We start from the raw sequence: 287,150 nt of genomic DNA, 5'->3' as shown, positions 1-287,150 counted from the left end.
AATTGATGCTTTTGAACTGTGGTGTTGGAGAAGACTCTTGAGAGTCCCTTGGACTGCAAGGAGATCCAAGCAGTCCATTCTGAAGGAGATCAGCCCTGGGATTTCTTTGGAAGGAATGATGCTAAAGCTGAAACTCCAGTCCTTTGGCCACCTCATGTGAAGAGTTGACTCATTGGAAAAGACTCTGATGCTGGGAGGGATTGGAGGCAGAAGGAAAAGGAGACGACAGAGGATGAGATGGCTGGATGGCATCACTGACTCGATGGACATGAGTCTGAGTGATCTCTGGGAGTTGGTGATGGACAGGGCGGCCTGGTGTGCTGTGCTTCATGGGGTTGCAAAGGGTCAGACACGACTGAGCGACTGATCTGATCTGATCTTGGGGAGGGGTCCACATAGATTACTTAGAATTCTTGCCACATGCTTCCATTTTTATCTCTTCTCCCCTGTTTATTTATCCAATCTGTTTATATTATCATAGACTCAGGCGTGTTCATTTCATTCTTTGGATTTTGATCCAATACAACTGCATGCAATTCCTCCTTTCTTCCCAGGCCTGGCTGCTGGGGCTCTTTCGGTTGTCTGGTGCGTTCCCTTGACTAAACCTCTTCAGTGTGAGTGTCCGTGTGTGCGTAAGTGCATATGTGTGTGCGTGTGTGCATGTGTGTATGCCTGTGTGTGCGTGTGTGTGTATGTGTGTGTGTGCGTGCATGTGTGTATGCCTGTGTGTGCTTGCATGTGTGTGTGCGTGCAATGGAGGCAGTCACCATATCCTTACTTTCTGGCCCTGCAGGCACCCCAGGACATCTTGTATGCTTCCCTCAGTGCTAGGAGCAGCGGCTTCTCTGAAGAGTCTGGTCTTTTATTAGAGAATTGTGTTAGAAACCAAGATCTGAGAGCTGCGTGATCCTGCCGAAGGCACGGAGCATCTTTCCAGTAGGTTAGAGTAAGGGAAGTCCCATCACCAAAAGTGTGTTTTAAATTAAAATACCCCTTAACTGTTTTCAGAGCCTGAAGTAATACAGGTTACAGCGGACGGTTTCAAGGTCCCAAAGGTGCCTTTAGCTGCAGGGTCATCGTTCCAGACACTGAGTTCTGGATCGCCTCTGGGGGTGTGAGGAGAGCACATTGCTGCCTGGGGCGCATGGTGTCCATCTGAGGGCAGCCTCTCCTGCCTCCGGCCCAAGATCCTCAACCCCCAAACCCCGGCCATTTACCCGGGAGCACATCCACCACCGGCTCTGGGCCCTGCGGGCACAGCGTGGGTTCAGTCTGGTGAAGGGACACAGCCCTGGCCTCTGGAGGTACAGCCCAGTGGGCAGACACACACAGCTGCCATCCCCACGCGCGCTGAGGCTTCCGTGTGTAAGCGTTCACAGCGGAGGAGTCTGTGGGGCAGGCCAGGGGCTGGGGCTCTGCTGGCCGCAGAGGGCTGGGCTCGGGAGGTCCTCTCTGCTGGAGGAGGGCTCCATGGTGAGAGAGGACCGTAGCAAGGAGGGTTTCCCAGAGCAGAAATGCAGACAGAGCAGCTCCTGCAAAGAGTTGACAGGGAGGCTGGTGGGTTGGAGCCCAGGAGCCAGCCGGAGCTGGTGTGAGAGGACACTGGGGTTGGGTGAGGGCTGCCCGTGTACGCTTAGCTGAGTCGTTCAGTCGTGTCTGACTCTGTGCGACCCCATGGACTGTAGCCTGCAGGGCTCCTCTGTCCATGGGATTCTCTAGACAAGACTGCAGTGGGTTGCCATGCCCTCCTCCAGGGGATCTTCCCAAACCAGGGATCGAACCCACATCTCTTATGTCTCCTGCATTGTCAGGCGGGTTCTTTACCACTAAGCCACCAGGAAGTATAAAACCACGGCTACATCTCCCCATCTAGATTTTTAAATAAATAAATTGCGCTTAAAGTCACGACATCAACAGAAATTTTGAAGTCAACCATAGTTTTAAAAGGACTTTTGTTTTGCCTTCATACGCAGTGATCTTGGTTAAGAATTTAATCAAAATGTAGAGGAATTCAATTATTTAAAAACCTCTGCATTTTGGGCTGCTCAGGGGATAGAAAATCTCATTTAAAATATCTAGCCTTAATAATATAAAATAAGACCATGCCAGTAATTACAAAAATCATATTTAGCAACTGGTTTAGTATATTTAAATTTTTTGTGATGAAACATTTTCTCCACTTATTGTACTTTGGGGAAATGTTTGTCAGAGGCTAACAAAAAGACATTTCACTTCAAGACTGTAGCTGCCCTGATTCTGAAGGTTGTGTGTCACTCAAAGAAAACAGCCTATGAATCAGAGGGTCCCCTTTTTTGAATCTGGGGACTGCTTGCTACCTGAGTGTTGAGAGACAGTTTTCAAGACAAGGCAATGAGGAAAGCCTGCTGAGTACAGCATCACACACACACACACACACACACACACGGCAGGTACACACACTTACACAGATACATATATAGCAGGCACATACACATACATAAACACACACATATACATACATGGCAGGCACACACACATAAACACACACATACACACATGCACAAGCACACACACACATACACACATATACAAACATACACACATAAACACACAGATGATCTCTAACTCTTCAGCAATATGCAAGTAATACTTAAAATGGTAAAGAAAAAATAAATTTATACACTCATTTCTTCCAAACTTAAAAGCTTTAAGAGATCTGGATTCTGAACTGCGTATAGTGGAGACAACCCCAGCCCCAGCCCCAGAAAACCAACCGGAGCGCCTGCTGTTCCTCCAGCCCGCGTGTGCGTGTCCCCGCCCCAGCCCCACGTCGACTGCAGCCTTCGTGCACATCCTGGGCTGGGCGGGGAGCGGCTGACCGGTGAGAGTCCTTCTTTAAGGCTGATTGATCAAGGCCATCCCAGAGGCGCACCCAGGATGGCAGGGCCCCAGCCCTTCACTGAGGACAGAGGGGGCAGCGAGGGAGATTTCCTGGGGGAGAGTGGTTCTCGGCCTTGAAAGCCCAACAGCACCGCCTGGGAAGACGGGAGAACCTGGCGCCCGGTCACATCTGGGCCCATCGGCTCAGAATCTCTGGGAAGGTCCTCGGGCAGCAGCGTTTTAGGGCTCCCGCCTGCCTCCAAGTGCAGCCGACACGACCCTGCTAATGGAGCCGAGGCTGGAGCTAACCTGATGGAGGAGGGGGTGGGTGGAAAGCGCTGGGTGGGGGGCACGCTGGAGAGGGGGAGGGGGGCGCAGGGAGCATCTGAGGTGGGCGGGGCGGGCGCGGCCGCGGGGCCCCTCCCAGGAGGGCGGGGTCAGGAGCCCCGCAGCCTCCCTGTGGGAGGGGCTGCAGGAGTTCCGGGGGGCAGAGGGCCTTCCCGAGCCCGGGGCCCCACGTCCACTGCTCCTGGGCTCAGGCAGAGACCTGCCCGCAGGAGAACCCCTCTCCCTGGAGCCCTTGCACGTGGTAGCATCAGTCGCGGCCACTGTCCTGAGTCCCGCGTCCGGACTTCGGGGCCCCTCACTGGCCCACACAGCTCAGCCCCCTGGCGTGCCCCTCGGGCCGGACAAGCTCAGCTCCCAGACGGCCGTGGCAGGCTCTGCTGCACACGAACGCTTGCAACTCTGAGGTTTCTTGGCAACCTTACTGTGCTGAGGAGGAAAATACGAGCCTGAGATGAGGGTTCCGCGGCGCTTGGTGAAAACTCGGGTGGGTCAGCCACCTGGGTCAGGTGACGTGAAGCCGGAGGATGAAAGTCCTGGAGCAGAGAGAGAGCGTGATGAAAACAGTGGGAACCCAGTGCCTGCTCCCTGGGGGCAAGGCCCTTGCAGAGGAAGCGGGAGAGGCGGGGGACATTGGTGCTGCCGCAACCATAGATGCTGCGTGCTGCTGAAGTTTCGGAAACACTGTGAAAAAATAAATCTGTAGTTTACTTTGTGGCAAAACTTTCTACAGCTAACAGGCATTTTAGATTCCTAAGAGAGAAATCCTATAAAGAACCTCCTATATTTAGCTGTCCACCATCCACAAACCTTTTTTTATTTTTTTCCTTCAAGTCGTGTCTTGCGGCCAGTTTGTAGAAAACAACACATTTTGGAAAATACAATTGCATACCAATTTTAGCTCCAATGCAAAAAAAAAAGAAAAAATAGTAGGCAATATTACTTCCAAAGAATGGGAATTTATAAAGATGAATTAAATAGAGATTTTAGGACTGAAAAAATATTAACTGAAATGAAGATATTTGTTGAGTGGGCGTAACTGCAGATTTCAAAGTGCAGAAGTCAACAGGACATACTTAGACTCAAGCACAGTGACAAAGATTCAGAGAAAATATAGCAAAATCCAACACGCTGTAAAGCTCTCAGATATCTACAATCGGAGCCCCAGGATGAGAAGATAGCAGACAAGGGAAGAGACAAAATTCAGTGAGTGATGGATAGGAATTTTCCAAAACAGGAAAAAGGATCCTGGAGACTGAGGTGGCTGGGATTCACAGGGCAAAGCCCTCTGGGGAGGGCATTTCTTTCTGGATAAAGAGCTCCGGAATGTGCTCTGGGGTCCTCCTGAGGACCTGACCATTAAACTCGGGGTGGACAATGTCCAGTCTCTGAGGGTCCACGTGGAACAGATCCTAAGCTCATAAGGCATCTCACCTCCAACTACAGGACCCAAAAGCCTACACCGAACACTCACTGGCCTCATTAGAGACTGAGAAGAGCCATCCGTTAGAAGTAGCTGCAGCAGATCTGCTCGGAAATAGCATAAAGTCAACAAATTACAGAAGAACTGATGCATCGCTCACTCTTTCCTCATTGCCTACACAAACCGTAGCTTAAAACAGAATATACCAAAGGGTAAAAGGTAAAAGTATAAAATTCCTAGAAGAAAATAGAGGACAAAGCCTTGGATTAGGCAAAGATTTCTTATTCATACTTAATCATAAGTGAAAGGAATTGATCTGTTGGTCTTGAAAATAAAAAAGCTTCTACCCTTTGTCAATACAATGGAAACAAGAAAAAGGAAGCCACAGGTTGGGAGAGAACACTTACAACACACGTACTTGGGGGAAGCCTCGCTTTCAGCACATAGCAAGGCGCATCAGAAGATGAGGGCGTGACCGACGTCCCAGCAGGCTCAGGCTTATGTGACGATGGCACAGATGGGGCGGCTTAGACAGCACGCATCCACTCCCCACGGGCCTGGAGTCTGGAAGACAGAGGTCAGGTGCCAGCAGGTCTGGTTCTGGGAGAAGGACGTCTTCCTGGCTTACAGGTGACATGGCCTCTTCCACCCTCACCTCGCAGGTGCAGCGAGAGCTCTCGTCTTTCCCCCCTTATAAAGTCACCAACCCTGCATGAAGCCCCCACTCAAGACCCCATCCTGTCCCTGAAGCTCCCCTCCAAACACTGTCACACTGGGATTTAGGCTTCAGCTTGTGGATTTGGGGATGGGGGACAGATACTCAGTCCATAGCAACCTAATTAAAAACAGGCAGATGCAGGTATTCCTCAGCAGAAGGTGTTTGGATGAACAATCAACACAGAGCAGACACATAATGTCAGAAATGAGATTCATCAGAAATGAGAATTTAAAGCACAACAAGCACGTTCCATTCAATTTTGCTGTGAATCTAAAACTGCAATTTATAAGTTCACCCAAAACAAAACCCACAATGAACTACCATTATCCACTACTGAAAAAGCTGATACATGTTATTAATGATGACACCCAGTAAAGTAAAAACTTGGAAGAACAAGAAATCCATCTTTGGGAGGTTGGGAGTGTAAGACCCAACAGCCTGCTTGGAAAACACTTTAGCAATTTCTGATGAAGTCAAACACACGTTCACCATATTACCCAGCAATCCCACTCCTGTGTGTTTACTTAAGAGAAAAGAAAATCTGAGCTCAGGTAAGGTGTGTTCACTAATGTCCACATCAGCTTCACTCAAAATAGTGTAAAACCAGAAATGGTCTCAAGGTTTCCCAACAGAACAAAACAGTTAAACATTTTTTTGTAATATTCATAATACAATGGAGTGATACTCAGCAACAGAAGTGAATAAAGTATCAATTCTCAGGACAGCATGAATGAATAGCAAAAAACATGCTTCTCAACAAAAAGAAGCCAGAACAAAACAGCACATACTGCATAATTGCTTTTATTTGAATATGAAATTCTAGAACAGTAAAACCAAGCTATAGAGAGAGATGAATCAGTCAGCCGTTGCCTTAACTTGACCAGAGGGAGCATCAGGGTCTTTTAAAGGTGATGAAAATGTGTATTTGTCAAAACTCATCCAACTATTCACTTAGATAAAGTATATTTTATAACATGTACATTATACTTCAATAAACTTAAGATATGGTATTGTACCACTACACATGTAATAAAATTGTTAAAATTGAAACAGTAGATAATACTCAGTGAGGAAACCTGTAGCTGCTTTAGCAACTGGAACCCTTGTGTGCTGCTGGGAGGAAGGGAACCGTAACCACTCTTAGAAATGTGTGTGGTAGTTGCACGACACTGGAAACCCCATAGAACCGAGCGATTCCCTCCCCAGAAAAGGATCCGACAGAAATTCGTACACGGGTTCAACAAAGGGCATGGGTTGTCATATTCATGACGGGATTACTGGTTTCAGCACCAAACGGGAAGCAGTCTAGACGCCCATCCATGGTGACGGGTGTCACAACAGGGCGAGTTGGGCTGCCTGGGTGGCATGAACGAGAGTCAGGTAGACACGGGCGCACTGTGACCCAGTCGCACGGAGCCTCCCGGAAGCAGGTGGGCTCTGCTGTCGCAGGCCAGTTTTAGGTTCTCCTGCGGGAGGCGGATGTGGGGACAGGAATGGACTCTGGGATTCGGGGCAGCGGGGGCTTCCGTAAAGGTGGTGACGACTGTTCCTTGATCTGGCTGAGGTTAAACAAACCGTCCGTTTTGTGAAAGTTCCTCACTCCATACTTTTATGATGTGTGAATTATTCTCAATGCTTAATATATCCAATAAGATTTATGTAGAATGTCACCAAAAACCCCACAAAAATATATAAATGTACCAATAGAATAATGGTCAAGCTATTTTAATGGAATTCAAGAAATACAAATGGGACTGAAGAGGGATCAGCTCAGGTAGATGGGGAGAGGGCGCTGTGGGTCACAGGATCCTGGGGCTGTGACTGGAACTGCAGAAATGCCCGTGATCCTGATGGACCCTTGACGGATCTAATCATTGGTGCATTTTTTTTTTTTTTTTGGTAGAACATTCTGGCATTCTTGTTTACATGTGTGCGCTTGTATATGAAAAAGAAAAGTCATGACTGATACTGAAAGCTTTGTAAGTATTCCCAAGACCCTGTGTGGGGAGAGACACCTTTTATTGTTTTTTTCCAGTGCCCATTAGGTATTAGCAGCAGTTTTATCTATTCATTTATAATAAGCTAAATAAGTTTAGCAAAGGGAATGGACAAGTCACCCCCCAAAATCAGCAGCTGTCCATTCTGTCACTTAGAGAAGGCGGTAGAAACTCAGGGCTTGAACATACTAAAGATGAGTCTCTGCAGACTTGAGCTGGGAGGGCAGCAGGCAGGTGAGAGGGGGGCCGGGGAGGGGCTGCCTCACCTGTTCGCTCGCCCGTGGCTCGATGTTGCAACCTGCTACATTATTTGATAGAATGTGCTCTGAAAGCTTATTCTATGCCTCACAAAGTGATGGGCTTTTAAATTTTTTTTCAGAAAGTTTATTTGAAAATAGCCCATGAAGAAAATGGGTGATCTGGCATGTCACTTGTCACTTTTTACTACAGAATACCATTTATTCCAAATTAGTGATGTTGAATACTGTTAAAGAGAAAGAAGCACAGCCCTGTCAACAGCGAGATAGAAGTAGGCTTGGAAGCCCAAATGCCTGATAAGATTGTGCTGCGAAGGGGGGGACCAGGGCGGGGGGCGGGGGGGAGGGTGAGTGGCACGCTCACACCCCAGCAGGCTGCACAGTGGAGAAGGGCGCAGCCGGCCAGCACCCTGGACAGAGCTCTCCTCCTCGGCCTCAGACTTCCCTTCGCCAATTAAACACCTGAGAGAGGAGACAGGTCTGTCTTTAATCCTGTGACAACTCTTTTTATGGACGTATAGTTGATTTACAATGTTGTTTTAACTTCTGCTGTACAACGAAGTGATTTAATTATATATATATATATATGTTTGTATATATGCATATATACACGCATTCATAGTCTTTTAAAATATTCCTTTTCATTACAGTTTATCCCAGGACATCACATACAATTCCCTGTGCTATAAAGCAGGACCTTGTTCTTTGTCTGTCTGTGCAGAGGGGTTTGTATCTGCTAATCCCAAACTCCCAACCCTCCCCTCTGCCAACCCCGCCCTGTTGGAGAACTTGAGGTTGGTCTCTGTCCGTGAGTCTGTTTTGCAGGAAGGCGCGTCTGTGTCAGGCTTCAGACTCCATGTATAAGCAATGTCACTCGGTATTTGTCCTTTTCTTACTTATTTCACTTAGTGAGACAATGTCCAGGTCCGTCCACGTGGGTGCAAATGGCATTGGTCTATTCATTTTTATGGTGAGGACTATTCCATTGTATATATGTACCCCGTCTTTTTTTATCCATTCATCTGTCCATGGACATAGTGGTTGCTTCCATTGCTTAGCTATTGTGAGCAGAGTTGCTGTGAATATAGGGGTACTTGTATCTTTTTGAATTATAGTTTTTCCTATGGCAATTTTTTAAATGAAGAGATTGGAGCTCACTCAATTAAGTCACTCAGTTAAGTGAAGCAGCTTAGTTCAGACATCACTAACTCTAATTTCAAATGCTCAAGCTCCGTGTTTGTGCCTCTGCTAAATTGCTAAGTTGCTTCAGTCGTGTCCGACTCTCTGTGACCCCTTAGAGAGCAGCCTGCCAAGTTCCTCTGTCCATGGGGTTTTCCAGGCAAAAATACTTGAATGGGTTGCCATTTTCTTCTCCAGGTGAAAGGTTGTTGTTGAATCACATGAATACACCGGGATTCTTGGCCCCCGGAGGAGAAGAATTCAATCCGGGGCCAGAGACGAGGCTTGATCGCTCAGAGCTTTTGTGTAATAAAGTTTTTTTAAAGTATAAAGGAGATAGAGAAAGCTTCTGACATAGGCATCAGAAGGGGGCAGAAGGAGTACCCCCCTGCTAGTCTTCAGCTGGATGTTATATAGTCACTAGCAGTCTGTTAATGAAAGAAAGGAATGTCTTAAAATTCAGAATGGCACCAGGCCCCTCGCCCATAAGATGCATTTGGGGATAATCTTGGCACCAAATGGTTTATCCTGGGCCATAAAATGATTAACTTGAATCTTAAAGAAGGGCAGACCACCATACAAATAGTTTCATTTACATAGATTAGGGGAACAATATCTGAGTATAACATACTGGTTTGTCAAGTAGGTTCTGGGCCAAGAGGCGGAACTGACTTGGAGACAGAGTTTGGGGTAAAGGCATAGTACATTAGCATAGCTTAAGACAAACATTTCCATAAGAAAAAGGCATTGGTTATCTCTAGGCTCAAGAATAGCTAACTTCAGGCGAAACCAGGTGTCATTATGGCAACACAGTATTTTAAGAGAAACCTCCCTTTAAATTTGTATAGAGAAGGAAAAAATATTGCTAGTTTGTTTCCTCCTGCTGCTTAAGAGAGATAAAAATGTCTGACACTTGCAGGCTATTTCCTCCATTTGGAGACCCCTCTCTCCTTGGGGACCCCTAGATTTCCTATCAACCTGCCTAGGAAATGACTCTCTCACGGAGTCTTCCCAATCCAGGGACTGAACCCACGTCTCTTGCGTCTCCTGCACTGGCAGGCGGGCTCCTTACCACTAGTGCCACCTGGGGAGCTCCTGGGAAGTCTCTGACTGTGATTCGTGCTGGTTTTTGTTTTTTAAAAGACTTTTCATTTCTATTTTTCAAAAGTTACGATTACCTGGCAAAGCAAAAGACCCGATTTGCCTACTTACTTAAATGTTTTGCTTTTGTTAAAGTTGTTAAGTGTTTGATGGTGGCCTAATTACACTGCAACTTCCCTATTTCACACTAAAGAGAAGGCTCTAGAACCCTCTCATCACAGATGTCAGGAGGGGTGCTCTTCACTCAGCCTCCCCCAAACACACACACGCAGACACACACACGGCCATCCCAGCCAAGTGACAGAAGCCCTGGATGTCCAGCTCTAAGTTATCAACACAGCACAACGCACAGCCGATTGCCCAGGACGGGGAGAAATCCCACAGTAAACGAGGCAGCTTACTTTGGAAAAATGATCATTCCAATCATGAAGGAGTAAAACGTGAAAGACGTTTAAAATTCTTGTGTAGAACTAACTTTCACACAGCACTCGCTTTGCGAACCACACACAGAAAATTATCCAGAGCAGAAGCGATAATGTAATTTACATGTCAGAAACCCAGCCAAGAAAACATAGAACAGCTTGAGAATGCAGTGCTGCCAAGTAGCACGACTCAAAGATTCATTTCAACTCTGTAAAGAAAATATTTCCCCTCCCAATCCTGCAGAGCCCAGAAGGAAAAGCCTCGGGATGCCCGTGGGCTGGGGGGAAGGTGACAGTCAACACGAGGTCCCTGACTTGCCCTCGGAAGGCGCAGGGGGTGGCGGTTCTGGGCTGTGAGCCGCCCTGGCGGCTGTGGTCCAGAGAGGGAGGGACACCAGGAGGGACCACAAGCTGTGTCCAGGGGGTAAGTGTCACCTGCCGCCTGAGCTCTGAAGCTGCAGGAACACTCTGCTTTCTCCATCAACAGACCAAGTGAGGCAGCTCTGCTACTCAGAAAGCAGAGTCTGGCTCACAGACTCCACACCTAGAAAAGCCAGTCTGCAGTCAGTTCTCAGGAGCGGGGTCACGTCTGGCTCACCTTCAGGTCCCTGGCACCTGATAGGTGCTGCCTTATGTCTCTCAGCTAAATACAGCTAATGATGCTGCCCACAGCAACAGGACAAGGGCGTCCACCATGCATGCCCGTTAGAGGGATGCTTGGTTATTCTGAGAAGCATCAGGGATGTTGTCTGCCCCTGTCTTGAATGTTCAGACAGACACCACTAGAAAGGTGCATCTGACTTGGATCTTGAAGGAGTAGTCAGACTGCAGATGACAGAGAAAGGGTGCAGGCTGGCCGCAGAGAGGAGCTCCCAGCGGGGACTCAGTACAGAGCAGGTGGCGGGGGAGCCAGGAAGGACCCCAGAGGGGCATCGGGATAGGGAGTGGGCACACAGGCAGCATCGAAGGTGCTGGGAAGGCGTCAGACCCTGCTGAGCTGTGACGTGGCCTCACACGTGAGGTGCTGTTTGGATCGAAATGACTCTAGAGGTCATGCAGAAGGTGATGTGCAGACAGAGGTCCACAGCGGGGACCTGGGAGAATTTGCATGTTGCCTCTAGCTTGGACTTACAGGCAGCCAGATGGAGGCGGTGGGTGAGACACTGATGGATGGTTCAGGATCCAGGGGTGAATTAGATGGGCAAGAGATGGGTGACTTGGGCCATGTGTGTAGACGTGATGGTGTTGAAATGTCTGGAGGAGGCATTTGGAAGGTTGTGGGGTCTTGATCAAAGTAGGAATTTAGAAGGAAACATGTTTAGGGGTCTGGGAAGAAGACAATGGCTCTGGGCATAGTCTGGAGGTGTCGGCTATGCAGCTGGGGCCCAGCAGAGCCTGGGGGTCTGAGGGGGTCAGGAGGTTAGGACCAGAGCTGTTTGGGGGATAATGTGGGCGAGGTGACTAGGGAGAAAATACATCATGGAGAAAGCGGTGCCAAAAGGTTCCTTGATTTGAGCACCATCCACTGGGAAAGGTCGGGCTGGGAGAGACCATGGAGACTGTCCTGAGGTGTGGTTTGAGACGAGTCTGGAAACCGGGGACCCCAGGAGAGGAGAGGATCCAGGGAGAGGGAACTCAGTGAGGCAGATGGAGAGGCAAAGTGAACAGGCAGAGAAAAGCCATCAGCTGTCCTCACGCCGGGGACACAGTTTGCTAGGACCCCACCAGACAAGGCAGATGCGGAGATGCAAAATGTGGATGTTCCTCCATGTCTTCCTGTCTGGAATCAGAGCCTAGGGCCTCAAAATATTTTGAAAGAGTGAGTATAGGAATGAACCTCATGTCCCTGTAAGACTGAGAAGCCGCAGAATCTGTCAAAGGGCTTAAAATGATGCCCAGTGCAAGTCTGCACCAATTTGAATGATATTCTGTTGTTTCATTTGTCAGAAAAGTAATCTAGAACAAATATAACCATTAAAACTCTCAAGACCACTACTCCAGAGCTTTAACCATTTGGGAATCAGTAAAGACAGGGACTCCCTACACAATGGCACCCCAGCCAGTGAGCATCACGGGTCCAGTTGATCCTGAGTCTAGGGCCCTGGAACCCCATCATTCCTTGGGTCCTGAATGCAGTGATTATGTTTCTGATGGATGGCACCCCCTCTTCACCTACAACTGTTTAGGGCTCCACAGACAGGATAGCCGCCCTCCCCTGGAAAGTAGGAACTCAACAGTAACCATGGCTTTGAGTCCAAAGCTGATTTACCTGATGGACTGCTTGGCTGCGAAGTGTCTCTGTTCAGAGCAGAGGCAGCTCAGGAGTGGAGCTCGCCCTCCTTCACGTGTTGGGGCTTGGAGGGGGGACTGTGAGGAGCGGTGATCCCAAAGTCTCTCTCTTCACAGGTAATTGTCTTTTGGCAACAGAGCCCCCTCCAAGCACCCCCTTCCTCACCCACAGGATTGTCTTTGAATCTGAACCAGATTTCCATAAACCACTTCTTGTCTGACTATTACTGAACAGATAAAAATTGAGGTGGAAGGAGCCAGAATACTTCCTACATAAAATTGGCGTGTTTTTTCCTATCAAATGTTGATGAGCCTCAATTTCAGCAAAAGATACCTCCCATCGGCCTCCAGAGCTGAGCACTGGTCAAGTCTCCCTGGGCGCAGTGGGACTGTTCAGGCTGGTCCTGTTCCAATCATAGACTAGGGGTCCTTGACGTGGTGAGCCAGAGCCCCTAGGAAGTGCTGAGTCCTCAGCCTCACAAACAGCCGTGTTTCCCCAGCACAGCCCATCGCCACTAGTAGGTCCTGGGCTCTGCCTGGCAGTTTCGTGCCTCTGTGTTTCCTGCTGCGATAGACATTTCTGTTCTTCACCATTGCCCAGTCCTTTTCTCCTCCATAACAAGTGCTGAGTATCCTTCCAGTTCAGTTCAGTCAGTCAGTTGTGTCCAACTCTTTGTGACTCCATGGACTGTAACATTCCAGGCTTCCCTGTCCATCACCATCTCCTGGAGTTTGCTCAAACTTGTGTCCATCGAGTCGGTGATGCCATCCAACCATCTCATCCTCTGTCATCCCCTTCTCCTCCTGCCTTCAACCTTTCCCAGCATCAGGGCCTTTTCCAGTGAGTCAGTTCTTCGAATCAGGTGGCCAAAGCATTGAAGTTTCAGCCTTAGCATCAGTCCTTCCAATGAATATTCAGGACCGATCTCCTTCCAGAAGAACTCAAATTAGGTGGGGGCAGAATTGTTACATGTCACCACCAGCCCAAGCTGTTCACCTTCACCATGAGACATGCTAACAGAGCATTCAAGTGGTGCAGCTTCTAGGTCTGGCTTTTGCTGAGTCTCCAGCTTGAAGGAAAGTTGCCCTGGACAGTTCCGAGAACTACATCAGACTTTGCATGGGCAAGAAATCCAACTTTGCTTGCAAATGCCTGAGATGTGGGAGACGTTTGTTGCTGCAGCATAACCTCACCTATGCTGACAAATACACCTGCCTTGAACACTTAGAGCTTCCTCTTCTGAGTACCACCCAGCATCTGTGCCTCTGTGAAGTGCTCTTTTCCTCCACACCCACCTTGCTGGTCTCCCCCGCGCCTCCTGCCTCCTGTGTTACTGTGGGTCCAAAGCCACAGTCACCGCTGAGCTCTCACGGGGCACTTTCTCACACTCTATTCCAACCGCCTGTTTGCACGTCTGTCTCTCCCTCTCTGGCACAGGCTCCTTGAGGACAGGCCTTGTGTCTGTCTTATTTATTGTTATAGCCCCAGTGTGTGTTTAGGGATATTTGCCAAGCAGATGAATGAATGAAGGCTTCGCGAAGACAAGAAAAACTGTGACGCAGACGCCTGCTCTCTAATTTGCTGTTTATGTGAATCAGGAGTATTTTTACGTTGGGTTTGTTTTAAATGGGACACACATGTTCTACTGGTGCTGGAGCTTAGTTTTAATTAAGCAGACACTTCTGCCAGAGTTGCTTTTGGTTTAATCCTTTAGTGTCTCACGTTGTTCACACACGATTCTGCCTATTACTTTCTTCCCAGCAGTGTGGGAGACTGGAAGGTGGCTTGACCTTCATGAACAGATCTCGGATTTTGATTCAAAATGTAGTTAGCTCAGATGTGAGCAGGCACCTTCCTAGGTGGGGCTCCTAAGGGTGCTGGTGGTGGTTCTCTTTCCAGGGTGTCGGATGGGCTGGGGGCTGGAGCTGCAGTGGAGAGGGGTGTCTCTCTCCAGATGAAAGGATGAGAGACTGTGGTGCGGGGTCTTGTCTGGTTCTAGTAACTGCTCTCTCGTCCACACATTCACCTATTTACTCATTTTTCACCTCGCTGGGGGCAGCGCTCGTGGTCCACAGTGAGCAAGGCCCAGCTCTTGTCGTCAAGGTGCCTAGGAGACCTCTCTCTGCTCCTCCGTATGCTCAGATCATCGACACGCAGCCCTTCCCCCTGAAACACGTGCTCTCTCTGCTCCTCCATATGCTCAGATCATCGACACACAGCCCTTTCCCATGGAACACGTACACACTCATGCATGCACATGCACACACATACACACGTGTGCACAGAGACACAATGTGCAGGCACACATGTATACACAGGCACACATGTGGCATACATATAAGGGCACAGTTGCACACACCTACCCACAGGCATGAACACACATGCACAGAGATGCACACACAAGCACACACACACGTGCACACACTCATGCACACACACATACACATACACACACGTGTGCACAGAGACACAGTATGCAGGCACACATCTATACACAGGCACAAATGCACACACATGCACACACACACATACATACCTATAAGGGCACACTTGCACACATCTACCCGCAGGCATAAACGCACATGTACAGAGATGCACACACAAGCACATACACACACACACACGTGCACACCCCCTGTAGACTCAGCTGGGTGGGAGCGTGGGGGTCCCCGTGGCTGCCCTGCTCGGGGCCGCTCACCCTGCGAGCTGCGCACCACGGCCTCCCGAGCAGCCTCGCGCGCGCGGAGGGGTCTTGATCCAGGCAGCAGGCCTGCTGTCACTGTGTTGTTGCCACTCCCCCTGAGCACCGATTCTGCAATCAGGACTTAGCGGAGGGGACACTAACTGCTTGTGGAAATTTCGCAGAGTGCTTTTTCTTCTCAACCTCGAAAGAAAACCCAGTCGGGCTGCAGACCATGTGAGGCGATAATCAACTGCCTTCAAGAGGGAAAGCCGCTGAGACGTGGCGACTTGTGCGGAGAGCAGACGGGGACAGGCTGCCCTGGCCAGCCTCCTCGGCGGGCCGCCCTCTGCTCCCAGGAGTCTCTGTGGTTCAGAGAGGGTTGAAAACTGAGGGGCTGCCTGGTCATATGACCCAAACAGTCACACTTCTGCAGTTAAGGAGGGTGCCTCTCATCTCATTTGCTTGAAATTTTCCAGTGGGAACTGACTCAAACGACTCTATTAGGAGACTTCAAATCACAGTTTTTGGAAAGGAAAACACAAAAGGATGGAGAGAACCCTCAAATGTGGAGCCCCCTTGTGGTGCCTATGAAGGTTTGCCGCCGGTTTTGCTCTCTTCCCACAGGGGACCACGTCTTCACTGTCAAATCCTCACTTTGGGCAGGAAGGCAGGACCCTGGTGCCGGGTGGGGCGGGGGGTGCCGGGCTGGGTGGCAGTGAGGCCCGAGTCACTCCTGCAGCCACAAGCAAGTGATGACCAGGCGAGGGACCCACACCAACTGGGGCGTGGACAGGGCCACCTCCATCTCCTCTGGGCCTTCCTTGTTCTGACCCTTCGCTGACATCCACAGCGTTTGAATGTTTATGCTGTTGAAACAAAGTGATTGCCTGGGAGACAAAGCCCGTGATCCAGAGAACAGAATCTGAGCTCCAAGTGCAAGGGGAGAAACAGCCTACCAACCTTTCCCTCTGGGGGCAAACAAGACATTTCTGAGACCCGAGCATGCTTGACGGTGATCTGCAGAGCCAGAAATCAGCAGGATATTCCTTGTTAGTGTGGAGGACGAACATGATTATGCTGAGTAGACACATTTCCCCCTGAAAATGTGCAGTAATTGATTTATAAAGCTTCTGTAGAGAAGGCAGTTTTCCCATTCTTTTCTCTGTTGTTAAACCGTGGTTTCCTGTGAGCACATTTCTGATCCTATCCCCTTGTCTCTCTCTGCAATAACTAATAATTTTGTCTGATTCTTTAGAATATACCTTCACATTTCTTCACCTAACTTTCATTTGTAACTACAGGGCCTGCCTGAGAAGATCTGGAAATTAAAGATCAGAGACTATCTTTGCAAAATGACGGAGCTATGATGTGAATGCTTGACCAATTCTCAAGTGCCTGACAAACAATTAGTAAAGAGGAGAGGTTCTGCTTACTCAAAATTTCTTGGCAAAGTAAAATAAGTTCCATCTCCTGAACCTGTGACAGTCATTTGGAAACCCAAGTGTGGAACGGCCCGACTGGCCCCAAGAGGTGTCAGGATGCCACGTTAAACCATGATTATAATGAGCCACACGCACAATTCAGGGTAACTCGGGGCTTTCCCTGATCAAGTTGTGAGCATCACGGTTTGTCTAAAATCGTGCGTGTGACAGCATCTTGAGAGTTCTGTCATCCGTGCTAATGACCATTTGCTCTGGGTCTGCCACCAAGCCGACGGTGAGGGCAGGGCCAGGATAACCGAGGTCCACGTGGGGCTTAGTGAGGGCTTGGACCCCTCACTCAGAGCTTCAAGCTGGAAGAGAATTGATAACAAGCAGAGTCTATGAACACAGAAATGCAAGCACAGGAGAGCAGCGTTTCTGCCAGTGGGAAACGTGCCAGACGCCAGCTGTGCATTTGGTTGAACTTTTATGTTTTTAGGAAGTATCCTCACTGAAGGAACAAAAAACCTATGTCGTGTTAATCCACTCTTAGCTTAAATTTTTTAATGGTGCCCAGAACATTCAGCCCTGCAGGGTTTACAAGGTTAGTTTCCAGCCTTTAAGATCTGGTTGACCAATGTCCCTGGAACCTGTGTGCCCTGAGATTGCTCTTCTGGACTGACCTTTGTCAAATGCCCACTTGTCAAAATCTCGGTGTTAGGGAAACAGGTCAACAACAGTTCAGAGAGGGACTGTCCAATGCTGCAGCTCAATGACATGGCACATTTTCCATTTTTTAAAGTATAAACCCACTTTTATTACATTTTTGCTTTTCTTATTGAAGTAGAGTTGATTTACTATGTGGTGTTAATTTCTGCTCTACAGAAAAGTGGTTCAGTTTTATATATGTGTGTGTGTATATAAATATATATATATATACATTCTTTTAAATATTCTTTTTCATTATGGTTTATCATGGGATATTAATCATAGCTCCTTATGCTTCACAGTAGGACCTTGTTATTTATCCATTCCATATATAGCACTTTGCATCTGCTAAACCCAAGCTCCCAGTTTTGAGCTAGTAATTTTGAGATTGGGAATACTGAACACTAGAATGAAGAAATGGCTGGTCCATGGTCCCAGAGCATGAATAGCCTGAATGGGAATGGAGAAGGGACTTCTGGTGATGTGCCTTGTGTGGGAGCTTGAGTTCACGGTGGAAGCTCATCTACGAATCCAAGTGTCTCTTTCTGGCCTGTGGCCCCACATTTTACTACTACAGAGAGGTCGGGGCAGGGTGGGGAGAGGTGTGTTTAGGGCATTTTCTGGCTGTCATCCTCAATTCTATGCTGAAACACTTCCAAGGGAAGAGTTCTCACCCTGACACTGAGCTATAAGGTGCCACAGACTGAGATAAGCCCATTTGGAAGGAGGACAGTTATCCCCCTACATGGCAAAGGGGAGAAGAGAAACTGTTGGCTCAGGCTGGAAAAAAAAATCCTCAATAAATGGGAGACTTGCCGTGTTTGGCATTGCTTCAAAGCACTTTCAGATTCTATTTTAATAAGGTGACTTTGAAAATAACCACAAATTTCTTTTTAAGCTCAGAAAGTGAAAAATCTCTTCAGATATTCTCTACCATAAAAATGTGTCCAAATGTTAGGTGAGGAGGTTCTAAATGATAATCTAGATGGATCTTGAGTTGCCCTATGACTCTCGGCCTTTAATCGGTGCAGTGACCATGCTTATTATCTTCGGCTAAGCACAGAGGAGCAGACGAGTGAGGCTCTAGAGCCGCAGATCCCTTTGACTTCTGTGTCGGTGAGTGACAAGATGGCAGAGGAAGCTGCTGCCCAAAGTTTTAGAGAGGATGCAAAAGTGGGCTGCAGCAAAAAGAAAACCCACGCGGCAGGTGGATCTGAGCCAGGCTTCCTTCATTAACAAGTGCTCTCGTCAAGCAGCTGCTGGTGCCCGGTGCTGTCCAAGGTGCTGGCAGTACAACCTGGAAGGAAAGACAATATAAACCCTAGAGGGTCCTGAATGAATGCAGCCAGAAGACTGGCCCAGGTCACAGGACCACTCGCCAACCTATGCAACTCTTGCAAAATAATAAATACATAACTTGTTAAGATAAGAGTAATCCAACAACAATAATGTCTGTTTCCTCCTAGAATGTACAGCTGACATCTCCATGCATAGAAACTGACAAGAAACAGAAAATATACAAAGGCCATGATACAGTCAATGGTAAGTGCTATGGGGAAAACCAAGCAGATGTGGAGGAGGAGAGAGACAAGGGCAAGGGTGTGGCTCCAGGTGAGTGGGCGCCTGGCAACACAGAGGACCAGCGAGAGGCCATGCGGAAGGGGGCGTGGAGGAGGCGGGGAGGAGGGACGGAGGAAGCATGAGAGGACTCTGACCAAGTAGTGCTGCGACCTGGCTGTGACCAATGGGATGACCCTCTAGTGTGAGCACAGACGGGCGAGTGGAGGAAGGAGGCGAAGGAAGCTGGGCTGGTGCAGGATGAGGTGAGAGCTGCAGGGGGCGCCAATGAGCTGGAGCCGGACGTCCCCGCAGGGAATACAGAGCGCGCGCTGAGGAAGCGGACAGGGCTGGAGAGCAGCCCAGTGTCCCTGCGGCTGCAGCCCGAGTTTTGAAGGACGGGGAGAACGAGCGGCTGTAGGGTGGCTCCTGGTCAGTGGTCAGGCCACATGACGGCTGGGTCCTGGATCCGAAGCGAGAGCATTCCGCCTGGTGTGGCGTCCCCTCAGCCACACTCAGGAAGAGGGGCAGCAAGCAGAGGACCTGGGTTGGGGTGAATCCAGTGGGCAGTTTGGCCCAAAAGAGGGCAAATGCAGGAGGGCATGTGCAGAGGAGTGACTAGTGGTGATGCGGGAGAAGGCAGCTTGGCAGGGCTGCGGTGAGGACGTGATGGAGTGGGGAGACTCTGCAGCACTCTGTGGGCCGGGGGCAGGGGTGTCAGAAGCATGGGCTCAAAGGAGCCAATGGTGGCTCTCCGCGATGACGAGGCCAAATGTGTGAGTGTGGGAGGGGCGGCCACAGAGGGGCAGGAGAGGAGGCTCTGGGGGCGGGAAGCCCAGGAAACCCACGTGCTGGGTGGCTCACTTAGGTGGAAGCTGAAGTGACCACAGCCTCAGGCGGGGTCATGGGAGAGAGCAGCAGTGAGCTTTGTCAAGTGTTGAGGTGGGTGTGGGGCTACCGGACTAGACCTTGGCAGCGGCTGCTCTGGAGGGGGGCACATTGACTGCTGATCCTCGGAGGCCAGGCTCCTTTGGGCTCCCGTGGGTAAGGGAAGGGCTGGTGCTCCCCAGCCAGGGGTGAACCCGGAGGCCTTGGCTGCTGGGCCATGGACGCTGCATGGACCAACTCCAGGGGCTGCATCAGAAGCAGTCGCTGTGCAGAGACCACCTTCCACACGTCCACCACCTGCAGCCTCGCTGACCCCCAGCAGAGGTGGGAGCATGGCAGGCGGGAGCCCCAGCTGTGGGGTGCTGTGGCAGGGGGCAGGAGAGCGTCCCACCATCAGATACCATTACACTGCTGGGGGCAGAACCCACAGTGGGTCAATGCACCTGTGTGTTCTCAGCTGCCAGGCAGGTCGGCTGGCACTACTGATTATGTTTAAGTAGAGAAAGTGATGCTAAGAGAATTTACACCACACCCAGGGCGCCAGTTCAGCGGGGCTGGGACACAGACCTGAGTCTTCTCTGCTGCTTCTCGGGTTCTTTCCATGACTAGTGGGAGAACATCCTGAAAAGTGGCTGTGAGTCCAGGACGGGGCCTGGCCGACCTGGGTGAAGGCAGATGGGTCGGGAAGAGACAGCGCCTCCACCCCGGTCCCGGGACCGGCTCTGGCTGTGCTCTGGGGGGTAAGCCCTCTGTGGTCAGTCGCACCTGCCGCCTGGCTCCGCCCTCCTCCTAGCGTGAGGACTGCGCTCTGTGGGTCCCAGGGTCCCTCTCTTCAGCTCGTGCCCTTCCTCCACCAGCGTCTCCTCTGTGGCTGCAGGGCCGCTTTCTGCCATCTGCTTAACGGGGGTCTGGTGGACACCCCTTGTCTGGCTCTGAGAACAGCTGGTGGTCTCTGGGCTGAGCCTGGGGCTCCAGATGCACAGCCCTGGGCATCCCCTCCTGCTCCACGTGCCTCTGGATGGGTCCAGTCATGCAGGGAGACCTTTAGCCTGTTTCTAACTCTGGAAAGAACAGAAGAGGCATGCCTGTGTCCTCACACTGGACCCTGAACATTCGAGGAGGGTGAGTGGCAGTCGGTGCGCCCTTGGCCAGGTATTCCGTGGACCCTGGTTAACAGCTTCTCTTGTTGACTCTTCCTGGTGTTGAGGCTTCCCTGGTGGCTCAGATGGTAAAGAATCTGCCTGCAGTGCAGGAGACCAAGGTTTGATCCCTGGCTCGGAAAGATCCCCTGGAGAAGGAAATGGCAACCCACTCCAGTATTCTTGCCTGGAGAATCCCATGGACAGAGGAGTCTGGAGGGCTACAGTCCATGGAGTTGCAAAGAGTCGGACACGACTGAGCACCTTCCCTTGTTAACTCTAAGCAAGCAGATCATCTTCCAGAGTGTGTGGGCCTCGTCCAGTCAGGTGCAGGCTTTAGAGCAAAGGCGAGGTTTTGCTGAGAAGGAATTCTGCATCAAGCCTGCAGCACCAGCTCCTGCCTGAGTCTCCCGTGCGTAAGAGATTGAGGACTCGCTGGCCCCACGACACCTTAACTCCCTAACAATCCATCTCTAGCATGTCTTTCTATAATATATCATCCTTAACTACATCACCTATATCTATATTTCTCTCTGCGTCTACACACACACACACACACACAAACACACTCAGTTCTGGTGGTTTCTCAGAACCCCTGACAGATACAATTAGTCATAACAAGACATATAAATGCACATGGACTTTCTATTACTTTCTCCTGGCAAATATCAGAAGAACCTTAACCTTTCCCCTCAGACATCTGCCCAGATATCAAACAAAATGGATCTAATTGGGGCCGTGGGCAAAGGGAGCTTGAGACATCTGTCACCTGCTTCAGAAAGGACCACGCCACCCTCAGTTGCTTCCCCATGTGGGAGAATCTTATGTGAAAATAACAACTCTGAAAGTGAAATTATAAATAGATTTTTTGAATGTTCTTGAGTCCAAGTCACTCACCACTTAATTTATTCCCCAGAAGCTGGCATGTCATGTCAGAAATTGAAGACTTGGTATCTGATGCGCTGATACACCCCACATCTGACAAATGAGCCAAGAAAGAAAGAAAAGGTGAAACAACAACAGCAATCATGTAATTCTTAAGTTGCTTGTCACAGGAGCTTATTTGGCTTGCTTTCTCATATTCAGGATAGATCAACACCAAGGACAGTGATGCAGTTTAAAACTGAGGCGATGGTCAGAAGTGAAGATGAGCCAGGGACGGCCATCTTGAGTCCCAGATCATCCAAGGTGCTTATTTCATGGCCCGTGGGTGAGGTCAGGGATGGAGCCTTAGGACAGGCAGGACTGAGCGTCTTCAGGGTCAGGCTGGTGCCGGGGACAAGGCGGCCATGACTGAGCGGGCCCTGTCTGTGCCCCTGGGCTGGAGGAAGCAGCCCTGGGGATGCCGGCTCCTGACAGTCATCTGCCTGTGAAGTCTGCCCTCTCCTCTTTGGGGCCCTGCTGACTCTCCCCCAAGGGGGCTCCTCTGACCCACCCTGCTCCGAAGCACCCTCTAACCTCCCCTTCATGGCATCCTCCTGAGCCTTTCGCTGCACTCCCCGTGGACTCCAGCTCCTCACGGCCAGCAGCCTACAGGGTCCAACGCCAGCCAGACTGCAAGGCCCAAGGAGCAGCCTTGCCCCCAGGGAGGTCTGCTCTGATGGGATAGGAAATTGGCCTCGAACTAGACCATCCCCATCTGATGCCGAGCTTCCTGTCTGTTCAGCAAGGTTCTTACTTCTTCAGAAAGCTGGTTTCCATGAAGCTGGATTAACCCTGCTGCTGTGCATACAGCGTGACATTTAGGAACGGGTTTTGAGGTCCTTGGCGAACTAAACTCACAGGGCACCAAGGTGAGCCACATACAAGCCCAGAACTGCCATCCTGACTTCATGCAGTTTCCATGGCATGTTTGGAGACTGTAGGGGCTAAAATCACAGACTCTGAGCCTGGTTTTCAACCCCATTTCTGTTCCATCCTCGCTGTGTGACCTTATACAGCTTACCTGACCTCTCTGGGCCTCAGGCTCTTGGCAGATCTGCTGTGAGGATAGAAGGAGTTATGCCTGCAAAGAAGTCAGAACACTGTCTGGCACCTTGAGTGTCGTGTGTGTTTGCTGCTATTGCTTGAGATCCAACGGCCCCACTTCCAATCAGCCTTGTTCTTCAGGGGACTCTCCGAAGTATCTGGAAACTGTGGTGAAGATGGGCCTGTGGCTCAGGTCTCGGGGGAGCGCAGAGTCACATCTCAGGTTGCTGATGGAGGTGCCAGACGTCCTGAAAAGGCCACAGGGCTCCACGTGGTCCATTTTCAATCACATGCCTCCGTCACAGAAAAGGACCCACGTTGATTAAAACAATAGAAAGAAATTCTGGTATTACAGGGGCTTTCCCCCTTAGATGATGACAGGATGGTGTGGGAGAGGAGAGGAGGGTGTGGAGGTGATACACACACCCTGAGCTCTCAGCCGCAGCATCTGTCTCTGGTACACATGGTATCCACCGCCGATAACTCAGTGCTGAGCTGTAATGAGCCCTTGGAGGTTCTCATCGGGTCCAGAGAGAAAGAAAGGAGGATTTGGATGAGGAAGGGCCTCAAAAGGCAGGGCTGAGGCAGGCTGGGACAGAGACAGGGCTGGTGGCAAGTCAGCAACTTCGGGCTCCTCCCAGGACCATCGGCCACGCCAGAACCGACATTGGTCCTGGCAGGGCTGCTACTCACTAGGGGCGTGGAGGCTTTGCCCTGCCCCCTGCCCTGTGGAGGCACGGGAGACAGAGGGGCAGCCCTGCCCTCCCCATGACTCCCAGGGTTTCCCTGCCCCCACCTGCTCCTGGGCAACATGGGGGACCCTAGGACGGCCCCCTGCCATGAGAGAGGCAGCCCTCCCAGACTCCCGGTCCTGCCCCCGGTGGCTCCTTCACTCCTGGGAGTAGCAGTCTCTTCCGAGATTACGGGATTTCACCAGGAGATTATTTCCTCCCAACAAGGACAACCGCAGTTTGGCTCTTCAGGATTTATGGACAATAAAAAAGCCTGCCCCCATAAAGAACGCTCCTGGCAGCCACATGACGTGTCCAGCAGCGGAATGCAGAGCAGAAGGAATGTCTCCAGGAGGGCGTTCTGTTATCCCTCTACCTTTTAACCTCTGGGTGTATTGTTTGTGTTGATGGTGAGGAATGTAAATGCACCATGATGCAGCAGGTCGCAGGAGCCGGAGGACAGAAGGCTCCGTAGAGAAATGGGCTTGACTAAACAATAGCCCAGAGTCCACGGATAAATATCACAGCAAACAGCTAACCTCTGGAGCGCAATTGATCCCTGGGTAATAAAGACTGAGCACAAAGGTTTCCCTCAAAGGTGACCTGCATAACTCACCCTTAAAGTTTGACTGAATTCGCGTCTGCAAACCACCACCAGATGAGGGGCCCGGCCCGATGCCCCTGTATTTGCATGGGTCTGACCCAAAGTGATAGGATGCAGAGAGTTAAAGCAAGTCAAACCTCTCCTGGCCCTACAGGCTGAGTTCCCACGCCTCTGTTGTCCTAAGAGCGGTCCTTCCCCTCCAGTTTGGTGGGAGGGGAGTGGGATGTTCTGAAAAGGAAATAGGAACCCCGAGCACTTCTGCTTAGGAGGTAACATACATGGCAGCTACCCAGGGAGTTCGGGTAGCCTGGGGCAGGAACCCGGAACCCGCACTCTAATGAGTGACCAGGTAGGTGAATCAGATGCAGCAGGCCACAGACCCTCCGTGAAAACGCTGCCGTGGAGGAGGCGGGGGGCGGGGGAGCCTCCTTTGTCTGCTCTTCCAGGAGCCTAAGCTCTGCCTCCTAGAGAGGACCGAGGCCAAGGGGCCCGGTGTTCAAGCGCTGGAAGGACCAGAGGGGCTGCTGCAAGCTGAGGATGACCTGATGAGGGCAGCTCCTCAGGGTTGACCAGAAACTCGTGTCCGTCGAGTCGGCGCTGCCATCCAGCCATCTCATCCTCTGCCGTCCCCTTCTCCTCCTGCCCTCAATCTTCCCCAGAATCAGGGTCTTTTCTAATGAGTCAGCCCTTCACATCAGGTGGCCAAAGTATTAGAGCCTCAGCTTCAGCATCAGTCCTTCCAATGGATATTCAGGACTGATCTCCTTTAGGATGGACTGGTTGGATCTCCTTGCAGTCCAAAGGACTCTCAAGAAGCTTCTCCAACACCACAGTTCAAAAGCATCAATTCTTCAGCACTCAGCTTTCTTTATAGTCCAACTCTCACATCCATACATGACTATTGGAAAAACGGGATCACTGGTAATAATTTTCTTAGAGTGAGTGCAGTTCTGGCCAGTGGATGGGGAGTTTGGTGTTTTGCCATCTGCAGAGCCCATGTAGGGAAGAACCCCAGGGTGACAGGAGGGCATGACTCCGAGCAGGGTCTGTTAGGGCTGGCCTAGTGCGTGAGGTCCAGCTGAAGCTGGATGGGGCAGCGTGGACCCTACCCTAGGTCCCTCCAGAGGCCTCGCTTGCTCTTGGAGAAGGAGCTGCAGCCAGGGCGGGTGGCAGTCGGGTGATGCGGTCTGGGCAGGTCAGAGGCCCAGGCCCCGTGTCCAGCTGCTGCTTGCTTTTCTTGGAATCACCTGGCAACTTGGCAAGAGGAGCCTGATGATGCACGAGAGCTCTGCCTGGGAAGTTTACGCTGCCTTCTCATCACTGGGACAAAGCTGGACCTAGAGGACATCTGAACATCATTTTCCTGAGACCTGGAGGGTCTCTGCCGGGGTCTCTGGTGGAAAGGCTCCACCCAGGGTAGTCAGAGCAGCCAGCCAGGGCCCACCTGCCTCCTCCTGACTGTCCCATCACCCCAGGGTGCTGCTGAGGGTATCTCAGTTGATGACCATGCCCTGACCAGAGGCACTCAGTCCCAAGTCTGTGTTGGAGGGCTGCATGGGTGGGGAGTTGCAGGTGAGCCTCTATGGAGGTGCACAAAGTGGAGGCTTCCTAAGCCATCCATCACCTGCTCCTCTTTGCCTGGGCAGCTTGGGGTCATGAGCATCGTGGGGCTCCAAGTCTGCAAGGGGCTGGTCTTTTGAAGACCGCTGGGCTTGCTTTCCTGCTGGGAAATCCTGGAGGCTTGTGGACAAGAGCCACAGGAAGACAGGGTTTGCCACGAACTTCGTCTACCTTGATGCAAAGCACGTGATCACGTTAGGAAGCCAGCCAGCCCATCAGGCTAATGCCTGTACTAGCGATTCCTCTGCGTTATTACTGCACCTGTGCTTTTCAGGTTTTTCAATGAAAGCGCTTTCGTTTTTAGACCCTTGTGCATTCTGACCTGCTACAGTGATCAGAAATTTTTCTATCATGTGATATCTGCTTTATATGCAGTAACTGATTTTAAGTAAAAGAAAAGAAAGCTTTTTTTTTTTTTTTCCAGTTGCATCATGAACAGCTGCCTGCCTGGTTGTCTTTACTGTCTCTGTGACTCCTGACTGGAGAACGAGTCCACTGGAATCTGGGCTGCAGGCCTTGGAAAGGGAAGAAGGAAGAGGGGAAAAAAGGAATAAAGGGAAGGAAGAGGAAGGAATGGGTGGGGGAGTGGGGGAAGGAGGTAAGTGGGGGGAAGGGAGGGGAAAACAGAGGAAGGCGGAAGAGGAAGGAGGAGGGAGGGGAAGGAAGAGGCAGAGAGAGGGTGCAGAGGTTGCAATTTGCTGTCATGTCCAACATCGGTGAGTTCTTCAAAGCTGCCTGGTAGATCTCCACACTCTAAGACTCCAACCTCTGTGACACTGGCCCAGTGGTGTTTAATGAAGGTCTGTCATTGAACAAACAAATTGGATTGTTCAGCAAATACTTAACAGGTTTTTCTCCACTTAGCTCTGTGCCAGTGCGAGCTGTGATGTGAACAAAACTGCCTTGTCTGATTGACCTGGTACCCGAGTTGTCCACCGCAGGATCCCTTCAATACAAGAAGACCCCAGCTTTGCAGGCAGAGCCTCTATCATCCCAGACCAACGCCGGGTGGGGCCCCAGTGATGTTCTGATGTTCCTTCAGAAGTGCCTGAGTTGAGTAGAATGACTGTTCATGGTGAGGCTGATGCTCAGATACATGTGTCTTCCCTCTGAGCAGGTGGGTTTCCTTGGAACCTTTCTGGTCCCCATACTATTGAGCAACAGTAACACAGAGGAAACACAAAGACAGTCCCAAATCCAGGAAACATGTTAATTCCCTGTGACTTGAAGATACTGTGATTTTGAAAGTTAACTAACATATGATTGATATTCTATTTGCTCTTTGCCAGATATATCTGTGTATGTGTGTGTCTCTACACACACACACACACACACACAAAATCTCTGTCACTAACAATGATCCTGAAAAGAAGGACTTATCTGTCAGCTTGGACATGGAGTGAAAGAGCCACAGGCCTTCCTACAGAACTTAAGACCACAAAGCCAGTATTCCAGGAGCCAGCGTGCAAGGTGAGCAGCTGTTGGATCCAGAAGGAACTTTTCTTCACCACAACTGAAGCTGTGTCCCTGGGGACACTGGGGTTTTCCAAGGAGGGAGCCCTGGGCCCTTATCCCCAGAGCCCTGCTGGGGGAGAGGGGCCTTCATCAGGCAAGTGAGGGTCCATCTTTGCCATCCCACTGGTGATGCTACTTTTCAGGATCATTGTGAGAAAGAGAGATTATATGTGTGTGTGTGTGTGTGTGTGTGTGTGTGCATGCGTGTATATACACACACATACAGATATATTTGGCAGAGAGAAATAGAATAGCAATCACATGTCAGGTGCCTTTCAAAATCGCAGTGTCCTCAAGTGAAGCCGAGGGAAGGGTCCTTCCTCCGATTCCTGTCCAGCGGCAGAGGGTCAGTCTCAGGCCCAGCACTGGGCACCCCAGGCCTGACTTCGCTGTTTGAGAGGCCCCGACCTGTTCCACAGTGCCATCTCCTGACCCCCAGCCCCACTCTCCCCGGCGCCTCCTGCTCTCCCGACCACTCAGGGCTGACGACTGAAGCACTGTGACACTGAGCGGGGGCTGGCCTTTGGGCCCACCGCACAGGCTGTGGACGGAAAGGACAGTTACTCTGGTCCACAGAAGCCATCAGAGTCCCAGGACCCTGTGTGAGCTGGGCCCAACCCTGAGGTCATGAGACCAAGCCTGCCCCGTGATGGGGAGGCTGGGGTCAGGATGCAGCCTGCCATCTGTTGGCCAGAAGCGGGTCCTGCCATGATGGATCTCTGTCGTCCGCCCCTGGTGGCGCCTCCCCGGCTGACCCCGGGCCCCAGACCCAGAGCGGAGGTGTGCGGTAACAGACTGTCGGCCAGCATGCTGCGGCAGAGCCTGGACGCTGCGCTTCCCAGCCTTCCTTCCCCCCTGCTTTTCCCACACTCCTGCTGCCGCTGGAGGCGCTGGAGGGTGAAACGTGGATGGAAGCAGGTCCCTCGGGGGTCTTTGACACCATCATAGACCCACTGTGCCACCCAAATTCCAGACACGGTGTCCGATCAGTCGGCCAACCCATGCGTTCAGGGGTTAAAGAAGCATTTGTTGTTTTACACCACTGCGTATGGGGGATCTTTGCTACGCAGCAGGCCTGTGGCAGGAGATGACTGACGCTCCTGCACGTCTGCACTAACACTGAAAACCATGCCCAGGGCGCCTCTGCCAAGGGCGCCGGTGCTGACCTAGGCCGGGGAGCTGGGCTGGGAGAGGCCTGCCTATGGGGCACCTGAGGCGCCTCCCTGCCGAGGACAGAGCTCAGAGAGCACTGCTTACTACAAAAGGAGACAGGGGCTGCCTGCCATAGCTGTCTGCTCCAGGTTTCCTGGTGGTGACTAGAGAACTGCTCTTTCCCTTTTTGTGGTTTGAATGATCACACCAAGTACTTTATGGGGAAAGAACAGCCAAAGGGTGGACGTGCCTCCTCTCATGAAACGAGAGTGGGAGCAAACTGTACTGGCAGGGAAAGAATGAATCACAGTCATGAACACAGCGAAGGCAGAGCCTGGCTTTTCTTCTGAAGCGGAGTGTCTAATCTCACCATAAATGCAGCTGCATGATTTGACAAGCTTTTCTAGCATGGTGATATAATAATCAATACTAAAAAGATAAAATGATGCATTTGGACAGTGATGAACCAAAGCAGGACAGGATTGGTGGAATTAAATTAAACAAAAATCTGAAGCAGAAGCAGACACTAACTTCCCATTATTTGAGCTATAGAAAAATTCATTTCTGAAACATTTTTTAAAAAGATTTCATCCTGTTTTTTTCAGGATCTCAATTACTCTTGAAAATGAAACAAGTCAGCAATTTAAAACGGCTTTCTTCTAACTATTCGGTGCCAAAGGAAAACATAAAGCTGACTCTATCTTAATGAGGAAAATTCACACATACGACTGACCTTGTGTGAAATCTCGCGTTACCTGGAACATGTGCACCCAACCAGTGCTCCCCTTCCTTTCATTCAGTTGACCTGCAAGAGGACTTCTCAGAGTTAAGAAAAATATCACAGTAATCTTGCTTTTTCATAATCAAAATAGAGGGGTGGAAAGAAAGTGCAAATGAACACGTCTCATGGACAGGGGGGCACAAACTGGAGCCCCATACAGACAGCACCCCAGAGCACTCAGCTCCTTCAGGAGATTCATCAGGGGAAGAGAGGGGGGCCCCCTGAACTTGAGATGAAGCTTTGGGGTGTCTGAATTCTCAGGGAGAACCCGGGCCCTGCTTCCTTGCAAACTTGCTCTCAGGCAGGCCTGGAATGGGGCTCTGTGGGCCCCGGGCTGCAGTGCCTGCCCCAGACATGGCATCTGCAGGGCCAGGACGGTGGACGGCGGGCGAGAGCCTCACTGTGGTTGCGCCTCTGCCCCCAAGCCCACCAACCTGCTTGGCTGGGGCTGCTGAAGGAGCCCTGGGGTCTTCTGGCTGAACCTGACGGCAGCCACGGTCAGCTTCCCAGTGCCCCTTGGATCTGAGATTCTTTGGGTCCCGATCTTTGCCTCCATCCTTGCCTAAGGCCAGTCTGCCCGTTTTGTCTCAAATCTGCTGCAGGAGAACAATGGCCGGTGTCCTCAGCATCTCTCTAGATGAAGAGCCAGGTATCCCTGCCCCTGCGCCGGACCTGTGAGCACTGTCGGGAGCCGCGGTCCCACCAGGCAGGAGGCTCAGACTCACCCATTCATTTCTTCATTCCTTAATCCAGGCGGCATCTGCTGAGGACCTGCTGTGTGCAGGCAGATGAGATAGGGCTTCTGTCCTCAAGCACAAGAGCGAGTATGCAGCTGTGTCATCAAGACACGCGATGAGCTATGGGAGGAGTGAGCGTGGGGTCAGAATGCTTCACAGGTGAGGATGTCTGACTTAGGCCTTGAAGCAGGATGAGGAGGAAAAAACGGTGGGGCAGCTTTCTCAGGCAGAGTTCACACGAGGAAAGACATTTGTTCTGTGGGAAAGTGAGCAAGGGTCATGATTCACGGCAGGAGACTTACATACGGACACCAGCGAATAAACATCTTTTAAAAAATGATTCAGCTTCAGCAGGAATCCAATATATGTAAATTAAAACCACAAAAAGAGGTGTCGTGCTGCCAGCCAGAGTCTAAGGATTTCGAAATGATAGCATTCCACGAGAGAATGAACTGAGATGAACTGACCACACTCCAACACCACGACTTCGCAACACGTGTCATGAATTTTAACAAAGCGTGTACCCTTGGCATCTATAATCTAAAGACAATGACTTATTCACAAGAGCAGTCATGCGGTATTGTACACGTTGGAAAAATCGGGAAGCCCTAAAAATTTAACCACAGGAATATGGAACACTCATAACGTGGGTTATTGGGAAGCTGTTTAAAATCATGTTTGTAAGAAATGTTTAGTGACATGGAAAAATATTGATGGTATAAATAAAACTCGTTACAAAATTGCATAATGAATGTTATCATAGCCTCATAAAGGATGTATATCAAGGTGTATGCTTTCAGATGCAAGTATGTGACTTAGAGTGTCTTACACTGTAAGTTTATTATCATCCATAGCAAGACATGTGGACGTAGATGGCCCCAGGATTAGTGAGCTGCACTTTTAAGCCCTTGACACTCCCATCTTTCCAACCTGCCACACTTACTGTCTTGGTCCCATCCTCAGGTTGGTCCCTCCTGCCGCCCACAAGATGAATGCAAGTACCACAAACTCACAGACTCACACAGCCGTGTCAAGAGAGGCGGGAGCAGCAGTCATCTCTCTCTCCCTTCCTCTTTCTCTCTCTCAAATATTTTACATATCTGTGAAATATAAAATGCATATTTTCTTTTTTTTAACTCTCCTCTTTTGACCAAGTCCCCACTAGATCAGCCCTTACAACCTTACATTTTATTGACTATGGTTCAAAGTGTCCATGCTGAAACTTACTCCTGCTGATGGGAATGGACAAAACAAATCTAACATTCCCTTTCTGATGTGGAGAGGAGTCATGGTTCCTGAGCACACTGCCACCCAATATCTGAACAGGGTCGAGACTTTTGCCAGTTAAGGAGTAATGGTGGCTGGGGAGACAGCCAGCAACTTCCCACAATGCACTTGGAGTAAATTAGTGATAATAACCCTAATTTAACAGCAGTTATCTCTAGGTTATTGTGGACTTAGAGTTGAATTTCATTTTCTTCTTTATGTGTCTGAATGCTTACAAATACTTTCCATCAGCATGTATTTACTTTTAAGACAGAGAACAAGTAAAAGATAATTTTAAAAGAAGTATTTATTTGAAGAAGTTTGAATGCAATGTCAGATTTGGGTTGATTGTAATGAGTAATAGTTAGAACACATATACTCGCTGAAAATGGGTATTTCCGCAGCTGTGAGTAGATAAGGTGTATATCTGTTACATATCTTAAATACTTAAGACAAAACTTACCTTGTCTTACTCCTTAAGGATTTCCATAGGATGGCAGAATGATAAGAGATGGCGAGGGCCATGGATGTCAAGACTAGTTGCTTAAAAACATGAGCACATAAAACCAGGATATAGACAAATTTTTCTGAAAAAAAGGCAAGATTGTGTAAGTAAAACTTTGTGAAAGTCAATGTGCAAAAAAAGTGGAGGTCTAAGATTTTGACAAATGAATATATATAATGATTAGAAATATTATTAGATAATTGTAAATATAAATGCATTTAAATAAAACTAGAATGTGGAGAAGGAAATGGCAACCCACTCCAGTACTCTTCTTGCCTGGAAAATCCCTGGTAGGCTACAGTTCATGGGGTCACAAAGAGTCAGACACGACTGAGTGACTTTGCTTCATTTCAAAATGTGGTGAAGAAAAGCATAAATTAATATGATTCCTATTCTACTTCCATCTATGACAGATTAGCTTATATGGCCTCACCTTTACTCCATTAACTAGAAAACTTAACAAGATATATAAAATAAGATTTTGGAGTCTGTCATTAAGTGCAGTCCCTGAGAGACAGTGAACAGATTAGGGAGCCCTGTGTTCCCCTGCCCTTCTCCCTGGAGTCATTTCCAGACTATGACACAGAGAGTGGAAACCCACGTGGTGCATGAAGACCTCACTCAGCTGAGGAACAGATCAGAGTTTAGCAAGGCTGTCGTGGCTGGAATTCAAGGAGCAGTTCACCAGACAGGAAGGAGCTGTATGGAGGAGCTCCAGAAATTTCCATGGCATCCCCACTGTATATTTGACTGAATATCAACCTGTACAGACACAATGCAGAGCTCCGCAAAATTAGAGAAAGGATAACTGGTGCATGGCTGTAAAATGAACAGTTCCCACAACTTACACACGGTGGGATGATATTTGACTGGCCAATCAAAGGAGGGTGGCCTTATTTAGCACCAGATCATTTATCAGAGACACAGGCGAAACAAGAGTATGTGGTGGAGTCATTACATGTAATGGAGTAAAATGAATGAAGACCACAGAAAGGGTAAAAGTGAAGATTGAAATACACCAATCTAGGTTTCTTACTTAAAACGTGACATTGTGGATTAGTGAAGACTGGTGTCATATTTAATTATGCATATTTGCTACAGCTCCTACTGAAAAACAAACAAGAAAGTTTTGCTAATAAGGCAGTGGGAGAGAAAAAATACCAACATTTCTCAATCAATCCAAAAGAATGGTGGGAAAAAAAAGCAAAATGGAAAAACATTAAAGAGGAACAGATAAAACAATAGAAAAAAAATAGCAAAATGGTGGCCTTAAACCTAACTATATAAATAAGGACATTAAATGTAAATGGTCTAAATTAAATTGAGAAGGCAGGGATCATTAGACCAGAAACAGATGCAACACAATTATATGATGTCTTCATGTAATGTACTTTAAATGTAAGAAGGAAGAAACATTAAAAAATAGAAAGATGATAAATTCTGCTATATTTATATTATAGATACTGAGTCATTAAGTAATTTTATAAGTCACCAAATGGCAATGTAGTTACTAGACAAAATTTTCAGAAAGAGGGTATATTGTAGGAGAAAAATAACACATTTTACAATGTTAAATGGGTTAATTCATCAAGAAGACTTACTAGTTCTAAATGTGCATGCACCCAATAATACCTAAAGAATAAACACTAAGAATTTAGTGGAGAAATAGAGTAATCAATAGTTATTTTTAGATACCTCTTAGCTCCTCTCTGTTGTTTGAAAACAAGTAGGCATAAAATCAGTAAGGACATAGAAGTCTTGAACAATTCTTCCAGCCAAATAAATCTTGTATTCATTGAACACTTGACCCAAAATTTCTTTTCAAGTATACATGAAATATTGAGATTAAATATGGGCCCAAAGCAAACCAAAATGCATTTAAAAGGATTGAAATCACACAAGGTATCTTCTCTGAGTAAACTAGAATTAAATTAGAAATAAATAATCTAGAAAATATCTATGTATTTGAAAAGTTGAAAATACTTAAAGTTCAATGTAAAAAACATGACTCAAAATTTGTGGGTTATAGGTAGAGCTGACACAGATATTTAAATGCTTATATCAGAGAAGAAAATTTTTTTAATTAATAAAAAACTACATTAAGAAGCTGAGAAAAATAAGGATATTAATAACTCAAAGTATGTAGAAGAAAGGATATAATAAAGATAAGAGAAAAATCAATGAAATTTTTAAAATGGACAGAAAAGACAAAAATAAGTAGAAAGTGATAAAGTATCAATAAAATTGATGACTCTACTTAGACTTATTTTTTAAAAGCAGAAGCTTTTGATATCAGGAGTAAAAGCAGTGATTTAACCTTAGATCCTATAGCTACTAATAGGATAATAAGGGGTTAGTAGGAAGAGCTGTATTTCAATAAACATGAAAATATAAATGAAATGGCAAATTCCTTTAAAAGCAATATTGTACCAAGAATGATACAAAATAAATATCTCTTACCTAGTAATATAATTGAATTTATGTTTGAAATCTACTCACAGAGGGAACTGCAAACCAGATGGCATTAATGGTGAATTTTCTCATGTTTAGGAAAGAGGTAATGCCAATATTACATCAGTTTCCTCAGAAAATAAAGCAGGGGGACACTTCCCAAGTCATTTATGAAAAAAATTACAAGAAAAGGAAGCTACAAACCAATATTCCTCATGAATATAGATGTAAAAATCCTTAGCTAAATATTAGCAATTCAAATCAAGCAATATATAAAAGAATAATACATTATTATCAAGTGGCGATTATTCTCAGAATGCAAGAGAGATTTTACATTAAAAATCAATCAATTTAATTCACCATATTATACGAATAATAAAAGCGACCTCAATATATGTGAAAAATGCGTTTGACAGAACTCAGCATTCATCCCAGAGGAACAAGAAATAAATTCACAACAAACTGTGAACAGAAGGGAATTTCCTCACCCTGCTCGAGGGCATTTTCAATAAACTGCTGACCTTGTGTACTCTGGCCTTGCTAAATTCATTTATAAGTTCTCTGATTTGGTTTCTTTTTGAAATTATTTTGGCTCTTCTATTTATTTTTAATTGTCATGTGGTCATACCATCTAATTTCAAGATTATGTGTGTGTGTGTGTGTGTGTGTTCAGTTGCTCAGTCATGTCTGACTTTTTGTGACCCCATGGGCTGTAGCCCACCAGGCTCCTCTGTCCATGGGGTTTCCCAGGCAAGAATACTGGAGTGGGTTGCCATTTCCTTCTCCAGGGGATCCTCCTGATCCAGGGATTGAACTGGTATCTTCAGTGGCTCCTGGTTTGTAGGTGGATTCTTTGCTGTTGAGCCACCATGCGCTAAGTCTTAATAAAAAAAAATGGTGCGGTTTGCATGAGGCTAGATCAACAGGGCCACTGAACAGAGTATAAGGTCAAGGTGACTCAGTGGAGAAGAGTCCTTTCAGAAGCTGCTTCCAGCATAGGCAGGACCTCTGGGAATCCACTACTCCAGGCAGGCAGGAAGAACACTGAAGAACCATGGACACCGATTCTTTTCAGGGCTTTGTAAATGAACCAGAGGCTTGCAACAGTCTAAGGAGCATGTATTCAAGAAAAGTGGCTGAATCTTAGACCCATATCCTGAACATAAATAACTCATTCAACTCAATAAGAAGAAGATAAACACTCCAATAAAAAAATGGGACGAAGATTTGGACACTTCAACAAGAAAGTATTGTTATACATATTGAACTATACACTTTAAATGACTGCATTTTATTCTATGTAAGTTAAATCTCAGTGGAATTGATTTCAAATTTTATATTAAAAGCTCAGCAAAGCCAGTGCCCTAGGACAACCCAGAAGGATACGGTGGGGGATTCAGAATGTGGGGGACACATGTCCTGTGGCCTGCATACCTGTGGTCGATTCATGTTGATGTATGGCAAAAACCATCACAATATTGTAAAGTAATTATCCACCAATTGAAATAGATAAATTAATTTTAAAAAGCTTAGCAAAATATTTCAGGGAATGTTTGACGAAACAATATATGTAAATGACCAATAAGCACCTGAAAAGATGCTCAACATCATTAGTAAGGACCAAAGGCAAAATGAAGCTCCAGTGGGAAAGGACTGCAGACACAGCTGGCGTGGATAAAACTTAAACATAAGAATTTTAGGAGAAAACAAGTGAGAGAAAAGTGAAATTCGCTCAGTCGTGTCTGACTCTTTGCGACCTCATGGACTATACCGTCCATGGAATTTTCCAGGCCAGAATACGGAGTGGGTAGCCTTTCCCTTCTCCAGGGGATCTTCCTAACTCAGGGATCAAACCCAGGTCTCCCTCATTGCAGGTGGATTCTTTACTCACTGAGCCACAAGGGAGGCCCAAGAATACTGGAGTGGGGAGCCTATCCCTTCTCCAGCAGATCTTCCTGACCCAGGAATCGAACCCGGGTCTCCTGCACTGCAGGAGGATTCTTCACCAGCTCAGCTATGAGGGAAGCCCCCAAGACAAAACAAGAAGCAACTAAAACTTCCTAAATTTCTCGGGAGATTGAATAAGGTACAACCATTTTGGAAAAGTTTGGCAGTTCATTAAAAAATTAAACATACACTTTCACATAACCCAGGAATTCTGCTCAACATTACTGAAGAGGAATGAAGACACGCATCAGACAATGAGTGCACTTGAGGGTTTAGAGCGATTTTACTCATTAAACTCCAAGCCAGAAGCAGCCAAAACCCATCTGCAGGTGAATTGATAATGGAGTCTGGTATGTTAAAAAAAATACCAATGTTAAAAAACACCGTACGTTAAAAAAAATACCAATCTTCACCACCCGCCCCCCCAAAAAACTGCATGAATCCTAAGACATTGTGCTAAGCAAAGAAATTGAAGTGTGGTTAATTGCCATGTTGTGACACTTTCAGGTGTACAGCAAGATGGTTCTGTTGAATATATATACATTTCATATTATTTTCCATATCCCTGTGCTATACAGAAAATCCTTCTCATTTATCTGTTTTATATATAGTAGTGTGCATCAACTCAGGAGACATGAATTTAAGCAAACTCTGGGAGGTAGTAGAGGACAGAGGAGCCTGGCATGCTGCAGTCCGTGGGGTCGCAGAGTCAAACGAGACTTAGCAATGACCAGCAACAACAATTAATCCCAAACTCCTAATTTATCTGTCTTCCACCCTCTGTCCCCCTTTGTCACCATAAGTTTGTTTTCTGTATCTGTGCCTGCTTCTGTCTCACAGATACGTTCATTTGTGTCATATTTCAGATTCCACATATAAGTGATATCACACGGTATTTGTCTTCATCCGACTTTCTTCACTTACTTACTGTGATTGTCTGTGGGTGCATCCATGTGGTTGCAGATGGCATTAATTCGTTCTTACTGATCTTGAGATAGCCAAGCAACCAAAGCCCTGGGTGTTGCAGCTTCTGTCCCCTGCCCCTGGCACAAAGCGAGGTGTTCCGCCTCTCAGCCCGTGGGCAATGACAGCAAGGCGGTCCTCTCTGTGCCAGTTTCATCTGGTGTCACGAGACAAAGCCATGGCCCCTGTGGCGGCGTGTTTCTCACGCTGAATGTGACTGCCTGCTACGCACCAGGCCCAGGGAGCCCAGGGACACTGCTCACGCTCACAGAGAAGACGCCTCAGGATGCAGACCTTGGCAGCTGACCGCGAAGCACAGAGTGTGACGTCTCCCAGAGGGACTTTCTCGTGTCTCCTGTCTCAGTCCTGTGTGTGTGATTGTCCACGTGAGTCTGCTCTGCAGCCGTGAACACAGCTGACTGTAGACTTGTGTTTTTGCAAAGTGTAAATCCCCATACAATGTTCCCCAAGGCTAAGATTATCAGTTGTTATCTAAAACCTCCCTTCATTCCTGCAGAGTAACAGGTTTTTAGCTGAGATGCCCTCCCCTCAGGTATAAACATTGATTTTCCCAGAATCCCTTGCAGACAGCTATGGCAAAGTAACTAAATACTAAGCCATCGACCCTCAGTGGGTCCCAGTGTGCACTTGTCAACTGGTCTCCTGTCCTTGCTCATTCTCTTATCCTCTAGCTGGAGCTCTCTCCAGAATCATCTGGGACAAAGCAGGAGGACTCGTTCCCAACCTGGCCCTGGACAGCTGCACGCAGCACTTGTACGTGTACGAAAGCCAGCCCCCAACCCCAGTGCTTAAACAAAACAGATGGGCAATCAGACAGATGCTTGTTTTTCTGCTAGTTTGCTGAACCGTTGGTAGGAAAGTACTTGCAATTTTGTTTCTTAGGACCATCTTAACCTTGAAATAGTTCCATCAGGTGCACTTAGAGAGACAATCACCTATTTCTTTACTTCTGTGGCCCCAGCTGTGCATAAATGGAGTGGGGCCAGAGAGGAAAAGAAAGGAGACCCCACGGCCTCAGCAGAGACTGTCACACAGGGCAGGGCAAGGATTCCCTGTTTACCCAGTGTTCACTGAACACCGCACGTCCGTGGGGCCCCAGTGACTATAAACACCCAGCCTGTGCACCCCTGGAAGCGGGATTCAAAGGCCTCTGCCCAGAGGGAAAATTTACCCTGGCTTTGCGTCGTCCTTACAATGCTCTAAGGTAAATGTTAGGGTGTCTGTTCTGCTTCCCAGAGAAGATGGGGTTGCAGATGTTTCCTGCCTTGCTTGGTGTCACTCAGAAAGCATTTGAACTAGGATTTTAACCACAAGAGTCAGGCTATAAAGCACAGGCTGTCCGGAGAGCCCGAGGCCTCCAGGAGCTCACTGAGGGTGAAGGAGAGGGCGGCAGAGCAGAGAGAGCCATGGGGTTGCAAATGGAAGGGAGGCTGACACAGCAGAAAAACAGATAAACTGACGACATTGAAAACAAAATCGTTTATGCATCAAAGGACAGACTCAATGGGGCGAAAGGGCAGCCAGAGAATGGGAGAAAAGACTTGCAAATCATGTGCTGATAAAGGGGTTAACATCCAGAATACATAAGGAGCTCCTACAATTCAACAACAGAAGACGAGATACCTAGTAAAAAATGGACAGAGGACTTGAATGAACATTTCTCCAAAGAGGATAACACAAACGGCCAGGACGCACATGAACAGATGGGAAACATCAGTAATCGTTAGGGAAACACAAACCACAGCGAGATACCATTTCACACCCTCCCTGCTAGCTACCGGGAAAAAATGAGACAAAATAGAAGACGGGAAATGTCGGCGAAGATGTGAAGAAACGAGTCCTGTGCACTGTTGGGAATGGGAAACTGGGCAGCCACAGCAGAAGACAAGATGATGATTCCTCAAAAAAAGTAAATTAAATTAAAATTCTTAATTTAATTAAAAATTAAGGGTAATTCCCCTTCTGGGTATATCATCCAAAGAATTGAAAAGGGGGGTCTCATATATTTATGTTCATAGCAACATTATTCACAATTAGCCCAAAGTGGAAGCAATTCAAGTTCAACCATGGATGATGGATAAACAAAGTGTAGTCTTTACATACATAGAACATCATTTAGTGTTAAAAACTTGAGAGATTCTGACACAATACTGCAGTATGGACTGAGCTTGAAGGCGTTACAGCAAGAGGAGCAAGCTGGTCACAAAAGGACACACGCTTTAAGATTCCACTTCTATGAGGGTCCCAGAGTATTCCGATTCATAGAGAAGGAAGTAGATGGTGGTTTCCAGGGGCTGGGGGATGGGAAATGGGATTCGTCCTTTAAGAAGCAGAGTTTCGGTTTTGCAGACTGAGAAGAGTTCTAGATGGAACGTTGGTGATGATTGCATACCAATGCGAGTGCACTAAATGCCACCAAAATTTACACTTAAAATATTTGAGATCCTAAGGGGCTATGTTTTGTGTATTTTGCCATAGTTTTTAAAAATTAAAATGAAAGATCAAAAGAACGTAAGTGGAAGTAAATGGACGGGTTGGACTGGGCGTCTTCCCCTATGGAAAGTTGAGGGAAGGAAAGAGAAAAAGCTGGTTCAGACACAGAAGCATGAATGAGGGGTGCAGGGAGTTGCTTTGGAAGCACTGAAGCTGGTGTGCATTTTGCCAGAGCGGAGATGGTCACTGGGTGGACAGAAGTAACTGTAAAACGATATGGAAAGTAAGTACATGTAACGTGTTTCAGCGTCTGCCTCCCACCATCCGCCCCTGAGAATATTCCAAATAACTTCCAACGATTCGCTTACCAAATGTCCTCTGAGCCTGAGGTTTCGCATGGCAACCCCTTCTTGGCAATTTGAGAGAAATGATGAAATAGTGTGTGGGCTGATGGTAATTAATGCCTCAGAAAAAGTCTGTCCTTGGCATGAAATACGATTCCCTCCCCACAAGCGGAGGGAGTGTGGGCTTGGCTGGGTGCTGGCGGTGCGACTGGGTGGTGGGTTTCCGATCCTTCGAGCCCTCCCGCCTGACAGCCAGAGCAACCCAGAGGATCTCTTTTGGTTTTCAAATTGCCTGTCTGGATCCTTGATATTATTGCTGCAACAAAGTCAACTTATGTATGCTAGGAAGGGTTTTGTGCATAGACTGACAGATTAGTAGAGGAACAGTGCTGTTTTATTTGCTCGTTGAAGGTATTTATTTGTTTTTTTTTTAGAGATTTTGCATTTTCTTCTTTGTTTATATGTAGCAATGTTTGGAGGTGGCAAGGATGTGCACTTAAGAATTTGATTGCGTCCCTACCTATGTATTTCATAGACTGTATTGACAGCGTAAAGCCATTTAGTTCATTCATTCTCGTGTCTACTCATTAATCCACAAGGTGTTGGTAAAACTGCTTGCTGCACATCGAGCTCTGCGCTGGTCTGGGGGCTCGAAGTTCTTCCCATTTGGGAAGGGATAATCAACATTACAATGTTCCATGACCACTTGTGCTAACGCTACATGAGCATGGAAAAGACAGGGACTGGTCCTGACTCGATGTGCTAGGCCCACACAGAAGCGATTTTGAGGTGGACTTGCAGAGAGGGCAGTGTCCGCACAGAGGGGATAGCATGTCCCAGGAGCAGAGAGCCTGGCCAGGTGGACTGGGTGGGACTCGCTCTTTGGGATTCTTCGGGTCTGCCCAGGCTCCGCCCCATTTCTCCTCCCCCCTCTTCTGAGTTCTCGGCCTGATCATTGTCCTCTGCTTGCCTGTCATGTAGGTTCCTGGCTTCACTCACACAGCAGTGCATGCTTCTAGGGAGAAAGTCATGTCCTGGGGAAGAAGTCTTTGGAAGAGGAGCAGAAGAAGAAACTCCAGCCCTGGAAATCTCAGTGGAGCCCATCGGTTAGTCTGTCAGTTCAGTCGCTCAGTCGTGTCCGACTCTTTGCGACCCCACGGACTGCAGGCCTCCCTGTCCATCACCAACTTCTGCAGCTTACTCAAACTCATGTCCATTGAGTCGGTGATGCCATCCAACCATCTCTGTCAACTGCTTCTCCTCCTGCCTTCAATCTTTCCCAGCATCAGGGGCTTTTCCAGTGAGTCAGTTCTTCGTATCAGGTGGCCAAAGCATTGGAGCTTCAGCTTCAGCATCAGCCCTTCCAATGAACACCCAGGACTGATCTCCTTTAGGATGGACTGGTTGGATCTCCTTGCTGTTCAAGGGACTCTCAAGAGTCTTCTCCAACACCACAGTTCAAAAGCATCAATTCTTTGGCGCTCAGCTTTCTTCATGGTCCAACTCTCACATCATACATGACCACTGGAAAAACCGGAGCCTTGACTGTGCTGGCTTCAAACCCATTCTTCCTCTCTGCGACTTCCGGGGCAGGTTTGTCCCCTTGTGAACACAGCACATGCTCTGTGCTGAGACCTCCGGAGAAAGGTGCCATCCTACTTACGATGCTCTGTCCTGCTGCCCCCAGCTCCTCCCTGGGCTGAGTCCTCCAGGAAGAATCTGCGGGACACCCCATGCCCATCAGGAGGACTTGGCTGTGAAGCAAGCATTCTTTCACAGCAAGAGGCTGCTCTGGCCATCTTCAGGGCAGTGCACACCCCTCTGGGGTGGAACAGGTGGACGGCTGCACGCGGGCTCCCTGTGTGAGGCCCCAGCTCCTCCCCCACGCCCCCCGCTTCTGCCAAGCACAAGGAGGAGGGCCTGCTTTTGCATCTTTTATAGGCCCTTCATGAAGCAGGCTCCCAGGGGACGTCCACAACAGCATGAGTGATGTTATTTAAAACCATCTTGCCACTTGATAGTAAAAGTGGAATTATTCTTATAGTGCAACTCATCAATCTCTAAGCATGACTTTACAATACTTGTTCCTAAGGAAGGTCAAGTTCGAATGAAATAACAGGAGTGGCATCCTCAGTGGACAGTTGCAGCCTCACGCTCTTCCTCAAGGTATCTGAACGAGGAAGGCTCCTTTCTGGATGTCGCTCAAGGCAGGGCCTTTCCTCTGCAGCAGGAAGGCCGCCGGGTGGTCCCTGAGAGTTAAGATGTTCTGTGAATGAACAGGATGGACGAGGAAGAGGACGAGGCTGGACCCTCCTTCAGGGCAGGATGCTGAGTCAGTCGGGGGAGGGCCTCACCGTGGCAAACGGGGCACCACAGCCCGGGCCATCCTGGTTAAAACGAGCTGGGAAGGGTAGACTGACAGCCACTGGGATGGTGCCGACTTAGGGCAGAGTGCCAGGCCATGCCCGCCTTGTCATCAGAGTCAGCAGCAGTCAGCAGCAGGAAGGCTGAGAGTCCTCCACTTGCTGGACACAAGAGACGGGGCTTCGGTCAGGGAGGGAAGAAGCCAGATTTTAGGGGACGTCACCAAGTGGCCCATGTTGCTCCAGATTACACATGTGTTGATGCATTGGAGTCTGTGATAACTCCCGGACCCGTTCCAGACTCCCCAGGATGGCGCTGTGGTTGTCTTGATAGTGAGTCTATGGACGTGGCTTCAAGGCTCTACTATTTTTTTTTTTTTTGCTATTTTCTTATTCTGTGACTTTGGATCTTGGTGTTGGGTGGAGGGATGTTTCCTCTTAAGGGAGATTTGTCAATGTCTGGGGGCATTTTTTGATGAATATGAATTGGAGGGTTGCTACTGATACCCTCTGGGGAGAAGCTATATTCTACAATGGCCAGGACAGCAACTCAGGAGAGAACGGTCTATTTCAGGATTTTTTTTAATGCAGTTAACAGCTTCATTGAGATGCAGAATACATCACCCGTTCAGAGTGTGCATCTCAGTGTTTTTTAGTGTATTCACAGATATGTGCAATGATCACCAATTTTAGAACATTTTCATCACCTTAGAGAAGACCCCCAACTACTTAGCTATCCCTCCCGATCCTTACATCTCCTCATCCAACTGCCAGTCTACTTTCTGTCCCTATAGACTTGACTGTTTTGGACGTTTCACGAAACTGAATGGTGCTGTGTGTGACCCCTCGTGACGGGCTCCCTTCACTTAGCCGTCTGTTTCCACAGTCCACCCGTGTGGTCGCAGGAGTCACTACTCCCTTCCCCTTTATGGCTGAGGTCCTGTTGTGTGGACTCCCTTCCCCTTTATGGCTGAGGTCCATTGTACGGAGAGGCCACACTTTGTTTATTCATTCTTCAACTGACGGACATTCAACTTGCTTCTGCTCGCCTAGCTAATTTTTGACAAAGGTACAAAAGCGACTTGAGGTAGGCAAGACATCCTTTTCCATAAATGGTGCAGGAGGAGTTGAAATAATACAAGCAAAACAAACAAGTAAACATAAGCCTTTATCAAAATCTCAAAGCTTATTCAAGCATTAATTCAAAGTGCATCGTGGACTTAACATAAAATAATAACTACGAAACTTTAAGAAAGAAAAAAAAGCACACTAGAACCAGGCACAGAATGCCTAGACTTGACACAAAAAATATGACACAGAAGAGGGAAAAAATAATAAAAATGAACTTAACAAAATTGAAATATTTTGCTCTATGAAAGATCGTGTTTAGAGGATGAAAAGACAAGGCAAACGCTAAAAGAAAATGCTTCCAAATTTCAACTGTATAACAAAGGATTGTTATGTAAACCATATAGAGAATACTCATAACACAATCTTTAAAAATCCCATTAGAAAATGAGCAAAGATATGAGACATTTGATGAAAGAGGATATATGACGGCAAAGCAGCATGTGAAAGAAATTCAACAATAATATCAGTTCAGAACATGAAAATTAAAGCCACCAATTACACATCAATCAGGATGGGCAATTCTAGTTTTTAAGTACCAGCACCAAATGCTGGTGGGGATGAAATGAAATCCTATTTCTCCCACAGGAATATATAAAACTGTATATAGGCATGATGGAAAACAACTTGATGGATTCTTAAAAAGTTAAACTATTATATCACCCAGAAATTGAATTTCTGGGTATTTATCTCAGGGAAATGCAAACATGTTTACACAAAAACATGTGCATGGATGTTTACAGATGCTTTATGCATCACAGGCAAGCATGTGATGAAATCCAGATGGCCTTCCAAGGATAGATGGTTAAAGAAATTGTGATGCACCCATTCTGTGAGATACTTAGGGTTCAGCTGCTAAATCATGTCCAACTCTTTGCAACCCCATGGACTGCAGCACACCAGGCTTCCCTGTCCTTCACTATCTCCCAGAGTTTGCTCAAATGTCCATTGAGTCAGTGATGCCATCCAACCATCTCTTCCTCTGTCATTCCCTTTCCCTGCTGCCCTCAATCTTTCCCAGCATCAGAATATTTTCTGATGAGTCAACTTTTGCATCAGGTGGCCAAATTATTAGAGCTTCAGCTGCAACATCAGTCCTTCCAATGACTATGCAGGGTTGATGTCCTTTAGGATGGACTGGTTTGATCTCCTTGCTGTCCAAGGGACTCTCAACGTCTTCTTCAGCACCACAGTTTGGAAGCATCGATCCTTTAGCGCTCAGCTTTCTTTATGGTGCAACTCTCACATCTGTACATGACTACCGGGAAAACCATAGCTTTGACTAGATGGACCTTTGTCAGCAAAATGATGTCTCAGCTTTTTAATAAGCTATCTGGGTTTGTCATAGCTTTTTTCCCAAGGGGCAAGTGTCTTTTAATTTCATGGCTGCAGTCACTGTCCTCAGTGATTTTGGAGCCCAAGAAAATGGAATCTGCTATTGTTTCCACTTTTTCCCCATCTATTTGCCATGATGGGACCAGAGGCCATGATCTTAGTTTTTTGAATGTTGAGTTTTAAGTTAGCTTTTCACTCTCCTCTTTTGCCTTCATCAAGAGGCTCTTTAGCTCCTCTTAGCTTTCTGCCATTAACGTGGTATCATCTACATATCTGAGGATGTTGATATTTCTCCCAGCAATCTTGATTCCAGCTGTGCTTCATCCAGCCCTGTGTTTGGCATGATGTACTCTGCTTAGAAGTTAAATAAGCAGGGTGACAATACACAGCTCTGACGTACTCCTTTCCCACTTTTGAAGCAGTCCCTTGTTCCATGTTTAGTTTAAACTGTTGCTTCTTGACCTGAACACAGGTTTCTTAGGCGGCAGGTGAGGTGGTCTGGTATTTCTACCTCTCTAAGAATTTTCCACTGTCTGTTGTGATCCACACAGTCAAAGGCTTTAGTGTAGTCAATGAAGCAGAAGTAGATGTTTTTCTGCAATTACCTTGCTTTTTCTATGATCCAATGGACGTTGGCAATTTGATTTCTCGTTCCTCTGCCTTTTCTAAACCCATCAAACACTACTTAACTGTAAATAAGGATGAACTCCCGACACACACATCAACCTGGGCAAACCTCAAGAGAATCACACGGACAAAGAGCAGCCACCAAGGCCACAGGCCACATGATTCCCCTAACATAACATTCCTAAAGTTATAGAAATGGAAAGTAGATTAGTGTTTGCCAGGAGTTAAGGAAGAGTGGAGTAGCTCTGAAGTGGATGTGGCTGTAACCAGGTGACATTAGGGGTCCTTGGGATGGCAGACACGCCTCTTGTCTTGACTGTCTCTCTATCAATATCCTGGTTGTGATGAGGTTCTATAGTTTTGCAAACTGTTACCTTTGGAGGGAACTGGATAAAAGAACACAGAATCTCTCTGGATTATTTCTTACAATTATGTGTAAATGGACAATTATCTCAAATTAAAAGCTTAATCTTTAAAATCATGAAACAAGTGGTTCTACCAAATAGAGCTTATCCTTCATAAGAGTCATTTGCTTGCATTTTTAGAAGACAAATTTATATGGAAACACAGAGATCCTAAGTGTAAATTCTGGTGAGTTTTGATGTATGTTCACATCCAGGTAACCCCACCCACTTGAGATACAGACACCTCCATCATCCCAGCAGACTCCTCTGGGCCTGCCCAAGTCAATCTCTGTCTCCATAGCAACCTGCATCTTAATTTCTGTCACTCTACATAATTTTCCCTGTTCTTGGAATTTGTAAAAAATGGACTTAAAAGTGTGTATTCTCTTATGTCTGATTTCTTTTACTACACGTAACTTTTTTTTTTGGTATTAATCTTAGAGGTATCAAAAACACACTATCTTATTGCTGAGTGGTAACCATCATCTGAAAATGCTGCCATTGTTTTCCCATTTTTCCCGTTAATGGACATTTGGGGTGTTTCCAATTTGGGACCTCGTTATGACAAAATCTGCTAAGACAGTTTGGGAAGCCTATTACAGATGAACGTTTCCACATGGTTCAGGTACAGAGTTCAAAGTAAGATTGTGGGTCACATGGTAGATAAACTCCCAAAGTGGGGATGACCGGTAGAATTCTCCTCCATAAAGCATGGATTCTGGTTACTCCACATCTTCATGGTACTTGGTGTGGTCAGCTGGTCAGTTTTGTTTGTTTCTTTCTTTCTTTAATTTTAGCCATCCTGGAGAGGTGTGATACGGTATCTCCCTTGGGTGTTAATCCACACCATCTCTGATAATTAATGATATTCAGCAAATTTTCATGACCTTAACATTTAACTTGCATCAGTCGCTTGAATACCTGACTCTGTGAAATGACTAGTCCGGTTTCTCATTAGACTTACTCTTTTGCTGTTGACGTGTGTGTATAATGGATATCCTCTCTCTGTTCTGGATCCTTTATAAAATATATGTAATTTTTTTTTCTACTTGTTTGTGGATTGTGCTTTCATTTTCCTGATGGTGTCTTTTAAAGAGCAAAAGTTCTAAAATTTGATGGAAACTAACCCACCCGTTGTTTCTGTTCTATTTCACGCTTCCTGTATCCTCTTACATCAACTATGAGGTTGGAGGTAATGTGTTTCTTTCTAAAAAGCCTAATATTTTTGGATTTTATTTTTAGTTCTATGATACATCTTGCATCAAGTTTTATGTAAGATAAGGTAGGGTTCTAATACTAGTTTTGTGGTATTGTGTTTTATACTTTTATCCAGTCATTTCAATACCATTTGTTGAAAATATTGTTGAAAAGTTCTCCCTATTCAAGAGTGTGTCATGCTTCAACTATTCCGGCCTTTTACACTTATATATGTATCTTAGAATTAGCATATCAAGTATATATAAAGTGTATATTTTATATATATATCATATATCCTCACTTTTGATTATTTTGTTTGCATTAAAATTGTACATCATTTTGGGAAGAATTGAATCTTCCTATCCATATATATGGTCTATCCAACTTTAAAGTTTTTTTTAAGATAAATATCTCAAGAAAGTTATACAATTTTAGCCATAAAGAAACTATACATTTTTTGCTGGATTACTCTTGGGAACCTCATCATTTTTGTTTCTATTTTAAATATTACATATTTCTAAATTATATGTTCCACTTGCATGTATTATGAAAATGCAAATAACTTTTATATATTGATTTTTCAAAACTTGCCAAACTCTATTTTTATTCTTTTAGTATTTGCTCTAGAAAGTCTAACATGCATATTTAACTTAACAAAGTTAAAATTTAATAAGTATCTCTACTTCATCCCAGATTTACATGCTATTCTTGTGCAGCGCGTTGTTCCTAATTTAATTTTCGCTCCACCAAGTACCATCCGGGGATGCAGGTCTGCATCCTGCCCGCACCTGCCCAGCCTCTCTGCTCACGCTTTCTGTGGTCGTCCTGGACCTTCCTCCCGGAATCACGCATCTTCTTTCTCCAGAACTTCATCTTGACTCCCTGCAGTGAGTCTGGAGTAAGCTCTCTCGGTTTGTACCCGTTTTCACAAGTCTTGGTTTTCAACGTGTTTTTGTATTCCCTAGATGCTGGGTACTGTGTTCCAAATTTATCCAAAAAGGTGAATTTTGTTATCACCTTTTAAATTTTTTCCATACACTTGCTGATTTCTATATTTGTCAAGCTGTTCTATTGGTTAGTAAAAGAGGTGTGTTAAATTTTCTCAGTGAGTTTACTAATTTTGTCTACTTAAAAATTCTCCCGTTAAATATTTTTTATATTTTGAGGTTATCTTGTTAGGTACATATACATTCCCAGATGGCTTCAGTGGTAAAGAAACTGCCTGCAAAGCAGGAAACTTGGATTTTATTCCTGGGTTGGGAAGATCCCCTGGAGAACGAATGGCTAACCCCCATCCCCCATTATTCTTGCCTGGAGAATTCTGTGGACAGAGGAGCCTGGCGTGCTACAGTCCATGGGGTCCCAAAGAGTCAGACATAACTGAGGGACTAACACTTTATCTTCTTATATCATTACATGCCACTTCTCTTTAATCTCTGATAATGTTTCTTGTCTTAAAGTATATCTTGATATCAGCGTACCAAAACCAGCTTTCTTTTGGCTACTGTTTATACACAGGGCTGTCCCTATTGTTGGTGAGACCCTGGGCAAATATTTTATGTGGGGTAGTGCCTATAAAAATAATTTAAATTAAAAATATATTAGGGAAACATGGTCATCTTGCGGTATCTTGATTTATCCATCAAGATTCAGAATGGACAGAGAGGTAGGTTTATTCTCCAATCAGCATGCATGAAGATGCTTGGTCCTTGGGACACACCATCTCTTTCTGCTCAGGTCCAGGAGTCTTATCTCTGTTACTTATTGCCAAGTGCACCATCCCTGGCCAATTCCTCATCTCTCAAAAGGAGGGAAAGGTGGCAATGCTGCTGTGCCTTGCAGTACGTGGCCCTCGGGACCTGTGTGTCTGGACCAGCCCGGGCCTCTGGATTCTGCCCTCTGCACCATCACTCCAGAAACTGCTCCATCCGTCCTGGTGCCGTGAACACTGGCTTCCATGAGCCGCTCAGAGCTTGTCCCTGGGCTTCCGCGATGGTGACCGCACACACCGGTCTCCTCCCGAGCACACAGGGGACCTGCTGGGGCCTGCCACAAGTCCAGAAACTGGGGACTTGTCACTTCCGTACATTCTGGAAAATGTTTGGCAATCATCTCTGAGTATCGTCTCTCCTCTTTTCTTTTTTCCTTTCTTCACCTCCTGGAACTCTTCCTGGACGCACATTAGCTATTTTGTTTCGCTCTCCCTGGTTCTTCCCAGTTTTACCTCCGCCGGTGACTCCCCCTGTGGTGTTTCTGGGTGATGCTTCCTCTCTCTCATTCATTTATCTCTTCAGCTCTGTCTAATCTGCTTTTCAATCCACAAATTGTGTTTTAAACCTCAAACACTATGTTTTTCCTTCTCTAAAAGGTTTATTAAATCAACTTACAAATTCATCTACTTGCCTTTTATAATCTCTTACTTTTTAGAGGAATTTTAGTACACTGCTTTAAAATATTTTTTAAAACGTACACTGAAATATTTAAATGTCAACCACACCTATTTCATATTCCATGTCCTGTAATTCTAACACTCTCCTTCTTTTGGGGTGGGATGCTTCTATTTTAATCTTTTTTCTGCAGACCTCCGTCCCTCTTTCCTCCTGTATGTCTTGCTTGGCAATGGCCCTTTTAATCTTCTTCTATGTCATGTCTCTGGGCCTTTACTATGTCTTCTTCAAGGGGGTTTGTGTTCCTTACTGCCTGGGGCCACCTCCCATCAGGGACCGCTTTGACTATGTTTTTCCCATGTAGGACAGTTGGTGGTTATAAATTACCCAAAGATGCATTCCCCACCAGTCAGCTGGAGTCCGTTGCTCGGCCAGCAGGTTTCTGACCACCTCCTTTGCAGGAGAGTCCTCCTGGTTCCCAGCCCCGCCCGGCGTCTCGGGCTGTCTGCTCCCCCCGGCGGCAGCACAAGAAGGCAGAAGCGCTTAGCTCCGTGGACTCAAGTGTGCGGCTCAGGTGGTGCCCTCAGTTTCATCGTGTTTCCATTTAGGGTTCCCGTGTTATTTCCAGCTTCTAGCAATCCCTCTACCTTTAATTCATTCCCGAATCAGCCCTGTTGTTTCTTCGTTTTTTGTTTTAAGCTATGATCACGTGCTCGTGCTAGTGCTCAGTCGCTCAGTCGTGCCCGACTCTTTGCGACCCCGTGGACTGTAGCCCGCCAGGCTCCTCTGTCCATGGGCTTCTCCAGGTGAGAGTCCTGGAGTGGACTGCATGCCCTCCCCCAGGGGATCTTCCGCACCAGGGACTGAACCTGCGCCTCTTACGTCTCCTCTTTGGCAGGTGGGTTCTTTACCACTGGAGCCACCTGGGAAGGCCCGTACTTTTGTCTAAATGTTTCGTCCTAGAAACCATGTTGAAAACACAAGTCATTTGACCAGTGTGTGGAAGAGTGCCCATCTGTTATGTTCCTGCTTCCATGAACACCATGCATGCTGTCTAGAGCCAGAGACTCTTTGGGCAGAGGGCAGGGGGTGTCCTCATGGCTGTGGACCCCCCGGAGTGCTCTGGGTCCTCCCCTCCCCCAGGGGGTCTCCGGCACACCCCGGGGCACCTGAAGCTGCTCCACCTGAAGCAGGAGGACAAGGAGGGCCCAGGGGTGGCCTTGGACAGGCCCCGAGGGCCAGGGACCCAGGGGTGCCTTCCAGCGCCAGGTGGAGAAGTGGGACCAGAGCCAGGGCTGCGAGGAAGACTGTGTGGGAGGAGAAACAGGGAAAGGGCGGGGAGGGGCTTTGACAGGCAGAGAGGCAGCTGGCGTCCTGGGGAGCAGGCCACCCGGGCTTAGATCTGCTCCTAGTCTCAGACCCTGGCGCTGGGCTGGCCTGTACCCCCAGTCAGGCTAGTACCCTCGATAGTCAGAGGAGCCCCACACCGAGGCACCACACGACTGCACTGTTACAACCAGAGAAGGCGATGAGACCCCGTGGGGCCCCACACCCCGGCGGCACACGACTGCACTCTCAGAACCAGTGAAGGAGATGTTGCTGCAGGGCTGAGGGTACTTCTGCCTGAAGGCTGGTGGACCCGACTTGCTCCGGAAGCTGGGTCTGAGTCGCGCCGCTGGCGCTCGGCAGGGTCACAGTGCTGGCCCAGGGAGATGCCTGCTCAGCTCTTCCCAGCCCCATCCATGCAGCCAGGCTCCACTTCAGGAGGAATACTGACTTTCACAGATTCAGATGGAGAAAGAGAGAGCGGGAGCGGGGAGGGAGCATGGGAGAAGGGGCGCCGCACTCAGAACCACACAACGGGCTGGACCTGCGGGGCGGGGCACAGCATGCTCAGGGTGGATCTGGGTCCTGCAGGGCAGGACTTTTCGGGGTGGCAGCCCTGTGGGCACCCTCTCTCCTCCCCAAACCAGTCTGTCCCTCTGTAATTCATCTGGGTCTTGCTGATAGGACAAAGAGCCTGGGGTGTCCAGGGACCAGGAAGCCAGGCCCGCTGGAGGGCCCTCGGGTGCCCGGGGCAGCAGGGGGCGGTGTCCCCAGTGGAAACACGGTTCCTGGGCTCCTGCAGCCCTGCTGCTGCCCATGTGAGGTAGGGTCTCCTCTCTGGGCTCCCCAGCCTGGGCTTGCTTCTGGAGCAGATGAGCCTGCACCTGGTGTGGCGGACGGTACTCTCTCCGGAAACAGAGCTTCGGGGCGGGGGTGTTTGCTCCGGCCCTCCCTCAGGGTTGTTTTGTCTTAGCTCATGACCTTTGCCTTTTTCTCTGTGCCAAGTGAGGTGCTGCTTCTGAGGCATCTGAGGCTGCAGAGGGATGGCCACAGCTGGCCGGCCTGGCACCTGGTCCAAGGGCCCCAGGCAGTGGGTGGGCCTTCCAGAGTTCAGGGGCGCAGAGCAGGGTGAGGTCTTGACCCAGTTTTGCTGGCTGGGAGTGCAGGGAGGCTGCTGTCCAATCAGCAAGTCACAGCAGGAAGGCCCCTCGACAGTGCAAACTCCTTGGGCTCTGGCACATTTTGATTTTGGAATGGAATTCAGAAACTTTTGCACACAAATGCAGAAAACATATGTGCCTCCCTAAGTCACAGGTTGAGAGCCAACCCCCAGTGTACTGGTGCCTGGAGGCGGGGCCTCTGGGAGATGAGCGGATGATATGCTTGTGGAAATGGAGCCCTAGGAGTGATCAGTGTCCTTTGCAGAGCCCCAGGGACCTTGCTCTCCTTCTGCCCTTGGCTGAGAGCGCACAGCGAGAAGACGGCCGTCTGCCGGCCGGGAAGCCCTTCCCCACCAGGTGCGGGATCTACCCATGTCTCCATCTTGGCTTCACCAGCCTCCTGAACTTTGGCAAGTAAAGGCTTGTTGTGCAAGCCGCGAACCTCTGACAGTCTGTCGCCCAGCTGACGGACTGTGACGTCTTTTCTCTCCTTGAGCTGCTGTGTTCCAGACAGTGGGGACACAGGCCTGACCAGGGGCTGAGGTCAGGGACATGCTGTGGGACAAACGATGAACTTGGGACATGTGTGCCTTATCCGCCTCCGTCAGCCTCGGTGACATCCTACTCAGTGGGTTCTGCTGGCAAACGTCCCCAGAGGGTCTCCCCCACTTTGCCTCCATCAGATACATCCTAAAGTGATGTGACCTACCTCTGGTTGCCACCGGGGGATACTGAGCCTAGGAAGGTGGGTGGACTTGTCTAGAATCACGTGGCCACTCAGGATACATGGGCTCAGACTGAGCTCAGAGACCTCACACTGTGTGAAATGCTGACTTGATTCAAGCCCCTCTCACCTGTGGACAGGTGATGTCAGGGAGTTGGCCTGAAGTGCCAGGTGGTGGAGGCGAGAGGATCCTTATGAGCTGGGCGTGGGGCCCCTGCCCCCAACACTTACGGACATCCCATGGAGTGGCTGAGGGCAGGGTACCGGCTGCCACTTTGCCGAGCCAGCCCGCCCGCCCTGTCTGGTCTCCTGCTCACTCCAGGAAGCTCGCGGAGCAGGTTGCTGAGCAGCACAATGGCCAGCTGTTCTTCCACCGGTGTCCCCGCAGAAGCTTCACTCCTGGGACACCCGGGTTTCATGGAGGCACCTCTATCTCACTACTTAGCTCCTTAAATAATCAAAACTCCTGCCCTGTCTGATTCTGAACAGAGAAAAAGGTCAAAAGTTGGACACCCCAGAGACTGGTCCCAGAGCAAGTCTATTTCACTCTATTTATTAATAAGTTGGAAGAGTCAGAGAAAAGGTTAAGTGGCAGAATTTGCTGAATTCACATAATTATTTAAGTTAACAGTTCAGGGAAGAAAAAACACAGACCATCTTCTGTGAACTTTTTCTTTTCCTTACCCTAAGAATATTTTATCAAGGTGAGAATTACAGAGAGCATTTAAACGTCTCCTCCTTTTTTCCTGTTGGGGTACAACTCACTGTTGAGGTCAGAGAATTGGGGTTTGAAGGATGATGACCACTGTGTTCAGACTGTCACCTCTCTGGAAGACCAGCTGCTTGGTGAAATCAAAGACTTTGGAGAGCAGCTGTTTCACACCCTGCCAATGGGAAGGGAAGTGGGGTCAAGGCATGTATGAGGTCAAGGCCAGACACGTCATCCTGGCCTGAGCCCTGGTCTGTGAAGGACCCCATGTCCACCCCTCTCAGCGCTCTGAGCCCCGGCACCCGGCTCCCACCACAGCCTGCGTCAGGAGGTGCTTCGCCCACTGGCGGCTGGCCTGGTGAGCCTGTGTGGGGGGCTTGGCACCCGGGCACCAGGGTCGCTGCTCACAGATGGGGAAGGGCATCGTGATGCTCAGCATTCTGGCCAGCTCTGCTGCTGGGAACACCGTGGAGGGTCCTCCGCCCAGGAATCTTGCTCTTTTGGAGCCTCTAGGGAAATAGGCCTGGCTGTGTGCTGGACGCAGGCCCATGCTGTGGACTCAGTGCTCGTTTGACCCTGGCTGGAACTGCCAAACAAAGCCTTGAACCGAAGAGGCCGATTAGCCTGTGGAGGGAAGTGAATGCTTTCCAGACGCTAACTGCTGGGGCCTCTCACCTGCCCTGGCCCGGCCAGTCCAGTGCGGCTTCCCCGACCTACCATCACCTGGTGCTCTGGACAACGCCCCCAAACAGTTAGACTGCGTTAGGAATGCTCTTGATAATCTATATTCTTCCCCAGTTCCCACCAAGCTGCTTCTCCTCCTGAACTACTCTCAATTAGCTGGGCTGCTGTAACACGTCTCCCACTCCCGGTCCCTCTTAGGAGCCTGCGTGAGGCCCGGCCACTGTGTCATTAAGCTGAAGGACGGCCAGGGCGCTCCCCATGGGGACACAGGTGATGGGACTTCCCTCCTTAAGAAAGCTGGGGAGGAGCGCTCAGTGTCGGACAGGTTGGAGCGGGGTTAACACGCTGGCTTCGTCTGAGGTGGGGTCGGCAAGCTTTGACAGAACAAAATGCAATTATACCCAAGCACAAACGTGTGTGTCCAAAGAGGAAGTCTTGGAGTTTTCTGACTGGCGAAAGGCCCACTTAGCACGTGTTACGATGGCTTCCTAGTCGTCCGGCCTGTAGAGAAAACGTGAACGATTTCGAGTCCCCAGACCTTGCAAATCACACCAGGCGATGTGAGTGCCAAGAAGCTGATGCAACGTGTGGCCTGTGAGACGGCACCTCGCCAACTGCCATCGGTCCCTCCTTTCTAAGTGTCCATAAGACATATTCTGATAGGATGAAAGCCCCCGCCCCCAGCGGAGGTTAGCAGACTGCCGCGGACAGGAAAGGGCACAGGAAGGGGCCAAAGGGCGGGGGCAGCAGACCCCCACTGCCCCTGGGAGCCTGTGAGCACCGAACTGGTCCCTCGGTCTCTGGCTGCCATCCCTTCTCGGGTACACCCGGGGCTAAGGAGAAGCAAGGCAGGGCTGGGGTGGGGGCTAGGGCGGGGCCTCGGGGAGGATGCTGGGCCTGAGGGGTCGGGCCCTTGGGGAGGATGCTGGGCGGGGTGGGGGCGGGGTGCGGGCCCTCGGGGAGGATTCTGGGCCCGGCTGGGGCGGGGCCTTGGGCAGGATGCTGGGCCTGAGGGGGGTGGGCCCTCGGGAGGGATGCTGGGTCCGGCTGGGGCGGGGCCTCGGGGAGGATGCTGGGCCCGCCCCCTTGCCCCCGTTGGCTCTCCGGCCGGGCACCTAGGATGAGCAGGGCTCACGTGTTGTTGTGGCTGCCTGTTTGGTGCTGTCATGTTGGCACCACCCCTTGGACTCTAAGCTTTGCAGGGGCCATCTCTCTCCCTCACGGTCATTCTCTAGAGCCCAGGGCCCAGGCTGCCGTGGCCTGGGTCCCAGGAAGTCGCCTCTCTGGCTGGACACCTCCCGGGGCCTGGCTGGCCCCTCGCCTCTCCACTCCCCCTGGCTGAGTGCCCTCAGGCAGGACCCGGCTGCGTGATTGTCGGTTGGACGGAGCAGGGTCACATCTCTGACCTGTCTTTGCACCCGCTGGGGGCTCAGCAGTGACCTGGGCTGGACTTCACTCCAGCATGAGGAATCCTCTGGTCTAGTCCCTGGACGCTGGGAGCTTCTTACTAGGTATGGTGGAGGGAGGGGAGGATAGTGCTTAGCTCCTGCTGTCCAGGCCCCACTGAGCTGACTGGGGATCAGTGTGGACTTCAGAATGGCTGCGGAGGGTAGCAGCTGAGGGTACGGGGGAGTGGCGGGGGGCGGGGTCTGCCTTGTCCTGGGCATCCTGGGAGGAAAACCTCAAATATCCACTGGGGAGGTGACTGATTTCAAGGGCTCCACGTGCCCCACACAGCATCTATGCACCCCAGTCTTTGGGTAGGAAGTTAGGTGGGTAGCTGGGCAGTTCTTTATAACTACAAAATGGACAGGCCGCTGAGTGGGGTGCATTGCTGACCCACCCCTGTTGGGCAGACTCCCCTCCCCTCCTGCTTGTCCTCCACCAGCTGTCTGCTCTGCTGTGGATAACGGGGTTCCTCTAGGGATTTCCAACAATGTGGGGAACCCTTCATGCTGCAATGCTGAGTGAAAAATAAGGTTTGAACTATTTGTTATAAAATGCAATTTGACATAAAGTGTAATAAGATGCACTGTGTATAATAGACATAATTACGATAGAGATGAGTAGAAAAAAATACACTGCGGAGGGAGGTCAACAAAAGGTTCATTTTCCTTTTTCCCCATGTGGGTTTGATTCATGATGCTTTTCCGTATTTTCCAGATAGTCTGCAGTACCACATTTATAATAAAAAGCAGTGATAAAACCCTTTAACAAGCAAGCAGACTCATGCCCGTCCAGGTGGCTCTGTGCCCCTGCCTGCCTTTGGTCTTCTTCTGTGTTTCCCAGAGAGCACCATCTCCATCTTTGGCCCCTGGCAGCCTCCTCTCCTGCTCTGTGCTCGCCTGGGGTGACCCCATCCACACATCCTGTCTCAGAGGCCGAAGACAGCCGCCCCTCTCCACTCTTCTGCTAACTCAAGTTCTGTGTCTCCAGCCAAGGCTTTGTTCCTGACCCCAGACTGGAGCTTACAATCACAACAGATCCCAGGTGGATCTTTCCAGGTAGAATGATTTATCTTCAAGTTTTAAAAAATCTTTCTCTAGGTAAAATATAATAGACCTCCCCCCACTCCTCGCAAAAGAGAGAGAGACAGAAATATGAAGGTGCGTTCTCCAGGCCTGCAGAGTTACAAATAATCCCCAGGGGGACGGGGTGGAGGGGAGGGTGGAGAACTGAGCTGTAACCTTGGCAGCACCCTGCCCCACCCACCTGCAGGTGTAAGCCTCCCAAGCCGTCCTGCCTAGAGCAACCTTTCCTCTTGGATGCTCGTCCCTGGGAAAGGATGCTCAATTCAGACTCCTGAGTTGAGCAGAAGGTAGGAAAAGTACTCTTCCACCAGCCCCTTCTCACCCGCACTGAGCCAGGTATCAAACCACCAATGGTCCTGAAGATGCCAGCCCTGAGATGGTGGCTCACGTTCGTGGCTTCCATCCGGGCCTCGTCACATCACAGCTGACGAGCCTTCAGCAGGGAAGGACCTGGCAGGATTAGCATTTGTTTTGGAAAGATGTTCTGGCAGTGTGAGCAGGTGGGTGGGGCAGGGCGCTGCCAAGGTTACAGCTCAGTTCTCCACCCTCCCCTCCACCCCTTCCCCCTGGGGATTATTTGTAACTCTGCAGGCCTGGAGAACGCACCTTCATATTTCTGTCTCTCTCTCTTTTGCGAGGAGTCGGGGGAGGTCTATTATATTTTACTTAGAAAAAGATTTTTTAATAACTTGAAAATAAATCATTCTACAAGCTGCAAAATCTTACTCCACTGATTTCTCCCTAACACTCAACTGTTTTTTTCCCCTGCAAGGTAATAAGCAATTCAGAACTTATTAGCATATGAAGCTAATTCACACGTTTCTCATGGCATGGATCTCCTTTCTTCAGTCTGTCACAGATTAGCTGGAAATTTCTGCTGCTTCTGCCTGAATAATACAGACAGACTGAAGCTTGCTTTTATTGGTTAGGAGAACTTGAGACTAGACTGTGTGTAAAACCCTTTACGAGGAGAATTTCTCAATGATTTTTACAGGGAGAAATAGGGCCTGAGTTCATGGGGTGCTAGCCCAGGGCTGGCCCCCTGGGTCACTGACAGGGGTGCACAGGTCTACCTGGCCTCCACCTGAGCACCAGGACTTCACTGGCCGCTCAGATGGTAAAGAATCCACCTGCAATGCAGGACACCCAGGTTTGATCCCTGGATTGGGATGATCCCCTTGAGAAGGAAAAGGCTACCCACTACAGTATTCTTGCCTGGAGAATTCCATGGACAGAGGAGGCTGGTGGGCTACAGTCCTTGGGGTCGCAAAGAATCAGACACGATGGGACAACTAACACTTTTGCTTTTTCACTTTTACTTGGCACGGAGCCTTCGCTCACAGATGGGTGGTGATTTCCAGTCCTGAAGGAGAACAGGGTTCCCTGCTTTACAAGAGTCCTCTTAAATACCCCTTGGAATGAGAGCGTCAGGGGGTGGCGGGGGGGCTTCTCCTGTCCATGAGGGTGTCTGGTTGTTCCTGGGTTGGGTTGGGGGGTGGTGTGGGGAAAATGTTGAGATGAATGTGATTGAAACAGGAGACGGAAGTAGGGGATAAGCCCATCTCCTGGCCCCTTGTCATATCAATTAATTAACGAATTTGTGGAAATCGCTCTGCACCCGTGTTGTCCTCTGCTGTGTCCCCAGAACCCAGCACACAGCATGGAGGGAAAGGGGCTCGAGCGCTGTGATAAACGAATACAGTCAAGCCCATGGCAGGAAGCAGCAGAGGAGTTTGGGCTACTTTGAGGTCCTTTGAGTGAACTTACTTGTGATTTCCCAGCTCTTGTTCAGAGCCGAGCAGCTGCCCAAGGCATCCTGTGCTCAAGGCACCAAAAAGCCAGGGAGGGAATAAATATCACCAGTTGACAAAAGCTAACTTTAGCAGAACCACTCCAAGGACAGCTGCATGGGAAGGGGTGGCACTCCCCCCAGAGTACCTGCTGAAGCACCCCCAGATCATGGCTAAGGCCTGCTTCCCAGAAGCGTGGGGTCTGTGCATGTGCTTTTTTCTTTTGCTGAGAGCAGCACGCAATCTGGGCACTGCCAGCCTCCAAACAGTGGAGAAAAGGTGGATAACTCCTATTCAAACAGGACCCTTCAAGGGGTCCACATTGGCCTGCCCCAAGTCGCCGGGCCCAATTCCTTAGCCTGGCTGTGGCCACCAAGATCAAGACACCTACCAGGGGTGCGCATGAATTAAAGGCTTACACTGAATAGTAACAGGCTCCTAATCTGCAGAGCTTTCTGATGGTAGGTGAGAAAAAACAAAATCTTGCCAGGCCTTTTGCATCAAAGAAAGAAATCAACTTGCTAATTGAAAAATGGTTCGCATGGAGTAAAACATGGAGATGCCAGCTATGTAAATTAGCATATGCCCTGATGGAAAAGAAACCAGGCCAGGCCAGGAGGAAATTAAGCAAATTAGGAGAATGAGGAAACCACCCTGAAAGCAAATGGAAAGCACTCTGCGCGGTCAGCTTATCTCAGGAGGGGGGTCTGGGACCCGCCTGGAGGTGAGGACTGCTGGTGTTTGGAAAGTCTCAGGTGTGCCCGCGGGTGTACCTGGGTGGGTGCATGCGCTCCTGCTCAGGTCAGGGTGGACTCTTCATGCCAGCTCTGAAAAGCACACTTCATAATACCTCCCTCTGCTTCAGGCGGCAGGAAGGCCCTTCACCAAATGCTCCTGAGAAGCACTGGGCTTGCGCTGTGGCTGCGCTGAGGTTTCTCCGGCGCCCTAAGGAGTTCATTAGCACATGGAAGTCTCCATCCAGCTATCTGTGAGAGCTGCCCAGAGCCGGGCTGGGTCTCAGGGCCGGCATCACAGGGAGAGACCGCGCGGGACTCGGGTCTGCAGCAGGACGCAGGTCAGCAGGGGCGCGCGCCGCCTGGCGGCGACTGCGTGTGACCAGCGCTAAGCCAGGCTCCGCGGTGCAGGCCGAGCGAGGGTCCCCGCAGGAAGGGTGGTGGTCCTTGGCCCCAAGCAGCGCAGGGCTGCCTTGCGGAGGCCGCGTGCGGTGGGGAAAGGAGCCGCACAATTCTGGACCCAGTACAGTCCAGGGCCCGCTCACAACGGGCAATCCCAGCGACCACCGGACGTCCTGTGCAAAGGCCCGGAGGCGACCTGCCCGGAGAGAGGCACCTGGGTGCTGAGGCGCGGGGTAGGGGCCATTGGGCGGAGGGCGCGCTGAGGGCCTAGGAAAGTGTTTGGCAGATTCTCCAAAGAGGGAGTGTCATCTACCCGCCCCGGGTGGAAATTGGTGCCCGCTCGGCTTCGGAGGCTGCAGCCAGCGTCCCCTCGAGGCCCTCCGCGGTTGACCCCGATAAAACCAGGCAGAGAGCGGTCCGCGCCAGCGCCCCCAGCCCCGCCCGGCGGCGGGACGTGCCAGGCTCTAGCGCCGCCACCTTGGCCTCCGCTCGCTGCTGCTGGTGGACCCCGGCTCCGGGCCGGGCCGTGCGTGCCTTCCCCGCGTGCGCTCCGTCCGCGAGAGCCGGAGGCCTCCGGCGACCACATCTGAGCCCTGGGCGCGATCCGCGGGATCCCGGCCAGGCGCGCCCTCAGCGCCCCGCGCCCCCGCCCTCTCCCCGCCCCCTCTCCCCCTCCCCCGCCGCCGGCCTCGGGGGTTCAGGGGCGCGCGCCGGCCGGAGCCCGGGATCCGGAGACGCTGCGAGCCCGGCCCGGGGCCTGGGGGCGGCGGCGGCGCGGGGCGAAAGCGCTCGGAGAGGAGGGCGGCGGGCGGGAGGAGGGGCTCCCCGCGCGGGGCAGGGGCGGAGCGAGCGGCCGCGCCGCGGAACCAAGTGAGTTGGCTCCGGAGCCCGCGCCGCCGCCGGCCAGCACCTCGGGCGCCCGCCGCCCCCGCCGCCGCCGCCCGCGCCGGGATGTAGGATGCTGGTGGGCGCCGGGCTCCAGCGGCGGCGGCGGCGGCTGCAGCACCAGCCCCGCCGGCGGCAGCCTCTCCTCTGGCCGATGAATGCAGACCCGCCGCCGCCGCCGCCGCCCTGGGTTTGGATGGTGCCCGGCTCGGCCGGGCTGCTCCGGCTGGGCGCGGGGGTCGCGCCCCCGCCCGTGCTGCTCGCCTCGGCGCAGCCCCCCGCCGGTCCGCTGCTCCCAGGGCTGCCCGCCTGGCAAGCCCCTGGCGAGCCCCTGTTGCCGCTGCTGCCGCTGCCCTCTGCGCCAGACCACGCCGCCGCCGCCGCGCACCGCTACCCCGTGCTCAACGGGCAGGTAACGCGTCCCCCGCTCCGACCCGGGCTCGGGGTGGCCGGCGTCCCCCTGCCCCTGGGCGCCGCCCTTGCCCCCACTCCGGCGGCCCCGGCCCCTTGGCGCGCACTCCCTCCTCCCGCAGTGGTCCTCGGGCCGCCAGCCCATCAGGGCGCAGCCTGGCAGCCATGCATGGACAACAAAGTTCACGCTCCGACGTCCCGTTCCGCCTCTGGTAGCTTTTGCAAGTCTTTCTCCCCGGTCTCTCGCTGGGCAGTTTGGAGACCCGCGCCTCAAAACCAGAGTCGGGACTGCCCGCCCCAACTTTGGCCCCTGCCGGGGTCGCTGTCCAGAGCGCGGTGCTGAAGTCGGCGCCTCGAAAGCCCAGCGCTGCCTCTGCGGACTGTGGCCGACTTAGCGGATAGAAGTTAATACTTTTACAGCCTCTGCCAGGCTTGAAAACCGAGCTGGGAATCAATAGCTATTTCTGATTCTGATCTAGTGTTTTTTTTTTTTTTTTCATTTGAAAATAGACTCAGGACAATGCTTAAGAAAATTCAAACCAGTGGAAGCCTGCAGGAAAACCCTGGCTTTAAAACTGAGAAATGCAACTGGGTGATTTCCACTCCCACCCTAGCCTGCCCGAGTCCATTAGATTAGCTATTGTCATATTGCACTTTAGAGGAGTTTGGCGTTGCAAACCTGGAATTAAAAAGAGAAAGTGACTGTACCTTTGATTAATGGTGCAACGGAGTAGGACAAGCTGGTTTTGGCAAGATCCATTGTGTGCTATCTAACTATGCAGATGGATTTAAATCAGGGAATAATGTGTATTTTATTCCATTGATTATCATCCATAGCATATTCAAATGAGTGGATGACAGAATACACAACATCATTAATTTAATTCCAACATTATATTGTAAGCTTTTCTAAAAGATGTGGTTAACTCTTCCTAAATTGGTCTTTGGATATAATGATACATCACATATGTGGTAATGGATATGGTGTTTTGATGTGTGATGCAGTCATGTTCATGTTGTATATATATTTTTAATAAGCATTGGTAGTTTTTCCTTTTCTTTCTTTCTTTTTTTTTTCTTTTTTTGCTATTTTCAAGGGGTTGTCATATCCCAGTACTACCACTAGAGGTATATAATGTCAAGGAACTACAATTTTTTTTTTTCCTGTATAGAAAACTGCATTTTTTTTCTTGTGTAAATTTAAAACACAAAACCTCTCCCAAATGATATTAATCTTTAAAATATTGTGTGCTGCATATTTTCTGTTAAAAACAGTATTTATCTTAGAAGAACATTTTCACATAACAGGAAATTCAAAAATGCTTTTATGATTTTAAAACAAATGCATATTGAAGCATTCCATATCATTGAACAATGAACCTATTCACTGATAACGATTCAGTTAATTTAATTAGAGAGACTTTCTCCTAAACTGTCTGTCCCCTTTCAACATTTGCTGTCTTATTCTGTGCATTGGGACTTTTAGTTATGTGATAATCTCACTTATATTTTCTTTGCCTTGGAATCTATTTGCATTTGTGGACCTTGGAAAACTTTGAATCTTAACCTCTTATTTTGAAAATATTGCCAGTCCCTGTTTTTAAGGTGATGGGTATAACTAATATGAGATGTCGTATGGAAAAGAATATAATAAAATATAGCTCTCTGCTTGCTTATGAAAAAATTCAAGAATTATAAAAGGAATACCCAGCATGTCGCCTTTCCGCTGTGGCTGGTCTTGTTCTTGGGGCAGAACTCCATTTCTTACCGTGCTCTTGTGGATTTGTGCTTTAGAAGCTCTCCCCTAATGTTGAAGACTGCCGTGTTGTCAATGCATTGTGATGAGTCAGATACAGAAACTTTTATAAATTTTTAGAATTTTTGAATATTTGTGGGGTTTGGGGACTGGAAAGAGGAAATTTTTCTCATAACCAAATACATGCATTTTAAAATTCCCTTTTAAAGCAGCTACCCCAGCATCTTTTGGTACGAAGTAGAGTCGATTGATACAGGCTAATGAGCATGCCCTTCTCTTTCCTTGGGTTCCAGTGGCTGTTTGGTGGTCATTCCCCATCGATTGGACTTTCCCCCTCTTCCTCTGTGGAACTGGTGCCCATTTTTCCACATGTCTGCACTTCTGCTCTTCCACTTCCTGTTGGGAAAAGCTGGATAGACAAAAGGATCCCTAACTGTAAGGTAAAAATTCAGTTGGTTTGATTGGACAGATGGGCTACTTGTTACTAAGTTGTTGGGTATTCCCATGACAAAAACCATGGTATATTTCTAATTTCTTATTTCAGTAGATCCACCATTAGGTCTAGAGAGAAACCTTTTCAGAATAAGACTGGCCTGTTCAAAAGCACCAGTAGATGGTGATGGTGGAGGATTTTGTTTTAGCTTAAAGTATTTGGATTCCACAGAAAAACAGAAAAGTTCTACTTCTGAATCAGAATCTACCTTTTGAATTTTTCAGTTTTTAAATTTGTACCCATTGATCAGAATCTAGCCTTAAACATATAACTCAAAAATACATTTGAAAAGCATTTTCCTTGCCACTATCACTTTGAGTGCTCATCTTTCTCATGGTTTATCCTGACTTTTGAATTCAAATATACTGGCCACACTTGGTTTACTTGAAAACCAAGGGAAAGTAGTGTGTGGCTTGTTCCCCCACATGCTGCTTGCGTCCATGAGGCGACTCGCTCTTCTGTTAACTGGCTGCTGGAATGAACTGACCAAGTGAATAGCTGAAGACCAGGCCCAGAGAGTGACTGATAACAAAACCCCAAGCATCAAGAGTACTTCTGAAGAGTCCCACCCATAGAATCTTCAGGATTCAGTGTTAGACAGGATAAGTATTTTACAGCCTTCATGGTCTTACATGTTATGCTTGCTTTCTCTTTGGACAGATCTTTTTAAATAATTCCTTTGCTCTGGACTCAACGTGGATATATCCTGAGGAATCAAGATTGTTTCACGGGCCCCAAAAGCCTCAGCTATTGACAAACCAAGTAGCCGTGTCTCTGTCCAGACCAGCTCCTGCCTCCAGGCCTCTGCCCACAGTGCTGATAGCTCCTCAGCCCCTGCCAGGTTGGTGCCCAAATGGCAGTGACAATGTGCGGTTGGTTTTGTGTTTGTTTGCTAGGTTTAGCTACAGACTAGTTCTAGGTATGAAAAACTATCTTTGTCATTTTAATGACATAATTCTTCCAGTAAAATATAATCCCTTTTCTGTGGTCAGGATTCCTTTTCATAAAGAAATTGAGTTTGGGTTTGATTATTCACTGTATTTTTGGAGAATGGAATCTGTTTTAAGGTGAAGAGATGCCTGAAACAATTTGCACAGAATCACATTTTTGGTGCTCTGTTTTTAGAATGGGACCAAATCCTCTGTGGATAGCTCTTAAGAGGGGCCCTAATTGATCAGGCAACTCTTTTTAAAAGTGTTTCTTATGTAGGAAAAGGTTCACGGCTCTGTGGTCCACAGGACACAGACACACGTAAGATTTGGGGGTGGGTGGGTGATACTGGCCATGGTTTATAAAAGTGTGCGGCTTGGGAGATGGATTCGGTTCTATCTTTGGAGTCTAGTGACCTGAGAGAACATTTGTCCTGGAACAGACTCCCATGAAATAATCTCCGGTTGAAAGATGATATAATAAACCTATATAGTAACAAGAGAATAAAATCATCTTATGAATTTTTAAGTTGATTTTAAAAATCACCTTAACATATGATCATATTACAAAAGCAAATGTTACCCATGCCACAATTATCTTGCAACACCTTCCATTACAGGATACTTTATGACTTCAGAATTTCATTATCTTCCTTGTAATTTCCTACCTACCAAGATTGTCTCAGTGTGTGGCTCTAAAATTTAGCAATAAGGACATGTACCTGTGGGTAGTTCATTGCTGGTTTGGGAGATGTATTTGTTTTCCTCCCTCTTCTTCTGCCTCATGAGTCTAATTTGCTCTGGGCACTATTTATCAATAAGTCAGAAAGAACACTCAACGCCAGCAAGTCCCCTACAGGTGAGCAAGTTCAGTTCTAAGAGTGCATTCATAAGGCTGATTTATTCGTAAATCCAACAAATTTAGCCTAGGTACCCAGCTAACACCATGGGCTATATAGTACTGTGCTGTAATAGGTTTGTAATATTTTCACACAAATCATACATTAAAAAAAACAAACAGAAAAAGTAAAGAAAACATCTTTAATCTTGCAGTACAGTACCGTGAAAAGCACGGTCGTTCCGGTTGCCTCACCACTGCTTTTATTGTTGCTTCTGGACATCCTGGGCTTGAAAGAAAGACACTGTGCTCCTGTCGGCTACCCAGCACAGTGCCGCAAAGTCCACAAAAGCGCGGCCACTCGCAGAGGACGCGTGCGTGTGGCAGCACCCGCCAGACACACGAGCTGACTTATCTGACTGGACATGCGAGTGCCCACGTCCACGTCTTTGGAAGTTCACAGCTGAAGGGGCCTGTGGAGGGGCCTTACTGCATTTGTGTGTTCTCATGGGCTGAAGCTGTGATTCTTGACTGCAACGTGCCTCTGTCCCCGTCGTCATCTGTCACTGAGTTACTAGGGTCTGAGCAAGCATTGTATGAACATACATTTAGTTTACACTAAGGTGGTCACATTTCCTTTCTAATTGGATGGTGACAAGAGAGGATCTGAGAGTATGTAATATACAGGTATCCAGGGCTTCAGACGTCTCTTTGGGACTTGAAAGTAGGATCTTTTACTTTCCTAGTGCATTATCAGAGAAGGCAATGGCAACCCACTCCCGTGTTCTTGCCTGGAGAATCCCGGGGACGGGGGATCCTGTTGGGCTGCCGTCTGTGGGGTCGCACAGAGTCAGACACGATCGATGTGACTTAGCAGCAGCAGCAGTACATTATCAATGCTGTCACCAAAGTGATCAGCACATATAGTTTAAAAAATAGTGAAATCAGTTCATTGTTTGAACAAAACCTTTGAGTGACCTTTCCTCCTGTCGGCTCACTCTTGAATATCATACTGACATTTGCATTATACCTGAATTTTCTTAGAAAACCCATACTGTGGGAACGCTAAATATCTACTTAGTTGAAGAAGCTTCTGGCAAATTATCATAGCTTTTCTATCACAGGGTGTTTTTACTTGCCATTTTGTGGCACATATTTCATACTTGAAGCATATCCGTGTAAATTTTACCTCCTGACGTTTTGTAATGTGTGCTCAGTCATACAGTCATGTCCGATTCTTTGTCACCCCATGGACTTATGGTGACATGGACTCCAGTCACCCCATGTAGCCCAGCAGGCTCCTCTGTCCATGGAGTTTCCCAGGCAATAATACCGGAGTGAGTTGCCATTTCCTCCTCCAGGGGCTCTTCCTGACACAGGGATCACACCTGCGTCTCCTGCATGGGCAGGCAGATTCTTTACCACTGGCGCTACCTGGAAGCCCCTGACTTTTTTGGCTAAGCTATATTAAACGATGAAATAAAATAATCACTTCTTACTAACATGGTCGATTGTAGAGTAACTCCACCTCATCTTCCATTTCTCAGGTCTCTTCCTTTGATTCTTGGGCTGTTTTTTGGAATTATGAACCATAAGAATGTAATATGTCTTACATATCTTTTGGGGAATAATATATCTGTCATCAGAGCTATTTTACTAAGTCAAACGCTTTTGTTTTGAGATGGAAGTTTCTGAACTGATATATGGAAGTTTTGATTTTTTGATACATTTCAGAATTCTTAGAAATTAGTAATCTGGAAAACATGTGTTAAATGACCCTTAGTCCAAATAATGCATTTCTGTCCATGGGATTCTCCAGGCAAGAATACTAGAGTGGGTTGCCATGCCCTTCTCCAGGAGGTCTTCCTGACCCAGGGATCAAACTTAGGTCCCCTGTACTGCGGGCAGATTCTTTACCATTTGAGCCACCCAGGAAGCCCCAAAGAATACATTTAGGGGATTGTTTATATGTTACCTACTGCTTGACTGAGAACTTAGAAAGGGGAACAAGTAAAGTGGGAAGGTAGTTAAAAGATATATTGTTTCAATGTTATTATAATTTGTGAGAAAATATCAGATAGCCTCATTAAAACATTTTACATGTAAATTTTCAGGTATGTTATGGAAAGTTACTGTTTTAAATTTTATACTTGATATAAATTGATAAATTTATTATTTTGTTTTATATTAGATAAATTTATACATTTATAAATATCAGTTCAGTTCAGTCAGTCAGTCGTGTCCAACTCTTTATGACCCCAAGGACTGCAGCATGCCAGGCTTCCCTGTCTATTACCAACTCCCAGAGTTTGCTCAAACCCATGTCCATCGAGTAGGTGATGACATCCAACCATCTCATCTTCTGTCATCCCCTTCTCCTCCCGCTTTCAATCTTTCCCAGCATCAGGGTCTTTTCCAGTGAGTTAGTTCTTCACATCAGTTGACCAAAGTATTGGAGTTTCAGCTTCAGCATCAGTCCTTCCAGTGAATATTCAGGACTGATGATTGGTCGGATCTCCTTGCAGGCCAAGGGACTCTCAAGAGTCTTCTCAAACACCACAGTTCAAAAGCTTCAATTCTTCAGTGCTCAGCTTTCTTTATGGTCCAATTCACATCATACATGACTACTGGAAAAACCATAGCCTTGACTAGATGGACCTTTGTTGGCAAAGTAATGTCTCTGCTTTTTAATACGCTGTGTAGGTTGGTCATAACCTTTCTTCTAAAGAGCAAGTGTCTTTTAATTTCATAGCTGCAGTCACCATCTGCAGTGATTTTGGAGCCCAAAAAAAGTCTCTCACTATTTACACTGTTTACCATCTATTTGCCATGAAGTGATGGGACAGGATGCCATGATCTTAGTTTTCTGAATGTTGGGTTTTAACCCAACTTTTTCACTCTCCTCTTTCACTTTCATCAAGAGGCTCTTTAGTTCTTCTTCACTTTCTGCCATAAGGGTGGTGTTATCTGCATATCTGAGGTTATTGATATTTCTCCAGGCAATCTTGATTCCAGCTTGTGCTTCATCCATCACAGTATTTCGCATAATGTGCTCTGCAGATAAGCAGGGGGACAATATACAGCCTTGACATGCTCCTTTCCCAATTTGGAACCAGTCTGTTGTTCCATGTCTGGTTCTAACTGTTGCTTCTTGACCTGCATACAGATTTCTCAGGAGGCAGGTATATCATATTACATATAGTATATTCATATGTAATTAACATATGAATATATTATATAAGTGATATCTTAAGTTGATCTGCTTATAAATTATGTTCAGAGTAAATGGCCTTAGGATCATAGATATATTTTATTAATGCACTTTAAATTCATCAAAGAAGTGCTATTAGAACTCCAGGAGAACCAGGAGAGAGTCAGACCTGCCTTGTTTGAAACGGGGCTAGCAGGCCCAGTGCATTTTCCTTTCTTGGGTAGATAGTGCCTTTGTGTAATGATCAGTCTTGACAATGGCAGGATGTGCCATGAGCTCAAACGCTGTGACCCTCAGAAGCGGCTTTTTCTGAATGAGCATGTGGTTTGTTGAAGTGAGTTAGAGGTTGGGGTGGGTAGGGATGTCGTGACCTCTGAGAATCCCATTGATATCACGTTCTGCTGGTCTGTGCTTGGTTAAGCAGTAACTGTACCACAAGAGGGTCTTACATAATATCGGCACAACTTGATTGAATTGGGGTAAATCCTCTAAAATTGAATGCGTAATTTGAAGGAGTTCATTTTTATGTATATACTAAACTGACGTATTGAGAATAAAGATGGTGATTTGTTGTTAGACGCAGACCTGAAGAGAGCCTGTTGGCCCCTGAGAAGCGTAGAGTGGAGGTCAGTCGTGTTCCTGTCTGCTCATCAGAGGCGCCTCCTTTCCTGCCGGTGATGTAGGCATGGATGCTGCAAGATGCCCTCACGGCTCACGCTCTCCCAGGGCACGTGTAGTCGGTAGATGACCGCCCGGTGCTTCGGTCCTGGGGCTCTCTGCAGACATGCGCAGAGAGTCTCAGGAGGTGATCAGGGAAGGTCTCTGCGGGAGGGGCAGGGGTGACGATGTGCCGAAACACACGGAGATCAGAGAACTTGATGGAGGTGGGAGAGCCAGCACACGAGTGGAGCAGGCAGCGTCATGCAACCCCAGGAAACGTTTCATCGGGTGAGAAGCCTCAGGAGGGGAGCGGTGGCATGGGGGCAGCGGTGGCCCAGCTCAGGGTCTCTCCTTGTAAGAGGAATCCTCGTATCGGGCAGGACTTGCTGAGTCCTGGGCCCTCTCCAGGGTGTTGGGGTTTTCCACCCTTCCTTGGCTCTGGAGCCGTGGTTTCTCCAGGCAAGTGTGAATCCATCCTCAGGAAGCAGAGCAGACAAAGAGAAAGCAGCACGTCCCTACTGAAAAATAAATGCCAGTGTGCTAGCGTGCCAGTGTACCAACGTATGCAATGCTCCAACTGTATTAGAAACCAAAGTCTCCAGTGAATGGGTTAGTGGCTTTTTAAGGGATAATCCCTCATCATGGTGTGAATGGACTGCACTGAGAAGCACTCTAGGCCTCAGAGGTCGATGCAGGAGGGTGAGGTTGCCTGGGGCCGGCACAGGCAAGCCCTTCTTTGTGAAGGTCTCTGCGCTTTGGGGGCAGCCTCATCCTGTGTCTCTTCTGCCAGCATCTCCCTTCTCCCATGCAGCACCGGGGCCCTCTTCATCCCAGGGAGGAATGGACTTGCATCGCTTCTGAGGATGTGAGGTTTATCACAGCTGGAGATGGGAGCAGGACCAGCATGGAAATGGTCCTTTCCGAAGAGTTTCTGCTCTTCATGTCTAAAAATAGGACTTCAGAGTCTTTCGAGCTATTCAGAAATACACCAACTCAGACTCAGCATATCAAGCTGGAGAATGATAAACTCAGCTTCTATGCAGTAAAGACACAAGACATGATACTTTGCTGGAAACTGGAGATTTGTCTAAAAGTTGTCTATATCACATTGCCCTTCGGCTTGAGATCAAAGAGCCTGATTCTACCAATATCTTCCCGGGGAAAAAAATACTGACTGTGACTTTCAAAGAAGACTAGAGAGAGGGAGAGAAAATGGGAGATGTGGTAGAGCCCCGGGAACTACTCTGCTTCATGAAAGATGCATTTACTCAAAACATACAGAAGGAAGACAGATCTGGGAAAAGGCTGCTGCACAGGAACTTGTAAACATTTTGTATAAATCAGTGCTTGGTTTAGCTTAATAAGAAGAAAAGAATGGTTTAACAAAGCAATAAAAGAAAAATCAACAGGGAGCTGGCGGAGGCATGAAGTCGCATGGAAAGGTGGTTTGGATCAGGTGGCAGAAGATGGCATGAAAGGCTTCTTCAGCACGCTTAGCTACAACAGTAAACAGAGGTGGGGTCATGACAAGGTGATGTGTGAGACAGAAAGCAAACAGCACATCAATATTGATTTGAACTCCTTTAAACACGAATCTAACACGGCAGATGTGTTAGTGTGGCCAAACCGGGGACCTGGCTCACTGTGTCTCGCTGAAGCTTATGAGTGGAGAGCCGTTGCCTGCAGGATACAGCTTCAGGTCAGGGTGCAGCGAGAGATGTGATCATATCAGGGTGCAGCGAGAGATGTGATCAGATCAGGGTGTAGCGAGAGATGTGATCATATCAGGGTGCAGCGTGAGATGTGACCCCCTGGTGGGGAAAGCCTTAGGGAGTTAGGAGGGGGAAAAGTTTGTGATCAAAGAAACAAATGCCCAACAAGAAGTCATCCATACATGTCAGCAAGGAAGAGACATCCTCAAGCCACTGATGGGTTGCCTTCTTCTCTTCTAAATTCTTGCCTCAAGCTCTACTTCGTCTCACATTAATGATGCTGCCATTCCACGTTTCTAGGTTATCTTGCTCATCAGTGTTTTCCTTACTTTTCTAATTTATTTTTTAGTTGGAGGAAAGTTGCTTTAAACTATCATGCTGTTTTCTGCCATTACAGCAATTCGAATCGGTTGCAGTCGTTTTAAGTTTAGGTCTGTTGTTTAAAGGTACAGTTCCTGCTTTTGCTTTTTAAAGGTGGATACTTATATTATACTTCTGCTGCTGCTAAGTCGCTTTGGTCGTGTCCGACTCTGTGCGACCCCATGGACTGCAGCTCACCAGGCTCCTCTGTCCATGGGATTTTCCAGGCAAGAGTACTGGAGTGGGGTGCCATTGCCTTCTCCGATATTATATGTCAGCATACTTATATTTGACTTCCTGTTTTTGTATTTTTTCTGTCATGTTATTATTCCTGTTTCTCATAGTCTTTTGTTATTCCTTTATTTTAGTCTGTTTTTATTCTTTTGCTGTGCCTTGTATGTTTTGTTTGGTTTTGTTTATTTGTGTTTTACATGGTGATTTGGAATCTGTTTCTACTGATTCTATTTTGTTAAGCAATTAACAGTAAGATTTAGGGAAAAAAACAGGTTAACTCTCTGTTTCCTCTAATTTTCAAATCATGACAATGCTATCCCTTTAGAATATTTTATAGAGTATGAAAATTTGGGAAAACTTTATATCATAAAAATTTATTTTTTTCTCTTAAGTTTCCTCTAACTGACAAATTAACCTAAAGCAACAGCTAAAAATGGGGTGGTGACAGGTTCCAAAATATCTGTAATTGTCAACAATTTTTTTCAATCATTTAGAATATATGTAAATATTTGTTAATTTGGTTAAGAAGTGAGTGAAAAATTCTGAGAAGTTTTTTCTCCCCAAACTAAAGCTGAGAAAAATAACTATAATCTCAATACATAACCTCAAATTATGTTGGTAAAATTGGGAAGAGGAGAAGTGAGAAATGTGACGATACAAAGTATTTAAAAATCCCTCAAATAGAATAAAAGAAGCTGAAACACTAGGAAACTCTCTGCATTGGAAGCCAGATAACAAGGTTATCCAAGACTGACCCAGGCCAAGGACTCCTGCCCTTTAGCCGACCTCACACATATAAGTGAAAGCGGCAGCCATCTGCCCCTGGAGCAGGGCGGGCGTGGAGAGTGACTTTTTGTGTCGTGCAGGAATATGGGGATCCCTGAAAGTTGAGGAGGCACAAATATTAAGACGTAGACACCCCAGAACTCACTCTAAGAAAAAGACGTTGTTAAGGGGCCTGTGGGGCATGGCAGGTGATTGTGGCAAAAACACTCAAGCAGGTCAACTCCCAGTGGCACCGACACACTTGTTCACTAACGCCCTGGCAGAGGACAGGTGTGCCTGTTTCCAGGGGGAAATCCTATTTACTTCATTCTCTGCTGTTCTGCTCATGACATCTGCGTGCTGATTCACTCAGTCGTGTCCAGTTCTTCATGACCCCATGGACCATGGCCCGCCAGGCTCCTCTGTCCATGGGATTCTCCAGGCAAGAATACTGGAGTGGGTCCCCACGCCCTCCTCCGGGGACCTTTCCAATCCAGGGATCAAACCTGCGTCTCTGCTGCATTGCTGGCAGGCTCTTTACCACTAGCGCCACCTGTGAAAATACGTGACGTCTGGCTTTGAACAAAAAGCCTACAAGACACACAAAGCAGGAATGAAAGCAACGGTCAACAGACAAGATAAACAGTAGAACCAGATCCTAAGATGACATATTTTGAAACTGTCAGTCAGGGACTTTGAAATAACTATGATTCACATATTTATGAGTCTAATGGAAAAGGATGGCAACATGGATGAAAAATAGAGAATTTCATCACAGAAATGGAAAATATGAAAAAGCAAAAGGAAAATACTTGACAAAAATAAAACATGGTATCATAAATGCAGAATTATTGTGGTGACTCATGAGCGGAGAATAGCAAGGAAAGATGAGGAGGCTTCTTAAGTAGACAATGCAAGGAAATAGAAAAAAGAACAATAGAATGGGAAACACTAGAGATCTCTTCAAGAAAATTGGAGGTACTAAGGGAACATTTCTGGAGAAGGCAATGGCACCGCACTCCAGTACTCTTGCCTGGAAAATCCCATGGATGGAGGAGCCTGGTGGGCTGCAGTCCATGGGGTCACTAAGAGTCAAACACGACTGAACGACTTCACTTTCACTTTTCACTTTCATGCATTGGAGAAGGAAATGGCAACCCACTCCAGTGTTCTTGCCTGGAGAATCCCAGGGACGGGGGAGCCTGGTGGGCTGCCATCTATGGAGTCGCACAGAGTCAGACACAACTGAAGCGACTTAGCAGCAGCAGCAGCAGCAAGGGAACATTTCATGCAAAGATGGGCACAATAAAGGACAGAAATGGTATGGACCTAACAGAAGCTGAAGAGATTAAGAAGAGCAGGCAAAAATACACAGAAGAACTGTACAGAAAGTCCTAATGACCTGGGTAAACTTCGTGCCCACTTTGTGTCTTAATATTTGTGCCCCCTCAACTTTCAGTGATGGTCACTCACCTAGAGACAGACATCCTGAAGTGTGAAGTCAAGTGGGCCTTAGGAAGGATTGCTACAATTCTAGCTCAGCTATTTCAAATCCTAAAAGCTGATGCTGTCAAAGTGCTGCACTCAATATGCCAACAAACTTGGAAAACTCATCAGTGGCCACAGGCCTGGAAAAGGTCAGTTTTCATTCCAATCCCAAAGAAAGGCAATGCCAAAGAATGTTCAAATTACCATACAATTGCACTCATTTCACATGCTAGCAAAATTATGCTCACAATCCTGCAAGCTAGGCATTAACAGTATGTGAATCAAGAACTTCCAGATGTTCAAGCTGGATTTAGAAGAGGCAGAGAAACCAGAGATCAAATTGCCAACATCCATTGGATCATAGAAAAAGCAAAGGAATTTCAGAAAAAAAAAATCTACTTCTGCTTCATTGACTATGCTATAGCCTTTGACTGTATGGATCACAGCAAACAATGGAAAATTCTTAAAGAGATGGGAATACCAGACTACATTATCTGCCTCCTGAGAAACCTGTATGCAGGTCAAGAAGCAACAGTCAGAACTGGACATGGAACAATGGACTGGTTCAAAATTGGGAAAGGAGTACGTCAAGGTTGCATATTGTCACCGTGCTTATTTAACTTAAATGCAGAGTACATCATGAGAAACGCTGGGCTGGATAACTCACAAGCTGGAATCAAAATTATTGGGAGAAATATCAACACCCTCAGATATGCAGATGACACCACCCTTATGGCAGAAAGTGAAGAGGAACTAAAGAGCCTCTTGATGAAGGTGAAAGAAGAGAGTCAAACATTGGCTTAAAACTCAACATCCAAAAAACTAAAGTCATGGCGTCTGGTCCCACCACTTCATGGCAAATACATGAGGAAAACGTGGAAACAGTGACAGATCATTTTCTTGGGCTGCAAAATCACTGAGGGTGGTGACTGCAGCCATGATATTAAAGGCACTTGCTCCTTGGAGGAAAAGCTAAGACAAACCCAGACAGCATATTAAAAAGCAGAGGCATTACTTTGCCAACAGAGGTCCATCTAGTCAAAGCTATGGTTTTCCCAGTAGTCATGTATGGATGTGAAAGTTGGACCATAAAAAAGTTTGAGGGCCAAGAAATTGATATTTTTGAAGTGTGGTGCTGGAGAAGACTCTCGAGAGTCTCTTTGACAAGAACGAGATCAAACCAGTCATTCCTAAAAGAAATCAGTCCTGAATGTTCATTGGAAGGACAGATGCTGAAATTGAAACTCCAATACTTTGGCCACCTGATGTGAAGAATTGACTCATCAGAAAGACCCTGATGCTGGGAAAGATCGAAGGCAAGAGAAGAGGATGACAGAGGAAGAGATGGTTGGATGGCATCACCGACTCAATGGACATGAATGTGAGGAACCTGCAGGAAACAGTGAAGGACAGGGAAGCCCGGCGTGATGCTGGTCATGGGTTTGCAGATATTCGGACATGACTTAGGACTGAACAACAACAACATAATTCCAGGACTTGGTTTCACAAGTGAATTCTACCAAACACTTAGAGAAGAGCTAACACCTGTCTTTCTGAAACTATCCCAAAAAATTTGCACAGGAAGGAGCATTTCCAAACTCATTCTGTGGGGCCATTATTACCCTGACACTGAAAGCAAACAAAGATATCACACACAAACAAATTACAGGCCAGCATCACTGATGAACATAGAGTAAAAATCCTCAACAAAATACTAGCAAACCAGCTCCAGCAATACATTAGAAGGATCATACACCACGATCTATTCACTGAAGGACTGATGCTGGAGGCTCCGGTCCTTTGGCCACCTGATGTGAAGAGCTGACTCATTGGAAACGACCCTGATGCCAGGAAAGATTGAAGACAGAAGGAGAAGGGAATGACAGAGGATGAGATGGTTGGATGGCATCACCGGCTCGATGGACATGAGTTTGAGCAAGCTCCGGGAGTTGGTGATACGGGGGGGCCTGGCGTGCTGCAGTCCATGGGGTCACAGAGAGTTGGACGCGACTGAGCGACTGAATTAAGAAGAGGAAAAGACCATACTCCAAAAGCTGTAAGATGCTGATGAAAGAAACTGAAGACGACACAAGCAGGTGGAAAGGTCTGCCATGCTCTCGGCTGGAAGAGTCAGTGTTGTTCAGAGGGCCATCCTACCCATGGAAATCTACAGGTTCAGCGCAGTCTCTGTCAAATCACCAGTGGCGTTTTCCACAGAACTGAAAGAAGAAATTTAAAAATTTGTACAGAAATGCAAAAGACTGCACATACCCAAAACAATCTTGAGAAAGAAGAACAGAGCCTCCTCAGGCAGGTTTATTCTGAGGCATTTTATTCTTTTTGTTGTGATGGTAAGTGAGATTGTTCTCTTGATTTCTCTTTATGATTAAATATTTAAATGTAAGGTTGGACACCCTAAAAGCCTTAGTTTAAAACATAGGCAGAACACTCTTGGACACAAATCACAGCACCATCTTTTCTGATGTACTTCCTAGAGTAATGAAAATAAAAACAAATCTAAATAAATGGAATCTAATTAAACTTAAGAACTTTTGCACAGCAAAGGAAACCATAAATCAAGCAAAAAGACAGCTCTCAGAATGGGAGCAAATATTCGCAAACAAAACAACTGACATGGGATTAGTCTCTAAAATATACAAATAGGTCATGCACTTCAGTATAAAAAATTACCCAATCAAAACTCGGCAGATCTAAATAAACATTTTTCTAAAGAAGGCCTACAGATTGCCAAAAAGCACATGAAAAGATGCTCAACATCACTAATTATTAGAGAAATGCAAATCAAAACTTCAATGAGGTAGCACCTCACACTGGTCAAAATCTATAAACAATGAATATGGAGAAGAGGGAACCTTCCTACACTGTTGGTGGGAATGTAAATTTGTCCAGCCACTATGGAGAACAGAATGGAGGGTCCTTTAAAAACTAAAAATAGAACTACCTATGACCCAACAGCCCCACTCCTGGGCGTAAATCCAGAGAAAACCATAATTCAAAAAGAACCATGCACCCCAATGTTCATTGCAGTGTTATTTACAATAGCCAGGACATGGAAGAAACCTAGATGTCCATCAACAGAGGAATGCAAAGAAAAGATACGGTGCATAAGTACAGTGGGCTATTACTTAGCCATAAAAAGGAACAGAATAATACCATTTGCAGCAACATGGGTAGACCCAGAGACTTACAGTGAGAGAAGTAAGCCAGACACAGAAAGACAGATATCACATGACATCACTTACATGTGGACTCTAAGGAAAGGGTACAAATGAACTTCTTTACAAAACAGAAGTGGAGTCAGAGGTATAGAATGCAAAATTATGGTTACCAGGGGATAAAGGAGGGAGAGACAAATTGGGAGATTGGGATTGACATACACACACTGCTGCTGCTGCTGCTGCTAAGTCTCTTCAGTCGTGTCCGACACTGTGCGACCCCATAGACGGCAGCCCACTAGGCTCCGCCGTCCCTGGGATTCTCCAGGCAAGAACACTGGAGTGGGTTGCCATTTCCTTCTCCAACGCATGAAAGTGAAAAGTGAAAGTGAAGTCGCTCAGTTGTGTCTGACTCCTAGTGACCCCATGGACTGCAGCCCACCAGGCTCCTCCATCCATGGGATTTTCCAGGCAAGAGTATTGGAGTGGGTTGCCATTACTATCTGTAAAATAAATAATTCAGTTCAATTCAGTTCAGTCGCTTAGTCATGTCTGACTCTTTGCGACCCCATGAATCGCAGCACGCCAGGCCTCCCTGTCCATCACCAACTCCCAGAGTTCACTCAGACTCATGTCCATCAAGTCAGTGATGCCATCCAGCCATCTCATCCTCTGTCATCCTCTTCTTCGCCTGCCCCCAATCCCTCCCAGCATCAGAGTCTTTTCCAATGAGTCAACTCTTCACATGACGTGGCCAAGGTACTGGAGTTTCAGCTTTAGCATCATTCCTTCCAACGAAATCCCAGGGCTGATCTCCTTCAGGATGGACTAGTTGGATCTCCTTGCAGTCCAAGGGACTCTCAAGAGTCTTCTCCAACACCACAGTTCAAAAGCATCAATTCTTCGGTGCTCAGCTTTCTGCACAGTCCAACTCTCACATCCATACATGACCACAGGAAAAACCATAGCCTTGACTAGACGGACCTTTGGACCTACTGTATAGTATAGGGGGCTTCCCAGGTGGCAATAGTGGTAAAGAACCCATTTGCCAGTGTCGGAGACATAAGAGACATGGGTTCGATCCCTGGGTCAGAAGATCCCCTGGAGGAGGGCATGGTGACCCACTCCAGTATTCTTGCCTGGACAATCCCATGGACAGAGGAACATGGTGGGCTATAGTCCACAGGGTCACAAAGAGTCGGACACGACTGAAGCAACTTAACACACACACATGCATGTACGCATAGCACAGGGAACTCTATTCAACACTTTATAACGACCTATTTGGGGAAAGAATCTAAAAGATAGAGTGGATATTGTTGCTGTTTAGTCGCTAAATTGTGTCCGACTCTTTTGAGACCCCAAGGACTGGAGTTCTCCAGGCTTCTCTGTCAGTGGGATTTCCCAGGCAAGAATTCTGGATGTGAAACTCAATCATGTCCGACTCTTTGTGACCCCATGAACTATACAGACCATGGAATTCTCCAGGCCAGAATTCTGGAATGAGTTGTATTTTCCTTCTCCACGGGATCTTCCCAGCCCAGGGACTGAGCCCATGTCCCCCGCTTAGCAGGCAGATTCTTCACCACTGAGCAACATGGGAAGCCCAGAATAGACCCATGTGTGTCTATAACTGACTCACTTCACTGCACGTGCATGCTCAGTCACTTCAGTCATGTCCAGCTCTCCGTGACTGCAGCCCGCCAGGCTCCTCTGTTCATGGGATTCTCCAGGCAAGAGTACTGGAATGAGTTGCCACGCCCTCCTCCAGGGAATCTTTCCAACTGCACCAGAAACCCAACATTGTAAGTCAGCTGTGCTCCAAGAAAGTTTTTTTTTTTTAATTAATATAATTTCACTCAGTGATTCTCCTATGGCAAGTTAAATAAAGAACAAATATGTAGTCAATATATAGCAACAAAAGGAAAAAAAAACCACAACTGCCCATGACTAAAATAACTGGTTAAGTCAGTTACCATGTATCAATAAAAATGAGCACTCTTCAACCATTAGTAGAAGTGATTTGGAAGATGAATCAGACAAAAGAAAAAGTTTTTTATTAATTTTTAGAAGCAGATTGCAACCTCTGTGAGCCAGATGATGCCAGTTTTGAGAGCAGTGCACACACGTCCTCATTCACACACGTGCTGATAAAGGACGGAAGGAAACATCAGAAAATGTAAGGGTTATTACTGGATGTTGGGATGAGGGGCCACTTTTATTTCCAATGATGTAGTTTCTTTCATTTCCCATTTGCAATGAGCATGTATTACTTATGTAATACAGAATGCCATAAAATGCATGAAAATACTCCTTTCTTCTTTGTGTTGTTAAAAACGAGAACATTACATGCTGCTTGAGCCTCCCATTGGCTGTATCACTCTGATGGAACCATAATGGAGTCACATCCATCTGTTCCACAGAGAAATAGCCTGATATAAACCCAAAGCTTGATTGGTTTTTAACCACTCATTATATCTGGGGGCCCTGATGCTGGGAAAGCGTGAAGGCAAAAGGAGAAGGGAGCGACAGAGGATGAGGTGGTTGGATGGCATCACCGACTCGATGGACAAGAGTTTGAGCAAGCTCCGGGAGGTGGTGGAGGATAGGGAAGCCTGGTGGGCTGCAGTCCATGGGGTCACAAAGAGTTGGACATAACTTAGCGATGAACAGCAACAAAAACATGTCTGGGGAAGGAGGGCTTCTCCATCTTGTAGCCACAGGGTCAGATGTCTGGAAGAACCTCAGGAAGAGGTCTTTTGTTTCCTCCTTGGAGCTGCCCTAGGGAGCCTCAGGGCCCAGTGCAGGTGAGCACTGACTTTCCCTGAACACTGTGTCCACACAGAGCAGCCGTCCTGGACCGTCTGGTCTGCCTTCGCCTAAGACTGTGCGTCCGGATGCCAGTGATGGGTGGACGTGGAGGAGTAAACAGAAACAGACTGGCCACACGTACTCAAGAATCAGCTCGACTTACTAGGAAATCAAACCACGATGTCACTGCTGTCCCTCTGCCTCAGCTCTCAAACTGGGGGCACCCCGAGCCCAGCGATTTCTGGAGGAAAAGGGATAAACAGATCATCTTTCAGGTTCCCAATTTTACTTAGAAAGTTGGGGGAGACACACTGCTTTCCTGTCACAGAAATCAGATATTTCAATAGAAGATAAAAAGGCATTTGACTCTTAGAGGTAACAGGAAGCCCTCATGGACACCTCAGGCCTGCACTCCCCAGTTTGGGATCTGTCCCCCAGCCAGCTAATGTATTCACACCTTCCTCTGGCTGCTGAGAAATCGATGGAGAGAATGCAAGAAGTACCGTGGATTATGCCATCTGGGAGAAATCAGAATACTTGCAAGTGAGAAACATTAATCCAAAGCTGTCTCCTAATAAGTGCTTTTGTTGTTTCTGTTTAGTCACTCAGTCGTGTCTGACTCTCTGCAACCCCATGGATTGTAGCCCGCCAGGCTCCTCTGTCCATGGGATTCTCCGGGCAAGAATGCTGGAGTGGGCTGCCATTGCCTTCTCCGCGCTTCTTGCCTGGAATCACTCCGCAGCTTTGTGACTTTGGGAGGTTATTTATCCTCTCTGTGCCTCAGCTTTCTCACCTGTAAAGTGCAGTTATTTCAAGAGTTCGCTGCATTATCGTTGTAGTGTTAGTGATCCACACAAGTGGCTGATGTCCTCAGTGCATCTCTGATGCCAGCTCCATCCCCACGGCTCTGCAGAGATGTTCCCTACATGATGCGTCTCCAGATAGGATGGAGGCAGGTGCCTTCTTGGTAGTAATCAAGCGTGGTCACTTTATCTTTTCTAGACTGTACTTCAAGGGCCCATCGGTATGAAAATTGGCTGTGCCCCCAGATCAAGTGGTAAATTATTCAGACATCAACTAAAATTGAGAGATGGCCAAGATAATGAAAAAACTAGATGAGATTTGTGCTTATCAATGTGACTCGTATTGTTTTAAAGAACTAGGAATTTATGTCCTGGTGATCGTTTTTCCCTGAATCCATTGGTGACATTTCACAAAGTAATGAATGACTTTGTCGAAACATGAGAGTGTAAGTAACAGACGTGATACTGAATTGTGGCGTCAGCGCTGAAACGCCACAAACAAAGGATGGAGGGAACGCCAGGGTGTATGTTACCCGTGTGTTTCTAAACGAAGCATGATTATTACCTTACCTTCCTGTCATTGGAAGCTTCTAGATGCCAGTACCCATTCTAAAGCAGTATTCTCCATTGGAAATGCAGTGAGAACCACAGATGGAAACTAAAAATTTCTGGTACTCATATTTTAAAAAGTATCAGTTCAGTTCAGTTCGGTCACTCGGTCATGTCCACTGACTCTTCGTAAGACTCCATGGACTGCAGCACGCCAGGCTTCTCTGTCCATCACCAACTCCTGGAGCTTACTCAAACTTATGCCTATCGAGTCAGTGATGCCTTCCAACCACCTCATCCTCTGTTGTCCCCTTCACCTCCTGCCTTCAATCTTTCCCAGCATCAGGGTCATTTCCAATGAGTCAGTTCTTCACATCAGGTGGCCAAGGACTGGAGTTTCAGCATCAGTCCTTCCAAAGAATATTCAAGACTGATTTCCTTTAGGATTGACTGGTTGGATCTCCTTGCAATCCAAGGGACTCTCAAGAGCCTTCTCCAACACCACAGTTCAAAAGCAGCAATTCTTCAGTGCTCGTTTTTCTTTAAAAAGTATAACAAGATGTAAAATTCAGTCAGTTCAGTTCAGTCGCTCAGTCATATCCAACTCTTTGTGACCCAACAGACTGCAGCACACCAGGCCTCCCTGTCCATCACCAACTCCCACAGCTTGCTCACACTCATGTCCATAGAGTCAGTGATGCCATCCAACCATCTCATCCTCTGTCGCCCCCTTCTCCTCCTGCCTTCAATCTTTCCCAGCATCAGGATCTTTTCAAATGAGTCAGTTCTTCGCATCAGGTGGCCAAAGGATTGGAGTTTCAGCTTCAGCATCAGTCCTTCCAATGCATATTCAGGACTGATTTCCTTTAGAATGGACTGGTTGGATCTCCTTGCAGTCCAAGTGACTCTCAAGAGTCTTCTCCAACACCGCAATTCAAAAGCATCAATTCTTTGACATTCAGCTTTCTTTATAGTACAACTCTCACATCCAAACATGACTATTGGAAAACCATAGCTTTGACTAGATGGACCTTTGTTGGCAAAGTAGTGTCTCTGCTTTTTAATATGCTGTCTAGGTTTGTCTTATCTTTTCTTCCAAGGAGCAAGTGCCTTTTAATATTGTGGGTGCAGTCACCACCCTCAGTGATTTTGGAGCCCAAGAAAGTGAAATCTGTTCCTGTTTTCACTTTTTCCCCATGTATTTGCCATGAAGTGGTGGGACCAGACGCCATGACTTTAGTTTTTGAATGTTGAGTTTTAAGCTAATGTTTTCACTCTTTTCTTTAACCTGCATCAAGAGGCTCTTTAGTTCCTCTTTGCTTTCTGCCATAAAGGTGGTGTTATCTGCATATCTGAGGTTGTTGATACTTCTCCCAGCAATCTTGATTCTGGCTTGTGGGTCAACAAGCCCTGCATTTCGCATGATGTACTCTGCATTTAAATTAAATAAGCAGGGTGACAATATGCAACCTTGATGTATTCCTTTCCCATTTGGAACCAGTCTGTTGTTCCATGTCCAGTTCTAACTGTTGCTTCCTGACCTGCATACAGATTTCTCAAGAGGCAGGTCAGGTGGTCTGGTATTCCCATCTCTTTCAGAATTTTCCACACTTTGTTGTGATCCACACAGTCAAAGGCTTTGGTATAGTCAACAAAGCAGAAGTAGATGTTTTTCTATAACTCTCTTGCTTTTTTGCTTACGCAACAGATGTTGGCAATTTGATCTCTGGTTCCTTTGCTTTTTCTAAATCCAGCTTGAACATTTGGAAGTTCATGGTTCATGTACTGTTGAAGCCTTGCTTGGAGAATTTTAAGCATTACTTTACTAGCGTGTGAGATGAGTGCAATTGTGCGCTAATTTAAGCATTCTTTGGCATTGCCTTTCTTTGGGATTAGAGTGAAAACTGATCTTTTCCAGTTCTCTGGCCACTGCTGAGTTTTCCAAATTTGCTGGCATATTGAGTGCAGAACTTTCACAGCATCATCTTTCAGGATTTGAAATAGCGCAACTGGAATTCCATCGCCTCCACTAGCTTTGTTCGTTGCGATGCTTTTAAGACCCACTTGACTTCACATTCCAGGATGTCTGGCTCCAGGTGAGTGATCACACCATTGTGATTATCTGAGTCATGAAGATCTTTTTTGTACAGTTTTTCTGTGTATTCTTGCCACCTCTTCTTAATATCTTCTGCTTCTGTTAGGTCCATACCATTTCTGTCCTTTATCGAGCCCATCTTTGCATGAAATGTTCCCTTGGTATCTCTAATTTTCTTGAAGAGATCTCTTGTCTTTCCCATCCTATTTTGTTTCCTTTATTTCTTTGCATTGATCACTGAGGAAGGCTTTCTTATCTCTTCTTGCTGTTCTTTGAAACTCTGCATTTAAATGGGTATATCTTTTCTTTTCTCCTTTGACTTTCACTTCTTTTCACAGCTATTTGTAAGGCCTCCTCAAACAACCATTTTGCCTTTCTTTTTCTGGGGATGGTCTTGATCCCTACCTTCTGTACAATGTCACAAATGTCCTTCCATAGTTTATCAGGCACTCTGTCTATTAGATCTAATACCTTGAATCTACTGCTCACTTCCACTGTATAATCGTGAGGGATTTGATTTAGGTCATACCTGAATGGTCTAGTGGTTTTCCCTACTTTCTTCAATTTGAGTCTGAATTTGGCAATAAGGAGTTCATGATCTGAGCCACAGTCAGCTCCCGGTCTTGTTTTTGCTGACTGCATAGATCTTCTCCATCTTTGGCTGCAAAGAATATAATCAATTTGATTTCGATGTTGGCCATCTGGTGATGTCCATGTGTAGAGTCTTCTCTTGTGTTGATGGAAGAGGGTGTTTGCTATGACCAGTGTGTTCTCTTGGCAAAACTCTGTTAGCCTTTGCCCTGCTTCATTCCGTATTCCAAGGCCAAATTTGCCTGTCACTCCAGGTGTTTCCTGACTTCCTACTTTTTCATTCCAGTCCCTTATAATGAAAAGGACATCTTTTTTGGATTAGTTCTAGAAGGTCTTGTAGGTCTTCATAAAACCATTCAACTTCAGCTTCCTCAGCATTACTGTTTGGGGCATAGACTTGGATTAGTGTGATATTGAATGGTTTGCCTTGGAAATGTGAGACTGCATCCAAGTACTGCATTTTGGACTTTTTTGTTCATCATGATGGCTGCTCCATTTCTTCTAAGGGATTCCTGCCCACAGTAGTAGATATAATGGTCATCTGAGTTAAATTCACCCATTCCAGTCCATTTTAGTTTGCTGATTCCTAAAATGTTGATGTTCACTCTTGCCATGTCCTGTTTGACCAGTTCCAATTTGCCTTGATTCGTGGACCTAAGATTCCAGGTTCCTATGCAATATTGCTCTTTGCTGCATCGGACTTTACTTCCATCACCAGTCACATCCACAACTGGGTGTTGTTTTTGCTTTGGCTCCATCTCTTCCTTCTTTCTGGAGTTATTTCCCCACTGATCTCCAGTAGCATATGTAAAATGTAAAATTAATTTTAGTAATTAACATAAAATTACTTTTAGTAATTTGTCTATCCCAGTATATTTAGAACACTGTCATTTCAACATGTAATCAATAATCAATACAAAAGTATTAATGAGATAGTCACATTAATTTGTTTCATATTGTCTTTAAAATCCAGTGTGTCTTTTTACACTCAGCCCATCTCAAGTGCTCAGTTGCTGTGTAACTGGAGTCCCCAAGGGGGACAGGGCAGTGTGGGAAGGTTTATTTACTTATTTATTATTTATTTGTGACAATCTTGAAGATCTCTTTGTGTGTATATTTTAGCATGACTACTCAATAAGGTGTCAAGGTATTATTTCAAAGAAATTTAATTAATGCTCATGAATTTGTGACCTTATAAAAATAGTTAAAGCATCCATTTTTCCTATAACTATAATATTTAAAAGGTGTAAACATATGGTGTTTATATGCAAAAGTGGCCGCTTTTAATACATTTCATTTTCCCCAGCTTCAGAATACTTCATATTTGTTAGGTGTAGAAAAATTGGAAACTCCCAAAATAGAGATGGAAGAAAAAAGACACCCACGGCTCCAGTACATGTATGCTTGCAGACATTGCTAGTGTGTTGATCTTTGCCGCACTTGATACACTATTGTAGTGTAGTTTTGTGCTCTCCTGTGACAATATTTTAATACAGCTTTCTTCATCATAGTATAAACTAGCAACTGTCATCTTTAATGAATTTTTTAAAAATCTGACTGATGAGTCAGAGTTTCAAGTTTTCACTGTCCATGAATACTCTGTAGGCAATTGAGCATCATTTCTTCATAATAATTTCTGAGATTTCTTATAGATGTCTTAATCCAAGTCATCAAAGGTTTTCACTTGCTTTAAAGGATGTAAGACTGCCTTGTAGAACTACAGACGTGTTGATCAGGAAAAGGATCTGTTTCTCCCTTTCCATCCTCGAATGCATTGATTTTACTTTTAAAATTCTGTTCTTACCTTCACTGTCTCAAACTTTCTGTGCAGCTCGTAATGGAGGAGTGGCAGCAGGCACTCTCGGTTCTCGTTCCCAGCGGATGCTCCTAAATCCTTTCCCTCTAACATTGACAGGGATTGTAGATTCTGTTAACTGTCCATCAAAGAGCTTAGAAAACACATTCCACTCCCAGTTTGCCTGTGAGGATGTTTTGTGATAGAGACCCCGAGAAGACTGGTCAGCCCAGGGCCCAGAACCACTTATCTCTCGAGCTGCATAATAAGAAACGCCCATTAGACTGTACATGGTTTTCTCAGATTATATATGATTGTGGTCTGAAAGCCAGTTAAAGAGCTAGACCTTACCTGTCTCCTGAGAAATCAGTATGCAGGTCAAGAAGCAACAGTTGGAATCAGACATGGAATGATGGACTGGTTCAAAATTGGGAAAGGAGTATGTCGAGGCTGTATATTGTCATCCTGCTTGTTTAACTTATATGCAGAGTACATCATGTGAAATGCTGGGCTGGATGAATCACAAGTTGGAATCAAGATTGCTGGGAAAAATATCCACAACCTAAGATATGCAGATGATACCACTCTAATTGCAGAAAGAGAAGAAGAACTAAAGAGCTTCTCAATGAGGGTGAAAGAGGAGAGTGAAAAAGCTGGCTTAAAGCTCAACATTTAAAAAACTAAGGTCATGGCACTTTGTCCCATCACTTCATGTCAAATAGATGGGGAAAAAGTAGAAACAGTAATTGATTTTATTTTGGGGGGCTCCAAAATCACTGTCGGAGAAGGCAATGGCACCCCACTCCAGTACTCTTGCCTGGAAAATCCCATGGATGGAGGAGCCTGGTGGGTTGCAGTCCATGGGGTCACTGAGGGTTGGACACGACTGAACGACTTCACTTTCAGTTTTCATTTTCATGCATTGGAGAAGGAAATGGCAATCCACTCCAGTGTTGTTGCCTGGAGAATCCCAGGGACGGGGGAGCCTGGTGGGCTGCCGTCTATGGGGTCGCACAGAGTCGGACACGACTGAGTGACTTAGCAGCAGCAGCAGTGTGTGCTTTAAGGAAAAGAATACAAAGTCACCAGTAGGAATTAGGGCTGGAGCCTTGGGAGAGTTTGTTGAACAAAGGCCCTGGAGCTCTAGCCTCATCAGCCCAGGCAGCCCTGCCCTCGGGAAGTAGAGAAATGTGAGTACTTCCCTGAGAATCGAGTCTTGAATTTTTCCTTGTGATAATAACCTGCTGGTCTTGAGTTTTACTTGTAGCTTCCTTGTTCCTCTGGCATCAACACAAACGCCTTTTATAGAAACAACATATTATTCACTCTTTTAAGGAAAATAAGTATTCATTTCAGGCCGCATTATATCCTCAGTAGAGGGGATTTTTTTTAAATTGGAAATGAACCTTGACTCTCTCCTGATCTAATTGGCCTATTTGCATTCATTCCCCGTGATAGACAAACCTGCTCATAGATTTCCTGTGCCATGTGGGCAAGTTGGGGGAATGCATCAGAGACATTGCTGTGAGACCTCGCCCGTGATGGACACTCAGGAAGGTCCCCTGATTCAGGAAACGGAAGAGTGGAAGCACCTTGGGAAGCAGAGGTGGGGCTCTACCATTTATCACAGAAGGAGGAAGGCAAGTGACTGTGGGCTGACTGCTGCCCTTGAGATCCTGAGAAAGAGGCACATGGATGTTGATGGATGAGAGAGAAGGCGTCCTCGGAGGACCATGCCACCTTGTAACTGCAGCATTGTGCTGGACACCGAAGGTCAGGGCACGGATGTCGAGACAGGAGGGGAGGGCAGGGGCCACAGCGTCCGCGTGGATTCCGTGGATGATGAACTGTCCCTTACAGACGGGAGCCCTGACCTCTGGCTGCAGAGCCTCCGGTGACAGGTCCCAGCACTGCTGTCTGGGGCTGGTCACAGGTGCCTCTGCAAGGCTACGCAGGATGTGTGGCTGTGTCCACACGAAGAGAACGGGTGTGTGTGTGTGTGTGCGTGCGTGCGTGTGTGCGTGCACCTTCCTGCAGGCGTGGTGTCATGCGTACCGTAGTGTTTAAGGCTGCAAGCTGCCTCTGCTCTGCCTGGGGACCAAGGGAGGCTGTCTCATCCGGGGACTCCCAGTGGAAACTCCTGATGGAAGGAGGAGCTGCCCCCTAAGCGAGTGGCTTCCCCAGGCGATGAATGGCAGAGGAGTGGTTGGAAGTGGGTTTGGACGCGTTTGCTTTGAGGGTTATGGCTGCCTGAGACCCACAGCCCTGAACGCATCCGTGTTTGATGCCTTCGGACCATGTGCGGCCAGCTTCCCTCACGCAGTCAGGTGGGTCAGTTGAAGCCTGATCGTTCTTGGGGACACAGGATGGCCTGCCTTCCTCTTGGGTTCTTCTTGACTTTCCATATGTTTTGTTTGGAGTTTTCATGGCTCCCAGGCTCACGCAGCCGTGGCCTTCTCTTTGCGTTGGGCACAGTAAACGTGCAGCTATCTCACCGAGTGTCACTTCTCCCAGGAACCCTTTACTTCGCTCTTGGCCCTGATGCTACAGGTCTTCTCTGGCCTTTCCTGGGGCTGCTGTAGGCTACGAGCAGTCTGGGTGAGGCGACAGGCTCCCTGGAACTCTCTGGCAGAAATGACGGTTATGGGTGAATAGCCTGCACCAAGCATCCTATGCTCCTGTCCCCTGCCTCCTGCCCCCTGCCCCCTTCCTTTCTGCCCCCCCCCCCACTCCCTCTGCCCCATCACGGGGCTGGTCGGAGGGTCTCATGGACCCTCGCTGGACAGAGCTTCCATAGGTCATGTCCACACTGATCACGCCACTGCTCAGAACCCCAGAACTCCCAAGAGATAGCCTCTGGACCAGGGCTGCATCCGTACCCCCAGAGAAGATGTACGGTGTTTGAGGACAGGAGCCCCCGAGACAGGAACTGGCATAGACATGTCGTCGTCACCTATAGCTGCCGCTGAAATGCGCTGTGTGGAGCCACGGTTCAGCGAATAGGGGGCAGCACCTGTGCAGATGCCTTAAAATTGTAGGGAAGCTGATAAGCTTTTATTTGAGCATGCGCTATGTACAGACACCTTATAAGGCCCTGGACGGGCCTGAGCTCCCCGAACCCTCACAGCCTCTGTGACTCAGAAACAGCATCTTCACTGCCCTGGGGGACCCTTGTTTCCCAGGGAGGCTGGGCTGGTTTCCAGGGAGGCAGTGTTGAACCAGACCACGTGGGCTGACGGGCTCCCTGGACTGGTCTGTGTGTGAGAGAAGAGCTGCTCCCTACTGTTCCTGCATCAGCAAGGATGTCAGCCCCCCAACCCCGATAGACACTTTGATTCTGCAAACTCACGTTTTCATCTCACCAGGGTATCAGTTCTACAAGGACAGGCACCAGTGCCCCCTATTTGCTGAACTGTGGTTCCACACAGACATTTCAGCAGCAGCTATAGATGACGAGGACATGTCTATGCCAGTTCCTGTCTTGGAGGCTCCTATCCTCAAACACCGTATATCTTCACTGGGGGTATGGATGCAGCCCTGGTCCAGAGGCTGTTTCCTGGGAGTGTTGGGGTTCTGAGCAGTGGCGCGATCAGTGTGGGCGTGACCTATGAAAGCCCCGTCCAGCGAGGGTCCATGAGACCCTCCAACCAGCCCTGTGACGGCCTCACACCATCCCCTGGGGACTCAGGACAGCACCCACTGCTGGTCGGGGCTGAAGGGAAAGGTGGGTTGGTGTCTCCATTACGAGGCAGTCAATCACCTTAATTTCATAATGGAGAGACACATGAGCAAGCAGAAAAATCCCTGAAAGCCGTCAGCTCGTTGATGGCGTCACTGTCTAAATGCTTCTCTGTAGAGAGAGACGGGGCTGGGCATCATTCCTGGGCTTCACAGCTGCTGTGGGAGGTGATGAGACCCGTGAGCGGTTCTTGTAAGTCCTGTGCGCTGAACATAATGAAGCAGCTGGACAGCAGCTGCCGGGTGATGGGCAGGTCGTGTCAGTAAACGTCTCACCGAAGCCCTCCCCACGCATTTTGTTGCTGTGCAGACACACAGGCCATGTCCTTTTCAAGGTCACCGAAACCTCGGGCTGCCTGGGAGGAACGGAATCCACCTGCTGTGACTTTCACAGGGAAATGCCTTTGTTTCCAGGCAGAAGGTTGTGTTTTGCCACTGCCACTGCATTCCGTAGAAAATCAGTCTTTTCAGGGACAGCTGCGTGCACCCTGGGACGCTCCATGGGGTAGGCGTGGCCCGCTCCCCCTCAGGTGACCCCTCTAGGAGTAAACTCAGAGGGTGGAGAATCTGCTTGGACCCACTGAGGTCACTCAACCGCGTCTGGAATGAATCCATCCGGAGACGAATGTTGCCTGGGAGCCATAGGGTTGCTGTGCATTGGTTCAGGGCCTGCTGTATCCACCGTACCTGGATGTGCCCTGAGAACACCGTCCTGCCCTCAAGGAGGTTGTTAATGTGTGAGGTCTGGAGGTTTCCATGGAAAGTGAGGCTGGTGGGAGTTGTTGCTCTGCTGAGCCTGCCCTGGGGTCCAGCTCGGCTGGGGGCGTGGACTGTGACGGTCCCTCCCCACGGTGCACCCCCCACACGTTGCCCCCCCCCCCAGCTGCACACCCCATGCCTTCCCCCGAAGGTGCTGGGAGTTGGAGGGGGCGGCTGGGCTGTCGGCCCCTTAGGTGTTACTGTCCCCCTCAGCCCATTGTTTGCTAATGAAGATGGTTGTTGCCCCTTCTCCTCCCCTTTTCTTCACTGACTGTTCATTACATCAGGATGTTTAGATCACCCAATATTAGCAGCAGTTTGTTCTTTGGGGCCGTGTAATTAATCTCTGACTTTAACAGTGAATATTCAAACTTGCACACCAAGTTACGTGAAATCACAAAAACAGCAATAAATTAGGATGTCTACCCCGAGCACAAAGGTAGTGAACTAGCCCCCTCTTAGAGCGAGCTAACTCATAGGTGCTCGCCTGTACCGTCTGCGGTGGGAGCGGGGGGCTCCCGGGCTGTGATGTGGCTCCCAGGGTGGCTCTGCTCAGGCACGTGGGCTTGTGCCCAGGGCGGGCAGGTTCTGGGTCACCAGCCAGGTGGGCCCAGGGCACCATCGAAGTGCGTGTCTTCAGTGTCCCCAACAGGACACGTGTCAAAGCCACACCTGCTCCTCTCCATATGGGAGGGGAAGGGGCCGGACTACTCCTACCTGGGGCTCAGTGCCAGCATCAGCGTGGGGAGTGCCTTTCATCCCCCGGTCGGGGATGAGGAGCTGGAGGGATCCTCAGTCACCCTGGGGCAGGGGGTCTCTGACACCGCCGTGGCGTCTTCAGGGTCTGTGTCCACAGCCTGCGTGTATCAGGGGCCAACAGGGCATCCCAGCGCCAGGACGCAAGTGGAAATGTGTGCAGATGTGCAGACGAAGGTGGAGTAAGACGAGTCAGGCAGCAGAGCCTCCTTGGGAAGGGCTGGTTCCTGAAGTTTTAAGAGAGACAAGCAGACTGCAATCCTCCCTTTGCAGAGCAGGTCTGCACCAGACATGCCCGCCGAGACTGGGTTCTGTGGTAGACGGAGAGGACTTGATGGGAAAGTCATCTTCCGAGTGTCTGAAATGAGGGGAGGCAGAAGCCTTTGACTGTGTGGATCACAATAAACTGTGGAAAATTCTGAAAGAGATCGGGATACCAGACCACCTGACCTGCCTCTTGAGAAACCTATATGCAGGTCAGGAAGCAACAGTTAGAACTGGACATGGAACAACAGACTGGTTCCAAATAGGAAAAGGAGTACGTCAAGGCTGTATATTGTCACCCTGCTTATTTAACTTATATGCAGAGTGCATCATGAGAAACGCTGGGCTGGAAGAAGCACAAGCTGGAATCAAGATTGCCGGGAGAAATATCAATAACCTCAGATATGTAGATGACACCACCCTTATGGCAGAAAGGGAAGAGGAACTAAAAAGCCTCTTGATGAAAGTGAAAGAAGAGAGTGAAAAAGTTGGCTTAAAGCTCAAAATTCAGAAAACGAAGGTCATGGCATCTGGTCCCATCACTTCATGGGAAATAGATGGGGAAACAGTGGAAACAGTGGCAGACTTTTTTTGGGGGGCTCCAAAATCACTGCAGATGATGACTGCAGACATGAAATTAAAAGACGTTTACTCCTTGGAAGAAAAGTTATGACCAACCTAGACAGCATATTAAAAAGCAGAGACATTACTTTGCCAACAAAGGTCCATCTAGTCAAGGCTATGGTTTTTCCAGTGGTCATGTATGGATGTGAGAGTTGGACTGTGAAGAAAGCTGAATGCCGAAGAATTGATGCTTCTGAACTGTGGTGTTGGAGAAGACTCTTGAGAGTCCCTTGGACTGCAAGGAAATCCAACCAGTCCATTCTGAAGGAGATCAGCCCTGGATGTTCTTTGGAGGGAATGATGCTAAAGCTGAAACTCCAGTACTTTGGCCACCTCATGCGAAGAGTTGACTCATTGGAAAAGACTCTGATGCTGGGAGGGATTGGGGCAGGAGGAGAAGGGGACGACAGAGGATGAGATGGCTGGATGGCATCACGGACTCAATGAACGTGAGTTTGAGTGAACTCCGGGAGTTGGTGATGGACAGGGAGGCCTGGCGTGCTGTGATTCATGGGGTTGCAAAGAGTCGGACACAACTGAGCGACTGAACTGAACTGAACTGAGAGAGGCAGACAGCTGAGATGGGCTTAGCAGAAGTGAACATGCGCACTTGGGAGCCAGGCTTGTGTTATAGAATTAAGTCGGATGGACCCCTCACCCAACCGAGACCCTCTGCCCCTGGGAAGAATGTTCTTTTTCATTTGGGTTCATGTAGCCAAATAACAAAACTGAAACTGAAATCTCTGCAGTGCCAGGCTTCCCAGGTGGTGTTAGTGGTAAAGAACCTGCCTGCCAATACAGAAGACATAAGAGACATGGGTTCAATCCCTGGGCTGGGAAGGTCCCCTCGAGAAGGAAACAGCAACCCACTCTGGTATTCTTGCCTGAGAAATCCCAAGGTCAGAGAAGCCTGGTGGGCTACAGTAAATGAGGCTGCAAAGAGTCGGGCATGACTGAAGTGTCTTAGCACACACATGCACGGAGCATTAGCTTTATTCAGTGGCCAAAGAATGGGGAAGCAGGGACTTGGTTCATAGATGGACTTCTCGTCCACATGGTGAGGGATTTGATTTTAAGTGTAAAGACGGGGAGAGCGTGAGGCTAACGAGGTCTCCTGGGAAAGGCGGGGGCTCCGAGGGAGTGGGGGACCTTCCCGTTTCATCTGTTTTTGGTTCTGTGATTTCTGGTCAAGGCCACTGGCGCCTGATATTGAGCTGTTAATGTAGTAACGTTTGCAGAGAACGAGCTCAAGTTCATTCCCATCTTGGTTCCATCTGCTTTTTGCTTTTCTCTCTGAAAGAGAAGCTTCCTTTCTTGGTCTCCAGACCAGGACTTAAAGGTTCGCCTTAGTTGCTATTGACTTCCCTGGTGGCTCAGACGATAAAGCGTCTTGCTTACAATGTGGGAGACCTGAGTTCGATCCCTGGGTTGGGAAGATACTCTGGAGAAGGGAATGGCAACCCACTCTAGTACTCTTGCCTGGAAAATCCCTTGGATGGAGGAGCCTGGGAGGCTACAGTCTTTGGGGTCGCCAAGAGTTGGACACAACTGAGCGACTTCACTTCCACTTTCTTTAGTTCCTATTGGTGGGCAGGGGGCAAGGTTCTGATGGAGGATCCAGAGTCAGCCCTGGCAACACTGGTGTGCCCTCCACGAGCAGATATCACCCTGCTCCGTGGGTCCAGAGGCTGGACTCTGCACTGAGTGTCCGTTTAGGAACAGAATGACCCTTTAGAATATGGAGACGTAGGTCCTTCCAGACATGCCGTTCCCAGTCCTTGCTTTCCAGGGCCTCCGGGTCTAGGACCCCGAGGCTGGTGCACTGGCAGCCCAGCTGGGCAGTGAGGGGATGAGACTCGGAGGACGGTCACTCCTGTACGACAGGCCAAGACAACATGCTGTTGTTCTTGACATCAGACGGTAGGAAATGGGGGATTTGAACGGAGAGTTTTCCTTCTCCTGGGGCATTCCTCATAGCAGACTCATTTGGGTTCTGGGAGCCCTCTGACCGCTGACTGTTGCTTGGGGGCAAATCCTGACAGTATTTTCTTCTTTCCAGGAAAGATGGAACAGAGAGCTTTCTGAGAACCTCCCCACGTTGTGTGCCCTCCCATCGTGGTTGGGCTGGACCTGAGCACTGCAGGTCTCTGCGACCCCTGGGGAGGCAGACACACACCTCAGCGGTTGCATCTAAAGTGGGCATGGAAGGGGGTGCTGGGTCAAGGGCAGCGTCAGAGCCCCCTCCGCAGCAGGAGGCGGTGGGTATGAGACCCTGTTCCTTGTGGGTCTGCGTGTAACCGGGGGCTGCGGGGAGCCGGGAAGAGCTGCCTCGGGAAGGGGTGGTGCTCACTCCATGGTGGTAGGCGGCCGGCGGTCCTAGCAAGGGGAGCGGAGTCCCCTCTGCACTCAGGTTACTAGGATGCCTGGGCCACAGTCTGGAGGAGGGAGCAGGGTGATGTCAGTGGCTGGACTGCAGGGTCACCCACTCGCTACCCCTGTGGGGTTCCAGCAAACAGATTCTGTCATCACAGGGGTGCTGCCTGGGTGCTGGGGGGCAGAGAAGACAAACAAGCTGGGCGTCCTGGGCAGCTCACACACAGCCAGAGCTGGTCCAGAGGGCCAGTGGTGGGGGCAGTGTGAGAGCGTCCTGGGAGCTTGGTGACCAACCATCCCAGCTCCTGGGTTTGCTTCCTCAGCATGTGGAAAACTTGACCAAAACCAGGAATTGGACGTCTCCTTCAGAAAACCGCCAGAACGACAAACACCAAGAAAGGCAAACAGAATCAAACACACGGGCAGGAGCTGGGTGCTGGCTTGTCCTGTAGATACCAAAACCCATCGCTGCTCTTTCTAGAAGCAGCTGGGTAAAGGCTGACGGATTTCCTTATTCCCTGCAGCTAGAGGTCAGGGCGCAGGGACACCTGCCCTCAGTGGACAGGGCAGGAAGGACGAGCCTGAGTTCTGACTCTGTCCCCTTGTCCTTCCCTCTGCTCGCGTGTCAAAGCCAGAAGTGTCACGGAAGACCCCTGACCCGCCTTCCATGTGTGAACACAGGCGAAGCCCCGCACGCGGACGCTGCGTGCAGTCTCCTCTCGACCATGCACTTGGGTTTGCAGAAATAATGACCAGTGGGAAGATAGCTCACCTGGAGGATTCCACAGCAGCTAAATCGTTTGCTGAACAAAGAAAGAAACTGATGACTGTCTGTTCTTTGGGGCCGTGGACGAGGGGAGAGCACGGCATCTCCTGCGTTATCAGGCGCGCATCCTTTTCATCAGAAGACCCGCCTCGTCCTGCTGTTTCTGACGCACCCTCTGCAGCCCGAGACGAGGGTCTCCCTCTCCACCGTGTCTTCAGCATCTGATGCTCCAGGCGAGGCCTTCACCCTGCTCTTCTGGACGGATACAGGAGTGAGGTCTCTAGTGGCTTATATACCCTGCAGCCCGCTGGTGGTCAAAATTCCGAGGACCCTCCAGTGCCAGGGCAGGCCTTCCACAGCAGGGACACAGCGGGGGTCTTCTCTAGCACTGCCGCTCCCCTGCCCCCCGCCGAACGCGGCCACTGATGGAGACCCCGGGGCTGAGAGTCCAGGGCAGGCCTGAGAGGAAGAGAAAACCCAGGAGACCAGAACAGACTGGGCCACCCAGCCCGCGTGGATACCCTGGAGCACACGGCGCCTGACGGGCAGCTCAGCCTAGATGGTTCCAGAGCCCCTGCCTGTCCCACCACCCCAGGGCCACCAGCCTTTCTCTTCCTTTTTTTTTTTTTTTTCTGTTGAATCCTGGGAAAAGCAGACCCTAGCTGCTGGCTAGGCTCTGGGTTTGGAGGCTGGTGATGGGAGAGGCCAGTGATCTGCACAGAGCCCATGCTCCATGTCCTGTGAGGCCTCCCTCGGTGTGTCAGTGACCCGAGGCCCCCATGCGGACCGCAGGGTGGGCTCTGGCGGCTTGAAGGAGACCCCCGTCCCGACACTGCAGCTCGCCCAGGGGGAGGGAGGGTGTGTTAAGCCAGAGGGGCCCCAGGGCCCGCCCTGCCCGGGGCAGACACACCTAGCCTGGGGGTCAGTGCGGACTTTGTCCAGGGCCCCTGTGAGTCCCCCGAATCGCATTGAGTCCCACGCTCTGCAAACAAGGGCCGTGGAGGTTCTCCTGCGCGTGGCTCCCCTGGGGTCACTCAGAGTAGAGCACAAGCAGTGCTTCTTTGCACGTTTGGCCATCGGAGGGGGAGCTGCGGGGTGGCGGCCGTGATGGAAGTGGCAGAACGAGCCCGTGAGCCCGACCAGTGAACCCGCGGCTGCCGGCCGCCTCCAAGGGAAGCACACGGTTAATTACTGTTTTGCTTAAAACATTGATTTTATAAGTAATCCTTATGGGAGAGCATTTCTGGCTTATCTCTTAGCTGGCTTAGCAGTTTTTTTTTTCTTATTTTTTTGGCTGGACCTCTTATCTCAGTTTATTTACTCAACTAAGGGATTCTCTGCAGTCCTTTGGGGAAAGCAAGTTATGATAATGACTTATCAGTTGACACAATTTATTGAGTGCCTGCTCGTCTTCCAAGACTCGGCTCAGAGGCCTTTCCCGAGGAGCAGCTGGCTTCGCGGGGCCCGTCCTCCCCGCGCGCCTCCTGGCTGGGGTCCACGGGCAGCGTGTCCCTGCGGGCCATTATCTTTTGCATCAGCGCCTCCCATGGCCTCATCTTTCCTGCCCCAGGCTGCGTGCAGTCTGACAGGTGGAGACGCTCCATAAACACCTGGCCTGGGGGGCCAGGGGATGGAAAAGGGAGGGACGCTGCCAGTGGCTCCCGCCTGCGCTGGACTCCAGACGAGGGTCACGGGGGGCTCCTGAGCCGCTCCCCTCCCGGCGCGTGCTGCCTCTTCCAGCTGCCCGCCCGGGTTGCGCTCACCTGTGCTCCGTGTCTTGGAGGCCGGGAACCAGCTCCTCCTCCCGCACCCAGTACCTGGTTCTGGCATCGGCACTCGATGCGCCTGAGCAAGGCTGAGCTGGTGGGAGCCTGGCGGTGACAAGATCCCTTCTTTCCGTCTCATCTCGTCCACCAATTATGACAGTAATTTTGGCAACATTGATTATTAACTTTCTATTTCCACTGATACTACGCAGTCGATTTTGTGCTCTAACTAGTGAGTGGTGCATTTTTATATGTACCCAAATGGATGCAAAGCAGGTTAAAAGCTATCTTTCTGAGGTTTTTTTTTTTTTTAAGAGGCAGATAAGGTTTACTTTTTTTTTTTTCCTTTGGTTGAATCATCATTTTTGACAGCAAAATCACTTGAAGATAAAACTGTTTCCACATGCCCATCTGTAAAATGCTCTTGCCTTGGCAACCGTTCAAGTCACTGTTCGTTACTCTCTCTTCCTTTGCTTCAAGACCATCTTCATTTTGAACCAAAGATCCAGTTATTCAACAAATTCGAGAGTAGCCTACCACCAAGCGGCTTCGAGATTCGCAGTCGTTTGGAGCCCTGCGTCACAGCGGCAGACCTGACTCTGAAAACGGCCCAGGAGTTAAACCCCACTGACAGCACGGGCGGCGAGATGACACACAGGAGCCCCGAAGGAGGGAAGCGGAAACTACAAAGGAGTTTTGTGTGAAGCCTCACCGTGTGTGGGCTTCCTCAGAATTACCTTATTAAACTGACCCTGCATGCCGTAAAATGCTCACCCTGCTTTGACCCTGAACATCCATCCTGGATTAGGCACGAAATGCAGAAAGTAACTTTTTTTTAAACACAGTCGTATAAGTCATGCTTATTTATACTGTGTGCCTAGTTGCTCAGTCATGGCTGACTGTGCGGCCCTGTGGACTGTAGCCCACCAGGCTCCTCTGTCCATAGCGTTTTTTTTTTTTTCCCAGGCAAGAATACTGTAGTCAGTTGCCATTTCCTTCTCCAGGGGATCTCCTCGACCCAGGGATCGAACTTGTGTCTCCTGTGTCTCCAGCATTGCCGGCGGAGTCTGTACCCACAGAGCTATTGACCGGGCAACCCCTGCTGTAATGGTGGCTGGTTGAGTGAACAGGCAATTTTGTGCGGTGGGTCCATTGCTAGGAATACTGGGCTCTGGTTAATAACTGGACTTGGGAGGGCCATTTAATGAAGGGGGACGCGTTTATTCTAATGCCTTGTGGGAGAGCAGTGTGTTCACTGTGCTGGCAATCCAGACCTTGCCTCTGGAAACTTCTGGTTGGCTGCATGGCAGAAGGTCCACAGTGTTCAGCTGGGGGCGGGGGGCTGTGGGATGTTTTTAGACCCTTATTTTCTCCATTTTATACCTTTTTATAATGTGTTTTTATTAAGTAAGACAATCTGTATTGAACACTGGGTTTCCCCTGACTTTAAATCTGTGTGTGACAATGAGACCTCACTGCGCCCCTGCCGGAACGTCTGAAACCCGAGCACGGACGCCAAGTGCAGACGGAGCGTGGGGCAACGTGAACTCTTCTTCGTGGCTGGTGGGGATGCGAAAAGGTGCAGCCGCTTTGCTGGACAGTCTGGCAGTTTCTTATAAAGCAAAAGGTAGTCTCACTGTGTGACCCAGCAGTCACATTCCTTGGTATTTACCCAAATGAGTTCAGAACTCATGTCCAAACAAAAACATGCACACAAACATTTGCAACAATTTTATTCGTAATTTTAAATACTTAAAAACAACCAGGAAAGCCTTCAGCAGGTGAATGGGTGAACTGTGGTACATCCATACAATGGAATATTACTCAGTAATAAAAGGAAATGAGCCATCGAGCCATGAAAGGATGCAAGGGGCTTTAAATACAAACAGACACACTTGGGAGATATAGCAGGTTTGGTTCCAGACCACTGCAATAAAAGAAATACAGTAATAAAGCAATGTTTTGGCTTCCAGATGCATATAAACATTATCTTTGCATTATCGTACAGCCCATTAAGTGTGCAATAGCATTATGTGTAAAACAGCGTACATTCCTTAATTTAAAAATACCTTATTGCTAATAACTGCTAGCCATCATCTGAGTCTTCAGCGGGTTGTAGCCTTTTTGCTGGAGGAACTTGCGTGATGCTGACGGCTGTTGACTGACCAGGGTGATGTTGCCAAAGCTTGGGGTGGCTACAGCCGTTTCTTAAAATAATACAGCAATGAATTTGCCACATAAGTTTATTTCTTCTCAAGAATGATTTCTCTTTTGCCTGCAGTGTCATCTGATAGCATTTTACTCACAGTAGATCTTCTTTCAAAACTTGAGTCAGTGCTCTCGAACCTTCTCACTGCTTTCTCAGCTAAGTGTATGTGATAGTCAACATGCTTTGCTGTCATTTCAGCAGTTGTTACAGCGCCTTCACCAGGTGTAGATTCCATCCCAAAGAACTGCTCTCTTTGCTCATCCTTAAGAGGCAGCTCCGTGCTCATCCATATAGTTTAGCACGAACATGCAGCAGTTCACGCACGTCTTCAGGCGCCACGTCTCACTCTAGTTCTCCCGCTATTTCCACAACATCTGCAGTTCCCTCCCCACTGCCCTCAAAGTTGCCAACGAAGCTTGGAACAAACTTCATCTAAACTCCTGTTAAGGTTGATGGTTTGATCTCTTCCCAGGAATCTTAGATGCTCTTAATGACATTTTGAATGGTGAATCCTTTGCAGAAGGCTTTCAGTTGACTTTTCCCAGATCCACCAGAGAAATCATCGTCTATGGCAGTTATAGCCTTATGAGGGGCTTTCCAGGTAGATCGGTGGTAAAGAATTTAGCTCTCGATGCAGAAGACGGGTTCAATCCCTGGGTCAGCAAGATCCTCTGGAAGAAGAAATGGCAACCCACTCCAGTATTCTTGCCTGGGAAGTCCCATGGATAGAGGAGCCTGGTGGCTACAATCCATGGGGTTGCAAAGAATCAGACATAACTGAGCATGCAGCAGAAGCTTTATGAAATGTAATTCTTACATAATAAGACTTAGAAGTCAAAGTGACTCCTGCATCCATGGGCTGTAGAATGGATGCTGCATTAGCAGGCATGAGAACATTAATGTCCTGTCTGTCCTGTCTGTCCTGTCTGTCAAAGTTCCTGGGTGACCAGGAGCATTGTCAATGAGCAGTAATATTTTGAAATAAATCTGTTTTTTTTCCTCCTGAGAAGTAGGTCTCAGCAGTGGGCTTCAAATGTTTAGTAAGCCTGTATAAAGAGATGTGCTATGGCTATCCTGTTTGTAGAGCACAGGAGGGTAGATTTAGCATAATGCTTAAGGGCCCTGGGATTTTTGGAATGGTGAATGTATTGGCTTCAACTTAAAGTTCGGGGCTAGCTGCGATAGCCCCTAACAAGAGAGTCGGCTGCCCTTTGAAGCTTTGAAGCATTGACTTCTCCTCTCTGGCTAAGAAAGTCCTAGATGCCATCTTATTTCAATATAAGGCTGCTTTGTCTACATTGAAAATACATTATTTAGTATAGTCATCTTCATGAGTTATCTTAGCTAGATCTTCTGAATAACTTGCTGCAGCTTCTACAGCAACACTTTTAATTGCCTTCAAGAACATTTCCTTTGCTTTCAGTTCAGTTCAGTTCAGTTCAGTCACTTAGTCGTGTCCGACTCTTTGCGACCCCATGAATTACAGCACACCAGTCCTCCCTGTCCATCACCAACTCCCGGAGTTCACTCAGACTCATGTCCATCGAGTCAGATCTCATCCTCTGTCGTCCCCTTCTCCTCCTGCCCCCAATCCCTCCCAGCATCAGAGTCTTTTCCAATGAGTCAATTCTTCACATGAGGTGACCAAAGTACTGGAGTTTCAGCTTTAACATCATTCCTTCCAAAGAAATCCCAAGGCTGATCTCCTTCAGAATGGACTGGTTGGATCTCCTTGCAGTCCAAGGGTCTCTCAAGAGTCTTCTCCAACATGACAGTTCAAAAGCATCAATTCTTCATACCTTGACTAATGGTACAAGAGGCCTTGCTCTCAGCCCGTCTCAGCTTCCACCATGTCTTCCTCATTGTGTTCAGTCACTTCTGGCTTGCAGAGATGAACAGGCAGAGCACACAGGGTTTTTAGTTCTGCCTTTGATGAAACTTGTAGAATGTACAGCACGAACGGTGGACCATAATGTAAGTATAGACCTGGGGTCATAATGTATCAGTGTTGGTTCATGAATGTAGCACCCAATCCAAGAGGGTGATAAGAGGGAAGTATGTGAGAATTCTGTGTACTTTCTGCTCAAGTTGTCTGGAACTATAAACCTGCTCTATAAAAAATTAAATTTAAAAAGTCTGTGAATGCCATCATACCGCACTTGGAAAATACAGAAAGACAGAAATGAACAGAAACACAGGAATCTGGCACCAAGTGTGCCCTTTGCTATTTAAAGTGTGAGACGTGCAGCTCTGTCCCTGAGACCGAGAACATGCTTGGCATCTATTCAACCAAGTGAAGACTGGTTGACCCAGCGGCTGTGTAGAAATGGAGGTGACCGTGTAAGAGGCTGTGTTTACTGACCCTCATACTGTGAGCGGCAGCAAAGAGCCTTCTGTCTAAGGCAGGCTTGTCCTCTGGAGACTGTGACCCTGATGGCACACAGCTCTGTGCCCAGGTGGCATCTGGGCGGGTTGAGAACTCATCACTCTTACTTCAGGGACAGTGGCCAGGTCATGGGCTTCCAAGAAAGGGGGTCACCACACTCTTGTTTTCTTGGTGCTCAAATGCTCCGTAGTGAAATGGCATTGTCTCCAGTGGACGCCAGGCGTCCTGTGCTGACCTCCCTGTCCCCCTCTGCAGGTGCTTGTCACAGCGGCCTTAAGCCCACGGGCAGCGGCCCCACCGTGGCCATCGCAGCCGCCGCCACAGCCGTGGTCTCCGTGGACCCCGAGGGGCTCGGGGGCCCGTCCCCCTCCAGGGTGCAGCCCTGCCACTTGCTGACCCTGGCGCCCATCAGAATGCCCTTGCGGACCGCAGCCTTCCCCGGTAAGTACCCAGCCCGGTCTCTCCGAGCCGTGGGCTGGCGAGAGTCCACAGCATGGCAGCCCAGGTGGGGCCCTGCTGGCCTCCAGGTCCATGGTTTCCTGGGTTCTGGTGCTGGGAGCACTGGGGAGGGATTCCCGGGTGTGCTCATCCTCAGACCACACTCATGGACCTCAGTCCCACTGACCAAGGCCGCTTGGGTCAGTGGGTCAACCTGGGCATTTCCTGCTGTGAAACAAAGTTCAGGTTTCCATTTGAAGAAACGAGGCAAGCCTTTACTTACTCTTCACGGGGAATGTTGCACATAACAGAAATATCTAATTGTCTGAGGCAGAACTTGGAAGAAAGCACAGGCAATGTGCTGGAAAAGAACTATGTATCCGAAAAAAAAAAAAAAAAAAAGAACTATGTATCCGAGTTAATGAAACAAAAATGTACATAGCTCAGACTCGCCTGGGGCTCTCACTGAGCTGTCCCTCCTGGGCTGGCCCGGGCCTGCTATGAGCACGAGGGGTGGGTCCCCCCATCATGGCAGGGCCTGTGCAGGGGCCCACCAAAGCCCGTGGCTGGGCGCCAAGGGGGCCACCAAGGCTCTGAGTCCCCCATGCGGTGGGCCTGCTGTTCGAAGTCCTCGGGGCCGAGGCGGGGCTGGCGGACACGGGTGTTGTGAGCTCAGGTGCAGGATGAGGGTCTCAGGAAGGAGAGGGATGAGGATGAGGGAGCTGGAGGGCCTGATCCCGGCTGGTTGTCCTCAGCTTGCACACGCGTGCCTGCTCACTGTCACCAGCAGGCATGTGCCCGGCCGTCCTGGTGAATGCAAGTTTGGGACGGTCCTTAAATGTCACAAAAGCAGGACTGATTTGGAGGACGCTTAGTAGGTGCTGGAGTCTTGTGAGTTAGTACTATCTATTGCAGTTCTAGTTTTGCACATGATACAGTAAGACTTGGATAGAAATTCTGTGGGATTATTAATTCTATACCAGAGTTAATCCTAGAATTGTATACTAGTATTATTTCATTGTTTGTTTAATCGCTAAGTCGTGTCCAGCTCTTTGTGACCTCGTGGACTGTAGCCTGCCAGGCTCCTCTGTCTGTGGGATTTCCCAGGCAAGAGTACTGCAGTGGGGCCATTTCCTTCTCCAGGGTTACATCATTGATGGCTCTGTTATCAGTGACAGAGACACCACTGGATTGTGACACACACGCACACACACACACACACACAGATGCACACCACACGCACACGCACGCACACACGCACACACACACACACGCACGCACACACACACACACACACGCACGCACACACACGCACACACACACACGCACACACACACACACGCACACACACACACGCACACACACACGCATGCACACACACGTGCGCGCGCGCACACACGCACACACACGCATGCACACACGCACACACACGCACACACACGTGCGCGCACACACACGCACACGCACACACACACACACGCACACGCACACACACATGCACACACACACACACACACACACAAATGCATCTTTGTGGGAGAACTAGAGATAACCTGGTTTCATTACTTCCAGACTGGGGAGTGTTACTGGCTTTCTGGGCTTGTTCCTAGCATAAGTGTTGTGGTCTTCTCAACACTGGGCCTGGGCGTGCGTGTTTCTGTGTTAATTTGGTAAATTAGTTGGTCAATAGAAAGTTGTATTCTCGAGAACAGACTGTTATTTCTATTTCAGCATGTCAGTGAACACGCACTTAGGGTGTGATGGGGGAAATAAATAAAACGCATGGATAATCTCTTGTGTGGAACATAATTTACAGCTGTGTCAAGATTTTGGTTAAAATCCATCAGTCCATTGGCATTTATTAAAGATAACTTACTATTTTCTGAGCAAATTAATCTTAGAAAGAACCCCAAACCAGACCTTGTGTACCCCAGGGGCGGCTTCACTCTTCATGTCTCGTGTGATTTATAAAGCAACATAATCATCAGGCGTCTTTCCGTGTTGGTATTTTATAAGGCTCTATAATCAAATTTGCCATCATGTGTATTCAGTTAGACAAAGGCAGTATCCATGGATCTATCTTGTAGAAAACTGCTGAAGTGGCTCTCAGAGCATGAAGGGGCCGCACTCAACAGGTGGCTGCTGAAATAGCCTCTGTGGTGTTGGCATTGGTCCCTCTCTCCTGGAAACCCTGATAATTGCAGGGGTGGAACCGGGGCTGCTTGTCTGGGCCGATGACCCCAGCCTGGTGGGTGCCCTCTGGGCTCTTTGGCCAGCCCCAGGCATCAGTGGTGCACGCGGTTCTGCCAGGGCTGCCCCTGGAAGCGGTTCTTGGGGAGGCAGGACCAGCTGTACCCCTAGTCCGGCTGCCCCGGCTTGCTCATCTTGACGTCAGCGGAAGGCATTTGAGAGGGACTGCCCGTGCCCATGGTGAAACCCTTCCCAGCGTTTCCCTGGGATGCTTTCTGGAAACCAAGACTTGAAAGAGACCGAGGGCAGGTAGTGTGTGTCAGAGTGGGTTTTTAACCACTATCAGCAGCCCATGGAATGAGATCCAGTGAGACTGAAGAGTGGATGGTCCTGACTCTCAGTGGAGGTCTGTGCTTTCTGCTGGGAGACCCCTAACCCACTTGAGGCAGGTGGGATGGAGGAGGGAGGGGGTTGGGAGGAAGGAGGGCTGGTGGGGGGAGGGCGACTGAGGGGACCGAGTGGCATCGCCAGCAAAGGTTTCAGAGCCTCAGAGGATCATCTCCCCGTGAAGACTGCTCCGTGTTCAAATCGATTTTAATATGAATTCATTTGGCTGTGTTGGGTCTCAGTTGTAGCACGTAGACTCCTTCTCTGCGGTGCCTGCGCTGTCTTTTGAATTGATGCTTTTGAACTGTGGTGTTGGAGAAGACTCTTGAGAGTCCCTTGGATTGCAAGGAGATCCAACCAGTCCTTCCTAAAGGAGATCAGCCCTGGGTGTTCATTGGAAGGGCTGATGCTGAAGCTGAAACTCCAATACTTCAGCCACATGATGCAAAGAGCTGACTGATTTGAAAAGACCCTGATGCTGGGAAAGATTGAAGGCAGGAGGAGAAGGGGACGACAGAGGATAAGAGGGTTGGATGGCATCGTTGACTTGATGGACATAAGTTTGAGCAAGCTCCGGGAGTTGGTGATGGATGGGGAGGCCTGGTGTGCTGTGGTCCATGGAGTCACAAAGAGCTAGACATGACTGAGCGACTGAACTGAACTGAACTGAACTGGGATGTCTAGTCATGGCTCTTGGGGTCCAGAGGGCAGGGGCTCAGAACTTGCAGTGCATGGGCTTGGTTGCTCTACATCATGTGAGATCTAGTTCCCCGACCAGGGATCCATCCTGTATTCCCTGCACTGGAAGTTGGATTCGTACCCACTGGACCACAGGGAAGTCACAAAAGCGTGTAAACTTCAATGTATCTACAGTTGAGTAATCCTGTTTCTATTTAGAAGATAATTCCGTTTTAGATAAGTGATTTACACTATTTTATTTGTGCCCTTGGCTTGGTAATAAAAGCCTGATAACCTCAGGAGCCCTGCGTGGTTTAGCTGTGTGATTCTCAGCAGAGGGAAGCTTGCTCCCAGGGACCCTCACCCATGGCCAGAGGTGCTCTTTGGTTGTTGAGACCTGGTGGTTGTTGCTGGTGTAGAGACCAGGGATTCAGCTATACACGTGACAGCCCGAGATAGCCCCGTGGGAAGGAGAATCTGGCCCCAGATGTTAGAGGTGCTTCCATGGAGAAGGCCTAGTTCATGGTCTAGACGTCCACCTACCTGGTGGAGAGCAGGATCAGTGTGTGAAGAGGCTCCCTGAGAGTTCTGATCCAGTAACTGAAGGACCCAAAAGAAGGCTTGGTGCTGGAAAGAAGATCAGCCACGAGCACCGCTGAATGATATGCCTTTGTCATGGTTTAGGATTTCGAATAAGATACCCTAGAGAACCCCTTGACCCATTCCACATTCAGTTCAAAAGCAGGTTTTCTCTTCAAGAGCATTGCTGGCATGTACAGCCAAGTTAGTCCATGCCACTGCTCTTCTGGACGGCCCCGCGCGCCCCGGGGTCTCCCACTGGCTCACGTCGGTCTGTGCGGTCGCTGCCCCCCTGCCCAGCCTGGGAGTCACGTGCTGGCAGGACATGTTGCCCCTCCCTGCCCGCCCTGAAGCACCATCCGAGACTAACCCTCCAGCAATTGCCTGGACCTCAGAGTCCATTCTCCAGGGGATGAATACTGACTCCTCCTTCCACTTGTTCACGTGATTGCTGTAATTTCTGATGCCGTCTGTCTCATGCTTGCTCCTGAATCAGGGGTGAGGTTGGGGAAAGGGTAGGAAGAAGAGGGTTCACCTGGAGAGACCTCACTGGAGGGCACTCAGACGTGGGCGGGCAGCTGGTTAAAGAGGGTCAGCAGACGGGGAGGGCTGGCTGCCCTTCTTTTCATTTCCTTCCAGCGGGTCTCAGCTAACGTGCTTCGCCTTATTCTCAACTGTTCCTGAAGCCTTGGAATTTTCAGGTTGAGAAAGGAACGTGTTCAGGGAAAAGCATGCCTTGTATCCTATATTTTAGTTTTTAAGGAGAAGGTGGAGTTTGTCAGGGGAGAACTGAAGCCGTACCAAAGGATCCGCCGGGAGGACCTGCTTCCTGGCCCTCTCCAGGGGGGCCCTCTCCCGGGGGGCCTCTGACCTGCACCCCTCGGCAGACCCCTCGATGTTACAACGGAGTGTGAAGTGGGCACCCACCGTAGGGAGGGTAAAAGCACCTTGCCACACCAGCATCTGCTCCTGTCTGATGAAACAAAGTGATCCTTTTTAAGAATGATGGTAGCTATTTTTAAGACTTCACCCCCCATTCCGTAAGCGTTCAAGTGAAAATGGCAGAGTGTGAGTGACCGCCATGGTCTCTGGTTCAGCAAGTGACTGGTGAACACAGCCATTAAAAGTGCCATCTGCCTTGGAAGCCATTTACCACCTGTTCTTTTGCTTCCAGAGCCATTTCATGGTCTAAATTTAACATTTTGTCCTGCCACAGAACAGCTGGGAAGTGACTCTTCTTTTCACTATCAGGAACTTACCAGCCAGGCTGTATAACAAGGCAGCAAAGTCGCCAAGCCAGACAGTCCTCGAGGCCTCTGCGGAGCCGTCCGCTTGTCGCATCAGCGGAACCCGTGGCTGCCGAACCAGGCTGTGTAACGACAGTAACCCAGCCGTCTGGGCGTGCAGCCTCTTCTCTTTCTACCCGGGAGGTGTTTCCTCCTCCACTCTAATCAAACATGTCATAATACATATTAACATTTTAGAGGTTTGTAGAGGCAGAAATACCGCTGCAGCGTAATTACTCACACCCCAGAGTGCCAGAGACTCAGCTGGCTTCCGTGAGAAAGACATATGTGTTTCTAATGGGGAGAATGAGCTGCTTTTAGGAGAAAACGTATTGGATTTACACGGACAAGAGGGGACTATGTCTAGTTTGTTATCCACCCGTGAACTCATGTTATGGATGCAAGATGAAACTCGTCAAGCAGGTGTTAAGACGTTTGGGCCACATCGAGTGCAGAATTTTCTCAGTGCAGATCCAGCTGTGAGCCCTTCCTATCGACACGCCGGCCTGTTTTAGGTGATCCATCTAGAAAACTCCCCTGGGACCTACCTGGCGCCGCCTTCCCTGAGGAGCTCCCGTCACTCGAGATGCACTTGCCATCCACACTGTTAGCTTCAGCTCACTCTTCCTTTGAAAAGAACTGGCAATCCAGCCTGCACACAAAAACATGTCTATGTTTATGCCAAGTATAAAGAACGCGGATATAATAGACCCCCAGTACCTCCCTCTGAGCCCCAAAATAGCCGTTTCCGTACCCCAGCACCCCTGGGAGCCGCAACCCTCCCCAGGAATAATTATCTCCTGAATAGGGGCCCATCACCGCTGTGCTGTTTTTCAGAAGCATGTTTACGTAGAAGCATTATTTCTAACAATGTGTTTCCGAGTTTAGGCGCTTTCTGAATTTTACATAAATGTAATCATAGTTTGTGCATTCTCCTGTGATTGCCTTTTTTGCTCAAAACGATGTGGTGTTTTGTTGTTGTTTTTCTGTGAAGCCCCTGCCCGTCCAGGCAGCTGCGGTGCGGTCACGTTCACTGTGGTGTCGTGTTTGTTGGTCCGTGTGAGTCCACACGAGTTCTTTCCGCGGTGGGAGGTGTCGGGCCAGCTGCCCCCTTTCCTCTGGAAGCCTTTACGTCTCCTTCTGAGCATCCTTCCGGGTTGGCAGGGGCATCTTTGCACAGACCTGTGGAGCCCAGGAGTGCAGGGCCCTTGCTCTCTGCCGTGTCCCAAGTGTGCTTATCTGGTCGCTGTTGTTCAGCCGCTAAGTCACGCCTGACCCCGCGACCCCATGGACTGCAGCATGCCAAGCTCCTCTGTCCTTCACTGTCTCCAGGAGTCTTCTCAGATTCATGACCACTGAATCGGTTGGTGACACTATCCAACCATCTCATCCTCTGTCGTCCCCTTCTCCTCCCGCCTTCAATCTTTCCCAGCATCAGGGCCTTTTCCAGTTTGTCAGTTCTTTGCATCAGGTGGCCAAAGTATTGGAGCTTCAGCTTCAACATTAGTCCTTCCAATGAATATTTCAGGGTTGATTTCCTTCAGGATTGACTGGTTGGATCTCCTTGCAGTCCAAGGGACTCTCAAGAGTCTTCTCCAACACCACAATTTGAAAGCACCAATTCTTGAGTGCTCAGCTTTCCTTATGGTGCAACTCTCACATCCATACATGACTTCTGGGAAAACCGTAGCTTGGACTCTATGGACCTTTGTGGGCAGAGTGGTGTCTCTGCTTTTTAATGCGCTGTCTTCTCCACTAGTTCTCCCTAATTCATAAATTCCGCCCAACTTGCCCATTTTCTGTGCTCTGCACCCCACACTCATCCTTGGTCCTCCTTCTGCCTGAAGCCTCACATCCACCCACTGGCACCATAGTCCCTCCCAACCTGCTCCCTATGTCTGACTTCCTCGTCCAAACCCACATGACCTCCCAGCTGAGCCTGCTGCCCCAATCTCTGTGCTTCCACACGTCCCTGTCGCACACTCTCCCCACAGCAGCCAGCGTTCAGGTCTCAAAATGTACATGAGACCAAGCCTTCCCCTGCTCAGGACCCCGGTGACTTTCTCCCATGCAGCTCAGTACAAGCCCCAGGCTTCTCCCCGGAGTCTCTGGAGCCCCCGTTGTGACCGCAGCCTGTGCTTCTGCTGCTACTCCTCCCAATCTCTGCTTTCCTGCTGAGCCTCAGACACCTCAAGCCTGGCTGCCTCAGGGCCTTTGCACCAGCCGTGGCCCCGCTCGAGGCTCTCCTCCACTGTTCAGGCTCAGCTGAGATGCGGTCCTGCCCTCTCATCCCGAAGGACCCTCAGGAATCAACTCCTTCTTGACTCATCTGTTCACTTCCCCTGTAGCATTTCTCATTGTCTGGAATTAGCTCCATCTCCGTTTCCGGCTTCTTTGTCTCTGCTGCCCTCCACCCACTGGATGGGAGACCAGGACAACAGACAAGTGAGCCTGGAACTCAAGTCCCTTCCGAGGGCCTGCCCTTTCTTTTCTAGGCATCACCATCCGTGACTCCCGCCACTGGTCCCATCCACCTGCCACAGTTCACATTCAGCCATAGAGCCACTGAGCTGGAATGCGTGGCCTGATGACCAGGGCTGTGGCTAGGCCCCTGGGGCTGCAAGGACATTGACCAGCCCAGGCAGACAGGGCAGTACTCACACGCATGATGCGTGTTGTCCGATTCCTGGGGCAGGGAGGTGGGGCTGGGGGAAGGGCATTTTTAGAAGAGATTCCGGAAGGACTAAGAAGATTAGCTTGGTCTGCAGAAGGAAGAAGGGGCACGACGGTTGTGGCTTTAATGGAGCGCATCCTTAAGAGGCTTGGCTGCTTCACTAGGTCCTGTTGCCGCGGTCACAGACAAGACAAGAGCCTTGTCTTGGCAAGTTTGCTGTAACAAGAGCAGCAGCCCCCTCCCGGGCTGGGCCATCTCTTCTGACCTGTGATGAGATCACCTTGGAAACATTATCCCGGCAAGTGGTGGAGGGTGTGGGAGGGGACGCAGTGGCTGGATGTGCACTCACTGGAGACCGTGGTTCAGGAAGCCCCTGGAAGCATCTTCAGGCCCAAACAGACCCCTCTGTTGGGCCAGCAAGATGAAGGCCACGCAGAGACTGCCTGGGGAAGGGTGGGCCTGTGCTTACTGCTGGCCTGAGTCAGGGAGGGAGCTGGCCTTTTGCCCTTGGTGCCGAAACTTCGGCAGCCTGTGGGACGGTGGTTGAACAAGCATCCTCAAGGCGCCTGGTCCTCTGGCAGCTCCAGCTGTGGAGAAAAGCTCAGGAAGGGCAAGGATGCCTCAAAGGCCAGTGTCCACACAGCCTGAGATGCTGGCTCACGTGAAGAAGAAGTGAGCCTAGAGGAAAACATAGGCAAAACACTCTCTGATGTAAATCACAGCAGGATCCTCTATGACTCACCTCTAAGAGTAACGGAAATGAAAGCAAAAATAAACAAATGGAACCTAAAAAAAATGGGACCTAATTAAACTTAAAAGCTTTTGCACAACGAGGGAAACTATAAGCAAGGTTAAAAGACAGCATTCAGAATGGGAGAAAATAATAGCAAATGAAGCAACTGACAAATAATTAATCTCAAAAATATACAAGCAGCTCATGCAGCTCAATACCAGAAAAATAAACGACCCAATCCAAAAATGGGCCAAAGAACTAAACAGACATTTCTCCAAAGAAGGCATACAGATGGCTAACAAACACATGAAAAGATGCTCAATATTACTAATTATCAGAGAAATGCAAATCAAAACCACAATGAGGTACCATCTCATGCCACTCAGAATGGCTGCTATCAAAAAGTCTGCAACAATAAATGCTGGAGACAGTGCAGAGAAAAGGGAACCCTCTTACACTGCTGGTGGGAACGCAAACTAGTACAGCCACTGTAGATCTGATAGACAGAGTGCCTGATGAACTATGGATGGAGGTTCATGATATTGTACAGGAGACAGGGAGCAAGACCATCCCCAAGAAAAAGAAATGCAAAAAAGCAAAATGGCTGTCTGAGGAGGCCTTACAAATACCTGTGAAAAGAAGAGAAGTGAAAAGCAAAGGAGAAAAGGAGAGATATACCCATTTGAATGCAGAGTTCCAAAGAATAGCAAGAGATAAGAAAGCCTTCCTCAGTAATCAATGCAAAGAAATAGAGGAAAACAATAGAATGGGAAAGATTAGAGATCTTTTCAAGAAAATTAAAGATACCAGGGGAACATTTCATGCAAAGATGGGTTCAATAAAGGACAGAAATGGTATGGACCTAACAGAAGCAGAAGATATTAAGAAGAGATGGCAAGAATACACAGAAGAACTGTACAGAAAAGATCTTCATGACCCAGATAATCACGATGGTGTGATCACTCACCTAGAGCCAGACATCCTGGAATGTGAAGTCAAGTGGGCCTTAGGAAGCATCACTATGGACAAAGCTAGTGGAGGTGATAGAATTCCAGTTGAGCTATTTCAAATCCTAAAAGATGATGCTGTGAAAGTTCTACACTCAATATGCCAGCAAATTAACTCAGCAGTGTGGCCACAGGACTGGAAAAGGTCAGTTTTCATTCCAACCCCAAAGAAAGGCAATGCCAAAGAATGCTCAAACTGCTGCACAATTGCACTCATCTCACATGCTGGTAAAATAATGCTCAAAATTCTCCGAGCCAGGCTTCAGTAATACGTGAACCGTGAACTTCCAGATGTTCAAGCTGATTTTAGAAAAGGCAGAGGAACCAGATATCAAATTGCCAACATCCTCTGGATCATGGAAAAAGCAAGAGAGTTCCAGAAAAACATCTATTTCTGCTTTATTGACTATGCCAAAGCCTTTGACTGTGTGGATAACAATAAACTGTGGAAAATTCTGAAAAGAGATGGGAATACCAGACCACCTGACCTGCCTCTTGAGAAACCTGTATGCAGGTCAGGAAGCAACAGTTAGAACTGGACATGGAACAACAGACTGGTTCCAAAGAGGAAAAGGAGTATGTCAAGGCTGTATATTGTCAATCTGCTTATTTAACTTATATGCATAGTACATCCTGAGAAACGCTGGGCTGGAGGAAGCACAAGCTGGAATCAAGATTTCTGGGAGAAATATCAATAACCTCAGATATGCAGATGATACCACCCTTATGGCAGAAAGTGAAGAGGAACTCAAAAGCCTCTTGATGAAAGTGAAAGAAGAGAGTGAAAAAGTTGGCTTAAAGCTCAACATTCAGAAAACTAAGATCATGGCATCTGGTCCCATCACTTCATGGGAAATAAATGGGGAAACAGTGAAAACAGTGTCAGACTTTATTTTGGGGGGGGGCTCCAAAATCACTGCAGATGGTGATTGCAGCCATGAAATTAAAAGATGCTTACTCCTTGGAAGAAAAGTTATGACCAACCTAGACAGCATATTAAAAAGCAGAGACATTACTTTGCCAACAAAGGTCCATCTAGTCAAGGCTATGGTTTTTCCAGTAGTCGTGTATGGATATGAGAGTGGGACTATAAAGAAAGCTGAGCATCAAAGAATTAATGCTTTTGAACTGTGGTGTTGGAGAAGACTCTTGAGAGTCCCTTGGACTGCAAGGAGATCCAACCAGTCCATCCTGAGGGAAATCAACCCTGAATATTCATTGGCATGACTAATCCTGAAGCTGAAGCTCCAATACTTTGGCCACCTGATATGAAGAGCTGGCTCATTTGAAACGACCCTGATGCTGGGAAAGATTGAGAGCAGGAGGAGAAGGGGACAACAGAAGATGAGATGGTTGGATGGCATCACTGACTCAATGGACATGAGTTTGAGTAAACTCTGGGAGTTGATGATGGACAGGAAGGCCTGACATGCTGCGATTCATGGGGTCAGACAAAGAGTTGGACACTACTGAGCGATTGAACTGAACTGACAGCCACTATGGAGAGAAGTATGGAGATTCCTTAAAAAACCGGAAATAGAACTGCTGTAAGACCCCACAATCCCACTGCTGGGCACACACACCAAGGAAAACAGAATTGAAAGAGACACGTGTACTCCAGTGTTCATTGCAGCATTGTTTACAATAGCCAGGACATGGAAGCAACCTAGATGTCCATTGGCAGACGAATGGATAAGAAAATTGTGGTACATATACACAATGGATTATTACTCAGCTATTAAAAAGAATGCATTTGAATCAGTTCTAATGAGGTGGATGAAACTGGAGCCGATTATACAGAGTGAAGTAAGTCGGAAAGAAATATACGAACATAGTATATTAATGCATATATATGGAATTTAGAAAAATGGTAATGATGACCCTATATGCAAGACAGCAGAAGAGACACAGATGTAAGGAATAGACTTTTGGACTCTGTGGGAGAAGGCGAGGGTGGGATGATTTGAGAGAATAGCATTGAAACATGTATATTATAATATGTGAAATAGATCGCCAGCCCAGGTTTGATTCATGAGACAGGATGCTCAGGGCTGGTGCACTGGGAAAACCCTGAGGGATGCGATGGGAAGGGAGGTGGGACGGGGATTCAGGATGGGGGACACATGTACATCCGTGGCTGATTCATGTGAATGTATGGCAAAAACCACTACAGTATTGTAAAGTAATTAGCCTCCATTAAAATAAATTAATTAAAAAAAAAGTTTAATAAACTAAAAAAAAAAAAGTCAGCACTTAGGAACCTTTAGCTAAGGGCGGTATGGGTTGTTGAATCGTCGCGTTGGTAGTTTGCAGCCTATGGATGCTGAAGTTAAGGGCCACCCTCCTTAGCAAGCAGCGCGTGAGTGCCTTGTTTCTTTGGGAGGTTGGCTCACAGCTGAACCGTCGGCCGCTGCGTGGAGCACAAGGGGCCGGCGTGGCTGGGAAGCCGCCCCCCCGGCAGTGTAGCTCCTACCGCTGGCCTCCCATCCCCCGAGGTGCCTGGGAGCGGCTGAGCTGGACCCTGGGTTACGAGTCGCGTCTGAGGTGCGCTCACCACCCTGGTGTCTCCCGGGTTCTTGAGATGAGATGCGCAGGGCATCTTTCCCGTAAGGGGCAGGGGGCTGGTGGGGGTGGGCCAGCAGCAGCATGGGGCCCCGCTCTTGCCGGGTCCAGGCTCCCCGGGCACCCCGTCTCGGTGCAGGCTGGGCCCACCCAGGGAAGGGCCACAGGGCCATCTTCATGAGAAGAGGGAGGGTGCTCAGAAAGGAGAGGGGCTGGATGTCGGAGCCGCCTCCTGCAGCCTCCCTGCTGGGCTCCCCCCAGCCTGTCCCACGGCCTCTCCTCTCGCTCTGTCTGCATCCCAGACCTCACTGAAAGCCGGCTGACAGCCGACCTCGTCCACGGCGCCCGCTTTGACTGCTCGGTCCACCGCAGCTGGCGCAGCCTCCACACTCCTGTCCTGCCTTCTCTCACCCGCCGCTTAACTGACTCACACTCCTGTCCTGCCTTCTCTCACCCGCCGCTTAACTGATTCACACTCCTGTCCTGCCTTCTCTCACCCGCCGCTTAACTGATTCACACTCCTGTCCTGCCTTCTCTCACCCGCCACTTAACTGACTGTGAGCCGTGCAGTTTATGGTTCGTCTCCCCAGGCTGAGCACCCACGGGGCTATCTCTCCCTGATCGGCACTTAGACTGGCCCCAAGGGTGTTACCTGAACAGGAGGCTTGGCGGCTAGAAGACAGGTGGGAACGTCCGTCGATCAGGTGAGGCCAGACGGTTAAGATTAAATCACTCTGTAGAATCGCCCCCTTTGTTGTCCATACAGCTTGCAGAGAACACAGTCCTTTCCTGTTCTCCCCTATGTAAATACAGTCCTACTGACCGAACAGAGGAGTGGTCCTCCTGGGTTCACTTCCTCCTGAAGCTGTTGTTCTGTCTCCCGGGCACAGCTGCTCAGCTCACGCGGGGGACGTGGGTGCTTGTGATCCCATCTCCAGCCACAGAAGGTGGCATCGGCTGCGTCCCGTTTGCTTTTTGCTGGAGACAAAGCAGCTCTTTGAATTGCTCTTGGCTGTTCAGCTGCTCCTGGAGTTCAGCATCATAGAGCATCAAAGGCAGAGGCCACGAGAAGGACCGTGCCTGGGGGCTTACCTTTAAGGGGGCTGGGAAGTCACCCCACATCACCTATCACCACGCACCCAGGTGTGGACCATGCCTGGGGGCTCACCTTGAGGGGGGCTGGGAAGTCACCCCACATCACCTATCACCATGCACCCAGGCGTGGGCTGGGGAGGAGCCAGGTGCCACTGGCCCCACGGGGGTGAGGGGTTCAGGGAGGGCTGGGTGGCTGAGGTGGGGGCTGAGACCAGGGATGCCAGGGGGTGAGGGGAAGGGAAGCCCATCACTTCAGGACAGAGAAACAGTTTCTGATCATCTGGAAAAGAGCAGACAAAATGGCCCGGACCCTGCCCGGCCCCACCTAGCCTTCCCAGCCCGGGAAGGCTTCCTGCTCTCCCCTCTGGCCAGGTCAGCGGGCGGCCCTCGTGGTCAAGCATGAGGCTAAACCACAGGCCCAAGGGCGGGGCTTGGGCGCAGGGTCCAGTCCAGGGGCTTGGGCAGGTATGAGCTGCTTTCTGCAGGCAAAGCTCTCCTCAGGGAGGAGGGCCGTGTCTGAATTAGGAGTGGCCAGACAGGACTGCCCTGCACCCGGGTTCTCAGCTGCTGGCCTGACGGCCCATGCTGTCCTGCAAAGATCAGAAAGGGAGGAGGGGGGTGTGGCTTTCGCAGCCCCCTAGACCAGCTGCTGATGTGTGCAGGAGGGTGGTGGAGGCTGGGGTCAGGACACCAGGGCAGACGGCGAGGACTCACGCGTCCACGTTCTGACAGGGGATTGGGTGTGTGTTAGAGTCTATTAATTAGAAAAGACCCTGGTTCTGGGAAAGACTGAAGGCAGGAGGAGAAGGGGACAACAGAGGACGAGATGGTGGATGGCATCACCCACTCGATGGGCATGGGTTTGAGCAAGCTCCGGGAGATGGTGATGGGGAGGGAGGCCTGGCGTGCTGCAGCCCACAGGATCTCAGAGAGTCAGACATGACTGAGTGACGGAACAGCAGCGATGTTTGCTAGTGTACACACGTGGAAGGAACACGCATGTACATCTGAGGCTTCTCAAGAAAGAACTGAAAGGGTGATGGTGACCAGAAGGACAGAGCGTGCTTCTTCTTCTCACAGGGACCCTAGTGTTCGGCTTCCCTGGAGAGGATGACTCTTGTCTGGGACTTGCAGATGCTGGGCTTTAAACAGCCCCATGGAGCTGGCTTTCAGCATCCCTGACATTTAAGTGCCGCGCGGGCCTGGAGGATGGCTTTTCCCAGCCAGCTGTCTTCCTTTGTTTTCCTGTTTTTTAATTGGAATGTTACATTCGTGAAGGTGACAGGGATGACCCACTCAGATCTACTCCTGGTAATGGGCTCTGCAGGGGTGAAGCATGTAGGGAACATCTGAATTTTCTTTTTTTAACGTTTTATTGGGGTGTAATTGATGCACATCGCTGTGGTAGTGCCAGGTGTGCAGCAAAGTGAGTCGGTTATAACACACACACGCTTCCACTCTTTCAGATTCTTTTCCTACAGAGGTCAGGCCGTTACAGAGGACTGAGTAGAGTTCCCTGGGCTATACAATAGGTCCTTGTTGCTTATCTGTTTTATATATAGTAGTGTGTATATGTTTGGAGAAGGCAATGGCACCCCACTCCTGTACTCTTGCCTGGAAAATCCCATGGATGGAGAAGTCTGGTGGGCTGCAGTCCATGGGGTCGCACAGAGTCGGAGACGACTGAGCGACTTAGCAGCAGCAGCAGTGTGTATATGTTAATCTCAGTCTCCCAATTTATCCATCCCCTCTTCACCCCGGTAGCCATAAGCTTATTTTCTAAATTTGTGACTGTTTCTATTTTGTACATAAGTTCATTTGAAGTTATATAAGCCCCTTTTTTTGAGTCCACACATAAGTGATACCATCTGATATTTGCCTTTCTCTGTCTGACTTACTCCGCTTGGCATGACAGTCTCTAGGTCCATCCATGTTACTGCACACGGCCCTATTTCTCTCTTCCTGTTTTCTTTTGCCCTCAATCCAAGCAGATCTTGCTTCTCCACTCTGCTGGATTTGCTCTTATTGGGGTCACAACCTGGACTTTCCTCAATTTAAGTGTGTGTTTCCCATCCTCCAATTACTGGCCTTTTATGGCATTTGACCAAGTTAATCTTCTTCACCTCCTGACACGTCCTTGTTCCATTTGCCTCCCTGTCACCGTGAGGCTGGTTATCCTGACTCCCTGGGTGCCACTCTGCCCCGCGCCCATGCTGTGTGCCTCTTGTCACCCCCAACCCCCAAGGGCTCTGCCCTGGGTCCTCCCTCCTCAGTCCACACTAGGTTTCTCCAACGTAGTTGTCCGAGCTGAGGGCTACAACTTCCAATGAAACCACCGGCTCTTGTGGCTAAATTGCCAGCTCCACAGTGTCACCCCCAGCTTCTGCCTTCCACGTTCCCCCGATTCCACACTTGTTCATCCAGATGTCTACAGGAGGAGGGGCTGTGGGTCTCCTGGGTGGAGTGGTGGGGGAGGCTAGAGGACTCGGGGCAGTGGGCATCAGGCCTCTCGGTGGGAAGAGGGTGCTGGCCTTGGAGCCAGTGTCTGCTCCCTCGCAGGGAAGACCAGGAGGGGCTGTGGCCGGGCCTCTCGGCCCCTTCCCCTGGAATAAGTCATTACCTGTCACAGGTGAGGTGGGGAGTGCTGCTGAGGGGACCGAAAACCAGAGTGTCTGTATCCAGATCAGACGTGCATGCCCCGTCCACATGCACAAGTCCTCAGGTGCATATAAGTAACTGTGACTCTGTGCATATGTGAACTTGGGGATTCTTTGGGCCCAGGCTCCTGGGTGGTGGGTGTCGAGGGTGTTGGGAAGGGGCTTTGCATGCACATTTGGACACAGAGTCCTGGTGATCCTGTCCCTGGAGCCTGTAACTCTGGGTGCCAGCCAGTGGCTTCCAGCCCAAGGTGCTCAGAGCAGACGAAGCTTGAACACGTCTCCTCCATGCAGACGTCCTGCCTGTGGGGCCGAAGGTGACCCTGGACTTCTTCTCTGGACCAAGTCCCTTCCCTCTGCTCAAGTTCTGCCAAGCCCCTGGTGGCTCTGGTGCACTCCAGTGGTCCCTGGGTTCTGCACAGGCGGGCACAGGCAGCCACGTGGAGGAGCGCTCTGCAGAGACAACAGAGGAGGGTGAGGAGGGGCTTCACGGGCCCCCAGCTTTCCCTCTGTTGCTGGTGTAGCCTCTGCCCAGCTGGCCCACTCTTCCTACGGCCAGGCATAGACTGCAGCCTATAGGCTGCCCCATGCCATGTGGTCCCCACCCCGCATGCCCCCACCCCCAGGCTCCAGCATCATGTCCTGGCCAGGCATGTGGACCTCTCCCCAGTGGCCTCTGCACCTGCCTCCAGCCCGCCCACCACACCCAGCCTTCCCTGCCTCGCTCGGGACGCCCAGGCTTCTGTCCATGGTGATCCTGGCTGACACCTGCTCATCCTTGAACACTCAGCTGGCATCACCCCCAGAAAGCCTCCCTGAGTGCACGTGGGGGAACATGTGTCCTGCTCAGGGACTGTCCACTGTCACTGGACTGTGAGCCTGCCATGTGACCCTCCCTCCTGCCCGGCCCAGTCCAGCACCCAGGGGGTCAACAGCACTGTGGCTGGAATGACCCTCCCACACTGTGGTCCCAGCGCCTCCTCCCAGCAGTGATCCTGGGGTGAAGACTTCAGAGCCTGGAGGAGTGTGATGCTCGTGGGATGCTGAGGGCCAGCGCCCTCTGCCCACACACCAGGCCCCACGGACACCTCTGCCGCTGGGCCAGCTTTTTAGTCCAGCCTTCCAGCTGTCCCCCTTCGGCCCCTGGCACACGGCTCCCTTAGCAGATGGAAGCATTGAGTGCATGTGTGTGCAGCGCCCGCTGCATCCCTGGCACCAGTGCAGACCTCGGGCCAGCTCTGTGATAGGACGTGATGCTATTAGCCAGGCTTTATCACTCTGGCCACGAAGGGCGGCCCCACCTCTGGAGTGGACACTGGAGAACCGGGTCGCAGAGGGTCCTGGTATTCTGGGAGGCTGGTGAGCGCTGACTTTGCCTGCCCGTGGCGCCTGCCCTGGGAGAGCCGTGCCTTTGTGGGGAGAGGATGCAGACAGAGAAGCCTCCTTGGATGGAAGGGCATGAGCTTTACAAGCGGCGTTACTGCAGGCACTTCGGAAGCCAAAGCCGATGTAGACCTCTCATGGTTTTTAAAATAAATTTATTATTTTAAACCTATTAGCCAACTATGATGTTGGCTCTTATTTCCAAAAAGAATTAATCATAGACAAACTCAAAGAATCCCGAAGAGGTTAAGCAGGCAGGACTGCCTAACGGATTAAATGCTATTCATTGATGTCGCTCCCACAGCCTACTTTCACTTGCCTTGTAATTACGTCTCACCGACACTTCTTCCAGCGTGTGTTGGTCACGGCGCCCTGCTCCGCACGCCGGTGGCAGAAGCACCAGGGAGGCTCCTTCGAGAAAGCGGGAGGTCCTGCCACTGTTTCATCAGGGCAGATCCATCCCCGGGGGTTTCCGATTTCTCTGACGGGGCGGGTGGGGCTGAAATCAGGCTCACTTCCGGGGCCGGCCTGGGCTCCGGTGCGGTGGGGGCTGCCAGCATGTCCCCGTCTCTGGGGCTGGAGCCTGACTTTCTCCAGGTGCCTCTGCAGCAGCCCTGAGCGGGGTCTCTTTATCCTGGGTCCCCTGCAGGACCTGCCCTTCCCGTAACTACCGCAGCTCCCCTTGTCCCCAGCCAGCTGCCCGAAGGCCAGGTGTCCTGGGCAGGAAGACAGCGTGCTCGGCTGTGCTCCTGAGACTGAGATGCTCCATGTCTTTCCTGGCTCCCCCGCCTGCCAGGGGAGCAGCGCTGACATTCTAGGAGCAGCTGAGCAGGACCAGGGGACCAGGGCCCTTTAGTCTATGGTGCTGCTGAGGTCATGCAGATGACTCTGTCCAGAGGGAAAGCACATTCAGGTGAGCTGGTGGAAGCCCTCCTCAACTGGTCATCTTGACCAGAGCCCACCGAGGCTGTCCCACCAAACTGGGACACCCTGACTCTGAAGTCCTGGCGGGACCAGCAGGGGCAGTGTCCTGAGTGAGCTGGCTGCTGGCTGCTCTCCAACCAAACGTTAATTTCAGTTGGCGTGCCTGTCCCTGCTGTAAATCCTGACAGCACCTCACTGTCGTGTTTCACCCATCACCGCTTAAATAATCCTTGCAGGCTGCCTCCCTCAGGTACCCCAACAGCCCCAACTTCACGTGGTTCGCTCATGGGGCTCCCTTTCTCCTGGACACGCGCCCTGACCCCAGCTAAAGCCCGGGCCTGCTATGCGTCACGGTGCCTCCAGCACTTCCGACCTGCGGCGTCTCCCAGGGCTCTCGTCCCGTGGGCTCTCGTCCCGTGGGCTCTCGCCCCATGGGTCTCGTCCCGTGGGTTTTCACGTGCGTTCACTCACGCGTCTGGGCACGTGGGGACAGAAGATCAGGATGAAGAACGAGGGTCTCCTGCCTCGGGGCCTGGAATCCCTGCTCCAGAGGCGGTCTCTTTCCACAGCTGCTACTTTTCAGTTCTGTGATTTTGTCCGTTAGCTCTTCCATTGGAACTAGACTGTTGATATTTTATTTCTTGATCTATTTTAGAAAATGGCTATTTGCATCAAATGGAAGGTGAAGAATTTTATTAGCGGCATAATGGAAAAGTGATGTTTTGCTGACTAACCAACCAGTCCATGTAGTGGCTTACAAAAGTGACCACTCATTTAACTCATGATATTGCAGGTCAGCCATCTGGACTAGGTCCAGGCAGGTTGTCCTTCCGCTGGTACAACATTCTTAAAATTTTTGTGAGTTTTCTATGTGTCAGATTCCACAAAAGCCACACCCACATGTCTTGTTGAGATAGACCTGTCAATACTTATGGGGCTAGGCTTCTGTAGGATTGCACCTTTACAATTTCTTGGAAGCCTCTTTATCCAGCTGCTAGGCACCACCCCAGGCTTCTTCAGTGGCTCAAGGGTAAAGAATCTGCCTGCAAGGTAGGAGACTTGTGGGAGATGAGGCTTAGGTCCCTGGGTCAGGAAGGCACCTGGAGTAGGAAATGGCAACCCACTCCAGTATTCTTGCCAGGAGAATCCCATGCACAGAGGGGCCCCGTGGGCTACAGTCCACGGGTTGTAAACAAGTGGCCACAGCTGAGTGAGTAAACAGGACCTAGGCACCACCCAATCCCCCCAAATTGTTCAGAAGCCTAATTGCCAAGGTGCTTCACAGTAACTCATTTCATTTGGTCTTTGGTGGAGGTTCCACTTCACTTTGAGGCTGACTTACCAGCCGGGGGCCTGGGAGTGAGAAACGGTTTGCTTTTCCCGGCTCAGGCAGTCCCAATCCCTCTCAGTCCCACCTACAGACTGCACAGCTCTCCCCTCGCTTGTCTCGCTCTTCTCACGTCCCATCACCAGCAGCCAAGGGGTGATTGACAGCTGCAGCCTTTTGCCTGGAAATCATCTTCCGAGGTCAGTGACTCGAGTTGCCGAGTGTATTTTCCATCTTCTGAGTGACCACAGGCCATGGCCTTGCTGATTGTTTCGATGCTGTCTAACAGGACCCAGCATCCACTTCCAACCAGGCCTGATGGAAGTGCCATGCTTTTCAGGGTTTTGCTTTGGCAGCTTTCTGTACCGCTTTCTGTAACTGTCACCTGCTGCTACATAACCCACCACCCCAACACTTGGCGCTGAAAGCAACTACCGTTTGTCTAGCTGTGGTGCCCTGGGTCTGCAGCTGGGCCCGTGCTCAGCTGGGTGACTGTTCTGTTACTCCCGGCTGGTGCCTCGGGCCTCACTGTCAGCTGCAGTGTGCCCCCTGGTGGCTGCCCGAGGGTGGTGTTCCCCACACACCCGTCTGTTGGCTTAAGCAGGGAGGAGGGGGAGGACGGCCCATGCCCCTCCGTGAGGCCGTGTATTCCGCGTGGAGGCTGAACGATGCTAGGGCGGCGCGAGAGGGCAAACCTCACCCACAGGCAGTTTTCAAGCCTCTGCTCGTGACACACTTGCTGCTGTGCCAGTGGGGATGCAGGGCTAGTGGTCAAGGCCAGGGCTGGTGCGAGCGGGTGTCCAAGGGGCTTGGACAGAGGGAGGGATGAGCAAACACGGCCCACCGTTTACAGCCACCCCCTTCTCTGAGTCCACATACACCGTCCCACACGATGATGTTTATATCGTCTTAGGCATTCCAAGCGAAATACCCTTTCAATGAATTACAGGGAAATGAAGCACTCAGACTTGACTAATTCTTCTTCCATAAGATGGCGCATTTCTTCCCTAATACGATGACTCTCTTTTTTTGTACAACACGAGGGTCTGGGCCTCTCCATCTCCTTGTCGGCCTCCCCAGTGCTAACCTGGGCAGCTACACTTTCACACAGTCAACGGCACTCGTGGCTACATTCCACAGGCACCAGGGAGGTTTTCCTCATCATTCATACACTGGTTCTACAAGTTAATAAGTAAACAGGTGAACGAATAGATTTTCAATGTGATGATTTAGCAGATGCTGTTTGGAGAGAGTTCCCCCACCCCACTCAGGACTACGTGATACCAACTGAGCCAGACAGAGATGAGAGGCCTCTCTAATTGCTTAAAATCATGCCAGATAAAGCAGTGGCTTATCTTGTACCTTCGGTTGATTTCTTTCCATTTCTCTGGTTTTTTCCTCTGACGTGTTGCCAGGATCTTTCTCAGATTCCTCACTATATTTTTCCCTTCCATTCCTCTTCTTTCTCCCGGAAGCCCTCCCATCCTCAGAGCATCTATCTTTCTGACTCACATCCTCCCAGTGGCTCCTCCAGACTGGGGTGCTGGGGCTCCTTGTCGCCGCTCCGCTGGCCCTGACCCACTGTCTCTTGAATTTAGAGTCTTCTCTCCTCTCCTCGTCCATGGCCATACTCTACTGGAGAACATCCTGAAATTATGTCCCAATACAAAATATGTCAGGTGTCTTTGATGCTTAAACTTCTCATTTGCCTTCAAACTTGACTGATAGGTTGTCATGTGAAGTCACGTTTGCTTGGATTGCTTTTCCCTCAAGATTTTAAAGACGCTGCTATAACAACACCTAAGATCTGAACTCTCGGAGGGAAAGGCACAGTCCAGTTGGTGTTACTTTATGGGTGTCTTGTGTTTTCTTTGTGGAAAGATACTATGGAGACAGCACCACATTTATCTCTGATATGCAGTAAATCTCTAATTTGAAAAACATTACGTTTTAAAAATGTTAATTTTGAGGAAAAATTCTATCATCTTTTTCAATACAAAGACTCATGCTCTTCTTTACCTCTGGGAAGCTCTCTTCAGTTTATACAAACAAGTAATGTGCTGTCAATATATATTAAATGTTATGTCTTCATGCTGTATTCATAGCTTATATATCACATAGAGTACAGCATGAGCTTCCCTGGGGCTCAGATGGTGAAGAATCTGCCTGCAATGCAGGACACCGGGGTTTGATCCCTGGGTCAGGAACATTCCCCTGGAGAAGGGAATGGCAACCCACTCCAGTATTCTTGCCTGGAGAATTCCACGGTCAGAGGAGCCTGGCAGGCTACAGTCCATGGGGTCACAGAAAGGCGGACACGACTGAGTGAATTTCATTCACTCACTTTTAGTACAATGTAGCACCTGTATAATATATGGTGTGGTGATGGTGTTTAGTGGCTAAGTTGTGTCATGGACTATAGCCCACTAGGCTCCTCTGTCCATAGAGTTTTCCAGGCATGAATAGTGGAGTGGGTTGCCATTTCCTTCTCCAGGGAATTTTCCCAACCCAAGGATGGATGGAACCCATGTCTGCTGCTTGGTGGTTGGATTCTTTACCACTAAGCCACCTGGAAAGCCAGCATAATATACAGTGTAATATAAATGCATGTCATATGCCGTGTAACAGAAATGCCCTGTCCTGTGTAATCGCCCTCTGTGTGCTTTGCTTCTGAGTCCCTATCACTGCTCTGCCAGGCTGTCCCTCCAGTCTTCTTTTTTTCTCCCATGTTTTCTTCTTCTTTGACTTCTTTCCACATTTTGGGAGACTTTCTCATCTTTATTTTCCAAGTCTGTGGATTTTTTAAAACTTCTGTCTGCACATCAGAGCACGCTTTTGCATCCTCTGGGCACGTCTTCCTGTCCCGTTGGCTCATGCGGCATCTTCCCCACCCTCCTTGGACATGGTCACGCATCCTGCCTCGCTGTCAGCTCAGCTCAGCTCCCCGCCTCATCCTCCCCGAGCATTAGTCCATCTTTTCCTTGCTGGCGGCTCTCCATATTTCCCGCTCTTGCGCCACTATTCTTTCCCAGTTGAGGCAGCAGGTCTCCTCTGTGCTGGAGCAGCCGTGGCCGGAGCCTCTCCAGTCTCAGCCACAGGGCCTGGTGCCACAGCTCCTCCCCGGGGCCTCCAGGCTCCCGCTGCCCCTCACCTCCCTGAAACCGTGGACTCTCCGTGGTGGAGACCCCCAGCCCCCCTCCTCTCGTCCCCTCCTCCTCCTGGTGCGTCAGCATCTGTATCTTGAGAGGGATGGGCAGCAGCACAGGCGCCTCCTCCGTAACCACAAGCATCAGGGTGTGCGGCAGTCCTGGAGACGTTTGATTCGTGTCCTCCCACGAGCCTCAGCTCCATCCAGGTGGGGCTGTGCTTATGTCATTGCCACCTGCCTGCACCTGGCCATGGGAAAAGACCTTCCTTCCTGCCTTCATTCATTCAGCAGATACTCTTTGAGTTCTTACTGCACCCAGTTCAGTTCCTATACTTGCTCATGTCTGACTGTTTGTGACCCCATGGACTGCAGCACGCCAGGCTTCCCTGTCCATCACCAATTCCTGGGGCCTGCTCAAACTCATGTCCGTTGAGTTGGTGATGCCATCCAACCATCTCATCCTCTGTCATCCCCTTCTCCTCCTGCCTTCAATCTTTCCCAGCATCAGGGTCTTTTCCAGTCAGTTCTTTGCAACAGGTGGCCAAAGTATTGGAGTTGCAGCTTCAGCATCAGTCCTTCCAATGAATATTCAGGACTGATTTCCTGTAGGATGGACTGGTTGGATCTCCTTTCAGTCCAAGGGACTCTCAAGTGTCTTCTCCAGCACAAGGTTCAAAAACATCAATTCTTCAGCCCTCAGCTTTCTTTATAGTCCGACTTTCACATCCATACATGACTACTGGAAAAACCATAGCTTTGACTAGACAGACCTTTGTTGGCAAAGTAATGCCTCTGCTTTTTAATATGCTGTCTAGGTTGGACATAGCTTTTCTTCCAAGGAGCAAGCATCTTATATTTCAAGGCTGAAATCACCTTCTGCAGTGATTTTGGAACCCCCCAAAATAAAGTCTCTCACTGTTTCCATTGTTTCCCCATCTGTTTGCTATGCAGTGATGGGACCAGATGCCATGATATTAGTTTTTTGAATGTTGAGTTTTAAGCCAACTTTTCACTCTCTTCTTTCACTTTCATCAAGAGGCTCTTTAGTTCTTCTTTGCTTTCTGCCATAAGGGTGGTGTTATCTGCGTATCCGAGGTTATTGATATTTCTCCTGGCAATCTTGATTCCAGCTTGTGCTTCATCAAGCCTGGCATTTTGCATGATGTACTCTGCATATAAGTTAAATAAGCAGGGTGACAATATACAGCCTTTACACACTCCTTTCCCTATTTGGAACCAGTCTGTTTTTCCATGTCCAGTTCTAACTGTTGCTTCTTGACCTGCGTACAGATTTATCAGGAGGCAGCTCAGATCATCTGGTATTCCCACCTCTAAGAATTTTCCACAGTTGGTTGTGATCCACACAGTCAAAGGCTTTGGCATCGTCAATAAAGCAGAAGTAGATGTTTTTCTGGAACTCTATTGCTTTTTCTATGATCCAGTAGATTTTGGCAATTTGATCTCTGGTTACTCTGGCTTTTCTGAATCCACCTTGAACAACTGGAAGTTCACAGTTCACATACTGTGAAGCCTGGCTTGGACAATTTTGAGCATTTTTTTCAGAAAAGTGAAAGTGAAGTCGCTCAGTTGTGTCTGACTCTTTGCGACCCCATGGACTGTAGCCTACCAGGCTTCTCTGTCCATGGGATTTTCCAGGCAAGAGTACTGGAGTGGATTGCCATTTCCTTCTCCAGGGTATCTTCCCGACCCAGGGATCGAACCCGGGTCTCCTGCATTCTAGACAGACGCTTTACCATCTGAGCCACCAGGGAAGTCCTGTCATTACTTGAAGAAGGCAATGGCAATCCACTCCAGTACTCTTGCCTGGAAAATCCCATGGATGGAGGAACCTGGTAGGCTACAGTCCATGGGGTCACAAAGAGTCGGACACGACTGAGTGACTTCACTTCACTTTGCTAGCATGTGAGATGAATACAATTGTGTGGTAGTTTGAGCATTCTTTGGCATTGCCTTTCTTTGGGATTGGAATAAAAATTGATCTTTTCCAGTCCTGTGCCACTGCTGAGTTTTCCAAATTTGCTGGCATATTGAGTGCAGCACTTTCACAGCATCATCTTTCAGGATTTGAAATAGCTTAGCTGGAATTCCATCACCTCCACTAGCTTTGTTCATAGTGATGCTTCCTAAGGCCCTCTTGACTTCACATTCCAGGATGTCTGGCTCTAGGTGAGTGATCACACCATTGTGGTTATTTGGATCATTAAGATCTTTTTTTGTATAGTTCTTCTGTGTGTTCTTGCCACCTCTTCTTAATATCTTCTGCTTCTATTAGGTCCATACCATTTCTGTCCTTTATTGTACCCATCTTTGCATGAAATGTTCCTTTGGTATCTTTAATTTTCTTGAAGAGATCTCTAGTCTTTCCCATTATATTGTTTCCTCTATTTCTTTGCATTGATCACTGAGGAAGGCTTCCTTATCTCTCCTTCCTATTCTTTGGAACTCTGCATTCAAATGGGTATATCTCTCCTTTTCTCCCTTGCCTTTAGCCTCTCTTTTCTCAACTCTTTGTAAGGCTTCCTCAGACAACTATTTTGTCTTTTTAGTTTTCTTTTTCTTGCAGATGGTCTTAATCACTGCCTCCTGTACAGTGTCACGAACCTCCGTCCATAGTTCTTCAAGCACTCTATCAGATCTAATCCTTTGAATCTATTTCTCACTTCCACTGTATAATTGCAAAGGATTTGATTTAGGTCATACCTGAATGGTCTAGTGGTTTTCTCTACTTTCTTCAATATAAGTCTGAATTTGGCAATAAGGAGTTCATGATCTGAGCCACAGTCAGCTCCCGGTCTTGTTTTTGCTGACTGTTTAGAGCTTCTCCATCTTTGGCTGCAAGGAATATAATCAATCTGATTTTGGTATTGACCATCTGGTGATGTCCATGCGTAGAGTCTTCTCCTGTGTTGTTAGAAGAGGGTGTTTGCTATGACCAGTGCGTTCTCCTGTCAAAACTCTGTTAGCCTTTTCCCTGTTTCATTTTGTACTCAAAGACCAAATTTTCCTGTTACTACAAGTATTTCTTGACTTCGTATTTTTTCACACCAGTTTCCTATAATGAAAAAGACATCTTTTTTTGGGTGTTCATTCTAGAAGGTCTTGGAGGTCTCCATAGAACCGTTCAACTTCAGCTTCTTCAGCATTACAAATTGGGGCATAGATTCAGATTACTGTGATATTGAATGGTTTGCCTCGGAAACGAACAGAGATCATTCTGTCATTTTTGAGATTGCATCCAAGTACTGCATTTCAGACTTTTTTGTTGACTATGAGGGCTACTCCATTTCTTCTAAAGGATTCTTGCCCACAGTAGTAGATATAATGGTCATCTGGTTAAATTCATCCATTCCTGTCCATTTTAGTTCATTGATTCCTAAAATGTCTATGTTCAGTCTTGCCATCTCCTGTTTGACCACTTCCAATTTGCCTTGATTCGTGGACCTGATATTCCAGGTTCTTATGCAATATTGCTCTTTATAGCACTGGATTTTACTTCCATCACCAGTCACATCCACAACTGGGGATTGTTTTTGCTTAGGCTCCATCTCTTCATTCTTCCTGGAGTTATTTCTCCACTGATCTCCAGTAGCATATTGGGTACCTTCTGACCTGGGGAGTTCATCTTTCAGTGTCCTATCTTTCTGCCTTTTCAGGCTGTTCATGGGGTTCTGAAGGCAAGAATGCTGAAATGGTTTGCCATTCCCTTCTCCAGTGGACCATGTTTTGTCAAAACTCTCCACCAAGACCCGTCCATCTTGAGTGGCCTGCATGGCATGGCTCGTAGTTTCATTGAGTTAGACCAGGCTGTGTTCTATGTGATCAGCTTGGTTAGTTTTCTGTGACTGTGGTTTTCATTCTGTCTACCCTCTGAGGGCTAAGGATAAGAGGCTTATGAAAGCTTCCTGAGGGAGAGACTGACTGTGGGGGAAACGGTCTTGTTCTGATGGGGGGGCCATGCTCAGTAAGTCTTTAATCAAAATTTCTGTTGATGGGTGGAGCTGTTTTCCCTCCCTGTTGTTTGACCTGAGACCAAACTATGGTGGAGGTAATGAAGATAATGGTGACCCCTTCAAAAGGTCCTGTGCACACAGTGTCCCCGGCCCTGCAGCCGTCCACCGCCGACCCAAGCCTCTGCCAGAGACTCCTGGACACTCACAGGCAAGTCTGAGTCTGCACCCAGGGATGGTGCCAATGCATGAGGTTGTTGGTTTATGAAAAAGGCAAAAACTGCTCTCAGGAAGCTTCCAGGTTAGGAAGAGGAGGTGGAGAGAAAACGATAAACCAGCCCCTAAATGTGTTCAGTAAATGAATGAAGGGGGACAGTGTGGTGGAGGGGGGACATTCCTAGCTCCTGCGCAGATGACAAAGAGGCCCCGCAGCCAGAGGGTGGACGCAGGTGGGGGCCACATGGTAAGCACCTGCCCCCCCCCCTCCCCGTCCCCTGCACGTTCTGAGTCAGAACTGGTGTGGCAGGGGACTGTGTCCTCCACCCAAACAAGGCCACACCTCTGCACAGAATTAAAGTCAACGTGGAGGAGAGTCAAGTGTTGTTGCTGGGACCCTTGGGGGACCACGTTCTGAGGTTGAGGGTCACCTCCCATCACAGGGACAGACAGCGGGAGTAGTGCAGGGGAAGGACCCTTTCCCCACCCCAGGGTCCCATTTCCTGACCCCACCTGACCTCTGCGCAACAGGCTAGCATGGCAGTTCTCTGTGTTCTGGACACTTTATAACTGCTCCCCCTCAACTTCGTAGGGACCCTGCAGGGTCCCTGCAGATTAGGACATGGCCGCAACCCTGTTTAGGCAGGCTCCTGGGAGAAAGTCAAGCAACAGAATTTCTGCAGCGCAGGAGGCAATTTCTCGCTGGTGTGCGTGGCGTCGAGGGCCTCGAGGTCAATCCCATAAAGAGCCCCGTGCTCCTGTCACTCTGCTGACCTCTCATTACTCTGGCTCAGCAGCTGGGCTCTGAGCAGCGGGGGCATCTGGCAGTCTCTGCAAACAGAAATTGTTGACTGTGGTGTTTGGGAAAGATGCCTGATTATTAACAAAGTTGTTTCCACTGTTTGACCACTTGTCAAAATCTGCAAAAAGCTTTCTTTCGAGGTAATAAACAAACAGATAACAAGGGAACATGTTCTTCGCTCGATGTCGCTTTACTTTGGGGAGATAAGATGTGTGTTGACATTTAATTTTCATTTTTATTCTAGCTGCCCCTTACGTGTCTTCTGTGGCCATCCCTCTGTCTGTCTGCCTATCTCTGGTGTCCGCATCAGCAAACAATTCAGGGATGGTTATTTATTTTTCATGTCTGATAAAAGCTGCATTCCAGTGAAGGTGTGGGACTGCATTTCAGTAGGGGGACTGCAGATATGGCATGTATCTCCAGGGAGAGTGTGAGTCCGTCCCTGCTCTGCTCTGAGCTGCATTGTGTTCTAGCCATGGGTACCCCCATGGACTGCCCTTTGGGCAAAGGTCTATGTTTGCCCAAAAGCAGAGGGAGGGGCACATGCTCCTCAGGGCCTCTGCTTTTATGTTCTCAGAGCTCATGTGTGCGGTGGGCAAGGGCACCCGGGACTGCAGGCATGTGTGCTGGTGTGTGATGTTGGCCAGGGACGCCCTCATGACCAGGAAAGACAGCTAACCCCCTGAGCCATCGCCCCAGGGTGTGGTGTCTATTAGAAGAGGGGCTCTGGGCCTGCGGTGCTGGACCCAGGCTGAAGCCAGCCCTCCTGTCTTTCTGCTCAGCCCTTGTGATGATGAGAGGACTGGACCATCTGGGGTCTGTTTCCAGCTCAAGGCCCCACCTTTTCTGGAGCAGTCTCCATCAGACTCCTGGGTGTGAGCTTCTGGTCCAGCTCTGGTTCTCACTGCTCAAGCTGATGCTGCAGCTTTTAAGTGCAGCATCGTTTCCTGTTTCCCATGGAGTCTTGGGACCCTTGAGCCAGCAGCAGTGATGAACACGGAGCAAGGCTTGGCGTGGACACATATGCAGCTCCCGGGAAGCCTCTCCCTGGATGTGGCTCCTTCCCAGTGTTTCCTGGGGGCCCTGCTGGCTGGCCTTGCCCTCCCACCCCCAGCAGCGATGCCGCCCTGTTGGTGAGCTTCTGCACGTGCTGGTTTCAGGCGGTGTTGGAGGAGGGCCCACTCTGCCACAGAGCGCTGACTTGCTCCATTAGACCTTCTTTTGGGATGAAAGCTTGTACCCTTTGCAGAAATGTTTCAAAATATCAGATCCAGGGAGCAACCAGTTCAAGCTGGACTGAAAGTGGCGCCGCATAGCCAGGTCCCAGCGTGGGCAGAGCTGGACTGAGTGGCGAGGCTGCCCCAGGCCCGGGTGGGCGTGGCTGCTGTGGCGAGGCTGGACGGACGGCAGGATGGGCGGACTGTGAGTCACTAATCGTTCCATGATTTTCCAAAACACAAAGATGTATTTTGATGACGATAACCTCATATATTTCACCACTGTTGAGTTAGGAATGCTCTGAAATAAGACTTCAGGGGCGGGGGTGCTGTATGTAATATTCTGAATCAAAAATGGATAAAGTACCCAATCAAAGAACACACGAATCTAAGCAAATACAGCTCAGTTCTCACTACATGTGAAGAAAGAGCCCTGGAACGTGCAAACCGCTGGTGTCACTGGATGCAGCCGTTCCACCTGCAGGAGAATATGCACAAGAGAAGCAACTGGGCCAGCGGAACCATGGGGTTGACGTCCTCCTGATGCGCTGACCCCCTGACCAGCTGCTCAAGCAAAGAGCATGGGCAGCTCTCCAGTCACTGTGGGCGTGAGCACAGGTCTGGCCGTTAGGGATCTGCCACACTCTCCAGACCGAAGTCTGCAGACATTGGCTTGTTTCCATGTCTCAGAGTAAACCGTGAAACTGCCCGACCCGCTGTCTGTGTTGGGAGCCCCACAGTCTCCACTCGAATGTGGGCTCAGCCAAGCAAGAAGAGGTCACACTTTCAATCCTCTGTTTGTTCAGCAGAGATTTATTTACTGCCCATCTGCTTCAAGTCAGTACAGAGGATGTGGAGTTCAGTGGTGTGGTCCCCGGCCCTGCCAAGAACACAGTTCTGCCAGTGACGACCAGCGCCCACCACCGCAAACCAGCAGAGGCCCCCGCGTCAGGTACACCTGGGAGATGTGACTGCTTCTAGAAAACATCGGCACTGTCCTGAAGTACTCTGGGAGATGCTGGGATTTTGTATGTATACCTCAGAGGCTCTGTCTGCACTTTTACTTCATCGGCTATAATGCAACTAGATATTAAATTAGTGGCTGCATTAAGTCATCTTCCTTTATTTATTCATCTGCTCGTCAATAACTGCTCATGAAGCACCTTCTGTGCACTGTTTCTGGTGTCTAGAAGAGGGTCAGGAAGATCCCTTGGGAAAGGAGGTGGCAGCCCACTCCAGTATGCTTACTTGGAAAATTCTAAGGACAGAGGATCCTAGCAGATTACCGTCTATGGGGTCACAAGACTTGGACATGACTTAGCGACTAAACCACCACCAAGCCTTGAGAAACAAAATAAAAACTTGAGAGGTGTAACCGCTGCTGCTAAGTCGCTTCAGTCGTGTCTGACTCTGTGCGACCCCATAGACGGCAGCCCACCAGGCTCCCCTGTCTCTGGGATTCTCCAGGCAAGAACACTGGAGTGGGATGCCACTTCTGTCTCCAATGCATGAAAGTGAAAAGTGAAAGTGAAGCTGCTCAGTCGTGTTTGACTCTAAGCGACCTCATGGACTGCAGTCCACCAGGCTCCCCTCATGGGATTTTCCAGGCAAGAGTACTGGAGTGGGGTGCCATTGCCTTCTCCGTAACCATAGCAGGTGAGGCAAACGACAAAAGATAAGGTGTGATGGGGGTTACCTGGGACATTGGAAAGTGACACCTTTATAGAAAACAAGCTGGCAGATGAGAAGAAATGCAGGTGCAGAGGGGCTATCACAGTGAAATGGGGGCAGGTGGGCTTCCTGAAGAGGGGACCTTTTGGGCAAAGCTGGAAGGAGGTGAGGGGTTCAGCTGTGTGACTCTCTGGGGGAAGTCCATTCCAGCAGAGGGGACGGCCATAGGGAGACCTAAGTCAGGAGTGAGTCTGACGCACTCAAGGACCAGCAAGGAGGCTAAGAGAGGTGTGGTGGGAGATGGGGATGGGCAGATGGCAGGGAGCTGGGACACAGAGCAGTTTTGATATTTTTATTGAATTCAGACTTGTACTGTTCCCTGCACAATGGGCCAATAAATCGAGAGACAAGTTGTGGGGGCTGTGAATATTGACTTTGTTCCAAAAGCTGGCAGACCGAGAAGATAATGGACTAACGTCCCTGTGAACCATGTTCCCCAAGTGAGAAGTCAGGCTTCTTTTATACTAAAAGAGGAGCGCATGTGGTTGGCTGTTGTAAATTTCTTGGTGTTGGAATCCCTTGTTCTTGCAGCTCTTCAGGAAGGTCAGGTCACAATGTTCCTGTAAACCCTCAACAAGACACATGTTACTCTCTGTTCAGCAACTTTTTACCTCTATACTAATGGGAAAGTGTTATACCTTTAAAGGCCAGAGCCTTGAGAATGTACATTTCAGGCTGTCCTCAATGTTCTTAACTTGCAGCAAAAGGAACAGAACACAAAGGTTAAAGTAAAAGAAACAGACCCAATAGGCAGCCAGATTTGTTCTTCCCTGTTATGTGTTCAAGGCTTCCCACGTAGCACAGGGGCTAAGAATCTGCCAGCCAGTGAGGAAGATGCAGGCTCAATTCCTGGGTTAGGAAGATCCCCTGGAGAAGGAAATGGCAACCCACTCCCATATTCATGCCTGGAAAATGCTACAGACAGAGGAGCCTGGCAGGCTATAGTCCATGGAGTTGCAAAAAACTGGACATGACTGAGCGTGCACACACACGCTATGTTTTCGAGACTGACTTTTACTGCAAGTGAAGGTGCCTCTGCTGGGCTGGGACAGGGCCTGACCGCACACTCGTAGTTGGGAAGCATCTCTTTGGCTCCTGAGAGTAGACAGTGTGGGGCAAAGGGCACGGCGCACGTTCACCTGGTCAGATGTCTTAGAACAGCACGCTGCCGGCTCACACCACGCTGCTGGCTCGTGGAAAACAAGAGGGGCAGCCGGAGGTTCTGTTTGAACCAGGCCGTAGGCTCCTGCAGACGCTCTCACTCACCTGCTCCAGGGCCTTTCTCCTCGGAGTCTGGGCTCCGGGCAGATTCTCCTTCTATGCAGTGTCCTTATCCTGGGTCATCCACCGCTGTGATCCAATACAGGGAGAGAGCTGATTAAAAGAGTCACAGCTCTTCTACCCAGTGGGGGTGGCCGTGATTGAATAGATGCCACTTTTAAGCTACAAACACGCTAAAAGCTATGCTGCTGTGACAGAAGGATGCACACGTCGCCTTCAGAGACGGTTCCCGGAGCTAACAGCTGACCCCTGATCCCCTTCAGTTCTGTCTACGAGCCAGGAAGCCCTTGTTCCCTCAAAACCTTGGAGGTTGGAATGATTGTGCTCCATAGGCTTCATATTTCATTCCACGATTTTAGCAATTTGGTGTGCTTAACAGCTAGTGATAAATTGCAAAAATATTATTTATCATCGCAGTCATTCATGAAATTACATTAGTGAAATTAGCTTATTTTACTATGAAATGTATTTCCAACAGTGAACTTGCAGGGTACATTGGATCTTTGGGATTCAGTGGATTAGGACTGATTGGAGCAGGAAATAAGCAAAATAAAAATACCTGATGATCTGCTTCCAAGAATTTTTAAAGAATTAAATAATCTCGTATAAGTTTAATGGGAAGTACAGATTCTTTTTTTACTGCAATATATATGTATTTGATAGTTTCACATTTTATGTTTTAATGTACTATTAAAAATGGATATAAACGACATAGAAAAATAGTGCTAACTGGGGGAAACATCTGGAGAGAAAAGAATTTAGTAAAGTGTAGAAATGAGAGAGAAAAGTCACAAAAAGCCAGAAAAACTTGAATGCTTAATCTACATTTGTATGTGTGTGCATGGTGGTAAAGAACCCGCCTGCCAATGAAGGAGACACAAGAGACGAGGGCTCGATCCCTGGGTCAGGAAGATCCCCGGGAGGAGGAAGTGGCAGCCCACTCCAGTATTCTCGCCTGGAAAATCCCATGGACAGAAAAGCCTGGCAGGCTACATTCCATGGGGTCGCAAAGAGTTGGACACAACTGAAGTGATTTAGCACTCACATAAATAGTATCTCTTACTGATAAAAAAAAATATAGTGTTATGAATAAAGGGATCAAAAGTTGAAATGCATAAGTTAATAAAAGTATAGAATAATAAAAAATAATAATCAAATAGTAAAAAATAATCTAATAATCAGAAAATGGAAAAATTTTAACGCAATCTCAATATTTTACTCCGTGACTCCTGCCTTCCCTTCTGTGTTGTATGACCTACTGCAGGAGAAGGTGGTGGAAACAGAGGTTGCTGTTAGCAGAGTAAAGTACCTTCCTGAAAACATTTTGGGAAATTGTATCATTTCCTTAAAAGACATGGGTATCCTGTGACCGACACTTTCCCTTGGGGGAGTTAGTAGTCTCAGGACATGGGAAATTGACTCTCAGCAGAGCTGTGATTTTTGTGAGTTTTAAATCTGGCAGTAATTTACAACTCCAATGGTTTTGTGAGTGTGTGTGTGTGTGTGTGTGTGTGTGTGTGTGTATGTGTGTGTGTATATATATATATATATATATATATGTTATTCTTTGAAATAACTCTTTCATGTAACCTTTTGAGAAAGCTACCTACCAGTGCTGCAGAGTGACCTGAAATGGCGAGCACACACAGTGCTTTTCAGAGGCAGAGACTGGAGGCTGGTGGGGAATTTCATGAAGCCAGCCTCCATCCTCGGGCTCCTGTCTTGTGAGCTGGAGGCGGCCGCTTGTGTGATGGAGCTGAGACGGAAGGGTTTCCAGGCACTCTTGATCGAGCAGCTCCCGGCAGACAGCGTCCTGTGCGCATGCTCCTGGAGGAGCCAGCTCTGTTAGAACACAATGGCTCTTCTTTGGCAATTCTCTGCATGCTGAAATTTGAAAGAGAAAGAACAGAACTATTTTAAAACTTTTCTTCAGGATTCATCAAGCAAAATGAGCTGTGAACCAAAGCACAGGAGACAGATTGTGTTACACAGGCTTTTGCTTGTGCTGGTTTTAGGTACTTGAGGTGTATCAGTTAGCCAATCTCCCAGTGATGCTGTGTAACAAATAGCAAAATTCTGGTGTTGGGCAGCAATAAGCCTCAGCTGGGCAGCTGCTCAGCAAGTTGAGAGGTTGCCTGGCAGTCACAGGACCAGGGGGGTCCTAGTAGGATGATAGGTGATCCCCGTCACGAGGATGCAGACGCGTGAGGGGGAGAAAGCCTGCTGGCACAGGTGCTCAGGCCTGACTTGTTCATTTGCCAACGACGGTTGTATTATCACAGAGGGGGACCCCAGGGGAGCAGCTGGGTGACCTGGTCGCTTTCTACTGTAGGAGATGCTTAGCATCACCCACCCTAAAATCGAGGCTGCCTTTCCCAGGCCTGCTGTGGTATCCATGGTGACTCCGGTGGAGGGCCACCTCCCCCTGGGACGCACACGGTGACTGAGTCCTCCTGGCCTGGCAGAAGTCCAGCTGCAGATCTGAGGGTCACGCCAACTGTGGCCCCTGGACACGACCATGGGCTGGCAACACCTGCTGACTGTTTCCATGCTTTTGGTGGTGGCTCTTAGGGTCTGTTTCCTGCACCCAAGCAGGTGCAAGTGCTGGATTGTAGCCCAGACCGTGTCTCCCCCTGGCCCTGGAGTCCCCTCTGTGCTGACCTGGGGCACACTGTTCTCCTTGGTCCCTCACACTGACCGCCATGTGCCAGTCAGCCTTCCCAGGGCTGCAGGCCAGCCTCTCTGTGGCCAGGGAGCCCAGCCCTGAGCTGCTGTGGGGGCCTCAGAGCTACCCCGGGGGGCTGGGAGCGGCTGCCATCCAGCGGGCCTGCTGACGACCAGTCCAGCCTGGACTCTGTGGCCCGTGGAGCCGAATGGCTTTGCTGAGCCGAGAGTCAGTGTGCGCCCCCCTCCAGTGGGGACCACCAGTCTCACCAGCTGGCAGAATCTTTGTCTCTTGCAAAAAGGTTGTTTTACTTGGTGCCTCGCCACCTGCTCAAGATTTGCTGCAGGTGAAAACTGCCCAGACTCTGCTGCTTCAGCCGGTCCCCTCTGCAGAGCCGGGGTGGGGCTGCTGGCCCGGGAGGAGGCGGGCGGGCAGGAGGGGGGCGCAGTGGCCGTCAGGATTGAGGACAGAAGTCACGCGTGCTTGGGAGGCAGTCCAAACGCACAGTGCGCATGGAAACGCGTGGGTCCTGTCTGACCTCACTCCCTGGAAACACGGCCGGTCCTGGTGGAAGTGTGGGCTTCCCTATAAACACACGCTATGCACACATGTGCCCTCTGTCTCATACACGTCTTTCTGTCGGTACAAAAGCGAGAACCTGGTCTTGGTGTGTTTGGTGTCCTCTGCTCATGCAGGTGATCAGCTCCGTTTCTTGTCTCCTGTGATTCCCTCTGGGCTCTAACGAGCAGGTGTGTTACGTTCATTGCTGTGTTGCCTGTTCGTTGGTGTTCAGGGTAATAGGTCTTGGAGGAATCCAAGGCCAAGGTCTGAACGCAGTCTGGCTGGGCTGCAGGAGCGTTCGGGAGGGTGGCCCTGGGGGCAGGGGACAGTAAGCGGGTGGGGACACACTCCTGGGGAGCCCCAGGCCCTGCCAGCTGCAGGCGGGAGCCTGCTGGGCCCCAGCGAGGACCTGAGGTGTGGGGGTGAGGTGGCGTGGGGCCGCGAACGTCCTGCCAGCTGAGCCCCAGGTTGGAGTTTTCTCAGGTCGAAGAGAAGGTTCTCAATTCGACTTTGAAGATGCGTGCTTAGATGAATACTCCAGGGCTAGACAGACACCACGAGCAGAGCTTCCCTTTCCTGTGAAAAAGTGAGGAATAAGGAACATTATTCATAAGTGATCAATGTTTTAGCAAGTATGACTATAATCTTTTTGCAATAATCACATTGCACCTCCTAGGCCATGTGCTCACGTCTGTAACGTGCTCATCTATTCAGTCCTAAATGGCCAATTCAGAGACAGTCAGCCTGATGGATTCTTACGCGTTGGCCGGGCTGGTTGTTTTGCTGAGCAGAGAGATCAGCTCAGAAAAGCACAGGTTATCTCTGATCGCGGACGTGCTGGTCCTCGGAGGTGTCACCGTCTCGGGTCTGGGTCAGGTGCGTGTGGAGGTGGGGTGGACACCCCTCCGGCCCCAGCCCTGACACGGGGGCCACAGCCCACCTGGGAAGGGGCATAACCTGAGACTGGCAGGGTCGACTCCACCCACCTGCGCCCACACCTCTTGACCCCAAGTGCCTTCTGCTTGTCGGTTTCCCAGTTCCGAGCCCCACCTGGGAGGATGAGACATGGGGGTGGTCTTTCCTAGACCATTCTGCGTGGGGCACAGAGGTGGGTGCCCCCTAAGGGGAGAGGGGCCCCATTTCCATTCCGGGTGGTGACTCCTGGTTGAAGGAAATCTCCCTGCCCAAGATCCGTGGGCACACCCATGGAAAGTTCTGGAAGCAGCCCTTTGAGGCGGTTGACTCTCTCCTGGGATCTCCAGCCTGGCCATGGTGAGGAGGCCAAAGGCAGGGGACACACCTGGGGAAGCAGGTGAGCCCCTGGGAGGGGAAGGGGCACTTCCTCCCTGCCCGAGCCCTCCTGGGAGCTGACACAGAGGCCAGCAGGGGTACGAACGCCCACATTCCGGCCTTTGTTTGGTGTCTGTGCTTTTATTTTGAAGCAGGAAATCGCAATTCCTTCCAAATTTTGCACAAACATTAAAAAACAGCATTTTCTCTGTCCATATGCCCCTGGGCAAAAACAGGATTCCTCTTTGTTCAAAATGAACCGAGTTTTCACTGCCTGGGCTTTTAAACTTATAAACTGTAATTATTTTTGATTACATGTATTTACTATGTGGCTAATTTACCTTGAATGCCTTGAAATTGAATTTGCGGATGTATTTTTCTCTTTCACAGCAGCTGTTGCATTGATTATTTCTCACTTCCTCTAGTTGTCTGCTTAATAAGACCACGCTTCAGTTCCTTAGCCGAGGAGCAGAAAACCTGCCCCTTCTGAATGCAGATTTCCATGCTGTGCGCTTAATTTTTATGGCCCTGAAGGAAAACTTGAAAACCCGATCCTTTTTTGGATTCTTCTCTCTTCTTTGAAAGGTGGTCACTTGTCTGGGACTGACTAGAATTCTGCTGAGTGGAAAAGTATCAGGCAAGTTAGCTGTTAAGGGACATTTGCATTTGGAGTCTGGAGTATGTGGTTCTGAGGTGTGCATCATTCAAGTCATTTTGTCTCATTGTTGTCGTTCAGTTGCTCACTTGTGTCCGACTCTTTGCGACCCCATGGACTGCAGCATGCCAGGTATCCCTGCCCATCACCAACTCCCGGAGCTTGCTCAAACTCATGTCCATTGAGTTTGTCTCATCAAGATGATCTAAACCAAAGTCATGGATTTTGAATCTGCACCGGTGAGGCTGAGAACACTAAATTTCTCTAACTTTGGGTGTTGTTACACACACATGGATCATACCATTACCCACGTGAGGGGTGCTGGGGGATGTCCAGGGCTGTGCGGTGATGGGGGTCCTTATTCTGGTTTGTTGAAGGAATCAATTCTGTATTAGGGTCTTTCCTGGTGGCTCAGATGATAAAGAATCCACCTGCATGATCCCTGGGTTGGGAAGATCCCCTGGAGAAGGGAATGGCAGCCCACTCCAGTATTCTTGCCTGGAGAATCCCAGGGACAGATTCTGTACAGCGCTTCTGTACAAGCTGTGAGATTTTAGCGTTTCCTTCCGACGTGTTGCTTTGGTTATCAGCATTAAATGGTGAGTAGGTCTTGAAATTAATCAAAAGATGCCCTTGTCTGGAATGAAAACAAATGTGAGTGTCAAGAAGGCCACGCTCTGAACTGGAGTCCTTGGAGCCATGACGTAAAGAGCATGAGGGAAAAGAGGACGGCCTGTGTTCTCCCCGCCCCGTTCCAACTGTTCCAGTGTGGGTAGACGCCAGATCTCCTGTGTTCTCCCCGCCCCCTGTTCCGACTGTTCCTGTGAGGGTAGATACAGGGTCTCCTGTGTTCTCCCCGCCCCATTCCGACTGTACCTGTGAGGGTAGATACAGGGTCTCCTGTGTTCTCCCCCACCCCCTGATCTGACTGTACCTTTGTGGGTAGACACAGAGTCTCCTGTGTTCTCCCCGCCTCCTGTTCCGACTGTTCCTGTGAGGATAGACACAGGGTCTCCCATGTTCTCCCCGCCCCCTGTTATGACCGTTCCTGTGAGGGTAGACTCGGGGTCTCCTGTGTTCTCCCCCACCCCCTGATCTGACTGTACCTGTGAGGGTGATGGGGGGGTCTCCCGTGTTCTCCCTGCCCCCCATTCTGACTGAACCTGTGAGGGTAGACGTGGGGTCCCCTGTGTTCTCTGCCCGCCCCCTGTCTGACTTTACCTGTGTGGGTAGACGTGGGGTCTCCTGGGAGCCAGTCCTCGACCCTCACTGATGATTCAACCTGAGCAGCTCGGCCAGGCCACCTTCTGGGCTTTGCTGTTGGCCCTTCGTGTCTGGGGCACGTGGTCCCGCACACAGAAGCTCCATTCCCTGGTATCAGTTCTACTGTCCCTGTGGTCTTTGTCTTCAGATAAGATATTAATAATATCTAATAATATTTAATCAGGCACCTGATTATTAATCAGAAAGTAATAATATTCTGCACCAGACAGAAGGCTGCCTGAGCTCAGGCATCTGAGGGGAGCGAGCTGGAATCCTGGTGCTGCCAGCTTGGGTGCTGAGCAGAGGCTGTGCCCCCAGCACCTCTGTGTATCCATCTGTGAAATGGGATCCCAGGCTCCTGCTTGGTGACACACCGATGGCTTAATGAGCAGCAGTGCTCGGCACATGACAGACTGCAGAGTGGGCTGCGTTAGTGTTGTTACAAACCATGTTGCCATCTCTCCAAGTCAGGATTACTGTCTCCAGCAATCGTAAAGGCCATTCTACTTATCACTGTCTCAGAATTCCTAAAGCAGAGGTGTCCTGATTAGGGTAGAAACTGTGATTTTATCAAGATTGGAACTTGCCAGACTTGCTTTTTCTTTTTGGTTATTTGCAGAGATTTGCAGTGTTTTCTGACTTTTTATCTGGGAGAGCTGGGGGAGGGCCTTGGGCCAGGGTGGCCGGGAGGAAATCCCCGTTTTGTTTCCTGCCTGACACGGTGCACGAGCGGTCTCCTGGTTTGGGCTGTTGCAGGATGTGGATGACTCCAGGTTTTGAGGGGAAGGGTGTCTTTCTGTGTCTTCTGAGGACTAGGACCTGGGAGCTTGCGAGGGCACAGGTAGCAAGCAGGGAGCACCCCATGCCCAAGGTCAGGCCATCACCCTGCAGGTTGGGGTCCCAGGGGATGGGGTGGCCGCACAGCAGGGCAGGGTGAGCCTTATGCGGAGGGACCCCCGCTGCTTCCTGAAGGATGTGAAGGCCACAGGTGAGCAGCCACGTAGCCTCTTGTCTGGGATGACGCATCCCGGAGTCTGCGTGGAGTGTCTGCCCGGGGACGTGGTCAGCTGTGGAAAAATGGTGCGTTTTGAATCTGTTTTTAATGGATGATACTACCTATAAGCTTTAGCCTGTTTGGAAAACTTTATGAGTTTATTGCTTGTGGATGGTGCATGTATGTTATACACCATTTAGAAATCTCCGGCTTGGGGACGTGGCCAGAAGACCCCTCTTTCTCAGGCTGCCTTCTGTTGTGCAGGGGGCATTTCTGGGGACAGTGTTCTTTCTTCCTGGGCAGGGTCTCTCTCTGAAGCCTTCCTTGCTCTCTCCCTGGAGGACTGCTCCCCAGGGCATGCCTTGGAGGTCTCTGCAGAGGATGACATTGAGAGAAGAGCCCCGCGGTTCTGAGTCCTGGTGCTATCATCTCGGAACTCAATCTCCTTGCCACCCGTCTCCTCCTTAACCAGCAACAGCTTCTCAGAATAGAAAATGCCTTTGTATGTACACAGCTAGACTAGTGTAACATAAAAGGAGAAACATGGTGAAATTTTTTAATTCACAGAAAATCTGTCCTTTGGGAATCCTTATAAATGCATAGAAATATAAAGTTGGCCTTACCAATGCAATCTGCTGCTAAAAAACAGATGATTTCCTTGATAAAATTTTAAGATGCATTCTGCTCAAAATGTCTCTGAAAAGCATAGCTTTGAAAATTCGGAGTGTGTGCTTTCTGGGAAATCAGTTGTTGAATGTTGGAATGATCATTGTTTCCTTGGGCTGAATGCTTTCTAGAGGATTGAGTGGGATGCTGAGTCTCAGTCATAGGGAAAAAACCACAGTTTAATTCACTCTCTTCTTCCTGGGAGACCAGGGACCCCGTCCTCACCTGCTACCTGGAGACGGAAGCTGCTGCTCTGCCACTGGGTGACTTGCCCACCACCCTTGGGTCCTGGAGTCGATTTTCTGATTCTGCAGAGAGGAGGCTGTTGGTCAAATGTCCTCTATGTTCATCCTCTGATCATCCAGGCCCACGGGGAACAGCCTCCCTGGTCGGTTCACGCTCGGGCAGTTGATCAAGTCTAGGGCATTAGCCAGCGTTGGTGTCATGGTTACAGAGCAATTATTCAGCACTTGCTTCACTAAGTGTTAATTCAACATGTACTAAGCACTTACTTTGTGACGTGTACTCTTTATGCGTCTGGCCTCCTGTGGCCTCAGAGCAAGCCCAGGGAGAGGCGCCAGTCTTGTCTCCAGTTTACAGAAGGTGAAGCCGTGACCCAGGTAGCTTCTGGAGGAACTCCCAGTGCTGAAATCCAGGGTGTGCAGGTCTGTGCTCCTGACCCTGATGTAGAACATGCAGAATGGGCCTGGGGAGCCGGGGGTTGAGAGTGGAAAGGATGGGGGCTCTGTGGGGCTTGTTGGTGCTGCCGGCTTCTGTTCTGTGTTTTGTTTGTGTTCTGCCAGTGGCTCAGTGGAGTGAGAACCCGATGCGTTTCCCAGGTCACAGGGGCAGGTGGCAGCGCCCAGGCAGTGTGTGTGCACACACCTACGTGGGGGGGGGTGTGTGTGTGTGCCTACATGGGTGTGTGTGTGTGAGGGTGAGGGTGTGTGTGTGAGGGTGTGTGCGTGTGTGTGTGTGTGTGTGTGAGGGTGTGTGTGCATGTGTGTGTGTGTGCGTGCGTGTGTGTGTGTGAGGGTGTGTCCTGTGCTCTGCTCAGCGGGGACCCACCCAGCAGGCAGAGCTCCACCAGGGCTGCAGTTCAGCCCACCCTCCAGGAGGGTCCCAGGGCAGCAGAGGGCGGTCTTTCAACCAGAGCATGAAGGTAACTGTTGACTGATTTTGCCCTCCACTTGTGGCGTGGCGCTGTCTTATAGACAAGTCTGGTTTAAATTGCTGAGTGTGGCATAAACAGGAGATTCCTAACTCCTAGGGCTGTGGCCTTTGGGAGCCGACCATCAGAGGAAGCTGCCCTGGAGGCGCCTGAGGGCTGGGGCTGGCTGGGAAAGCCTTCCTGGGAAAAGTGGGGATGTGGGCAGGGCAGTGAGGAAGCCGCCCCAGGGCCCGAGTGCCACACCCCGTGTCCCTTAGGGTCAGGGGCCATGGCTGCAGGGTGGTCTTGAGCCAAGAGTCCCTCACCCCCCAGCATATATTTTCTGAGCACCCGCTCTGTGCCAGGCTCTGAGACCAGGCACAGGCATCCCCTGGGAGACAGTGAAATGTCCAAGCAGCCTGGTGCTGGTGGGGACCACTCAGACCAGAAATCTACAGACTGGCCACTCTGTGCGCTGTCTGTGGGAGGAGGGCTGAGGATGGCCAGGGCCCCTGGAATGTGGTGGGTGGGACGGTCAGGGTCTGAGGATGGACGGACAGGAGAAGTCAGGATCTGAGGATGGGGGGCAGGAGTCCGGGTCTGTGGATGGGCGGGAGGAGTCAGGGCCTGAGGATAGATGGGTGGAAGGAGTCAGGGTCTGAGGAAAGGCAGGAGGAGTCAGGGTCTGAGGATGGACGGGTGGGAGGATTCAGGGCCTTAGGATGGGCAGGAGGAGTCAGGGTCTGAGGATGGGTGGAAGGGAGGAGTCAGGGTCTGAGGATGGGCAGGAGGAGTCAGGGTCTGAGGATGGGTGGAAAGGGGAGTCAGGGTCTTAGGATGGGCTGGTGGGAGGAGTCAGGGTCTGAGGATGGGTGGAAGGGAGGAGTCAGTGTCTGAGGATGGGCTGGTGGGAGGAGTCAGGGTCTGAGGATGGGTGGGAGGGAGGAGTCAGGGTCTGAGGATGGGTGGAACGGGGGAGTCAGGGTCTTAGGATGGGCTGGTGGGAGGAGTCAGGGTCTGAGGATGGGTGGATGGGAAGAGTCAGGGTCTGAGGATGGGCTGGTGGGAGGAGTCAGGGCCTGAGGATGCGTGGGAGGGAAGAGTCAGGGTCTGAGGATGGACAGGAGGAGTCAGGGTCTGAGGATGGGTGGGAGGGAGGAGTCAGGGTCTGAGGATGGGCTGGTGGGAGGAGTCAGGGTCTGAGGATGGGTGGAAGGAGTCGGGGTCTGAAGATGGACGAGTGGGAGGAGTCAGGGTCTGAGGATGGGTGGAAGGGAGGAGTCAGGGTCTGAGGATGGGCTGGTGGGAAGGGTCAGGGTCTGAGGATGGGTGTGTGGGAGGAGTCAGGGTCTGAGGATGGGTGGAAGGAGCCAGGGTCTGTGGATGGACAGGCAGGAGGAGTCAGGATCTGAGGATGGGTGGAAGGGAAGAGTCAGGGTCCGAGGATGGACGGAAGGGAAGATTTGGGGTCTTAGGATGGGCTGGCGGGAGGAGTCAGGGTCTGAGGATGGATGGAAGGGAGGAGTCAGGGTCTGAGGATGGATGGGAGGAATCAGGGTCTGAGGATGGGTGGGTGGGAGGAGTCAGGGTCTGAGGATGGGTAGAAGGAGCCAGGGTCTGTGGATGGACAGGCAGGAGGAATCAGGGTCTGAGGATGTGTGGAAGGGAGGAGTCAGGGTCAGAGGATGGACAGAAGGGAGGAGTCAGGGGTTAGGATGGGCTGGCGGGAGGAGTCAGGGTCTGAGGATGGGCAAGAGGAGTCAAAGTCTGAGGATGGGTGAGAGGAGTCAGGGTCTGAGGATGGGCAGAAGGGAGGAGTCAGGGTCCTAGGATGGGCAGGACCCTTCACTCAGGGACAAGGGCTACCAGGGCAGCAGGGTCTCTGGTCGCTCCTGCTTCAGTGAGGCTGTAACTCACCTGGGCTGCCAGGAGTGTGCGTGAGTTTGCGGAGGACAGCCTGGTGCCTTAGAAGTGATCCGGGTCCATCTGAGACAGCAGAGCCCCTCCAGTCATCCACTTAGCTTTGCCCAAATGTCCCTTTACACTGACGGTCCCTCCAGCCCAGGGGCTCCTGGGGACACCCCCCGCCCCCCATATACCTGATGCCACTTGACCATCTCATTTGTAAATTGAAGCAACTAGAATGTTTCTCCAAGAGCTGCCGTGGGCGGATGGTGTCTCCACGATGCTTGGAGTGGAACTGGCACTCGGTGTGCATGTGATGGCAAGATGGCCGATGGCCCTGTGAGAGGCATAGACAAATGGGCTCCAGGTTTTACAGGATTCATCTGGCAGGTTTAAAAGGAGAGTCGCATCGTGATGTGCAGGAGGGCTAAGAGACAGACGTTCTTGGAATCTACCTGAGAAATTTCACTGACTTGTAAACCAGTGTAAAGAAATAGAAGCAATACAATGGAAGCTAAGTGGGCTGAATGTTAAGCTTTCTTCCCTTGAGTCAAAATGCATGGAAACTGCCCTACAGCTCTGTCCACCCAGGGTTGGGGTGCTTCTCCCCAAAATCCTGTGCTTAGGAGGCAACACGAGCAGGAGCTTGCCTGTGAATCAGGGTCTCGTTTCCCGACTGTGGACCCTCCTGACCTGAGCTGTCAGGGGCAGGGGACACAGTGGGTCTGGTGGCTGGTCACAGACTCAGGTGTGTTGGGGGGGGCCACGCGAGTGCAGGGTCTCTCCCAGGGGGCTGTCTTTGAGCCAGAAGCCCTCACAATCTCCCCCGACCTCTCCCTTCTCACCTTGTTTGATGGCAGCTGGTCTTTGTGCGTTTGCGATGGGCTTCCAGACAAGAAGTGGCCCAGGTGATGGGCTGGCTCATGTCTAAACCACTGATGCTTCAACTTCCTACATTCAGTGCACGAAATCAACAGGTTGAAATGGTGGTTTCCTCATGGAGAGAGGAGACGGTTCCAAAAGAAGATTCAAGTTTAGCCAGGTCTGAACTTTCTGGAGTTCTCATATGAGAACTTTGTCGACGTGAAGTATCGTGACAACTCCCAAGCCAGAAGCTGCCAGGGTCACTGCAGAAGGAATGACTGGCAGCTACTCCCAGTGTGACAGCGGGCAGCCACCAGGGTGACCGGCTCTCCTCCAGATGCTGTAGAAACAGAATCTCTAGCAATTTCATTTCTTTTAGATGTATTGAAAGTCAAAGTGAAAGTCACTCACTCATATCCGGCTCTTCGTGACCCCATGGACTATGCAGTCCGTGGACTTCTCCAGGCCAGAATATTGGAGTGGGTAGCCTTTCCCTTCTTCAGGGGATCTTTCCAGCCCAGAGTTCAAACCCAGGTCTCCCGCATTGCTGGTAGATTCTTTACCAGCTGAGCCACCAGGGAAGCAATGTACTGGCACTTTCTTAAATGGCACTCACAGAACTTCACGGGGAGATACAATAAGAGGCATGTATGGTTACAGCGATGCAGGTCAGTGGGCCAGGGAACACGCTCAGGGAGACAGGAAGGCTGAGAGCCAGGAGGGCATTGCGCAGGGAAGAGTGCTTCTGATTGTCCCAGCATCGCAGCCACCGGCTCTGCCTGCGGCTCATGCCCTGGGGATGGGCTGTTTTAACCTTGATTAAGAAGCCAGCACTGCCTGGGGTCAGATCAAAGCTGTCCCCTTTCCTCCCGGCTTTGCCACGTGGCCACCCTCCTGGCTTCCAGGCGCACTTGCACCCTCCGTGTCCGTGGGAAGGTTACATGCGGGGATGCTCTGCAGGCGGCAGGACAGCAGCTGGGTCTGTGTCTCAGATCCAGACCTGCTTCCATCCTTCCCCCTTGCCCCCGCATCTCCTTTGCCACCAGCCAGGGTCTCTGGACAACAGCGTCTTCCCCTTGCAGCCACGGGCAAAGGCACATGCTTTCTAGGACAATGCATGTGGCACACCTCCCACAGCCAACTCAAGGTTGGCACAAAGTGTCTTTTCAGAAATGCGGCCAGTAGGTATTGCCCATCATGGTCAGTGGAGCTGGCATCTCCTGCCCTGGGCTGACTGGCAGTTTGTTTTCTTAGGAATGTTTTCTACTGATCTTCATGCATCTGCTCTCTCAGTTCAGCCGCTCCATTGTGTCCGACTATTGCGACCCTGTGGACTGCAGCACGCCAGGCCTCCCTGTCCATCACCAACTCCCGGAGTTTACTCAAACTTATGTCCATTGAGTTGATGATGCCATCCAACCACCTCATCCTCTGTTGTCCCCTTCTCCTCCTGCCTTCAATCTTTCCCAGCATCAGGGTCTTTTCAAATGAGTCAGTTCTTCGCACCAGGTAGCCAAGTATTGGAGTTTCAGCTTCAGCATCAGTCCTTCCAACAAATATTCAGGACTGATTTCCTTTAGGATGGACTGGTTGGATCTCCTTGCAGTCCAAGGGAGTCTGTTCTTTGAGCCCCAGTAAAATAAAAGAGAAAGTGAGAGTCAGAGAAGCCAGCTCTCTGCCTGGAGGAGACTCTGTTTCCTTCTTTGTGATCCATAAGAATGATGTGATCAAACCTACCTCAGAGTTTCCAAAAGAGGCTTACGCCCATTTTATCCCAGCTTTCTCAAAGCAAACGCTTGGAAGAGGCAAACTGCCGTCCAGACTGAAGCCCTTACCCTGTGACAAGAGCAGGCAGCTGCGGTCTGTGACGAGAGGCAGTGGGGAGCCTCCGAAGGCCAAGCCTTGGCGCTGCCGCGGCGGCGCCTGCAGCCTCCGGGAGCCCCGCTCCGCCCAGTCCCGCGCCTCCCTCGTCCTGCGCCTGACCGCCTCTGACACTGTGCATCCTTTGGGCTTTGTTTGCACGGTTGGGGCGGGTTTTCTGTTTCTGCCCCTTAATCAAGGGTAGGGGGACCGGGAACTGACTCACTGATCACTGTTGACTGGATCTTGCCAACGTGGAACTGATCTGACTAAAAATGAAGCCATTCCGTTCCAGCCCAGCTCTGCCTTCAAGGCTGTTGCCGGCACAGAGCCGGCAGCCTGGCCTCCGCGGTGACCGGAGGTTTGCTCAGCCCCGGGCGTCGCACCAACAGCAGACCGGCCTCCTCTCTGCGCTTGGCTTGGTCCCTGTTCTCCTGGGTCATGTAGGTTTGTTGTGGGAAACGTGTGGACGCCTCTCTACAACTCACTTTGTTTGTCCTTTTGTTTGCAGAAGTTCTGGTTTCTGATCTTACCTTGGGCTTTGCACAGTTGGGACAGTTTTTCTATCTCTGCCTCTTGATCAAGCGCAGAGTGGCCAGGAACTGCCTCACTGCAGAGGTCACCTCTCCCGGTCCTCAGTGACTTCCTCTGAAGCACTGGGAGGCCCACTTCCTCTCCTCCTCCTCAGCTCCTCTGTCTGGCCGTGGCCAGCACCCCGCGCCCTCTCAGGGCTGGACCGATGCCCTCAGACCCTGCATCTCCCTCCCGCACTCCTCATGGGAGGCCCTCGCGCCGGCCAGGGTCTTCTCTCCCACACAGGGCCCAGCGCCCCTCCGGGTTACACCCCTTATCTCCTCAGTTAACAGTCTCTTCAGAGCAGAAGGCTCGGCTTTCACCAATTGTGTTTTTTCCATTTCAATCAAACTGGATTGGAATTAATATGTGCATTTATGTGTAAATATACATTTTAAGGTAATTTTGTCTCAGCAGTTAGTATGTTTATCTAGCAGCAACTTAAAAATAATCTTGTCTGATGACCTCTTCATTTCTGGCTCGAGGGGTGATGTGGACCCCACGTGGGGATCGAGGGACGGCAGATGGCAAAGCCCCTGAGGCGGCTTAGGGCCTGGAGGTCTCCTCATGCCCGGAAATCATTGGTGGGCCCACAGCAGCGTTGTTTCCAAGCAGCGCTGAGCAGGTCCCATCCCTGTGAGGCTGTGTCACACCCAGGAGGATCCAGGAGGAACTGGGGGCACGGCCTGGCTGACCCAAACCCCCAAATATGCTCTGCATTGTCTGGAGAAGCTGACAGACCCAGCTCTGAGACCCGGCTTCTATGTGAGCGTGCCCCCGCTAGGGCTGCTGCAAAAATTCAGTGAGATTTTTGTCAGGGCTCGGGCAGCGCAGGGCACAGAAGGGGCACCCCCGTGCTGTCTTCAGACCGCCTGGGTGTTGGAGTCCTTCCTTAGCTCGACTCAGCAACCCCGCCAACCCCCCACCCCTGAAACTAGTATCAGGCACTTCCGGAGAGCCGAAGGCAGAGCTGAGTCCTGTGGGAACCAGCGTCTTTGCCCTCCTGATGCTCCGTGTTCAGTGAAAATGGAGGGTGTGGACCGTGAGTGTGGCCCTGTATGAAACAGCTCCACGCAGGCTCCATCCACGACCAGACTGTTGATGCATCCATTTCCTGAAACAGGCCCTAATCTGGGAGCAGGGCTTGCCGCCCCACCTGCAGGCAGAGACCTGGGCGAAGGTGCTGGAGACTCGCCCTGGAGGAGCTCAGGGAGGACGGAGGGGAGCCGTGAGCCTTGCGCCATGGAGGGCTCCCGGAGCACTGGCTGACGGCACCCTGGGCTCAGGGAGGGGTCGGGAAGGGGCTCTGGGCCTGAGGAGTTGGCTCTGTGAGGGAAGCTCAGGACCAGCCAAGCTGTGTTGCCTGTGAGCCAGGCCCAGGGAGCCCCGCCTCTCTCTTGGCAGGGCCTTGGAGCCACATTCAGGGAAGACCACAAAACCTGTTTCTGAAAAAAAAAAAAAAAATTCTGGGAACACACACCAAAAAAGCCCAGTTCCACAGTCAACAGGGTCGCTGGGTTTTGTTTTGTTACTTTTGCATTAAAGCACACCCCCATCCTTACACACAGGGAACCTCTGCTGGCTTTGAGGTTCACAGCATCCTCGATTCAGGACAGACCGGTACCCAAGAGGGCTTCTCAGGACCCGGGAACTGGTCTTCCTGCTGTGCATCCTGGCCTCTCATGGGGCAGGCGTCCCGTTTCCTCTCTTTCATCCCCAGAGCGCAGCACGCCAGCAGCCCTAAGCTTCTGCTGACCTAAGTTCTCACGTTCTTGTGTAAATCGCTCCTTGAATCAGGCATTTGTTCAGCAAACAGAGCAGAGAGCAGGATACAGCGATCGCGTTTGTTCAGGGCTTACCTGGAGCCAGGTGCCCTTCTAAGTGCTTTGCTTAAGTGAGTTCATCGAACCTTCCCAGCTGCCCTGGTCACGGCTCTGGGGTTTGTCCAGATCTGCAGGAAAGGACCAGATAAAGCCTGGCCAGATGGACAGAGGGCGGCTCAGCTGGAGCCTGACTGAGGCTGCAGAGCTCCCGGAGTCTGGGATCTTAGCTGCTCTCTGATATTTCACTAGGAATTTGAGGAACAGAATCATATGTTATTCCTGTTCACTTGCTCAGTTGTGTCCAACTTTGCGACGCCATGGACTGCAGCATGCTAGGCTTCCCTGTCCATTACCAACATCCGGAGCTTGCTCAAACTCATGTACATTAGGTCAGTGATGCCATCCAACCATCTCATCCTCTGTCGTCCCCTTCTCCTCCTGCCCTCAATCTTTCCCAGCATCAGGGTCTTTTCCAATGAGTCAGCTCTTTGCATCTGGTGGCCAAAGGATTGGAGCTCCAGCTTCAGCATCAGTCCTTTCAATGAATATTCAGGATTGATTTCCTTTAGGATTGACTGGTTTGATCTGTGTAAGTACCTTATAATGTTAGTTTCTCAGTTGTGTTCCACTCTGCAACCCCATGGACTCTAGCCCATCAGGCTTCTCTGTCCATGGGATTCTCTAAGCAAGAATACTGAAGTGGGTAGCCATTCCCTTCTCCAGGGGATCTTCCTAGACCCAGGGATCAAACCTGGGTCTCCCACATTGCAGGAAAATTCTTTACCACCTGAGTCACCAGGGAAGCCCAAATACTTTATAGACTGGATGCAAATGGCTGGTCCTGGTGAAGAATTATTTTATAACATGAGCTATAACTCTGATTATATTTGTTGTAGTGTTTGAGTTTCCGTAGAAATGTCCAGATCTCCAGCCTCCCAGCACCTCAGGATAGTCTATATGCCGGTGCTGATTCTGCAGAGTCTGGGTGATCCTTCTTCCCACCGTGGAATCTGACACATTCCAGGTGTTGGGGCTGTGCTGGCCACAGATGGGTGGCCGTACCTGGCCTCTGGGAGGGGGTGCTGCAGCCACTCCTCAGCACCCCCATTGCTGATGCCACTTCTGATGGAGGCTGATTAGGAAATGGTTTTCTGGGCTGCCCATCTCACAGGAGTACAAAGGAGCATGGGGGCTCATTAGTGACTAAAATGGACTTCCCAGGTGGCTGAGTGGTAAAGAACCTGCCTGCCATGCAGGAGATAAGGCTTCGATCCCTGGGTCAGAAAGATCCCCTGGAGAAAGAAATGTCAACCCACTCCAGGGTTCTTGCCTGGAGAATCCCATGGACAGAGGAGCCTGGCAGGCTAGAGTCCGTGGGGTTGTGAAGAGTCAGAAGTGACTGAAGCAACTGAACACGCGTGCACGTGGTGGCTTAAATCTGCAGATGCATGAAGAGCTGAAGGTCGAGCAGTGGGCACGGGGAGGATGGATTGGGAACCTTTCTGTAAAGAGCACTCCAGGGACGAGGCCCCACCTGGGGCACCTTGTCACTTATCATAGCACATGTCACCCAGGCTTGCACCAACCGTCTCCTCTTAAACCACCCTAACTATTCACGTCTTAGCAATTTTCACCTTATTGTAAAATGAGCTTTTATTTGCATCTGTGGTTACTCAGCAGCCTTCACAAGTTAATTAGTTGTTTTATTAGCCATCAGTAAACAACAGGCCTAATTTAGTAGTTTCAGGTATAATTAAGAATCTTGGAATAGCAGACTTGTGTGTGTGCAAATTAGAGGGACCCAGAGACCCTTCAAAGAATTCTCTATAATACACACTTGTCAAATTTGGAAACTTGCCTCTTTTATTTTCCATTCCTTTTTGGAGGCTAAATTTAATTATAGGTTCATTAGGTGAGGTCTAATAATTTTCATGTTACACTTGGCATTTCTAAATGAATGAAAGTTCCCATCATGCATTTGGCTGGATGAATGAGTTTCCCATCATGCATCTGGGATATTCTTAATGTCAGGTCATGAATGTGGACATTGAGAAGGATTTTCAAGATCTTTTCTTTAAGACCTTGCAAGATAAACGGTGCCGTGTATCTGAGAGCAATGCAGAGAGGGGACGGCCTTCTTGCCCAGTCCCCGTCTGAGTTAAGATGCTGTCAGCAGACAGAGAGAGGGAATCAGGAAGCAGACACAGCTTGGCTGACCTTGCTTGCACCTCAGTGCATCACCCGGGGGTGAGACAGTCTCTTGTCCACCTGAGAGATGAGGATGGCGTGACCACACTACACCTTGAGCCTCAGAGCCTTTGGGCATCGTGTTTTTGAGTTTTGCTAGACTGAGGACCAAACCAAGAATTAAATTCAGCTGAGAGATTTTCAGCAGTGGGTAGAAATGTAAGCTTCCAGTCTGTAAATATAATTCTCTGTAAGCCAACTCTAGGTGCTACCATGCTCCCTAAAATAATCCAGGCTTCCTGGGGAAGCTTTGTGATAATCCCATGAGAATGATAGTCACAGAGACAGAGTTTATCTTGTGTGCCCACAGGGAGGGCACTGGCAGGTGTCACCGTGGTTGTCTTTCCAGATGAAGACGCCGAGGCACAAAGAGCTTGTGCCTCTACCCTGGGGCCACACAGCCCGAGGGGCAGAGCTGCTTCTCTTGGAGCCCCCTCCCTGTGCTTCCCCAGGCAGCCTGGCTCCCACAGAGAGAGCGCACGCCCCTAAGTGTGTTTGTGTGTGTCCCCAGGCAGCCTGGCTCCCACAGAGAGAGCGCACACCCCTAAGTGTGTTTGTGTGTCTGCAGAGTGCCTTGGTGTTACATGTGTCTCGTCATCTGTCACGTTTTCATAACCTGGGAAAGAAACAACAAGGCCGGTGAGTGGTCGTATACAGCACAGACACGAAGACGGCTTTGCCCGGGACTGATGCCATGGACATTTTGATCTATTTGGTGACAGATGTTTTATAGTTCTGGCATAATCCTTTCAGAGAAAGGCGTGCTGCCAGCCACTGGGTGTCCAGGCGGTAGCAGCAGTTGAGTGGCCAGGTGGCCTGGCCCTTCCTGACGCAGGGCCCACTCTTAGGCCTGAGTCCAAGTCCAGAGGCATCTTCCTCAGACTGTGTAATTCCTGCCCTGTGGCTGAGCAGCTGGAAGCACTGAGTGTTGTGATACAGGCTGTGCGCATGAAGGAACTCATTCATCGTCCTTCTTGCAGGCTCCCTCCGTTGGCTGAGACTTGGGCTGCAGCCTGGCATGCCTTCTCTGGGTCAGGGAGGTGGATGAAGGTATCAGTGTGTCTCGAGGTGTAACACATCATGGCAATTTGAGACGCTCTAGCAAGTCTAGGCCCCGAGTCCTGGGCCCTGCCACGTTCCACCACCCAGGGCTCTCCCATCATGCTGAACTTGCCCACTCCGTGGGTCTTTGTCTTAAAGGGCTTTGCCTGCATAATAAACTGCATCAAAATCCTAGCTCCTTTTCCAGTTTAAATGAGGCACTAAAGGTTGTGATCTGAACCAGCATCTTTCTACCTGCCTGCTGGCCATCTCTGTGTCTTCTTTGGAAAAATGTCTGTTCAAGTTTTCTGTTCATTTTTTAACCAAGTTGTTCTTTCTTTGATGTTGAGTTGTATGAGCTGTTACATATATTTTGAATATTAAGCCTTTACCAGTCATATCATTTGCAAATATTTTCTCCCAGCCCATAGATTGTCTTTTTGTTTATTGATGGTTTCTTTTGCTGTGCAAGCTTTTAGGTTTAATTAGGTCCAATTTGTTTATTTTTGCTACTATTTCCTTTAACTTAGGCGACAGATTAAAAAAAAAACAACTATTGCTGCATTTTATGTCAGTGTTCTGCGTATGTTTTCCTCTCCAAGTTTCATAGTAGTAAGATTTATGTTTAAGTCTTTAATCCATTTTGAGTTTATTTTTGTACATAGTGTTAAGAATGTTCTACTCTCATTCTTTTACATATAGCTGTTCAATTTTCCCAGCACCACTTATTGAAAAGACTGTATTTTCCCCATTATATATATTCTTGCCTCCTTTGTTTAAGACCAATTGATCAAAAGAGTGTGAGTTTATTTCCGGGCTGTCTATCGTGTTCCATTGATTTATATGTCTGTTTTTGTGCCAGTACCACGCCGTTTTGATTACTGTGGCTTTGTAGTCTGAGATCAGTCTGGAATCAGTCTGTAGTCTAAAATAGTCTGAAATCAGAAAGCTTGATTCCTCCAGCTCTGTTCTTTCTTCAACTTGTCTGAGGTATTTGGGGTCTTTTGTGTTTCCATACAAATTTTATTTATTTATTTATTTATTTTTCCATACAAATCTTAAAATTGTTTGTTCTAATTCTTGAAAGATTGGTATTTTGACAGGGAATGCATTGGATCTGTAGATTTTCTTGGGTTATTAAGATAATTTTAACACTGTTAGTTCTTCCAATCAAAGGACATGGTGTGTCTTTTTGTGTTCGTGTTGTCCGCAGTTCCTCTCAGTCTTATAGTTTTCTGAGCACAGGTGTTTTACCTCAGTGCTCAGCGCTTGGTCAGTCATGTCTGACTCTTTATGACCCTTCAGACTGTAGCCCGCCAGGTTCCTCTGTCCGTGGGATTTTTCAGGCAAGGATACTGGAGTGGGTTGCCATTTCCTCCTCCATCACCTCATTTACGTAGGCTTATTCTTAGGTATTTTATTCTTTTTGATGTGATTGAAATGGGATTGTTTCCTCAATTTCTCTTTATGGGAACTCACCACCGTCACTTCACTGAGCTGCTTTATTTCACCTCAACACTGTCACCCCAAGATCTTCCTGGGTGAGGGTCGTGCTCTCTGAAACATGGAAGACGGTCCTGGAGCCCTCCCCTCCCCTCCAGGCCTGGGGCTCTGTTTCCGCAGTGGAGAGCTCCTGCTCTCCAGTCTCTAACTTCAGAATCCAGGAGCATCTCACTGAGGCCCTGAGCAGAAAGGAGAGCGGGGCTTTCCCAGAACACCTGGGGATGTTGGATTGTTGGACACTTGAAACATCGTAAGCAAGCAGGCTCTCCTCCAAGAGTGGACTTTAATTCAACTGCATGTCAACAATTACTGTGGATCTCTGTGTCAGTTTGCATGTAGGCTGACTTCCTTATAAAATGTCTCATTTTGCTGATGTACTGTGGCAGGTTGGGGTGGGGGTAACTGTCTCCCAGACTTCTGTTCTGCTTCTGTGTATGTGGGTCCGTAGATGAGCAGACAGGGCAGAGAGAGAGAGAGGCCGGCTGGGTGCAGGGGAGGCTCCATCGGGACCTGTCTTGTATGCTCATCGGGCCTCTTCTCCTGGGATCCCCTTCCCTGTGGGCCTTGATGGGGAGTGGGCTCTCTCCCCTGGGCACCCTGACTCCCTGGTGGGCATCTGCCTGTGTCAGCATCCCAGGCACTCCCTTCTTTCTCCCTGACCCCTCCCTGGCCCTGAGACTCTGTGCTGAGTCTCTGGCCATGGGTCACTCCCCAGAAACTGTGTTGAGTGATAGTCAAATGTGCATGGCAGCGCTCAGGGGGACTTAGGATGCTCCAAGGAGGAGAGGCACGAGGTCAAGTGGGTGTTTAGAACTGGCTCTGCTGTTCCCACTCTCCCTGCAGAGAAACCGGCCACTGTTCAGAGGACCAGAACAGTTCTAACTCAGTTCCAGGACACAGCAACATGAGCAAGAGTTGAGGGATGCCCAAGAGTGGGACCTGGCTGGGAGTCCAGACCATGGGCCAAAGGGGAGTCAAGAGTGGCTTTCTAGTGTTCCTGGAAATCATGGTCTGGTACTAGAAAAGAGACATCAGGCTGAGACGAGGAGAATAAACTGGTTAGCATGGGACAGTGTCAGGGCCCTACCGAGCAGTTTAGGGGTTAGACACCATGGTCCTAGAGTCAGAGGTCTGGGGCTCAGGATTAAGCTTTAACATGGAAAAGTTGTATGATCCTAGGAAGGTCTCCTTAACTGTCTCTTCTTTGGTTTCTTTACTATAAAATGTGGATATTTATAGTACAGAAGGTAGAAGGAAGAATTAAATTAAATGCTATCTGTGAGGATAATTAATGCAGGGCTTTGTACACGGTAGGGCTCCAAAAATGTTAGGAGTTATAGTGAAGATGGAAATAGCAGCTGTCATGGTGATGATGATGGTGGTGGTGGTAAGACAGAGCTGCGGGCACCTGCAGGTCAGGTGACTGGATTCTGTCCTGATGTGGGGCGGCTGGTCTAATGCTAGTCCTACGGCTGGAGGCCTGAGGGCCCATGATGGCCCAGAATGGCCCTTGGCCCCGCCAGGCCGGCCTAGTTCTTTTACTTGCAGCTGGAGGGCTGGAGGGCCTCTGGCATTAAGCACTGAGCCACGCTGGCCTGACGGCCCTCACTGCCCACTCAGTGTCCCTGGGGCCTCACTGGCCTGACTGCATTGCACTGCCCATAGAATTTCCCTTGCCAGTCTCCCCTGCCCCCCTGTGGACCCTTTGCTGGCATCCTCAGAGCATGGATGCTAACCCTGCAAGCAGAGTCCGAAAACAAGCATCAGAGGATCCCCAAGTGGGACTGAATCAGAAGAGGAGATTGAATGCAACGTCTCCAGACATTTTATTTTGATTAAAACATTAAAGTGCATGGCAGCTGTTCATGGAAATTGTAAATCTTTACTGGAGGAGAATGAGAAAACAGGAAGGATGTGGAATAACGGCTTGGGGTTGCCCAGGCTTCGACACCTACTTGATTTTACTTGGGGAGCTGGGTATTGCTGCTCCCAAATTAATTTTTGGAAAATGAATTATTGACTGCAGATTTAATTTATTCCTAATAAGTGGAATATGTGTGTAACGTGGGCCTGACAGAGGGGTTAGCAAAGCCAGAAGAAGGACTAGGCAGTGGATGTGTTGAGGGGTCCCCAGAGGAGAGGAGTCAGAGACCCCGGCCCCAGGACAGATCTGCTGGGCTCCTCCTGACCTGGAATTTCATCCTGTGATGTTCCCAGGGCTAAGCATGTTCTTAGTGACCTCCGTGTCAGAGTCGGCAGGTTTAAATGAGTCAGTGAAGTTGGGACACCCACTGCCTGGCTTCTCTTTCTGCTGTGTCCCCCTTGGCTTTGACCGTTTTGCTGTCTTTGTGCTGGAGGGCACTTTGCAAGGAGGGTCCTTCCAGAGGTGGCCCTGGGCAGGGACTAAAGTGAGGTGGGGAGGTTCTCCGCTCTGCTGAGGGGTGGGGTCGGGGCCGGGGGTGGCAAGGAGCCAGGAGGCACTGCTGTGGACACTCCCCGTGAAGCCAGAGCCTCGGGTGGGGGGAGCACATCCCTCAGCATCAGTGCCCACATCTGCAGAATGGGCACAGGAAGAGCTCCCAGTGTCCTCAAAGTGATGGCCAAAAGGAGGCAGAGGGTGTCAGGATGCCTGGGAGTGTGTTACACTGAATTTCAGATCAGGCCTTTTATTTTTCTCCTGTTAATCTTTATCCCATTGATGCTCCTTACAAAAATACATGTCTGGTATCTAGGAAAAGAAAACTATTTATCTAGATTTCAAAATTCTCCCTTTTGTTAGTCTGGCCAGCCGAGTGAAATCATGGCAGTTTCATTATACAGCCTGACCCATGAACGCTGAGTTTCCAGGCACACTATGTCTTTGGGATACAGCTATCTGAGGTGTTTATTGCTAAGACTGTGATATATCACACAGTGGTGTCTATAAAGCATGTATCTGAAAATTAATATTAAAACATAAAATATTCTTTCAGCTTAAAATGAATTCAGTACTTACATTCATTTAGATTAATTTATGTAGATTAAAATATTTTATTTCACAACTTCTTTTAATAAGTATTCAAATAATGCTAGCGTACAGTAATGATCGTAATGCCGTCCACAGCACAGTCATGGTGATGGGGGACAGATGGGGGGACTGGCTGCCAGAACATGCAGAATCTGAGTGATTACTCAGAGAAGGTTGGCAGGCCTTGCAAGCGGTAGGGATTATTTATTTTTCTAAGTACATTTATCTGGAACATTTACATCTGTGATAATAGAATTGTTTTATTCATCATGCCGCACGCATGTAAAAATGTCTGTTCCTCCAAGTCCTCATGGTGATTTCTTGATGATTTTTAAACAAAACTCCTGCTTTGGAATATAGAGTATGCAGGTATGCACTTTCCCTTACTGTTGCACTAGAAATTATCAGTAAATCTGGTTTTCATCTGTGTGTGACTGGTACGTGGCTTCCCACGCTTCCTCATGTTTGGTAAGAACGGGCTGGGACGGTGGGTTTGCTGCCACCAGAATGTCTTCCCTCTTCCCAAGCAGGGGTTGGGCAGGGACAGGTGACCCAGCACCCAGATGTCAGTGCTGCTTTTGTTTTGACCCCGACAACGGAGCTCTGTCTGCTGAGATGTCACCTCCACAGAGGTCGGCTCAGAGCTGGGGTCGGAACCCACGGTCCCTGCTGAGCTGGTGGATGTGGACACGGCCGGAGCCAGGCGGCCTCGCTGGGGCAGGCCAGCCCCGCAGACCCTCCCAGGCGTGGTGGCCGGGCGACTCAGGTGACTGCTGTCACAGGCTCGGGCAGGGAGCTTTGCCAACTGCAGTAAGCTGGGGGTCCCCCTGCAGGAGGGGCACTGGCTTAAGGGGTCCCTCGTGGAGGAGCGGTGTCGGGTGGCGCCTCAGAGGAGGGCGGTGGAGGAAGGCCAGGCTTGCTGACCCGCGGGGCATGGGGTGACTCAGATGACAGGACTCAGGGTGGCTGATGCGGTCCAGCCCTGCCCTCTCGCAGCCCCCAGGGTCCTGGGGGCTTAGGTAAGGCTGGTCCAGGTCTTACTTCGTAGAGGTGACTCGTGACCACGTGGGGAGGCCAGTACCACTGAAGTACTTGGTGTCGAGTCCAGCGCCTTCGTGGTGGCCCCTGCGAGACAGCAGGTGGGCCAAGGAGATGGGTCAGGACCGCGGGTTGACTGGTCCTGGCGGGCTTGGGTGAGGGTGCTCCCCACCGCCCTGGGGTGACGGCAGCAGGGGAGACAGGGTCGCTGGAGGCAGACTGGGAGGTGGTTGTGGGGTGTAGACTCCGGATCGGCTGTGCGCACAGAAAGGCACGATCCAGACCCAGCGACTCCGGCAGGTTGCTGGGTCAGCCCTGTGATCCAGGGGTGTGGATCGTGGAGCCCGAGGGAACAGGGCAGAGCTGTGCAGGCATTGGGGTGGGGCTGGCCTGCAGGGGATTAGGCCCCGGCGGGGGTCACAGCGCCTCTCCCCCCGCCCCAGCCCCAAAGCTGCCTGCCCAGGCGTTTGGAGGTGGAGGCTGATGCTGGTGCCCTCTTTCTTCCTCCATTCATGGCTCCCTGCCGAGACCCACGCAGGGGTTCTGGACACCTTGGTTGTTCACAGCTGACCTGCTGCTGGGCCTGCAGAGTCCGTGTCGGAGGACGGTCACAGGGAGCCGCCCCCCAGGGGGCACGGCCTGCCTCCGGGACAGGACGCCCTGCCCCCCTCCGTGTGACCCTCTGCTGTGTCTTTATTTTTCGCCCGTCCATGTCCTCAAACCCCCAGCAGCCAGGACAGGGCAGAGCGGATGCCACAGAGGGGAGACGGCCGCGGCCCAAGCAGACGGGCCCTCTGTGACTGTGTCTGGGTGGAGGAACCGAGCTGAACTCGGGTCCAGGGCCCTGCATCGCCCGCCCCGCCCCAAGGGGCACCTCCATGAGCAACACACTTGCAGACTTAAGCCGGTTTGGGGTGCTCAGGGGACGTCACTCCACCGGGGAAGCTGGCACCGCTGCTTGGGGCAGAGTTCGAAGCAGGGCCCCACGTGTTGGGTTCAGAGGGTGGGAACCTCCCCACGAATAACCAGGTGGTGCTTTCCAGGCTCTGCTGACAGCCAGCCAGGGTGGGGCGCCCGCTGCTGTGGTCACACACCAGGACAGGGCATCCCTTGATGGGTCTTGGGCCAGATCTGGAGATGGGCACTGAGGAAGATGCCAGCCATGGGTGCCACCCAGAGCTCTTGGGGAGACCATCTGCTTCCTGGCCCTTCCCGGCCCCCGGGGGGTGAGGAGGCGTCCCAGGCCCTGCCTTGCGTCCCTCCCTGAAGCCACCCATCCTCTCCCCACGTTCCTTGTCCTCCGCGTGGTGAAGCCGGGCCCTGAGCTGCCTCTGGAGAGGTCTGTGGGTGGGGCTGCTCCAGGTTCCCCTCCACCCCTCACTGGTCTCAGCCTCTGGGCCTCGCGAGCATCAGGCACTTTCCCACGATGCCCCGGTCCCCACCACGGTCACTGGTGGGGGTGCAGCTGCCTCCGCACGCCTGGCCACTGGCCGTGACCTCAGGTGCGCCAGGGCCCCTCTCCGTGTGGACTGAGCTCCCCAGTGCCTGCTTCACAGTCCGCCTTCCAGATCCTGGTACCTGCCTGAAGGGTCACTGTTCCACCCTTTGTCCTGTTCCCCTGCCAGGGCCTGCCTGTTCCAGGTTGGCAGAGGGTCCGAGAGGCCGGGTCAGAGCCCCTGAGACTGTGGTCAGTCACCATGCCTGTGTCTGTCCCCCTGGAGGCCACGCTGCTCCTCGTCGCCTCAATCCACTGGGCCTGCAGACCAGCCATTCTGGTGGGAACCCCTCAGCCTTCCCAGTGAGGACCCTCTCTCGGGGTTGGTGCTGGAGGCACCGTTTAAGCACTGTTTGTGCTTTTTTTTTTTTTCTAGAATGCAGAACCACCAGCTGGTTCCCCAGACCAGGAATCTTGAGGGTGGGTTCAGGGCTCTGCAGCACACCCCCCAGCTCTGTGTCTGCAGAGATTCCCCAGGGCCCTGCAGGCCCCACAGAGGCTTGCGGGCGGGGGGACGGGGTGTGGGTGGGCAGGTGGGAAGAGACCCAATGCCGGCCCTGGCCAGAGCTGCGTGCTGCCCGCCACCTTGGACCTGGCTCTGCCTCTGGTCTGCCATGCACTGTGCATCAGGAGAGCCAGGCTGGGCCTGCGGGACCCGTGTCCCCAGCAAGGATCCTGGGTGGGGGCAGGGTGTACCGCGTTCCCAGGAAGCAGCGTCCCCTGCAGCTGAGGCCACTGACGAGGAGTCTTCATTTTTTTTCCAAACAGAAGTTCAGCCTTTGAAAGCGTCTCAGTGTGCAAGGGGCGGGAGGAGGCAATTCCGCAGAGAAAGGCGTCTCAGGCAGTAAGTCACACCTGATGTAGTTTCCGGGCGGACGCCGCTCCTGAGCCTCTCTCCTCCCTTTCTTTTCCTTTTTGATTTTATTGCCATTTTTTGACATTAGGAGAAATTGAAAACCTGCTTAGATTTCCTAGCTGTGCATCTGAGAGGTAAGTGACACAGCCGGTCGTCAGGATGGGTTTAATTTACGCCGCACGAGGAGACCTTCCTTCCCTTTCTAATTACGCCGCTTCCCACGAAAGAGATCTGTGGGGATGAAAGGATAAAGTGCTAAGAGGAACATTTTCTTTGCCTTTTTTAAGAGAACCACTTATCAGGCACAGAAGGCAATCAAACCAGGTGTGATGAGATTGGAGGGAGGGAGGAGGGGTCTGATTATGAAACGGCTCAGTGGATGTGACTCAACTGGTTCTCGGAGCGGCCACAGGAGGAGCCAAGGGGCAGGGCTGGGGTCAGTCCCAGAGGGAGAGCCCGGGTCCTGAATGTGGACAGGCTGAGCCCTGGGCTTGTGGACCTGACCCTGGAATCCAGGAATCCCCAGCCTTGAGGAGAACCTGCTGATGAAACCGGGAGGTGGGCAGCTTTAGGCCCAGGTGCCTTCTCAGTTCAGCGGACTGAGCAGCGGGCACACCTTGACTGTCTCGGCGTTTTCATTCCTGGCTGTTCTCCTGTGCAAACCCCTTGATGGTTTCAGTCTGCACCGAATCAGAAGCAGGAACCATCCTTGTACCTCTTCTAAGAAGAATATTTCAGGAGTATTGTGGGCGTGAATGTTGTTGTTGCTCAGTCGTGTTGGACTGTCTGTGACCCCGTGGACTGCAGCACTCCAGGCTTCCCTGTCCTTCACTATATCCAGGAGCTTGCTCAAACTCATGTCCATCCAGTCAGTGATGCCATCCAACTATCTAATCCTCGGTCATCCCCTTCTCCTCCTGCCTTCAATCTTTCCCAGCATCAGGGTCTTTTCAAATGAGTCAGCTCTCCGCATCAGGTGGCCAAACTATTGGAGTTTCAGCGTCAACATCAGTCCTTCCAATGAACACCCAGGACTGGTCTTCTTTAGGATGGACTGGTTGGATCTCCTTGCAGTCCAAGGGACTCTCAAGAGTCTTCTCCAACACCACAGTTCAAAAGCTTCAATTCTTTGGCACTCAGCTTTCTTTATAGTCCAACTCTTACATCCATACATGACTAGTAGAGCCCTCTGGACTGTAGAAAAAGATGGAAGTGAATAACGCCCCCCCCCCAAATTTTTGTCTACCAGGAACCTCAGAATGTGACTTAATTGGGAAAGCAGGTGTTAGTAGATATCATTAGCTCAGGATTTTGTAATGGGATCATCTTGGATTAGGATGAACTGTAAGCCCAGTGACTGGTGTCCTTACGAGAGAAGGAAGGATGCACAGAAACCTAGGAAGCAAGGCCCCGTGAAGACAGAGGCAGAGGCTGGAGTGATGCAGCCACGAGCCAAGGAGGCCAGGAGCCACCAGGAGCTGGAAGAGGCAGGAAGGAGCATCCCCTAGAACCTCAGCAGGAACTTGGCTGACACCTTGACTTTGGACTTTTGGCCTCCAGGCTGTGAGATAATGAATTTCCGGTGCTTAAACCTCTTCATGACAAACCTAGGCAATGTATTAAAAAGCAAAGGCATCACTTTGCTGACAAAGGTCCATACATTCAAGGCATGGTCTTTGCAGTAGTCATGTACAGATTATGAGAGATGGACCATAAAGAAGACAGAGCTTTTGAGAGTTCCCTGGACTGCAGGGAGATCAATCCAGTCCATCCTAAAGGAAATCAACCCTGAGTATTCATTAGAAGGCCTGATGCTGAAGCTGAAGCTCCAATACTTTGGCCACCTGATGCGAAGTACTGACTCATTGAAAAAGACCCTGATGCTGGGAAAGATTGAAGGCAGGAGGAGAAGGGGATGACAGAGGATGAGATGTTTGGATGGCATCACTGATTCAATGGACATGAACTTGGGCAAATTCCGGGAGATGGCAAGGGACAGGGAGGCCTGGCATGCTGCAGTCCATGGGGCTGCAAAGAGTTGGACATGACTTGGCGACTGAACAATAACAAATCAGTTCGTGGTAATTAATCTTAGCAGCCCCAGAACACTAAAGTGTCCTCATCAATGTGAGTTGTTTTTTTTAATTGGGAGGATGTGTCATGCCCGTGTCACAGCATAGGCGCCGTGGCCACCCCTCCTTAGACGTCTGCCCCCCCACCCTTTCCCGCTGCCTCTCCCCGGCTGTGCTGCTCCGTCTATTTAGGGATTCTTCGAGTCCAGGCTCTTAGAGATCTGCTCCCCAGTCCACCCACGGACCCTGCGGGCCAGTTGAGAAAGGCAGATGGAAAATATACCCCAACCAAGAGGGGCCTCTCTGTGAAGGCCTCTGCTCTGAAAACAGAATTCCCCTTGTCACACTGCAGGTCTATGGGTTTTCTGTAGCCTCCAGAGGAAGAATGGTCCAACAATGTCCTTCAGCTTGAGGACATAGGCATTTGGTTTACACCAGCCCAGAGCTAAAGGGATGCTCAGCTCTGAGCTCTGCTGGCGGTGTGGACCAGCTGGCATTTGACAGACAGGACTCCCCACTTTAGAAAGGGCTGGACGGGTGCTTGCTAGTGAGTGTGGAGGGTCTGACCCTCTTGGCCCATTTCTCACCCTTGCATATAAGGTTAAGAGGACAAGTCGCTTGACTGGGATTTCAGAGCCTGCTGGTGGTGGCTCTGGGTCATGATCAATGTTCCCTTCTGGAATCCTACCTGGGCCACCCCCTCCATGTCCATCCAGGACACACTGAAGTTTGCTCAGGCCACAGACAAGAGAGAGCTTGTCATCAGTGCTCAGGAACAGACCCCTGGAGGCAGGCTGACCCTGCTCCCCCGCCAGGGCCCAGTGGCACCTTCTTACCACACAGGCGGTGGTGTGCACCCTGCAGACCAGGCGACTTCTGCCGTCAGAAGCTTGGCAACCGCATCAGTAGCCGATGATGGTGCCATGGCATTGGGAATGAATGAAATTCAACAGAGAAGCCCAGTAGCCCTGGACATCCTTAGCTACATGCCCATGGCCAACTTCATCAAAATATCCCACTTATTTCTATGATGGACTGGAATCCACTTTGGGTGTATCACACCCAAAGATCAAATGACCCAGTTAAATTGACAGTGACTAGAGCAAATTTTATAATTTATCATCTCCTACAAAAATAGCACCTGCATCCCTGAGCCAGCGTTTTCAGGGCTGTGAGCCTGCAACCTGCATCGCCCTGAAGCCTCAGGTGGTCTGAGGGCGTGGTGTGATGCCCAGGGCCCCCATCCTGGACATTCACAGGGAGGACCCGAATCGGGGAGCCCCAAAGGGTTATGAGAGATGCTGAGGCCTAGGAGCCCTGATGACCTGTGGGCACCATGCAGGTGGGCTGGTGATGCCAGCCCCCTTCTTGATCTGACACCTAATGTGCCCCCACCTCGCCCTTGGCTGTGCTGTGTGTACACACTAGCTGTGCACTCAAGGTTGCTGCCACCCCCTTCCAGGGCAGAGATGTAGCTGGATCATGGCTGCTGGCTCAGGACTGTGTTTCCCTGGTGTCCTGAGTCAAGGTGGCCAGCGGTGGTCTGCAGATTGGTTCTGACCAGCCAATTGGCAGAGCAATGAGGTCAGCTCCCTGGCACTGTGACCAAGCTCTCACCCCCTACCTGCCTTTCACTCTAACTCCTCTGAGATGCTGGGATTGCAGGGAGGGACCAGGTCCCTGAGTCACTGGTTCTTACACGGGATGACTAATCTCCAGCCCGAATGGTGGACACTAGGGGTGTGTTCATGGCAGAGTTCACAGGCATTTTCTCAAGGTGCAAGCACCTTCGCGTGCCTGGGGTCAGCTGGGGTAATCCACTGGAGACAGTTGGTCATAAGACAAAAGAGCAGTCCTGGGGGCTTCTGAGTCATCAGCCTCATCAAACACGCCATCCTTTACCGAGGTGAGCCGGTCTGCAGTGCTGAGACGCCCCGTGGACGCCACGGTGGGCTACACTGAGAGTTATGGAGCAGACCCTCCTCCCACACGGCTGCTCTGGGAGGGGGTGCAGGGAATCGAGTGCGCGCGTCTCTGAGGCTGGAGCTGAGGCTCGAGCATCAGCCATAGATGCGGCTCCGGCTCCTTGAGAGGCCGCCACAGTCATTCACGCTCTTCGAGGGCTGTTCATGGGGGTTCTTGAGTTGAGAAGCGGCACTCCCAGCAGCATCCTGTTAAACCAAGCAGACGCACATCCAGAAGGTCTTGCCTCCTCCCTCCATTGGCAGGGAACCTGAAGAACCTCTCCACCCCAAATTGGCACTGAGGGGGGTGGTTAATTGATTAATACAAGTTGTCAGACTATCTTAAGCAGAGCTGTATGTCTCTGTAGATTAGAAACTTAATTATTTAAATGTCTACCTTTTTTCCTAATTAAAGAGTAGATCGAATCAGATTCTATTTGTGAATAGATTCTATTTAAAAAACAGAAGCAGTTTACAAGTGTATAGGTCCTGCTGCTCTCAGTCTTCCTCTTTTCCTAAAGGAGACTTCTATTAGCGGTTTGGTGTGATAATCAAATGCTTCCTACCCTTTTTGGCATTCATGCGTTTTCATAAAAATATGAAGGCTATTTTAAAACTAGCATGGGGTCGTGTAGTGCAAGTATTTCTGACTGTTTACTTAGCGATGTACCTTGAAGATCAAAATACAGTGACATAGAAAGAATCTCCAGTCTTGACTGCTCCTGTAGAGGGTAACCCGTGGTTTGAGCATAAACATATTTACTTGTTGTTGGACATTAGGCTGTTTCTAACATGGGACCGTTACCAATAGCTCTGAGTGTTTTCTACACACTTTTTCATACAGATGGTAAAGCAGCATGTGTAGTTGGTGATAATGTAATTTGCTACAATGTTTCTGAAAAGAAAAGGAGGCTGCTAAAAATCGAGACTCAATATTTCCAAACCAGCGAGCCCCGCGGTTCCAGTCCGGGGACTCTGTCTTAAGACACCCTATCATCAGAAATCCGAGAGCGGCCGCAGCCCGTGGGAGCGGGGCGAACCCGCCAGCCCTGCATAGCCGTGGGGCTCGGGAGGGATCTTGGACCTGCTTCCTTCGTCTGGAAAGAAGGCTGATGCGGCACTGCCAGCAGAGGCCACCCAGGACGGGGGTGAGCTAGGGCGAGGCTCCTCGGCAAGCTGAGCGGTAGATCCCAAGCTTGTGTGTGCACTTAGTCGCTCAGTCGTTTCCGACTTTTTGCAACCCGATAGACTGTAGCCCGCAAGTCTCCTCAGTCCATGGGATTCTCCAGGCAAGAATACCAGAGTGGGTAGCTTTTCCCTCCTCCAAGGGATCTCCCCAGCCTAGGGACTGAACCGGGGTCTCCTGCATTGCAGGTGGACTCTTTACCATCTGAGCCACCGGGAAAGCATCATCCAGGCCCCCAGTGAAGGGGCATCAGGACACCCACAGAACACGGTTGGCAACAGGGGACTTGAGAATGAAGCCTCAGTGCCGAGCAGTGGGGTCAGAGAACACAGTCGTCTGTCTTTCTGCTGAAAGATTAAGCAGCCTTAAAACCCATGCTCTCCAGGAGCTCTGGGTAGCAGGGAGAACACGTCTGATAGCATGCTAAGTAGAGCAGGCATTTCCAGAGTTTCTGGGATGGTTTGCAGAGACAAGAAGGAAGCTGGAGCTCCAGAGTCCCCACTTCCAGTATCTCTCCAAGGCCTCGGGAGCTCCTGGTACCACGTCCACATGACCGTGTGTTCTTCGTGTGGAATCTGCCAAGGTGTCGGACTCTGCCACTCCTGGGCTGCTGTCTGTCCCTCTCTCCCCGCTCCACCACCACCCATCCCTCCTGCAGGGAAGGAGCTTGGGGCTTATTTAGTCCCTGAGTGCAGGAGGTAGTTTCTGAGAATCTCTGCCTGCTTCCAGCAAAGCAGCGCCAGCTGCAGCTGGTGGGCATGACTCCGGGGGATCTGCTGCATCTTGCGCCCCTCAGCCTGTGTCATGAAATGAGGATGCAGGACCAGGGAGAGTCTGATGGTGCTTGATGCCTCCAGGACATGTGAGGGCCAGGCTGGAAGCGTGCGGAGCTGGTCAGGGGAAAATGCGTCCAGTGGTTGCATGTGTAAAACGGTGAGATAAGAGTTTATTTCTCAAAAACAGCTAGTCAAATACGAATCTTCCCTGGCCCAATTATATTTTATAACAGAGCATGTAAATGCAATGACGATAATGCTGCAAAGCAGAATTGACCTGAACGCTTGTGCCCCTGGGCAGGGACACTGCCCCCGGCCAGCCTGGCTGCAGGTGCAGAAACAGCTTCAGGTGTGGTGGCTATTATCAATGATACTACAGCAAAATGCGTTTACATTTCTCTTTTTCTACAGAGCAATGTGATGATGTTACAAAATTATCATATGAAGAAGTGTCTGAGAGGGATACGGCTCAAAAATGTAGGAGTGAAGAGAATTTTAGAAGTATGAAAGGCTGTCGATATAAATATCATGTAATTTTTTCTTGATTTGGTGAAATATACATACATATATATTTTTAAATGTTCAAAATGTGTTTTCTTTCCTCATCTGAAGTAAAGGCTCATGCTTGTATCTACTTGGTTTTTGTAATTTTGTGTTGTTTTTCTTAGAGGGCCTGGCACTCTGCACAGGCTTGCTACCCTTGATCATCTCGCCTGGGTAGATGTGTCCACAGTAAAGACTGGAAAGTAAACAAGACACTCACAACAGCTTAGTTTTGTTTCCTAACACTGGATGATGCGTGCTTTTATTTTTTGCTTTATTTTGCATTTTGTTCCTTGACAGACTTTTTGCGGTTTGTGTCAGAAAAAATAGCAGGGAGAAGGGAACCCCTGTGTGAACCCTGGGAAGAACCCCCCAGAGAAGGGAACTCCCTGTGGGCACCGGGTGGGTGCCCGTAGGGAGAAGGGAACCCCTGTGTGATGCTCGGCAAGAGGGGACCGGGTGGGTGCCCACGGGAAGCGGTGATGAGACTTCCGGTCCCTGAGGCTGAAGGACCACGAGGGACGTGCCGCGTGCAGAGAGGTGGGAGGTGGGGGCGGGCTGTGCCCCTGGCGGCAGCTCCTGGCTGCATCTCCGCTTCTCAGGAGCAGCCCCCTGCTCTTGTACTGTCCTGTTGCCCAGTTCTTTCATTCTTCCTCTGTTTTGGGGGCTGGTTAGGGCTCTGCCTAAGTGCCTCCTTCTCTAAAAAGTTCTTCCCCTTCTCTTAACGTCCTTGGGACCAACAATCCAGATTTCCCTGCTTTTGCTAAGAGCTGAGTGGCTGCTACGTGATGGTAGCAGAGACGCTTGCTGTTTGTCTTGAGTTCTGATAAACTGCTTGGTGGTGGTGCCCCAGGCAAAGCGAATCCGTTCAGGCTGCAGAAAAGCTGAGACTCTGGGTGGTGACTCTGAGGTGTGAGGAGGTGGGCTCCTGCTTCCACGACCCTCCTGCTCTGTCTCGGAGTCTGCACTGGGTGGCGTGGGGGGGTCAGGCTGTGTTCACAGACTTTCAGGATGGTAGAGACTGACCCTTCTGAGCCGGGAGAGGGGAGGCGTCCCAGGCCGTCTGCAGAAAATGCTGCAGCCTTGGGCGTGGGTGCGCCAGCCATACCAGTGCCCTTGACCCAGACCCCAGCATCCTGCCTCCTCTTCTTCTCCATACAGGGTGGGGAGGGGCCACATGTCCATCTCTGAAGACGTGGGCGGTGCCTGCGCAGAGGCCACGTGCGTGCGCCTCCGTCTTGGGTTCAAGGACATCAGTGATCATTGAGCTTTGAAAAGTGGTGACCAAGGGCGTTCTCACCAGGTATTCAGATGGCGCTGAGCCTACAGACGCCCCATCTCCAGGGCAGAGGTCACAGCTCCATCTGTCACAGCAGATGGAGGCTCACTTTACAGGGAGGGGAAGTTACTTCTTCTCTAAGACAGAGCATCCTCTTCCCACTGCTGCTGGAGAGGGAGGTTATCCCCAAACTGGAGCCTCCAGTGGGTGGGCGATCAGGAGGCTGCAGCCCTTACACTCAGCGACTACCCAGGGCCTGGTAACGGGCTTGCTCTATTATTGATTTATACTGTATTCTAAGCATCTCATGCCTTTCATTTATCCGTTAACTTCTTATCCATTAATTTTCCCATGGTATTTCTTCCCCTACGGTGTGAGCTGCATGAATGTTGGACTCTTTACCCACCAGCACACCAGTGGGTCTAGCAGAAGTGGGCACCCACCTGTGATCAGGGTGGCTGGCCTTCCTTCTCCTGGTTTAGTGTGTCCAGTTTAGTGCATACCAGCCCTGAGCCAGGCCCTGAGGATGTACCCTTGTGACATGGTTTTCAAGGACTGACCCCTGCCCCCCCACCCAGTCTACTTAAGACTAGGTTACAGGTGACTGTACTCAACTCCTGGGCACTGCTGGAGGGATGAGAGAGGTGTCCACAGACAGAGCTGACCACCCTGGTGTTCGGGGCTCTGCAGAAGGCGATGCCTGAGCCAGCACCCCACCCAGGGTGCATCCACAGGAAGACAGGACAGGCTGGGGAGGAGGGTGGACCATCCCAGGCCAGGGGAGGAGCTAGGCCCACAAGGAGGGCCCCTCGGGGGACCACCTCCCACTGCTGATGGGAGCTTCAGGCACCCAGGGTGGGCGGGACTCTGTCTGGTTCTGTGGGCCCCTCCCCGGATGCTCTCAGGATGGGGAGTGGGGAGGGCCGTCCAGGAGAGACTGTCTATGGATAAGGCAGCCTTCCTTTGGTCCACTTCAGAGAGGGATTCCTAAAGCTAATAACCCTGCAATTTGGGGAGCTCCTTGTTCCCATTTCAGCTAGATTCCATCGGCTGCTCTGGTTAAACTCACCATGTTTTAAGCCTGAGGTGCCCTTCGGTCATCCGCCTGGTCTCTCGTTTCTGGGCTGAGCTCTGCACCCCCACCAGCCAGAGGAGGACAAACAAGCTGCGATTCGGGCGTGTTGATCACAGCTCCAGGCTCCCGGCTGGGTTGCTAATCCCCACGTCACCCCTGCCCCCTGTGCTTGTCAAAGCAAGTCCCAAGCCCTTGACCCTGAAACACAGCCTGGGCTGTCGTGTTGAAGGCAGATTTTCTACAGATGCTGGAAGGGCTGGCTGTCTGGGGTTGTCTGCCTCTGTCAGGGACCTCAGGAAATGGAACAGGGAAAACTCTGGTGGGTTGGATTTACTAACGCGTGTATCATCAGATAAATTTTTCCATCTTAAAATAGCACGTGTGTGTGCATATGTGTGTGAGCAAAAATATATGATCAGTACAGGCTCACCTCAGAGATACTGCGAGTTTGGTTCTAGACCATTGCAATAAAGAAATGCCACGATAAAGCCAGTCACTGGAATGTTTTGGCTTCTCAGTGCATATGAAAGTTATGTTTACACGACTCTGCAGCTTACTAAGTGTGCAACTGTAGTATGTAAAAAAAAAAATCAACGGGCATACCTTAATTTAGAAATACTTCATTGCTAAAAATGTAACTATTGTCTTGACAGTGCAGAGTTGCCACAGACCCTCTGTTTGTAAAAAATGCAACATTTTCAAAGCACCATAAAGCAAAGTACAATGGAAAGAGGTCTGCTCATGTCTATTAACAAATAGGTGCATGCAGGCCCAGGGATGGACTCAGATTCCCACAGGCACGGGGTGTCCAACAGGAAAGAATTTCAGATCAAAGGGTGACATAGATGGTCCGGGTGATGGTGTTGAGGGAGCAGAGAAGCCGCCTGGTGAATTACACAGGTGTATCCACATCTCACATCCTCACCTGGTTAAAGTCCACGTGGAGCCATCCGTGGCATGCAAAACGAAACTGTGAAACTCCTAGGGAAAATCATGGGAGAATTATGACCAGGCTTTGGAGTAAGATAAGTCTTTCAAGACAGCAAGAACCCAGGAGCTTTAAAAGAAGAGAACAGTGAATCTGAACCCTTAAACCTGGGGCACAGAGACTATTACTGTTGTTGTTTGTTGTGTAGACACTAAACCATGTCTGGCTCTTTTCAGTCCCATGGACTGTATCATCCCAGGCTTCTCTGTCCTTTACTATCCCCCAGAGTTTGCTCAGATTCATGCCCATCCAACCATCTCATCCTGTATAGCCCCCTTCTCCTCCTGTCCTCAATCTTTCCCAGCATCAGGGCCTTTTCTTTTCCAGTGAGTCAGCTCTTTGCCTCAGGTAGCCAAATTATTGGAGCTTCAGCCTCAGCATCAGTCTTTCCAGTGAATATTTAGAGTCGATTTTCTTTAGGATTAACTGATATGATCTCCGTGCAGTCCCAGGGACTCTCAAGAGTCTTCTCCAGCGCCACAGTCCAAAAGCATCAATTCTTTGGCACTCACAGACTTCTTTATGGTCCAACTCTCACATCCATACATGACTACTGGAAAAACCACAGCTTTGACTCTGTGGACCTTTGTCTGCAAACTGACGTCTCTGCTTTTAGATATGCTGCCTGGGTTTGTCATAGAGACCGCAGTCACAAGGAAAGTCAAAAGGAAAACGGTATTTCACCATCCTTATCCCAGACACACACACGCATCCTAGACAGAAGGGCCCTTAATGTATAAGACGACTGAGCCACAACCCCAAAGGGGAGAGGGCAGCCTCCGTTAATACACAGTTTAACCAGAGGAAGCACAGCTCAGCGACCGCGTCAACCGTGCGCTGATGCTCAGACACGACCCTAACGAGCCCCTGTCCCCAGTCTTCAGGAGATAAGCTCCACGGGGCAGGGGACTTCATGTTTCATTCTGTCCTGTGCTCTTTCAGGCCAGGATGGTGCCAGGGACACAGGAAGTTCTAAAAAAATATTTGTGGAATGGAGGAGTGAAAATTAGGTGAGTCTCTATGAAGACCTGCGTTTTCACTTCTCAGATTGGCATGGGTCTCGCAGGCCCCATGTGAGGCCAGGACTCAGGCAGCCAGGGCCCCCTCCAGGTGGGAGGCTCAGCCATGCATTACAATGCAAGATGAGGTGGTCGATTTGGCAACATTATCAAAGTCACAAAACCGCTGGCCTCTGACCCAGCGGCTCGCCCGTGGGGACTGACCTTCAGTAAAGTCCCCACGTGCCAGCCAGGTGTGTGCAGGGCTGAGTGTGACAGCAAGACCTGTTATAGCCACAGAGGAGACGGAACAAACGCTGGAACAGCCACACGGGACACCGTGAGCCGCTGAAAAGGTCAATGTGGTCTTCACTCACCTGGGTCCCAGATACGGTATTACCTCTATGACAATTTAAACTGATTTTAAAAGATGTGTTAGGGTCCCATCCCACTGACACATGCAAAAAATCCAAAGTCAAACTATTGAAATGTTTGCATGAGACATCCTTTGAAGTTTTCTATAGTAATTGTCCTGAATTCATGCTAATTATGCGCCCATTACTGAATATAGGAGTAATTGAAATGTAAAAATTCATCTCTGTTTCTGCAATACTAATTAGATGTTGGGGCTGCCTACCGGTAAAATTGTTTTCATATACATTTGCCTCTTATTTCAGAGGTTCAATTCTCCCCGAATGTGGCCTATGTATTTCCAAAGTGGATAGAGTAATTGTGCAGGCAAGAGGGAGCTTTTATCTCCCTGTAAAAACTTTGCAGCCCATTTTCTGGGTGTTCTGCATGGAAATCAGCAGAGCCTGCTCATTTTTATTGTGTCCTATTGTGTCCGGCGTGGTGCTCTGGTTCTCACTCTTTCAGCTTATAAACCTGGCCATCAGTGGAACTAATTGCATCAGAACCAGCCAGGGGACGTCACAAGCATTCCGAACACATAAATAACACCCCCAATTAACCGCCACGACAGCCAGGCCCTCCATCTTCTTGTCAAAAGCCGTGTGCTCCTGGCTGTAATTGCTCCAAGGCTGGGCGGTGGAGGGGCTCCCAGGGCGGAGCGTGCTGGGCACTGACTGGCACGGGCTGCCAGTCTGGAGGGCAGGGCAGAGGCTGTCATTCAGGAGGGGAGGAGCATCTGGGATACAGGGCCTGGGTTTACCTCACCCCCAGTCGAGGCCCTGCCATCCATCAGGCAGGAGGCTGACTGGGAGGGCCTTGGGCTCGTGTGGGCTGTGTGGGCAGTGTAGGCAGGGCACACCCTTTGTGAGGGACAGTGTGGTGTGTCTCTTGTTTTGACCTGCACTGCACATCCCGAGTCCTCAAGCGTGTGGGACAGTGGGCTGCAGAGGCCCGCGTGGCCCAAACACCAGCTTTTAGGGCAATTTGTGAGTGAGGGGCGGTGAAGGGGCAGTGGGAAGTCAGGAACTTGAAGACTGCAGGGAGGCCGTGCAGACCCCAGCTACGGGAGCACACACCTCAGCCTCCGGTTTTCCATCTCAAGTTAAGGAGGCAGCGGAGGGCAGACCGGCACCTCCCTGGGGACCCGCCCTCCCTATGAGCACAGGGAGGGATGTGGGGGGCGGGGGTCAGTCCTGCGACCATCGGCAGAGCGGAGCGCCAAGTGGGATGCTCCATGCTGGGACTCTCGGATCCATCATCATGTCCCAGATGACGGGAGGGTCCGGGACAGCTGTGGGTTGGCGTGGACCCTGGCTCTGAGGTCACACATCCCTTGCAAACACCTGCTGCTCTGTGTGAGTCAGCCTTGCTTCAGCAGGTCCTCTTGCCCGCAGCGGGGGCGGCAGACTCAACCCAGATGTTCCGCTGTCACCGAGGCCACCAGCTGTGGCATCTCAAGCCTCTATCCCTCATCCCGCTCTCAGCCGGGCTTTTCCATCACACTTGGCCAAGTCTAGTGGACTTGCCTCTGGTCACAAGGGCCAGAGCCGTGTGCTAGAGGGGGGTGATGGAAGGGGCTGGGAGGAAGGGACCTGCGTGGGGTGAAGGGCCACTGACCTACGGCTGGCGGTGTGGATTAGGGATCAGATAGGTGGTGATGGCTCCCCCGGACACCTCTCCAGTCTCCAGATTCTGACTCTTCAAAGCTTTTGCATAAGTATTTTCTTGCATTAGGCTGGCAACTGTTCTTGGAGTAAACAGAGCATTATCTTTATCTCCGTGAGACTGGAGTATTAATATATACATATATTTGTATATTTGTCATAGATTAATATAAATATTTTTGGTAAATATAAGTACATATAGATATTGTTGTTCAGTCACTAAATCGTGTCCAACCCTTTGTGACTGCATGGAATATAGCACACCAGGCTTTCCTGTCCTTCACTATCTCCTGGAGTTTGCTCAAACTCATCTCCATTGAGTCATTGATGTCATCCAGCCATCTCATCCTCTGTCGTCCCCTTTGCCTCCTGCCCTCAATCTTTCACAGCATCAGGGTCCTTTTCAGAGTTGGCTCTTTACATCATGTGGCCAAAGTATTGGAGTGTCAGCTTCATCATCAATCCTTCCAATGAAGATTCAGAATTGATTTCCTTTAAAATTGACTGGTTTGATCTCCAAGGCTTCCTGGTGGCTCAGCTATAAAGAATCCAACCTAGGTTTGATCCCTGAGTCAGGAAGATCCCCTGGAGGAGGTCTTGGCAACCCACTCCAGTATTCTTGCCTGGAGAATCCCGTGGACAGGGGAGCCTGGCAGGCTACAGTGCATGGTGTCCCAGAGTCAAATACGACCGAAGCGACTTGGCACACGGTTGGATCTCCTTGAAGTCCAGGGGACTCTAAAGAGCCTTCCCCAACACCACAGCTCGAAAGCATCAGTTCTTTGGATCTCAGCCTTCTCTATTGTCCAACTCTCACAACCGTACATGACTACTAGAAAAGCCATAGCTTTAACTAGACAGACCTTTGTTGGCAAAGTATGTCTCCGCTTTTTAACATGCTGTCTATTTGTCATAGCTTTTCTTCCAAGGAGCACGTGTCTTTTAGATAGGATAATATATACATATATAGATTATAGTTCCCTAGAGCTTATTTATGTTTTCTGTTAATTTTTGATAGCATACTGTTCTTGCTTCATAAATGAAGTACCTTCCTCAGTCCCTTTAAGGACACTCTATGAAATGAACAGACCCTAGACGGGGTGTCTGGCCTTTTCCCTCTCCACTCCGTGAGATCCACTGTCGCTCTTTGACTTGTGTCTACAGCTGACCTTGTTCTTTATCACTGCAGACTGGCTCAGGGGTCCGCGATCCTGGGCTACCCACTCACACTGTAGAATCAGCCAGTGGAAGGGTGAGTCCTGGCCGTGATCCCCCATCTTCCCGCACAGACCCTGCTCTCACTTGAGATTGAGTGCAGCTGCCCCGGGGGGGCTCCCGGTGGTCAGGGGCTCCCTGAATGGCCGCTGTGGAGGACTTTCCTCTGGGATGGAAATCCCCACAGCAGTTGCCTCAAATACAATGTCCACTTCCTTGTTTATCTGCTGATTTGTTTCTCTTTGGTTTGATTGCTCTGCCCACGGAAGGGGACAGATTGACAAACCCACTTATCTCCTCCCACGGATAGGTGTTCATTCATCTGTGTGGACACTGAGTCGGCCCTTCAACATTTATTAAGTGTCTATTTTGTGCCAATCACACAGTTGGTTGAAAGTAGGTTTAAAGATTAAAAGGCATGGCTTCTGTTTTCAGGGAGCTCACAGCTATGAAATGGGTCATTTAAAAGTGACTTGCAGGGATAGAAATATGCATCCCATATTTTAAAACCAGGAGGACAAGAGGTCTTTTCTCTGGGTGGCACTCTGCGTGCAGCCTTGGCAGAAGGGAGCAGTTGTGCTTACCACTGTGGAGGAGGGAAGAACGTTTTCAGGCAGAGAGGGACGTGGGCTCCAGCAAACAGAAGCCTTCACTGCAGAGGCACAAGCACAGGGCCATGGTGAGATCGAGAAACCCACAGCCCAGCCAGGAGCAGAGAGAAGGGGCAGTCCAAGTGGGGAGGGGACTTGGACTGAACACCAGCCTGCATGTAGGTACGTGGCTCTCACCTCACGGGGTTCATCTACCAAGAAGGAGAGTTGCATCGGCCAATGATTTTAGTAAAGAGACTGGGGATGGACAAAGCGCAGGGCAGAGCAGGGATGCCCCGCTCGATGCGGAGAGTCACAGACAGCACCGGAGAGGACGAGCCCCGAGTCCCGTGCCGGAGGGCTGGGGAGTCACCGCAGACACAGCAGAGACGTGGATGCAAAGAGTCATCACAGACATAGCAGAGACGTGCACGCAGGGAGTCACCGCAGACGCAGCAGAGACGTGGACGTGGGGAGTCACCCTAGACACAGCAGAGACGTGGGCGTGGGGAGTCACGACAGCACTGGAGAGTATGAGCCCTGAGCCCCCATGCCAGAGGGCTGGGGAGTCACCGCAGACATAGCAGAGACATGAACGTGGAGAGTCATGGACAGCATTGGCTGGAGAGGACGAGCCCCGAGCCCCCAAGCTGGAGGGCTGACGTGGGACTGCATCCTGTGCTCGTCAGGGCAGGAGGAGTCCTGGAGAACAAGACATGACCAGGGAGGAATGGATTGGGTTCTGTCCTTCGGAGGAGAGGGTGCCGTTGAAGGGCATGGGTGTCCAAGCTCAGATTTACAGCAGAAATGCTGGCTTCTGGACCAATAATTCTGATCCTCTCTGATCAGGTTACCACTCAGGTGGTAACCAGCCGCTTAGACCTGGGGAAGGGTAAACCTAAGATAAGAATCCTCCGTTTGAGTGTTTGCGAAACCAAGGGTCTCTTTCTAGCAGATGCTTCATGGCAAGTGTAGGATTGACTGGGTTTTTTTCTTATTAAAATTTTAATACCTTTCAAAGAGAGAGTCATTAAAAATGCAAGGCCCTTGGAAAACGTGTGCCCTGCCCTCAGCCAGAGCCAGCGCCGTCTCGGGTGGTACCCGGCAGAATATGCAGGGCACGGATGCGACAGACCGCCGCCCCCTCACCATCTTTCCACGCGCCTGCCCTTGTCATAGAAGCGTGTCTGTGTGCGGGGACGGGCCGGCTCTCTGATGGCCTCGGCAGAGGAATTGCTGTTGTAGGTGGTGGGTGGTTTGCTCTGATGCTGAACCGAATCGGACTGCACAGCTGCTATGAAAAATCGGCCCTCGAGCGCAGCGTGGCTTTCTTCTCCAGCAGCACAGGCCAGCGGTCCCCAGCCTGTGCTTCTGTTAAAGGTTATGTTTGCCTTAAACTAATTAAACCCATTTGTATCAAATGACTGGAATAACTTCCCTTTTGAAAATAAAGAAAATAACTGAAAGGAGTTGGTTCCAAAAAAAAAAAAAAAGTCCGAGTTAACTTCACCCACTGACAGCGCTGCACTATTAATTTTATTACCTTTAAATGTGAAAATAAATCAGCTTGGTGAGGACGGCGTGCTCATGTAGATTTGTCTGCAGAAGTCAGGCCGCCTCACCAGGAAGCTCTTCGGAGGCTAGCCGGCCCACACATGCTGGAGCGGCGGGCGTGTAAATCCAAGGCGACCGCAGTCAGACTGTGCAGTCTGCACAGTCCTCTCAAAAGGCTGTTGATGTTAGTCCTGCGGAGTGATCAGACACATGAGGACACCTCTGTGCGTCGGGCATGCACCTTGTAAACATTTGTTTGTTTAGATCACGCCAGTGGGTTAGCTTAGGATGGATTTATCACACACCATGATTTATATCTAAGAGAATTTTTTAAAATAGATGTCAATTCCTTTTAAATGATACACTTAATGAAACACTCCTGGTGCCAGGCCCCCAGCCGGACGCAGGGACAGAAGCCACTCAGCAAGGCTTACTGTCTTCACGGTGATAGACCCCCATGTGTGCTCCCCTCACTTCTGTATGAGGACACTGAAAGGTGAACTTTTTAAAGAGGTATTTGGCAGTTCTTCAGGCCTTTTTTCCTATGTCCACTCACCCTGGAGACTCAGGGACCTGTAAAAGGGTCTAGAATGTTCCGCAGCATGACTTGGTTTAAAGCCTGGAAATGTGCATGCACACACACACACACACACACCCCCCACAGATGCACTTAGATCCACTGCTGCATCAGAACAGTTTTGGCTTCTGTGTCCTGATTTGCAGCTACATCTTAATGTGAGCGATGACGCTTGGGGAGGAATGAATGGTCTTTCCTGTTGCATTTGCAAACGGCTGTCAAATGTTTCCCTTACAAGGTTCATTATAGAATAATTTCTACAATTTTTCATAAGATTCAGCAAGAAGAACAGGCATTTTGCACGTAAGACACTTGGACCTGAGGCTGAGTTTGCACATGTGGGAAGCAGGGACCAGGGAGACCCCTGCTCCTGACTCGTGGGGTCCTTCCCAGTCTCCCCAGAGAGGCTGGGGCCCTCTCTGCTTGCTCAGTGGCAGGCAGACCCTGTGCAGTAGAGGAGGCTGGTTTAGGAGGATTTTACCCCCGTAATCCCTCGGATCCTGTTGCGTGAGCACCTGCCTTGCAGACACTGTGCTCAGCATATTTAGTATCTCTGTCCACAGCCAGAAGCTTGCATGCGGTGCTGCTATGGACTGAACGTTCCTACCCCCCACTTCCCAAATTCATATGCTGAAGCCCTAACCCTCAGTGCAGTCAGATCTGAGGTGGAGCGTTCGGGAGGTCACTGGGTTCAGATGAGGTCACGTGGGTGAGGCCCTGATGGTGAGGTTAGTGCCCTGATAGACACAGAGCAGTCTCTCTGCCACAGAAGGACACTTGGAGAAGGCAGGGTCTACGGGAAGGAGACCACTCGTCAAAACCCCACAGCGCTGGCACCTGACCCTGGACTTCCAGCCTCCAGAACGGCGTCTGTGCATTTTGTTATGGCAGCCTGAGCCAACTAAGGTATTAGTTTTCCTGTCTGTTTGAAAAGTTGAGACTCAAAGCTGCTGAGAGATTGTCCCCATATTTCAGGCCTAGTAAGCGACTCAGCTGGGTTTCTATTCCCAGGCCAGTCTGATTCCTGTCTCTACCGCTGTGCTGAGCCCAGTCCCAGCCTGGCACCCCCAGGACATCGTGGCTGCTGCCCTTCCTCTCTGATTCCTGAGCTCCCCAGATCAGGAGAAAGGAGAGGGTGCTCCCTACCTGAGCCCCACTACAGCTGCCTCCTCCCTGATCGGAGCTCCATTGCCAGGGGCGGGCCGGGCCCCGGCCAGAAACCGGGAGGGTATGTCCCGACTGCATGGACCACGGAGATTCCCGGGAAGAAGAGGCTGGTTCGGTTCCATGGTGGCCGTGTGCTCGGGGAGGCCATGCCCCCCCCCTCTCCTGAACCCCAAATTCCCCACAGTGAGCATCCCCACGACAGCTGGGTCAGCCCAGAGGCCCAGACACACACCCTCTTTTATGAGACGGACATCGCTACCAATAGAATAAGCTCAGTGATCATAAATCCTATTCCGGAAATGGAGATCTTGCAAATCTCCCTTTTATATTACAGTTGCTTTGATATTGGATTTTTCTGTATGTGTTCCTATTTGATACAAGTGAATGGTGTCATTTATATGTTTAATCATGCATTTCTCTTCCACATATAACTAAAGGTTATATAAAAAAGTACTTTGAGGATGGTTTAAAATCTGAAGCCATGAATACTCATGTCAAGATAACCAAGGTGTTAAATACGATATTTGAACTCTAAGAGTCTTAACTTTTAATTTACCACTGCCAAAATGCTCTTAAGAGAACTGCAGGTCTCTCTTGAGATTCTTTTTCTATGAAATAGTAGTAGCAGGAGCTAGTCTCCTTGGAAAAAACTTGAGTGTGAAAATCAAATGTAACCGTTTTGCTACATGTGTAAAGCACTCTATAACACACCCTGCATAGTGCGGTGCGCACAGCATTATTTACACTGGCAGGTCCCTGTGCCGTTGTCCTCAGACTCTCAGCGCTGACTGCTCCCTGTCTTGACCCCTGCAGGGTGGCCTGAGTGGCCTCGCTCCCCCTTGGGCCCTGCCTCTGATCGCCTGCCCTGGCACCTGGGCCCGTGCTGGGTCCTGGATGTGTCTGCCTCAGCTCTGGGACTTGCTCGCTCTCGTCTCCATCAGCTGTTCCCACCCCCTGCATCCACCTCCAGACCCTTCTCCACCTGTGGAATCACAGCCCCAGAGGGCCTGTCCTGTCCTCGCCCAGGCACCCCGGCCGCGGGGCTGGTTGGTGCCTGCCGCCCGCAGCTTGCTTGGCTTCGCCTGCCTCTCTTTCCTCTCTAACCCCCTCCTGCCTCCTGCCGCCTTGGAGCAGGGCCACCTTGCCACGTGCTCTTGGCCAGAAAAGGAAGAAACGGCTGTGAGCCATGGGGAGCTCTGCTGTCGCCCGCTGCAGAAACGAGACTGTGGGGATGTCTGAACTGCTGGCTGTCACCTCTCTGCGGTCAGAAGAGAACTGTCTGCTGGGGAATCGGGGTTTCTGGGCACTCCCCACGGAAGGACCCGCCCTGTTCAATAGCATGATGACCCCACGGCCATGTGAGGGCTGTTCCCATCACCGGGAGGTGCTGGTGAGGTTTTACTCAGCTGCTGTGGATTAGTGATCAGCAACCTTTTCATTAACCCCCAAACCCAGATCAAGCCAAAATCTGTGGTCCTTGTTGAATGACTGCGGATTGGAAGACATTGGTGGGAGGCCCTGCCTCCCAGCCTTCCATGGCGGTCCTGTTGCTGGTGGCGGCGGGGTGGGCGTTGGGGGGCTTTGCTCGAACCTCCCAGGTTCCTGGGGCTGGGCTGGCTCAGACTCCTGGTTGCTGTGAGGTTGGGGAGGGGGGCCCGTGGGACCTGGGGGATGGTGGCCTGTGGGGCCGGGCAGACCGAGCTCCTCTCCAGTCACTCTGAACAGCAAAGTTTGAACGCCTCTGCTCGGTCGATTCCGAACAGAGAGGAAAGTTTACAACTAAATGATACCAGATTTGATGTTTCTATAACTGGAGCCAGTCCTGCCCCTAAGTGCAGTGTGTCCCCAGGACCCGGGAGAGGAAGCAGAGAGGCTCCTTCCAGGGCTGCGCACAGATGCAGCTTCTGCCCAGGTGGCCCTGGGACCCTGCCCCCCTGATGGGGCCTGGCTCAGTCTGCCCCTGCCGCACCATGGGGGAGGGCAGGAGGGATAGTGACCAGAGCCACCCCAGCCCCCCAGGGTGGGACGCTTGCCTGGGGTCCCCGTGAGACAACCACAGCCACCTTGGTGAGGACCACGCGGGAGCGTGTCCCTGGGGGACCGAAGCCAGCGGCAGGGAGCCCATGGAGCTGCTCAGTGCTCCAGGCTTTGCAGCAGGGAGCCCCGTGCCCTTGGGGAGGCTGCTTTCTCATTAACCAGTTAACCTGTGGCTCTTTGGAGGGGGCGTTGGAGTCTCATGTCTTGATTCTGCTCTTTAACGTGACAGAAGAGAGAGCGAGCGAGTGCGGAAACCACACAGTCCACAGTGTTTGAACACAGCGGATGCTGGTCCCCAGGGGCCCAGAGCCACCAAGGGAGCGGGGAGGCTGCCCGAGCCACGTGCTTCCCAGGGCCCCGGTGGCAGCCCAGAGCTGCCGAGGGGGCAGGAGGCTGCCCGAGCCACGTGCTTCCTGGGGCCCCCAGTGGCAGCGACCACAGGTCTGGGGGGGGCCACCCCCACGTTCTCAACCAAGGCCAGTCCCCTGACGGCAAGGGGTCCTGTCCCCCACGGTGGGGGATCCCTGCCTGGAATCACACTCAGCCCTGAGGGGCCCTTTAGAGGAGCCCCTGGGAGTCCTGAGACACTCCTCACTGTGTCTGTCAAAGCTCAGCTGACGGAACGAGAGCCAGTCACCTGTGCTCAGACCTCTTCATCCTTGTCCGAGACCACGTTGAGGACCTCAGCCAGGGAGCTTTCTTGTTTCCTGCACCTGCGTGGGAGACTCGCCCTGAGCTCCTGGGAGCATCACCGGGCCATTGTCTAGTCTGAAATTCATCCTCCCGTTAAAACAGGGAGGCTCAGTGTGCAGAGACAGGAGGCAGCATTCTCAGGGGCCCAGAGATGACCGAGGTCGGCACTGGCTGGGGGCTGGGGGCGTCCGCTTTAGCCATTTTGACTCCATTAAGTTAGACCCTCTCCCCTGTGACCTCAGGTTCCTGTGGGAGCCGCGGTTGTTAAAGCTCACGGAACACGTGAGGCAGCTAGAAAAAGCCTCAGGACGAAAGAGCGGGAAGAGATTTAATAACTGCCCGGGAAGGTAGGGGCTGCTTAGCTAAAACACGGCAGCATGCCTGGTCGTGTTGTTGGAAGCACAGAGGAGTGGGAACAGACTGTAAGGTGCAGCGGAGGGGCTCGGGGCCCGCAAGGCTCCAGTCCAGGCGTGCCAGCCTCGTTAGAGACAGGAAGGACCGGAGTGTGCATGGGGAACGCCAGACCTCCGTGGAGGCGGGAGACGTCCGGGAGGGGGGCGTCCAGGGGCGTCGTGGGGAGTGGTGTCCCGGGACCCCTCCCTCCTGCCTTTCACCTGCCCACCCACTGACACTGGTCCCAAGCCTGCTCTCGGTGCCAGCCCCGGAGTGGCTGCCAGCGGCGGCCTCGGGAGGCTTGCTGGATGTGGGGCATAGCACACATCTGCCCCTGGCCTGCCCACAGGTGTCAGTGCCCACGCAGGAGAGGATCCAGTGTCCTTGCAGGCAGAAGAGGGGAATGATACACCTTAGCACAGTTTCCAAAGATGCATCCATGTTTTTCTTTTTAATTAATTAATTTTAATTGGAGGCTAATTGCTTGACAATATTGTGGCGGTTTTTGAAAGCGATGCATATGATGAACAGTTTTTATAGCACAGATAACTTATTTTTGATGTCAGCTTTAGAAAAAGTCATCTCACTTTCTGCACATGTGTGTGTTTTTTTTTTTTCCCATCCCTTCCTGGCATGTGTAGACCAGACAGTAAGCTAACTAAGCAGAGGGTTTCGTGTAATGAGTGTAACTTCTGTGATGGCTGAAAGATCATCAGAGCACTCGTCTATCCTGTGCGTGTGTCTGTGTGTGAGTGTGCGCCTGTGTGTGCTGGGGGCACACCCCTGCCTCTCGGGTGGGGTGGATGGCGCCTGAGCCCTGTCCTGCTGGAGTCCCCGGGGTGCCTGCAGGGCCAGCCCCCCTGTGATACCTGCAACTCCCCGGGCAGGGGGCGCACTCACTGCCGGGCTCCCCCCAGCCTCCCCAGGGCGAGGTGCAGGAGTGGGCCGGTGCTTTCCGTCTCTCAGCGCCTGTAATTCCCCTGCTGCCTTGAAAGGTGGGCGTTGCTGAAGCAACTCAGCCTGGTACTGTGAAATGGATTTATGCTTTTCGGAAAAGGTTGAATGCTGCCCTTTTGCCACACGCTCTACCTGGGCTGGAGAGACGTGTTCTGAGGGACGGTGTGCAGCCTGCAGGGGCGTCTCTCACTCTTCCCCCCGCCTACGCCCCCTCCCGCCCCACCTCCCCCTCTACCCAGCCGTCTCCTCTTCTCCCGGTCCGCGTCTGCGGGGAGGTCGTAGCTGGCTCACCACACGTCTGACGAAGTGCACGGAAGATTTTTCATCTCTTAGAGAAATCGTCTCATTTCACGCATCTGTTTTGCCTCTGCTATCCCTACTTACGAATCATGATGATCAGAACTTTGAGCATGTGTTTGAAAGGGCACCTGTCCTTGGAGTCCCTGTAGCTCCGTCATCCATTCGTCCACTGATCACACGTTTACTAGGTCAGGGGGTGGACTGGGTGGCCAGCCCTCTAAAGCATCCCTGGACCACACTGTCCCGGGTGTCAACTTCCTCTGGGGCTGCTCCCTGGGGTCAGCGCTGCCCAGGGCCCTTGGGAGCAACTCTCTGGGCTAGCACAGCATGGAGCCAGCCTCCGTCCCAGCCCTGACGTTACCCCTGCACTGGGAGACCCACGTCCCGGTGAGGTAGAAGCTGCGCCCTTAAATGGGGCAGGAGCACGCTGACCATCAAAGTCGAACAGCTCACGGAGCTGCGGGCGGTTCCCCTCATCTCCGTTCTAACATGGCTTAGTCAGTCAGTCAGTCAGTTCAGTTGCTCAGTCGTGTCCGACTCCTTGTGACCCCATGGACTGCAGCACGCCAGGCCTCCCTGTCCATCACCAGCTCCCGGAGTTTGCTCAAACTCATGCCCATCGAGTCAGTGATGCCATCATGTAATGTGGCTGCCCATGGTCTAAGGCAGCCTGCCTTCACGAGAGCGCTGGGTGCCTCAGGCTCTAGGAGTCCGCTGAGGACGGCCCGTCCTGTCCACGCCCTTCTGTCCACTGGTGACATCAGACCCCTGTTAAGTCAGCCAGGCCAGCAGCAGGATCCAGAAGTGCTGGTCTGGGGTCCTGGCTGGGGCCCGGGGGATGGAGACAGGCTCCATGTTGTTGCTTTGTGGGAGAGGAAACAGTCGGGTTACGGGAGGGGGGGCCACGTGGCCGTGTTGTGACCCTTTATGTGGAGGAAGCTAAGTTCTCCTGAGTGTTTTAAAACCCTTTGTTCCTGCAAAGGGAAACCCAGGGTGTTACTAACGGGTTAGAAAATGAATTCTCTCTGCAGCTTGTCAACTCTGAGAAATCACCGCCTATGAAAAATGCAGGCGGACTCAGAAATGATTTGCCACTTACCTGAAAATGATCTTCAGTTACAGCAGAGGCGGGGAGGCCTTGGCCAGCCTTTGCTGCGGGGCGGAGCGCTTGTGAGCCTGAAGCCGGTTCCCACAGCCGCAGGCCGCATCCACTGACCTTTGGGGCCTCGGCTCTGTCCAGAGCCTGGGGTCCTGGCCTCAGGCCGCCCTGCTGGCCCTGAGCGGGCCTGAGAGCATCACTCGAGCGCCTTGCTGGCCCGTGTCTGTCCTGTATCCCCAGTTTGCTCCGGGCTCTCGGGGAAAACTGACCAACTGCAGCCCATGCCAGGACCCTTGTCACTGGCATGTGGCCCGCAGCTTGCTCAGTTGCTGTGTCCTCGGTGAGGCGTTGAGATGCCCTCCTGTCTGCTGACCGTGTTGGAGGTGGATGTCCCCCGCTAGGCTCCCAGGGCCCCCGGGATTTGACTCGCAGCCGCAGGTCTCTGGCTGTGTCAGCCCCTCTGTGGTGACCCCAATATGCGGGCCTGAGGAAAGGAACAGAAGGACGGGATCCCTGGGACCCTGGCCTTGGCCAGGTCTGCACCCGGCCACACTGACCGGCAGCCCGGAAGTCTGCCCTGGAAGACGGGGTCCCAGGAGTTCAGCCTCTGCCTCCTCCTTCCAGGGTCTGAGCCGGGAAACCTTCAGGGCTCCCAAGGGGGAAGCTTGGAGGAACAAGGGGGCTGGAGGGACGTGCTCCCTCTGCCCGCCTGCAGCCCCTGCCCTCGCACAGGCCAGCCCAGCACCCTGCCTGCCTCCCACGGTGCTCCTGTTGGCCGGCTCTCCATCCCTGGGATATCTCTGTGTCTCTCCTGCCTCTGTGGGTCCCCCAGGGTCTGCAGCTCTTGCTAAGGTGCCACCTGGGTGGCAGTAACGCTGGACTTCGGCCAGGTTCCCAGGGGCCGTGGTTTTCATGGAGGGGGAGACCTGAGGGTCAGCGCCCCTCCAGCCCCTTTCAGGACCACACACAGCAGACCTGGGGGCGTCCCTCTTAGCTTCTTCAGCACGAGTCACATCTCTTCCTTTATTTTATTATCACATTCTTCAAAGGAGTCCAATACCTCTAAAATTGGCAGATAATTTTGGCCCTCCCCAATGGTTAATTTTGCAACCTGGAAAATGGCTTCTCTTGTCTGAGTTACTTTGGTATAAAATGAGGTGATTGTTTCCACTCTGCTCAAGCGTTCCAGAAATTATTTTTAAGATGATGGTTACAGGGAGACAGGATTCAAGATTAGAACTCCATCCATTATTTTCCTTAAGACGTTTCCCTGAGCGGCTGTTGGTGCTCGGAGGTGGGAACACTCGCGTATGGAAGTGGGGTCTCCAGATTGTGGCAACCACAAAAGCTGAGGCCCCGTGATGCCGGGATTGCCGTCTGGCAGCCCACGTCCTGCAGAGGCTTCTCCAGGAGTGGCGGTCACCTCTGTTTCCAAGCACAGCCCCCACAGCAGGGACCAGTCTGTCGCTTCCAACCTCCGCAGGCAGAGGCCAGTGTGCATGTGGGGTTTAGTGGTGTGGACAGGCTTTGTCAACCTTCCCACCAAGGCCCGTTTCTGCAACAACCAGGGAACTCAAGCCATCCTGGTGCCCCCTGCAACTTCACAGGCACCCCCAGGAAGTCACTGCCAGGGTCGTGCAGTGTAGACCATCTGTAGATCGGGGCCCCCTCGGTCTAAGGAAAATTCCCCACTGATTGCAAATGGGTCAGAGGAGGCTGGTTTCCAGGGAACAACCCATCAGAAGTCATTCTTGGTTTTCAGGACAGAAAAGGTCAATTGTCTTCTTCATTCTCCTCCTTGGGGTTAATCCACTTCCTTTCTCCCCAGCAGGAAACCGAGTTCCTAGCTGGCATCTTCTGTTTCTTGTGATATTCCACAGACAGTTCCAGATGTCCTGTTGACTTTCAGAATCCCAGAATCTGGCAGCAATGCAGGAGACCCGGGTTCTATCCCTGGGTCAGGAAGACTCTCTGGAGGAGGAAACGGCAACCCACTCCAGTATTCCTGCCTGGAGAATCTCATGGACAGAGGAGCCTGGTGGGCTATAGTCCATGGGGTTGCAAAGAGTTGGACACGACTGAGTGACTCACACACACACACACACACTTGAGGAAACTGAGACCAAGAGAGGACAAGGTGTGTTGGATTAAAATTAGATTCAAGTTCAGAATTACATTTTTAATTAGAAGAGGCTGACATACTCATATATTTTTGGTAAGTTAGACAATTCTGACTTGTCTGCAGTGTTTCTTCATTTTAAAAATTAAAAGAGCGACCTTTAAATGTTTAAAAGAATCCCGTGCTTTATCCAGTAGAAGCAGCCTCTGCTGAAGTGCCAGCTACGTCATTGTCCCGCTGCTGACATGTCAGCCGTCTTTGGTCTGAGGCCTGACGCTAGGTTCTGGTGGACACCTCTGAGTCCTTACGTCTCTGGTCCTAAGGGAACAGGTGGCTTCGAGGGGACTACTGAGCAACAGGTGACATGCTGGTGGCCCCCAAGCTCAGCTGAGGGCATAGGGAGCCCACCTGGCTCTCCTTTCAGGGAGGCGAGGTTGATCAGCTGCTGAACTGTCTTGCCCACGAGAAGGATCGGACAAGCTACCGCCACTGTCCACCTTCCCAGGGATGCTGTGTATCCCCTGCCGTCACTCTCATCAACTCCCACAGCATTTTTTATTTTTGTTTCATTCTTTTTTAAAAAGGTCTTTTTTTTCCTCTGATCTTTGGGCCTAGCCATGTGGCATGTAAGATCTTAGGTCCCCAGGCAGGGATCAAACTGGAGTCCCGTGCATTGGAAGCACAGAGTCTCAACCACTGGACTGCCAGGGAAGTCCCCCTGCAGCATGCTGAGGCGTGTCTCACTTCTCACGCTCCTTCTCCCCACTTGTCCCCACGTGCAGCCAGGGTTGTGCTGGGTTGTGTACAAGGACTGAATGTATGTGTCATGCATCTCGTGGTGGTTCTCACACAGACACCCTTTCTCCTTCCTGGCTTCCATGCAACCTGCCCAGGCCTTCTTGTCACTCAGCCCTGCTGGGAGGAAAAGCAAGCCGCAGACCGTCTGAGAGCTCGTCAAACCTCAGAGCTGAGCTGGATCAATAGACCAACTGCCCCGAAGATAGGACCACCCTGCCTCCCTCACAGCGTGGAAATGTATCGTGGGCACCCCTAAGCTTGTCAGGGTCTTATGACTTGTTGATTTCCCTCCATAAACTAGTTTTCTTTGACACCCGAGGGGGTGTTTGATGGCAACACCATCGGGTTTGTGGAGAGGTCGAAGCCCAAAGGGGTGAAGCAGGTCAGAGGGGCTGGAGTGGCCCTTGGGGAGCCGTCACATCAGCCCTTCCAGGATGAATGGGGAGATGCAGGCTTTACAGGGGGCTCTGGGCCCCGGCCCAGCCATGCAACGAGGGGGCTTTAGAGTGATGATCAGGACCGTCTTCTCGAAGAAGCTGTCCTGTGACCAACGCCAGGCATGCAGCCCAAATGCTGGACTTGAAGAACCAATTTCTTTACAAGGATCAAGTGTTTTCAATAAATGAAAAAAGAATGCTTTCTCAGGTAATGAGGGAACTCACGTGAGCAAGACCGCTGTCACTGAGAATGACGTTGTGACGAGCGCGGACGCTGTCAGCTTCCTCGCACGCTTTTTACAGCGTGCGTTATCGGCCCGAGACGAGAATCTGCTCCTCACATTTCAGGGGTACCTGATCGCTTTGTTTTCTCTCTGAAGCCCCCCTAATCTTTTTCCCCCATGTCAGCATACACCCCCATCCTGGAATGACCCCTGCAGTCTGGCAAGGGACCGAGACCATGTGCTTAGGTGGTGAACAGCCATCTGCTCATTCCTATTCATGCTTCAGGCCCCTGGAAGCTGCCCTGCCCTGCAATTAGAAATTGGAGCCCAGGCTCGTAACCAGACCGTTCCACCTCCTTGCAAGTTCAAGCTCTCCTCTTCCTTCCTGGGGCCTTGCTAGGGGGTGGAGGCTTGCGGGGTGTTCAGCTGCTTCCTGTTCTCTGACCTCCTTTGCAGAGCAGGGGTCGAGGGCCCCAGGTCCTTTGGGAGGCTCTGGGGAGGTTCTCCAGCCGAGATCTCCAGGGCAAGGCAGGGCGCCATGTTCCTGGCTCCTTTCCTCAGGAGAGCTGCTCTGGTGGGGTCTCCGGACGCTGCTTTCCACGGCTGTCTCCGCGGCGGTTCCCCCAGCACAGGCGCTTGCACATTTCTGCCTGGTGCAGACGTCTTTCCAAGGTCACCCGCACCCAGACGTCATTGCAACCCCTGTCCGCCCACCCTGGGCTCCAGCTCCCCACTCTGTGCCTCAGCCACAGCAGCGAGAACCACTGGGTTCCAGGGCTGCCCCCCGGACGCCTCCTGCAAACCTGCCCCCGCTTTGCACAGAGCCTGTGGCCGGCGGGATCGGGGCCTGAGCTGAAGTTGCTGGGGCTCCCTGACTCTTGACTGCATTATCTGTCAGCGCCTGTGGGAGGCCTGGGGCCAGGGCATTGAGAATCTACTGTTGACCCAGTGGGACTTTATGGCTTTTGCCACCCGCAGAGGAGTATCTTGTTGCTGGGAGCTGCCAGGGGTAGAGCTCTGGGGTCTGCGGCCCTGAAGGGTCCCCACGTGGAGGAGAGGAGTAAGCAGCCATGGGAGGCAGTATGGGCCGGGTGGCCCTACCGTGGGCATTGATGAGGCCTATGTTAACTCGGACACGCGGTCCCACCATAGCATAACACGTGGGGACACAGCCGTGGGACTTTGTGATGAAATCTTCCCCGTGGGACGCTGCTCTCTGGGCTGCTCTCGTCTCTTCCTCTGAATTTTCAAGCAGAGCTTCAGTGTCACTGTTAGTGACCATCTTCCTATGTCACCCCCTCTATCGGCTCCTCTGTCTTTTGTGGGCGGCGTGATCTGTTTTGCAGACACAGAAAGTGGGTGGTCGGGACTGTCCCATCTGAAGCCAGCCTCCTGGCCCCACACAGCCCTTCACGTCTTGACGAGAAGCGGGGTTTGGTGGAGGGGCTCATTCTCACAGGTTCTGGAAGCTGTCCGGGGGGCTCTGCTCATCACCATGAAGGATGATGAAGTAAAGGCCCACTGCCCTCCAGGACGGAGCATGGTGTGAAATGTGGTCTATTGACTCAGATTGGGTTTATGGTTCAGTGAGGAGCTGGGAGCTCCTTCCCCCTGTCCGGGGGTGAAATGGCCCCATAGGTGGTGTCTCCAGGCCTGAGACAGGCCTCTGGGTGGTGGTCCCGGCGGCCTGGGAGGCGAGTGGTCGGCACTGGCCACCCTTGTGCGAATGGAGAGTGTGGTCTAGGCTCCAGACACCCTTGGTGTGGAGACCCGAGGGCAGCAGGAGCCCCACGAGGTCCTGGGGCCACACTTGGTCCATTTGCCCCCAGCCTGAGCTCAGGGTTCCTGGGCAGCCAGGACCAGCCAGCAGGCCCTGGGGCAGAGCCCGCAGGCCCGGCCGCCCTTCAGAGTGACGTCACGGACAAGGGGCCTGGCCCTGCCCAGGGGCACCTCTGTCCATCCGGCCCTGCCTGGGACAGGCGGAGGCCAGGCCTCGAGGCTGGCTCCCGCCTGCTTTTGCCTTGTCCAGACGAAGCTCCTCTGTGCGGACTGGATGTTTGGCCCCGGTGCAGAGCTGACCTGAGGGCCCCAAGGCAGCTCTGAGATGAGCTGTTAGTGTCCGCAGGGAGGTGCTTCCTCACCCAGGGCTCTGGGCGCTGCCCCGGAGCCCGGACCCAGCTCTGCCGCCACTAGGGGCGGGTACTGATGCCACTGTGGCCACCACAGCCGGGCTCCACGCTGGAGCCAAGCCCAAGCACACTCACACACGCACGTACACACATATATACACACACGCACACACACACACGCACACACACATGCACACACATGCATGGACACGCACATATGGACACACACATGCACACACACATTGATCCCCCGTGTCCTTCCTCCATCCTACTGGGCAGGAACCACCCTGGGGATCCCCCCAGACATGTTGCATGGATGGACCTCCAGGTCACCCAACACTTTATGGACCCTTCCAGGGTCCCCTTGGTGGACGTATCTCTTTGTGAGGCTGGTTTGTGGTTGGGTGGCTTGGAGTTTCCACTTATCCTTGGTCCTAACCTCGTGGTTAACCTTTCCGCCCATCACTGCCTACAGACGTCTGAGGCTACACAACATCTTAGAATAAGATGAAGCCTAACTGTTTTCATATCCAGCCTCAGGCTTTTGGCACTTTCCACTTCCTCCATCAGGCAGTTACTGTCTGCACAGTCGAAGCACTGAGAAGGCTGCCCGTGGAGCCAGAGCCTGCATTAGTGACTGACGAACAATTGTAACCAGGGTGTGACCAGCGTGGACCCCCATTCCTGCTCGGGATTGGGGACCAGGGTGGCCATCACAGCCGCTGATAGAGCCTGCTGGCTCTGCCGCCCACACTGGCCCTTGTCGAAGAGGCCTAGGTCCAGTCCATCGTGGCCCACGTGGCCTGGTCCAGTGTGCGTGGCCAACCGCTCCATGGCCAGTGCTGTGCAGGCTCAGATAGGGTTGCCAGACTGGACACAAAGCCCTGGTGGAGACTCAGTCAGCACAGCGTGGTCAGAAGCGCGGATGGCACAGCCTCCTGCGAGACGCACTCTATGCGCCACCACTTAGAATTCCCGAGGCTGCTCTTGGTCCCTTTCCGGTTTCAAACTGTTGTGACAAATGGATGCTAACGATGGTTGTTTTGGTCCCACAGATAAAAGCAGAGAGCGCAGCCGGGCGCCCTGCCCACCAGCTCTGGTGCTGCACACAGAGAGGAAGAGCCCGGCGGGGGATGGAGAGGACAAGGTTGGTGGCTGCAAGACACAAAACCCCTGGCTGGGGGCCCTGGGGGCCTGCACACCCTTCTCCCCATTTCCCACCTGACTCTCAGCAGTGGCACTTTGCAGTCCCCTCTGTGGTACCAGGCCACTGCCCGCTGAACCCAGCAGAAGGAAGGGGTGTCTGGGAGCCAAGAAGGAGCAGCCTGGCCTTCCCATCTGTGTCCAGTCCAGAGCTCACTGACAGACTCTGCTCGGAGGGGCTTGGGTGGTGACCCTGGATTCTCACGTGTACTGTCCCCCCGTCTCAAAAGGCGTGTGCACACAGGCGGCCAGTCTGAGCAGTTGGACACCGCTTGGGCGAGGCTGTGATCTGCACTTGGTTTCACTGTTACAGGAAAACCAATGCACGCCTGTGTTTTCTGAACACAGAATCTCAGGTCCTCCCCGATAAAGTGGCATTTTATAGATTGACCGAGAATGTGTTGAGTGCATTTCCTTTTCCATGAATATCCAAGAACTCAACTTTTTCTGCTGCCTTTGAAAGTCACAAATGGCATATAACATACTCTGACCGTCAGACACCCCGGTGGCCTCGGGCCTGCCCCAGGATTGTGTGAACACTCTCTCTTCACATGCTGTTATCAGCCTTGTCTCCACCTCGGCCTGTCAGCGCCCCTGTTCCTGTGGTTGTCCTGCCCTTTCCCCATTAGTGACATCCCTGGGCGCCTTCACCTGTGGTCCCCACCATCCTCTCCATCATTAGTACTGGAGCTAGATGGTGTAAATGAATCATGAACAATAGAGCAAATTAATCTCTTGCTTCCCGATGAAGATTTCTCTCTATGAGACGAACTTCCACGCCAGAATTACGTATTTATTAAACAGATCGTCTCTCTTCTGCTTTAACTACTTTATCTCTGCACTCTCTGCGTCTAATTCACTTTTATTACTTCAGTGCGGAGGGGAATTTTATGCCATGATTAGCCATTTTTATCACCAACAGGAAATCATAACCACCGTGCTGTACCAGAAGACGACCTTGGTAATTAGCAGTGGAGAATCCCAGCATCGCCGAATTTAAGTGTTAGTCTCTATCACAAATCATGTCCCACCATATTTCCCTGAAAAAATTATCAGGGGGAATCTACTACTCAGAGGCCTCTCATTGGGTTTCATTGTTCAATTAGCTTTGTAATGAAAATCTCCCCTCGTTTTCCTAATTGGATTAGTAATATAATCTCTGGTCTCAACATACCCTTATATTTTTAACACAACTGTTTCTGAATACACCCTGTTATGTTCATTATTTATCCTGAACTTATTTTCTCATAGGAAACTAAGACATTTTCTTCTACCCCAAAATTCTAAAATAAAGTTGTTCATGAACTTAGGAATAATCACATAAATTACAAACCATTTATTCCATGTAATTACCTGTCACAACGAATGAAGGGCACCAGGCAGACCCCAGTAAGAGACCAGGATGGTCGAATGTGCAAGAGACCACCCCTCAAATCCTGGATCTTACTTGTCTAACGTTTAATGATTGCGATTCCCAGTGGCCACTCTGGACCTGGTCCACTGACCTTTGCATCCCAGGCCTCCCTGCTCATCCTCTGGCCGGCTCTGCTGACACTGGCCGTTCACTCCTGGTGACGTGGGCCCTGCTAGGGCGCGAGCGGGAGGAGGCCTCACGTCATTGCCTGTGATTTTACTGTAGTTTTAAGTGACTTCTTTGGGGTTCATCTCACCAGTATAGACAGACCCTGGTGACATTTTAAGTTTATATTTGAATCTTACGTTTCAGTGCTCTCGTAACCCAGCACTTTCTTCACTAACAACTGTTCGAAAGGAAGCTGGGAGGGGCGAATGAGCTGTGGTCCCAGTGTGGCCCTTGGGGGCCCCTGGACAAACGTCTGGGCTTTCGGTGCAAGGGTCCTGTCCTCGCGCGGCCGCCCACCAGCGGTGCCCCACAGGGCAGGGAGCCTTGGTGCCCTGGGTGTTTGGTCATTCCGACAACCAGCTAACCAGGTCCTTACCTACGCTACCTCATAAAGCGCGGACACTGATGGCAGTAGAAAAAGAGTCTCAGCTTTCAGGATGACATTTAATTTTTTCTAAATGAGTCTAGAGCTTTAGTTGCCCAATGGACATGGGTTTGGGTGGACTCCAGGAGTTGGTGAGGGACAGGGAGGCCTGGCGTGCTGTGGCTCATGGGGTCACAAAGAGTTGGAAATGACTGAGCAACTGAACTGAACTGAACATTCTCAGCTTGGAACCTGGTTGCTGTTTGGAATAATGCACTAGGACCTTGTAATCTTACCGGTTTTTCAAGAGAAAGAAAATGTGGTCCTTATTGTATAATTCTAAATTTGAGATTAAAATAATGAAAACAGGTGGTAGAAGGAAAGAAATGTTTCCTTGCCACTAGAATTTACTGTGCTCACTGTGGTTTCATTTTTCTCTTGCTGCTGCTGCTGCCGCTCAGTCGCTTCAGTCGTGTCCGACTCTGTGCGACCCCACAGACGGCAGCCCACCAGGCTCCCTCGTCCCTGGGATTCTCCAGGCAAGAACACTGGAGTGGGTTGCCATTTCCTTCTCCAATGCATGAAACTGAAAGTGAAGTCGCTCAGTCATGTCCAACTCTTCACGACCCCATGGACTGCAGCCCACCAGGCTCCTCCATCCATGGGATTTTCCAGGCAAGAGTACTGGAGTGGGTTGCCATCGCCTTCTCCCATTTTTCTCTTAGAGCTGCTCAAAATTTGAGATAGCGCTGACTTCTTAAAATAATTTTCTCATGGTAATTTTTCAGTTCCACTTTTAGGAGTTTGTTTCTGTTTCCTTTTGTTTAAGGGCTTCCCTGGTGGCTCAGATGGTAAAGAATCTGCCTGCAATGCGGGAGACCTGGGTTCAATCTGTGGGTGGGGTAGATACACTGGAGAAGGGGATGACTACCCGTTCCAGTATTCTTGCCTGGAGAATCCCAAGAACAGATAAGCCTGGTAGGCTACAGTCCATGGGGTCACAAAGAGCTGGACACAACTGAGTGACTAACACTTTCGCTTTTCACTTTCTCTTTGTTTAACAAAATCCAATGTCTCTTGTATATCCGCGCGGCTAAAGAAGTCAATCTGAATCTTGGATTCACGTTTATGTTGATGTTATAATTGCCTATGTTTTCTGATCTCAGAAAAACTTTTAATTCTGTCCAGATTCTATCCATAATAAGCAATGGTCAGGTGTCCTAGCTGAAGTGTTTTTTTTAACTTTAGGAAATAAATCTTCATTTTCTTCTAGGGCATATCATGTTCAGACATTCTTTTCTACATGAAGACAGAGACCCCACTGTATCACAGTCAGGCTGCACCCTGTGAAACAGGCCATGAACTTTGCCCCCAGGTGGACACTCCAGAATTGGGTGGGGGGCGTGCTTGGGGTGACAGGACACTGCATGGACATGGGCTTGTCACTTCCCCTGCCTGCCAGGGACGGGCTGGGCCAGCCCCGCCTCCCGGGGCCCTCACTGCTCGGAGGGTTTCCGCCACTGGAGGCTGGGCTCGGTGGCCCCGTGAGCCTGTCTGCTGAGACGAGTAGGGCCGTTCAGAAGCGAGCTCTCAGCAGCTCTGCCTGTGTCTGTCTCTGCAGAAGCAGGCAGCCAAGCCGATTTGGTATAATTACAGGGAGGCCCTAGTCTAGGTCGCGCAACACCGTCACTTGTGCTGTGAATTCTAAAGGCTCTCGTGACCCCCAGGCCTGCACGCTGCTTCTGCTGAGCCGGTCGTTGCCTAATAGCCTCTGTGGGCAGGTCTGTCTGCAGGAGACTAGTTAATCTTTACTTGGTTGCCTCTAATTGAAGAGGAGTGTTTCCGTTTGTTTTAAAGTGCTTTCCTGTTCTCTATTCACAGGCGCCTCCGTCAATCCTGGTGGCCAGCGAGGACGGCACGCCCAAAGGCACGAGGCCCGTGGCCTCCACCCCAGTGCCGGGATCCCCCTGGTAAGACACCCCGGGCCTGGGGGTCAGGGAGACAGCCCTGTCTGACCCAGCGCTTGTTGTCTCCACCAAAGAGAAACGCATGCCCTGTGGGTAATGCTGTTTTACACAAAGCAATTTGCAGCTCCTGGTGGGTAGAGTTCCACACCGTTGCCACCATCTGCCAAAAGAAAAATAACATTTAAGTGATAAGTTATCCTGCTCCAATATATTTGCAAATATGCATTAAAGTAGGAAGGCTGTTGTGTATTGATCTGAGCAAGGCCGTGTTTGGAGAGTCGGCGGCATGCCTTGCACTTCAAAGGCCTTTCCGCGGACTCCAGGAAAAGCGTAACTGAGGAGCTGTTAATTAAAGACATGCCTGCTCTTTGTGGCTGCCCTGTGAGGATTCCCTTTCTCCGCACCTCCACACTCAAAGCGCCCTCCGCGAGGGAGCCGCCGACTCTGGTTTTCAAAAATGTCCTTTTATAATGGAGAAATTTAGAATCAGAAAAAAAGGTTATTATAGTAAAATTAGTTTTAAAGCCTGCAGATTAGACTGCAGGTTACGGTTGGGAGGAACAGCTAATTTAGAGAACAGGAACAGAGCCACCTAAGGTGCCGTCGAGGTAGCAGCGGCAGCCGACCGTGGTCCCCGGGTGTGGCGTCTGCCCTGTGTGACGTCCTGAGTGGATCCCAGCATCTGTCCTGCCCTGGCCACCTGCTTACCGCGGGAAACCCTGCTCTTAACTCGACAGACGGGGCCCCCTCTCCTTCTCTGCTCAGTGGTTGGTGTCACGGGCATCCAAGGGCCTCCCAGCCTTCAGCTCTAGGGCTCGGTGAGCTGTGGCCACCTCACCGGCCCGGGGCCCCGATGGTGACACGTAGCGATGCAATGATTCCAGTGCTGAGAGTGTCCTGCCGTGCAAGTCGCATCTGATCCCAGCTCCTGGGTTACCGCACACCCCACGGGCCGAGGGCTGAGTCCCAGCCCCCCGCCCCTGCACGTCTCCTTGGCTGATTGCAAATCCCGGGCTCCCACAACCTCCGTCAGGTTTGAAAATTTGCTAGAATGACTCACAGGACTTAGGAGAGTGATTGATTCACTTGTGATGACGTCTGTATTATACAGGGTGCAGCCCAGGGACAGCCGGATGGCAGAGAGGTAAGGGCAGGCTGCAGGGCGGGGGTCTCCGGGCCCCACGCCCTCCTGGGGCTGCCACCCCCCAGGACATTAGCGAGGTCAGCACACTGCAGCCCTCTGAACCCAAAGGAAGTTTTCTGAATGCCTTATTACTAGGCCTGTCCTCCCCGCTCCTAGAGGCTGGGGGTGGGGCCAGGAAACCAACCCTCTGCTCACGCGGTCCGTCTTTCTGGGACCAGCCCCCACCCTCCATGGTCACACATGGAGGCACATCAGTCACCATGTCGTCAGCCTGAACTACCGCGAGGTCAGGGGCGCTCCTTAGGAGTAAAAACGATGCCCCAGTCGCTCAGCTAATTAAAAGGGTTTTAGGAGCTTGGTGCTAGTAACTGAATGGGGGACAAAACAGATTTAAACTATTATTTTTTTTTTATGATGCCAGAGATGCTGTCTGGGGTCTTCTGGAACCAAAGTCTCTCGCGTGTGTTTCTAAGGCAAGCACACTTGACTGCAAATCATATGAGGGGTTGCAGTAAATTCAGCGAGGTGTGTGACCCTGTCACACTGTACTTGATGCTGCCCCGGGGCTTATAATTGGGTTGGAGACCTGACCTTGAGCCCTAGAGACTTCCAGGGCTGCGGTTTCAACTTCTCGGTGACGCTGTGTTTGAGGGCAGAATGCTCCGTGGGATCCTGGGGTCCTAACCCCCGCGTGTGAGAGCTCACGCAGACGGAGAACGCGTGGGCGCCTGCTGCCGTTAGCTTTCATAGAAGCAAGAACTTGCAGGGGTGTCCCCCTACCCGCGAGGCAGGGAGACGGGGGCAGGGGACTGGGTCTGCGAGACGTGAGCCCCAGGACCCCGCAGGCCCCCGGGTGCTGTCAGAAGCTGGGGTGACCTGAGGCGCGGGCAAGGCTGCCAAGGAGCTGGGAGGCGTGCACGGCACGATCGTCCACATGTCACAGCCGTGTGCCAAGCCCCTCTCACGTCTCAGATCTGCCTGTTTGCCCCTGGATGGGCGGCCTCTCTGCAGAGGCCCCCGCTGGCCCAGCTCCAGGCCCGCTCCTGCAGGGCCCCTGCTCTGGCCCTCATAACAATGCGCAGGGCAGCAGGTGCTCGGGGGTCCCTGTGGTCAGAAGCCCTTGCCGTGACGAGGCTGGACTCTGACGGAGGTCACAACAGAGTAGGTAGCACCGTGACTGTCCAAGAAGGCAAGTGCCCCAGGATCGCCCCGGCCCGTGGTCCAGGTGGAATTGCCCAGAAGGTGTTTGCTTCGCTTCCTGCCCACGGGAGGCTTGCTCTCACATCAGAGGTCGGCCAGAAACCCAGGAGCTCTGTGCAGAATGAGGCCATAACCAGATATGCATTTCTGAGCATAAACCACCATGTCCCAGGAGGAAGAGGGGAGAGCTGTTTCTACCCTCTTTTCCCTGAATCTTCTTGTCTGCAGGCCCCACAGTGCCTCACGCGACCTGCCCCGTGGGGCCGGGGCTTCTCAGTTCTCCCAGGTCAGCCCCTTCCCAGGGACAAAGGTGGGCAGAATGGGGAAGGGGGCAGAGAACAAAGGACACAGAGGTGCTGCCTTCTGGGGTCAGAGACCTCAGCCCTGTGGCTGTGAGCCAGGGCACACGGGTCCACCCTGCAGACGGGACTCTGCTCCTGGGACAGCGCACTCGGGGACAAGTGCGCGGAGGACAGAGGGACCTGGGTGTGTCTTCCCGTGTGCGGGACACGGGGTGAGGCATGGAGCCCTTCCCCACTGGGCTGAGCTGGATGCTTGGAGAGAGAAGCGGAAATATCTTGCCCCTTGCAGAGCCGTGAACGCTGGGCTGTGCTGTGTGAAGGCAATGGGGGGATCATTTTGTACAGCAAGCCAGCAGTCCCCGTTTCCATTTGCTAAAACGGGTCTTCGTGTTCTAAGGCTGCTAAGCGTGGATGTTTTGTACCAGACTTAACTAACTCTGGCACGCTAATTGTACCCTCTGGGATTTGGGGACGGTTAAAGAGGAGAGGGAACATGGCAGCCATCCAGAAATCATACATTGTGATTAAGCCAGAGGAATGTATATGTATTGCTTAAAATGTGCATAAACGATACGTGAAATTAATTCTGCATCATACAGCTGGCTCGGTCCGGTGGAGACCAGGTGTGACCAGTGGGCAGATTTCTCCTGGGGGATCACGTTTGTTTACCTGCTGCCAGCTCTTTGCTTCAGTTCCGCAGGCGTCCCTGTGGCACAGGAAGTGGGCTCTTTGTGTTCTGGATATGAGCCTGTGCGTGTTAATTGTTGTCACTCCTCTGTCTCCGGGGTAATAACCCTGCATTAAGTCTCTAATTGGCTCCGCTCTCCCGTCACTGGAGAGGCTGGGTGGTGGTGGCAGTGGGGGCTGGGGCTGCTCCCCGCACGGCGATCCGGGCACGGGGTCTCTCCGAGAGGAGGGTGTGGTGTGACCATCTGTCTACGTGGCTCCCGGTTCCGACGGAATCAGCGCGACCCAGAGGCAGCAAACCTACGGCACAGACCCATCCCGCATCTGGGGAGAACCAAGTCAGTTCTGGTCGACGTGAAGCTTTTTTCTTAACAGCCGGGCTTGGAGCCAGAGGGGAAGGAGCCCAGGAGCTCAGTGGGATGATGACCTGAGTCTGACTGGGCCTCCCGTCAGGGGATCTTTTGGAGCCCACGTGTCTTTGCGTCTGAGTGTGTCCACTTCTTGCGAAGGATACATGCCCAGATGCATGGTCTGCCCTCAGCCAGCGTCCAGGGAGGTGATGGCTGTCAGCAGCTACTGGGGCTGGAGGCTGAAACCCCTCCACTCTTCGCCCACCAGGAGCACGGCTCAGGGCCCCCCACCCCACCAGGGGCTGCAACAGTGTCACTCACCTGCTTCCAGCTGCTTCTTATTCCCCCGGCCCCCCACTTCACGTGTCATCCAGAACTTTGTCAGGCCAGGCAGAATCACGGCTCCAGGACCCCAGGACACCTCCCAGAGCCAGTGGGGAGACTCGGTTGGCTGAGGCTGGCCTCACACAGCCTTTGGGGTGCTGGCAGGGGGCTACCTCTGCACCCACCTCTGCATCCACAGGAGCATGAGCCCCTCCCTGCCTCTGTGATCAAGGCTGCCAGCCCCTCAGTAATTCTGGCTGAAGTGTCCCATCCTCTGGGGGTGGATGCACACGCCCCCGACTTTCTCATGTGGGCAGACCCTCGTTGACCTGCTTTCTCAGGGACTCATCCCTCCCGGGCCCTTCAGTCGCCGTAGCCCTGATGCTGCCATGTTTGGTGGGATCAGGTCTCGTCTTTAAAACCCCCGAAGTGAGAAGTCTTTAAGGAGGAGGTGAGGGTGCGTGTCCTGCATGACACCGCCTGCCTCTCACTGTCGGAAACTCTCCTGGAAGTTTAGATTCTACTCTGTCCTTCCTCCCCTTTAGGTCAGGGTCCCCAGAAGCAGCACTTTGGACAGAGCTCCCAGTGCTCAGAGATACTGAGGAGTGGTTCCAAAGGAAGGGGCAGAGGAAGGCGGGCGGGGGCCGGGATGTGGTGGTTGGGGGAAGAGCTGGGCTAAAAGAATGTGGTCTCAGCAGGAGGCTAATCACCGTGGATTTGCCCCATGCCCCATGCCCCGGCTGCTAGGGGAAGCAATCCCAGGGCAGGCATGGTCTCCAGGTGCAGCAGTGAACCTCTGAGCACAGCTACCCAGAGCCCAGGACAGACTAGCTCAGGAGCCGGGGATGGTGTCCCTGCCCATAAGGTTGATCCGCACAGAAGGGCATTAATATGACCATGCCTGGGGTCCTGGACAAAACTGGAAAATTAACAGAAAAGAATAGAAGTTAGAAGGGACTTAAGAAATCATCTGGGACTAGACCTGCATTCACCAATCTGCTTTTATAAAAGAAGACACTGAGTCCACAGCAGTGAGATCACTGCGTGAGGTGCTGAGACACACAGAGGCAGAGCCATCCTGGAAGGCAGGGCTCCACGCCCCTGGGCCCCTGAGTGCCCCCCAGTGACTCTGGAGGAGGGAACAGACCAGTCAGCCATGACGCTGAGGCCACTGGGGGTGGGGCTGTGGTGCCCAGATCACTGGTGTGCTTGTGTGTGCGTGCACACACACGTGTATATGCATGTGTATGAATGCATGTGTGGGTGCACATGTGAGTGTGTGTGCATGTGCATTTACGCACAAGTGTGTACTCGTGTGTGCACACACAAGTGTATATGTGGTGTGTCAATGCATGTGTGTGCACGCATGTGTGCACACGTGTGTGTGTGCATGTGTGCACAAGTGTGTATGCATGTGTGTGGATGTATGTGTGCACACTCAAGAGTATGCACGTGTGTGAATGCATGCGTGTGCATGTGTGTGTGCACACAAGTGTGTATGCATGTGTTTGTGTGAATGCATGTATGTGTGTGTGTGTGCACGCATGTGCGAGTGTATGTGTGTGCATATGTGAGTGGAGGGGTGCTGGGCACAGGATGACTTCCTGCCATCGATGCATGTGCACCCACACATGCATTCACACACATGCATATACACATGTGCACGCACACACAAGCACACCAGTGATCTGGGCACCACAGCCCCACCCCCAGTGGGTATCAGGTGTATCTGCTGTAGAGGCTCATTGTACTGCAGGTGCCGTCAGGGGTCCCAGGGGTCACACAGCAGCTCCCAAATTTTTAAATAGACAGGGATGCAGTGGGTCAAAGATGCACCTAGACTTTCCCACTCAGGCCAAGTGCAGTTAAACGGTGAAAAGATATCATCCCAACTGTCACACACCAACTTACTCGCTGCCAGGAGCTTTGGTCTTGGAGCTATTTTTCCAGCTGCCGCTTGGCCAGAGAAGGCTTTAGAAGCCTGTATGTGGGCAGTGACCAGCCGCCTGCGTGCACCAGACAAGCCTGATGGATGTCCTCCGTGTGAGAGGGTGCCCAGGACTGGGCTTTACCCTCTGCACTGCTGAGGGTCTGCTGGCTTCTTACTCGACATCGCCTGCATTCTGATCTAGCTGAAGCTGCAAACAGCCTGCATTCACACCAGGCAAACCTACCCCCACCCCACCCTGTAGTGCGCAGATAACCCAGGTGGGCTACTCGTGGTGCTAAGAACACGTGCTGAGTGTTGCCAGGAGCGCAGCCCCCAGACCCAGCAGGAGGCACTCCGTCACCCTGCAGAGCATCTGAGAGGGAAGGGGCTGTGCTCCTGGCAGGGTTTACGGTCCCTGCTGGCCCAGAATTCTGTGTGAGAACTCACAGTGGCAGAATTGTACATAATGTACAGAACAGCATAATTACCTGCAGCTTTATACACAGTGAAAGCTTCCTAAGCCAGACGACTTCTGCACCAGCAGGCAGGCAGCTTCCTCCCACGAGAGGTCACCTGTGCCCTGTCCGGGCCCGCTGAGGGTGGCAGGCAGACCCGTGCATTGGGCAGGTCCTTGTCCAGCTTGTCAGTCCTGCCCCTCAGGTCTAGCCCTTGTTGGCCCGTCATCCAGTCTCTAGTAAAGGCTCACCCTCATGTTTGCCTCAACTTTCCCGCAGTGATGGGCATGTTAGAATAACACAAATGTCCATCGCAGGCCCCCCACACAGATGATGGAATGGAGATCACGGAGGGTGAGGCAGCTCTCAAGGTCACCTGAAGGTCAAGGGCACGCCTAGAGCTGGAGGGTGCATCCACTGAGAAGGCAGGTCATGGCCTTCTACCTGGATGACCAGGCCAGCAAGGGCCTATACAGTGTGGGGGTGTAGGTTGCTGCTGGCCAGATGCAGACCCTGGTGCTGGCGCACAGGATGGGGAGGGGTCAAGGGTGAGGTCTACTGGTCGTCAACCTGTGGAAACTCACATCTCACAGCTCTGGAGGTCAGAATCCAACCCCATGGGGCTGAATCCAGGTGGGGAGGAGGGGGCTGATTCCCTCCCAAGGCTCAGGGGAGACTGCTCTAGACTTTCCAGCTTCTAGAGACACTGGCATCCACAGCCGCTCCCTCCAACATCAAGGCCAGAGTGGCGCATCCTCTGACTGTCTCCACCCATCCTGTGTGTGTGTCTGTCTGTCTTCTGCTTCCATCCTCCCATCCCCTTCTCTCACTCTGACTCCCAGCCTCCCTCTTCCCTTATGAGGACCCTTCTGATGACACTAAACTTGCCTGGACAGCCCAGCCTACTCCCTCCATCTCAAGACAGGAGCTTAATCACACCTGAGAGGTCCCTTTTGCCCTGTAAGGTAACATTCATAGGTTCTTGGGAGTAGGATGTAGACCGCTTTGGGGTCGTTATTTGGCTCACCACTCCCATGAACCTGGCCTGGCTGTGGAGTAAATCAGACAGACCATCTAAAGGTCATTTCTACATAGCGATCTGGTCTGCACAGAGTTTCAGAACGTGAGGCTAGCCCCTGCACTGAGCCTCTGTCTGGCCCACGGGAAGTGGCCGGCTGGTCTGAGCACAGAGGCTCAAGGGTGGGAGTGATTTTCTCTGTGGGAAGTAGACTGGTGTGTGCTGCCTGGATCCAGAAAGGAGGCAGGCAGCCAGGTGTGTCTGATGGTAAGGCAGGAGCTGGTGCTCAGGAGGCCAGCAAGTGCCCAGAAGTGTCCCTGATCCCTCAAGAAATCAATGACCAGAGGGCTTCAGTCCACAAGGACTAGTCTTGCCCATTCCTGCAGCTTCTGAGGAGCCTGGAGAGAGTCCTGGAGCTTCCCAGGCCCTCAGAGGTCACTGTAGGATGCTGAGGTCACAGGAGGGGAGAGGCCTAACCCCAGAAGAATCTTCTGGAAGGGCCAGACCAGAGGCAGGACAGAGCTCATTTCTCTGCACCATCACGAGACTGGTCACAGGACAGCCTGAGGCCGCTCCGGTGACCTCGACCGGCTGTGTTGCTGGGACACACGGAGGCCAGGTCTGAATTCCTGTGTGCGTTCCCACATTGCAGACTCACTCCGCGGAAAGGGAGCTCTTCCTTTCCTTTGTTTTTCTTTTCTTCACTATTTCTCCTTTGCGATCTTTCCTTCTCTCTGATAACCTTTCACAGAGATGAAGTCTTAAAATTGCATATTATTCCTTTTGGAGATTTTAGTTTCCTCCATGGGAAAATGCAAAGCTAATTCTTTGCTCTTCTGAAAGCAAAGCAGGACACCTCAGCAGGGCTGAGGTTGCTGATTCCAGCAGCCGGGTTGCTGGTTCTCAGCTGGAGAGGGATGGGCTGTGGCCTCGGTGTGGCTCCATGAACCCTGCTACTCAGTCACTGTCCAATCGGGGAAGTTTCCTGGGAACCAAGGTCTGTGTTACCTGGTCCTTGGACCCAGAGCCAGAGTGGGAATCCAACTGAAAGGAGAGCTGGTCTTTGGGAAGAGCTCAGACCTCCTGGGACCCAGTTAAGCCTCTCATGTCTCTGAACTTGGCTGTCCTTACCAGTAGAAGGAAGCTCAGTGGCTGTCTGCCTATGAATTGAATGAGAAAATGTATGAGAAACATCTGAGAATCACCCTGAAAAGCCAGACATCGCTATTATTAGTCATACTTTGTAAAATATTACTTTTGTGAATGTGTGGATTTCAGCCCCAAAGGGCATTTTGGGTTTGGACGCATGCCTGCACTAACCTGTCTGTGAATGCAGGAAACATAAGAGACTCGGGTTTGATCCCTGGGTCAGGAAGCTCCCCTGGAGGAGGGCATGGCAACCCACCCCAGTTTTCTCGCCTGGAGAATCCCATGGACAGAGGAGCCTGTCGGGCTACAGGCTATGGGATCGCAGAGAATCAGACACGACTGATTGACTTAGAACACACACTATGGTCTTTTGATGCATGCCTTTGAGGGAGACTAAGAGCGGTTTCTCCATTTGCACAGGTGTGTGGTCTGGACGGGCGATGACCGAGTTTTCTTCTTCAACCCGACGATGCAGTTGTCCGTCTGGGAGAAGCCGATGGACTTGAGGAACCGCGGGGACCTCAACAGGATCATCGAAGACCCTCCGCACAAGCGCAAGCTGGAGGCGGCAGCAAGTAACTAAGATGGCGGGGCCCTGGGCACCCATCTGTTGGAGAATCTAGACTCTACATCCCTGAGTGGGAGAGGAGAGCACAATGCCCGCTTGTGCTGGCAGTTGATTTTGAAGGACTCGTGCTCCCTATTTCAGAATTTAGTCATTAAGTTTTTATGGCACTTTCTGCAGAAACTTTGATCCTTCCACGGGATCGGTTCTGGCTTTCTCTTTGCATCATGTAAAGTTACGAACCCAGAGAAGGTTATCCTTCAGCCACTGGGAGCTTCCTTTCCAGCTCAGATATTAGCCTGCATTTAACCTTCTCTCTTACTTTTAAAAAGTTGTTTTCTATTATCAAATTAATGGGTATTGGTTAAGCATTCTAGAAAATGCAAAGCAGTCTCACCAGGTAAACTCATCCGTGGTGATCGCTTTGATATGCTAGTTCTGTTGTTGGCCAAAATCTTGGCCTTCTCTGCCACCGAAGCCAAAGGAAAAATAGAGAGTTTGGAGGAGATACAAAGGTGGCTTTAATTCTCACCTGGCTGAGTGGGGAAGACAGCAGGCTCAGGCCTCCAGAACTGTGTCCCCATCCACGGGGAGTCTTGTTGTTCAATCTCTCAGTCGTGTCCAGCTCTTTGTGAGCCCATGGACTGCAGTGTGCCAGGCTTCCCTGTCCATCACCATCTCCCGGAGCTTGCTCAAATTCATGTCCATTGAGTCGGTGATGCCATCCACCCATCTCATCCTCTGTCATCCCCTTCTCCTCCTGCTCTCAATCTTTCCCAGCATCCGTCTTTTCCAGTGAATCAGCCCTTTGTGTCATGAGGAGTCTAGGGGCTTATATAAGATGAGGGCTCACAGTCAGGAGTCAGTGATGACGAACAAAGCTGTTAGGATCTTGATTTCTTCCTCTCGCATTGTTTCAAAGACAGTCACAGGCCAGTGCCAGCAACCCAGCAACTGCGTCTGTCAGTTCCCTGGCACTGCAGCCTTCATTCTGATATGTGACTACAGGGGGAAGGCTGTCCTGAGGGTAAACACCAGACACAGGATGTATTTAGCATCAGGTCAAAGGAAATAGGTGTGAAGTGTAGCTCCTGCAGAGTTAAGGGGCGGAAAAGCAAACTTAGTTATAGATATGCAGAGTTAGAAGCAGTTAAAGTAAAAAAAAATAAAAAATAAAAAACTAGGAATGTTCAGGCCTACTCACTGTTCTCCTTATCTTCTTTATTCTCAGGAAAGGTGAAAGTCTTTAAGTCCTGTCTGACTCTTTGCAACCCCATGGACTGTAGCCTGTCAGGTTCCTCTGTCCATGAAATTCTCCAGGCCAGAATACTGCCATTCTCTTCTCCAGGGGACCTTCCCAACCCAGGATTGAGGCCAGGTCTCCCACATTGCAGCCAGATTCTTTAGTCTGAGTCACAAGGGAAGTTAAAGAAAAAAATTCATTCCTTTTTTTCCCTTTTTACTGCAACAGTTTCTTTGCTCTTTTTTTCCCCATCATTTGGTTTTTGCTCCAGATGTTGCAAGACTGCCCCTTGAGACTACATGTCATAATTGGTAACATGTAACCATGAAATTAAAAGACGCTTACTCCTTGGAAGGAAAGTTATGACCAACCTAGATAGCATATTCAAAAGCAGAGACCTTACTTTGCCAACAAAGGTCCATCTAGTCAAGGCTATGGTTTTTCCTGTGGTCATGTATGGATGTGAGAGTTGGACTGTGAAGAAGGCTGAGCGCCGAAGAATTGATGCTTTTGAACTGTGGTGTTGGAGAAGACTCTTGAGAGTCCCTTGGACTGCAAGGAGATCCAACCAGTCCATTCTGAAGGAGATCAGCCCTGGGATTTCTTTGGAAGGAATGATGCTAAAGCTGGAAACTCCAGTACTTTGGCCCCCTCATGCGAAGAGTTGACTCATTGGAAAAGACTCTGATGCTGGGAGGGATTGGGGGCAGGAGGAGAAGGGGATGGCAGAGGATGAGATGGCTGGATGGCATCACTGCCTCGATGGACGTGAGTCTGAGTGAACTCCGGGAGTTGGTGATGGACCGGGAGGCCTGGCATGCTGTGATTCATGGGGTCGCAAAGAGTCGGACACAACTGAGCGACTGAACTGAACTGAACTGAACCTTCTCCATCATGCACCCATTCCAGAGCTTTGTAGGAAGTCCATCCACTCTTTGTTTGAAGGGTGCTTGAATTCACCTAAAGTGCATGTGGAGAAGGGAAAAGATCCTTCCCAGCTGCAGAGGAATCCAATGCGTGACAGAGGTAGCTGTTCAGAAGCTGCCCCAGCAAATCTCATTTTCCCGAGAGCCAGAGCAGAACACTTCCATGTGTTCAGAAAGGATCCGCCGATTAGGTCTTATACATTTTTTATCAGTTGTGTTGGGAAAGGTGCACTCCCTAAGCACATGGGTTGAAATAGTCTTGGCTTCACTGAGATCTTGAGATCACAGTTTTCCCTGACTGACCCGCAGAGCTTGGCTGAAAGGCCGGGAAATGGAATCTTGACCTCTGGAGTGAGTGTTTGCTTTAGCTTTGGAGTGGTTTTTGAGTATTTTTGAGTCCATCTCAAGTGACGCCAACACAGATAACACAGATCAGCCTATGCTGGATCCAGAAGCATTTGAATGGAACTTTAGGAGAAAGTGTCTTTAAAGCTTCGTCAACATTTTGATCAGTGCTAACGGACATGGACAGGTTGCTCTTGCAAAGCTGGCAGCAGTCTGCTGAGATGGAGTGATGGATACCGATAACTCCGTCAACTGAGAAAGTACACCCCACCTGCAAGTTGAGAGTTAAGTCTTATTTGGCAGACATTTTTAGGACTTCAAGCCCAGGAGACAGCATCTCAAGTGACCTTGAGAGAACTATTCTGAGCAAGCCAGGTTCCATAGACGTTTTACAGCAAAGGTCAGGTAGTCTGAACACCCGAAGATTATTGTTTGCTAAAGAAAACCAGATATCCTAAAGTAAGGAATTTAGTGCCTTTCCATGTTTGGGAAAGTGCAAGAGTGTGGGCTTAGTGAAATCGTTCCTTCCCTATGCACCTCGGCTTGTCTGGGGCCAGTGCCCTGCATTTTCATACCCTGAGTTCTCCTGGGGCTTACCGCGGGCAGCGGCTATCTTCTGACGGCTGCTAGGTGCTGTATTCTCCTTCCTGAGTGCCCTCAGGGCTCACCAGCTCACGCTGGAGGGCTGCGGTCACTGGCGACTGTGGCAGCCTTGTTTCCTGGTGTGGCAGGGAGTGTTCCATTTCTCAGTACATTCCCCTCTCTTAAGATAATGAGTGCACCCCCAGAGCATCAGTTCGAGCCTGCTGACTCTGAGAAGCAAATGTTCCAGGTGCAGATCTCAGTCTGTAACACAAGCTGTTCTCAGGGACAGCAAGAACTGGGCCGTGCATTTGCTCCCTCCTTTGACTGAGGTATCCGTTATCTGAAAAGATGCTTTGCGTGCTGAATGAAGGCTTGAACCAAAACCCCTCACACACAGACACCCGGTGTCCGACGTCCTCACCGTCACCACCTGCGGGGCTGGTGTCCCGAGACCTGCCAACCCCTGGAGGACATTCAGGTGCAGCTTGTCACGAGGATACTTACTTGCAAACAATGTAGGCAGTCTCCTCGCTCCTTCCTGCAGCTTGCATTCTCAGAGATAATTGGGTGCTGTTTCTTTTTTTTCCGAGGCCTGGCAGGGATGAGAAAGGATGGAACTCGTTAGCAGTCAGGACACCGTTGGTCACCTGTTTTTCTGCTCTGGACCAAGTGGACCCAGGGCTACGAGAGCAGAGAGGGGTGAGCAGGGTCCTCCCCCATCCTGAGTCCTCTGCCCTTTCCAGGCTTCTGAGGTGGAGGACAGTATTAGAAGATTAACAAGCATGTTAGAAAAGTGAAGAGTTTATGTGAGCAAAAATCGATTCTGATCCTGAAGCCCCAAACCGGAAGTTGTTGGAGCCAGGGAAGGCTGGCCTGGTGCAGGCACAGAGGCAGAGTAGGGGAATCAGCTGCCGGGCACCAGGGAGGCCTGCCTCCTGCCCAGCTGGCCCTCCTCAGCGTCCCCACTGACCGGTAACCCTGAGGCTTTTACTGGCTCAGAGGTCTGTCCAATGGCCTCCTTGTATAATTAATTACAACAAGGACCTGAATTATCTGGGTCATAGATCAGGGCTCCATTTCACTCTGCTGGCCTGAATCTCATTTTGCACTTAAAAAGGTGGAGAATGGAGCCTTAAATCTAACAAACACAGCTGGAAATACCCGACTCTTGCAGGCTTAACACATCAAGGCATTTTGTCTGGCCATTGTAATGGTGGCCCCTGAACCACTCTATCCAGATAGATGTGTGATCATAAATTTACAAGCAGCTACCAAATGAGCTTTAACCTTACTTACTCATATTAAAAGAGGAAGAGCTGCCTTAAGCCCTCTTAAAAGTCTTTAACCTGCATCTTAAAGACATGCAAATGACCTCCGTTCTCAACTTCCGGTTGCAGGAGGTGGGGGGAATTGACATTTAAATGGATAACTTGTAATTTCCTAAGATCCACTCACTGAAATTATTCTGTTTGCAACAAAACAGGACAGGGAGTATTTCTGGAAGACTAATTAGCAATGAGCAGGCAGAGTTGCTGACCTCAGGCCACGAGCAAGGTGAATTTTTCCCTGGCTGATCACCTGTCATGACTCATCTAATGTTCTGACCCTAATTATTATAAGAATCAGCTCTAGGGAAGACTGTCCTTGGTATAAAATTTTGTTTTTCACATTGTGTTGGGCTATGAGTCATTATAGATTTAAATATTAAAACCTGTTTCTTTTCTGAAATGGAACCATTAAGCATTCCAATTGATATTCATTATTTTTCAAGAGGCAAGTAGAATTTGACAAACTACTTCCCTGGTGGCTCAGCTGCTAAAGAATCCACCTGCAGTGTCGGAGACCTGGGTTCGATCCCTGGGTTGGGAAGATCTCCTGGAGAATGGAACGGCTACCTACTCCAGCATTCTGGCCTGGAGAATTCCATGGACTGTATAGTCCATAGGATCACAAAGAGTCAGACAGGATGGAGCGACTTTCACACTTTCACTTTCTGCCACATTTAACTGCAGTAGGTTTGGAGGGGCGTTTGTGTATTTTGTGTGCATACTAGGAATATCAGCATGGAAGGAGGAGTTAGTATTGTCAGGCAACCACCTCAACATTCAGAAAACGAAGATCATGGCATCCGGTCCCACCACTTCATGGGAAATAGATGGGGAAACAGTGGAAACAGTGTCAGACTTTATTTTTCTGGGCTCCAAAATCACTACAGATGGTGAGTGCAGCCATGAAATTAAAAGACGCTTACTCCTTGGAAGAAAAGTTACGACCAACCTAGATAGCATATTCAAAAGCAGAGACATTACTTTGCCAACAAAGGTCCATCTAGTCAAGGCTATGGTTTTTCCTGTGGTCATGTATGGATGTGAGAGTTGGACTGTGAAGAAGGCTGAGCGCCGAAGAATTGATGCTTTTGAACTGTGGTGTTGGAGAAGACTCTTGAGAGTTCCTTGGACTGCAAGGAGATCCAACCTGTCCATTCTGAAGGAGATCAGCCCTGGGATTTCTTTGGAAGGAATGATGCTAAAGCTGAAACTCCAGTACTTTGGCCCCCTCATGCGAAGAGTTGACTCATTGGAAAAAACTCTGATGCTGGGAGGGATTGGGGGCAGGAGGAGAAGGGGACGGCAGAGGATGAGATGGCTGGATGGCATCACTGACTCAATGGACGTGAGTCTGAGTGAACTCCAGGAGTTGGTGATGGATAGGGAGGCCTGGCGTGCTGCGATTCATGGGGTCGCAAAGAGTCGGACATGACTGAGCGACTGATCTAATCTGATCTGATCTGATGGGAAAAGGGTGCAGAACTGCCAGAAGGGCTAAGCCTTTCAACAGATAAAGAAAAGGCCCCCTTTTCTCCATTCTGTTTCCCTTGCTGAGAGGTTTAGCTGAAGGCCTGAATTATTTCCTAATCATCCTCCAGTGCATCCGGACTTTTATGGCTCTAGCAGACAGGCTGCTAGTTGGGAATAATGCCTGTTGAACTTCGAAGTGAGAAGGAGCAGCCTTCACGCCATGTCCGCTCCATGTCCTGACATTCGGGGCTGCTACAGGCTCTTCCTTGGTGAGGATGCCCGACTCACGTTTGTCTTCCCACCAGCTTCAGCATTTCCCAAATCTCTTAGAGGCTCAGTTCTGCCAACCATGTTTACCTGAAGCACCAAAGACCTCTCTTCAGGGCAATGGGTAGTGGAGACTGAAGTGAAATGAAAAGTCGTGAGATACATTTTAATCGGGGACCTCACTGAGGACTGCAGCCAGGGAGAGAACCTCTCAGATCACTCTGAGGAGCTGCTCCAAACGGTGTTGACTTAAAAAAGAAAAAAAAAAGCGCAATGTGAGAGTTGTGAGTCAAGTTTTATTTGGGGTGAAATGAAGACTGCAGCCCGGGAGACAGCATCTCGGATAGCTAGCTCTGAGAGACAGCTCCAATGAGTCAGGGGCAGGTCAGTATATATGTGATTTTGGTGAAGGGGGAGTCCATGCAATCAGACACATATTTTTGCAGAAGGTTTCTACTAGTCTCATGAGGGTTACTGCTAGTCACGAGGGGCAGTCATCACCATGAAGGATTTTAGTGCTTATATAGGTATGAGGAAGTACAAGAACTGGGCTCATAAAATCAGTTCCTGAAAATATCTAGCTACCTGAACACCTGTCCTGCCAGTTTCTCCAAAGAACAGAGGGTCTTGCTCCTGCTCTCCACCCTGAGCTCCTTCCAGAGGGTGTTGAAGGTTGGCATCTGCAGCAGCACCTGATGTAACCCTTGTAGAGGTGAACAGCAGGTGCCAGTTTGTGGGTGACTGAGGTAAGGGAGGAGCCAGAATATACAGGGGTTTTTGCTGAGGAAAAAAATTTAATTGAACCCAAAGACTACAGCTAATCACAAAAAACAGACATCTCAAGTAAGCGATTTTAATGCTTTTCTGTGTGCGGGAAGGTGCAAGAGTCGGACTCAGCGACATCTCTCCTGAGACGCGCACCTTCACTGCCTAGGACCAATGCCCTGCTTTTCTCTGCCCTGAAGTCCCCTTAAGGCTCAGCGTCAGGGCTGTGACTGATGGCTTGTTAGCCGGCAATGTTCTCTGTTTACTGAAATGGCAGGTGACTTCTTTTGGTCCACGGTAGAAATTTTCCTGCCTTCTGGCCCCTGCTGCCTCATCACCTGCGCCATTCAGGATGGGGATCCCATCCCTTCTGCTGGGGGTTTGGTGCAGTTTGGTAGGATGTACCAGAGGGTGATCAGATAAAACACCTGTGAGTCTGTCCTCTAGGGTGGGGAGGCAGACAAGGTGGAGGACGATCTCCCAGCCTCTCTCCCCTGCCTTCTGTCTCCCGTGGGCACCTCCCAGAGGCTAAGGTGGACAGGGTGCTGCTGTGGGGTAGGGCAGGGGGCCTGCCTAGGCAGGAGGGGGGTGGCACCCTGGGGGGAAAGGGACCGCTTGGTTCCTCCATGCCTGCCACCGCCCCAGGAGCTGGTTACCACCCATATCAGCCCCCTGTTGCTGCTGTAACAGATGATCACAAGTTTAGTAGCTTGAACCAACACCAACTTGCTGCTTTCCAGTCCCGGAGGTCAGAAGCCCGACTGAAGTCTCCCTGGTGGGTCTGAGTTGCTTCTTTCTGGAGGCTTTCAGGCAGAACTCACTTGCTGTGTCTTCCAGTCCAAGAGACATCTGGTTTCTGGAGCCCCAAGGCTGGTTAGGAGCCTTCACCCCTGCCATGCAACCTAAGAGGTTCACAGTGGCTCCGCTGGTAATGAAGCTGCCTGCAATGCGGGAGACCTGGGTTTGATTCCTGGGTCGGGAAGATCCACTGGAGAAGGGAAAGGCTACCTACTCCAGTATTCTTGGGCTTCCCTTGTGACTCAGATGGTAAAGAATCCACCTGCTATGTGGGAGACCTGGGTTTGATCCCTGGGTCGGGAAGATCCCCTGGAGAAGGGAAAGGCTACCCACTCCAGTATTCTGACCCAGAGAATTCCATGAGGTCACAAAGAGTCGGGCACGACTGAGCAACTTTCACCTTCACTTTCTTTTCCAGGGTTTGGGTGTGGACCTCTTTGGAGGCCATTGGTCTGCAATCCTCTGTCTTTATGCCTATTTTGACAGTAGAGGGAATTAAAGAAAGCAGACCGTTTGGCCTGCTCAAGGTCACACTCCTATAGAGCAGGGGACCAGGGATTTGCACTGTGGAGGCTCTGACTCCAGATCTAAGGAGGGCCAGCCTGGCCAGATGTCTTATGCACATTAGATTAAAAGGGGCTCTGGTAAGCATTTTGCTTCCTGCTTGACACAGAAAAGTTGGGTGCGGGGAGCCAGGCACTTCCACTCTGCTTTGTCCCGACCCGTGATAGGCTTGGCAGGATGTCACTTGGCTTCAGTTGAACTGTAAACATTTCAGCCGTTTATATTCAAGGCAGATATACACTGACGATGACTTTCATTTCACCAAGAAGGGCATGAAGCTGTGCCTGTGAGTAAACACAGCTGTGACCTGTGAAAGGGTCGCTTTCCCAAGCGCTGTTTGCCCAGGAACAATGCATCACTCTCCACGCCACAGGGGGCCAGGTGGCCGGTGCTCGGCCAGACCCGGGACTGCTGACAACGCAGATGCTGGTTGTTCCACAGAGTCAAGGATGAGCATCACCACTCATCCACAAGGATTCTGGCGGGCGAGAGGGTATCTCCCCATGCAGATCACCTGGCCCCTCTTTGCGAGGAACCCCGGCCATCACCTGCCCTGTGTTCCGTCCATACCCTGACACCAGCTGGTGGCCCCGCCCGTGCCTCCTCTGCACAAAGAATGAACCAGGCTTCTTGTTTTGTTAACGCCATTATCAGATTGGCACCCACTCTGATTAGCCCTTGTAACAGGACCCAGCAAAAAGCAGGTAAGTGCAGACAGGTCATCCCTGCAGAGAATCCCTCACTGACAGAATTTACCAGGTACCCTGTGATGCAAAGATGGGCACAATAAAGGACAGAAATGGAATGGACCTAACAGAAGCAGAAGATATTAAGAAGAGGTGACGAGAATACACAGAAGAACTGTACAAAAAAGATCTTCATGACCCAGATAACCACAATGGTGTGATCACTCACCTGGAATGTGAAGTCAAGTGGGCCTTAGGAAACATCACTATGAACAAAGCTAGTGGAGGAGATGGAATTCCAGTGGAGCTATTCCAAATCCTGAAAGATGATGCTGTGAAAGTGCTGCACTCAATATGCCAGCACATTTGGAAAACTCAGCAGTGGCCACAGGACTGGAAAAGGTCACTTTTCATTCCAATCCCAAAGAAAGGCAATGCCAAAGAATGCTCAAACTACTGCACAATGCACTCATTTCACATGCTAGCAAAGTAATGCTCAAAATTCTCCAAGCCAGACTTCAACAGTACATGAACTGCGAACTGCCAGATGTTCAAGCTGAATTTAGAAAAGGCAGAGGAACCAGAGATCAAATTGCCAACATCCGTTGGATCATCGAAAAGGCAAGAGGGTTCCAGAAAAACATCTATTTCTGCTTTATTGACTGTGCAAAAGCCTTGACTGTGTGGATCACAACAAACTGTGGAAAATTCCTCAAGAGATGAAATACCAGACCACCTGACCTACCTCTTGAGAAATCTGTATGCAGGTCAGGAAGCAGTTAGAACTGGACATGGAACAACAGACTGGTTCCAAATAGAGAAAGGAGTACGTCAAGGCAGTATATTGTCACTCTGCTTATTTAACTTATATGCAGAGTACATCATGAGAAGTGCTGGACTAGATGAAGCACAAGCCGGAATCAAGATTACCAGGAGAAATCTCAATAACCTCAGATATGCAGATGACACCACCCTCATGATAGAAAGTGAAGAACTAAAGAGCATCTTGATGAAAGTGAAGGAGGAGAGTGAAAAAATTGGCTTAAAGTTAAACATTCAGAAAACTAAGATCATGGCATATGGTTCCATTACTTCATGGCAAATAGATGGAGAAACAGTGGAAACAGTGACAGACTTTATTTTGGGGGGCTCCAAATTCACTGCAGATGGTGACTGCAGCCACGAAATTAAGACACTTGCTCCTTGGAAGGAAAGTTATGACCAACCTAGACAGCTTACTAAAAAGCAGACAGTACTTTGCCAACAAACGTCCATCTAGTCAAAGCTATGGCTTTTCCAGTAGGATGTATGGATGTGAGAGGTGGATATAAAGAAAGCTGAGTGCCAAAGAATTGATGCTTTTGAACTGTGGTGTTGGAGAAGATTCTTGAAAGTCCCTTGGACTGCAAAGAGATCCAACCAGTTAATCTCAAAGGAAATCAACCCTCAATATTCATTGGAAGGACTGATGCTGAAGCTGAAGTTGCAACACTTTGGCTACCTGATGCGAAGAATTGACTCATTTCAAAAGACCCTGATGCTGGGAAAGATTGGGGGCAGGAGGAGAAGGGGACGAAAGGATGAGATATTTGGATGGCATCACTGACTCAATGGACATGAGTTTGAGTAAACTCTGGGAGTTGGTGATGGACAGAGAGGCCTGGCGTGCTGTAGTCCATGGGGTCGCAAAGAGTCGGACACGCTAAGTGACTGAACTGAACTGAACTATGATGGGAAGGAAGGTTCCAGAGCCCAGCGTGCAGGCCCCACAGGGATCCGTAACGCTCTGTAAAGATGCTTTGTAAACACTCACCTTCAGTTTGCTGGATGGGCAGGGCCAAGGCTTGTTCAGGTTTCTAGATGCCCCTGAATCGGTGCTGATAAAGTGGTTGTGTCCTGTCTCTGCCTTCGAGGCCCAGGACGTAGGAGAGACCGGAATAGCACTTCTCAAAGCAGTTTGCCTCAGAAACCAGTGCTTCACACTTCCCTGCTCGCCTGGCCCTGGATGAGGGCAGCTGTTTTAAAGGAAAGGAAGACGTGATTCTCTCAGACTAAGAAGACCTCTGACTACCTGCTTCAACTATCCTGTACACTAGCACCTTTTCACAAATGGATGTGCCCTTCCTTGCCCGTTAAATGCACAAAACAATGTATTGTGAAGACAGGCAGATGTTTGTGTGTATGCATGCTTTTAATAGAACGGCTGAGGAATTGACCTGCTCCACTTTCTGCTTCTCATCACTATGGGTATCTTTTTGGCAACCCCTGGTATTCTGAGGGCTTCCCAGTTTGCAGCAGTGGTAAAGAAACCTGCCTGTAATGCAAGAGATCCTGGTTCACTCCCTGGGTTGAGAAGATCCCTGGAGGAGGGCATGGCAACCCACTCCAGTACTCTTGCCCAGAGAACCCCATGGACAGAGGAGCCTGGTGGGCTACAGCCCACGGGGTCGCAGAGTCAGACACGACTAGAGCGACTGAGCGCATGTGCACGCACGAGTTCTGAGCCCTTCCCTTCGCACCCGTGCCCACCTTGACTAGACTCAGACATCTCCACCAGGTCTTTCCAGTTGGTGGACTTCCAGGTCATTGGTTTTTCATGCCCACACAGAATACTAATAAGAATACCTTCGTACACCTGTATTTATCTTAGGAGCATTTGTGAGTACTTTCATTGTATAAATTCATAGTATTGGAATTACCAGTTCGAAAGGTACATGCATTTCACATTGTGACAGATATTGCTAAATCTTCCTCCAAAAAGATGGACCAGTTCACACACCCGCTGATAGATTCTGCTACTCTCATGAGCACTGTAGATCATCCAACCTTAAGCTTCTAAAACCATTCATTGTGTCCACTGGCATTTCTGTAATTATGAGAGAAATTGAACCCTTCGACTGGTTGGTTGGCCGTTTGTTTTTTTGTGCATTCGTATGACGTGTGCGTTGTCTTTGTCATTGAATTATGTGACTGGGGGGGGCCACAGACAGGAGTGTGGGGAGAGAGTGTGGGTGAGAAGGAGTGAGCCCCTCCCCTCCTGTTAGTTTTGCTCTGGCGAAGGTCTTTCTCTAGACCTCTGGTTCTCAACAGGGCTGGGGGCTAGGATGCTGTGTCTCCTGGGGGGAGTTTGGGTGGTTTCTGGAGACTTGTGGTTATCAGTACTGGCAGGGACACCAGGCATCCAGGGGTGGAGACCAGGGATGCCACTCAGCACCCTGCAGTGCCCAGGACGCCCTGTCATCCAGCCCGCGTGTCCCTGGTGCCAGGGCTGGGCGGGCCCTGCTCTGGGCTCAGGCTCCTGCCAGGGGAGTCTCCTGGGTCCCCTGACTGTGCCACACTGGGCAGGGCAGGGTCTGGCGTTGGCGGGAAGAGGCTGCCAGAACCCAGAGGCTGGGTGGACTGGGCTCGCTGGGCGCCTCTAGGGCGTGACCCACATCTCTTCTCGTCTTGTTTCAGCCCCGCACCTGGCACTGAGAGCCAGCCAGAGAATAGCTGGGGCCAGAGCTGGGGGCATTATTGGGATTGCAGTCAGTGTGCATGGAGAACTGTCGGGTTTTATGAAAAGAAAAGGAGTGGAGGGCTTTTCCGTCAAGGATATTCATATTTTCCCCATAAACATCACATTCATTACGAGCTTGTTACAGAGCCTCCTCAGGAAGGACGTGGGTTCGAGCCTTGCGGTGGGGGCAGTGGTTCAGCCCTGCCCCTGGGCCCGCCGGGACGAGTTTCCGAGAAGGCTGCTTCCTGGGACGACAGACGCAGAATGAAAAGCAGGCGAGCAGGCAGTTGTGATGCCAGGGAGTGTCTGGGCATCGTTCAGCCTGTCAGGACAGAAATAATAACGCTCTGGAACCATCTTTATACTCATTTTTCCTCTTTCCTTTTGGAGACAAATATGAAACACCCAAGTACCTTTTTACTTTTTCATTCCGAAAGCTCATCAAACATTTACAGGGCCAGCCTCTTCAGGGTGTAAGGAGGGGACCTGACTTCAAAACCAATCTGGCTCTTAGAAAGTAGACACGCAGACAGCAGAGGTCCACAGGCTGTGTGCAGAGAACCAGGGTCCTTCACTGCAGGAGTCAGAGGGGGAGCCTGGGTCTGCAGTCCAAGCCCAGGGAAGCGGAGGCAGCTTGGACAGAAGGGCCGGTCCCAGGCCCGCGTCCTGCGAGCGGTGGGGTCAGGTGGATGCACTCCCTCGCCCACCCTTCTGGAGAGTCTGACAGCCTCTCCACGGCCAGCAGCTAGAGATGACTTTTCTGTGCACAAGAGTAGCACAGATTTCTCTCCTGCTGAAGTATGGAAGGAGTGTGCAGTTATAGGGTGGAGGCCCATCTTTAAGGGACGCCCCTAGGATAGTTATTGTAGTTACAGGACTGAGGTCCATCTTTAAGGGAAGCCCACCAGCATAGTTAGAGGACTGAGGTCCATCTTTAAGGGAAATCCGTTTTCCTAATTTCAAGCTGAGCCTGCTGGAAGAGGTGCTTGCTGGTGGCTTGCCAAAGCTGTGAGCTCTGTCTTGACCGTACCAACCTGACTTTCTTTCAGCCGAGCCCAGCGAAGGATCGAGCTCTGAAGACGGCAGGGAAGACCCAGACGTGAAAACCAAGAGGAATCGGTAGGTGACCACGTCCTTCCCTGTGAGTCTTTCCTTGAGAAAGAAAAGGATCATTTTGACTCTGTTGACTGAGCCAGGAACAGGTTCAACCCCAAACAGAGGGCGGGGGATCCCAGCCACTCTGGGGGCCCCGAGTCTACACTGGACCACGCCTCCCTCTGCGGCCTCTCTGGGCCCATGCTCAGCCCTGGCCTTGCTTCCGGGGCCCTGAGGAGTGGACGGAGCCATCGAGGTGCCATGTGGGGCCGTGTGCTGGGTGAGGGGTGGGCCGGGGCTCCTGCAGCTCTGGGTCAGAGGTCTGGCTCTGTGGCTTGCCGGCTTTGAGACTTTGGGAAAGTAACTCCACCAGGTCTCCATTCAGTAACTCCATTCAGGTTGATTCTCAACTCACATCAGACGTGTCATCAGTGAGGCAGCTGACGCCTGGGTGAGGACCAGTGACCCGCAGTGGCGCCCGGAGAACACGTTCTCACCCAAGTTTGCTCGTTACAACCCGTTGCAGGCACAGCACAGAAGGGAGGAGGTCGGCCTCCCCTCAAGCCGGGGGTGGCTGTTCCCCCTTTGGCCCTCCTGGAAGGCTGGTCTGTGGTCCTTCCCTACTCACTTCCAGGCAAAGGGGTAAAATTCGAGGTTTGTGAGTCTGAGTTCCTGGAAGGGCGGGTGGATGAAAGGCACAGGGCAGGGAGGATGAGGGGCGTCAGAAGGGACCGCAAGCCCACTTCCTGAGCAGACGTGGTGCCGATGACCCCGTGGAGTGGGCCACATCCCGCCCAGCGGCACGTCCAGTCCTGTTCCAGGGGTCCAAGCACCCACTCCTGCCAGGGGCACCCCAGGCCAGCGGCAGGAGTCCCAGAGCAGCGGTCAGGGTGTTTGCACTGCGTGTCTTCTTTTTTAAAATGTGCCCTAGATGGGGTAAGACTTTTGCAGCAACATGCGTGCACAGCAATGAAGGGAGGTGCAATCTCGCCCCAGAAGCGGAGCCCGTTCTCAGCTCCTCTGTCCTTGCCCCGTGGTCTCCTGGGGAAGGACGGTGGGAGAGGGGGGCAGAGAGGACACCCCTGTTGGGGAGGAGGGCTGGCAGCCTGGGGTCAGGGCTGGGCTCTGATGGCGGCCCAAGTAGCCAGAAACCCACGCAACTGGGGCTTCCCTGGGGGCTCAGTGGAAAGACACTGCCTGTCAAACAGAGACAGATGCAGGTTCAATCCCTGGGTCAGGAAGATCCCCTGGAGAAGGAAGTGGCAAGCCGCCCCAGTATTCTTGCCTGGAGAACCCCCTGGACAGAGGAGCCCGGGGGGCTACAGTCCACGGGGTCACAGAGTTCGACACGACTGGGTGGCTAAATAACAAAAAGCCCCTGTTCCTTTTGTTGTGGTATCTTTGGCCTTTTCCCATGAGCACCCCTTAGAATGATTTTGCTGACCAAGTGTGGGTTTATGGTCACTTTAACTGATGCCAAGCAGATGCCCCAGAAGCTTGTGAGAGCAGTCCAGGGCAGGGTAAGCGGTGTTGTCCACTGGTCCGGGGGGCAGCCCGGGTGGGAGGCAGGGCCTGCTTCTCCAGCTGATGGAGATCAGGGGCTGCAGCTTGGCTGGACTCTCTGCGGCGCTGGGGCAGGGCTGACCCCAACCTCCCCACAGGCCTCTGTGCTCTCGCGCCCCCAGGTGTGTCCTTATAGTCACTTTAGGGGTGGCAGAGGCCACAGAGGACGGACTCTGAGCGCCTTCGCTGGCGTCAAGGGCTCGGGACAGGAATCAAATTGTGATCGCTTTATCGCTGCGCTCAGACCCTGCGGCAGCTGCGTCAGTCTCTGTGATCTTGAATAAATGCGTATAATTTTAAAACAAGACAAGCTTCCTGAGGCACAAGAGAAATAGCAATCTAGCCGTCATGGGATGTTTTTAAACTTTCGCGGGAGGGAAGACTCACTGAGCCCCAGGGGACTGGGCAGTCCTCCCACATCGTCCAGTTCTCTTCATTTGTCTATGGGACTGGCCCCAGATTCTGCACACCTGGCTTTTAAGTAGCGTCAAAGCATTCGTCTCTGTTTGCATCGTCTCAGTGCCTTCTTCCATGGCTGAGCGCTGACTTTGAAGCCATCAGAGGTGTTTTCGTGGAGTTTCGGCCACTGTGGGCCTCCAGGCCCGCAGGGCCCACAGGTTCTGTGCGTGAGGGCAGTGCCCAGACACCCGGTTCCCTCGCAATTCAGGGCTCACTCCCCGGGTCACTCTGCTCTGTTCTGCCTCTGAGATTCGGGAGGAAAAGGCTTCAGTGAATGTTGTGGGCTGGACTCAGGATCTGGAATGTTCTGACAGTCCTGATCCTTCACTTTTGGGCCGTTTTACACAACCTGCGCTCACTCTGGGTGAAGTTTCGCCCTTGTGGGCCTTTTCCCGAAGCTCCCTCCCCACCGGGCCTGCTCCCTGGCTCAGAGCTCGTCACCATCCGGGCTGACACTGGCATCATCTTGGCCCCTTTGTCCCTTTGGGGAAGGTCATTGCCAGTACACCCAAGGACTCCTCAAGCGTCTACCTGCTTTTGTGCGTCTTTATGTAGCAGGTGCTGGCCTAACTAGTAAGAGGCCAGGCTCCGGAGAACCTGCCGGAATCAGTCCATTTCACCTTCCCTTTTGTATGTGTGAAGTCATTTCTTTTATCAAAAAGCACGTAAGTGCTCCTGCCAAGTATGACTGCAGCTGCCATATCCTGGCCTCCAAAGCACGAGGCAGGTTTTGAACGCTGCTGCCTGCTCCCTGCATCCTTTGTGCATCCTGGCCCGTTCATATACATTTTGGACATTGTTATGCAAATGGGGTTAAATCAGCTGTGTCTATAATTCAGATCCAAATGATACTTTTCCTAACATTCCCTGGGAAGAGAAATATGTCACAGTGACAAGCTTTCAAATTACCCAAATATTTTCAGCTACCGGTGAGTGCCGTTCCAGACGCTTGTTATTTACTGTTTCATTGGAGGTGTTTGTGATGCATGATTGCGTGAGTCCCTGGGACCAGGAAATTGATTGTTTGCCTCTCCCCTTTGTGTGCAGCGCCCCGGAGGTTCTGCTGGTTTCCCACCTGCCGGTTTTTTTATAGTTCAGACCTGCTTTTCAAAGGCACTATTTAAAGAACTTAGATTTATTTCAAATAATTGAGTGGAATTATTTGAAGGATTCAGCAAAAGTGTGTCATTTGGTTTAAAAACTAGAGTGAGATTATCCACAAAACGTGTTAGAGAAGAAATTGCTGGCGGCACGCATGTCTCCCAGCCCCTTTTCCATGTGCCAGGTTCTGCCAGTTGCTGAGCCAAGGGATTCCTGCTAAATTAATGGTTTTCCATAGCAAGACAGGGTGAAATTGCTCTTGTGAGTTTTCAAATATCATTGGCCCCACAGCTTTAGAAATTTATTTATGTTTTTATGCCATTTGGTATAGAAGTGTTTTACTATAAGTGACCCAAAGAAATCTCGGCTGGAAACATTGTTCTTTTCTTTAAATTTATCTACTTATTTGTTGTTGGCTGCGCTGGGTCTTCACTGCTGCGCACGGGCTTTCTCTACTTGCGGTTAATGGGGCTCCTCTCTAGTTGTGTGTGGGTTCCTCATTGCAGTGGCTTCTCTCGTTGTGGGCACAGGCTCTAGGCTCATGGGCTTCAGACGCTGCAGCTCCCAGACTCTAGAGCACAGGCTCAGGAGCTGGTGCACAGGCTTGGTTGTTCCCCTGCATGAGGGATCTTCCCGGACCAGGCATTGAACCCGAGGCTTCTGCGCTGGCAGACAAATGCTTAACCTCGGGACCCCCAGGGAATTCCAGAACATTGTTCATTGCGGTAAACTTTGAGGACACCCAGTTGATGGCCTTGGAGGTAAGAAGTTGACCTTGTAGAGTAAAACCTTGACATCAAACAGGCGCTTCCATGGGATCATCTACAGCTGTATCTGGAGACTGAAGAGCATGAAATTAGCAAGAAGTTCCCCTGGGGGCATTTTTCTGTTTTCCCCAAATATACCCTCCATTATGCTCCTCTTGACAAACCAAGATGGCCAAGGCACACCCAAAGCATGTCCCCTGGACTGAGCTGCAATTCTGCATCCTACTCTGGGTCAGAGAGCCTCTGTCTAGGTTGAAAGAAGCAACACCATCACCCAAAAGACAGGACAAGACAAAATAATTTAGTGTCTGGAGGCTTCGCAGCCACCACCCCTGAGTCTGTCCCCAAATCAAGCCCACACCTAGAGAGAGTCAACTGCGTGAGAGAAAAGGAAGCACTCTTTTTATCCTCCGACAAAGTATATGTTTATGCTGCCCCCACCCCACCCCAGTGCAAGGGCTATGGTCAGCGAGTGTGGGCAGTGAGGAGGGGCCAATGTGCTGAACCCTGTCTTCATACGAACCATGAGTTGAGCCCTTTCACTTCCACATTCATGGGTTTCCAGAATCCCCCCAAAAATTAGCTACTGAGAACGTGTGAGCATGGCTTCTCTGCACGCTATAAGATAGTGCTAGAAAACATGTGATTCCAAATTAAGATTGCTGTAAAACTATATCTTTAACTAAAACATCCAAGAAAACAAGAGACTGAGCTGCACTCCAATATGAGTGTGGAGTCTGGTTTTCTTCAGAACCAGATTGATGGGACACTGTGCATCTCTTTGTGGCCTCAGACTTGCATGGACAATGAATTAATATCCACTTTCCTATGCTGACCTACCTGTAATGCAGGAGACTCAGCTTTGATCCCTAGATCTGGAAGATCCCCAGGAGAAGGGCAGAGCTACCCACTCCAGTATTCTTGCCTGAAGAATCCCAAGGACAGAGGAGCCTGGCGGGCTACAGTCCATGGGGTCACAAAGAGTCAGACACGATTGCGCACACGAGCATCTCGAGCTCCTACCTTGTACACAGGTCATGAGTCTAGTCAACCAGTTGTTTCTCTAGAGAGCCCTGCAGTTTTGCGAATAGCCTGCGCCCTGAGTCTTCAGGGCCTCCTACCTGGGCCAACGGACACTCCATGGATGCCTGGCTACGAGAACACTGTGTGCACTTAGGTCACTTGCCGTGAGATTTTTGTTTGTCCTTTCAGATTGAAGCATCAATATTCCCTGGCATTTATTTCCTACCCAAAAAAGATTATGAGACTTGTGGATTTCTGAGAGGGAGACCAGACATCAGCATAAATCCTGAGGCCCATACATCACCCCTCGCTCACTACAGCAGGTGCCGTTTCTTGGAGTTTGAGTGAATGGGTTGAGTTCTGCTCCCAGTTTCTATGAAGCTTTTCACCCTCATGGAGGTAAAGCTGAAATCTGGCAGCCAGGAGACCCCTCTGGAATCAGTTCTAATAGAGCTCTTGACCTTGGGGCTTCTTCACTGGTCCTTCATCAGATCTCTCAGCCTGCCTCTCACCTCCTTTGACCCTGGTGTTCAGTAAGCACTTGGCCTTCAGTGGTTGTCACGAATTCCCCTGTAGCAGATACAGCGAGAGCAGCAGGACCTTCCCAGGGCCCTTGCTTTCTGGCAGCAGACGCGAGGCTCTGAGATGAAGTCAGGGTCTGTCTTTCCTTGCCAGACTGGGGTGGGGGGATCTGTTGCAGAATCTTCTTCTTCGGGGGCTCCATTCAGCAGTCGAGAGCACACCCAAATGCTCCTGGAGTAGTAAGTGTGCAGTCATCTAGGAGAGTCTCTCCTCTCATCTCCCATGAGGAAGAATGTATTTCCGCTCTTCATGGTAATTCATGGTTTGAAAAAAAAGAAACTGAAGTTGCTCAGTTGTGTCCGACTCTTTGCAACCCCATGTTCTATAGCCCACCAGGCTCCTCCGTCCATGGGATTTTCCAGGCAAGAATACAGCAGTGGGTTGCCATTTCCTTCTCCAAGAGATCTTCCCGACCCAGGGATTGAACCCAGGTCTCCCGCATTGTAAGCACACACTTTACCGTCTGAGCCACCAGTGAAGTCCCTTAAACTATTAATTCATAGTTCAGTTTGTTCAAGCCTGTGATGCCTCCTGCTGGAACGTGTGCTCAGCTTCATGCAGCAGGTAGAGGAGGTGGCCTTTGCTGCTTCAGTGATGGGAAGGAGGCAGGGTGTCTGGACCTAAAGAGGCTGGAGCACAATGGGAGACGTACTCTCAGCGCCTGGAGGAGCTGGAGAGACCTGGGAGCGGAGGGGAAAGGCAACCCGCACAGCCAACAGGCCCGGCCGCCACGATTCCTACTAAAGCAAACATCCTCAGATGATGGGCGGGGCCGGTCTATGGCTCTGAGTCCATCCAGCTGTTAGACACTTGCTGGGAAAGGCCCAGCACAGAGCAAATGGCCCCAAATGCCCAAAGAAGAAGTTTATTTGCCCATTTTTAACTTTTTACTATGGAAAAGTTCTATGTAACAATGGAACAGGATATTTAACTCCCATATACACATTTCCCAGTTTCAACAACTAGCTCAAGGTCAGTATTGATCATCTTTAGTTCTCATTACCCCTCAACTCAGAATGTTTTGAAGCAAACCTCAGCTATTGTTTAAATTTTATTTGTAAGTATATCAGGACACATGACGAATCTATAGTCACACCTAAAAAATAAATGACAAATGTTACCAAACAACTTACTGTTATCAAGTAGCTTCTCGGACATTGCTCAGATTTCCTTGACTGTTTTATTTTAAAACTTTATTTTTCAAGTCAAGATTGTTTGTACATAGCCCTCCGTGACTCTCTCCGAAATTTATTTTTAGTCCAAAGGTTTGTTCCCTTTTGCTCCAGCTTTTTTTTTTTTTTTCATTTGTTTTTAAAGACATCAGAATTTCTTCTTAACTGTGGAATAGCCCACAGTCTGGACCTTGGCTCGTGGATTTCACTGGATCTCCAAGGTGCGCTTTAACTGGTTCTTCTGACCTGGTAGGTTCTGCAACTCTATAGCAGATCTGGAGGCTGTATCAGTTCGAGTTTGATTAGTATTTGGGCAAGAATCCTTCATGGTCATATTGAGTTCCTTCTGTCAAGAGGCATCTGATGTCTGATCCTCTGTCTTCTGTGATGTGAGCAGGTGACTTGCCCTCATCCTTTCTTTCTAAAAGGACTTTTTCATGCTAATATTTTAATTATATTATCTCATTTGCATTTAGCACCTTGACAACTTTCATAAAGAAAAACATACCTTCATAGACCATTTGGTTCCCTTGAGGTGAACTTCAAATAGAAAACCCAAAGTAAATTATTGATTCCTTCCCTTTAATTTTTGGAGAACAAAATGGCAGCCCACTGCAGTATTCTTGCCTGGAGAATTCAATGGACAGAAGACCCTGACCGGCTACAGTCCATGGGGTCGCAAAGAGTCAGACACGACTGAGCAACTTTCACTCATCACTCACTCCCTTTAATACTGATTCTCAAAATACTGTGTCATTTCTCTAGTGCCATTCTCCAGCAATGACAGATTCATTATCAATTCCTAGATCTACACATAGTTGGTATGTTTCAATCCGTCTTCATTTTTAATTTTAGCCTTTAAGAGACAGAGTGTGTCTCTGTCTTGGTGTTTCTCGGGTAGTTATCAGGTAGGATGTGCACTTTTTCAAAATGTAGGCGTGCATCTTTCTATGTAAAGGTATTTTCCTTGAATTATTTTTAAACGTTTGTTCTATTTCATTGCTTTGAGTTTCCATATTGGTGACGCCAAGTACGCTGCTTGGCCCCCAAAGTGTTTCTTCCCCTCTTATTTCCAATTTCTTGGATCTCTGGGATATCTTTCCTATCTTTCTTTGGTCCAACGTCCCGTTTCCCACTGAATTTGTCTGTTCTGATATGTGCTGCTATTTCATAGCACCCACCATCTTCTTTGAAAACTTTAGCTCCTATTCAAAGAATCAGGTAGTTTCATCGGAGCGTGGGGCTGTCTTCCTGCTTCTTCTGCCTGTGTGCTCGTCTAGGCTGCGTTCTCCTCCTGTTCTCTCCCTGACCCGATGTGGGGCCAGACGGTGACCATCGCTGCAGCTCCAGGTGAACGGAGTGGCTGCAGGAGGATGGAGACCCGGGATGGCCTTGCTGGCTCTGGGCCCTGGTGCCACCTCTCATGCCACCATGCTGTGTGGCCGTGCCCTCCGCTTCCTCACGTTCCCTGGGCCACCTCTCCCCTTTCCTTGATATCTTATCTAAAGATTGTTAAGATTATGCTCGCGTCTGTTTCTCCAAGTTCATCCCTGGTTTTATCCTGCAAGGGGCACCCTGCTCCCTGACCCCCATGGGTCACCTTGGCCCCTTCGCAGTTAGTAGCCCGGAGGCGCCTCCAGCTTCAGTGTCCCGGCTCTCAGAGGCCACAGCCAGCGGCTGCTCCTCCTTCCAGGGCGTCACAGACTCCTGGGGGTCAGGGCCGTGAGGCGGGCCTCTGGCTCCTCCCGGTTTCCCCGGGCGGCTGCAGATGCCCTGAGGGTCCCTGGTGCCCTGCTTACAGTGTAAGTTCTGGGGACCCCTCGCCCCATAATTTGTGAGGACGCTGTCTGCAGGCTCTTGTTCTGACAGCTCTGCCTACTTTTGTGTGAGGACTCGGGTGGATTAAAAAGCATCCTTCGCTGCATTTCACATCAGGAGGCCTTAAGTCTCGGGACAGGCAGCCCTAAGCATCCTGTGTCACATGACGGATGCAATCGGGCCGTCACGTGTCCTCCAGGGCCCCCAGGCTGACTCTGGCTGCAGCCGGCAGGGGGGGGAGGGGGGTCTGGGCTTCGCTGTTGCCGTGACAGGAGTGACGCAGCAGCCTCTGTGAGATGCACCCACACCCTCAGGCTGAGGCCCCCGGCCGCTTCTCAGGGCTGAGCGCCTGCTGACCTCACGGATGCAGCTAGAAACTGCCTACGTACGAAAGGCACGGTGGGACGGACGCTGGTGGGCCTGGCCCTGTCTCCTGTCACCTGTTGGGTGAGATCGCTGGTGCTCTGAGGCCACCAGTGTGAGTCCCCAGACGAGGGAGGCGGCCGCACAGGGTCCGGGACCCACCTGAGGACCTCTAATCTCCAGGGGGTCCTCTCAGCTTTAGCTGACAAGTCCTTAAGACGACCATGTAGCGCCTGCAGAGTCGGGCTGAGGGCAGACGTGGGGTCGGGCCTTCTCCAGCAGCACGGTCGCCTGTCTCTGGACCTGGGGAGCCTGCTCTTGCTACTCACAGGGGCTCCTCCCCACCCCAGAGGGGCTACCTGCCAGCACGGAGACATGCCTTCCCAGGCGGCCTCCCCGGGAAGGAACGCTGGCCTCCAAGACCAAGCGTGCCTGCAGCTGGCACCCCTCCATCCCTCCCAAGGCCCGTGCTGACTGGGCTTCGGAGAGGTGGGGGTCATGGGGCGTCTGCTCACTTTCTCATCCCCTCCCTCCACCCGTGTGACTCCTGGTTCACAGCGCTCTGAGCACATGGAAAGAAAGCCTGGGTGAGTGTGGTCACCCCCTTGGAAGGGCTGCTTGGCCTCTGGAGAGTAGAGAGGAGCTCCGTGACCCCCAGAGCCCCTCCCAGGCAGGTGTCACTGCATCGGGGGTTGGGGGTGGGGCCAGGGCAGGACGAGCAGGGCTGAGGGGAGCAGGGAAGGGATGGGCATGAGGGGCTTAGCCAGGTGGTCAGCGGTCAGCAGTCAGACAGAGCAGAGGGCAGTGAACTCCGGCTGGAGAAGGAGTACCTGAGGTCTAAAACAGCTCAGGCCACAGCCTGGAGTCCTCGGCCTGCTCCTCCAGGGGGTTCTGTGTCTCTGCCCATGTCAGGGCCTCATCTCTGCCCATCCTGGAACCTCATCCTGCCCATCTTAGAGCCCCATCCATGCCCATCTTAGAGCCCCATCTCTGCCCATGTCATGGCCCCATCTCTCCCATGTCAGAGCCCTGTCCCTGCATACTGTGGGGCAGGGCTGCTCTATCAGGCCGGGGACAGCGCTTCCTGCTCAGCTCCCATGGCTCCCTGATTGGGGTGAGAGCCCGGATGTGCCCTGGGCCATGACTCCATCCTGGCTGAGCATCCTCCTCAATGCCAGTGTTGGCTTTGAGTCTGGACCTCCACATAGGTGGGCAGTGCCGGCTGAGGTGGTGCCCTGCACCCCAGCCCAGCCGGGGGCCTGGAGACCACCTGACTGATGGCCCAGTCTTCTGACGGCAGCCAAAGGCACCCTCCCACGCTACAACAGCGAGGCTAAAAACTAGAGAACACAGATCTTTCCAAGTTGGCCTCATCCGAAGACCATTTGTTACAAGCCACATGACAGAGTGTCTGAGGCCCCATAAGGCAGAGATTCACAGAAACTTTGATTCCTGCAGAATTTTATATCATGTCTCACACCGGAGTTACAGCCTGGCAACATTTTGATGATAAATTCCTAGCCCTCTTTGCCAGAGGAAAGAACAGATTCTCCCATCGATTAAATTAAATAAAAGATGAGATGTCATCCGGCTGAACAGAAGGCTGGAACCCAGCCTGGGGAAGGGTTGGTGGGGATCGTCAGAAGCGCCAGACAATGAAGGGGAAGCATCACCACGGCTGCCATCACCATGATTGTCACCGTCGTGTCACCGCCGTCCTCACCATGACAACATCACCACCAGCATCACCAGCATCATGAAGACCATCACCATCGGCATCAACACCATCATCACATCACAACATCAGCACCGTCGTCACCACCATCAATGTCACCATCACCACCATCAGCACCATCAGGACCGTCGTCACCACCATCAACGTCACCACCGTCACCTTCACCACCATCACCACCATCACCATCACGTCACCTTCACGTCACCATCACGTCACCAGCACGTCACCGTCAACGTCACCATCACAACATCACCACCGTCGTCACCACCATCACCATCACTGTTTTCAGACCTGTCATTGTGCTGAGGAACCTACATGCCTCATCTAAGTTCTCCCAGCTGTACAATGAGCCTCACAAGGTTGTGAGAAGGACTAAATGAGGTGGTGCAAGTAAAGTGGGAGGAGAGGGTTTGACCGTGTTTTCAGCAAGTATCAGGCGTGCTCTGATGGGGCCGCAGGGTCTCTGGGCCACGCTGTGCTCCTTATCCCTGTCCTTCACCTCAGGCGGCATCTGGCATCTGGTGCCCCACCTGGAATAATGAATAATCATAAAAAGCACGCCAAGGAAATAGGCATTCAGGAGTTGTTTTATGTCCAGGAATCATTTAGGAAGATGCAAGCCTATGGATCTCAGCTCCTTGGGATCTTGAGGATAAATAACCACATGTCCAAGTTCTGTGCCCTGGCAGGGAACTCATGTCAGCTGCCGGGGACCTGGACCCCACCCTGGTGGACCTGCTGGCCGGGCACGAGGAGGGGCAGAGGAGCGAGTCAGGGATTTGGGCAGCGGGAGCCACAGGACATGCCACCCTTAACCCTTTGGGTCTCGGAGCAACAAGCCCCAGGTGATGGCTGTGGCAGGAGTAGACACAGTTCCTGCCGGCCAGGGCTTTCCAGACCTCTTGGTGGGCACGGTGGCCATCCTGCCCCTGCTCATCAGTAGCAGGAAAGGGAGGTTGTCACCTGCAGGGAGAGGCTGGTGGGACCCACCAGAAACATCTGCTTTTGGCATTTCCTGCTGCACGTTTTTATGAACGAATTGGACAGAGGTGCAGGAGGCCGGCTTATCACATCTATGGGGACTGCAAAATTGGGAGACAGAGCTAATAAACTGATGGCAGAACCAAGATGTTTAAATATTTCAACAGGACTGAAAAACAGGCTCACATTAGCATCACAGATGGAGGCGTGTCGGGATCTTCCTGTTCAAACTGTTTTTCCAAAGACGCAGTCCAGCGTGCTCCCATCACCTGCCCCATGCGGCAGGGGTGCATGCTGAGTCAGTGGGAGGGGCCTTAGATCTGGAGAAGCGCACCTTCCACTGGGCGGCTGCTGCGAAGAACGCCGCCTTCTGAGTCAACCTCTCCCGCCCTCTCTCCACCCCTCCTCCCTTCTTTTCTTCCTTCTCTCTCTCCTCACCTCCCCTTGTAGACTGGACAGTAAAAGAAATACCAAAAACAAAAAACACTCCTTTGAACTGTAACAGGCAGCTGGTCCGTGGCCATAATTTCTTCACCAAGGCGATCATTCCAACCCCAGAATGGCTGTGCTGAGAACCATTCAGGAAGCAGAAGAGGCGAGTCTGTGGGTCCAAGAACTGGCCTCCAGGCAGGGACAGAAGTACCAAGGCCAGTGGCCTGAGTCCCTCTACCCCAGATAAACACAGGAAAGTCTGTCGTCTGCCAAAGAACTTGCTGCCTCTGGAATCCTGCTGTACTGCGTCTGGTCTCGAGCATCCACCGGAAGCCTGCGCTGCCCTGGGCTCATGGGCAGGGTCAGAAAGCCCTGACACACGTCTCATGAGCGGTTCAGCTGCTGGAGCTCCGAGGCCGTTCTGGGGGAGGGGCGGGATGGGAGCAGGAGGTGGGCAGAACTCAGGGCGGGGCTTGGCCCCCTGTCTCCTAAGGGGGTGCAGGAGGCAGGGGACATGCCCCTCCCCTCGCAGCAAGGAGACCCCGGCCCTCGGTGGTCCCCACCCGCACAACCACCCCAGGACCCGGGTACCCAGCCGGGCCCCTGGGGACAACGCCTCTCACCCTCTGTATGATGTTGACTTTACTCTATTTTTCAGTATTAGGATTTACTTTTAGTACCAAGCTTTTCAGACTTAGGATGTAAAAAATATTTTTAGCCAAGTTTGCCTTTGCTTTTGATTGACTCTAATTGAACCGATTGCTTTGCAGTCTGGAAGGCGTCCAGTGGTTCTGAACAAAATATTTCGTGGAAAAAGCTATAATCCGCGATCATCACATGTTCCTATTAATCTTGTTTCGAGTTACAACAATGCAAGACTTGTTTCCACACTTCTATTTTTAACTAATGAAAATTTATTACAAAGAAATCCTAATTATACCCTTTGGAGTGTGATACAATAGCAAATCCACTGGCAATTTTCTTTTTTCAAAATTCCACATAATGGCACAAGAAGCGAAGAATGTAAGTTCTGAAATTGTTGGTTTATAAATAAGATTCCCTAATGGGCTGAGCAAGCAGGTTGTTTTTCTTTGCACATTCTGTGTGAGGTTGGATTAATCCACATTATAACCCTGATGCGTGGCAACGCTTGTTAGATGTAGCACATGGTATATATATTCTACGTCCCTAGCAAGTCCCAAACTGCTAACCTGCGTGTCTTCACGGCACCCTGGTCAGAACTGGAGAAGCTGCAGCCTTGGTGGGTGTCAGGAGGTGAGACTGCCCTGGCTGGGTAGTTAAATGACTGTATGACTTAATGGGAGCTTCCCAGGTGGCACCAGTGGGAAAGAACCCACCTGCCAATGCAGGTGACATAAGAAACTCGAGTTTGATTCCTGGGTTGGGAAGATCCCCTGAAGGAGGGCATGGTCACCCACTCCAGTATTCTTGCCTGGAGAACCCCACAGACAGAGGAGCCTGCTGGGCTATGGTCCATAGGGTCACAAAGAGTTGGGCATGACTGAAGCGACTTAGCATGCAGCACCCGTTACCTGGATGGTTGTCTCCTCCTCCCCAAATGCGGGGATAGAGACATGCCCAGAGCATCCTGTGCATTGCCCTGGCCTCTGTTCCTACGTGCTGGGAGCACCTTCCAAGTGGTGACAACCACAAATGTCTGCAGACGCTGCCACAGGCCCCCCGGCAGCAGACCACCTGGGAAGCCCTGATCGTGACCTACATCAGGAAACCCGGACATGCATGCTGTGCGTGCCTCTCTCCCCGCAATTCCTGGGGTGTGGCGGGCTTTTGAAATGCATGTGCCCCGCTGTTCCACACCTGTGAGCACCCAGGATGAGAGGAAGTCATGGTGCTTCCCAGCGCATTTCTCTTTAGGACTTCTGGGAAAGGTGGCCTCTGATCAGTTGCACTGGCCTGTTGACATCACTGCCTGCAATCCTGGTCCTGGAGGGTGGGGGAGTTGTTGCTGTTCAGTCACTAGGTCGTCCAACTCTGTGTGACCCCATGGACTGCAGCACACCAGGCTTCCCTGTCCTTCACCATCTCCTGGAGCTTGCTCAAACTCGTCCATTGAGTCGGTGATGCCATCCAACCATCTCATCCTCTGTCTCCCCCTTCTCCCGCTTTTGATCTTTCCCAGCATCTGAGTCTTTTCTAATGAGTCAGCTCTCTGCATCAGGTGGCCAAAGTATTGGAGTTTCAGATTCAGCATCAGTCCTATCTGATGAATATTCAGGACTGATCTCCTTTCGGATGGACTGGTTGGATCTCCTTGCAGTCCAAGGGACTCTCAAGAGTCTTCTCCAACACCACAGTTCAAAAGCATCAGTTCTTTGGCGCTCAGCCTTTTTTATGGTCCACCTCTCACATCCATACATGACTACTGGAAAAAGCATTTCTTTGACGATGCAGACCTTTGTCAATAACGTGATTCTCTGCTCTTTAATATGTTGTCTAGGTTTGTCATAGATTATCTTGCAAGGAGCATCTTTTAATTTTGTGGCTGTACCCACAGAGGGGTCTGGGTGTCAGAGCCAGGATGCCATTTGGGCAGCAGGGGTCCAGTCGGCACCTTAGGAGATGGGAAGAGGCTGGTTGAGGGTGAGGTGCTGGGCGGACCACTCCCAGGCAGGGCCGTGTCAGAGAGCAGGAGGGAAGGAGGTGGCAGTAACAGTGTGTGTTTGGTCAGATGCTTTCTTCCAGCAGCGAGCATCAAGGTGTGGTAGAGGGAGGTTTCCAAGTGCTTCCAATACGAGGAGTAGAACCACAAAGACCCCCGTCAGATGGGCAGTTAGACAAATGATGCGAGCTACCGGGTTGCTGATTTATAAAAGGGGGCTCTCTCTCCTTCCTCTGGGCCGCCCCGCCTGGCCCTCGCTGTGCCCACGCTGGGCCCTGCTTCCTCCCTGTGGCCACCCCAGGCTCCGGTCACTTAGCTCTCCGTGTCCTTTGCAGAGTCCCCAGGCTGTGGTCCTGTCTCACTGCTGTCACTAAATCCTCCCTTTTGGGCTAAACCCCCAGACAGTGCTTTCTGCCCTCCGGGTGTAGATAGAATGATTTCCCCATGACTGTCTTCCATGCCTTTGTCCAAAGTCAAGTCATCTCTAAAAGCCAAAGTGGAACCAGGTTCAAGATGCAGTGATTGGTTCAAGTGACAGATTGGCTCCGTCCGCTCAGGTGGCAGTGGCCTCTGGCGGGGAAGCTTTGGGGCCGCTTGGCCTCCTTCCCAGGCCGTTCTGAGCACTCTCAACCCTCAGGCCCCACCGAGGTCTCTCTCCGGACGTGCTGTCCTGTCGGGGTTTTGGTCTCCACTTTCTGCCCTAAACGCAGCAAAGCAGTTTGTATCCCAAGAGCCAAGTCTCATCTGAGCTGTGCTTTGCAAAGTGTTCAAAGATTCTGCTCCTTCCAGGGGCCTGGAGGGCTTTGAAAGGTCGCAGTGAGAATCAGGTGGGTCTCCAAGGTCTCGGTTGACTCTCTCTATCTTGTGCCCCGAAGGACGGAAGGCCACGTGAGTCCCAGGGCCGAGGAGGCGGAGAGACAGGACGTGGGCGCCAAGACACCCCTGCCCCAGATCCTTCTGCCGCTGGAGGAGCGAGCGACCCACTTCCGAGACATGCTTCTGGAGAGAGGGGTAAGGGGGCCCTACTGTGGCCGCCTCGGTGGGGGTGGGGGGCGAACTGGCCATCATCCCCCCAGGACCACGTCCCCTTCCTCACCGAGCTGTGGATAGGCTGTGTGCAGGACATTCAGGGGCCAAAAGACACGCAAAGGGACCAGTCCTAGAAGGGAGCGAGGCTTTGGCGGGTGCGATGCGTCACGGGGCGGTTCTTGCCACCTGTGCATGGATGCGGCTGAGAGGTGAGCAGATGCGGGTCTCCCGGAAGGGACGCAGGATGCGGTGCTGGTCTGTGTCAATGGCCTTCCTACAGGAGCCCAGCCAGCTTCTGACGTCCAATCCTCCACGAGACGCGCCCTGCAGTGATCTCACTCAGGGAGGGGCTCGCACCCCTCTGGGTCAGCCCAGTGGGCCTCATGCAGGTGGGCCGTCTTCATGGTTGTTGACTTCTGAATCGCCTTTAAATTGAAGGGGGACACGCATTTTATAATTGAATCTCCTTCCAATGGCTTTTATTTCCTGTTTGGCTTTTGGGTATAAAATGAGCCTGATACAGCAGTTCAGCCCAGTTGGGTTTCTTCTTAAGATGAGCCCGAACGCAGAAGGCAGTGATAGGAGCTGGTGTATAATGATAATTATAATGAACACTGTACGTGGCCTTGGCAATGCAAAAGCAAATTCCCTCTGCAGTCAGCACCCAGGGCAGGCTGCCTCCTGCGAGGCCCCTCCCAGAGCAGGTGCAGCCGCGAACTGAGGAGAGGGTGGTCTGTGGTGACCCCAACTCCCCCGGGGAGAGTCTGAGCAGGGCTGGCACCTGGGCAGGCAGGGCCCACAGGCTCCCCGGAACTGAGCCGGTGTGAGCTCTTGAAGAATTAGGAGAAGGAGATTATCTCAGCCGCCCTCCGAGGGGCCCTTCGTCTCCTCTGCACCATGAATTTTAATGCATGCGTCACTTTATCTGTCTGGAGACACACTCAAAAGTAAAATACAGCCCTCGGCGCGAGGACCTGGAGGAGAAGCAGGCTTGTGATCTGAGTGGCAATGCCGTGTGTTCAGTGTGAAGTCACCAGGATGCCTAGGGGCACGTGAGCTCACACGCACAGGACCCATCCCCGATGTGGACAGAGGGCAGCTTGTTTTAAAAACCATGATTTTAAGAGTTATATTTACTAGGTTAAAATGCTGTTTTAAAAGAGAATCCTTCCCCATGCAACTTTCTTCTTTCTTTCAAGATGTAGAGGTTATTTCATCACAAAATCCTGTAGGATGGGATGGCCTTGGAAGCAGCTGATGGTCTTGTGAGGGATGTATCTTTGTGTGTGTGTGTGTGCTGTGTGTAGAGGTGTGTGTGTAGAGGTGCATGTGTGTGTGTGTGCTGTGAATGTACACATAAGTGTGTCTGTGTGTATCTGTGTGTTCTGTGAGTGTATATATGTGTGCTGTGAGTGTATACATGTGTCTATCTGTGTGTCGTGAGTGTATGTGTATGTCTCTCTTGTGTGTTCTGTGAGTGTATATATGTGTGTGTATATGTGCTCTGAGTGTATACACGTGTGTGTCTGTGGGTGTTTGTGTGTGTGTGCTGTGAGTGTGTACACATGTGTGTCTGTGTGCCATGAGTGTATATGTGTATCTCTCTGTGTGTTCTGTGAGTGTATACACATGTGTGTCTCTCTCTGTGTTCTGCGAGTGTGTATACATGTGTCTTTCTGTGTGTGTTCTGTGAGTGTATACACATGTGTGTCTGTGTGCCATGAGTGTATATGCATGTCTCTCTCTGTGTTCTGTGAGTGTATACATGTGTGTGTGTGTTCTGTGAGTGTATACATGTGTGTGTGTGCTGTGAGTGTGTACACGTGTGTGTGTGCCATGAGTGTATATGTGCATCTCTTTGTGTGTTCTGTGAGTGTATACATGTGTGTGTGTGTGTGCTGTGAGTGTGTACACGTGTGTGTCTGTGTGCCGTGAGTGTGTATGTGCATCTCTCTGTGTGTTCTGTGAGTGTATACACATGTGTGTCTCTCTCTGTGTTCTGTGAGTGTGTATATGTGTGTCTGTGTGTGTGTGTGTGTGCTGTGAGTGTATACACATGTGTGTCTGTGTGTGGTGTGTACTCCCTACCGGGCCCACCACAGACCCCACAGGGCCGATGGGCAGGGCTCCCCTGAGCCCTCCCCTCACTCCCTGCTTGGCCCTCACTGCCCTGTTCTCAGCCTCCCCACGTCAACAGCAAAGACATGACCTCTCCCCCTGGCTAAGGAGAGGAGGCCAGGAGCACGGGCCAGAGTGCCAGGCTCTGGCCGGCCCGGCCCGCTGCTCCCACGCTGGAGAAGTGGGTCCGCCATCCAGTCCCAGGGGCCCCAGGAGGATGGAGCCGGCTGGGTTTAGACGCCGTCACTGCCACCCGAGGGGGCTGCTTGCTCCGCGGCCATCGGGCCAGCCTCAGGGTCCTGGAGGCTTGTGCCCAGTGTCACCGCCGGCCTGGGCCCTGAGCTGTCTCACTCGCCCTGCCCTCCTTGCACCTTGGCATGAGGTCTCTTTCCCGGGAGGCCCTCCGAGCCCGGCCTCCTCGCTCTCTGGCTGACGTGGTGTCTCACGGCCGCTTGGTGTGCCTTCCTCGTTGCCGAGTTGCTGTGCTGGGTCCTGGAGGCAGGGGACTCTCTGATGCCCCACTGGGCTCCTCGAGCCCGGCTCCAGGCACTGGCTCCCAGAGGCGCTCAGTGACCTCCCGGGATTCCCTTCATGTCCAAGCCCCGGTCCTGCTGCATGTGCCCTGGGCCGTCCCAGCGCTGATCACAGAGTAGGCCCATGGAGCCTGGATGAGGTGTGTATCTCCTGGAGCAGCTGTTCTTCCTGTTTCCTTCTCCTCCACTCGTATGGCCCCAAAGCATTTGCAGGATAAGACATCACTCATGATAAAGCAGGCTTCTCTCCCCACAAAGTTGCCAAGAAGAAGATTCTTCTCTGCCGACCACAAGGGTGGAAGCGCCTGAGTCTTGCCACCATGCCTCTTCTGTTGGCAAGGATAGTGCAGAAATAGTCACAATTCTGAGGTCTGAATGAACCCAACCAGTCTGCCCCAGTGGAATTAACTGAGAATTCCCAGAGAAGTGATGGCATCGTGAGCATTTGAGAAACATATGCAACCTTCATCTCATCAATGCCTAGGTTTCCACCTCTTTGTTTTGGAAACCACCCATGTCCAGCTTATCTGCACAGCCTGATATTAAGCCACTTGGAGGGTGAGGACTGGGGACCCCACCCCGCCCTCCCAAGGACACTGAGTCTACGTGGTCTCTGATGCACCCCAGAGCCCTCAGCTGAGCGATTTTACTAAGGGCGTGTTCAGTGCATTCTTGCCTCATTGAGCTGATTCCATCCAGCCTTGGTTCTTAGATATATTCACGTATGAGAATCAGCAAAAACAATGTGGAAACAGGAGGTACCAGCCCCAGTACTCTGGGTTTTCCCAGGAGACAGAGATGGGGGTGAAGCTGAGACCCTCATCTTACAAGGATTTCAGAAGAAGCCCACATACCCCTCATGGACAGGAAGACCGATGTGAATGTACTGCTGATGTCATAAAGCAATGCCCACATTTATGACTCTTGACTTTATAAAGTATGTCGGCAGATTTTATGAGTTACTCATGCTCAAGAGGCTTTGATGGCTAAGCCCATCAGATTTCTAGTTGCTTAAAAATGAGGCTGAAAAAGGTCACCTTTTTCATAGACTGAATGATTAATAAGATTTTTTATTGCATTTGTTCAATGCTTCAGCTCAGAGATTCATGTGCTTATAGAAAGAGGGAGCTAGGTGTGTGGATTTCCAGCAGTTTAAAAAGGGCATGGTTTGGGGTGTGCCGTGGGGATTTTGGCTTGGGGAAAGGCCTCCGGTTTTGTGGTTATGTGATATGTAGGTGGGAGGCTTTGTTTTTATCTACTTTCACTAGTATAAACCACAATAGAGCTCTCTTTAAACTTCAGTCTATAAAGGGCAGGATTAATTGAGTAGCAGCTGATTAATTTAACCCTGTCTATTTAGATAAATGCATTAGAGACATTTTATCGAGGGTCTCTTCCTTCTGCAAAATAGCCCTTGGGAAGTGGCTTTCCCAGAGGCCAGGAAAGAAAGACTGTTCCATAACCTTGAATCTTGATTCAGACACTGCCAGGCCCCTCTGCAGGGGAACCCTGGCCAGCTTTGCAGCTGCGGCAGCCTTGGGGAGACTGACTGGCACAGTGGCCAGCCCTGCAGCTGAGACCCCTGGACTTTGCATCTGAGTCTGTGTTGGAAAGAGGAATTCACAATCCACATACCCGCCCTGGCTGAGCCACAGGGCTCTCTCTCTGGGCTACAGAGTTGTTGGTGCAAAGGCAGCCCAGATGAGGAGCGGCTCTTCCCTGGTGCCCTCCTGCCATCGCGGCGGCCGTGCCTTCTCCCGTCTCCCAGGTGGGGGGCAGGAGCCCCTCCCCATGGCTGGCGTCTCGTGCCCCTTTGCCCAGATGCGTGGGTGGTGTTGCCTGAAGCAGTAGTGGCTGCTGGGCCAGGACCCGGGAGGGCTCGGTGCCCCTCGCGCGCAGGCGCACATCCGGGCTGAGATGGCCCTGGAGGCGAAGCGCCGGAGTCGTGGCTCTGGAGTCCTGGAGACTGGCAGGCGCTTCTCCATGAGACGGATCCTTGCTCCTTAGGAAGCTTATCTGCTTCATGTTCCTATGGCAACTCTTCAAAGTCTCACCAGGCACATGCCACTAATAAAATAAGATTGTGCCATCGAAGGAGTGCACGTTCTTTATAGGAAAGATGCAAAATTCAAAGAACAGAAATAAAAATCACCTGGAGTCCTAAGACACAGTTATTGCCACCAATGCATCCCTTTCCTTCTAGTCTTTTTATCCTAGAAACAGATTTTAAAGCAATAGCAAAATCAAACATTCGTATTATATAGTACAATACATATCATACAGTATAGTTATATAGTATAACCAGGATTGAACCACGGTTAAACGTGGCTGAACCAATGTTTTATTTATTTGTCTATTAACTCGGGCTGTGCTGGGCCTTCACTGCCTGCAGGCTTTCTCTAGCCGTGGTGCAAGGCTGCTTATCGCGGCGGCTCCTCTCGTTTCAGAGCACAGGCTCTAGAGTGCTGTGGGCCTCAGCAGTTGTGGGTTGAGGGCTCTAGAGCTCAGGCTGAGCAGCTGTGGCGCCGTGGAGCTTCGCTGCTCCTCGGCACGTGGCGTCTTCCCTGACCAGGGATCAAACCCGTGTCCCCTGCATTGGCAGGCAGATTCTTCACCACTGGATCACCAGGGAAGTCCCATTTGTTTTTAAAAGATAGGTAATTTGATAAGGTTCAACCTAATTTATACATTTGTATACTATTTTCTCCTTAGAAGCAGTTTTAAAATATTATAAACTTTTGGAAACGTTTTTCATGAGGATATAATTGTCAGTTCATTGTCCATTCAAAGCGCCCTCATTTTCATTCATTTAGTCTGCTACCCAATTTTGCTAGTTTAAATAGTATTCCGATGACCGTACTGATGCATGAACATTGGTTTATGTGTGTGTGGGGTTGCTTCCTGCGTGCCGTCAACATCTGACCTGTATTATCAAATTGTTTTAGAAGAAGTTGTTTTCGCACAGTGTATTCTCCCAGCAGTGTTTGAAAGTTCCTGAAGATTTGTTTTCTCAGCACGCTCCACCACCACTGAATAGTGAGAAGTATACATATTTACTGCTTATTATTTTTTGAATCTCATGGTTCCTTCCCTTTGATTTTTGTTTTCTCTTGGCTTTTGTGCTGTGATTCTTCTTTCCTGAATTAACTGCCACAGTTTTTGGTGATTCCACTCTGCAGATATTACTGTGGTCACCTCTCTATTAGTGATTAGACAGCGGTCTAACAAGAAGATGACCCTAGGGGCAGGGCATGTGGACCACCCACTCTAAGCTTAAGATGGGAGTATAACTAGCCGTAGTGTGAAAACTAAGTTAGGTGAGATATTGTGGAATAACAGTGCAAAATTTTATTTACTGATCAAAATACACACACACACACACATACACACATAATACAGAAAGTGGTAAAACACCCTGAGCACTGGGAGATGGGGTCAGTCGGTCAGTCAGTTCAGTCGCTCAGTCGTGTCCAACTCTTTGCAACCCCATGAATCGCAGCACGCCAGGCCTCCCTATCCATCACCAACTCCCGGAGTTCACTCAGACTCACGTATATCAAGTCAGTGATGCCATCCAGCCATTTCATCCTCTGTCGTCCCCTTCTCCTCCTGCCCCCAATCCCTCCCAGCATCAGAGTCTTTTCCAATGAGTCAACTCTTCACATGAGGTGGCCAAAGTACTGGAGTTTCAGCTTTAGCATCATTCCCTCCAAAGAAATCCCAGGGCTGATCTCCTTCAGAATGGACTGGTTGGATCTCCTTACAGTCCAAGGGACTCTCAAGAGTCTTCTCCAACACCACAGTTCAAAAGCATCAATTCTTTGGCGCTCAGCTTTCTTCACAGTCCAACTCTCACATCCATACATGACCACTGGGAAAACCATAGCCTTGACTACATGGACCTTTGTTGGCAAAGTAATGTCTCTGGTTTTGAATATGCTATCTAGTTTGGAGATGGGGTAGAAGTCAGCAAGTCCCAGAGTCTGGGGGTGGGCACCCAACCCCTCTGTCATTTCGGGATTCACCTGGGGGTCACCTGGCTCACGAGACCTCTCCACATGCTGACCATTCCCTCTAAATTTAAGGTTGGAGCATCGCCAGGGGCAACACTGCACCAGGGAGGGGTGGGGTCAGGAGGAAACCCCCGCCCCTGCTTCCTGCCCCGTGACTGGATGAATCGCAGGCGGCCGGGCAGGTCCTACATGCTCCTCCAGGGTTCCCCTGAGGGGTGGCTCCCGGGGGGACCTGCTGTCTCCTGCATCACCCTCTGCCCGTCTCCTTCCCCGCGTCGGTGGCCTGTATGCTTGGAATTACCTCCCAAACGTCAAGACGACCCTGCGTCCAGGCAGGCTGAGCCCGGAGCGCGGACTGCTCGCTGCATCCTGTGCTCTGCCCGCCTGGAGCCGCCTTGAATTGTCAGGAACTCCAGAGCCAGAAATAGAAGACACAGCTGTGCGTTCCGGGAAATTGGATAAAGAGGGTAATGGCGTGAGTGCTAATCACAAGGAACACGCCTCTGTCATCCGCAGAGCCGCAGGCAGCAAGGAGGAAGGAGCAGAGGCCCAGAGGAAGGGAGGGCGGGTGGATGGGGCGCGTGTTCACACCCGACCTTCAGGGTCAGGGCTGGGTGGGGGGGCGGTGGGCAGCCCTGCAGGGAGGGGAGGCGTGGAGTGCGCAGCTGACGGAGGTGGTGGTGTTGGGACCAGGCTGGGAGCTGGAGGTGGAGAGCCAGGAGAGCACCCCTGCCAGGCAGGCAGGCGGTGGGCCCTGACCCCTGGTAGGCGTGGACCCTGTTCCACGATGTGGCAGCCGCAGTCTTAGCTTGGGGACTGCTCCCCTGCCAGGGTCCACGCGGCGGCTCCTTCCCTGTGCCTGTTCTGAACGACAAGCTCTGGTGTCGGCCCTTGTAGAAATGGCAGGGAGCGCAGTTCAGACACTAAGGATGAGTCGGGGCGGGGGAGAGTCTGCCGGCAGGAGGCTGGGAGGAAGGAAGGGCCTGGCCACTAGCCCAGCCCAGGGGATGGCTGCCCAAGCTCTCCTGGTTCCCAAACGATGGTGATACTCCAGGATGGGCTCCAGGGGGAAGTCAAATAAAGACGTGTGTAAGCACTAGCCAGAGCCCTAACCTGGCGGCGTGGGCCATGTCCACACGCACTGGCACCAGCACGGAGCACCGACCTTTGCCCGTGGCAGGGTGTCACCCGGCATCAGCACCCTGAGGTGTTCAGATGCTTCTGGGAATATGTTGCCGACTGTCTGGAGATGATGTGAACATCACAGAACACAGCCCGGGAAGGGAGACGGAACCACCCCAGACCCAGCCAGGCTGCAGGGAAGGACTGACTTCCACAGGAGAGGGTCTAAAATGGGCTGAAGAATCCCACTATCCAGGACCAAACCACAGGTAAAATGCCACAGTATCAAAGGAAGGTCTATTAGGCAGATAAGGGATGAGGACCAAGGTGGAGAATGAAGGCCAAGTGGAGGCAAGAGGGTGCATTTGTCTCAGGGACCTGCTGTGTGGGCACATCCCGACAGTGGTCCCAGGACTCCCACCCTGGGACACCCATCCCAAATGACCCCGTCCCTTGAGGGGGCTGGCCTGCGAATAGGATGGAGGCATTTCCCTGTGATGCTGTGATAGTATGTTACGTAAGATGAGGCCTCATATATAGAGATTCTCCCACCCGTTTCCAGGAAGCCACCCTGTTGCAGAAGGGGCCACAAGAGTTTGGGGACCCCTGGGAACAGAGAAGGTCTCCCCACTGGCCTGCAGCAAGAAAGGGGAGGCCTTGGCCCTGTCCCACAGAATGAGCCTACCAGGACGTGCCTGCAGAAATGCAGGCCTGGGGAGGGTGGTCTTCCATCAGGAGTGAGTCTCACGGTCGAGGCAGAAACAGTCATCAGGGTCCTTTGGGAAGAGTGGGTCTGGTGGACAAGGCCGTGCCCCCTGCAGGCACTGCCACACCCCGTTTCACACTTGACTGTCCAGCCTGCCCGTCGGCTCCAGCCTCGGTCAGGGGCCCCGTCTCAGGCTGCCCCTCCCCAGCACTGCACCCTCCTCCGCACGTCAGAGCATGCGCTGGCATGGCTGTCAGGTTATGTGACGCTGTCTGTCTTCTCATCACAAATTAGTCTTTGTGGAAATGACTCTTTTTCCTTGCATGTTGTTCAGTTGCTAAGGCATGTCTGACTTAAGTCGTGTCCGACTCTGACCCCATGGACCGCAGCACGCCAGGCCTCCCTGTCCCTCACTATCTCCCGGAGTTTGCCCAAGTTTGTGTCCTTTGAGTCGGTGATGCCATCCACCCATCTCATCCACTATTGCCCCCTTCTCCTTCCACCCTCAATATTTCCCAGCATCAGGGGCTTTTCCAGGGAGTTGACTCTTCACATCAGGTAACCAAAGTATTGGAGCTTCAGCTTCAGCATCAGTCCTTCCAATGAATAATCAGGGTTGATTTCCTTTAGGAATGACTGGTTTGATCTCCTTGCCTTGTATATAGATTGTAATTTCCTAATTTCCTTTGGAGCCAAGGATGATCTCTCTCTCTCTCTCTCTCTCTCTCTCTATATATATATATATATATATATATATATAATTTTTTTTTTTTTAGTTTGTTATACATCTAGAACTCCAAAAATTCTCATCACACTCGTGGAGTCAGTGATACCAGTTCTTAATAATCACCTGCCTTTTGTACAGAGCTGGAACCTTGAAGGGGTTTTTAGGGCTCTGTGTGATGGACTGACCCCATCTGACTGGGCTGAATTGAAGTTGACCATCCCTTCTCTTATGTCCACCTTAATGCTCACATGGTCAAGCATCAGCTCTGGCCAAACAGAGGGACCATTCTGCCCTGATGTTCTTCCGGAGTCCCCCCAACTCCCTCACCCAGCCATGACATGTCAATACTTCACCATGTTCTTAATCAATTGAGAAAGATCCCTGGATGGAGCTTGGTTCACCCTGCCCATAAAAGAGCTCATGAGTTTTAAAAAGAATTTTGATTTTTATTATTGAATACAGAAACTGTAAATTTAGAAAATCTTTACAATGTTCCAAGCAACTGAAAGTTGCTCAGCCATGTCTGACTCTTTGCGACCCCATGAACTGTAGTCCATGGACTTCTCCAGACCAGAATACTGGAGTAGGTAGCCTTTCCCTTCTCCAACTCAGATCTCCTGCATTGCAGGAGGATTCTTTACCAGCTGAGCCTCAAGGGAAGCCCGTTCCAAGCAAAGCCCTTGTCTATCGAAATAGTATCTCTACCAGCCATACTGTAACCTGCTCAGAAGTAGGAGTGGGTGGGCCTTGTTTGTGAAACCTGCCCACCAGCTTCTCCCCTCCACTGCACTGAGTCCATCCCTGGCGCGGGCCCCTGGGCGCACATCGCATCTGGCTCTTCCCATTGCTCTCAGGACAAACCCTTGGTTCCGGAGGAGGCCAGCGAGTGTTCCCACATCCTCTCAGGCCATCTCTCCTGCTTCTTCCCAGCTCTGCACAGCCTCCTACATCCCCCTGAGACCCACACATTCCCCCATTCCCAGAGCCTGGCCTCCACATCATGAACAGCCCCTGCTGCACACCCTCCCAGGCCCCTCCATGGGCCAGGTCCCAACACCACCCGCCCTGGAGATAGCTCGCCCCAGGCTGATGGGGGCCCTTCTCTGTGCCCTTGGCTCCTGGGCACATCTCTTTGTGCCCAGAAGGACACTCATGCCCCTGAGAGATCCTGAATTCACTTTCTGTCTCATCCCCCGCCAACCTCTCAAGGTCAGTGGCCTTGATTTACTTTCTCTGAACCCATAGCGCCCAGCAAGGGGCCTAAGACATAGCCAACATTTAGTCAATGTTTTTAAGTGAATAAATTATTTTTGGATGACTCAAAAGTTTCACTGCCCCATCAGCTGAGAGTCTGGAAGTTGCAACCTCCCAGCAGCAATGAGCTGCTCACCTGTATCTCAGGTCCCAACACCTTCTCCGATAAGAGGGACCAGGGTTTCTCAGAGAATGCTGATTCTAGGGCCAACGCAGGAGAGATAGGAGATCATCCTGGAGCATCTTCAAGGGCCCAGAAAACAGAACAGTGGTGATATGTTCCCGGGACACAGGAGGCAAATAACAGCCAACCTGGAGCAATCTGAGCAGAAACCAGCAGTCAGATTAGATTACAACCCCAAGCATGAAATAAATATCCATGAGTTTAAACTGACATAAACAGATGGCTGAACTAAGAAGTAAATGTGGGAGAATGGATAAATCCCCATCCAGAAGGATTCCAAGGAACTTGTACAGATTGTTCCATATCAGGAGGTGGGTCAGGCCCCTCAAGTGGCATCATTGATTCAATGGACATGAGTTTGAGCAAACTCTGGGAAATAGGGAAGGACAGGGAAACCTGGAGTGCTGCAGTCCATGGGATCACAGAGTCAGACACGACTGAGCGACTGAGCAACAACAGAACAGGCACACAGAGACTGCCCTCCAAACGGGACATCACGACTTAGGAAAGAGAGAAATGCAGAGAAGAGAGACGGCGGCCAGGCGATCAAGGGCAGCGCCAGGCATGCTACGCCACATGGACAGTATGGACCTCGATAGGAGGCGCACGCTACTCTGGGGTCTTCCTCCCCAAAGCCACAGTGGAACCGTGAGAAAAACTGCGAGAAAACCCAGCCGAGGGGCATCTCATGGAACACCAGACTGGCTCCCCTCAGAGCTGTCAAGGTCATCCAGACCAAGGAGAGTGAGAAGCTGTGTCAGCCCTGAGAGCCCGAGGAGGTGTGAGAGTCCATGTGGTGTTTGCCCTGGGGGGATCCCAGGACAAAAAAATTAGGCAAAGACTAAAGAAACCGAGTAAGGCGTAGACTCCTGTTAACAGTCGTGCGGGCCCATCTAGCACACCAGTGCTGCGATGTCAGCAAGACAGTAAACCGGGGGTGGGCTGGAGGGTAACTTCATCGTATTCTCGCAAGTTCTGTGTAAATCTAAGCTACTATAAGATAAGGTAGTTTGGTTAAAAAGCTACCTACCTGAAAAAGGTTTAAATGTTGATTAAAAATCAATTAAAATTATGCCAAATTCTGACCAATTACAAGACGCTGACCTCCATTAAGGCCTGTGGCATCCTGAAAATTCTTACAAGTATAATTTCTCTTCTCAAGATGTGACATTTGAGAATGTCTCAGACTCACAATCAGGGCTTTAGATCAGGGCACTTGGCCCTGGAAGATATCCAGGGAAGACGTAGTGCCATGAGTCTAGAAATTAAATTTTCTTATGCTCGAAAAATTGATTTTCTTAAAAGTTTGACAAGTCAAACACTTTTAAACGCTGCTGCGTCCCCAAACCCGTGGTTCCTTAGGGCTGTTTCTCACCATCGACCAGTTCGTTGTGACTCAGGCTTAGCATTAGATGTTAAAAGCAACTCTATTGAATATCTTTCTTCAGGTGTCAGCGTTTTCTACCTGGGAGAAAGAATTACACAAAATTGTGTTTGATCCACGCTATCTCCTGCTGAACTCGGAGGAGCGGAAACAGGTAAGGTGGTGGGAGGCACGCTGACAGACTCAAGAGACGAGGCTTTGAACTGATGCTCCATCCAGAGGTTTCTGTGGACGACCGGGTGCCTGGTGTCCTCGCTGTGTCTGTGGGGAAGCTGTGAGGTTGAGTGCTAGCCTGTGAGCTGTGGAGGGAAAGTGCCCTGGGTGCAGAGGGGGGTTACCCTTGTTCCTGCTCTTTGCGAAACGTCTGGTCATGACCCCCAGAGACAATACTCATATTCAAAGGTAAAAAACTCAGTGTGGGGGCGTGTTAACCATATCCTAGATGACTGTATTAAAACACTTAAGATCCAGTATAAGAACAGTGACATAGGAGAGGTCCAGGGAACATAGGAACAGAAGTAACGGATGGACGTTTCTAGAAAGCAGATCCCCAGAAAGGCAAGAATGGGTTGCAGGCAGCTGGCCTGGAGGTCATTTTAAATGGGTACCTGGTAGGAGTCTACCCTGGCGTGTCAACCAGAACCGCTTCCAGGATTAGACAGACAGACGGACGGCTGTACGGGCTGGTGGGGAGGCCTGAGTTCTCACAGCTCCGCTGACATCTGTGGCTCCCGGAGCACATACAGCCAAGAAGGGCCCTGAGAGAAGTTCCAGAAGGATTCTGGTTCTGTTTCTGCGTCTCCGATTCCATCCCAACCGGGCTTCTCCCCCAGACTTCTGAGTGCAGAGGGGATGCGTGTGGAGAGTGGGTGACTGGAAGCCACCCCTGGAAGCAGAAGCCCCTTGAGGGCCCTCTCAGGGGAGGGCGCTGGCATCACGGTCCATCAGAAGTGTCCATCTGATTTCAGACGGCGGGGTCCTGGAAAGCCAGAGCCGGGAGGACAGAAAGTACGACTTTGTTTTCAATTCTGTCATCAGCCCATGAAGTTCCCTTAGGGTGCAGACCAGGGGCTCAAGAGAAGGCACTTGGGCAGCGCCTTACTTGGAGTCTGGATGTTTTATATCTATTTTCCCCTCAGCTGAGGAAACCGGGCGACTTTAATCATTGGTAACATCAGCCCCTTTTGTTGCAGTACTAGAAATCAGAAAGCTCACTCTCCAACCATGACCACATATGGTGAGAAGTTCGTTTAATTTGGTGACAGGATCACTTTAAGCCATAAGTGATAACACTCAGCACAGCTGCCAATGGCGTCTCACTGACCGTCGAGGTCAACACTTGCCTCCAGTCCATGGATGTTTTCAGAGGTCATCCGCCCCCTAAAGGAAGCTGAAGAAGTAAGACTCTCCTCCGCTGATGGTTTGATGTTTACCCGTCTCTCAGAAGGCAGGGTGCTCAGGGCCCGTTTGCTTGCTGGACAGACTGGGCTCCCCGGCCAAGTGGGGACTCCTGCCTGTCGTCTTGAGTCTGGAGAGTGGTCATGATACGAGAAGCACCCTCAGGAGCAGCCGGGCTGGATTCCCGCAATTCCGGTCAGAGAGGCAGGCTCCAACGGGAGGGGCTGGGGTGCCAGGACGCACCGGGGCGGACAGACCAGACTAGATGGATGGTCAGCTCACGCCGAGTCCACCCTTTGCGTGGAGCTCGCAGGCATCTTTGTGAAATCACCAGGGGGCACATCAGGCACTCTGACGTTCACACTGCACACAGGAGGGGCTCATCCCGAAGTGTGGTCCCCGAGCCCCATGAGGAGGAGGAGGCCAGCTCCCCATAGCTGACATCCTTCAGCACCAGAGAGCCTCAGAGGGAACCCGGCACCGTCAGAGAGACCCACCTGTTGCAAAGCAGCAATATTGCCATTTCTCAGAGGCGCAGAGCTGAAGCAGAGCTGATGAAGGAGACGGTATTTGGGCCCCATTCAGAAAACACGGTCCTCTTTATGAATGGATCTGGCTGGAAGCAGCAGTCCTGGACTCTGGGGGGGACCCACTGTCCCTTAGTGTTTCGTGGCAAAAGCCAAGTCTCAGTGCGTTCATTGCATCCATCCCTCTGCGGGGGCCGCAGGGGAATGGTGAAGGGGCCTGACAGAGAGCAGGGCTCTGGAGAGCGCGTGTCAGAACTGTTTCTATGGCAACAAATGGCAATCCATCTTATTTCACCGAAACACACCATGACAAGATAATGGCCAGTGGTCTGTCTTTTAAAAAGTCATGCCCCACTTTGAATAAGACTAGTGTAATTTGTTAAACAGGAGGGAAAAAAACCCTGTTACATTAAATTATAGCAGCATAAATAAAGCACAAGAGCAAAGTCAGCGGAGAGAGCAGAATCTGATTAGAGGGATAAATGGTTCCAGGCAGACAGAGAAGCAGGTCTTTCTCACAGCTCTGACCACTGCCAGCCAGGGTGTCTATCCAGATTTAAAATTAATAGAGCAAAACTCTGACTGATGGAGCCCCACACTTGTATTTGGATAATAACCCTGCATTCACCTTTTTTATTAGCTGAAATTATCACAGAACTGGAGAGCTTACATTACCATTTGCCTTGATACATATATGCACCCTCTCCATCTAAGTCCTGTTCGTAAATATTTGATTTCACTGATGATTCTTCTGGAGGTGAGAAACATTTTGGATTTATAGTCCCACAAAGGCTGCCAGGACTGCAGTGAAATTTGAAGCCATCAGGCAGAGCCAAGGAGACCCACTCTGCCCGGGGACCGATGGGGACTGTGACCGACCATGTGGTCACTTTCGGCTCTGTATCCTCAGGAGGATCCCTGGGAGGAGCACAGGAGACTCCCTGAACTCTTGGTTCAAATTCCGTGATCTGCAAAGGCCACTGATTGGGTTGGCACAGAATTGCTATTTATTGACCTAATAGGACCCAATGTGGGCTTTTACTGATCTTTTTTATTTATGTCCACATACACATCGAAATTTCCCATGAAGTGATGGGACCAGATGCCATATCTTCATTTTCTGAATGCTGAGTTTTAAGCCAGCTTTTTCACTCTCCTCTTTCACTTTCATCAAGAGGCTCTTTAGTTCCTCTTCACTTTCTGCCATAAGGGTGGTGTCATCTGCATATCTGAGGTTATTGCTTTTTCTCCTGACAAACTTGATTCCAGCTTGTGCTTCATCCAGCCTGACATTTCGCATGATGTACTCTGCATATCAGTTAAATAAGCAGGGTGACAGTATGCAGCCCTGACATACTCCTTTCCTGATTTGGAACCAGTCTGTTGTTGCATGTCCAGTTCTAACTGTTATTTCCTGACCTGCATACAGATTTCTCAGGAGACAGGTCAGGTGGTCTGGTACTCTTTAAGAATTTTCCACAGTTTGCTGCGATCCATACAGTCAAACACTTTGGTGTGGTCAATAAAGCAAGAGTAGATGTTTTTCTGGAACTCTCTTGCTTTTTTGATGATCCAACTGATGTTGGCAATTTGATCTCTGGTTCCTCTGCCTTTTCTAAATCCAGCTTGAATATCCAGAAGTTCATGGCAAATAGATAGGGAAACAATGGAAACAGTGAGAGACTTTATTTTGGGGGGCTCCAAAATCACTGCATATGGTGACTACAGCCATGAAATTAAAAGATGCTTTCTCCTTGGAAGAAAAGCTATGACCAACCTGGATAGCATATTCAAAAGCAGAGACCTTACTTTGCCAACAAAGTCCATCTAGTCAAAGCTATGGTTTTTTCCAGTAGTAATGTATGGATGTGAGAGTTGGACTAATAAGAAAGCTGAGTACCGAAGAATTGGTGCTTTCGAACTGTGGTGATGGGGAAGACTCTTAGAGTCCCTTGGACTGCAAAGAGATCCAACCAGTCCATCCTAAAGGAAATCAGTCCTGAATATTCATTGGAAGGCCTGATGCTAAAGCTGAAACTCCAATACTTTGGCCACCTGATGTGAAGAGGTTACTCATTGGAAAAGACCCTGATGCTGGGAAAGATTGAGGGCAGAAGGAGAAGGGGGCAATAGTGGATGAGATGGTTGGATGGCATCACCGACTCAAAGGACACGAACTTGGGCAAACTCTGGGAGATAGTGAGGGACAGGGAGGCCTGGTGTGCTGTACTCCATGGAGCCGCAAAGAGTCGGACATGACTGAGCAACTGAACTGAACTGAACAACACGTCTAAATGACCTCTAGTATATCCTCCTTTTAATGATCTTGAAGCTTGGAGAGCACCGGGAATGACACAGCTGTCTCCAACTCCTTTGGCCCTCGTCTGCAACTGACAATTTTCTGATATTATGACAGAGAGCGGCCTTAATCCAAGCAAGTGAGGCTCACTCCAGGCACTGCTGCAAAGAGGGAGTCCCTGGTGGCGTTGTGTTATGTCAGCTGCTGGTTCCTGAGGGAAACCTCCCCAGAGTTGTGGGTGGATTTGCCTACCAGTTGATGCCCATGGCCTTTTAGGTGAAGGGGCAGGTTTCCGTTGAGGGAGCCTTCAGGCCCACTTCTCATCAAGCTGGGGGTGGGAGTGCAGTACCCGAGGGTCAGAGCTCCTCACTGGGTGCTTCCATGACACCAGGAGAGGCTCACCTCATCTGCAGGAGTCCTGGGGAACCAGGCCCTCCTTCACAAGGGGCTTCTGGGAGCCTCAAGGTGGGGAAGTGAGAGATGCTAGGTTGACTTTCTTTTCACAAGTTCAAAGTCATTTTGGAGACTCAAATGCCAGTTACGTTGCCCTGGGGATTGCTAGAACAAATTGCATACTTTCCTGTGTCGTGGTACTGCTGGCTGGGATGTGAGAGTTGGTGAGAAAACTCACACGGTAAGGGAAGCTCCAGGCGTTCCAAAGAGAGATACTGAGGCACTGGAGCTGGGTTTCCAAACTACCCTCTGCCCCCACTGCCTCTAGAGAGCACCCCTGACTCATTCCAGGGATTTCTAAGCAAGCTGACTCGGTGTTTGACCGCAGATCGCACCTGCAGATGGAGTGCACTGGTCTCTGGGAGAGTAGGTGTGGCTGTGGAGACACTCGGTGTCACGGAGAGACCGTGAGGGAGGCTCTGGCTCGTAGCTCCAGCAGCTGTGAAAAAGACAGGCTGAGCTCAGATTCTTGCTGTTTTCCTGTTGTGTGCGAAGCCCGAGATTTCACTTCTGATATGCAGTCTTGTAATACTTCTCTTTTGTGTGTGTCTTAAGATATTTGAGCAGTTTGTCAAGACAAGAATAAAAGAAGAATACAAGGAAAAGAAAAGCAAATTGCTGCTAGCCAAAGAAGAATTCAAAAAGCTTCTAGAGGAATCTAAACTGTCACCCAGGTATGGAGAGAGAGTTAACATCAGGCAATTTCTGGGGCTGGAAATTTACCGCATTTTGTGAGAGGATTTTTTTTTTTTTAATTTAATTTTATTTTTTAAACTTTACATAATTGTATTAGTTTTGCCAAATATCAGTGTGGGTTACATCGGGGACCTGTGTTCCATCGAGCATGTAATTTTGGAGAAGGAAGGCCTTCTCCCTGTGCTGTTCATGAATGGACCTTGCAGCCCTGCTTCGAGGGTGCTTCCTACCTCGCAGCACCTGGCGATGGGGGTGCTGTCTGCTGACCAAGGGCACCCTGGCCATTCTGTCCACCCTGCATGATGGTTTTCAACCTGTCAGCAGCCCTGACTCCAAGGCCAAAATAACTCATCAATAGGTCAGCCCTCATTAGATTGGTCTAAGTCCTGATCAAATGATATGAGAGTGAAAATCCAAAATAACATACAACAGCAAAATAAACTCCACCAGCCTGGGTTCCACACGCCTGGGCAGCTGTCCAGAGTGTAATATGAAGATGGTCCTACACGGGCGAAAGGGAGGAGTGAACTTGGCCATCAAATTCACTGAAGATAATCAGGCATTATGTCTGAGAAATAAAACAAGCTGATATGAAAATGATGTTAGAAATAAAATAATGCATAAACTTAACTCATCTCAAAATTAACTTTAATTGACTGACATTTAAAAATTAACATGCATATACTGCTTTTAATTATAAAACTATAAATTTTATGAGTTAAAAATGATTAATTTTGATGTATTTTTGTTTTCAATTAGGACATTATTTTTTAATGGACATTTGTGCATTTTTATTTTTAATAATAATGCTGACAGTGTACATTTTTAATAATAGTGCTTAAGGAGAAGGCAGTGGCACCCCATTCCAGTGCTCTTGCCTGGAAAATCCCATGGATGGAGGAGCCTGGTAGGCGGCAGTCCATGGGGTCGCTAAGAGTCGGACACGACTGAGTGACTTCACTTTCACTTTTCCCTTTCATGCATTGGAGAAGGAAATGGCACCCCACTCCAGTACTCTTGCCTGGAAAATCCCATGGATGGAGGAGCCTGGTAGGCTGCAGTCTATGGGGTCGCTAAGAGTCGGACACGACTGAGTAACTTCACTTTCACTTTTCCCTTTCATGCCTTGGAGAAGGAAATGGCAACCCACTCCAGTGTTCTTGCCTGGAGAATCCCAGGGATGGCGGAGCCTGGTGGGCTGCCGTCTATGGGGTCGCACAGAGTCGGACACGACTGAAGCGACTTAGCAGCAGTAGCAGCAGCAGATCATATTTAATTGGGCATTAATTGACGTTTGCTTTCTGTGCAGATGTTGGCATCTACATTTTGACCAGTAATTGGCTAACTCACTTGGTCAATAATTGGATAATGTGATTTTGTATTGGTTATATAGCCCTCCCCTGGTGCCTCAGATGGTAAAGAATCTGCCTGCAATGCAGGAGACCCAGGTTCGATCCCTGGGTCTGGAAGATTCCCTGGAGAAGGAAAGGGCTACCCACTCCAGTATTCTTGCCTGGCGAATTCCATGGACAGAGGAACCTGGTGGGCTACAGTCCATGGGGTCACAAAGAGTCAGACACGACTGAGTGACTAACATTTTCACTTCACTATGGGTCCTCAGAAAACTTCTCAACTGTTTAGAGGATAAGTACTTCCTGAATGGGAAGAAAATTTGCATGAATTAGCCCCATCACCAAATGCTAACCTAGAAGAGTAAATGAGGGTCTAATGATTTGTAAATTGCGGTTTTCTACGGGAACGCTGGGTCCAGGCCATGGATTTGCCCCATCATCCTAGTCAGTGACCCCGGGTCGGGGGTTGGTTCTGGAGCACCTGCATCAGTGCAGAGCAGCCTTGCCCATCCTTGGTCCTGGCCCTGGGTCAGGCCCTGGACCTTCACAGCTCACGCGTCTCCATCTGAGGGGATGAGTTGCCCTGCTTCACTGGCTTTTAGCAGGACGGCATGTGGGGCAGACCAGGCAAGACGCACAGTGCCCGGCAGGTCCTTTAGACTCTCATCCTTACCACTGCGCTGGCCTCAAGGACAGTTAGCTCATGCTCTCTGTCCATCCACTGCCAAGATGCTAACCATAAGCCAATGTATCTCTCCGTCCCGTGAACATATCATGAATGCAAAGGAGAAACATTCAGGCCGTATTCGACAATTAGGAAGATTACACACACACAGAGAAGGAAAATCAGTGCTATAAATGGATATACTCTGTTGAAATTAGATCTAATTGCCTGCCACTTTTTAGAAGTATACACTGGGCATAAAATACTTTTGTAATTACAAAGCTGGCTTGCGTTTCACAGGCAGCCAATTCCGGGATGTTTCAAACCCTTTCCAGATCCTCTTCACGTTCTCTCCCTGCCATTCACAGGTGTCCTAGTGGCAGCGGGCAGTTCTTGCTGCTGCCCTCTGGCCCAGCACAGGTGTCCCAAGGACCCTTGGTGACACCTCCCATCATCCTGGCTCCCATCCTGACCACAGGGATAGTCCAGGGCCCGCTCCCAGCCCTGCCCAGCTCTCAGGGTCTGGGGGCAGGGAAAGGAGCCTCAGGGGAACCCCCTGTGGGCTGTGGGACCAGCACTCTGGCCGGATCAGCCACCTCCTTCAACTGTGGACAGCCAAGTCCCTGCCAGGGAAAGGAAGCCACAGTGCTAGTTGCTCAGAGAACTTCCTCAGGCTCACTGGACTGTCCACCAGGGTCAACAGTTAGGCAGGCTGCCCCCTCGAGATGGCTAACAGCTCACAGAATTTTGATTCGTTTTTCTTTTCGGGGATGCTTCTTTTCAGAGGTGCCCGGAATAGTATTTCTCTAGAAGGGTCTCTGCCCAGCCCCCTATTGAAAATGCTCAGGCTCCCTCTAGATACCCCCAAGATGACAAGCACCCTGTGACTCAGCACCTCACTTTCCTCATGCAGATGGGTGATGAAAGTGCAAATAAGTGTGTGTTAGTCCAGTACCAGGCAATTGTGAAATCATGGAAGGAATGGAGGGAGGAAGGGAGGGAGGGAAAGAAAGAAGGGAGAATGTTGGCAACCAGAGAGAAGTGCTTTCTGTCTAGGAAGCCTGGGAGCAAGCGGGGTTCTGGAACATGCCCGGAGAACAGGAGTGCTTGAGGAAGGTGTGAGACACCCTGTTAGTGAGACACATTCACAGTTGTTGCAGCTTAGTCACGTCTGGCTTTCCCACCCCGTGCAACGCAGCCCATCTCTGCCCACGGGACTTCCCAGGCAAGAATACTGGAACGGGTTGCCATTTCCTTCCTAGGGGATCTTCCTGACCCGCGCCTCCTGTGTCTCCCACATTGCAGGCAGATTCTTTACCTGCTGAGTCACTGGGGAAGCCAACAAGGGTCTACTAATTATTGGTCTTGTCTCTTAACAGCCATGTCAATATAATCTTGTTATTCATGTATTAAAGGTAAAGAATCTGCCTGCAATGTGGGAGACCTGGGTTCGATTCCTGGGTTGGGAAGATGGCTTGGCGGAGGGCTTGGCAACCCATTCCAGTATTCTTGCCTAGAGAACCCCTATGAACAGAGGAGGCTGGTGGGCTACACAGTCCAAGGGGTCGCAAAGAGTCGGACATGACTGATAGACTAAGCACAGCACATTAAGGTATAATAATTCAATGCAACAATGAAATCTCTGCAATAAAAAATGAAATTGTCCACAAAGAGAAACTGGAGGAAGAGGTCTCCCCAGGCACAGGGTGCGTGGGTTTCTCACACACTCTGGGCCCTTCCTGCAGCTCCAGGTACAGCTCTTGCAGGAGCCCCAGGCAGGAGGCAGATAGCCAATGTCCAGGCACCCGGCTGCCCAGGGCCCCCGCCCCCGGAGCTGCCACAAGCCTTGGCTTCAAGCTCAAGGCTGGGAGGAGAGGCAGCTCCAGGGCCCAGGTCCTGGCCGAGGTTCCACTTGTCCCTGCAAGGCTGCATCCACTCCCGCCCTGTGAGTTTCCCTGGCCCCTCGGGCCTGGCCTGGCTGGGATCTCTGAGCTCCTTACAGGGGCCTCCCTGGCCTGGCAATCACAGGTTCAGCGAGTCAGTATTCGGGTGCTAAGCACATGCCGCTGGGCTTAGACCGTCAAGAGGCTCCGTGGAAACAAAGCAGGTAACGCGCTTCCACGGGCACAGGGAGAGGCCAGTTGAGTCACACGACTGAGGCTCTTCAAGATGACATCTGTGGTGAGGGCCGTGAGAGGGTGCCTCTCTGTGCGTGGGAAGGTGCTAGAGTCTAGGTTCACGGAAGCCGATCCTTTGATCTGCACCTCAGCCGTCTGGGGCCAGGGTCCTGTGTTTCCATGTCCCGAGCTTCTCGGGACTCGCCGTGGGGAGTGGCTGCCGTCTGCTGGCTGCCAACTGGCAGGGGTTCTTTCCTTCCTGAGCTCACTGTCCGTGGGGGCTGCAATCGCTGGTGCCTGTGACATCCTTTGTTTACTGATGTGGAAGGAAATGTTCCACTGCTCACTTCTAGTGAGGAGAGAGCTCTGAAGGATGAGTGGGGAAAGGAGGGAAGTGTGTGCCAGGCGAACGGAACAGGATATGCAAAGCCCAAGGCAAGCAGGAGTGTGGTGAGAGCACAGGGAGCAAGAAGACCTGTGTGGCTGGACTAGTGACAGTGGGCACTGGGGGCTTGGAGTGACAAGGCCCAGGAGGGATGTGAAGCCAGGCTCGGGTCCAGAGGGCGGCCGGGTGCAGAGACAGGCACCCGTGCGAGTTAACGTGGCTCGGGCTTCAGCCGGGCCTGTGGGAAGTGACGCCCAGGACGGGGAGCAGGCAGGTGGTGTCAGAGGCCCAGTGGCCGTTCCCTCTGCCCATCCACCTGCCAAGCGTCCTGCTCCTGGGACCCTGGGCTCAGGAAGGAGGTGCTCAGAGCCCCAGGAGCCGCTCTCCTCCAGGAAGGCCCTCAGGATGCCTTTTGTCTTGCAGGACCACATTTAAGGAGTTTGCTGAGAAGTACGGCCGGGATCAGAGGTTTCGACTCGTCCAAAAGCGGAAGGACCAGGAGCATTTTTTCAACCAGTTCATCCTTATTCTCAAGAAGCGGGACAAGGAAAACAGACTCAGGCTCCGGAAGATGAGATGAGAGTGTGAGGACGCGATCAGGCTGAGTGTCCGAGCTTCAGGGCGGAGGTGGAGGAGGCGTGGGGGCGGGAGCCCGTGGGGCCGTGGGCTTCGTTCTCCCAGGATTACTGTTTCATATTGAAGCTCCCTTTGGTACAGCCTTCCGAGTTTGATGCATTTCTTATTGCCATGATATGTCGCTCCCTGAAGTGTTTTACTTATGCAGATTACTTGTAATATAGACAGATTCTAAGTCTGCCGCAGGTTTGCACCTCAGCGGAAAGAGGCACCGACTCTAACCCCCTCAAGGTGTTTTCATCTGTTGAGCCAATTATCCGAAACTTTTCTGGAAACCTTTGTGAGTTCCTTCCATCCCTCAGGAGTTCCATGGTGTTGGGACTTCCCGACTCGGGTCCCGGGTCTCAGTCTAGTTTTCTGAGTAGTAGCATAGGTTGTTCATCATCGCAGTGACACCCGTGACCATTGGACACATGGACCACGGACCACCTGCAGGTCGAAGGGTGATCGCCCACCCTCTCCCCCAGGGAGTGTTGGGCCTGGAGAAGGGGGCTGCGCTGTCTGTGGGAGGTCCTCCTTAAAAAAGAATTATTTTGTACAAAATCATCTTATGAATATTTGAGTTATTTTTCTTGTATGCCCAGAGTTTGCATGAGATTTTTCTCACCATCTTTGTATAAAAAAATTTTAAATTTTTTTGAATTAATAAATATTTTAAACCAGTGTATCTTGTGGCTTAGATTTCCAATCTTAAGCAACAAAAATTGTGGCTTCCCTGGTAGCTCAGATGGTAGAAAACCCGCCTGCATTGCAGGACACCCAGGTTCGACCCCTGGGTCAGGAAGATCTCCTGGAGAAGGAAATGGCAACCCACTCCAGTATTCCTGCCTGGAGAATCCCATGGATAGAGGTGGGCTATAGTCCATGGGGTCACAAAGAGTCAGACACAACTGAGTGGCTAGCACTTTTACTTAAAGATACTCTATTTCAAAAGATTCATAAAAGCATCTGTGATTGCCTGTAAGGGCTGTGAAAGTACTACTCAAAAGGAAGTCTTGCTTTTCAAGCTACCAGTCCCGGGTGGAATCATATTTGATAAAACCTCCTAATTAATCGCATTCTGTGAATTATTGAGCATCTGTTTATTGATTTCAGGTTTATGAAGTGTCTATTCAGATAGCCTGTCTTTGTCCCCAGCACAACCCTGGCAATGTCTCCCACGTAACTTCTTTCTCATCAGATAATTCCTGAGAAAGAACGCTTTGCTGAATGTATTAGGAGGGAACTGGGAAATATAGGAGCTCCTGGGGAGCCCCTGGGATTTCTAGGAAGCTGGAGCCCTCTCCTGCCATCAGCAGCAAGGATCCATCTGCCAAGCCAGCTGCTTGCTTCTGGCTCTGACGAGGGGCTGGGGGCAACCACCTGAGCACCAGCCCCTGAGAGCTGGGCAGCCAGAGCATCCCCAATGCGACATCTCTGGTTGGGTTTGAGCGGAGTGCGTCTCAGGAGACACAGCCACAGGGACCGCCCGGCACCCTAGCAGGTGGCTGTCCAGCTGCTCCCATTGGCTTCTCTGGCGTTTGCTCAGCCAGCTGTGCCCTGTCCGTCAGGGTCTGCATCTCTGTACTCGTGAGAGGCACGTTCCAGAGATACTTCTCTGAGCCTGGGGTGTGGGGTGTGGGGGACAGCTGCTCCCTACTCCTGCTATTTCCACATTCTTCACACAAACGTCTGCAGCCTGACTGCCCTCTGTAAACTGTCATCTGATCCCCCAGCGCGACACTGGATGTGCCTGGCAGTGTTTCATTTAAAATGGATGACTGCAGCTAAGCCGGGGCCTGAGCCGGTCTGGAGGTGCGAGGGAGCCCACGCCCCTTCTGGACCCTCTCCGCCCACAGTCTGCCTCTCACCACCCTGCTCACCACCTAGAAGGTGCAGCTGCTGGCTCCAGACGTGAGCAGCCCCTGGCCCATCATAGCCCGGGTCAGGAGAGACCCCCGAAAGCCCCAGAGGAGGGAGGGTCTCTCTGTGGGGGAGCTTGAGACTGCTCAGAACGACAGTTCTAGAACCTGTCTTTCCAGCCCAAGGCAGGAACCACGCCGCTCTGCAGGCTGGGGTTGGTGCGGTGTCAGCGGCGGGCATGACAGGTGATGGAGAGGTCACTGAAGAGCCTGCAGGCACTGATGCCCCGTGAGCTTCCAACCCCAGGCGGGCCAGGCAGGCGGCCCTGCGGCAGTCAGCCCTGTCCTTCCCCAGATCCTCGCTCAGTGGTCCCGCCTGCAGAGAGACCTGATGCCGGGGTGGGACTCGTGTTCGTTCAGCAACCTGCGGGTCAGCATGGAGTAGCTGCTGCCGTGAGAGGTGGCTCTGTGCTCACTGCAGCGCCTTTCCAGGCTGATCACGGGGATCCTCTCTGTTACTAGGGCAGCACTTTCCCCTCCTGAATAAATGAGTCCCTCAGATGTCAGTCCCCCTGCCTGCCCAAAGCGCCTCCACCATCACCACAGTCCATGCTCTCGCAGGAGGACTCGTCGTCCTGGCTTCCCAAAGAACGTTCTCTTGACCAAGGAACACTTTTGCTGGGAGAGTAGTTGCAGCAATGGGTTCACACCCACCAGATTCCCTGGAGCAACCAGGAGCCTCATACCCCGGGAGCAGCTGGCTTGATGAAGCACTGGACAGCTCTGACATGGTGCCACCAGAGGGACAGAATCCTGAGAGGCTGGGCTGTGGGGTTGTCTTCTTAGGCTGACTCTCCCCATCACCCCGAAGGGGAGGTGAGGGGGCCCCTTCATTACTAAGCTCAGTGACCCACCCAGGGAATCCTTACTCCCACCCCCCAGCTTCTGAGTCTGGACAGTCTAGTCCCCAGGGGCAGAATCCAGCATTTTGGTTCTGCTTTTTTGCATATTCTATTGATTTTGTTACAAATTAATCACTAAAGGCATATTGACTACAAGTTTAAATTATACATAACTTAGTGCTTAGAAAGACACGGGTTCCCCAACACCCTGCAGAAAAATCTAGACATTTTTGCTTTTTACCCAAGAATTGGGGAACTTACCTTTTAGTTCATGTAATCGTGATGTTGAATCTAAAAAAATTAAATGATTTATAGTTGAAGATGGACAGATAATTTCTGATTATATCTACATCTAGATTCACATCTGTCACTTATCAATCACTTTGTCATAGGAGGGGCAAGGCACCCAGGGTCTAATCAGACAAGGCCTCAGGAGAAATACAAGTTTGAGAAAAGCTGGTTTATCTTTGTACGTGGACTGCATTTCAAACGCTTGCTCCTTTTCCGGGCTGCAGAAACCATCAATATTTTTTAGATGTCTGCATATATGGATGCTGTAAAAATATAATAGACTAAGATTTCTTTTAAACGATAGCTTCCTTTAATTTTTGCGCATTTCACATTCATTTTAAATGCCACTAGCATTGCTGAGGTTAACTCAGTGGGACTTCTAAGCTGCGAAACATTAGCAGGAACCCAACCACCGAATGGCGGTCACAGAGGCAGGGGTGCAGGTGGGAGAATGGGTGAGGAGTAGAGGAAAAAGAGCAAACCTCGCCTTCACCTGCTCTTACAAAGCTCACCCGGAGACTGTGAGCATGTCTCTCAGTCAAAGGACAAACAGGAGTTGGAAGAAAGGGGGGGCTCTTTCTGTCCCCGATCCTTTGATTAAACCCCTCCTCGTGTCCCTGAGCTTCAGGGCTCTGGTTCTGGTCCCCATCACCCCACACCTCCCTTGCTTTTGCCCCCATGTGTCACCCAGATGAGAACCCGTCCTCCGGACCCCTCTTCCCCTGCTACATTGCTACACGGCACCTACAGGTGGGTGCTGCCTGTGACCCCTGGGCCATCAGTGACCCTTCTTCCTCTCTACCTGGTGGTCTTCAAGTCCTTCTTGGTAATGCCATGGGCCCCATTTCCTCAGCCTCTTGGAACCTCTCGCCCAGGGCAGACATCCCCGGGAGAACTCTGCCCCTTTGATCTCCCGCCTTGGGCCCCCTGGCTCTGCAGGAGGGTCCTCAGAAGACAGGTGGGGGGCCTGGACCCCGGAGCAGTGAGACAGCGTGGAGCTTCGGACTGCCTGCCGACATGAGCCTGAATGACAAGCCCGAGCGGCTTCGCTCCTGGTTGCTCTTATATGTAAGTGAGGACAGATTTCTCAGCCTGGATCTGCTGAGTACTCACTTTGTTACTAAATGTTTTTGTCTTCACTGATGCTTCATTTGGATGATCTGCTTCAAACAGTTCATCAACAATAGTGAGAGAAAATTGTTCATGTGTCTTTTTTTTTTTTTTTTTTTTTGCCAAATTCGTAAACTTTGTTTATATTTTCCTGATAAAGTTTTTGAAGTGTCAACCAGGTTAAAGTCTCCTGATGATTCATGAAATGTCTGCCAAGATGATGAAGTAACGATTTCGAAGGGGGTCATTTCTGTGAAGGGCTTCCCTGGTGGTTCAGATGGTAAAGAATCCGCCTGCAATGCAGGAGACACAGGTTCGATCCCTGGGTTGGGAAGATACCCTGGAGAAGGAAATGGCAACCGAGTCCAGCATTCTTGCCAGGGAAATCCCATGGACACGGCAACCTGGTGGGCTACAGTCCATGGGGTCACAAAGAGTAGGACACGACTGAAGTGATTTAGCACGCACGCACGCACGTAGGAGTTCTTACAACAGATGACTGGGTGGTCGGAACTTGGAAAGACTGCTGCTGATTCAAGAGATGCGTATGGGAAGACGCGAGAGTCGGGGCTCCTGAACTCGTTCCTCTGACCCTGCCTGGGCTCTCTGGGGCTGGCATCCTGTGTTTCCTGCCCTGAGTGTTCTCAGGGTGCCCAGGGGTGGAGGTGGGTGGGTGGCTGCAGGGGCCGATGGCTGGACGCAGGCACCCTGCTTCTGTCCTGGGCCCCCGCCGGGCTCCCCGTCCGGGTGGCGGCGCTGCCGTGGCTACAGCGTCCTTCATTCACCGGCCTGGCACGCGGCAGCTTCAGTCCCCTGTCTTTACTCCAGTGCGGTTTTGTGGCAAGTTGTGTTTCCCAAAAATGACCCTTCCCTCCCCCCGACACACACACACACACACACACACACACACACACCCCCTTCGTGCTTACCTTACTGACACTCTGCACCAGGTGGGGTTTGGGCAGGGGTCTGTGCCCGCCTCCAGCAGCAGAGTGTGACGGACCCCGTGCTGTGACTGGCCAGGCCAGGACGGGACGGGATGGGGCCTCTCGTGACTCCTCCAGGCTTGGAAGCCCTTCCTGGGAGCCATTGGGCTGTTTGGAAGCCGGGTGCAGGCGTCCCAGTCGTGGGCCCCACCTGGGGGCCATGCTTCTGGCTCCCAACCTTATGGAGGCAGCAGCCGACCCCCAAGGAGAGCAGACCCCAGCCCGCCCATGTCGCAGGCTGTGAGCAGAACAGGACGTGCCCTTGTTCTGAGCCACCACGGCTCAGGGTGACTCGGTACCCGGGACAGGCTTCTCAGTCCAAGCGACCAGGGCACTTGATGGGACACGCCGACCCTGGTGGCTGAGGTCACAGACGCCGCTCCCTGCCGGCTGCCAGCGGGGGCCTCATGGGACTTCTCAGCACCCTCTGGGCTGGGTTCTGCTACCATCCTCCATTCACTGGGAACCTCAGCTCTGGAGGGGTGAGCAACCTGCCCAAAGGCGCCCAGACTGACGCAGGCGGGACTTGCCCAGATGTCCATCTGACTCCGGAACCTTGCTCCAAACCACCCCCTCCCTAGCTCCCAGCCCCCAGGGCACATAGAATCTGGCTGCCTTGTCTGAAAGCGGTCAGCCTTCCTTCACTCGTGGACTTTCGCCGTCTTCTCTGTGTCTTCAGACCGGGCCCTGCGGGAAGGAAACTCCAGCAGAAGCTCTCAGGTTGGTAGGAGGGTCAGCCCGCGATGGAGCAGTTAATGCAGAGCCAGTAGCTGCAGGAGAGGGCGAGGAGGGGCGGGGGAGGAGGGAGAGGGTTGGGGAGGAGGGGGAGAGGAGGGGAGGGGGGAGGAGGGACGGGAGGGGCTGGGAGGAGGAGCCAGCTCAGCAGAGGCTCAGAGGGCAGGGATGGGGAGCGAGGTTGGCCTGGGGAACTGCCCACAGCGTCCCGCCCCAGCATCAGTGGTCCTCAAGGGTATGTCTGATGTATCGGGACCGGGCCTCAGCTCGGACACATGAGGCACAAACACACTGAAAACCTGAATCAGTGGGTGGACCCAGGAGACTTCTCCAAAGTCTGTTTCGTGTGGGTCCCTGGAAAATGAGGTCGTGTTGTCAGATGGTCTCATTCATTCATCTGAGTTTCCAGGCAGGAAATGGAGGGACGTGGCCCTGCCCTCTGGGAACCTGATGCTGGAGCAGAGAAGGCAGAGGCCGTGAAAGGGACAAGGAATGACCCGGTCAGTATGTGGGGTCACAAGCGGGCAGGGCTGGGACAGGGGCCCAGGAGGGTGCGCCCGTGAGAGCAGGGGGCGGTGGGGCCAGGCGGGCACAGGGCGGGCATATCCAGGAGCAAGGGCTCAGTGGAACCAACACCCCAGAGTGGCTGGAGGTGGGGGACCTGCAGGGTCGAGGTTCCTGTGGGGATGAGGCAGGAGTGGGGAGCAGAGGGCACCTCTGTAGGGCAGCCGCAGGGGAGAGCCGCACATTTACCGTGAGGGGCAGCCTCCTCTAGGCGCCGTGGACCTCAAGGTCATCTGGCCCAGCCTCCACCCTGGATGGCAGCTGAATCAGCATCGTTGCATGAGCTCCATTTTCTCACATCCTCACATTCTCCCATCCTCATACCCCCTTGTTTAGGAGCACGAAGCCCTCCATCCGGTTGGAATCAGATCTAATCGGTCCTGGCCAGGCTCCCGTCTCATCTCTGAGGTGTTACACTGAGTCCAGCTCACGTCTGACACGGGTCCAGCCACGGGGACATTCTCATCAGGTCTGGACCCTGCCTCCTATCCCGAGGCTCAGGCCTGGATGGCTGGGACGTGAGTGACTTCTTACCCCAGGACAGGGAAGGGGCGATTTGAAACGGACTGAGTCCCTGGCCTGGGAGACACCAGCTGGCAGCTCCTCAGTCCCCTCCACCTCCCTGTGGATCATTCGGGAACCTGGAAGCTGACTAGCTGCGCGCGTTTCCCTGTTCGCTCAGCACACAGGCTCCAGGTTTTCGGATGTGGTTTGTGTCAGCTAGGTGTGAATTTGCAGCGCTGGGCAGACCGTCCAGAGATGACCGATTCCTTCTAGCCCAGGCACCTCGCCCAGATGCTCTCAACCTGGGCACCTCAGCCTGCAAACGGCAGATGAAGACAGCCGCTCCTCTGCTCTGAGACATCTTCCGCAACACAGACAAGTTCGCAATCAGATGACTTTACAACTCCTGCTCTTCAACGCCCAGCATAGGCACTTTTCACAGAGAGGATAGCCCGAAAGCTGGGCGCATGCAGAAACAGAGCCCTCTGGGAATGACGGCTCCTTCTCCATCATGCCTGGGGCTTCAGGACGCAGCCCGAACACCAGGGGTGAGCAACCTTCCCAGGAGCCGCTCTCAAACCAGAGCCATGCTTTTAGAAATGGCCCAAATCATCGGAGGGAGTGGGGATGAGGGGGTGATGTAGGGACACCTGCATTAGCAGATGGGTCTAACCCAGAGGGGCCTTATTTTTCCATTTCGCCTTAGGATCCTGGATTTCCTCCAGGCTGGTGTGATCTGGGAAACCCTTGTCGCCCCAAGGATGGCAGAGGGCCTCATACACAGGTTAGCCCCAGTAGGGACCACTCTTCTGGCTACCCCAGCGGCCTTCTGGCCGAGTTCCTGCCACTGCTTGTGAAGAATTTTCATGAGGGCTGCCGTCCCCTTGTTTCAAACTCCCTCCTCCAAGTGCTCAGGAACACTGCCCACAGCAGGGAGGGCCTCACGCTAGCGGTGCTGGGCCCTCACTGAAGTCGTCAGCCAGGTGTGTGCCCACCTTGCAGGCTGGTCCTCCGCCCACCCCGCCCCGCCCTGGGCAGCCTTTGGGGGACTCTGCATGGGTACATCATCAGTCCTCTGGGAGTTCTGGATGCTCAGGTCAGAGACCCCTGCGCACCTGTTGGGGGCCAAGCAGACGCCGGCCCCAGCAGGACAAAGGTGGTGGAATGGCTCTGGGTACCAGCTGCCCTGGTCAGAGGGAGCCCCAGAGTAGCTTATGTTCACGGCCACTAAATTTTGGTTAAATCACAGGACCAGGGCCGTAACGGGAAGACATAAAAAAGGCCCACAAAACGCTCAGGATTTTTAGGTTTTATTTAGGATATAAAAGGAATATTTATGACGGTCCTGCACATAATAAATATTTCTTGCCACATGCATCATCACTTGGCAACTTACACCCTAGTTTAGAAATGAGAATGGCCCATACAGGGGCCTGCGAGGCCTCTGTGAGTGCATCTGCATTACCAGGGGCCCAGGAGGCAGAGGGACCTGGGCTGCTCACGGTGAATCCTTCCTGGTGCTGATTCCTGAGACCTTGAGCTCTGGCGGCTGAGGCAGCACTTGAGAGTTTAGGACAGCAATCCTGGGGTCACCAGCTTGGGAGAGCCTTGTCCAGGGGTCTCTGGCTGCCCAGATCTGCCACCTCCATCGTCTCTAGCTGTGGACGGTGGAACACTGGGTCCCACACGTAATTTGTCAAAGAAGACGCTGCGTCCCCGCCAAGTGCCAGGGCCTGTTACATTCTGGGGATGAAGGGGCAGGGCCAGCCCTGCGTGCAGAACCCGCAATGGACGGAAGGCAGGAGTGAGACAGGGGCCCGGCTGATAGAGCGCGACAGGGTCCAGAGGGTCAAGGAGCCAGAGGCAACAATGACCCTGGGTGTCCTCATCCAGGACCCCTGCCCCAGGCGTGTCTCTGCTTCATGCGGGGCACTCGTGTGAGCCTCACATGCACCAGGAGCCGGTCAAGGTTATCGTCCCATTTTATAGACGGACAGACTGAGTCAGAGAGAGGGCACTGGGGCGGGGACCGGAGCACAGCCTCTGCCTGGAGGACCTGGGCATTCAGCCATGTTTCCACATGGCCCCCGTGGTCAGGATGGGAGTGGCTGGCAGGGAGACAGAGCTTCCTGTGACCACGCTGGGCCCGGAGCCTGGCGCTCCTGTATCTCAGCCGCTTCCCCTGCACCTCCTTCTCTATACCCCCTCCTCCACCCTCCTCCCCCACTGGGCAGCCCACAAGGCTCTCAGAATCCTGCTCTTACGCCTTCTGGGGCTCAGGGAGAAGGCACTTGCCCAGGGCCGCAGACCCAGGCCACACCCAACCTCATGGGCCCCCCAGAATTCAGTGATGCTCACACTTGTTTGAAACAGAGCTGGAGGCCAGAGATGGCTGGCGGGCAGTCAGTGAGCTGGGGCTGGCCCTGTACTCTTGGGAGGCCAGATTCAATTCTTCTGCCGCCTCACCTCAGTTCCCATCTCCCGGGGGGCTGCCGGGTGGGGGGTCACGCGTGCAGACAGCAGGCCGAAGCCCCAGGCACAAGGTCTTGTGCCCCCAAGAAGTCCTTCTCATGGGGCATGGACTCTGGAGTCTGGGCTGCACTGGGCCTGGCCGGGACCCAGGGCCTCTGCAGGTGGTGGACAAGAGCAATGCTTCACGTTCACTGCGTTTAACCGCCCTGCAGAGGTATTATTATAATCCCATTTTCTTATTATTCAGGCAAAGTTAGGCTAGAGAATATATAACCTGATTATGCACCATATAATGTATGAAGCCAGGAAGGTCTTAAAATTAAAACATTTAAAAAGAACTGTCTGGGGAGGTAGTTAAGATCCATTTAAATCCTTATCAAATAATGAAAATATCTCCAGAAAAAAAAAAAAAAAAAAAAAACAGCCTCTCAGCTATGTGTTCATTTCCATCATCATTTGAGTTTTTAGTATTAAGTCTAAAGACAAATTCACATGAAAATATTTGGGATTTAAATGTACCTTTCGGTCACAGGCTGAGATAACCAGCCAGGTGCAGGGGGGCTTTTTAAAGGGTCTCTGAGCGTGTGGGGTGGGTGGCAGTGGGGAGGTGGGTGTCCTGGTGTCCCGCGCCCTGCACGCCCCACAGTACCACCTTCTCCGCCCGGCTCGGCCTGGCAGGCAACGGTGGGCAGCAGCAGCCGGTCAGTCTCGCCTCCTCTGTGGGTCTCCGATTCTCCACCCGGGGGTGAGGGTTAAGATTCCGTTATTTCCTCACCTCCTTCTCTGGGGGCCGTGCTGTTCCCAGCCTCTGGCAGAATGCCCAGGGTGTGAACGCAGTGGCTGCAGAGGTCTTGGTGATGCTCTGAGCCTGGCATAGCCTCTTGGCACCTTGACGCATATTTCAAGGATCAGTCACCTTCTCAGCAGTCCTGGCGCTTAACAGAGAGCCGCTGTTTGGGAGCAAAGGTGGCAGGGCAGGGGTCATGGCCAGATCGGGTCATGCTGGTGACCACGGGGCTGGGGCCTGGACTGAACCGCGTTTACCATGGGCTCTGGCCTCATCTTGGTTGCCCAGCCCAGGAGCTGATGGAGCCGGGGAAGGAGCCAGGCTGTGGCCACATGGTGAGTAGCAGGTAGCCTCTTGGCAGCAGGGATGGGCTTAACAAGATGGAGGGACGGCTGGGGACCTGGATGGGGAGCCTCAGGTCCCGGGAGGGGGTGAGGACTGACTCCCCAGAAGAAGAAGCAAAGGTGAAGCCCTTACACGTCCTCACTTTTACCCTTCCTTGTTGCTGAGCAGCAAAGCGTAGATGAGCTTCCGTGAGTTGGTGCCCTGGAATGAATTAAGGTCTAAAACACGTGAAGATGCACATTTTCAAACATGTGGAAGAGTGGAGACAGAAGAACGACCCCCAAGCACCCAAGCCTTGTGTCAGGAGCCCTAGACACTACTGTGGGTCCCCTAGGTGCCCCCTCCCCATCCAGACCAGACTTCAGGCTGCCCATGAGTTAGCACCAAGGGTCAGGTGGTGACCCAGGAGGCTCCCGGCACTAGCTGGGCCCCGGCTCCCACCCAGCCTGGCCCAGAGCAGGGAGGCCCCGCCCTGTGGCTGTGACATCAGACAGGGATGCCCAGCAAGGCCCGCCCTGGCCTCCTGCAGCCAGCGATGGCCAGCCCCAGGCCACCCCGCCCACGCGCCTCTCCTCTGCCGGCCTGCGGGAAGCAGCAGCTCGGCCGCCGGGCCTCTGGCCGGTCCCATGCTCCTTCTCCTTTTACTGTGCCTCTGTTGCCTGGGCTGCCTGGTGCTGTGCCACCATGGAGGTGACAGCTGGCTGTGGCCCCAGCCTGGCTCCACCTAGTTCTCGTCTCTGGGACAACACACTTCAGAAGGGACAGAAACTGCTTGTATGCACACGCGTCCAGCCTCCTGGGTCCAGCCGGGTCCCCTCGGTCTTCAAGGGCCTAGACCCCCACCACCACTCAAGGTCAGCCAACCGTCCTGCTGTTTCTTGAGCTCAGAATCAGTTGCTCACCGCATACATTGTGATGAAGGTCCAATAATGAGATCAGGACACAATTTACATCTTCAGAAGTTTATTGATAGTCTCAGCAGAGCTGTTGGACAAAACATTAATTAACTGGAAGACGGGGGTTTTTTATGAGAAGCATTTAGAACTTCCCTGTTCAGACTCAAGACAGAAATGCAGGACAAGCACGTAGCCCCAAACCAGGACGTAGAGTCTACGTTCTGAGGGGCGGGGGAGGGCAGGCCCTCTGCAGCCGGAGCTTGCCGGCTCCCCCAGAGTGACTCGGCCCTGCTCTGAGCACAGCATATCCCCCATCCCCGGGTCCAGGTCCGGGGCTGGAGGGGCTGCCGGGGTTGTGCGGCTCTGGCTCCAGGGCCCTTCATGGAGGTGACTCGAGGGCTCCCTCTCTGTGACAAGGGAAGCGGTGAGGAAGTGCTCGGGTACCCCAGGGTTACTGGTACCGACGTGGGCTGCTGAAACCTGAGGAGGGGAGCTGGGGGTCGGCTGGAGCAGGCAGTGATGCCCGGGTGGGCAGAGGAGTGACCTGAAGGGAGGCTCCTGTGCAGGAGCGAGCTTGGGCCCCGACCCTGCACAGCCGCCTGGGTTCTGGCTGGAAATGTCTGTGTCTCTGGGCTCTCCCCTCCTGTGTTGATGGTCTGGAGCCGGCCCTGGAGGGGTCACAGCAGCCCCTTTTATAGGGACACCTGCCACGCCTGCCCGCCACCAGGGTTCCTGGGGGCTGAGACCAGGGCCAAGCGTATGTTCAGCAGGGCCTAAGGCCCTTCCCTGGAATGTCACGCACGGGGTCTCTCCTGTGGGCCAGGCCCATTCCCGGCATGGCTGGCTTGTCATGCTCAGGCACTCGTGCCTGTGGCCACAAACCCCACCAGTGATTTTACTCCACTTCTCTCAGTTACCTGGACCACAGTTTCCCGGGTGCAGCTTCAAGAGGAGGGCAGCCATGGAGACCAGGCCAGGGTGGGTGGAGGGGTGCTTGGGGAAGGGGCGGCGAGAGCTGTGTGGGCCCCCGCCAGCCATGGGGACCACTGTGCCTGGGACTGTGGGGCTGGGCTGGGGTGTGCTGAGGTCTCACGCCCTAGAAGCAGGGACGGGGCAGGGATGCTGCATGGTCTAAGCTACGTGGGCTAAGCATGCAACATAAGAGCAAGAGCACTCTGGGGCGAGGACTCACGTGTGTGCACACGCGTGTGCGTGGAAAGGGGAGGAGAGGAGCACCACACGGTGGGCCTTCCGTCCACCACTGGACTGCGGGATGGGACGGCAGTCGGCCCCAGGGCAATGCCCATGTTCTGCGGACCATGGGGTGGGGGAGGACGGAGCTCCGGATGAGGGTTCACGCAACTGGAGACCCAGCACACCTCGTGTCCGCACACCCACTCATGCTGGGAGACGCAAGTGTGAGATGATTTGGGCACAGAAATTATTAAAGACATTGATTCCTTTCAATATATGAATTTTATTTTGCTATAAAAACATTTTGTAATGAGCATATAAACATCGGACATTGTGTAGCTGTTGTATAAATGCAATTGTGGGCTTGCAGATTTCGAGCTGAACAATTTCACAAGCCTGATTTGAGGATACAGCTTAGGGAAGGGTGTTGTTTTTGATGAATTTCTGGACATGGAAGACAAATCACGCAGGCAGGACAGGGCGGTCAGGGCCCAGGAAGGTCTGCCCAGGACTGGAGGAGGGCACGGCCGCCACCCCATGCCCAGAGCCCCTCCAATTTCAGGTCCCCAGGGGCCTGGGAGCAGTTCCAGTCCCTGGAAGGTCTGCCCAGGGCTGGAGGGGGACACGGCCGCCACCCCGTGCCCAGAGCCCTCCGACTTCAGGTCCCCAGGGGTCCAGGAGCAGTTCCAGTCCCTGTCCAGTCGTGGGCTGAGACACTTGCTTTTCTGAGAGATTCTTTCTTTTCCAACCAGAATCAGTTCTGACTCACCTTTCATATTAGTCACTAAAGAAATCAGCTAGCTTTGAGCACGTAGAATTATTCTGTTACCCAGCTTCTATTTTTAAATTTTGAAACCTTCAAAAAAAAGTTTAAAAATTGTAAAACAAACACTCCTACATTTTTCCAATTCATACATTTTAGCAGCTTGTCATATCTGTGCTCTCTATACGTGTATACACGTACAGTCACGCACACAGCTATACACACACACTTTTTTTTCTATTAATAAATTATGTAACAGTGAGTCTGAGACATCCTGGCATTTTGCCCATAAATTCTTCAGCATGAGCCTCCAAAGAGTGAGGACTCTGCCCACCTAACCAGAACAAGCAGTCACACCTAAAGCACTTTGACATTAACTCAACAATAGCTCACAGTGGTCAGCTCACGTCCATATCTGAGTTTCCTCTATTTATAAAAACGTGTTACATGTTTTCTCCCCCAGGATGCAGCCTGTTTCACTCACTAGTTCGGTCACGTTCCTCTGGACATTTAGAAATCCAGAGCTGCCCTCCTTCCACTTCCCCACGTTGTCTTTGTTTTCCAAGACTGTGGTTCATTGGCAGGCCAGCGCCGGCCCTTGGGGTTATAGGACTGTGCCATGTGGCTAACCATGGGATGGCATTTCTGCCCAGGACTCTGCGGAGGTGTCTTCCCACTGCTTCCTGGCAGCATGCACACGGTGGCCCTTGCTCCCTTACTGGTCCCTGGGTGTGCAGTGTCTGTGGAAATGTACTTGGTGGTGCTGAGTCCGTGTGGACACCTGGCTCCACCCTCCATGGTCACGACTCTTCACTTAGGGAACCATCACGCCACAGGTGGCAAAATAATGGAACGTATGTGCTACTATCGGTAAAGAAAAATGTTCCTTTCTGCTCCTTTCTCTCTCACATTCATCTGTACAGATAGGTTTTTCAATGACTTATCACCCACTGTCTCCAGTATGGGAGGCTCAGATGGCCTCACCTGTGGCCAGTGCTGGAGGCCCTGGAGGTGGGCATCCGAGTCCTTCTGCTGTGGAGTCCTTTGCCTTTGTGTTCTGCTTTATTTTTGTGACATTGAGATGTCCTTGGTTCATGAACCACTCTGCTTCCACCAGACTCCAAAGACGCGGATTCTTTTTACTGAGTGGATACAGAAAATTACATATACATGCACATATCTGCACACACATCACACATATATGCATACAATTACATTATAGGTGCATGAAATTTTATTTTTACATTTTAAAAAGAATGTATATCTTTAAGATCAAAGGTTTACACTGACATCACTCTTTCAAAACCAGCATCACGGTTTTCTCCTACACCCTCTGCCATTTGTATTTTCCTTCCCTTCTCCAGCGGTGAGAACTCGCCTTCCCAGCATCCTCAACCAAATACTTACTCATCCACTTTATCCTCCAACACACACGTCATTTAATGATTGCTACCTCATTGCCACGGTCAACAATAAGCCTAACTAAAATTCATAACATTTTTTTAATTGTTCTCAAAATATATCCCACAAAGGGTAGATGGGGTGCTCTATTTAAAAGATCTTTGAATTATTTTTCTGGGAGCTATTTGTTATAAATTTGATGCGTGCTTGGGACCATATAGTTCTGCTTGAATTCACTATTACTTCCTCTTTCTTAATTAATTTCATTTTTTAATATGGAAAATATTTACATGGCGCAAAATTAAAATCATAAAACATTAATTAGAGGACCCTCAGGCTCAGTTCTGCCCCTTCACTGTATTTCCATCCACACCATACAGTTCATCTTCCTGGGCTTCTTTCTGTAACAAAATAAGTGATTGTACACTATTTTTCACACTTCCTTTTTACTTACAGTCCCAGAAAACAACATGGTTACCAGAGAGGAAAGGGATGGTAGGGGGAGGAGTAAAGTAGGAGCTTATACTGCTACTATTTATAATAGATCCCTGGTGGCTCAGTGTAAAGAACCTGCCTGCCAATGCAGAAGATGCAGATTTGATCCCTGGGTTGGGAAGATCGATCCCCTGGAGAAGGAAATGGCAACCCATTCCAGTATTCTTGTCTGGGAAATCCCATGGATAGAGGAGTCTGGCGGGCTACAGTCTATGGGGTTGCAAAGAGTCAGACGTGAATTAGCAACTAAAAAACAACAGCAATATATAAAATAACCAACGAGGACCTACTGTAACCACAGAGAAATATACTCAGTATTTAGATAAAGTGCTGCACTCGATATGCCAGCAAATTTGGAAAACTCAGCAGTGGCCACAGGCCTGGAAAAGGTCAGTTTTCATTCCAATCCCAAAGAAAGGCAATGCCAAAGAATGGTCAAAGTACTGCACAATTGCACTCATCTCACACGTAACAAAGTAATGCTCAAAATTCTCCAAGCCAGGCTTCAGCAGTACATGTACCGTGAACTTCCAGATGTTCAAGCTGGTTTTAGAAAAGGCAGAGGAACCAGAGACCAAATTGCCAACATCTGCTGGATCATGGAAAAAGCAAGAGAGTTCCAGAAAAACATCTATTTCTGCCTTATTGACTATGCCAAAGCCTTTGACTGTGTGGATCACAATAAACTGTGGAAAATTCTGAAAGAGATGGGAATACCAGACCACCTGACCTGCCTCTTGAGAAACCTGTATGCAGGTCAGGAAGCGACAGTTAGAACTGGACATGGAACAACAGACTGGTTCCAAATAGGAAAAGGAGTACATCAAGGCTGTATATTGTCACCCTGCTTATTTAACTTCTATGCAGAGTACATCATGAGAAACGCTGGGCTGGAAGAAGCACAAGCTGGAATCAAGATTGCTGGGAGAAATATCAATAACCTCAGATATGCAGATGACATTACCCTTATGGCAGAAAGTGAAGAGGAACTAAAAAGCCTCTTGATGAAGGTGAAAGAGGAGAGTGAAAAAGTTGGCTTAAAGCTCAACATTCAGAAAATGAAGATCATGGCATCCCATCACTTCATGGGAAATAGATGGGGAAACAGTGGAAACAGTGTCAGACTTTATTTTTCTGGGCTCCAAAATCACTGCAGATGGTGACTGCAGCCATGAAATTAAAAGACGCTTGCACCTTGGAAGAAAAGTTATGACCAACCTAGATAGCATATTCAAAAGCAGAGACATTACTTTGCCAACAAAGGTTCGTCTAGTCAAGGCTATGGTTTTCCCAGTGGTCATGTATGGATGTGAGAGTTGGACTGTGAAGAAAGCTGAATGCCGAACAATTGATGCTTTTGAACTGTGGTGTTGGAGAAGACTCTTGAGAGTCCCTTGGACTGCAAGGAGATCCAAGCAGTCCATTCTGAAAGAAATCAGCCCTGGGATTTCTTTGGAAGGAATGATGCTAAAGCTGAAACTCCAGTACTTTGGCCCCCTCATGCGAAGAGTTGACTCATTGGAAAAGACTCTGATGCTGGGAGGGATTGGGGGGCAGGAGGAGAAGGGGACGACAGAGGATGAGATGGCTGGATGGCATCACGACTCGATGGACGCGAGTCTGAGTGAACTCCGGGAGTTGGTGATGGACAGGTAGGCCTGGCATGCTGCGATTCATGGGGTCGCAAAGAGTCGGACACGACTGAGCGACTGAACTGAACTGAACTGATAACAGAAAAGAATCTGGAAAAGAATATATAATCTGTGTGTGCATGTATGCATCCGTATATATCTGACTCACTGTTGTATACACCTGGAGCTGACACGCAGTGTGAGTCAGCTGTAGGCTGGGCGCCCGCTCGGTCGCATCCAGCTCTTTATGACCCATGGACTGTGGCCCACGAGTCTCTATCCATGGGATTTCCGAGGCAAGGATACTGGAGAGGGTTGCCATTTCCTCCTCCAGGGGATCTTCCTGACCCAGGGATGGAACCCAAGACTCTAAGTCTCCTGCATCATCAGGCAGGCTCTTTACCACTAGCACTACCTAATCAGCTGTACTTCAGTTTGAAGGAGGTGTAAGTAAAACAGGTCCTGTCCTCTATGATATAGAGGCCCCTGGTCATTTCTCCTGTTTCCTGACCGCCCACCAGCAGGAGCACTGTGGTCCATAGAGGGCCCAATGCTGCCCAGTAAATGTGGGCAAAGGGGAGTTCATCTTTGAGGGCACTCCTTGAAGTGCACCTTGAGGCCAGAGTGTATGGTTACACATTTTCTTAGACATTTAGTTTAGCTCTCCTCCACAGGGAAGTAGCCTTTGGTACTTGGACTAGCACTGGGGAAGGGGTCTTCCTCTCCCTACCTGCCAACAGAAGTCTTTTCAAGTTCATGTATTCGTGCTAATTGGAGAGGCAAGGAAAGGCATCAACACATTGCTTTAACATATGACTCTTCTTCATGAGTACATACGTTCTCACAGCTCGCTGTTCATCTTGAATCCACTGGGGAGGATTTGTACAGTGCGATTTAAAAAGCACGCCATCGCGCTCATCAATCTTTCGTCGTGTTGCTTCTAAATTTTGAGTTCCAAATTGAAAACCTTTTTCTCACCTCTGGGTTGAAAAGAAGTTCAGCCCTGCTCTCTCCTAATATTTGCATATATCTATTTTTATCTTCAGAGCTATCTGAGCTGTGTTATGATGAACACTGATGGCCTAATTCTCCCAGTGGCAGTCAAGTCCATAATACCACTAAGCAACATGTATCTTCTTCCTAAAGATTTGAGAGATAGTCTCTTTAAAACATGCTCAATTCCCACATATAATTGGGTTTATTTATGGGTTTCTATTTTCTTCTGTGGTCTGTTGATTCATTTCCCAATATTATACTATTTTAGTCAGAGACATTATCATATTTTTAATATCTAATATGTTTCCCTTCATTGTTTTTCTTTTAATTTTTTATAAAGTCTTTTACATTAGCTTCCATATGAAATTTGGAATCTATGTGTTTGGTTTCAGCAAAGTAAACTTACTAGCATTTTCAATGGCATCTCAGGAAATGTATACATTAACCTGAGAGGCCTGGCCTCCCAGAGCTGCCAGAACTTCCACAGGGCCAGGGAAAATGACTCTGGAGGGCACAAACAGAATCTCGTGTGCACCAGGACCCGGGATAAAGGAGCAGTGACCCCACAGGAGACTGACCCAGACCTGCCCGTGAGTGTCCAGGAGCGTCTGGTGGGGGCGTGGCCAGCATGGCCTGCTGCGGGGTCGGGGCACTGGGAGCAGCAGTGCATCATGGGGCCTTTGGAAGGAGGTCGCCATTTCCTCCACCAGAGTCTGGCCTCAGGTCAAACACAGGGAGGGAACACAGCCCCGCCCTTCAACAGAAAACTGGATTAAAGATTTACTGAGCATGGCCCCGCCCATCAGAACAAGACCCAGTTTCCCCTCAGTCAGTCTCTCCCATCAGAAAGCTTCCATAAGCCTCTTATCGTCTCCATCAGAGGGCAGGTAGCCCGAAAGCCACAGTCACAGGAAACTAGCCAAACTGACCACATGGACCACAGCCTTGTCTGACTCAATGAAACTATGAGCCATGCCGTGTAGGGCCACCCAAGACGGGTCATGGTGGAGTGTTCTGACAAAAAGTGATCCCCTGGAGAAGGGAATGGCAAACCACTTCAGTAATCCTGCCTGGAGAATCCCATGAACAGTATGACAGGCAAAAAGATATGACACTGAAAGATAAACCCCAGGTCAGTAGGTGCCCAATGGTCAGTAGGTGCCCAATATGCTACAGGAGATCAGTGGAGAAATAACTCCAGAAAGAATGAAGGGATGGAGCTAAAGCAAAAACAACACTCAGTTGTGGATGTGACTGGTAATGGAAGTAAATTCTGATGCTGTAAAGAGAAATACTATAGGAATCTGGAATGTTAGGTCCACGAATCAGGGCAAATCGGAAGTGGTCAAACAGGAGATGGCAAGAGTGAACACCAACATTTTAGGAATCAGCAAACTAAAATTGATTGGAATGGGTGAATTTAACTCATATGACCATTATATCTACTACTGTGGGCAAGAATCCCTTTAGAGGAAAAGGAGTAGCCATCATAGTTAACAAAAGAATCCAAAATTCAATACTTGGATGCAATCTCAAAAAAGACAGAATGATCTGTTCGTTTCAAAGGGAAACCATTCAATATCACAGTAGTCCAAGTCTATGCCCCGACCAGTAATGCTGAAGTAGCTGAAGCTCACGGTTCTATGATGACCTACAAGACCTTCTAGAACTAACATCCCCAAAACACGTCTTTTGCATTATAAGGGACTCGAATGCAAAAGTAGGAAGTCAAGAAATACCTGGAGGAAAGGCTAATTTGGTCTTGGAGTACAGATGAAGCAGGGAAAAGGCTAACAGAGTTTTGCCAAGAGAACGCACTGGTCATAGCAAACATCTTCTTCCAACAACATAAGAGAAGACTCTACACATGGACATCACCAGATGGTCAATATTGAAATCAGATTGATTATATCCTTTGCAGCCAGAGATGGAGAAGCTCTATACAGTCAGCAAAAACAAGACTGGGAGCTGACTGTGGCTCAGATCATGAACTCCTTATTGCCAAATTCAGACTTAAATTGAAGAAAGTAGGGAAAACCCCTAGACCATTCAGGTATGACCTAAATCAAATCCCTTATAATTATACAGTAGAAGTGACAAGTAGATTCAAGGGATTAGATCTGATAGACAGAGTGCCTGATGAACTATGGACAGAGGTTCATGACATTGTACAGGAGGCAGCGATCAAGAACATCCCCAAGAAAAAGAAATGCAAAATGGCTGTCAGAGGAGGCCTTAAAAATAGCTGAGAAAAGAAGAGAAGCTAAAGGCCAGAGAGAAAAGGAAAGATATTCCCATCTGATGCAGAGTTCCAAAGAATAGTAAGGAGAGATAAGAAGCCTCCCTCAGTGATCAGTGCCAAGAACTGGAGAAGAACAATAGAATGGGAAAGACTAGAGATGTCTTCAAGAAAATTAGAGATACCAAGGGAATATTTCATGCAAAGATGGGCTCAATAAAGGACAGAAATGGTATGGACCTAACAGAGGCAGAAGATACTAAGAAGAGGTAGCAAGAATACACAGAAGAACTATACAGAAAAGATCTTAATGACCCAGATAATCATGATCACTCACCTAGAACCAGACATCCTGGAATGAAGTCACATGGGCCTTAGAAAGCATCACTAGGAACAAAGCTAGTCGAGGTGATTGAATTCCAGTCGAGCTATTTCAAATCCTAAAAGATGATGTTGTGAAAGTGCTGCACTCAATATGCCAGCAAATTTGGAAAGCTCAGCAGTGGCCGCAGGACTGGAAAAGGTCAATTTCCATTCCAATCCCAAAGAAAGGCAATGCTAAAGAATGTTCAAACTACAACACAATTGTAATCAACTCACACACTAGCAAAGTAATGCTCAGAATTCTCCAAGCCAGGCGACAACAGTTGGTGAACTGTGAACTTGCAGATGTTCAAGCTGGATTTAGAAAAGGCAGAGGAATCAGAGAGCAAATTGCCAGCATCCACTGGCTCATCGGAAAAACAGAGTTCCAGAAAAACATCTACTTCTGCTTTATTGACTATGTCAAAGCCTTTGATTGTGTGCATCACAACAAATTGTGGAAATTTCTTCAAGAGGTGGGGATACCAGACCACCTGACCTGCCTCCTGAGAAATCTGTATGCAAGTCAGGAAGCAACAGTTAGAACTGGAACAGTTCTAATGGAACAACAACAGACTGGTTCCAAATCGGGAAAGGAGTACGTCAAAACTGTATATTGTCACCCTGCTTATTTAACTTCTATGCAGAGTACATCATGTGAAATGCGGGACTAGATGAAGTACAAGCTGGAATCAAGATTGCCAGGAGAAATATCAATAACCTCAGATATGCAGATGACACCACCCTTATGGCAGAAAGAGATGAAGAACTAAAGAGCCTCTTGATGAAAGAAAAAGAGGAGAGTGAAAAAGCTGGCTTAACGTTCAACATTCAGAAAACTAAGATTATGGCATCCGGTCCCATCACTTCATGGAAAATAGATGGGGAAACAATGGAAACAGGGAGATACTTTATTTTGGGGGGCTCCAAAATCACTGCAGATGGTGACTGCAGCCATGAAATTAAAAGACGCTTGCTCCTTAGAAGAAAAGCTATGACCAGCCTAGATAGCATATTAAAGAGCAGAGACATTACTTTGCCAACAAAGGTCCGTGTAGTCAAGGCTATGGTTTTTCCAGTGGTCATGTATGGATGTGAGAGTTGGACTGTGAAGAAAGCTGAGTGCGGAAGAATTGGTGCTTTTGAACTGTGGTGTTGGAGAAGACTCTTGAGAGTCCCCTGGACTGCAAGGAGATCCAACCAGCCCATCCTAAAGGAAATCAGTCTTGAATATTCACTGTAAGGACTGATGCTGAAGCTGAAACTCCAACACTTTGGTCACCTGTTGCGAAGAACTGACTCATTGGAAAAGACCCTGATGCTGGGAAAGATGGAAGGTGGGAAGAGAAGGGGATAACAGAGGATGAGTTGGTTGGATGGCATTACCAACTCAATGGACATGAGTATGAGTAAGTTCCAGGAGTTGGTGATGGACAGGGAGGCCTGGCGTGCTGCAGTCCATGGGGTTACAAAGAGTCAGACGCGACTAAGCGACTGAATGAACTGAACTGAAAAGAGAGCATGACTTTCTATTGAGGCAAGTCTAGTTTTATTTCTGAAGGGTATTTGAAAGATTTCTTCATATGAGTTCACAGTTTTGTTAAGTTTATCTTCGTAATCTTGTCTTTTTATTCTGTTTAAATGGTGTTCTCGAATCCACCATCCCCTCGATGTGGTCATTGTTTGCACACACAAAAGCTGCTTGTTATTATGCTAATTTTATACCCTGATAGTGAATTTGCTTCGCTTGTGCATGTAGGTTTGCTTTAGTGCCGCTGGCTTTGTCCTCGGTCTCCTGGATTCACTATGGAGGCACTTAGCCACAGACAGGAAGGCTCCCTTGTCCCTGCCTTGCTTTCTCCTGCCTGGTTGCTGTGGTTCCTGCTGCCAAGAGACACAGAGATGGTGGGCCTGGAGCCTCACGGTGTTTCTTTTCAGGAACCAGCTTGGCTTTGAGACTGAGAGACATTTTATCACGTCAAGGATGTTAGCATCGATTCCTGCCTACCTGAGCATCTTTGCTGCTGCTGCTTTAATCAGGAACTGGCCTTCGGGTTTGTAGAAGTCACACATCAAATATGAAGGTTCACACAAGGCTGTCTCCAAACGGCGTGTGCTTGGAAACACAGGGTGAAATCCAGGGAGGATCACTGTATCTGCTTCACCTTCTCTGCAGCCTCTGAGACGTGGGCCTATAGTGGAGCTGAGCGTTCAGGACTTGGGCTGACCGGCAGAGAGGAAGAAGGGATTGTAGGATCAGAGACCATGCGTGCAGAGTGGCCCCTGTCCGTGGCAGCCAGGCTCGTTAAGGTGGGAGAGGCCCAGTTGCTGTGAGAACTTCTCGTGAGAGGAAGCAGCCATGTATGCGGAGCCCCTCAGCACTAAGCAAGCCAGGCCCTAGATGAGCACTACTGTGCCCAACGAGCTTGAGCACCAGCCGATGGCACCCATGGCTCAGGGCCAAGCTCTTTTAAAAGCTGCGCAATCGACAGGCCAGCCACAGGGCCTGCTGACGGCACAGGAGGCTGCACTCAGGGCTGCATGATGGCCTGCGTGGGAAGAGAGTCTGAAAAAGGACACACACACACACACACACACATGCACATACACACACGCACACACACACACATGCACGCACATACACACGTACGCATGCACATGCACACACACACATGCAGACACGCACGCACACAGACACACGCACACATGCACACACACATACATGCACACACATGTACGCATGCACACACACACACACATGCAGACACACACACACAGACACACACGCGCACATGCACACACACATGCACACACGCAGACACACATGCACGCACACACATGCACACACGTGCACGTGCACACACGCATGCAGACACACATGCACGCACACGCGCGCACACATGCGCACTCAGATACACACACGCACGTGCGCGCGCACACACACATGCACGCAGACACACATGCACGCACACACACACGCACACACGCATACACGCAGACACATACATGCACATACACACGCATGCACACGCACATGCACACACGCACGTGTGCACACACACATGCACGCACACACACACGCATGCAGACACACACACACACACACATACAGCTAATTCATTTTGTTGCACACCTAACACTAGCATAACATTGTAAATCAACTATACTTCAATAAAAATATAAATACAGAAGAAATAAATAAGCAACAAGGATGAATTGTACCTCACAGGTAATATAGTTAACATTTTATAATACCTGTAAATGGAATATAACCTTTAAAAATTCCATTGTACATCTGAAACTTCAATAATATCATACACCAAGTATACCTTAATTTTAAAAATGTGCATGTATATATAAGTTCAATGGGAAAAAAGCTATACTAATTTCTCCGTTTGGTGAATATGCTGGTTTTTATTTCGTGGCTGGCACCCACTTCTGGAGCCAGTGTTCTGGAAGCAGTGCTGGTATTTGAGTGGGAGGTTCCCGAGAGCTGGTCCCCAGGGCACTCACCCCATGCTGCTGCCCTGGGGGCCAAGCTTCTAGGAGAACTTTCAGGAAGCACCACCCTATGTCTGACCACTGTTCCCATCCAGCAAAAACCTGGCGGGGAGCTCCTCCTCAGAGCAGACCTTGGCCCTGCAGCTGAAGCACAGCCCCCGGCACTTGGGGTCCGAGTGGGAAAGGGGCAGGACCCACAGCGGCCACCTGTCAGGGGCTTACCTTCCTGGAGTCCCAGGGGTGGCTCAGAGGCTCCACAGATTCCAAGCTAGAACTCCAGACCCTGTAGGGGCCACCACTCCACAAAGTCAGCTGTCACCCCAGTCTCCCACTGACTGCATGTCCCAGCAAAGAGCTCTTCCCACAGTCCCCTGTGCCTTGTCTGTAGGGAGGAGCCCGGAGAGCCGGGCCTGCCACCCCAAGTGTTCCTGGGGCTGGAGGTCGACATGGGGCTAGGACGGGCTCCTGCCTCATCAGAGTGTGAAACAGCGAGCACTCCGCCCCCTTCCCCCTGCTGGAGATGCCAAGTCGGCAGATGGGAGAGTCCTGTCAACAGCAAGCTGAAGGCTGCCAGGATGCTGCTTCTTACCCATTCAGCGATGTTTATCAAGCATGTGGTCTGTGCCTGACTAGCTGAACCTGAAGCTCCAATACTTTGGTCACCTGATGCCAAGAGCCGACTCACTGGAAAAGACCCTGATGCTGGGAAAGACAGAAGACAGGAGGAGAAGGGGACGACAGAGGGTGAGACGGTTGGATGGCATCACTGACTCTATGGACATGAGTATGAGTAAACCTCAGGAGACGGTGGACGACAGAGGAGCCTGGAGTCCTGCAGTCCACGGGGTCAGAGAGAGTCAGACATGACCCAGCAATTGAACAACAGCGAAGTCAGCGTCTGGAACTGGGGACAGCAGGCTGGAGGAAAGTCGCAGCCCTTGTCCCGTGGAGTTGAAAGTCAAGCGCTGTGTTGTTTTCAGTTGCTTACACACGATGGCAAAGAAGCCCTCTGATTTCTGTGTTCCTCTCAGAATGTCAGCTTTTAAAACTTTCAAGAAAAATTGTTCGTGGAATAATCACTGGTCAACCCTGAATCTTCATTTTATGAACTGATTTTAAAATGTATGCAGGATATAGTCTCTTTTCCTTTTTTTTTTTTTAACAGCTTTGTTCTGTCTTTCCAATAGTCACAGATTTATCATGTCATTACTGGAAGACGCACACAGATGAAGTGTGCTTTTCACTCTGACTTTTTAAGGGAGTGCCCGCAGGGTTCCCTGATGAAAATGCACACTTCCAGGATCCTTAGAGGTTATTATTTCCTCAAATGTCTTCACCTGCTTACAGTCAATTCCTGTCACCTTCTGTATCAGAAATGAAATTTCCCCAGCCCAGCTTCCTTATCTGGACATATACAATGCACGGTCTGAATAAAGAAAGATGCTAAAGCTATGGTCTGGTCCTTAGAAGGCATCACTTTAGGACACACCATCCTTAGGAGATAGATCCAAGGAGAAAAAGTGGTCCGGGAGCGCCTGCATCCTGAGAGGCCCTGCCCTGGAGGCTGTGTTTTCACACTTGGTCCATAGACTCAGGACTGTCCTCATGCAGGCTTGTTCCCTGTGACTTGCTCCCTGTGGCCCTGGAGGACTCAGGTCTTTTGGGGGGAAGTCCTTCAGAGTCACATGAGAATCCCTAAGGATGGGGACCCTCGGGGGCCAGGGCAGGGGGCAGGCGGCGGTGCCAGAATCCTCACTGGAGTGGGGAATACTTTAGGACCTGGACTAGGTGGCCCCAGGCCTCTTTGTTCCGGTATTCCACCTCATGGGATTGCAGGGGATTGTAAAAATGCAAATCCTGTGAAGGGAGAGAGAGAACCAGCACTCGGGTTTCTCAGCTGCCGGCCCACCTCACAGTGGCTTACACTCCGTTATTCAGAGAAATGCATTTGAATAATGAGCAGGTGAGAACAGCTGGGGCCATTTTGGAGCATTCAGATGCTGTAATCCTGTAGAAACTGGAATAGCAGGATGTGTTTGGAAGAAGGCAGAGATCAGAGAAACAGGAAGGGCTTTTCACAGATGGACCCGACTGGCTTTGAGTTCCTGTTTAATCAGGGAGCCACTGCTGATCAGGCAGGGAGAGACAGCTAGTCCATGGGATCTACCAAGGCAGTTCTTATTCTGAAAAATAAAGGGCGAGGGAGGGGGCTCTGGGTGCTTACAGTTCAGGATTACACCAAAAATAAATTCAAGAATGCAGTGTAGAGAAGGGGGCCAAATGGCGGAAACTATTACCTGATATCTGAAGGAGTGGAATTTCTTGTTTGATGTTTCTTTTTTTCTTTGAAGCTTGTAAACGTTAGGAGAAATCACAAGAAGATGATTTTCTTCTGGATATGGCTAAACAAATATTCAAAACATTATTTGAAAAGCATAGAGTGGGTTTATAACTGAGGGGCAGGAGTTAGGGAAGAGGATGGCTACAAATATGCCAAACAAAGAGTTAACTTCCTAAGTGACAAAAACTCTAGAGAAATTAATAGTCTTTCTTTTGTTTTCCTTAATTGAAAAGTGGTTGAAGGAAATGAGCAGATTATTTACAAGGAGATTATTGATAAGACGACTTAAAAATTATTCAAATTCGCTGGTGATTAGGGACAGACAATTTATCACAGTGGTGAGATATTTGTTACTCACTAAATTAGAAAAGTTTAAAAATAGTGACAGTAGTTATTGCCTATCAGGGAAGAATACAGTCAGCTTGCTTCTGTCACGTAAGAATTAATTGGCATATTCTTTTTTGACTCACATAATTTGACTTGGTAATTCCTTTCCTTAGCATTTATTTCCAAGAAATAGTCACCAAATTGACCACCAAAGGCTTTTTCATAAAGGTACTCAAATTAATATTATCTATAATAGTGAAAAAATGCAAAAATCTTATGTCCAGCCATAGGGAATAATTATATTGCACTAGGGATGGGAATACCCAACCACCTGACCTGCCTCCTGAGAAATCTGTATGCAGGTCAGGAAGCAACAGTTAGAACTGGACATGGAACAACAGACTAGTTCCAAATCAGGAAAGGAGTAAGTCAAAGCTGTGTATTGTCACCCTACTTATTTAACTTATGTGCAGAGTACATCATGAGAAATGCTGGGCTGGAGGAAGCACAAGCTGGAATCAAGATTGCTGGGAGAAATATCAATAACCTCAGATATGCAGATGACACCACCCTCATGGCAGAAAGTGATGAAGAACTAAAGAGCCTCTTGATGAAAGAAAAAGAGGAGAGTGAAAAAGCTGGCGTAAAGTTCAACATTCAAAAAACTAAGATCATGGCATCTGGTTCCATCAATTCGTGGCAAATAGATGGGGAAACAATGGAAACAGTGACAGACTTTATTTTGGGGGGCTTCAAAATCACTGCAGATGGTGACTGCAGCCATGAAATTAAAAGACGCTTACTCCTTGGAAGGAAAGTTATGACCAACCTAGATAGCATATTCAAAAGCAGAGATATTACTTTACCAACAAAGTTCCACCTAGTCAAGGCTATGGTTTTTCCAGTGGTTATGTATGGATGTGAGAGTTGGACTATAAAGAAAGCTGATCGCCAAAGAATTGATGCTTTTGAACTGTGGTGTTGGAGAAGACTCTTGAGAGTCCCTTGGACTGCAAGGAGATCCAACCAGTCCATCCTAAAGGAGATCAGTCCTGAATATTCATTGGAAGGACTGCTATTGAAGCTGAAACTCCAATACTTTGGCCACCTGATGTCAAGAACTGACTCATTGGAAAAGACCCTGGTGCTGGGAAAGATTTAAGGCAGGAGGAGAAGGGGTCAACAGAGGATGAGATGGTTGGATGGCATCACTAACTCAATGGACATGAGTTTGAGTAAACTCTGGGAGTTGGTGATGGTCAGAGAAACCTGGTGTGCTGCAGTCCATGGGGTAGCAAAGAGTTGGACACAACAGAGGGACTGAACTGAACTGAGATCAAACAACAGATAATTGTGCTATCATGAAAATGCTTCTTGAAAATTGCCAACGACACGTAAAAAATTTTACTGCACAATATGAAGTCGAAAAAAATCAGGATATAAAATTGCACATGCGGTATAATTTCAATTATGTAAATCTATGTGCATAAGCCCAGCAGAACATGCAGATGAATTTAACAGTGCTTACCCTTGGGTTACGGCATTACAGGTCTTTAAAATATATTTCTTTAAAATATGCCTTTTCTTTAGACTTTCTTACATGTGTGCATCACTTTCTAAAAATGACAGTAATGACAAAGCCAGAGTCCTTTCCATAAGGAGCTGAATCTGCCACTAACAGCTGAGCTAGGCAGCTTGAGTTTCCAAACCTCAGAGTTACCACGGAAATCCTCTCCTCTGGGCTCAGCCTCCTGCAAAGTCCCAGCAGTCTGTTCTGCTCTCTATTGACTAAAGAGCTTCTCATCGTACATCATTGCGCATTTATAGATCTTAATTTTCCAGTCTGCTTTTTTTCCTTTCGTGGTTTATTGTTATTCATTTTATTTTATGTTTATGATCGAAACACAATTTTGGTTTCTTTATTCTTCTCCTTAGGAATGAAGCATTGTCTGCCAGGGGCAGAGGCGGCTCCTGGAATCTTCTGAGGACAGGTCAGGAGGGAAGGGGGGCCCCCGATCTGCGCCCCACCCCCCGGGTACCCACACTCTGGCCCTCTGCTGGGTTTGCCTTGGGCTCTCCCCAGGGGCGGAATGCCTTCAGAGGAGGAGGAGAGGCCCTGCTTCCCTGAGTACACCCACCCCAGCCCCTGGGAAGAGGGAGGCTGCCTGTGGCGACCCCCAAAGGATGGGACGGATCAGGGGAGGGGTGGCCAGCCGTGGGTCCAGGGGGCAAGAACATGGGTCTCTGCCAGTGCAGAGTGGATGGAGTCCCAGCAAGACGAATTCAGGGGGCGCGTGGGAGAGTGTTTTGTAACCTGAAATGCCGGTGCCAGGACAGCTGACGCTGGTCTTGGGAGCCCAGAAAACAAACGAGGCCTCCTGGAACTTCATCCCAAGACCGGAAGCGAAGCTGCCTGTTCACGCCCACAGGCAGCACAGGGAGCTATCAGAGCTCTGCCAGATGGAGGGCGGTGGGTTGGGGTGGGTGGTGGTCTTTGGGTCTGTAGGCCCCTGTGCAAAACTTGGAGAGACGCCTCCCTCCCAGGAGACGCCCTGGCTGGAACACTGTCACCCAGAGGAAAGCTCTCTAGCTTTGATATTTCACAGCCGGTCATTTTCAAAGCAGGACTGATGTCAATCAATGTCTCGGGGAGCTGAGTAACCTCACTAGGCAAGGCGACGGGGGCACGGAGCAGCGGGGGCTGAGTGACACTTTTAATCAAGACTCCTGGGCCTTGGGGCGTGAACTTGCTCTAAACTCAAAGCACCGTGTCTCCACTGACAACACGCCGGAGAGGGGAGAGGGCAGTTCCTGGTACAGCCCCGTGAGAGGAAGGGCTGCCTTCCTGCTTGCTCTGACACCGCCCTGGTGGGGTGCCAGGGGCTCACTGCAGCCATGTGGGGGGCATCTAGGCTGCCCCGCCGGCTTCTTCCGTCCCAAGCCTGGATGTACGAGGCAGAGGCGAGCTGGACGCCTGCAGCACCTGCTGTTCTGCAGGCCCCGAGGCGCAGGCTCACCATCCACGCTCCCTGCATGGGCGCAGTCTACCTGCATCAGCAGCATGCATGCATCCGGGTCACAGCAGACTCAGCGAGATGCACACAGAAGCGTTCATCCTCTCCATCTTGCCGGGAGAAGCCCCAGATTCCTTTTCAAAGAGAAATGGGAAGACGCTTTCACTCTTTTCTTCCGGACTTTTGTCTGCAGAGATCCGGGAGGGGCAGCCCTGAGGTTCCTGAAGCAGGAAAAGCCTCTGTTCCACAGAAATCTTCACAGCCGCACTCAACATGCTGACAGCTTTTAATCACATTGCTTACCTGCCCGTATGTCAGCAGAACTCGCTGAGCGGGCTGAGCAGTGAATTACACCTCCCCTGCAAACTGTCCCCAGACCAGCCCTTCTCCGTCTCCTGCAGGGCCAAACGTGTGTGCGAAGTTCAAGTGAGCGCTTGAGAGCAGACTCTGAACAGCACAAGGATTTCTGTGCAGAGAAATCTTACATCCTACTTCCACTTCTTGACAAAAATCTCTTGAAAGGCAGTAATTCAAGCCCGTCTCTTATGAATTTGATAAATCCCATGGTCACAGACGAGACACTTTCCAGATTATTGATGGTGTTTGAGAGCAGCCTGATTGGGAAGGCGAGGAGGCAGGAGGGCGTGTGGAGCTTCTTCTGACACGAAAGCAGCCCAGCCAGATGGGTTGCCAGACGCGGGAGGCGTGCTCCCTGTGTACTGAATACTAAGACTTCTATTACAGGCAGCCTTACTCCAGGAAGGAAAACCTTCCACAATTTCAAAGATATGCTTCACCCTTTGAAGTTTTAAAAAGAATCAGGGGCTGGAAGACAAGGACAGCCTGCACACGGATCCTGTGACGGCAGAGAGTGAAGCCGGCAGCGCCCTCCGGGTACAAATCCCTTCTGCGTCCCTCATTTCTTATTTGTAGGAAACAGGCTTCATGCAGCCTCCCAGGCCTTCCCTGAGTTCCAAAGGGCAGCTTCAAACAGCTGCTAATCAGGGAAGGGAGGGGGTACAGAGACAAGGAGGAATAGTCAGCAAACAGTCGTGCAGTGATTAACGCAGGGTCCTGGTTCTTCGTTAGGGGATGTATGTAAGCGTATCTTTGAGTTCTTCTGCAGGAACTGAGGCCTCCCACCTGGAAGGTAAGTCCAGGCTGAGGACAAGATCCCCGTACAATGGCCCTGTGGCTTTACCACTGAAGGATCAGGAAAGTTACACAGACTTCCAGCCCTCACCCCAAATTATGTCTGTAAACGCTGCCCCCACTCCCGAGCCATCAGGGAATGAGGGTTTCTGAAGCATGAGTCACCCACTGCCCTTGCCTGGCCCTGCAGTAAAACTTTGCTCCAGACTCTGCCAGTTCAGTTTGGCCTCACCGTGCTTCTTGGCACATGAACTTGTGTTTGGTAACAAGTGGGCACAGTGGAAAGCCAGTGGAGGCACCTGGGCGTGTCAGGACGGCACACCTGCCTGGGGGCGTCACATGAAACCCCAGATGGGCAAAGGGCGGCACCACTCCAGAGAAGCTGCTTCTCTTCCCCTGCTCGCTGGAAGCCACAAGCCGGGCTTCTCCCAGGACCGGGTTTTGCACGGCTCCCCGCTCCTCTGTGGCTTCTTCCACTTGTCAGAAGATGAGCAGCCTTGCAGGGTGTTTCAAGGCAAGTTTCAAGGCAAGTTTTTTGTTTT

General features: G+C 50.7%; 1 protein-coding gene and 1 long non-coding RNA gene across 3 annotated transcripts; one reads left to right on the top strand and one right to left on the bottom strand.

Moving 5' to 3' along the window:
• Positions 1-53,217: 53,217 nt before the first annotated feature.
• On the bottom strand, positions 53,218-54,931 carry LOC123331430. Its single transcript, XR_006548069.2, has 2 exons — positions 54,471-54,931; positions 53,218-53,560 (listed from the first exon to the last, which is right to left on the bottom strand). It is a non-coding gene; the product is annotated as an uncharacterized LOC123331430 (long non-coding RNA).
• A 4,265-nt stretch (positions 54,932-59,196) lies between these two features.
• Positions 59,197-256,425, top strand: TCERG1L (transcription elongation regulator 1 like). 2 transcript variants are annotated; one of them, XM_044935085.2, is made up of 12 exons: positions 59,197-59,465; positions 62,872-63,018; positions 63,732-63,912; positions 100,985-101,170; positions 190,769-190,860; positions 194,744-194,832; positions 203,809-203,963; positions 217,479-217,548; positions 233,037-233,172; positions 245,296-245,385; positions 250,464-250,582; positions 255,546-256,425. In XM_044935085.2, the coding sequence occupies exons 1-12, from the start codon at positions 59,355-59,357 to the stop codon at positions 255,700-255,702; spliced, it is 1,533 nt and encodes a 510-aa protein (XP_044791020.2). In that variant the 5' UTR covers positions 59,197-59,354; the 3' UTR covers positions 255,703-256,425. The 2 variants fall into 2 exon arrangements, with proteins under 2 accessions (XP_044791020.2, XP_044791019.2); XM_044935084.2 differs by lacking the exon at positions 59,197-59,465 and adding an exon at positions 60,411-60,823.
• The last annotated feature ends 30,725 nt before the right edge of the window (positions 256,426-287,150 follow it).

The sequence above is a fragment of the Bubalus bubalis genome, chromosome 23 (genome assembly GCF_019923935.1).
Source record: "Bubalus bubalis isolate 160015118507 breed Murrah chromosome 23, NDDB_SH_1, whole genome shotgun sequence".
Lineage (NCBI taxonomy): Eukaryota > Metazoa > Chordata > Mammalia > Artiodactyla > Bovidae > Bubalus > Bubalus bubalis.
This window is presented reverse-complemented; position numbering and strand designations above follow the sequence as displayed.

Excerpts from the sequence above, each read along its gene's own strand:
- TCERG1L (XM_044935084.2), top strand. The coding sequence starts at position 60,485 with ATGCTGGTGGGCGCCGGGCTCCAGCGGCGGCGGCGGCGGCTGCAGCAC. Across the intron at positions 190,861-194,743 it reads CGGGGGATGGAGAGGACAAG|GCGCCTCCGTCAATCCTGGT; the intron begins GTTGGTGGCTGC and ends CTCTATTCACAG. Across the intron at positions 245,386-250,463 it reads ACTCGGAGGAGCGGAAACAG|ATATTTGAGCAGTTTGTCAA; the intron begins GTAAGGTGGTGG and ends GTGTGTCTTAAG.